This window comes from Mustela putorius, unplaced genomic scaffold (genome assembly GCF_011764305.1).
Source record: "Mustela putorius furo isolate JIRA1106 unplaced genomic scaffold, ASM1176430v1.1 tig00003896_pilon_pilon_pilon, whole genome shotgun sequence".
In the NCBI taxonomy this organism is placed as follows: domain Eukaryota; kingdom Metazoa; phylum Chordata; class Mammalia; order Carnivora; family Mustelidae; genus Mustela; species Mustela putorius.
In genome coordinates this window covers 2,960,997-3,199,201 of record NW_025422045.1, presented here as the reverse complement: position 1 = coordinate 3,199,201, position 238,205 = coordinate 2,960,997, and the positions used below count along the sequence as shown (strand labels likewise).

Here is a 238,205-nt window from a genome sequence, read left to right as displayed (position 1 = left end):
CTTCTTCTGATTGCCTTGGCCTTTTGGAAGCTGTTGGGAAAGTAGGGTTTGACCAGCACACACCTTTTTGCCATTCCAAGATTCCTGAGTCCATGGGAAAAATTATCAGGGGTTATATATAAGGGGAAAAAAGTTATCTGAACTTACAACAGAGTAAACCACTTAATTCTGTGTGTTCAAGAACAGAATAACAAATAACGTTTAAAGTATATTTTGGTCCAAGGATGCCTGGGTAGCTCAGTAAGTTGAACAGCCAACTCTTGATTTCAGTTCAGATCATGATCTCAGGGTCTTAAAAAAGAATTTGGGGCCAAGTGACAGGACAACCTGAATTAAGCTTAAGTTATTTTGAAAAGGCCTATCTTGAGGATAAATGTTAACTCAAGCTTTGGAGGACCTAAGGTGACCTTGGGCAGTAGAAGGAATCATTAGTGAAATTCGTTAAATAAAAATATTAAAAAGGATGAGATTGTGCCACTTGAGACAACACGGACAGACCTAGAGGGTATCATGCTAAGTGAAATAAGTCAGACTGAGAGAGACAAATACCATATGATTCCATTCCTTAGTAGGATCTAGGAAAAAAGAACAAACAAAAAGCAGAATTGGACCTATAAACACAGAGAGTAAACTGGTGGTTGGCTAGGCGAGGAGGGGAGGAGATGGGCAAAATGGCCAAGGGGGAGTGGGAGATCCAGGTTTCCAGCCATAGAATGAGTAAGTCATGGGAATAAAAGGCACAGCATAAGGAATGCAATCAATGACATTGTAAAAGGTCATGAGAGAGATGGCAGCTACACTTGTGAACATAGCATAATGTACAAAGCTGTCAAGTCACTAAGCTGTACACCTGAAACTACTGTAGCATGGTGGGTCAGCTGTACGAAAAAAAAATTATTGGCTTTACATAATTTTCCTAATGTTAAGTGTTAAAAAAAAAAAAAAAAGCCACATTGGGGAGAGGAGTGCAGAATCAGTCTTGGCTGCTTTTAATGTAATGATTGGCCTTCAAAACTGACGTGTAACTCGGATCCCTCAGGCTCTAGGTGACGACATAGGAACAGAGTCTAAGATCCACACAAGCAGTGAGAAGAGCCCTGGGTCCTGGGACTCACAGAGCAGGTCCCAGCCCTGCTCCCATGTGCCTTACCTAGCGCCAGGCTCAAGGAGGTCTTCACATGTTGCTTCAACAGGTGAGGAAGTTCACTAAGGTCATGATCCTAGGTTTCTCTGGGCTCTGCATTTAGCCAGGCCTGCCATTTTGTTCCCTGTTCAGTTGGGTCAAGAGTCGCTTCACCTGGGAGAAGGTATGTAAAAAGGATCAAAGGGCCACCCAGCCTTCTAGAACATGCCATCCTGTCTGGGTTGATGGTGTGTTTGTGCACATACACCACACATGGATAGCAGCAGAAAATGCAGTGTAAGGATATGACATCCCTTCACCAAAGCTTGAAAGTAACCAAGCACCTCGAGTAGGCTTGAACATTCCCTCTGGCAGAGATGTTCAAACAAGTAACAGACCAGCATTCGCAAACGCTTTGGCCTCAGAATCCCTTTACACTCTTCAATATTATTGAAGACCTCAGAGTGTTCCACTTTTGTCCATTACAGCTATCAGTGTTTAACCATACTAGAAATTCAAACAGGGCGCCTGAGTGGCTCAGTGGATTAAGCCTCTGCCTTTGGTTCAGGTCATGATCTCAGGGTCCTGGGATCGAGCCCTGAATCGGGCTCTCTGATCAGCAGGAAGCCTGCCTCTCCCTCTCTCTCTGCCTGCCTCTCTGCCTACTTGTGATCTCTCTCTGTCAAATAAATAAAATCTTAAAAAATTTTCAAATAAAATTTTAAAACACCAAAAACACACACATTCTACTAAGCAGCAGAGTGATGACATCATCATGTGTCATGTAGCTTCTGGAAGATTCCACCATACACTAATGAGATTCTACCACCTAGTAAGAATGGGAAAAAAAAACTACTATTATCCTAGTATTACCATGAAAATGGTTTGACATGCAAAAGGGCCATCTCTTCCACAGTGCTTCAGGAAGAGAGACTGATACACATGGAGAGGACAAAGGGTGAGGCCTTTCTTATAACGTACTCCCACCAGCAGGCATGCAAACCATACACATGTATTGTCCCAGCCCATCTGATCAAACGTGACTCAATCACCAAGCCCGGCCCTATGAAGGTGAAAAGGGGATGAGTTTCCTTCTTAAAGAACATTCCTTGCAAAGTACACATACCATATCCACTCGCAGTGGCTAGAACTTAAGTCATGTAGCCTCAACTGCCAGGGAAGCTTTGCTGGAAACAGCGAGTCACAGTGCAGAGAGCAGCTCATCCAGGGCACCAGGAAGAGGTCTTCCTCCTCCTTCGGCAGGACTCCTTCCAGGCAGAGACATCCATGAAAACAAGTGTGGGACAACGTGGCTGCGTACCCAGGTAACTGACAACCTCCGTCAGCCTGCCACGGAGCAGGGCTTGTACAGGCCAGTCTTCTCCGTTCCAGACTCCTTCCAAACTCTGCGGTGTTCCCCTGCATGGAGCTGGTCAGATCAGGCTGGCCCTGCCTCTGCTGGCTACTTTTATGGTAGTTTCAGCAGCGGGTGGGGGCAGAGTCCGGCTTCAAGAGTACAGTGCACACAGGATGCATCTTGGTGGAAAAGCTAAGTGGTACCCTTCACTTTGAAGGTCAATGAGTGGGAGCCATTCTGCAATGTCGCTTGCTCCCTTTGCTGCCTCGTTTTGTGTTTCTCCCAAGGCCGCTCCCGAATTTAGGAGTTTATTTACTCTGACCAGCTACTCAACATCTTTCCCTCCTACTGTACTAGACCTGTCCCTCTGAGAGGCATGGCCTGGTCTAAAACCACTTTGCAATGAGAAGGCTCAGTATAGTTCACTCCCTTGCCCCAGATCGCATAGCTCTTAAGGAGAGGAACCATCAGTTGACCCCTGATCTGACCCCAAGGCCCATGTTCTCCATCTGTCTCCAATCTAGCTAATATCAAGGAGTTCAATAGTCTAATTGTCAATCTTCCAACCTCCGATTATCCTTTTCTCAAACAAGAACCAAAAAATAATAATAATCAAAAACCAAAATTTAAAAAAAGAAGAAAAACTCACAAATAAGACTCAACAGCTTTAAACCTGCAAACTCCTTTGATGGTAAGAGCGGTGTCTAACATATCTTTGAATGCCCAGAGTCCATCTCTTTCCAAGACCATCAGCTTCCTTAAAATAACAGCCACCAAGGTTCGAACACACTCCGACACGGTCCTAAGGACTTGCCATACCTTACTCTGTACTCCAGCACTGTAAGTGAGATGTCCGCATCCCCTTCTACAGACAGACACGGCCAGAGAAAACTCATAGCAGCTAACGAGATGCAAGCCAGCTTCAGGATCTGTGCTTTTCAAAAACAGTGGTTACATTATCTCATTTTCTTATTTCAGTGTTTTTATGATATTATGATTTCTACTTTTACAGCTTGCATCACATTTATAACACTTTGGATTTGGGTGCCTGCTGTGGCACATAAGGAAGTATCCAAAAGGCCTTTTTTATGACATCCTGGAAGTATGAATTTCCTGAGTTGGGGTACTTAATATTTAACTAAGTAAAATCTGTAATAAAGAAGCTATAAAACGTCTTCAGAATACTTCTACAAAACCCGTCCCTTCTTGATGAGAAGCTGAGCTCAAGCATCCCTGAGAAATAAGTTGGCTTCTCAGAGCCAGGAAAGCTCCCTGCATGTTCTCACTTCATTACTATGCACACGTGTGACCCAAGTCAGTGTAAGGCTGCTGTGGGAACAAGTCTCACTCAGCCAGGGATATCTAGAAGCTTTACACCAGGACTTCAATGTACACAGCCTCCAGGTTCCCTGTTCTTGAGTGCTTGGTACCGACAGACATCTGTAGGTAGCCCTAAGCTGCCTGGGGTTGGGTAGGGAGCCCTAGCTGGAGGCAGCCAGGCTCGCCTCCCGGGCCAGTCGCAAGCCACAGCTATGTCACAGAACCAGCACCCATGGACCTCGCTGTCCCACACATGCTGGCTTTACCAAACTCTCCACTGGGGGAAGAAATGAGTTTACTACAAAGCTTCTCAGAACCTGTATAAATTTTACTGGGAGTTTGCAATGTTTCCCAAATGTATTTGACTAGCTCCTTTCCTGCAAAAAGCAACTGACAAGTGTTGAACTAATGGTTTGGGAAGTTGTTGCTATAAGGCACTCGTTTATTTTATGGTTTTGTTTTTGTTTTTTAGTGGTTGGAGACCAAGAATGCACTCCCCCTTAGAGAAGACTGTTAAACTGCCCACCAAAAAAATAATAATAGTAACCTACAATGTAGCTGAAATAGGAAAATGCATTCCAACCTTCAATTCTAACAACGTGTCACAGGCCCATTTGTGTTTTCCAGCAATGGTCCTTCAGGACTGACATTCCTGGTCCCCACCATGCCTTTGAGACAGAGACATATTATGAGGGTTGCTTCTGGTGGCCCTCACCCCAATGGGCAAGGCCTTCCTGTATAGGAATGAGAAGATAGTTAAGTAGGCTCTGGAAAGAGAATTGTCGTGGTTATCCTCCCATGTTCAATTTTCATAATGAATTAATCTTTGGATACTTAATAAGTTTAGGAATGGGTTAGCAACCACTGAAGCCAAGTTCTAGTTTGTTCCATTTGAGAAAATGATAGGAAGGTCTTTCCCAAAGCCACAAAGGCAATAATTGACACACTACTCATAATAGCTCAAAAAGAAATTAGTCAACCTTCTACTGACCTTGTTCGGTAGAGATTGTACAAATAAAAATACACAGGATACCTTAAGAAAAATTAATAGCTTTATTTTTCCTCAATATACATTTAGAAAATAGGTCTAAGGAAAGGTTTCATGAAATAGACCAGAGGACTATATACAAAGTGAAGAGTTCCAAATCAGCGACATCAAGGGCACAGACGGAGCACTCCTCCCCGAGGGCCACAGCAGCCTAGGACCGTCCCATCAGAGGGGAGGCAAGCTCTTGGACGGCTTTTGAGTTCAGCTGAGGAATTGTGCTGATCTTCAGGAGTTTGCCGCTTGCATACTTATTCTTGATGGCCTGCAGAAGTCATCTGTGATTAAGCACACATCAGGAACACCACCTTCTACCTCGCTCCTGATCTACCTCACAAGTACTTAAGGGACAGACCCACAATCACCAATTGATGTGATGCTGGTGAATCACTGAAGCCAGCAAGCGAGCACTCTGAGGTCGTAATGTGTGGAACCTGACCATTTCCTTCCATGCCCGACAATGGATAAAACCCAGCTGGTAGCACCAGTGTTGGGGAAATACATGATGTCCAAGGCAGAGGCTCTGTCTCCTATGTTGCCGGGGCAGGGGTTGTGGAGGGGGGCAGGAAGTGGGAGCTGGGTTTATCATATCTAAGTACCACCAGGACATAAGAGGTCTGTCAGGATGGGAAGCAACAATGGCAATAAAAGCTAAGTGGCCACTAGTGCTAGCAGATCCCAGACAATACCTGCAGGACTGAAGACACATTACACATCCGCAGTGTGCTTCATTATGCGGAAACTACGTGCAAGGAAGCAAAGCAGGACACTTGGGTCACTTGGCACAAATGCCTTGCTCTTTCTCACCAGATCCTTGGTGATACTCAGTGTCACACAAGCACAGGACAGTGCCCAATCTGCCCTGACTCCACGTCTCAGACGGGCCACATGGAGACAGACACCAGGCCCTCAGGAAGCTTTCTGAACGGGCTTCCTCTCCTCCTCCTTTTTTTTTTTTTTTTTAAGATTTTATTTATTTATCAGAGAGAGAGAGGGAGAGAGCGAGCACAGGCAGACAGAATGGCAGACAGAGGCAGAGGGAGAAGCAGGCCTCCCGCTGAGCAAGGAGCCCGATGTGGGACTCGATCCCAGGACGCTGGGACCATGACCTGAGCCAAAGGCAGCCGCTTAACCAACTGAGCCACCCAGGCGTCCCCCCTCCTTCTTTACTAGGCCTGCATTCAGGAGTCTTTTGGTCATTGTTCCAGAAGATCCTGGACAGAGGCCCCAAGTACCCAAGCCTTCTACAGGGCCCTTTAAGGGGTTCCAGACAATACAGGGAGCACCTGCCCTGAAAGCTGCGAGCAGCAACACAGGACGCTGGGACGAGCCTGAGTGAACGCAGGGATGGCAGTCCGGCCGACTACACTGGGCCTGGACATGGTTAGCCTAGCTACCTACCTTGTGTTAAAGAAAGTCTGCTTTTGGGGTCTATCAGTATGCTCCATTCCCTGCTATACTAGAAAAGAGTTTGTGCCAAAACAGACTCTCACAAACGCCAGTAGTACATGAAAACACACACACACACATATATACATACGCACACCCTCGCTCACAAGACCTGTAACCCAGTGCTTTCCACAGTTTTGGAAGGAATACTTACAATGAATTTTGTTAGGTTTTCATTAACTTTCACTACATTTTTGGCCATGTGCTGCATGACTTCCAACACTTCGTTCTCTGTGTATCCAGTATAATACTGCTGCTTTAAGTTCTGGAACGCAATGCAAAGAGAAAGGGCAGGATAAAGCCTCCACTTCTTTAGAAGGTCAAGTCTTATACATGCTGACATCACTCACCACTCACGTAAAAGCTATAAAGCCATATTCTTACCTTCTCAAAATTCAACAACAGCCCTCCACACTACTGTGGTGCCAGCAAAACAGCCAGTAAATGCAAGATGACCTTGGCTCTGAGCTAGACTAAATTAGATATTGCAGGTTCAGCCAGATCAAGTGTCAAAGGTCCCATATTATCATTTTTTTAAAGGTTTTATTTATTTATTTGACAGACAGAGATCACAAGTAGGCAAAGAAGCAGGCAGAGAAAGAGGGGGAAGCAGGCTCCCTGCTGAGCAGAGAGCCTGACACGGGGCTTGATCCTAGGACCCTGGGATCATGATCTGAGCCAAAGGCAGAGGCTTTGACCCACTGAGCCACCCAGGCTCCCCCCATAATATCATTTTTTTTTTTTGAAGATTTTATTTGTTCATCATAGAGAGAGGGGGGAGAGAACGAGCACAGGCAGACAGAATGGCAGGCAGAGGGAGAAGCAGGCTCCCTGCTGAGCAAGGAGCCCGATGTGGGACTCCATCCCAGGACGCTGGGATCATGACCTGAGCCGAAGGCAGCTGCTTAACCAACTGAGCCACCCAGGCGTCCCCAGAATATAATTTTTTTTTTTTTTTTTTTTTAGATTTTATTCATTTATTTGACAGAGAGAAATCACAAGTAGATGGAGAGGCAGGCAGAGAGAGAGGGAAGCAGGCTCCCCGCTGAGCAGAGAGCCCGATATGGGACTCGATCCCAGGACCCCGAGATCATGACCTGAGCCGAAGGCAGCAGCTCAGCCCACTGAGCCACCCAGGCGCCCCCATAATATCATTTTTTAAAGAAGTTTGAACAGGTACGTAAGGTACTCCAAGTAACAAAGCTTTCACGCTAACTTCTCTTACCACACTGAAAGGGGATTAAAAGGGGATTGAGAGTGGAAGAGAGTAAAAACAAAATCGAACCAAAGAATGCCCCTTCACAGGACTGGCAGAGACCCAGGACTGTACCCCCCACCCCCATCAAAGCCCTACTGGGCAGCAGCTGGTGGGGAGCTTGAGAGCCCAGACACCCATTCAGGGAAAGAGGTTCAGAATTAAGAAACACACTGGGCCACAGGCAGTGAGTTAATCCATGAAATCCAAAACAACTAACACTACCCCGGATTCTCTTGTTGGGTCCTGTGTAAGTAAGCATTGCAGAACAGAGAATAGAGAAGCCTCTACCTCCACCTTGAGACCTAACCTCCCAGAGAATAAAAATCAAGCAACAGGCCAGTTGTTGATTAGTAATCAGACCTATCATTTGTACAGATATATAACCTGACTGTATTTCAGTTCTGTGATAAAATTCTTTTTTTTTTTTTTAAAGATTTTATTTATTTATTTGACAGACAGAGATCACAAGTAGGCAGAGAGGCAGGCAGAGAGAGGAGGAAGCAGGCTCCCTGCTGAGCAGAGAGCCTGATGCGGGGCTCGATCCCAGGACTCAGGGATCATGACCTGATCCAAAGGCAGAGGCTTTAACCTACTGAGCCACCCAGGTGCCCCTGTGATTAAATTCTAAAGGCTAAAATCCATCTGTCTCATATGCACAATATGACTGGGAAAATAAATCACAATATAATCTTAATCCTAAAGTAGTTGGAAGAAAAAAAAGAGGAAGCAAGAGCAATCCTGAAATAACACACAACTACTGGTCTTTTGAAATCAATTCCCAGAAAACAGGAAGACCTATAGTTAATAGGTTTACAGCCCAGCTAAGGCAGGTCTAAGAGTAAAGTGATTTACCTGAAATGAGCCACTGGTACTAGAACAATGTATCATTCATGTTACCAGCAGCCTTGTTGCCTCAAGCTTTTCATTTCAAAAAAATTCAGATGTACAAAAGAAAAGAAACAGTATAATGAACATCTGTATATCCTTTGTGCGGATTCATCTATTATTAATATTTTGCCACTTCCCCTCTCATGTTGTCTGCAGCTAACTTAATTTCAAATTGTTTGGCAAAAATTGTGTATGTATGTATTCACACAATTTTTGAACTATTTGAAAATGAGTTGCAGACACCACTACACATCACTTCTAAATGTTTCAGAAACAAACCATTATCACAGAAAAAAAAAAAATCAACATTTCCACACTATCATCTAGTACATACTCTATATTCAAATTTCTCCCATTGTTCCACAAATATCTTGTGCAGATTTTTCTTTTCAGATGCAGGTCCAATCAGGTTACCTGCAGTGTATCTGATCTCTAATTTTTTTTTTTTTTTTTAATTTAAAAATGATGCCTATTTCCTTGGCTTTAAATGAGAACTTGTTCGAAGGATCCAGGCCAATTACTTTTAGAATGTGCGCATTTTAAATCTAAGTGTTTCCTGATGACTGGATTCGTGTCGAACAATTTGGGCATGAATTTCTTATAGGTGATCATGTATAAGTCTGACTGTGCCAGAAGACATGCCAAAGTCAGGTGGTCCTACCCCTGGTGATGTTAAGCTTGATCACCAGGTAAAGGCGGTAACTGCCAGACCTCTCTAGCACAAAGGTCAAGTTTTTCTTCAGAAGTACTGCAGATCTGTGGGGTGAAATTTTGAGACAATGTGAATCTTTTTCTCCAAAACTATTTCACCTAATGATATAAACATCAATTGATTCTCGCTTGAATCGGTTATTACATTAGGGGTTAGAATTTGATTTCTAACTACTATTCTTTCTGCCTCAATCAGCTGGTGTTCTACTGATAAAAAAGAGCCCCTTCTTCCATTCTTTCTTTTGTATCATTACAAATACATGGATATGTAAAAATATGTTATACTCTGTTACTGTCATTATTCTTTTTAAAGTTCAGATTTAGTCAGAATGCTTTCAAGTCAGTTCCTATGTCCTTTTGATGTGTCCCATTGATCTCTGAGAACTTGCTTGGTCTCTGCTAACTGACCTAGGCTCACCTTCTACTTCCACTGCGAAGACCCTCATGTCAGTTGTTTCTCAAACGAGACCTAGTTCCTAGAGGGTAATGGCATTTAGTATCCAAGATGTAAGCATGAGGTGAGTTCATTGCTCCAGGGTTATCATTGTTTCGCTCTCCTTCTTAATTTACTGACATTTCCAAAACAGATTTAATGTTGCAGGGTTTTTCCTTTTGTTTTTAATTGTTAACACTGTATTATCCCCCTTTTTCTAGTGAAAATTTTAGTCTTTGGTAACATGAATGAATGTTTATCCTATAATATAAGCACAAAAATAGTCTCGCAATTATAATAACAGAACATTACTAACAATAGAGCTCCTAAGTAAACTTGAAGTCCGTTACCTTTTTTGGTCCTTTGTTTTGTCCAGCCACATACCACTAAGGATGCACAGTCTGAAAACTGCCTTCAAAATTATTTGAATTAATTCTTCCCTCTGCGTTATTACCAATTTGATATATAGTCACCTTGTTGTTTCTGCATAATTCCACTTAGGGACTCTTCATATTGTTCAATACATGAACACTCATATTGTTCAAAAGTTTAAAAAGTTACATTATATTTTATACAGTTGATAAAAAGTTACAGCCAGGGGACGCCTGGGTGGCTTAGTTGGTTAAGCAGCTGCCTTCGGCTCAGGTCATGATCCCAGCGTCCTGGGATCGAGTCCCACATCGGGCTCCTTGCTCTGCGGGGAGACTGCTTCTCCCTCTGCCTCTGCCTGCCACTCTCTCTGCCTGTGCTTGCGCGCGCTCTCTCTCTCTCTGACAAATAAATAAAATCTTTAAAAAAAAAATAAAAATAAAAAGTTACAGCCAGAAGTCCTGTTCCTACCGAACCCCAGAGGCATCATTTTCATAAGATTCTGGTCTTCGGGTGGTTTTTGAAAAATTAGAAAATACATAAGCACACATACATATATTCTCTTACTCTCCTTCTCTCTCACAGAAGATGTCAAATGCATACACTTGTGTAGAGGAACAGCTCTGCCACGGTGCCCTAGCAATCTCGCATGCCTCCACAGAGGGCCCCCAGGCAAAGGCCTAATCCAGAGCTTATCTGTCTTGGGAAAATGCTCTGCGATCCTCCTGGAACAGGAGAGGACGGGGGCATGGGAGGAGCCATCTGCACTCCCTTCCCTATCTCTCCTGCAACTTTTTCTCAACACCCTGGCCTCTGAAGAGGCTTTCGTTCTGCGGCACTTGGGGCCCGTCTACAGACTAGAAAACTGCTTAGTGGCAGTCTGGAATCGGCTCGTCCACAAAGGGGTATCCCATGACTCACACTGCATTCGTCTGGTCCCTTTGATTTCGGCTGTTGTCCTTTTTTGGTGTGTGAGATTAAGCACCAAGATTGCGGGCAGCTTTGGCTACTCGTATGAATCTAGAAGTGGCTCCTTTTAGCTTCACTGGTGCAATCATTCAGGCCTTGGCCTTGCTTTGTCTTAGATGCTTGACGACCTGTTTCCCGTAACCAAAGACCCCGAAACCTTAGCACACCAGCTGCCAGTGGCCTGGCTCAGTCTCCACAACTCTGGAGCACACTTGGTGCCATGCTGTAGTCGCCTCGTCTCTATCTGAAGCATCCCAAGCAGCCTTCTTTTAGCCCTCTGGATTTTAACCATTGTTTCGAGGCTAGTGTCGTGAAAATGCTAAGGACTTTCATATTGAGGGGGCCGAAAATATAAACTAATTTCTTCTTAACCCAACACTTACCCATTTTCCTTGGCCCAGAACCTTCTGGGACAGGCAGGACGCAGCCGCTGCCACCTTGGAAGGGTGATAATGCACCATGTCATAGTCAATGAGAGTCAGCTCCATCAGATATTTGGCTAAAGTGTGCTGTTCCACATCGACCTATGAAAGAACAGCCAGGGACAGTAAGGAGCACAGCTACTATTACCCTCTTGCAAAATCCTGGGTGAAGGCCTAGGAGCTCAAAGCCATCTCCTTACCAGTCTGCCCAGCAACTGCCCTATTCCACAGTATGGTACAAACACAGAGCATGAGGTCTTTGCTCTTAAGAACTGATAAGCATTAGGACCTATCGAAAAGATGCTTCCTATAAATGCCTAAGTTTTCCTTTAATTGGATCAACATTTCCAGGATAAGAACAAACAGCAAAATCAAGTGTCATACTGAACCAGAGGCACTTACCTCCCCGGCTTTTGATGCCCGCCTTAAGAAATGCAGCGGCAAAGGTCGACCCAATTCAAATTTCAGTTCTTTCAAAATCTGTGTTTCCATCTCTCGGATTTGAGAACTGGTATAAGCATTGTCTGTGATGTAAACAAAGTCTTCAATATTTGGAGAAAACATCTCCTCGTATTTAGAAGCCAAGAGCAGAGCTGTAATCCCAACCAGTTGAAGCTTCTTACGAGAAACCGGCTGAACCTAATTGAAGAAGAAAGTGTCAGAAGTCCTACGTAATGAGGACTGGGGCTCTGGGTGGAAGGAAGCGAGAGGGAACCACGTCCTGGAGAAGTACACATCGTCTCTGCTCACACCTCCCTTACCAGCACAGGTAACCTCTATGTTAACAGCAGGTACCATCAGGGATGCCTGGCTGGCTCAGTCCCTGGAGCATATGACTCGATCTTGGGGTTGTGGGTTCAAGCCCTATATTGGGTATACAGATTCCTTAAAAATAAAATCTTAAAAAAAAAAAAAAAAAAAAAAAAAACAGCGGGTACCATCCCTGCTCCCAGCAGCCATCTATTATTGAGTATTCAGTGTGTGCCAGGCACAGTCCCAAGAGGCCAACAATCATCTCATTGGATCCTCGTAAAAATCCTAGCAACCGCATGTGTTTTCCCCCACTTGTAAAGAGATGGCCCGAGAAGAGATTCAGACACCAGCTCCAAATCACTGAATTGCTCAGTAGGGAAGAATTATGTCTGAGAACCAGGCGCCTGCTCTGCTCCAGCCCCGTCATCCTGGCTTGAGTGTCTGGGGCGGCCCCAACGTGGCGTTCAATGTGTCTGCACCAAGATGAGGCCAAGTCAAACAGCAGGATTAAATAATGGATGCCTAGGGATGAGGAAGGGGGTCTTGCAAACACTTCCTTAATCCTTACCAAAAGTACACTCATTAGTCAGCGTTAAGAATCTCCAAAGAGGCTCCCGGATTAAGGAAAATCTCAGCTCAGATATAATTCTCTTTTCTTTGAAAAGAGACTTTGCTATCCTTGCTTCAACTCTCATTATTAAAAATCTGCCTAAACTATAACTATTCTCCTGCCCAGTGAGGAATGTATAATGCAAACCACTGAATCTATGCTTTCTTAGGATTTTGCCGTCTCTCAGGGCATTATAATAATCACCATTATGACTGTACTGGTGGGGCAGAATTTGTACCTGAGCTGTATCATACATGTTGACTTTAAGTAAATAAATCCTTACGTGCAGGGCTCCTGGCTGCTGGGTCACGCATGAGCGCCTTCTGTCTGGCATTTTTTCTAAGTGGTCAATGTTTTGTGTCACTGGTCAGAACTATTTCCATGACCACTCTGCCTCCCAGCTGAATTTCTTACATTCCTCTACTTCAGATGTCCCGTTCCCAGTATGCTGCCCACACATACCCCCCACCCCTTAACAATTCTGCCTCCTCTCTTTTCTACAGGGATTCATGCCACAGTTGGCTGGAAATGGCCAAGTTCTCTAGCCAAACTCCTCATTTTTTCAGACAAGGAAACTTAACCAAGGAGTACCAAACTATGAGCTACAGGGAAATCATGGAAGCGGGCCTGGGAAACCAGCCCCCACAGATCCCGTGTGCTTCAGGCTAACTTTTAGAACTCCTGCTGGTCTGTTTGCTTTGAGGAACAACTGGCCATGCAGTGCCAACCCACCCGATGCCCTGGCACTTTTTGGCAGGCTGAAGTAGCAGAAATGCCCAGCAGCGGTCAGCATCATCAGAGGCTGGACACACCTGGCTACCTCCCTCTCTAGCACCTCCAGTTCCTCAGTTTCTCACCAAGTGGCTTTTGGTCTTTTCCTCCAGGTATCACCCTTTGGCGTTGCAGAATGCCCCTACAGTGAGCCCCCAGAAGCCACGCTCACCTGTAAATATCGGTCCATGATGGCAACGCACATGTACAGAGTCTCCTGCAGCAGCCTAAACTTGGAGTGCACTTGCACCAGCCAGTCTACAAGGATGGCGCGCATGCGTCCGTTTATCTCTCTTCCATCTAGGAAGTGTGGATTTATGGATTGCAGAACCTGTTGGCGGAATTCAAAGTTTAAAAAGCTTACCTCATTCCCTTCCCAGCTGTGCAGTAAATGCCACATTGCCTGCACAACCAAAACACAAAGGCCCACTCACCTCGAGCTGCCTTAGATACTGGTAGATATCCTTCACGTAGTCACTACAGAGCTGAGGGTTCTCCCAGTCCTCATGATCAATGTCCTCGATTTTGCAGAGCAGCGCATCAGAGAAAGCTTGGCAGAGGTTCTCTTCCTTCATAGAGATATCCTCCAGTGGGGGGGTAGGACCCTACGTGAACAAATTAACAAGTGTGCATCACTACCTTGGCAGTAGTCTGAACTGTCCATCAGAGCCAAATACGTGCAGAGTCAACTGGTTTAGAAGTATCATATGCATGGGGTGCCTGGGTGGCTCAGTGGGTTAAGCCGCTGCCTTCGGCTCAGGTCGTGATCCCAGGGTCCTGGGATTGAGCCCCTCATCTGGCTCTCTGCTCAGCGGGGAGCCTGCTTCCCCCATCCCACCTCTCTCTGCCTGTCTCTCTGCCTACTTGTGATCTCTGTCCAAAAAAAAAAAGTATCATGTGCATTTTTAAAATGTGTGAAAGCCAAAACAAATAAATTTCCGAGTAAGAGGTTAATAATTCAATATGTAGTAGGTGAAGTTTTTATAGAGATGCTCCTCTGTTTAAAATTCTCTAATTTCACTCCAAGGGAAAACCTGAATCATCACGATGGCCTGGGGGCCTGCATGATCTGGTTTTGCCCTCTCTCTCGGCTGACTGGTCTCCTATTTCTCTCCCCTTGGTCTGCCTCATGGCAGGCTCCCTCACTGCAGATGGGCTCCCTCTCCCCATAATGTGCTCGATCTTGTCCCTACACCCCCACGGGCAATTCTCTCACCTTCAAAGTTTTGTTTGAATTTTACCTTCTCAATTAGGTCTACCCTGACCCCCGTTTTTAATACTATCTACTGCCTATTCCCTGCCCCCCATGTGTTATTTCTCTTACTGTGTTTTTCCTCACAGAGCCTGTAACCTCGTAACATACTGTGGAGTTTACTTATATGTGATGTATATTATTTTCTGTGTACCTCTGCTGGGCCTATAAGCTCTGCAGAGCTGACAGTCTAGCAGAGGTAGAAAACAATATATTTATAAATCCATTTATAAATAAATAATACATTTATTTAAACTGATTTTGTCCCTTATGTGATCTTAAATACCTATATCATCCCTGACACATAGTAGGTGCTCAGTAAATATTTACTGAAAGAAATGTAAACATCCGGGTGCAGAAATTCCTAGAGCTGACAATTCGCTTCAGCTGTAGCCTCTTCTGTGGGTATACAGATTTCCCCTCATAAACTAATTTATTCTAAATTGAGAAACTAGCAACTAAGAAGCAGAAAACCACATTCCGGCCTATGAATAAAATAGAAGGAAGCAAAGATGGAGCAAGTACACACCCAGTATTTTCTTATGCTGACTGGGTGACTATTAAAAAAACCAATCACACAAATTAAAAATTTATAAAGTTAAAACAAGTGCTTAGTAATGAAGTATAAATAAACCATTATTTTTTAAAAGAATAAGAGGTACTTCTCGGGACGCCTGGGTGGCTCAGTTGGTTAAGCAGCTGCCTTCGGCTCAGGTCATGATCCCAGCGTCCTGGGATCGAGTCCCGCATCGGGCTCCTTGCTTGGCAGGGAGCCTGCTTCTCCCTCTGCCTCTGTCTGCCTGTGCTCACTCTCTCTCTCATTCTGATAAATAAATAAAATCTTTAAAAAAAAAAAAAAAAAAAAAGAGGTACTTCTCAAAGTAAAACCTAATGAGACTGCTATGCTATAAAGACTATGTATTCAAGAAATAAAATACAGGGGCACCTGGGTGGCTCAGTGGGTTAAAGCCTCTGCCTTCGGCACAGGTCGTGATCCCAGGGTCCTGGGATCGAGCCCTACATAGGGCTCTCGCAGACAGCCTGCTTCTTCCCTTCTCTCTGCCTGCCTATCTGCCTACTTGTGATCTCTGTCTGTCAAATGAATGGATAAAATCTTTGAGAAAAAAAAAAAGAAATAACATACAGAAAGAGAAGGCTGTATAATAAACAATTTTGGGCGCCAGGGTGGCTCAGTGGCTCTGCCTTTGGCTCAGGTCATGATCTCAGGGTCCTGGGATCGAGCCCCACATCAGGCTTTCTGCTCAGGAGGGAACCTGCCTCCACCCCCCCCCCGCCTCTCTGCCTAGTTGTGATATCTGTCAAAAAATAAATAATTTTAATTGACATGAAAGCTCAGTGATGATGGTTTCCACGTTTAAAGAAGGATGAAAGAGCAGCAGCAAAATAGATACAGCAGTTCAAAACCCATTCTTCCCGCCTACATCAGAGGTCTCAAGCTGGGGCGGGACCAGCTGAGCAAGAGTCAGGCAGATATGTGTGCCATTTATTCGAGAACTTCCAAACTTCAAGGGACTAGAATGAATAAGAGCTACTTGGGGCACCAGGGAGAAACCTAGATAATTTCCTGGAGAAGATAAGACCAAGAAAAATGAGTAGGCAAAAGGTACATAAGTACATAGTCCCAGAGGAAGCCAAGAAACAAAGGCAAGTCTGGGAAGTACACATTTGGGATGGCAGGAGCCAGTGCATGGCGTGTGAAAAGATGGGCTGGAAAGGTGAACAAGAACCCAGCTAGGGAGTTTACATTTTACCCGAAGGGAAGTGAACCCACTGAAGGAACTGAGCAAGAATGGCAAGAATCAGAGATGCCTGGCTGGCTCAGCTGGTAGAGCGACCAACTCTTGATTTCAGAGTTGTGGATTCGAGCCAAATGGGGGGTGTAGAGATTACTTGAAAATAGAATCTTTTTTTAAAAAAGTGTGACTAGAATCAAATACACATTTTAATGAGCACATACAGCTAGGTTAAGTTCAAGGATAAGCATCATCAGTGTCCCTGGGAAATGCAGTCAGTATTGGGAAGCCTGGTTTAAGGAGTCAGAGGTTATGGTCATGTGCTATGTGCTATATAGCACATGTGTGCTATGTGTGCCCCAACAGCTTGGAAGGTTTACCTGTGTCTATTCAGATGTACACCTAAGTTTGGCCATATCCCAAAGCTACCAGGAGAAGACATGGATCATTGCTCTGGTCCTTAGTTTAGAATTTCTTAGAAGCATTCCTTTTGAATTCCAACATAATTTAATTATTACAAAATCCTTTCTAAGATCCCACTGTCCGTGCAGGTAGTAACCTAAACCCTTCAAGCCAGCTGTATTATCCGCAGTCCAGTGTCTACGGCATGCAAAGCTAAAACATGATAACATTCTGATCAGATTAATGCATGAGTTCTGTCCGATGTCACAGACAAGTGAAAAGTGGTATCTGAAATAATAAATGTGAGATTTTGCTGAACTTCAGAAGCTCCTGTTCAGTAAGGAGCAGGGTGGAGTGTGAGTAAAGGCTGTTGAAATTCTTCTACTACTAAGTTAGGTCTGGTGAGAGAATGTACTACTATTAATAGGCAAACATGTAGGTGTTTATGCAAGTTTTTGTTAACCAGAGTTCCTTTATTTACTAGGTTTATAATAAACCATGTCAATTAAGTGCAACAAGAAAGGACTCCCAGAAAAAGTATTGTTTCCAATTAGACAGCTCATGATTTGTAGCAGGAATTGTGTACTTGTGCATACACAGGCACACACAATTATAGAAAGGCAAAATCATTCCCTGGGAATAGCTTTAGAGAATACAGTGAAATGGAATTTGTAGAGTAGGGAGAGTAGTAACAATAAACTTTCTATTCTATGTGCTTGATGTATTTCTGTAGTATTTTGCTATGTTTCTTGTGTGATTAAAAATAAAAGGCACTCTGCCTTCAGCTCAGGTCATGATCCTGGGGCCCTAGGATCAAGGACCGCATCGATCGAGCTCTCTGCTAAGTGGGGAGCCTGCTTCCTCCTCTCTCTCTCTCGCTCTCTGCCTGCCCCTCTGCCTACTTGTGATCTCTGTCAAATAAATAAATAAAATCTTTTAAATAAATACATAATCAAAGGCACTCTTTTTTAAGAAATAAATGTGATAGGGGCACCTGGGTGGCTCAGTGGGTTAAAGCCTCTGCCTTTGGCTCAGGTCATGATCCCAGGGTCCTGGGATTGAGTCCCGCATCAGGGCCTCTGCACAGCAGGGAGCCTACTTCCTCCCCACCCCCACCCCCGCCTACTTATGATCTCTGTCTGTCAAGTAAATAAATAAAATCTTTTTTTAAAAAAATGTGATAGGGGCGCCTGGGTGGCTCAGTGGTTTGGGCTGCTGCCTTCGGCTCGGGTCGTGATCTCAGGGTCCTGGGATCAAGCCCCGCATCGGGCTCCCTGCTCCGCAGGAAGCCTGCTTCCCTCTCTCTCTCTCTCTCTCTCTCTCTGCCTGCCTCTCTGCCTACTTGTGATCTCTGTCTGTCAAATGAATAAATAAAATCTTAAAAAAAAAAAATGTGGTAAGTTGTGATTACTTCCCCTTTATATGTAGTTTTTGTGTTAGGGGTAGTCAGTCAGAAAACGTTCTCATAGTTGAATAATGACTACTATAAAGGCACTTTAAGGCAACAGGCTTGAGCAGTGGAACTTGATCAAGGTAAAAGGGCCCATAAGGACCACCAGGCTGAATGTCGGCAGGCTCATTAAGCAAACCACTTGGAAATAGCCATAAGCCCTAACTGGGCACAGTTCCGAAGATTACCTAAAACAGGAAAATTCCATACGTTCCCATACTCCCCTATTTCACTCTGTAACTGTGGTCCCTCACCACCAACCTCTGGCAGACAGTCTCTCCTTTGCTGTCCTGCCCACTGTTCCCTATTCAATAGGGTGGGTGAATTCTTTCACCACCCATGCTACTGGCCCCCACCCAACTGGCACCCCACATTTGGGGGCCCCCCATCTGATCGGAGCATCCCACAATTATCACTGAATTTAGTGTTTAGATCAAATCTATAAATGTAAAACTTCATCTGAATTTCTAGCCCTGACTTCCCAGCATCTCTCCGAAGTGTGCAAGGATCTCTGCTACAGCCCTATCAGAATGTGTGCTCAGGCCTTCCTCTGCTTGACTGGGGGATACTTGGGGACAGAACTGGTGGCACATTCTCCTGATTTCTCCAGTGCCCAGCAAACAAGGAGTCTAGGAAAAAACCATCTCCTTTCTTTTGCATACAACTCAGTGTTTGCCAAAACCTCATTGGTCAGAAAAAAAATAAATAATAAAATAACAAAAGCACTGTTTTCTCTAAAAATTGCAGGATAATCTGCTTCTGCAAACACCTGTAAATGGCTGAAACCCCTTCAAGTTCTCAGCCAGAGCCCTTTGTGATTCAGTCACTTCATCTCCTACAAAGATGAAACCATCCCTCTGGTTTTGCAGAGTATAGTAAATAGATTTGGCTGAGAACATCTGCTTTCATGAGCACATGGCTTATAAATTTTCCAGGGCTCACTGTTGCTAGAACCCTGTGCTCAACTGGCATTGCCACATCCCCGGGGACAAGCTATAAAGGAGCAGCAATGGCGGCAGACAGAGCAGATGACAAAGTGAAAGCCAGATGGCCGACCAGAGCCAGGCAAGTAGAGGGGCTCATCTGCCAGGATGAGGAGCTTCCCCTAAACTAGGGACTGAATGATATCTTCTATACTATATTTCTCAGAGAAAAGTGCATTTGAATTGGAAGTAATTATTGTTCATTAATCCCTGATGTCTTCTAAAAACGAGCAGCACATTTCAGCCATGGAAGTGATATTTATATGATGGTCCATCATTCTTTATCTGAAACACAGTGGCCTAAAATTTGTCAAGAAGCTAAAGCAAAAAAAGTCACCAAGGAAAGGTTGAGTAATTCAGAAAGAGTGGAGTTGTAGAAGTTACGGGAGGAAATTTCTCCTTTGTTTTGTTCATAACATTTTTGGCTGTTTTTCTTTTAATTTGCCTTTTTCCCTTCTTCTCTGATTGGAAAAGTAATATGTATCTATGGTCAAAAAAATCTGAAAATTTTAAGGAAGAAAATGAAAATGAATCTTAAACCCAACGTAATACTCAAAAATAACCATCATCAAAGTTTGCTTATAAATGCAGAGTTTTAGGGGTGCCTAGGTGGCTCTGTCAGTTAAGCATCCAACTCTTGATTTCAGCCAGATCACGATCTCAGGGTTGTGAAATTGAGATCTGCAATGGGCATGGAGCCTGCTTAAGATTCTCTTGCCCTCTGCCCCTCCCCACCTCAAAAAAACCAGAACACTTTGCACACTTCTAAAAGCAAATCTGGGGTGCCTGGGTGGCTCCATCGGTGAAGTATCCAACTCTTGATTTTGGCTCAGTTGTGATCTCAGGGTCATGAGATCAAACTCTGCACTGGATATGGAGCCTGCGTAAGATTTTCTCTCTCCCTCTCCCTCTGCCCTTTCCCTCCTCTATCCCCCACCTCCCCCAGCCCCGCATGCACACACACGCTCTCTCTGAAAAATAATAATAATAATAATAATTAAAGAAAGGAAATCTGGGGTGGTACTGTGTTCTATAATTGTTTTATAATCTGACTGATATAACATGCATTTTGATATCTTTAAATATTCTACTAAAACATGATATTAATGGCCCATGTATTTCATTAAATGGATTTAAGCTGCTCCAGTAAAACACCCAGTAGTGTTTACCCAAAGGAGAGGAAAACACTAATTTGAGAAGATATATGCACCCCTATGTTTACTGCAACATTATTTACAATAGTCGGGATATGGATATGGAAGCAACCTAAGCGTCCATCGACAGATGAATGATAAAGAAGATGTGGTATATCTACAATGGAATATTACTCAGCCCATAAAAAAGAATGAGATCTTGCCACTGCCAACAACATGGGTCTAATGTTAAGTGAAATAAGTTGGTCACAGAAAGACAAATACCATATGATTTCACTCATATGAAGATTTTAAGAAACAAAACAAATGAAGGGGGAAAAAAGGCAGGGGCACCTGGCTGGCTGAGTCAGAAAAGCATGTGACTCTTGATCTCAGGGTTGTGAATTCAAGCCCCATGTTGGGTGTAGAGATTTCATACATAAACAAACAAACATAAAGAAAAAGAAAAAAGAGACAAACCAAAACAAAAAATCAACAGCTCTTAAATATAGAGAACAAACTGGTGGTTGCCGTAGGGGAGTTGGGTAGAGGGAGTGGATGAACCAGGTGAAGGGGATTAAGAGCATATTATAATGGTGAGCAGTGAGTCATGTATAGGATTGTTCAATCACTATATTGCACACCTGAAACTAATGTAACATTGTATGTTACTTATACTTGAACTTAGAATTAACCAATTTTCTAATATTTCTCTATTATATAAGATATTCATTACAACACTATTTTAAAAATCCTCTAATTTTAGTGTGCCTCTAATAATTTTCTTAGGATAAAAACAGATTTACTGGGTATGGAGAATAACATTTTGAAGGACACTGCTAAATCACTTCCAGACATGTGAGAGGAACCACATTCAGTCACCTGCATCAAATACTGCATAATGGTTAAAAGGTCAAAGCTGGAAGTTTGGGTTTGGGTTTGGCATTTAGGCACTAGAAGCCTCCAAGGAAAGGCCTATGAAAGGAAGGTCGATCTTCAGAATTTGTTCTGAGCTTTAGTTCTTGATTTGACACTCTCTGTCCTGGCTTCTGAACAGCAACATGCTTGCCACTATCACCTGTAAGCAGAAGTCTCCCACGTCTGCCCCCTTGCTCAGATGCTGCTGGCATATTTCTGACTGCCCTTCCCTTGGATGCTTTTCTGTTATCTCAACAAATCTAAAGCCAAATAAGGTGCTTTCCCCAGAACTACCTCCCTTCCTTGACTTCCCCATTTCTTTAGTAATTCATTGCATAAATTGTTTCTTAAATACTCAAGTGCTTGCTTAAGGATCTTATTCTCTTTCTGCGAAAAACATTGCGAAAGAATTCCTTCTAGATACAGGACAATGTCTCTGGAAGGAGTTGATATACCCCCAACACATCCCATGTTGTTTCTTAGCACACTGTAGGTAGTGGTATGTGGGTGAGTGCTTAGGGAAGATCCAGGTTAGTTCAAGACTCTCATCAGCTCTTGCCTGAACAATTGTAGTACTCCTCATTTATGGTTCCTCCCATGCCCAGCCTACATTGCTTTCATCATTTCCCACCTGCTCAAAACTTTTCCCAGGCTCCTCACTGCCTAATGGGATACAATCCAAATTCTAAGGCCTTCAAATCCAACTGCAACCTTTCCCCCAACTTTATGTTCTGCTTATTCACACAAACATTCTGGCCCAGTTAGATGTGCTGACTCCTTAGCCCAAGGACAAGATTATAGGCCTATTTTTGCTTTCGTGGCTTGATTCCTATTATGCTTTGTTCCCAAAAAAAGTTGGTTCTTTCCTATCAGCATCTCTCTATCCTTAAAAATCCCACTGATTCCACGAAGCTTCCCCTGACAACTTGGTCTCTTAGTGTTCTCTCCTTCCTGTAGAAGCACTTTCTGAAGGATGGTGCTTCCAACTACCCTAGACACTTGAAGTTCAATCATCCATTGCCCAAGGGCACCTGGTGTCATTCCCTGGGACTACTAATTTAATTTCAGGTGCATGTGCCCTTTCTGAATAAGTCTCCTTAAGGTAAGATATCTCTTTAACAGCCTTAACACTACTGGATGGGCATAGCAAGTGCTCTCTGTATAAATGTCTTGAATATATCCAATGTATTATTTTGAAAAATTTTAAACAAGTTACAGACATGTTATTAATATATATTTTATATAGATTTATTATATATATATAGAGAGAGAAAGAAGTGGAAAAAGTAGTTATTGTTGTATTCTCAGCACCTATAACAGTGCCTGTCCTGTAATAATTACAGGCCAATGGGTCCGTTAACATTCTAACTCCAATTGAGTTAACCAGTCCCAGAGAGCACAATTTAACAACACAGAATTTTGGCATTACCTTATTTGTAATGATGAGTATGAGTCTCCAAAGTGTGAGAGAGATTCCATAGCCTTCATGGGCAAGCTTATGGATTATAAAACCTACCAAATTTTACTTTGAGATCACTAAATTTGAGTATCAAGATAATTAACTTTGTTATTCAAGGTCAAAACATAATGCCTGGGTGGCTCAGTCAGTTAACCCGCTGCCTTTGGCTCAGATCATGATCCCAGGGTCCTGGGATCAAGTCCTGCATCAGGCTCCTTGCTCAGCAGGGAGCCTGCTTCTCTCTCTGCCTCTGCCTGCCACTCTGTTTGCTTGTGTTCTCCCTCTCTCTCCCTCTCTGACAAATAAATAAATTAAATCTTTAAAAAAAAATAGTAACTACCATCACCAAAAGGATGTGTATGTTCAATTTGTACACTGCTGTTTAAAGTAGAGCTCTAGTTATGAACGTTCTTCAAAAGTAGTCAATGTCTGGGCTTCTGGGTGGCTCAGTCTGTTCAATGCCTGCCTTCAGCTTAGGTCATCATCTCAGGGTACTGGGATCAAGCCCCACATTGGGATCTCTGCTCAGCAGGGGATCTGCTTCTTCTTCTCTTTCTCCTTCTACTCCTCTCCCTGTTCATGCTGTCTTTCTCACTCTCTCTCAAATAAATAAATAAAATCTTTTAAGAAAATAAAAGTTGCAGTGAAGATAAAGGCACCTTTCCAGTCTAGCCAAAAAACAGCTACTTTGTACGTTTGTAAACACAGAACATCCTACCTTTGGAGCCAACACTTCCATCTGAACTGGTTTCACAGAAGCAGTAGGTTTTAGTTGTTTGCTGACATTTGTTTTGGTGGGCTGAACAGGTATTTTCGTGTTCTGAGCTTTCTACAAGGAAAAAGAAACATAAATAGGGGAAGATAGTCAGTGTTGTTCTTCAGACCTATACACAATCAGCCTGGTGTGCACATGGACAGTCCTCTTGGCTGTTACCTTAGCTACTTGTGTAGCTCTGGTTGTAACTCTATTTCCAATTTCTTCTAAAACTGCCCGTCTGATTGTCACATGACTCTTAGCTTTAGAATTAACTCCAGTGTCAGCATTCTCCAAATCAGTGGACACCTTAAAAAAAAAAAAAAAAAAAGATGAGTTAATGATGAATTGAGACAACTTACAATACTTTGCTAATGTCAGATATCCAAATGCAGAATCTGGGAAAGGTAAATATGTGGAGATCTATTTGTGAGAGGGAAAAGGTACATTTTTTAAAAGACTAAAAATGGGGACCCTAGGTGGCTCAGTGGGTTAAAGGCTCTGCCTTCGGCTCAGGTTATGATCTCAGGGTCCTGGGATAGAGCCCCATGTCTTAAAAAAAAAAAATCTAAAAAAAAAAAAAAAAGTTACAATAAGTCCAGATGTTTAAAACCTAAACTAGCTTTGATTCTTATGCTATCTACAATAAAGAGCGCTCCTATAGACATGATCTTTAGAGATATTGCCTTTTTAAAAAATATATTTTATTTATTTATTTGACAGAGATCACAAGTAGGCAGAGAGGCAGACAGAGAGAGAGGAGGAAGCAGGCTCCCTGCTAAGGGGATAGCCCGATGCAGGGCTCAATCCCAGGACCCTGGGATCATGACCTGAGCCGAAGGCAGAGGCTTTAACCCACTGAGCCACCCAGGCGCCCCAAGATATTGCCTTTTAAAATGAGGTCGGGGGTGCCTGGGTGGCTCAGTGGTTAAGCCGCTGCCTTCGGCTCAGGTCATGATCTCAGGGTCCTGGGATCGAGTCCCGCATCGGGCTCTCTGCTCTGCAGGGAGCCTGCTTCCTCCTCTCTCTCTCTCTCTGCCTGCCTCTCTGCCTACTTGTGATTTCTCTCTGTCAAATAAATAAATAAAATCTTTAAAAAAAAAATTAAAAAAATTAAAAAAAATAAAATGAGGTCGGACTCTCTTATATTAAGGATACTTGGAAATTGTTTTCACAAGTAAAATAGTTTTACTCTCAAACTCAGAGGAAGTTGAAATCATATGGAATAAAAACATCATTAGTTCACCTTAACCTACCTTTGAAAGAATGTGCTTAGAAATAAAACTTGTTAGAAAAAGCAATTCGTAGAAAAAAGTTTATTTTCTTATAGAGGTGATAAACATTTCATGAGGAAAAAAACCAGCATGTACTATCCCTGAGAACTGTGGGTCCTAATCCTAAAAATCTCCTAACAGGGGGTTTGAATAGATCTACAAGGATAGACAGAAGGGCAGGGAAAACTCAAGCCTTCCCTGAATAGAAAGAAAGAATTTGACAATGAGAGAACTTTATGGGACAGATTAGACAAAAATTACACGCCAGTTCAATGTAGATCCACAAAAGAATAGGAATTAAATACTGAATGTATTCAACTTATTAGGATTCTCAAAAGCACACTGTTCAATTTTTTCCAGTAGCAATTGCTAATTTTAAAAAGTGTTTTGAAATTTTAATTCTTACAGGTTAAATCCCGGTAATCAGACTTTAAGTCCATCTGGAGGGGAACACTGGCAGCTTTTAACTAGCCTTTCCATCCAGGAGGATGGAACTCAGGTGTGTCAGGGCCCTCTATTTTCCAGCAAAGGAAAAGCAGACCCAGATACAATTCAAACCCACAGAAAAAAAATTCAAAACACCATTAGCACTCGCATTTTTGCAAAGATGAAACAAATGAATCTGGACCCTTCTGTTTGCGGTATTGTTCCAAGTTATATGCAAAATCTTGATTACACTTGATTAAAGAAATTAATTTTTTTAAGGCTTTATTTATTACAGAGAGAGATCGTGAGAGAGGAAACACAAGCACAGGAGAGCTGGAGAGGGAGAAGCAGGCTCCTCGCTCGAGGAGCCCCATATGGGGCTCGATCCCAAGACGCCAGGATCGTGACCCGAACTAAGGCAGACACTTAACGGCTGAGCCACCCAGGAGCCTCAGTAATTAATCTTAAGATGACAAACGACTATGTTAGTGAACTTAACCTGGAAGACATCATGCGCAGAAATAAATGGGAAACTTAACACAAAACGAAAAGCGAAGAATCTGAAAAACAGCCATGACTGTTGCCTGGTTAAACATTCAAAACAGTTTACTACCTGCAGTTTCTTCCAGTGCTTCTCCCCACCCCCCATCCCTTAGCTGGCAAGGAGTTTTTGAGAACAGAGGAAGGAAAGGACAACAGCCTCTGCTTAAACAGCACTCTAACAACAGAGAGCACTCGGGGATCCCTCGCTGAGTACCAAGTCCCGGGCTGGAGAGGCTCACCTGACAGGTGCGCCCTCCGAGGCACTTTCCCACACTTCCCTCCCCCACTACACTTCCCTCATCCCCGGACTGGCCAGGGCGGAAGCCGGGAACGCAGAGTGGATCCGAGGAGGAGAGAGGTCGCCAAAGAGGACAGGCCGCAGACTGGAGAGGGGAAGCGGGCAGAAGGCGAGAGGGGCACGGGTTGGGACGAAGAAGCCTGCGCAGAAGAGGGAGGGAGGGAGGCTAGAGGCGAGAGACGGAGCTCCGCGGCGGAAGAGCCCGGCGAGTGCGGGAGGTGAGCCCGTCCCACTCACCGTCGGGCGTCGGAGCAGCGCCATGTGGGAAGGGTCAGGCAGGAATGCCGGCCCGGCCCAGGGAGGGACGCGGACCGGAGAGGAAGGACACAGGCTTCCGCGGCGCCGTTAGCCCTGGACTGCGGCCCGCACCGCTTAAGATCTTCGCGATGTCGCCTTGTTACAGGATTCAAATGCCGCGCCGCTCGCGCCCCCATTGGGCGGCCTTACGTACGGCGTGCTCTTCCTATTGGCTAGGCGGGAGACAGCCCCGCAGGCGGATTGGCTGAATTTTCCAGACCCGTTTGGTTGTCATGACAACTGGTTGTTTTCTCCGCCTACTGTCTTTTTTTTTTTTCCTTTTTTTCTTTAAACTTCGGCCTCTAAAATCAACAAAACTGAAATACCTCACTGAGGACTCCTCTGAATTTTGAGTAGGTCTCACCTAAGAATGTCTACGTTTGTACTAATCGGGCGGAAGTTGGTTCTAGGAAACACCTTCGAAATGCCATTTCTGACCTTTATTCCTCTTCCGGAAATTTCGAGTTGGGAATCAAGGTTGGGGGTTGGCCTGAGGGGAGGAGTCGACGCCTCTGGGAGGTTCCGGGTCGGCACTGTTAGGTGGTTGTGACTCAAATGTGTGCTAAAGAAGTGGGAATCGTGGCATTTACGCAAAAGCTAAGACTCCCAGGGAGAGGAAAATAAAAAGGTAAACGTGATTTGTGTGGTTCGTGATTCATGTAAGCTCTCCATTGAATTGCCGGCACTTAGCGCGTTTTCCGGTATGTACTATGGTTGGATATTCAATAAATATTCGTCGAATAAAATGACCCTAGGACGTGTAGAAGATTTTATGAGAAAGAGAGTGTGAGTCAGCCTTGTCCAGATGGTTGGGAGACCGGAAAAAGGAAAGGAAGAAGGGGAGAGGAAAGGTCCAACGCCCATAGTAGAGGCAGTAGAATGACAACTGATGGCAGCCTTCGTCCAAGAATTTGAGCAAGCTTTCTGTTCTACCACTTTAAGCACTGTTACTGGGGTACTGAGGAGGCTTGAATGAAGTAATCTGGATTAAATTCTGCCCTTGCCCTTGCATCTGACGTTTCTAAAGCTGTTTTCTCTTCTGTAAAACCCGAATAATTGCAGCTACTATGTGGCATGGGAAGATGTTAGTGCATCCATTGATGGATTACTGAAAATTAGGTATCCAGGGAAAAAGTCTTAGGAAGGAAAAATAGATGTTTAGTGCACTGAAGTTGTGAGGAAAATTATATTTGTACCTGTTATAACACTGTGATACTGAAAGCCAGAACTATGAAAGTAATAATCCTCACCCCCTCACAGGGCTTTGTCAACAGGAGTGTTGTGAATGGCAAAGTGCTTTTATTAACTTTCTTGACATTTTCAACATTGAATAATCCACATTAGACATTGTATTTTCATTAAAAATGGAAATATTTCTTTTGTATCCTTCACTGCAACTAACCTGGAACTTTACAAATGCACTTTTTAAAAAAAATTTATTTATTTATTTGACAGAGAGAGAGATCACAAGCAGGCAGAGAGGCAGGCAGAGAGAGAGAGAGGAGGAAGCAGGCTCCCTGCTGAGCAGAGAACCCGATGCGGGACTCGATCCCAGGACCCTGAGATCATGACCTGAGCCGAAGGCAGCGGCTTAACCCACTGAGCCACCCATGCGCCCTACAAATGCACTTTTTGATTCAACATTTTCTTTAATGCATTGTAGACTGTATATATTTTTTTCTTTTTTTTTTTTTAAGCAATCTCTACACTCAGTGTGAGGCTTGAACTCAGGACCTGGAGATCAAGAGTCACAAGCTCTACTGACTGAGCCAGCTAGGCCCCCCGCTACTCCTATCTATATTTCCTGTTCTCTCCTGTCTCAGGTAACATTTATTGGTCACACTTCCTATATACTAATTCACATAAACTTTCTTGTTGAATCCTCATAACAATCATTACAAAGTAGGTAGTATTATCCCAAGTGTTTTGTTTTTATTGGGGTATAATTGGGGTATAATTTTATTGGGGTATAATTGACATATAACATTAGTTTCAGTATACAACGTGATTAGATATTTATATATATTGCAAAATGATCACAGTAAGTCTAGTAAACAATGATCATGTATTATCCCAACTTGACAGATGAAGAAACTAGGGCTCAGAAGAGTTAAATGTCTTGGCTGTAATCACAATGCTTCTCAGTTTCCAAGCTGGGATTTGTACTATTGTCTGATTCCAAAGCCTGTGCTCTTTCCACTATATTTACCATTGTTACTCTATCTACATTTTGCAGAAAGAGTGGGAAAACTCTGAAAGTTGTTGAAGGAAATCAAATTAACCAAAAATAAATTTCTTAAAGGCCAATGGCCCTTTATAGTATGGTAAAATTCCACATAATCAATTGATTTTAATTTATTGGTCAATTACTGCTTGAAAAGTTGTACATATGAAGTCCAGGGGATATAGGGTGAAGGGAGATGTTTGCCAACAGAGGGAGCACCCCAAGCAAAAGCACGGACCACCAGTACTGAATTGGCATGACTGGAGACAGGTGAATGCCTTAGTTGGCAGGAGGTATTGGGTTTCAAGTAGGTGTTGCCTTGTGTCTTCCATCACCATGAAAGGGAGTCCGAGACAGAGAGGGATGGACTTGCAGTCTTGGCATCAGGACTGTTCTGAATGGTCAAAGATTTGCTTGCGGTTTGTCAGATCTTCCTCACTTCCAATTTCTTATTCAGATACATACTCACCTTTTCTCCTGTCTTGGGATACTTTTTCTCAGATTTCCAGGACCTTCCCCCATTGGGGGTAATTTACAGATAGCCACTGTTGCAGAACTCAAGAACGTCAGGCATCAAAAATTGCCCTAGGTCAGTTCAGGGCTGGAAACCTAACAGCTCTCCTAGAAGTCCCAAAGGCAGGCCACAAGCACCATCTGAAGCTTAACCTAGGGGTTACTTAATTTGAACAAATGCACTAGAATGTAAGCTCCACGAGGGCAGGGGTATTGGTTTTGTGCATAATTCTATCTCTAGTTCCTAGAATAAATAAGGTGGTCACTGTTGAATTTTTATCAGGACTCATTTGGATTATCAACTAGTGTATCATATAAGACAAGTCCAAAAGCTCAGCTCATGGTTGTGATTTCTACATCCTTGGTGAATTTCAGTTGCCATTATTCCAGACCATAGGGCATGAAGGGCTCAGTTTAATTTATATATCATCATAATATATGGAATATATAATTTATATATCATCTGTGAATGATATAATCAACAAATTACCATTTTCACCAGCAGATTATTTTGTTTTGTTTTAGAGATTTTATTTATTTGACAAGGATTGAGAGACAGAGAGAGGGGGAGAGTGGGAGAAGCAGGCTTCCCACTGAGCAAGAAGCTGGATGCAGGGCGTGACCCCAAGACCCTGGGCCTATGTCCTGACTTGAAGGCAGATGCTCAACAACGGAGTCACATAGGCGCCCTCGCCAGCAGATTTTTCTCAGAACCCAACAATCTTCCTACTATACTACCATGTTCTCTCTCTCAGTTGCCTTTATCCCATTTCTCTTACCAGCTCCATCCATTTCTACTTACCTCCTTCTGATTCTTCTTTTCTCTCAACTAGCTAGAAGCCAAAATATATTTGCTATGTTAACATTAAAATGTCAGTTTGTGCAAGGCACTGCAGGGAACAGAGAAGAATAAAGTATGAACCATGCCCTCAAGTTCAAAACAATGAGGGGGAGACATATAGGAACAAAATTCTTGTAACAGGCAGAACCTATAAAAGAATGAGCAAATGGGGTGCCTGGGTGGCTCAGTCATTAAGCATCTGCCTTTGGCTTGGGTCATGCTCCCAGGGTCCTGGGATCAAGCCCTGCATCAGGCTCCCTGCTCTGTTGGAAGCCTGCTTCTCTTTTTTCCTCTGCTTCTCTTTTTTCCTATGCTTCTCCCTTTCCTTCTATTGCTCTACCTGCTTGTGCACTCTCACTCTCTGGATAATGACTTGGTCAAGCTTTGTTTCAGAAAGCTGACCCACTGGGCAGCATGAAGAATGGATTATGGTGGATTGGAAAGCTAAAGGTTTCCCAGGTGAGATTTAACAAAAATTTGACCTGGATGAGTGTGAAAAATGAAAAATGGAAACAGGTATGGCAGGCAATTTTGGAGGAATGACAGAACCTTCACAAATAACTGAACGTGGGTGACAGAAAATAATTGTAAAGTAACAAAGGTGAAAGTTTTGAGCGGTTACATTAAAATTCTCTCAAGTTATGCAAACCAAATTATAAATAAAAATAGTAACTTCATTGCTAATTTCCTTGGGAGGGTAGGTGAGTTAATTTTCTTACAAAAAGAAAGCCTTTCCTTCTTGGATGCAAGCCTTGTTTGCATCCATCTTGACATCTTTCACCATAACCAACAGGTCAACGTTATCTGTCCCATGTAGGTAACCAGGTAACCTATTACTGGCTGAATAAGGTGCATGGGTATGTCCCAGTCTAGGGCCTGAAAACTTGCTCAGAAGCAAGATGACCCAGAGAGGTAGAAACAAACACCTTTCTAGTGCTTCATGGGCCTCCACTTAAAATGATTCTGTAAAATCTGGACCTCAAGCCTGTGAATAATATTATTATTTATAAAGAACTATATATATTATTATTATATTTATTTGAAGGAGAATAAATTATATTTATTTATTTGACTGGGGGAGGACCAGAGGGAGAGGAAGAGCTGAAGCAGACTCCCCACTGAGCACGAAGCCTGGAGCAATGTGAAGCCAAGAGGGAGAGGCTTGATCTCATGACCCTGAGATAAGACCTGAGCTGAAACCAAGTCGCCCAACTGAGTCAACCAGGTACACCATTTCTTTTTATTTATTATTTATTTATTTTTAAATTTTATTTATTTACTTGACAGAGATCACAAGTAGGCAGAGACAGAGGGGGTAAGCAGGCTCCCCACTGAGCGGAGAGCCCAATGTGGGGCTCAATCCCAGGAGCCTAGGATCACGATCTGAACAGAAGACAGAGACTTTAATCCACTGAGCCACCCAGGCAACCCTAAAGCCAAGAGAAAAATGAGTCAGGCAAGAGGAATTCTCCCTTATTCCTGGGGTGCAGGGGGAGGCATGAAAGGTGAGTTGTTATTGTTTTTAAGATTTTATTTGACACAGAAAGAGAAAATAACAAAAGAGCACAAGCAAAAGAAAGTAGCAGGCAGAGGGAGAAGGAGAAATAAGATGCAGGGCTTGATCCCAGGACCCTGGGATCATGACCTGAGCCAAAGGCAGATGCTTAACCGACTGAACCACAAAGGCATCCCCCCATAGATTTCTTTTACCCAAATATCAGCAGAGAGAAGTTAAAATTCTTCCACTACCAATTCCCAATTATAAATGCTTGAGAATGTAACATCATTTTGCACACACGGCTTTCCCATACGCTAAACTTTAGTTTAGGAGAGAAAAAACTAAATGAGCTTAGAAGTCCACAGTAGTAATTCAAACAAAGCAAGAGGGTTTGTTTTACCTAACTGTGGTAGGTTAAAAATAGGCATAATTTTTTTTTTTTTTTTGGCTGTCACTTCTTTTAACAGGGGTAGCTATCTCCCTACCCCTTAATCTGGACTAGCTTCAAGATGGCTCACTCACATGGTTGCTGATAGGGGGAGGAGAGGTCTCTTGGCCAATGGCCAATAGGAAACCAAAGCCACCTGCCAACACCCATGTGAGTGCTTAGAAGCCCATCATCCAGACTAAGTGAAGGCTTCAGATGACTGAGGGCCCCAGCTATCATCATGACTGTTAAGCAACCTCATGAGAGACCCTGAGCCAGAAGCACCAAATTCTGGACTCACAGAAACTAAGATGTTTGTTGTTTAAGCCACTAAGTCCTAGAGGTACAAATCAATAAATATTTCACAGCAATAGATAATACAAAACTCTGGGGAGTGTGTGACTAATAGTGACGTTCTAGGAAATCAGGTACACCATAACAACTTATTCTCTGAGCAAATACTAATAGCATGGTAATCTAGACAGCAGTTCAATGAAAGACATTCATTCCTTTTTAAAGGCAGGTCAGGATGCAGTGGATGGGAGACTTACCACATCTCTTCCAAATCCCTCGTCCAGCACTCCTCTTTCAAAAGCTCTTGAAAATCTAAAGGAAAAAATCCCTGGGATAGCAAGCTTGGAGCATCCCATATTATGGAAGAACTTCCATGTATGTAAGTGGAGGAAGGGCAGGCCAGATTGGAACACCTGAGTGTCTTGAGTTGTGCTACCAGCTACACAGGGGAAAAGGTCAAAATTCTTCCTTTATAGAGCACAGTGTATCAATGACAATCTGCAGAGTTCTACACTTTCCAAAGCTTTTCCCCACATATATATTGAATAATACCACCTAAAGCAAAAATGATTTAGAAGTTCGTACTCAAGACTCAGCAGAGCCCATAATGAAAATTAGTATTTAGAGAATCCCATCTATTCTCTGTGGTGATGATAAAGAATTAAGAGAGACATGCAATTTGTCTGGGCTAATCAAAAGCATCTCCTAGAAACCCATACCTTCCACATGCTCTCTCAGTGTTAGCTGTTAGCCTAAAAATAAGCCTAGAAGAAGCTAACAATATAGGCATCTCAGTGGTATGTGCTTTATTAACCTTTAAAAGGGCACCAAGTCCCTGTATAGCACAATTTCTTGAGGAAAAAGTTAGGGGCAAATGAGAAGTTCTAGTTAATTTATCCATAACATTCTCCGTTAGATCAGAGAGGACAAATGGTTTCATATCCTTGCCAATTCTGATCCACTGGCAATAGGTGCCCAAAATACAGCACTGGATGGTGTTGATGGGCAACTCATTATGCCCCTGCTGTGACTGCAAGGCAAAGGAAGACAAATGTGCTGGGAATCCTTCATCCCTCTAGTAGAAGAAAAATTCCAACCCATCAAAGAAGGGCTGAGGAGGAGTGTTCTTTCTTACCTAGTAATTATCTTCTTAGACTCTAGAAGAAAAAGATGAGTGACAAACACTGATCAACACCATGCAATGCTACCATTTGTTATTAAGGGCAAGTGCAAGGGAAGTTGTTTTGGGTGGTGGGATGGAATGCAGTGAGCACTAAGAGAACTTACATATTTTTCTTCCTTTTTATGCAGGAACTGCCAAAGTTTTAGTGTTTAATATTTAAAAGTATGACTGAACTTCTATCTTATGTATGTATTACATGCAAAGCTCTTTGCACTTGTTACCTCATTTAATTCTAATAACAACCTATTCTGTTTATAAATGAGACCTATGAGGCTCAGAAAGCGTAAATTGTTCAAAGCTGCACAATTCAAAGCCCTTGTCTGTCTGACATCAATACCTTTATTCTTTCCACAGCTACAGAAACCATTTGTGTGGCCTGTGAATTTGTACAGAATACACAGGACAGAGAGGAGATGGCGCCTAGTAGGTCAACTACAAAATAGGTAACACTTATTTTGCTTAGTAAGAAATAGTTCTGGGGTGCTTGGGTGGTTTAGTCGGTAAGCATCTGGCTCTCAGTCTCAGCTCAGGTCTTGATCTAGGGTCATGAGTTCAAGCCTGCATGGAGCCTACAGGATGGAAGGAAGGAAGGAAGGAAGAAAAGGAAGGAAGGAAGGAAAGGAAAAGGAAAAGAAAGGAAAGGGAAGGAAAAGAAAAGAGAAAAGAAGAGAAAAGAAAGAGTTAGTTGTTTTGGACATATAGTTGACCTTTGAACAATATGGGGGAGTTAGGGCCACTAACCATGCAGCCAAAAATCCATGTGTAACATTTCACTCCCCCCAAACTTAACTGCTAACAACCTACTGTGGACCAGAAGCCTTATTGATTACATAGTCATAACACATTCTGTACATATGTATTATATACTGTATTACAATAAAGTAAGCTAAAGAAAAGAAAATCCTAAGGATATCATAAGGACAATAAAATAAATTTTTTTTAAAAGAATATGAGGAAAATACATTTACTATATTGTACTTATTGAATAAAGTCCATGTATAAGTGGACCTGTGCAGTTCAACCCATGTTGTTCAAGAGTCAACTGTAATTCTTAATTCAAGACGATGACTGAATCTGTAACTGAGAGAAGATATTTCAACCTTGATGTATCTAATATTGTGATATGCTGTTTGGGGTTTTTTTTAAGATTTTATTTTTAAGTAATTTCTATACCCAAGGTAGGGTGCAGACTTAAAACCCCAAGATGAAGAGTCACTTGCTTTTAACAACAGGGCCAGCCAGGCACCCCATGAGGTCTTGAAGAAGTAAGAAAACTCACTGTGCTTCCAGAGGAGTTGGAAGGTAAGTTTGAAATCAGGATGCATTTTCTACAGAATTAAACTATTTCTGTTTATGAAAAACTAAGAGTAAAATGTCCAGAGTCTGTTTAGCGTTCCAAATACTATTTTTAAAAGAGTTAGTTTTCTGCATGTCAAATTGTTACAATTCAAATGATAAAGCATGTTAGCAGCTAAAATAAAGTCACCAGAGTAAGAAAAATGTTTCAAATATCCGTTTATCACTTGCATATTAACAACAATAAAAATAAGGATTTTCTGACAAAAGAATTTTAGTTCTAAAGTATTTGGACAGCTATCACTGAAATTTTCATTTTGACATAAGATGCAGCAGGATATGGAAGACACCAAAAAAAGCACAAAAGTTAAAATATTAAAAATTATTATCTTCTGTACTTGGTTCATTACTAATCACATTTTCTCTAACTAATTGCAGTCACTTACTAAGCTCCTGCATTAACAATCCAGGTTTTTACCACAAATATTTGTATTAAATAAGTTTTAAAGAAATAAGGCTTTATCTACATTAAAAAAATCAGTAGCCATTATGAAACAGGTCAACAGGTAGTCGTGCATCTAAATCTGATGTAATTTTAAAAAATAGAGAAATCTATCTGTTCTTCTTGTGTTTGGGGGAACATCAAGAGGACTCCATTGTACAGAATTCTCCCCATATATACTTCGTCCACCCTTGACAGGGACCCTGGCTTTTCCTGTGCAAAGTCCTACATCCATCACAGGCTACTTTAAGACAGGCTACTTGCTCCTTTCCCCATAGTAAGATGGTAGGCATGGGCCACCGTCACTCTTTCTGTCTCCCTCTTCTGCCCTTCTACAACTGTAGCCTAATCATCAAGTATTCTTTTTAAAAAATGTTATTTTACATCCACATTTCTTAATCACAGTCCATCCTCCATCTCTAGACATGACTATGTTGAAGCATGTTGATATTGACAATTACTACTGTGTTACATTTACTAATACAAAGAAAAAAAAGCAAGTAGCCATAACTGAATGAATAGGAAAATTCTGCAAATGTTAACTGGAGTGAGATCACTAGTTTTGAATTCCAAGATGTCTAACAGAAACTGTTTTATAAAACTAATTATGAAACACAAAGACAATAGAAATATAAGTTATTTATTAATCAATCCACTTACAAAGCAGGTGGCTTAATGCAAGCTTATTGACATCTTCACATATGATCCATGGGAACATGTCTTCCACATACAGACAGTGACGTAACTGACTGATGCATTTGCAATCTGGGGCATATTAAGCATATTTAGACAAATAAAGTTAGGCTATCCTGTATATGAAAGTATCTTGATAATATGCATCCTGAAGTGGATTAAAACTTTCTCCAAAGGAGAAATGTTAGTATATTAACTTAACTTTATATTCTATATTATGCAGTAAATCTTAACTATAGAAATTAAAAATTTTAAATCAGTGATCGACTCTTGGTAATGTATGAAGTGGGAGTCTAAAACCAGAGCAACAGTAGGTTGACAGTATAATTTGTGCCTCACAGTATCTGCAGATTTACTGTTTTCAAGTTTAAAGAGAAATAAAACAAGAGACATGTAGATTCAGCTGACTTTATTTATCTTTAAACTAATAAAATCCCTTAAAAGTGATTCTGGGACCTTGAGAAGTTCTATGAATGTAGAGATACCTGCCAATGACTGCAATTCTAAATCCTGACTGAATGTGTTATTACAAAATCAGTGTTAAGCAGATATCCTTACTATACGTGCTTAGCAGAAGACGGAACAAAATTCTACATGTCTTCTTCAATTTCCCTAGAATTTTGTGAAATCTGCAAGTATGTACAATCCAGCTAATTGAATGAATATTTAGTGTTCATCAGAGCTGTTTCACAGCAGCAAAAACTGACTCAGGGAAATAAAGTTCTAAACGATGTAGGAAAAGAGAAATACAATCAGAACAGCAGTCTAAATGTAGGATATCGATATTCAACTCTATCTGTATTGTGCTGAAAGGAAAAGGATACGCCAAGAAAATTTCTATTGATCACTCTGGTGATGTGAATACCACCTGCATCTGACTGAATATGGTTTGTAATCTGTTCCCAGTATTAAGGATGGTATTTAACTCAGAACTCCATATTGTAAATATACAGCAGCCATTTTGTCCTAATTAAGGAATGTCTTAATACACAATATTATCATTTTCTAGAGGATCTTTATACATTAAACTAAAGTACATGATTGATTAAATTAAAGGTTAGTAATGGATAAAAAAATTCATAATTCTCAAGACCTGGTACTATGTAAAAAACAAAAAGACCACAAAATTCTACTTACTAAAGCAGCTAATCTTGCCTGCAAGTTTAGGGTCACAAGCCCATAATATGTGCAAAGAAATGCAATACAAGGAACCATGCAAAAATACAGTAAAATGATACAGGAAAAATGTCAAATCTAGAAAAAAAAAGCTTTTATAAATACATCAAACTCAACTGTATACATAAACTGTAGGTCTAGCATTAGTTGTACCATATAGCAGAGCCGCACTCTAAGTTCAAGGCTTCCAAATCTGCGCAGGTAAGTCACGCCATCTTTGGTTGACTGCAGTACCAGGAGGATGGGAATGAGAGGGAGGGCAAGAGTTCTGAAACATGGTGTCAACTTTCACTTGGCAGCTGGGCCTCAATGTCCACTCTGCATATGGGGCACTTCTTATTGGTAATCAACCACTGGTCGACACATACTTGGTGGAAAAGGTGCATACAAGGAAGGCGTCTATTATAAGCAAACAAAACAAAAAGCAAAAATTGCAAAAGTGAATTTCATGACAATTGCATGTGGCATTTACTTTTAAATGAATGATAATATGTAATAATTCACAGCAGTGTTTTGAAGTTACCAGGCATCTTTCCCTTCTGTAAACAATAAAACCAAACAACCAAAAAACCCACATACCCAATCTCTCTAACGTGTTACACCTCTATTACATTACTACTTTGGGCAATACAATGTATAAATGACCACAATAATTAACTGTCACAACTATGGAACCAAATTACATAAAATCTTGGGAATTTTAAGAATGACAATTACGCTGACAATTATTTCAGTTTGGTTTCTATATCTAAGCTGCCAATGCAATGAGGTTGGCAGTATGTTCCCTTTTATGTAATACTGCAAATATATTTTTAATACTAAATCACTGCATTTATTCACATTTTAAAAAAATGTATTTCATTTAATTCTCTCTCAAAAACATTAGCACGATGTTACAGTAAGTATCATATTAATTAAGGAATGTCTTAATAGACATTATTTTTTATCTAGAGGATCTTTATACATTAAACTTGAGTACATGACTGGTTAAAGGTTAACAGGGGCGCTTGGGTGGCTCAGTCGTTAAGCGTCTGCCTTTGGCTCGGATCATAATCCTGGGGTCCTGGGATGGAGCCCCATATTGGTCCACCCTGCTCAGCAGGGAGCCTGCTTCTCCCTCTTCCACTCCCCCTGCTTGTGTTCCCTCTGTCGCTTATGTCTCTCTCTGTGAATAAATCTTTTAAAAAAACAAAAAAAGGTTGACAATATTGTTTTCAATAATATTGTTATATCCACTTAAAGGAAGGTTAATCTGTTTTGGAATATATTTGTATTATCAAACTATGTTGTTAGACACTCAAATAAATACAATGTTATAGGTCAGTTATATCTCAATAAAAAATTAATAGAAAAAAAAAAGTAGGTTAAAAAATGATGACTTCACTATGTTACTCTAGGCTATCAATTAGAAATTGAGAAATAAGGGGCGCCTGAGTGGCTCAGTGGATTAAAGCCTCTGCCTTCGGCTCGGGTCATGATTTCAGGGTCCTGGGATCGAGCCCCGCATCGGGCTCTCTGCTCAGCGGGGAGCCTGCTTCCTCCTCTTTCTCTTTGCCTGCCTCTCTGTCTACTTGTGATCTCTGTCTGTCAAATAAATAAATAAAATCTTAAAAAAAAAAAAAAAGAAATTAAGAAATAATGCTTCCAGGAAATACAAGATAATATTAAATCTAAATGAACAGTGAGATAAAAGTTACTGATTTAAGTGTCCATTTCCACTTTCATCCAGTTAAAGAACTGTCATACATTTTCAGACTTCCTAATATTTTGTAAAATTCGTAGCTAAAAAGAGGTGTTCTAATTACTGTGTGAACAGGATTGTCAATGCTGTAAAAACAATTACCTTCCATATTTATAAAACTTCCTTGGAAATATAATGTTCTAAAATAGCCTTAGGGGCTTCTGGGTGGCTCAGCTGGTTAAGCGTCTGCCTTTAATTCTGGTCATCCCAGGGTACTGGGATCAATCAGTCTGTGTCGGGCTCCCTGCTCAGTGGGGAATCTGCTTCTCCATCTCCCTCTCTCCCTCATTTGTGTGCTCATGCTCTAAAATAAATAAAATCCTAAAATGTGTTTGAAATAGCCTTATATGTGGTGTGGTAGCCAACTGTGCATAATTTTTTTTTCTCTCTCAGCAACTGAAGAAATATGAAAAAGTTATCCTTACATATTAGGGCAACAAAACCATCATGAGGTCTGTTATATATGTTATAGAACTTGTTCCACGTGAGATTATGTTACATTAGAAAAAAAATAATAAGAATAAAACAATTACTTAAGAGATTATAAAAAGAAAATGCCTGGGGCACCTGGGTGGCTCAATAGGGTAAGCATCTGACTCTTGATTTTGGCTCTGGTCATGATCTCAGGCTTGGTAGGAAAGAGTCCTATGTTAGGCTCCCCACTGGGTGTGGAGCCTGCTTGAGAGTCTCTCTCTCCCTTTCTCTGGGCCCCCTCCCCTCACTCACTCACTCTCTTTCAAAAAAAAAAGAAAAAAGAAAATGCCTAAAATTAATAGTAGGTTAGCATAGTAACATTTCTAAATCACAAAGTTGCACGAAGAGAAGAGTCCTATCAGCTGAGAGGAAATTTTAGGACAAAACTAATTTCTCAAATATGCTGTAAGACAAACTGCATGGAGCTAATGAGGATTGCTCTCTTTAAGCTTTGACGAACACATTAATATAGCCATCTTAGGTTCTAAAGAGGCCTCCACATTCTCCTTTCTGAAAGATTTATAGAAGACAATTTGATCACAAAATTTCCCTGGCCAAATCTTGGTGTGCCCCTAAAATGGGCAGTATATTTCCCATTACCAACCCCTCTGTTGGTAAGACAAAGATTCAACTTTCTATTCTTTTACTCCCTGTAAAAAGGCAATTCTACATGTCAAATATTGGTAACAGGGTACACCAAGAATTTGGTTTCTAGTCTACTTTCCAAAAAAAAAAATCTCTTGTACAGTTTTGATAACAGATTTTAGATAATTAATGTCTAGTTACCTCACATCTTCACCTTCCTCTAAAATAGACAAACAGATAGTACATTTTTCCTCTGTGTCTTCCTCAGTCCCTTCTTCCCCATCTTGTTTGCAGTGCAGTTTCCTCTGTGAGAACCAATCAGTTGTTACCTTATTAGTAGAGATGACATTATTGAACAACTGAGTAAAGTCTGTGTTTATGTGAAAAATAAAAACAAAACAAAACCACACATTCACACCCACAACTTATCTCCCACGTAGCTCTCATGAATTCACAGATGAATTAAGTGACTATCACCAACTGTTTTCTTTTAAAACCCTTAAATAGCATCAAAAGCAAAATCAAATGTAACAAATTCATTAGTTTTAATTTATTAGTTTCTATTATCTTTAGTACACTATTAGGATATACAATATAAACTCTATTTTTGTCCCATCATGAATACAGCTACATGAACTTTATTCTGCTAATGAATATTTCAAATAATACCCAAATAAATTAATGCTAATTATAGTCTTAGATAGTTGAAAGAACTTAAATTTAGTGGTAACACCTCATTAATATAAAGAACAATCATTTTCATACTTTAATATTCTCTGTATAGCAGAGGCCATTGTTGCTTGGTGAAAGAAACTTATTTAACATGTCTGCTCCTTAACTTCTAGATATACTACTACATAAGGAATTGAGGGTAGAATATAAGAAACGTAGATAAATTAAACGTCCAAATAAATGGCTAGTTAAAGTACGGTACTGCTATACGATAAAATTTTGTATATGCTATTAAAAAGAATATGGGTGACCTGTGAGTGCGGAAAGAGGAGGAAAAGAAAATGTGCAAAACTGTGTGCATATCATCCCTTTTGTGTTTCTTTGGAAAGGCAAAGAGAAAATCCATACATATGCACGTTATTGTAAATGCATAAAAAATATCTGGAAGATTACCCAAGAATGCCCTATGATTTTTCTGCTGAGAAGGAAGATGGGGGTCGGCAGGGTAAGAAACTTTAAGTATTTTTTGGATCTTTAATTATTTAAAAAAACAAAACGAAAAAAAAAAACTATGTATGTGTGGTTTTAGTAATACATAATGTAGGTGCCAGACTCCACAATCTCAAAAAAGCTCTGTAATAGTAAATTTTATTCACTTAAGCAATAATATAGACATTTCATAGGATAAATTCTTACCTTTTTATATTTATGTGGATATGTACATCTTTCAATTGTCCCCTGGGATGCACCACGATTCACATTTCCTAATCTTTCTTCCAAATGAATCAGTTCCTGAAGGTAAAGAATTAGTATCAAAAGCCAGGATGATTATTTCTTGAATAGCACTATTAATACCGTAAAAGCAATAAAGTTCACTATTTATAAACCTGCACTGTAAATACAAAAGCCATATATTGTAAGACAAATGTCTGTTCTTTTCTCAGCCAATGTAGTAGTATGGCAAAGTTATCCTTACAGATTAGACACCATATTACTACATGGTACTATAAAAGTCAGTTAGTACACATGCATGGAGAAGATAAAATCAATGAGTAAATAAATCAGGGAAACAAATCAAAGGATAGTTGAAAGTCCCTTTGACTTCAACTTCCAAAATGACATGAAGAAACAAATCAAAACTTCAAATCATGTTCAAATGATCTGTTCTTCCTGAAAATTCAAAGATAGTTAGCTACAAACTTTAGGTTTCTTCTGTCTAGTAATGTTTCTTTAAAAATAAGCTTAGTCAAAAGCAGTTGAGATTTTCCCCCCACATTTAATGGTATAGTTCTTCATCTGATATTTGTATCGATCTAGTAAATTTCTATATTCTTTTATATTAGATGTTTTCATGTACTCCTCTTTAAATATTTGATACTAAGATTAATACTGCTTATAAACCATTCCGTGATAACCCCCAGAAGCAGTATCAAAAATTCAGATATTGTGCTGCCTTCTGATCCCTAGCAGTGCAGCAATCCTACTCAACTGTGGATACCCATAATACATATACTCTCTCTATATATATTAAAGATACTGTGGCAAATATCTTCATTAATTTTATTACATACCTCGAAATTGCCCCTGAAAGGACCTCTGAATGATGTTCCATCCAGTCCTGATGAAATGTAACGAATATGAGGATAGCCTGCCATGTCAGGAACCTATTTTAATAGAAGACATAGGCTGAATCAAGTAAGAGTAGGCTTCAGTTTTAACACACTAAATAATCGAGACACTCAATTCTCTCCAATCAGCTACTCACAAAATTCAACTTCAGTAAGTATAAATAACTCCAAGTAAGCACTCTATAAAAGGGTTAGGTTCCTCTTCAAATATAATCTCATAGAATAACTATTAAAATGCAAGCAGAAAAAGAAAAAAAAAGAATAGCTGTTCTATGAGATAATAGGTTTCTTGATTTATTTTGTACTTGATTTATTTTGCATAAAGAATCCTAAATAGGGGACGCCTGGGTAGCTCAGTTGGTTAAGCAGCTGCCTTCGGCTCAGGTCATGATCCCAGCGTCCTGGGATCGAGTCCCACATCGGGCTCCTTGCTCCGCAGGGAGCCTGCTTCTCCCTCTGACTCTGCCTTCCACTCTGTCTGCCTGTGCTCGCTCTCGCTCGCTCTCTCTCTGACAAATAAATAAATAAAAATCTTTAAAAAAAAATTAAAAAAAAAAAAAAAAAAAAAAGAATCCTAAATAGAAAATACCTAAAGTTAGTACTGATGCTCTTGGCATCAGTATTAAACATATATGAACAGTAGAATTTTCATAAGATCAGTCTAAACATATGAATTTTCATAAAATCAGTCTAAACATATAAACAGTAGAATTTTCATAAGATCAGTCTAAACATATGAATTTTCATAAAATCAGTCTAAACATATGAACAGTAGAATTTTCATAAGATCAGTTTAAACATATGAATTTTCATAAAATCAGTCTAAACATATGAACAGTAGAATTTTCATAAAATCAGTCTAAACATATGAACAGTAGAATTTTCATAAGATTTTGTCACTTTCAGAGAAAAGTATTAAATATTACAAAATAAAAATGCACAAAATTTTCCAACAAACTTATTTCCCTTCCTCTAACTTCCTAATTGCTGAAGGTACTCTGGCTCTTTTTTTGTTTCCTTCTGTTGGTGCTAGTTTTAATAGCATTTTCTAATTTTTTGTTAGACATACTTTCATTTCGTTCTGTTGGTGAAAGTTTTAAGTGTTTTCTAATTTTGTGTTAGACATATTCAATCTTCATTATTCATGAATTTACCCACTTGATAAACATTATTTGTAACTCCAAAATCAACATTTGTACTCTGAATCACAGCAGCAAAAAAATCTGAGCTGCCTGACATGGAGAACAAGGCTCTGCCTTCCCGTTTCAGCTCTTATACTATAAACAGAGGTCTTTTTTTCTTTTTTGTGATCTATTTAAGTGCCATCTATTTACATTTCCATTTTTGTGCACTTTACTGGTGACTTTTTTAAATGGCTACCAAACTTAAGCGCTGGGGGCTAGTATTCCTAAGTACAACAAGGCTGTGATATGCCTTGTGGATAAAATGTGTGTAAATAAGCTTCATTCAGGCATGAGTTTCGTTGGCCATGAGTTCAACATTAATGACTCAATAATACATATCAAATAAGGTGTCTTTAAACTGAAACAGACATCAAAAACAGGTTATGTACTGACTGGCTATTGTGACCAGATCAAAAAGTGACCAGAGGTGTGCAGTAACGGAACTCTGTATTCACAAGAATAATGGCTCTATATTTACTTAGTATTTGCCCAACATTATAAAATTTAACTACCATACACAACAACAATAGACTGTATTAGGAAAGGGAGCTTCTGGGATAGAGCACCATTTTTCCATCATTATAAATAAATCTCCAACATTATTAGTCAGCGTCCACTGAATCGCAACATACTTCTAACAAGTTTAGAGCTTTAAAAGACAATTTGTTTATAGAAAAGAATTTAAAATAAGCAATAACTTTTAACCTTCAAATAGCCTATTTTTCAAATATCTACAACTTTTCTTGCAATCAAAATTAACACTACCAAAAGCTCTCAGCAGATAACCTAACCTCCTACACATCTCTAAGGAAAATAAGAAATAAGAAAGGAACTCCTGCTCCCTCAAATTATTTAAACCTGCACTTGTCCTATAACTCTCCCCAAGTCTCCTTTGTTCCTGAGTCCTGGTTTCTTGGGAGAGCAACTTTACTTATTGCTAAGTAACCCCCATCCCTAAGACCTACAAATGTCAACTTAGTTGGAGTTCTGTGTGCTTCTGCTGTTTGACAGCTCTTTACATGCTGTAACCACTGTAAGAGTACCATTCTCAATTCCAAAGCCTAAGTCTCAGGTATAATAAAGCATCTTGGAAACCAGTCCTATAAGCTCTTTACCCCCACAAGATGAAAAAAACTTTACTCTGTACCACCTTTTATAACTAGTAGATATTATGAATTGTAAACTCAATATATTTTTGCTGAACTTGTTCTTCAGAACTCAAATTGGTATCAACAAGATCTGAATCTGTTCAAACCAGAGAGTCAGTATAGTCCTGCAGGTCAAAAAATAAAGGATGAATGCATCAGAACAGACCTATTAGTAGGTATGACAAAATAAAGCATATGTTCTAGTGACAATAGGTCAGGACTCTCACCTTGGTACAAAAAAAAAAAAAACTATCATTTTTTTATTAAGAAGAATACGTTTCACAATGCAAATACAAATACAGACTTTAATGTATCTTTTTACAGCATAATTTCAATCTAATAATAATAATTCTCAAATTCCATTAGAACACCCATAACAACAAATAATATTTAAAAATTTTCCAAATATTTAATTTGGAAAAGGAAAAATACTTTTAGAAGAAGACTATGTCAGAATTTTGAAATTTTTCTTTTTTACCATTAAAGGAAGAGCTCCCAGTTGTAAGTGATGAAGTCGTGGTGGTGCATGGTAATGGGCCAAGTGAGGATGCAGTGCTCCAGGCGTATAAGTAGCTGCAGTCACTCCAGCTTCAATTCCCAGTTCCCTGACAAAGGACGAGAACACTACCTTTTAGCCATACTTTTTTTTTTTTTTAATTTGACCGAGAGAGATCACAGGTAGGTGGAGAGGCAGGCAGAGAGAAAGGAGGAAATAGGCTCCCTGCTGAGCAGAGAGCCCACTGCAGGGCTCAATCCCAGGACTCTGGGATCCTGACCCAAGCTGCAGGCAGAGGCTTTTACCCACTGAGTCACCCAGGCGCCCCTCCTTCTAGCCATCCTTAAAGTGTCTTTATGATCAACAGAAATCGGGGAATATATTTACACTTTTAAAAGTAATACAAAGTTTCTTAATTGACACAGTTGAGAAAAAGATAATTAAGCCCCAAAGATTTAATTAATAATTTCAAATTCATTTCAGCCATTCAAAAACTCAGAATCTCAATTCTGTGACCATGAGAAGCAAAGCATTTGTATTCTAGTTTCACACTCTATAATGGAAGGAAACATGACGAATGACCCTTAAGGTTCCTGCTAATCTAAAAGCCTGATTCTACTTGAGGATCATACAAAATAGTTTCATTTTCTGGTTTATATGAATGTTACAGATGCTTCCAGTTGGATAGTATCTGTGAGTTGTTGGCATCAAGATAATTAGAAGAATAAACACCTCTATACCTTATAAAGTAAAAGTAAACAAAGTTTTAGAAAGAGTAAAATTGGTAAATGCCACATTTTCATATACTTATTCTCATTTTTGTTTTGCCTCAAATATCATTGTGGATCAAGGTCTCATCTCTGCCTATCAACAATGGATTCAGAAAGAAAAATTAATGCAAATCTGCTTCCACTTCTCTAAAAAAGACCACATGCCTTGGACGCAGGTTCTATTTCCCTTGTCAATAAACAGGGATTAGGAGTGGTAAAGAAGATTTGAGTACAAAGGTGGGGAAGTGCTTAAGGCAATTGTGAAAGATCCATTTAGGGAGTTAACTTTGATGGCATATATCCCTAAAAAACAACAAAAAAGCTATACTCCTGTTTGACATAGCTCTCTGCCCCAGAACTCAAGTTCCTCTTTTCACTACATGTTTCTAAAACTTGCCCAGAGACAGTGCCTCACAGATAAGCTGGAATTCAGTTTTGCCACATCACCTTTTTGCATGGCATCCCACTATAAAGCATCTGTTCTGACATTTCTACCACAGGCTGCTGAGCAGAACTCTGAAATAAACAAGATACTGACCAAGCAGATCTCTCTGGAGCCTGTCGAGGATGGGAAGACATAGTCTGAGGCACATGAATATGATGCCCATGACCATAGTTTGGGTGCATCCTATGTGGATGGGGTGGGGGCCGTTCATGTGCCCGCCTGGAAACACAGAACACAAAAAGACCACTGGAAATAATTGAATAATTGGTTATTTCTTAATGTAGAAAAAAACAATCTAGTATTATTATAAACAGATATAAATAAGTAATAAAATTACTTCTATAAGAATATAAAATTATATAATGATTAATAAATAAATCAAGACACCGTAACACTACAATTCTCAGTGCTTATTACCATACCTTCAATTCAAGTATCACCCAACGAAAAAGGCAATTTTAACATTATCTTGTATACCTTCTTTACAGTGGGTATTTTAAACAGATTAAAGGAAAATCAATGGGAAGAAAATTTTAAAAAACACCCCAGCAAATGCTGTAGGCACAAAGAAGTTATCTTATATAGACATAAAATGGAAGAAAATGGAAACTATTTTGCTTTGCTTCTACATTATAATGACATTCATCCACTATAATGGCTAAAACTTATTTTAAGAGAAAAAACGTTGAACCTTGTGCATGCAAATACATGTCAACACATCTGGGAAACTGATATAAGCTCCATTCACACTCTTTACTCTGCATCCCAGATTATTGTATTTTCTCTTTTTAGTCTAAAGTCAGCCAAATTTATAAATATAAATAGTCATAAAGGTCTAAACAAATAGCACTTAAAAAACAAAACCATTCCAGAGATTCATTTTTACTATCTAATCTCCTATTTTCTATCCGTTTCTAATCCACTTACAGATTTCGCATGTTTAAGCTAAATGATTTAAAGATTTTCTAGGCACTGGCAGGTAAGAATTTTAAATTGCCAACTTTCTCTTTTTTTTTTTTTTTTTAAAGATTTTATTTATTTATTTGACAGAGAGAGACACAGCGAGAGAGGGAATACAAGCAGGGGGAGTGGGAGAGGGAGAAGCAGGCTTCCTGAGGAGCACGCAGCTCAATCCCAGGGCTCCAGAATCACGATCTGAGCCGAAGGCAGACACTTAACTACTGAGTCACCCAAGGGCCCCTAAATTGCCAACTTTCTATATAAGGATTTACTATATCAAAGTGCCAATAATAGCTAGAGATTCTGGAAATTACCTTACATAACTAAAGGAAGAAGTTACCCATGTGCTAGATCATTAATCAGATGGAGAGTTTTGCAAATACATTTTGGAAAGGGCTAAATGGTAAATATTATTGGCTCTTTAGGCTGTACGGTCTCTACTACAACTACTCAATTTAGTCTTTGTGGTGTGAAAGAAGACAGGGACAATACATAAATGAACAGGTGTAGCTGTTTACCTATAAAACTCTACTTACAAAAATACACAAGCAGAATTAGACCAACAGAGTTTGCTACCATGAATTAGAAAATCATATCCTGAATTTTCAGAAAGTTCAATTACAGTCTTTTCATGAGGTTTGGAGAATATTTTAATATTTACGTTTATAAATAAACCAAGTGAAGAAGACTGTTTTTTCAATGGCTGTTGTTGAAAATTCTACTAGTATTCTTCTTCCCTCTGGCTGGTAACATATATCTTAGCCAACTTTATCTGTTGTTCCTCAGGGTCACCAATTTTAACATGAATCTCTACTATGGGATGCTGAAGAAACTGACAAACAAGAAACTGATTTACAAAAATAAATGACCCTGGGCCATTTCCTGAAAATGGTTTGATTTCTTTAACTAACCTGGTATCAACTTGTTTTGTGAGCACCTGCAACTCAGGACAAGATAAAGGAAGATTCTAGTTAGTAAAGAATTCCCTAGGATTTAGTACAGTTATATCACTTCTAAAGATTTTTAATTTTAAAAACCAACAGAAATAGAAGGAAAAGGAACACAAAGTGATCTTTTAAAAAAACAAGAAACCTACGTTGGATGCTGCATCATCCTCCTCCTTTGAACTTCCATCCTCTGCATCACTTCATGAGGATGCAGCCTCTGCGCTGGAGGTGCTGTGGCTGGAATATGGTGTGAAATTGGCTGGTGTGTGGGAGGAAGATGCTGAGGGATTGGTGCGGCCGTACTGGCTAAATGAGTTGGGGGTGGGGGTGCCACGGGGTGAGAAGTTGCATGAGAAGATATCTGAGAATGGAAAGCATGTACAGGATGAGGAATAACATAATCCACTTGAGGTGGAGGCTGAGTCGGAGGAGGAGGGTTTCCATGAGAATGGGGACAGGCAGAGGCTTGATGATGAAGTGGTCTTGTCAAAGAAGCATCTGTTAAAAAAAAAAAAATACAGGCACCACACCGTTGAGCATATATTGTCTTTTATAAACATATTAGTACACATTTGACTTTTATCAATACTTTATTAAGGCTTGAGTCTGCTCAAATCTGCTTTGCAACCTGCTTTCTTCTTTGAATGATCTTAGGTATCGTCTTAGGTCAGTATATATAGTTTTACTTCATTCACAGCTTCATAGCATTCTATTATATAGGAGTGTATCAAAATTTATTAGAGAAATCACCACTGACAAAAATGGGAAATAACCCAAACGCTGCACTGAACACCTTTGTGTATGATGCCTCTTGTGCTCTGTGATACATATATGCACATGACCACATGCAAACATGCGTTACTCATGGACGGCTTCTGCGGCATAAATTCCTGTAAGGAATTCTTAGTCTGAAAAAATCATTTAAATTCAGATACCAGCTGACAAAGTACCTGTCCCAAAAGGTTACCATAATTAATGCTTCCGTGAACAGTATACAAGAGTGCCTGATTACCTCTACACTCTAACTAAATTCATTAAATGCCAATCTGAGAAAAATCTTGTATTTATTAACCACTTATATTTCTTCCCAGAATTACCTATTCATATTCTTAGGCTACTGTTCACCTTTGTCTCATTGGTATTCTTTGTATACATGGAAGGTTTGTCATAATAAGGTATAAACATTTTTGCAAATTGTCTTTTGTTAATTTTACAATATGCAAGTTTCCTGCTTTTATGAAGTCAAATGTAGAAGTTACACCTTTATAAATACATAAATCTTGCTTTCCTTTAAGATTACTGGTCACAGAGCACTACAGAGAAGACAGGAACTTTTTAGTTCCTCTGGGCAGCACTGCAAAGGTAACTCCTTTAATGCTGCTCTTCTCGCTCCCTGCGCCATGTCTTTTTTCCTGTGCTACATTAAGAAGATGAAGGGGCATATTTGCCAAGAATCTGTAATAGAAACCAGCCTTAGTAAAGATGGTTTCCCCTATTTCATTCTTTATGTTTCAAAGTGGCTGCTGAAAAGTCCCTCTGAAGAATACACGTTGCTCTTACTCTAAGAGACATGCATCTGTTTGAGGTTTAAAAATATGTTTGGGGGTGCCTGGGTGGCTCAGTGGGTTAAAACCTCTGCTTTCAGCTCAGGTCATGATCCCACGGTCCTGGGATCAAGCCCCACACTGGGCTCTCTGCTCAGTAGGGAGCTTGCTTCCTCCTCTCTCTGCCTGCTTCTCTGCCTACTTGTGATCTCTGTCTGTCAAATGAATAAATAAAATCTTAAAAAAAAAAAAAAAGTTTGTCTCCTTGGATGTCAGTCCCAATTTCATTGTATCTGGAAGACCTTGGAATCAGATATGGAGGCATGGCCATTCTCTAGTTTCATGAAAGAAGAGTTTCCTTCCATTTTAATCACTTCTGATTCAGCCGGGGTGAAAGTTAGGTAATGAGGAACTCATTCAGCCATATTTTCAAAGGCTACCTTGCTAGCATGTATTTAAAGGAAGCTTTCATTAAGTTCAATATAAACTCTGAGAAAAACTTTTAAGTGATTTTTCTGAATGTCATGTTTTCAAATCCAGACTTTACTCCAAGAAAACCCAGTACTTGGTCATAAAAAAAAGAAGCCCCTACACTGTTAACTGTCTTCCTCAAATTCAGAGTATTTTTTCCAGTTTCAATTCAAAGTTTTCTATTTCTATAATCATTATATAAGAAATAATACTGACAAATATTACAAGATTTTAAAGTTTAGTTTCAGAACGCATCAATTTATTTAAGTTTAACTCTTCAGCAATCATTTTTTCAGCTTTATTGAGGTATGATTAACAAATACAATTATATATATTTGAAGTGTACAAGATGATGATTTGACATACATATACTTTGTGAAATGATTACCACAATCAGTTCATTAACACATCCATCACCTCACACTTTATGTGTGTGTATGTGGTGAATAGTTCAGCCATTATTATAGGTCACTGTATATTCTAAACAAAACAGGTTGCTTACCACTGTAGAAAGGTGACATTCTGCATTCCCACAGGCCATCTCCCTTCCTTCTCTATTTTATGTGTTCTTGCCAGTTAAAAAAAAAAGTTCTTGATATTGCTTCCTAAAAGTTCAACATGTCACTTTGATCTAACAATCTCAGTCCTAACAAGTTACCAAAGAGTAGACTAAAAAACTACAATGTAACCATCAACGGAGAACTGGTTTAATATACAATAGAATATCATGAGGGTATTAAGAACAGCAACCTAGATTTTTATGGCTAATATGAGAAAAAAATCTAAGATGTACTGTTAAAATTTTTTTAAAAAAGAAAAAAACTCAGAGAGAGGCAAATAATATGCTTGTTATAATCCCACTGTTTTAAAAGGACAGACAAACATACTTTTATAGGTACAAAGAAAACTTCTTGAAGGTTTTAAAAACTACAGTTGCTACCTTCAAGGTATTAAGACTAGTGGGATGTGAGGGAAGGGCTTTTAACTTCTCATTTAATGTCATTCTGCAGTTTGAACTTCTTATAATGTACACAAGTTAATAATAAAAGTAAAATGAGTTTAAATCTAAAACACTTCTTTATTAGTGCATTTAAAAAGAAGCATTTATTAGTGCATTTAAAAAGAAATGCACTCACTTATAAATTGCTTCACTGTATTATTGGGGGAGGGGGGCGAAAACCACACATTTTGAGTTCCTAATAAAAGACAATCAACTGAAGATAAATATCAACAGGTATCACAAAACAGCCTGTACAGCAGAATTTGCCTATTGGTCAATGCTTTGCAAAAACTGTTCCAAAAATCTGTTTTCTAACCTATGCTTTATATCTTAAATTGTATTACTGAAAAGGTAAATGATATTATCTCCAGGTTTCACTGTACACATTCTGGGCTGACTCCAGCGTATCTGCAAGACCTAGATCTTTTAAATTCTAGGAATAAAAGAAGAAATCTAATGAGATATATAACTGAAAATTATCCTTGGCATGTAATCAGAACAAAAGCAAATGTCCTTGCCAACCTTCTAGTGTACCCCTGGTATGAATTTCCAGTGTTTTTTTCATCAAAGTATTAAGTTTCCATATGATTATTAGCTTATAATGTAACAAAGGAGTAAACATGCGTTACATAGCCTAAGAGCACTTTTCACTCGTAATACTCATAGATCTCACAGATTTCAATGTCTTCAGAAAAACCATGTCTGACTTTATTTAACTGCCTGCACCAAATGAATAGAGAAATCTTTCTGCATTTGGCCAAGCTGTCTGCATATGCCTCAGATGACCTTCAGAATTCTTGGTCAAAATTTACTTTCTTGGGGTGCCTGGGTGGCTCAGTGGATAAAGCCGCTGCCTTTGGTTCAGGTCATGATCTCAGGGTCCTGGGATGGAAACAGGAAGAAAGTCGGGCTCTCTGCTCAGCACGGAGCCTGCTTACCCCTGACTCTCTGCCTGCTTGTGATCTCTCTCTCTCTCTGTCAAATAAATAAATAAAATCTTTAAAAAAAAAAAAAAAACTTATTTTCTTGTGCCCAAGAACAACTACTAAACTTTCAAATTGTCTGTTACTCCTAAAGGATAAATCTCAATCACTTAAGGTTTCCTTTTATAGGAATCTAAGGTGCCATTCAATGTAGTCATTTCACGTATTAAAATATAAATGTTAAAATGTAAAAGAGACAAAATATAATACTTTATTTACCTGACCTTTTTAAACAACATCTGTCTTTTTTACCTTAGAAAACTGTTTTGGGAATGTGGGGTGAAGAGAGGACAAAATGGAAAAAATACACCCCACCCTCAGGCCAAGGAAATACTAAAAATTTATAAATTAGGATTATTGAAAGGTTATTTCATGGAGGAATGTACAATGCTTCATTTATATGCCTCTAAGTTCTCTGCCTATTAAATTTATACTTACAAGGAGGTGGCATATAATGTCGACATGATGACAGTGAGGCTTGTGGAGGGGGCTGGGGCTGTGGCTGCGCCACCATGCTTGATCCATAACCATCTATTGATAATGGCTGACTCGGGGCAGCAGCAGCAGCCTGATGGCCAAAGATTGCAGCTCGGGAAGAAGAAACAGGGCAGCAGGGGTCAAATGCAGATGCTCCGTGAAAACCACCATTTCCATGACTTCTGATACCATTGTTGCTCAGGTCTACTGGCAATGCCTGCTGTATAAAGAGGAACTATAAATCTTTCTAAAGTTTGGTCAAAACACCATTCCATGTTATATTATAAAAGTACTCCAAGTGCAATCTAGAAAAATAGGATCTCTAAATTAAAATTTCAAAATGGTAAAATTTTTAGTATGAAGACCTATTCAGCATGAAAAAAGTACTGTGTGTGTCTTGGAATGTAAAAAATTGTAGTAATTATATATTTAAAATCTATAATCAGTTTTAAAAAGTCAAGCATAAGATCATGCTACAAGATGAAAAAAGTTAATATATATTATTTCAAGATCTATTTCTCTCTCATTATCTAGATCTTAGAGAAAGAAACTTTAAAATCATAGTTCCATATTCTTCTTTACCCCCAAATTTTGATTATTAATTTAGGACTACTTTGGAAAACATATAATCACACCCCTGAAAAGCTTAAGGATTCTAGGTAAAAACCTATCTGTCCTGTTTCTACATTGTATATAGCAAGCATTCAACTGAAACTCTAATAATACAGACATTACCCAAGATAAAACAAAGGGTATGTGATTATTCAAGATGAAGCATGAGCTAGCTTTGCCTCAGAACCTTTTCATTTACCAAAAAAATTAGGGAAGGTCCATTTACTAAGTTGGAAAATAAACCAAAGAGTCTAGATTCCATGTCTACTCGTCAGTAATTAAATTTATTCCCCAAATGCATTTTGAAAAGTCCTAAGTAAAACATTTCACTTCATCACAATCTACTCCAGGGCAGGTTACAAAACAGAACTGCTGCTTTGTATTCTCAAGTGATTTAAAATACAAGTCTTCACTTAATGTTCAGTATAGCTGTAATTTTTTAATATGATTAAATAATAATTAAAAATAAAATAATAATTTGATGTTATATATGAATTTATATACAAGAATTGTTCAATACTAGAAGCTGGGGAGCTGAAGATGAAAAAAGCTAGGGAAATGCATTATCAGAGGCCCAGGTCACCCAGCAGTCTTTAGAGAAACCATTATGGTCTCCATATCTCCACTGGACTCCAAGCTTGAGGGTAACAGAAACAAAAGGAACTCTGAATGCTAAAAGGGAAGGGGGATGATGGCGCAGGAGAAGTTGTGGGAAGGTGAAAAAGAACTCCTTTCCTTTTCTAGATCACCTATCTACAATCAATTAAGCAAATGTCTGGCCTCTCGGAGTCTACAAAAACAATGTATGTCCCTCAATTTGGGTAATAACGTTTAGGAACAATATTCTAAGGCTGTGAATTTGTATCCCCTTCTTATTTTCCTATTTAGGCTAAGACTTGGCAAATGGACTGGATTATCAACATACTATGAAGATGAGCAAATTTCCTATCTTTTTCTCCAGTCAGTGATTAAGAACACTCCCAGACAGTGAGTAAAGTAGGGTGTGTGTCCTCCTAGAAGAAACTGAGGCTAAGGTTAAAATAAAGAATATAAAGAAAATCTAAGAAAGAGAAGTGCCTTCACAATTCCAACAGTTCACTCAATTCGTCCGCTAAAAGGAAAAGAGAGGGTAAGCAAGATCGGTGTAGAAATGACAAGTATTACTTTACAAAGATCATAAGTAATGCATAAGGCTAACTGAACTATCCTCTCAAAAGAGAAAGTTACATCAAAAGGAGCAGTAAGGGCTACAGAGCATCAAGTGACTACTGAGGCTTCTCTGTTATACCAGGCCTAATCTTCCCCAACCCTTTTCTGCCTACCTACAACCTGACACTAATCGTAACACATCAACACAATCACAAAATCCTCAGATCAGTTTGCTTCTCCCACTCCTCAATTTCCTGCTATGCCCACACAGGTCTCAAGTGGAGACTATATGACATTGTCTCATGAGCATGTGGCTGATTTCAGAGTCCTCCAATGTCTGTATGAGTCTCAAACTGTTTATATTGTTAAAACTTTACTCTCCGCTCTCCTACAAACCCATTATCACCACTGACTGTCTGATCCTGTTGAGTTTCCTCAAGTTTTGTGTACAGTCCAAATACATCTACTTAGAGATAAGTGAATAGGTTACATTTATTTTATGTGAACAAAATGGTAAGAGAAGGAGCCTGGGTGGCTCAGTTGGCTGGGCAATTGCCTTCAGCTCAGGTTATGATCCTGGAGTCCCGGAATCAAGTCCCACATCGGGCTCCCTGCTCGGTGGTGAATCTGCTCCTCCCTCTGACCCTCCCCGCTTCTCGTGCTCTCTCTCATTCTCTCTCTCTCAAATAAATGAATAAAATCTTTAAAAAAAAAAAAAAAAAAAGGTAAGAGATTCTACCTATAATTAACTCACTTAGGTTAAAAGAAAATGTTGCATACACACATGATCTCTCAAACCACCTGTATTACTTTATTAGTTCAACAAGAATATTCTGTAAACAAAAAGCCCACATTTTGGTAGCTCTTGAATGAATGTGGGAAAAGTCAACAGATTAACTTCTTCACCATTTTCCTATGATACTTCAAAACCCTCCCTCTTTCAGCTCATATTTCTAGTCAAAGAAAATTTTGCTTTGAAGCAGGGCCTTTCATTCAGTCCACTAAAAAGTTTATTCTTGATGCTTCCTCATTCACAAGAAGAAGAACAGGTTTAGACGATCAGTAGACGTTAATACTTAGAACCATTAGGAGAATCGAAACACAGTCTAACATCAGGCTCTCTGCATAGCAGGGAGCCTGCTTCCTCCTCTCTCTCTCTGCCTACTTGTGATCTCTGTCTGTCAAAAAATAAATAAAATATTTTTAAAAAATTGTATTTTGTTTTTCAAAGTATGTACCTACCTAGGTTATATCACAATTTTAGAGATGACATAGCAAAAATTAAAACAGCATGTAATACATGACCTTCATCTACTCCACATGATCACCAATACTAATTTATTTGACATTTCAAGCGCCCATCAATAATATCAACTAAATTACTTAATTATAATTTTGTTACTGATCCTTCAATTCCCAATGAACTAAAAACCTCATCGGGTCCTGAGAAACTACATCACTGGTTTGCATCTGAACATCTGAACAGGCAGTTTATTTCTAGATGAGTGTAGACACAGGCAGCTCCAGAGTAAAAGGAAGAGGGTAAAAAACTAGGAAAATTTCCCAATTTCCCATGAATCAGGTTGACACTGCAATTTCAACACCATGAAATAAGATTTCAAAGGTAAGATTCAACTGTATTTAACTAAAAACACCAAAAACCATTTCAGAATAAAAAACACTACCACTTCTAATTTTCTACATTCCAGACCTTCTCAGTTAGTTGTAGTAACCTAGACCATCAGAAAATCCTAGAGAATTTAGAAAAAAAAAAAAAGACCACTAAATTGGGCCACTTTTGCAAGAGCAACAAGAACAACTTGTTTACTATATAAAATTCAACATTAGGGTTGTTTTTCTTTTTCCTCCTGAAACAAGCACAGTTTTTGAATATTAAGAAAAAGAAAAAAGACCACCTCATAAAATTCCACATACCTGGTCGTGATAGCTGGTACCAGAACTGCTGTTGGCTCCACAAGGTGCTTGTACTTGTGGAGGTCTTTCCACAGGGCAGGTAGGATCACTAAAGGAGGGAGAAACTGGGACAGGTGGGTGGGGAGTATGATGGTGGTGGTGATGATGTTGAAAATGATGGCCATGCTGCTGAAAGCAACTTGTGTGTGGATGTCCTAATGCATGGTGATTCTGTGATGACCCTCCACATGGCGAGTGCTGCGGACAGCAGGAAGGTAATCTTGGCATTGCAGGAGGGCCAGTTTCTGTTACAGCACTAGATGAAGTTCTCCTTGAGTCATCTTGAAATAAACAAAAATGCATATAACATCAAATGATCAAATATCACTATGTGAAACATAGAGACTCTGTATAATAGTCTATAATATAATAAAATAATAAATAATATAATATAATAAAAGTAAATAATTAATTGTTCAGTAAATTCAAATCTCTATAAATAAGAATGTGATAGCATCACATTCTTACTAAATCCGCCCATCACATAATTTTGGATAGTGATCTTCATTGGGATTTTTCTGAAAGCCTAAATTCCTCACGTGACTCATATTTACCATGATGGTGTTTTTTTGTAGATTTTTAAGTTTTATTTATTTAAGTAATCTCTATCCACAACACAGGGCTTGAACTCATGACCTGAGATCAAGAGTCACATGCTCTTCCAAGTAAGCCACCAGGCGTCCCTACCATGACGTTTAAATGACCCTATCGGTTGGAACGAGCAATTCTTGATCGCAGGGTTGCGTCTGAGCCCCATGTTGAGTATAGAGATTACTTAAAAATAAAATCTTAAAAGGATATTTTATTTTTACGTAAAGTATAAAAATTAGAACAGTGGAGGGGTGCCTAGGTAGCTCAGTCAGTTAAGCATCTGTCTTTAGCTCAGGTCATGATCCCAGGGTTCTGGGACTGAGCCCCATATTGAGTTCGCTGCTCAGCAGGGAGTCAGCTGGTCCCTCTCCCTCTGACCCACCCCGTGCTCATGCCTGCCCTCTCTCTCTCACAAATAAATAAAAACTTTAAAAAAAGGAAGAGTGAAGGGCCCAGAGACCTGTCCTTTCCCCTTCCCCGCTTCTGCACCTAATACCTGAGCCATCTCCTCAGAACGCTTAGGATTTTAGAGCACCACTATTCCAGCCCTATTTCAAGAGTAACCAAGACCAGGGATACCCTGATCCTTTTTGGCTCAAAGAACCTAGCCAATCTCTTCGGGGCTGGTATACTGATTAGAAATATTCTAGTTACTCACAAATAAATACAAAAATCCAACCCAAACTGGCTAAAATAATAAAAGGAATTACAGGCTCACATAAATGAATCTGGGTGCGGTGCTTCAGGCTCTGGTTGATAGGTCTGATTGCAGCAAAACTCCCTGTAATCTCCCTCAGTCTGCCCTCCCATACTTGTTCTATCCTGCCTTTCCTGATTCTCTTCAGGGCAAGGTCTGTGATCTAACCTTGTTAGGCAGTATTTCCATTCTAAATTTCTATATGTTGTTTTTTTTACCCCCCAAGCTCCTAGTCTGTCTTATTTGGACAAATTTCTTGTATTCTTTTGGAAGCAGAATTCAGGAATCTGTGAACTTGGATGGAAAAAAATTACTAATTTTTACTAATTTCCAACTGCCTCCTGGAGTTAATACTACCTTCTTAGCATCAGTTGAGAGGTTAAATATTATAAGTAACTTGTAACAATAACAAAAAAGTTGACAAGGTGTTTACTTTTTTTTTTAAGCTCCCTCTTCTTTTTTTTTTAAGATTTTATTTATTTATTTGACAGAGATCACAAGTAGGCAGAGAGGGAGAAATGGGCTCCCTGCTGAGCAGAGAACCTGATGCGAGGCTTGATCCCAAGACCCTGAGATCATGACCTGAGGCTTAACCCACTGAGCCACCCAAGCACCCCTCCCTCTTTTTTTTTAAGATTGATTTATTTATTTGAGTAGGGATGGGCAAAGGGAGAGGGAAGGAGAGAGAGAGAGAATTTTCTGGAGACTCCTCACTGAGCATGAAGCCTGACATGGGGTTCAATCTCACAACCCTGAGATCATGACCTCAGGAAAATCAAGAGCTGGACACTTAGCAGACTGGGCCACCCAGACACTGCAAAGTGTTTACCTTCAAAACGAAATTATAGCAGAGTCAAAGTCAGTTCTGTAATTATGTCACTTTCATTCACTTGCATTCCAATTTTCTTAAATAACCTGGACAAAGTTACAACTAGTTTATCAGGAACAGACTATGATCAACAGCCTATCTTTGCTATGCTGATTCAAACATTAATTATTTTCCATATGCTGTAATATTTGTAGCATTAACTGTTATAGTAGCATTACTTCTGGCAACATTTTCAGGGTTTTATCTCAACTTCCAGGACAAAGTGTTGCAAAAATGAGTATCATTTATTGTGTGACTTCAAAAAAATGATCAAAAATCTCCGGAACACTAAATCCATTCAGTGGGTAGACTAAATGGCCTTCATAGTTCCTTCCAGTTTAGATGCTTTAATTTTACAAATCCAACTATTTGAGGTTTATGTCCAACTCTAAAATGTAGGAGAGGGGGGCACCTAAGTGGCTCAGTCAGTTAAGCATCTGCCTTTGGCTCAGGTCATGATCCCTGGGTCCTGAGACCAGTTCCACACCAGGTTCCCTGCTCAGCAGGGAGTCTGCTTTTCCTTCTCCCTCTGTCCTTCCCCAGCCCTTGTGCATGCTCTCTTTTTAAAAAATAAAATAAAATAAAATGTAGGAGAGGAGTGTGTAATCAGAGCAAAAGATCTGTCACTAATAAGGCTGTGAATGAAGGAAAAGACATGATACTTCTTTGTTCAGAAAGAACTTGCCCTCTTTGTCTTCAAATATTTCTAATACAAAACAGAGTGAGAGAAGAGAACACATTACTATATTTACAGCTGAACACATATTTAAAAGGTCATATCACTAACAATATGGCCTCAAAAAGACAAGTGACCTTAGAGTTCTACTTCATAGGGTACAATTTAATCTGTTTTCCTAGAGTGCAGAACCTCTTTGTTGTTTAAACAGACTAGCAACCCAAAGTAAAGGCAACTCTATCTCCTCTTGTTCCAGAGTTACTGACAAAGGAAAACTGCCATAAATTAGAAGTGAAATACAAAGATCTGATCAAGCAAATAAAACACTTCCTTTTTATTAGAATGAGCCCAGAGTGTCCACTAAAAATGAGACAATAACAAACCTGCACCAGAAAAACTAATTCCACGGCCCAGTGACATAAGACTGGTTGAAGTACTTTCACTGCAATTCTGGAAGGATTACTGAGAAGTATTCACGCATCTATTCATTCATTTGGCAAGTCTTACACATAATAATGGCAAGGTAAAGGATCTACAAAAGACACTGGAAACTACAATGGTGAAAACGAAGTCCTGGCCTTTTTTTTTTTTTAAGTAGGCTCTGTGCTGAGCCTGGAGCTCAATGGGGGAATTGAACTCACTACCCCAAGATCAAGACCCAAGCTAAGATCAAGAGTCAGATGCTTAACAGACTAAGCCCCCCAGGCACCCCGAAAGTCCTAGCCTTTAAAATAACTTATGATGTTGGGGGGTGGGATTATGGACATTGGCGAGGGTATGTGCTTTGGTGAGTGCTCTGAAGTGTGTAAACCTGGCAATTCAAAGACCTGTACCCCTGGGGATAAAAATTTATGTTTATTAAAAAAAAATAAAAAATAACTTATGTTGTCTGCCTCTGTTGTTTTATCTTTGGCAACTAGAAACAGAACTGCACAATGTAGGTGGTTCAATAAGCCCTTGCTAATTATAAATTCACCTTGCAAGGGAAAACAGACATGCATGGAGCTAAGTGCTAAGAAGAGAAAAACTTGACCTTTAGTCCTCAAGGAGATCATCATCAAGTACAGAAACAATTTAGGATATATTAAGATTTAAGATATGTTGATTCCAGCATTAGAACAGAAGCACTGGCATGGCACCTGGGTGGCTCAGTGGGTTAAAGCCTCTGCCTTTGGCTCAGGTCATGATCCCAGGGTCCTGGGATCGAGCCCCACATCAGGCTGTCTGCTCCGCGGAGAGCCTGCTTCCTCCTCTCTCTCTTTCTGCCTACTTGTGATCTCTGTCTGTCAAATAAATAAATAAAATCTTAAAAAAAAAAAAAAAAGGAACAGAAGCACTGGGTTCTATATAGGGCAATGCTGTGTCCCAAAGAACATTTGGCAACACCTGGAGATAAGTTTGGTTGTCACACCTGAAGGAGAAGCAGCACTACTGGTAATGCTGCTAAATATCCTACAACACACAGGGTAGCCCCCAAACAAAGAACTGTGCAGCACAAAGACAACAGTGTCAGGACTGAGAAATAAAGGAAGAGTATAGGCATAAAGGAAGAGTATAGCTCCAAGCCAGTCTTCCTAGGTTTGAATACTTGCTCCATTATCATATAACCATGGGCATATAAAATAAGAAGAGTAATACAATCTGCCTCCTAAGTTATAACATCGCCTATAAAATAAGAAGAGTAATAGAATCTGCCTCCTAAGTTATTACAAAAATCAGAGTTAATATAAATCATGGACCAATATTACAAGCTCAAAAGATGTTAGCTATTGGGACGCCTGGGTGGCTCAGTGGGTTAAGCCGCTGTCTTCGGCTCAGGTCATGATCTCAGGGTCCTGGGATCAAGTCCCGCATCAGGCTCTCTGCTCAGCACGGAGCCTGCTTCCCTCTCTCTCTCTGCCTGCCTCTCTGACTACTTGTGATTTCTCTCTGTCAAATAAATAAATAAAATCTTTAAAAAAAAAAAAAAGATGTTAGCTATTATTGTCCCCTAGAACGTTAGTTCTACTAGGACAGAAAATTTATGCTTTCTGCCCAATGCCTACAACAGTACCTGATAAAAACTCAATAAAAACTGGAATAAATGAATATATAAGATATCATGCATGGTTAAACAATGAGCACATAGAAAATTCAGATAGATGATGAGTTGCTTGGCACATGTTGAGTCTGAGGTGACTGCAGAATGGTCCAGAGATATCCAATAGCCAGCTGTGTATGAAAATTTAAAACAAAGAGAGGGCTCTGGAAACAAAAACAAAGGTCACTGGCATATTGGTGGTAGCTGAAAACACACATAGTTATGAGATGGGCCAGTGAGAAAGGTTAAGAACAGAGGCCTCGGAGAAAACAGAGATGACAAGAAGATTACTGCCAGACTTTTAATATATTTATTTTGACAGGAGTCAGAAGCAAGTTAAAGGAAGAATTTAAGGTATAGAAGATCCATTTAAGTGTACAAGACTTAACACAAATGTACATATGCGCACTAAGGGAATGAACAAGCAAAGATGCTGAGAAGGTAACTGTTAAAGCAAAGTCAAGGAGACAAGAAGGGACAAGAGGTAGAGCATGAATAAAGGAACTGGAAAGGGGGCGCCTGGGTGGCTCAGTGGGTTAAGGCCTCTGCCTTCAGCTCAGGTCAGGTCAGCCCAGGGTCCTGGGATCCAGCTCCGCACGAGGGGCTGCAGGGAACCTGTATCCTCCTCTCTCTCTCTCTGCCTGCTTCTCTGCCTACCTGTGATCTCTGTCTGTTAAATAAATAAATAAAATCTTTTAAAAAGGGCAGGGGGACTGGAAAGAAAAGAAAGGAGTTAAAAGACCAAGAGTCAGGAGAGAAGGAAGGGTTGGAAGTTATGAGTGCTTGAGAACCTTCATTTACTTTTTATTTACTTTTCCCTGGGGGGATCAATGTCCGGAGGAGAATAAGGGAATTATGGAATAGCCACTAAGGGGAAAGAAAGGGAATTAAATGAGATACATCACACTATGGCAACTTATTACCAAAAGCCCAAGATTAGATACCATAAATTCATGAGGCACCAATCTGCTTGGATCTGTAATTTTTACTAGCCCCATCTAAAAACCTGGATAGGAGTGAAGCTAGACGGCTTGCATGATTCAAGGATGGAAATATGCAAGAAGGTACAAAATAAAGACAGGATGTGAAGAAAATAGGAGACTGATGTTCTATAGTGTCTTAGCAGGAAATGAAGTCAGCAGAACTGAGTGCCCCTGATGTCATATGAGTACCTGTATATGCTTCTATCAGGTTTATTCAGAGAAACAATTAGGCCTGGAACAAGGTTCTGCTAGTTTAGAGAAACACAACACAAGCAAGTCTATCCCAAAGGTAGTCTTCAATATAGGTAAAGTAGCATCATGAGAAAACCATTCAGATAGTGAAGTCACTACCCTAGATATTAAATGTGAATTCTGAGTGAACAAGTGTCTTAAAAAACAAGTAATAAAAGCTTTGAGACAGTACTGAAGTTGGGACTGCGTCACATAAAATCTAGACAAGATGAGAGTACATAAAGCTACCAAGAGAAAGGAATGAATGAGAAAAGTTAAAATCTTTGCCTCAAAGATTATTACTAGCTTTGAAAGCATATTTGAAGGTATCCAGATACCTTTATTTCTGAAGTGGGAAGAATAATATAAATAACAAGCAAAGTTTAAGAATTAAATGATAATATATAAAATAACATATAAGACAGTAGAGGTACGGTACTCAGAAAAGAGTATACACTCGATAAATGAAATAAAAATTTGCCCATTTCATTTCTCCCTACTTTTTTTTTTTCTTCAAAGAATATAGTATTGAAAAGACAGCTCTGGGGGGCACCTGGATGGCTTGGTTGTTAGCCATCTGCCTTTGCCTCAGGTCATAATCCCAGGGTCCTGGGACTGACCCCCACATCGGGCTCCGTAATTGTGGGAGGTCTGCTTCTCCCTCTCCCCCTGCCTGTGTTCACTCTCTTGCTGTGTCTATCTAATAAATAAATAAAATCTTTATTATTTCTTTTAATAAATAAAGTTTTTTTTTAAAAAAGACATCTTTGGGGAAACCTCCTTGGACTGTGGATTCTCCCCTTAATTTTCCACAACAGAGAAACCTAAATCCAGCCACAAGAAGATTTCCTAATCTGTTCAATGTAAGCTATAAGGATATTGTAAGAATTAAATAAAATACTATTAAAAGTAAAAAATGACATGGAGCGCCTGGGTGGCTCAGTGGGTTAAAGCCTCTGCCTTCAGATCAGTTCATGATCCCAGGGTCTTGGGATCGAGCCCCACATCGGGCTCTCTGCTCAGTGGGGAGCCTGCTTCCTCCTCTTTCTCTGCCTGCTTCTCTGCCTACTTGTGATCTCTGTCTGTCAAATAAATAAATTAAAAAATCTAAAAGAAAAAAAAAGTAAAAAATGATAGAAAGCATAAGGTAGTTCCACTAATGGCGATATAGTGATATCTATGAGCTACAGGGTCTATAACACCCTAGTTAGTAAATGTTTAGCAAGTTCCTATCTCCATGCCATCGTCCAATGCTCAGTTAAACAGATAACAGGAGGGCGCCTGGGTGGCTCAGTTGGTTGAGCAACTGCCTTTGGCTCAGGTCATGATCCTGGAGTCCCGGGACCGAGTCCCACATCAGGCTCCCTGCTCTGCAGGGAGTCTGCTTCTCCTGCTGACCTCTCTACTCTCATGCCCTCTCTCTCTCAAATAAATAAATAAAATCTTTAAAGAAAAAAAAAAAAAACAGGTGACAGGAAAAAGAGCCAGAGATATCCTACTAACTTAAACAATAATCTGAGGTAAGAGCTGAAACACTTAAAACACAAGAGTATATTCTTTGTGATCCTGGGTTAGGAAATGGTTGCTTAGATAGGATAGCAAAACAAAAAAACAACAACAACAAAAAAAAAAAAAAAAGAAAGAAAGAAAAGAAAAATTGAGCAAATGGACATCATCAATTTTTTTTTAAAAATTCCCATCCTCATTTTCAATTCTTTTGGGGACATACCTGGGAGTGAGACTATAGGTCATAGGGTAACTATGGTTTAACTTTTTGAGGAACCACCAGTGTTTTCCATAGCAGCTGCAGCATTTTACATTCCCACCAGATGTTCATTAGAGTTCCAATTCCTCTACACTCTTGTCAACACCAGTTATTTTCTGATTTCCTATTTCTATAGTTTTGTTTTGTTTTTCTGAATAACAGACAGCCTGATAAGGATAAAGTAGTACTTCACTGTGATTTTGATTTACACTTCTCTAATAACTAATGATGCTATTTTCATGACATTCTTGATCAACTGTGTATCATCTTTGGAAAAATACCTACGCAAATTCTTTGCCCATTTTTAAACTGGGGTATCTGTCTTTTTATTGTTGAGCTGTATAAGTTCTTTACATAGTCTGGATACCAGACCCTTAACAGATACATGATTTTTTTTTTTTCTTTTTTTTTTTTTTTTTCAGATACATGATTTTAAAGTATTTTTCTCCCATTCTGTAGGCTGCCTTTTCACTTTCTTGACAGTGTCTTTTGATGTACCAAAGTTTTAAATTTTGATGTTAGATTTACCTATTTTTTCTCTTGTTATTGTATTTCTAATTGGCCATTTAATTCTCGCTGATCTCTTTCAGTTGAGCTATGATACTCTGGTAATATACAGCACACAAACTCAAATATGAAATCAAAGTTTAATTCTAAAGAGACTACTTTGCTCATATACAGTTTATTCTACGAATATGCTCTTCCTAATATAGCTAAAATCTTAAAATCAATACTTTTTCTAACAAGAGTAATGAAAGCGGCCTCCCCCCCACTTTATTACATACCTCCTATAGAAGTACCAGTCATACTATTGCTTGTAAGAGTAGCTGAAGTCTCTGACACTATGGAGGGTTGGCTACCAGTGACAGCTGAAGCAGCATCAGAGGCCTGCTCAGAGGTAGATGGATTTGAATTGTTAATGGAAGTGCTTGTGGTTTGTGATTCCATTCTCGCAGAAGTGGTTGGTACTACAGTAGGTTCTATAAAACAAAAAATGTTTATTTGGGATTTCAAAATGTATTAGGTGACAGGTTATACTTTAATTCACGGTAACATTTTTAAAATTATTAAAACAAACTTTAAAAATATGAACTAATAAGTATAATACCTAATTAAAACTTTCATAAAGCTAGCTTGCAACATCAAAATGACATGGAACTAAAATACGATTACTGCATTTAAAAAAATCAAACACATATGCATATTCCAACAATCCAGGTGATTATTTCGGGGTAACAACTCTGTAAATTTTCTGATCTACCACAAAGAAAATGAGAAAAGGAAAGTAAAATCTTTTTATATTATTTTCATACAAATTGTCACAGGCTGTCAGAACAGTATTACAAATTACACTTTCTCTGGTACAGAATGGATTCTAGAGTCAGACTGCTTGGATAAGCAATTCTGATTTCACCACTGGCACTATAGTGATGGATAAGTTACTTAACCATTCTCCATTTCCTCATCTGTAGCATTGGGAAAGTACAGAATTTTCTTCACACAACTATTGTTAGAATGAACGGAAGTCACACATATAAAGCACACTTTATAATGGTTTATATATAGTGACTTCTTAAATTTTTTTTTTAAGATTTTTCATTTATTTATTTGACAGACAGAGGTCACAAGTAGACAGAGAAGCAGGCAGAGAGAGAGGAGGAAGCAGGCTCCCTGCTGAGCAGAGAGCCCAAATGTGGGGCTCGATTCCAGGACGCTGACATCATGACCTGAGCCGAAGGCAGAGGTTTTAACGCACTGAGCCACCCAGGCGCCCCTGACCGCTTAAATTTTTTAAATTGTTTTAATCTTTTTTACAGGCCTTTTCATATGTTTTCAAAAAGTTTTTTTTACAAATATTAATATTCATCATTATATGCTAATAAAAATTAAAATTTTTATAAAAAGTAAAAGAAATTTCAGGCAGACCTTGACTTATGTACGATTTCTACTACTCTACTCTAATTATAAAGTAGTTGTTTAAAAATGAGACTGAGGGCACCTGGGTGGCTCAGTGGTTTAAAGCCTCTGCCTTCAGCTCGGGTCATGATCTCAGGGTCCTGGGATCGAGGCCCGCATCGGGCTTTCTGCTCGGTGGGGAGCCTGCTTCCCCCACTCTCTCTATCTGCCTCTCTGCCTATTTGTGATTTCTGTCAAATAAATAAATAAACTCTTTAAAAAAAAAAAAATTAGACTGAGTATGTCCAAAGCAGAGTCACAACAATTGGATCAGAAAAGGGACTCACTTAATGTGATATAGAATTAGAGGGCAAACTACTGATTACAATGTGGTGTGCTAAGCTAATTCCAGAAACACAAATTGTCCCTGTTGATCTACATGGGACAATGTACTTTGGACGCTTAAACAAATGTATTTGCTTATACATAAAAAGCGGAGGGAAGAACCTCTTGTTTATTTGCAAATGGTGTATCTCCATTTCTCAGCCTTAGTATTACTGATGTTTTGGGTAGGGGGATTCTTTGCTAGGGATGGGAGTCAGGGTAGGGGTATGGCTGACAGATGTCACAGGGGAAAACACAGTTTCCAAAGCAGTAATCCTAGATTAATTAACTCTGAGGAATCTCTAATTAATCCCTAATATATTAATCACTGTCTTATAGATAATTTATGATGCTTCAAAATAAAAACTGAGACATGGTTGAATGAAATGTAGACAGTGGGAATAAACTATCTCTTAATGAACATCTTAATTCCAAAGAATTGATACTCTGAAAGTTAGGATCATCCAAGCTGCAAACAATCCATAGAAGAGCTGATTGCACAAGGCCTGTAACTCTACAGACCTTATGTATCCTTTCTCCAATTTATAGCTAATAAACTCACTTATGGCTCCTCATCTTCCTTTAAAGAAATTATGATAGACCATTTCCTTCTAAGATGTGACTAATACCTGAAGGCAATTTTTAGTAAGTGGGGAAACTCACATCTGTATTCACATACTCACACATGCTACCACTTTCACTAATCTCCACTGTACAACTCTAGCTTTCTTTTCTTAGTTGCTTGGATGGAGTTATAAGCTGAAAGAAAAATACTAAAGCTGAGCAGCACAAAAGGTACCAGTAATATCAGAGGATAACATTAACTATCACATTTCTTCCTTTTTTAAGTCGGCATGGATCCCAACACGAGGCTTGAACTCATGACAATGAGATTGAGACCTGAGCTGAGATTAAGAGTCAGTCACAACCAACTGAGCCACCCAGGTGCCCCAAATTTCGACACTGCAAATAACCAATATTTACCATATAAATTCAAGTTAAATTGTTTTTCTGTTGCATTTTAAAAGTGTCACTTCTATTTTTCATAGCAAAGTTAAAGTATGACAATAATATTATAAATGAAAGTAATAGGTAAGTCTAGGGTAGATCAAACTAACACTTATAAAAGGTTTTGGGGTTTTTTTTTTTTTTTTTCAGGCACCTAGGTGGCTGCTCAGTAGGTTAAATGTCTACCTTTGGTTCAGGTCATGATCCCAGAATCCTGAGATCGAGCCCCACATCAGGCTCCCTGCTCAATGGAGAGTCTACTTCTCCCCCTCCCTCTGCCCCATCCCTACTCATGTTCTCTCTCTCTCTCCTCTCTGTAATATATAAATAAAATCTTTAAGAAAAAAAGTAGGGTGCCTGGCTGGCTCAGTTGGTTGAACAACTGCCTTTGGCTCAGGTCATGATCCTGGGGTTCCAGGATGGAGTCCTGCATCAGGTTCCCTGCTCAGCAGGGAGTCTACCTCTCTCTCTGACCCTCCCCTTCTTGTGCTTTCGCTCTCTCTCAAATAAATAAATAAAATCTTTAAAAAAAAAAAAAAAAGTTCTTCCCCCCTAAAAAATAACTACTAAGCAATGAAATAGAAAGGATTTTAGGCACAAGTTACAAGCTGAGGCTGTTCTATCAACTGAAAAATAAGATTGGGATATGTGGGTGCCTGGGTGGCTCAGCTGGTTAAATGACTGCCTTCAGCTCAGGTCATGATCTTGGAGTCCCAGGATCGAGTCCCACATCAGGCTCCCTGCTCAGTGGGAAGTCTGCTTCTCCCTCAGACCTTCTATCCCTCATGCTCTCTCTCTCTCTCATCCTCTCAAATAAATAAATAAAATCTCTAAAAACAAAAAAAATAATTGGGCTATCTGATAACTGTCCATTTAACAATATTACCAGGAAGCAGTAGAAGGACTTTCACTATAGGAGTTTCAAAGATACTTGATTTTATTAATTCTTTTCATAATTCTATACTGTTACTAACCCAACTTACCATCTTCATCAACAGTAAGGTCCACAACTTCTGCTGCATTTTGCCTCAAAGGTTGTATAACAGTAGAAATCCTACTACGGTTCCGTGGCTCCTGTGGCCGACTTGTATGAGAATTTGAACCTTGGCTCCAATGAGATCTGGAGTGTCCAAGAGTTGAACGAGACCTTAAATGACATCAATATTAAATTAGTTAATATGAAGAAAGAACAAAATTTTTAGTTACCCAAGAAATCATAAGCCTTTCTGGTTGGGCTCCACACTTAGCAGGGAGGTCTGGCTGTCCCTTTCCCTCTCCTCCCTGCTCATGCTTGCTCTCTCATATAAATAAAATCTTAAAAAAAAAAAAAAAAAAAAGACTCTCCCTCTCCCACTGTGCACCCACACACTCACTCTCTTAAATAAATAAATAAACCTTTAAAAAAAAAAAAAGAAAAAGAAAGAAAGAATGCTGCTCTCTTTTCAATGGTTATTTTGAACACACACGGGGGTTGTAACCATGTATTTACATATTTTTAACACCTAAAATTATTCACCATAGGTAAAACTAACAAAAATAGCAACACCCTAAACATTAAATAACCCACATGATCCTGTACGTTTAGTCCAGACTAGATTTGAAAATCATGATTTTAAGAGGCCTAAATAAAGATAATTTTTTGGTATCGTCCTAAAAAACATTCAAGGCCCCAGAGATTTCCTGGGATCAGGAGAGGTAAGAATAGTTGCAGCTAGTTTATTAGTTTTGTAGTCATAAGACACTTCACTTGTTTGAGCCACTTTATGCTTTTAAAGCATGTAACCACAAACCCCCAACACCTAACACTTACGTCATCATTGTTTATTGTGGTGCTCACTGTACTAAATTATCTATAGGTATATATTTTATTTTTAAAAAATTTTAAGGATTCACTGTAATAACCTGAACTGAGGGTAGAGAGGAGCATTATATAGAATATGAAGTCCTAAGGATCCAGGAGAAAAATATGTCTGTTTTAGAAAGGTGAGGCTTGGGCGCCTGAGTGATTAATCAGTTAAGCACCTGTCTTCGGCTCAGGTCATGATCCCAGGATCCGAGGACTGAGCCCCTATCAGTCTCTCTGCTCAGGAAATAAATAACATCTTTAAAAAAATAGAGAGGTGGGGCTTATGAAGTTGGTTTTTCCTCTTGCCCAAATTGAATGTAAAATGCTTAGAAGCTTATTATTTAGGGGTTCCTGGCTGGCTCAGTTGGAAGAACATGTGACTCTGGATCTCAGGGTAGTGAGTTCAAGCCCCACATTGGGTGTAGAGATGACTAAAAAGAAATAAACTTCAAGGGGTGCCTGGGTGGCTCAGTGGGTTAAGCCTCTGCCTTTGGCTCAGGTCATGATCCCGGAGTCCTGGGATCGAGTCCCGCATCGGGCTCTCTGCTCAGCAGGGAGCCTGCTTCTCTCTCTCTCTCTCTCTCTCTGCCTACTTGTGATCTCTGTCAAATAAATAAATAAAATCTTTTGAAAAAATAAAATAAAATAAACTTCAAGAAAAAAAAAAAGGCGAGGGCACCTGGGTGGCTCAGTGGGTTAAGCCTCTGCCTTCAGCTTGGATCACAGTCTCAGGGTCCTGGTGTTGAGCCCCACATTGGCTCTCTGCTCAGCAGGGAGTGAACTCCTCCCTGCCCCCTGCCTGTCTCTGCCTACTTGTGATCTCTCTCTGTCTTAAAAAAGATTTTTAAATCTTTTTTAAAAAAAGAAAAAGAAAAGAAGCTCATTGTTAGCATGTATGGAAAGAGTGAACAAAATCAATTAATAGGCAGTTATCAGGGATGTGAGTTCAACCACTCAGAAAAGAACCAGACTGAAAATGACCTCAGCAAGTGTAAAGCCTAAGAATTTATAAAGAAGCTCAAATTCTAAAATGAAATTCTCAAGTAAATAGGAGTATAAAGGTTAATTACAGAGACACAGCCAAAAAAAAAAAAAATAGTAAACAAATGTTCAGGGTAAAATGGTTTTGGTGTGGAGAGAGATCACTATTTAAAATTCTTGAGAAACCAAGATCCTGTAGTAAGACTGAACAGTCTCTTATTTCTGGGAAGCTCTCAATAGCTGCAAAAAGTGTCAGGTCCACTTTGCTGTTTATGAAACCAAGTATTACACTGAACAAAAAACCTGGCATATGAGGAACAGTTTCGCACAGACCATAGTGGTTCCTATGATTAGTAGCAACTGTCAAATCCTGAAACTAAAGAAACTGAAACACAGATGCATTCTCTCTTTAAAAAAAAAAAAAAAAAGATTTTTAAGCAATCTCAACACCCAATGTGGAACCCACAGCTCCAAGGTCAAAGTTGCAACACTCCATCAACTGAGCAAGCCACGCACCCCAGGGTGCATTCTCCCTTAGAGAGGAAAGCCCAAGAGCCAGCTAAAAAGTGACAAAGTTAATATTCCATGTAATATTAAGGAAAATAAATATGGGTCATGAGCACTGTATGTCTTTTTTAACATTACTATCCATTACTATAGTAAACACATCTGCTTGAACATGAAGCACCCCAAGACAAAAAAGATTTCCAGTTTCACAGACAGGTCCTTCATTTCAGCAACCCTTGTAGCTCAGCTAATAAAAACTGAGTCAATGTTGTACCAAGCACTAATGCAGTCACAGGATAACTGTGGCACCTACCACGGAGTATCAATTTTCCTCAGAGCCTAGGAAAATCATTTAAAACTTAAAACTAACAGATACATTACAGAGTGCTCTCTTCCATGCCATTAAAAGCTGCATTCCAGTGGGAAAGTACAAATGGAAAAGCACATTTTAAATATGGTTTATAACATGCTTCCAAAGTAAAAAAAAATCTTAAAGTAAGTAACACAAATTAAAACACCATGCGCAAATGCATTTCTCAATTCATTCTAACACAAAAATTAAGGTTCATCCACAGATTAGTTTGGTATACACCAAATGGAATAGAGGAGCACTTCATTGCTTCTCTCACCCATATCTGTAATCACCTAAAGCACAAGAAAATACCGCTAGGGATCCCCCCCTCTCTTCTTCCCCTCTTTTTAAAGTTTTTGGTCAAAGTGACACACAAAAGAGCAATGTCATTTCCGGTTATTTTTCAAAAGAAACGAGAATCTTTCATTCATTTTTAGTACAAGGCTTAGATGAAAACACTGAGTGAAGGACAACAACATTGTAAAAATATGTTCCATACCAGGCGGCCCTATTATAATAGCATAAACTTCAATGGTATTCATGAGATCTTCAAACAGATTATAACAAAAAAGGATACTTCAACATCAATACTTCTTAATATTTTTCAACACTTTCAATTTTAGTGCTATCTCCAATATTTATCTTTTATTCATATCTAAATTTCAAAGAAGTTCATGAACTCTCTGAATCATAAAACAAAAATTTGGAAATCACTAAGTAAAATTACTCTTTATCTACAACAATAACTCTTAACTCTTATTGTACACTTGCAGTGCTTAAAAAAAATACTGACCCCCAGGATTCTGGTTCCGCTCACCTGGGATATGATCCAGGGATCAATTTTATCTTTACTTTATAATCTTTCCAAGTGAGTCTAATGCAACCTGGTTTGAAAACCACTAATCTGGTATATGCTCAAATGGGGTCTCCCCCTGCAAATTAAAAAAATGGAAATATCCACAGCACAAATATGTTTAAATATTTATATTTAAAACTTGACATAAGGGCGCCTGGATGGCTTAGTCGTTAAGCATCTGCCTTCAGCTTAGGTCATGATTTCGGATTCCTGGGATCCAGCCTTGCATTGGGCTCCCTGCTCAGCAGGAAGCCTGCTTCTCCCTCTCTCACTCTTCCTGCTTGTGCTTCCTCTCTTGCTGTCTCTCTCTCTCTCTGTCAAATAAGTAAATAAAACCTTAAAAAAAAAAAAAGCCTCTGATTCTGGATTTCAGCAGCTCAGGTCATGATCTCAGGGTCCTGGGAAAGTCAAGCCCCTCATGGGGTTCAGTGCTCGGGACAGAGCCTGCTTCTCCCTCTCCCTCTCCCTTCCCCCACTTGCTCACTTGCTCACTCTCTCTCCAATAAAATCTTTAAAAAAAAAAAAATTCACATACACAACTAGGAATTAAAATCATACCGATAGCTTTCCCCAACTGTTACAATCTCCACTTCACTGTCGGTTGAGGTAACGTTAATTTCTTCATTGGCAGTGACCTGGGGAGTGGAGGAAGCTTCTATCACCACAACATCTTCATCGATACTTCCTGGAAACAAAGGAAAAGCATTTTAAACTAACTGAAAGACAAATATTTCTTTACTTTGAAGGCTATGAAATTCATTATAAAAGTAAAAATCTTACCTGTCAAATGGAAGTTTTTTTTTTAAAAAACAGAGCTAAACACACATAGTGAAAATAGTACTCACTCTCTTGATCTGTTATCTTCATGCTTACTTCGTCTTATATGATTTTTGTACTTTATAACTTCTAGTGGGTTTCCATATTTATTTGTATGATCTCATACAGAAATATTAATCTTGTAATATCTAAAGGTATTAAGATCTTATATACTTACATCCCATAATACCCTTTAGTATCTAAAATAAAGATACTATATTTGCTATATATTTTACTCAAGAGTTTTGGTTTTTGTTAAGCAAAAAGGAGTTAAGCAGAGAGAGAGAGAGGGAGAGCGAGCGAGCACAGGCAGACAGAGTGGCAGGCAGAGGCAGAGGGAGAAGCAGGCTCCCTGCCAAGCAAGGAGCCTGATGTGGGACTCGATCCCAGGACGCTGGGACCATGACCCGAGCCGAAGGCAGCTGCTCAACCAACTGAGCCACCCAGGCGTCCCAAGATATGGTATTCTTTTAAGAAAAAGTAATTTTTGGCTTTAAGCTATGAAATATGTCTTTTTTTGGTATCTGTTCTTTTCTAAATTACTCTAAGTTTGGAAAGAGCATCCTTATTGGGTTAATAGATAACATGTATTTGGTTCAGTGTGTTTCATTAATTATTTACTTCATCTAGAACTAATTTTTATTTATGGCATTAGGTAAGATTATAAATAGAATTTGGTCCTGTCTCACCATGGCTAAATAGTTATTCTCAAACCATCTACTGAAAAATCCTTTCTTTCCCCCCATTAAATTTTGATAACTCCCTTAAATATTCTTACATGTTTTATTTATATGCCATCTCTTTCTCCCCCTCGACAAAGATTCTTCTATCAGAGTAATTCTATTTTTTTTTAAGATTTTATTTATTTATTTGACAGAGAGAGATCACAAGTAGGCAGAGAGGCAGGCAGAGAGAGAGGAAGGGAAGCAGGCCCCCTGCTGAGCAGAGAGCCCGATGCAGGGCTTGATCCCAGGACCCTGAGATCATGACCTGAGCCAAAGGCAGCGGCTTAAACCCACTGAGCCACCCAGGCGTCCCTATTTTTATTTTTTTAAACAGCTTCTCTGAGGTATAACTTTCATACTTTAAAATTCACATTTTGTCTCAAGGAGACATTACACATCCATGGTCATAGCCAAGAGGTGAAAACAATGCAAATGTCCATCAATGGATGAGCAGATAAACAAAATGTATATTCATACAATGGAATATTATTCAGCCTGAAAGAAAAGAACTCCTATCACATGCTACAACAGCATGAACAAATAACCCAGTCAAAAAAAAATTTTAAATACTGTGTGTTTCCACTTATGTGTGAATCTAAAGCAGTCAAATTCATAAGGAAAGTAGAGTGATGGCTACTAGGACTGAGGGGAGAGGAAAAAGGGAGTTATTTATTAGATGGAGTTTCAAACTGCAAAGGATAAAGTTCTGGAGATGTGCTTCACAACAATGTGGATATAATTACTACGACTGAAATGTACACTTTAAAAAAATGGTTAAGATGGTAAAAAAAAGTAAAATAAAATAAAAGTCATGTTACATTTCTTCTCCTGCTAATATTTTTCACAAATCTGGTACTGAATGTCTCCTTCTTTTATCCTTTTAAAAAACATTCCTCTCTGTTCATTACTATTACCAAGTCTGCAAGGAGTTTACAAGTCAGGTTTTTGTTTTTGTTTTTTTACAAGTCATGTTTTAATAAGAATTTTCCCACACAAATACTGAAAGCTAAAAATTTCACCCATTTTAAGTGCATATTTCACTGCTTTTAGTAAATTTACAGAATATGACCATCACCTCAGTCCAATTTTAGAACATTTCCAACACCCTTAAAAGATCCTGTGTGGGGGCGCCTGGGTGGCTCAGTGGGTTAAGCCGCTGCCTTCAGCTCAGGTCATGATCTCAGGGTCCTGGGATCGAGTCCTGCGTCGGGCTCTCTGCTCAGCGGGGAGCCTGCTTCCCTCTCTCTCTCTCTCTCTCTCTGCCTGCCTCTCTGACTGCTTGTGATTTCTCTCTGTCAAATAAATAAATAAAATCTTAAAAAAAAAAAAAAAAAAGATCCTGTGTGACCTGCTTCAATTATCACCTCTCCACACCCAATCCTACACTCCTATAACTGACCTGTGTTTTGTCATTACGGATTGGTTTGTATGTTCAAGAGTTCTGTATCAATATGGAATTATACGTTACATATACTTTATGTCTGGATTTTTTTTAAGTGTCTGGATTTTTCATTCAGTGAAGTATTCATTTGTGATATATACTCATGTATATCAATAGCTCATTCTTTTTTATTATTGAGTGGTATTCCCATTATATGACTATATCACGATTTGTTTATCCATACTTCTGTTGATGGACATCTGGATTTTTCTCACTCTTGACCAATACAAATAAAGCCACTATGAACATTAATCTACTTGAGTTTCCCTCTCCCTTTACCAAGCACATGGAGGGGAGAAGCAGAAGGAGGGAGGAAAAAAAAGTCTCCAGCCAAATCACCACAGAGTGAGGAACCAGACATGGGGCTTAATCCTTCAACCCTGACATCATGACCTGAGCCAAAATCATGAGTCAGATGATCAACCGACTGAAGCACCCAGGCTCCTCGACTTTTCATTTTCTCTTAAGATTTTATTTATTTGACAGAGGGGCAGAGGCAGAGGGAGAGGCAGGCTTCCCGCTGAGCGGGCAGCCCCATGCGGGGCTTGATCCCAGGATCCTGGGATCATGACCCCAGCCGAAGGCAGATGCCCAATGACTGAGCCACCCAGTCGTCCCCAACTTTTCACTTTTTTTTTTTATAAACATATATTTTTATCCCCAGGGGTACAAGTCTGTGAATCGCCAGGTTTATACACTTCACAGCACTCACCAAAGCACATACCCTCCCCAATGTCCATAACCCCACCACCCTCTCCATATCCCCCTCCTCCCAGCAACCCTTAGTTTGTTTTGTGAGATTAAGAGTCACTTATGGTTTGTCTCCCTCCCAATCCCATCTTGTTTCATTGATTCTTTTCCTACCCACTTAAGCCCCCATGTTGCATCACCACTTCCTCATATCAGGGAGATCATATGATAGTTGTCTTTCTCTGCTTGACTTATTTCGCTAAGCATGATATGCTCTAGTTCCATCCATGTTGTTGCAAATGGCAAGATTTCATTTCTTTTGATGGCTGCATAGTATTCCATTGTGTATATATACCACATCTTCTTTATCCACTCATCCGTTGATGGACAACTTTTCACTTTCTTAATGCTGTCTTTTGAAACACAAAAGTCTCTAATTTTGATGAAATCCAAACCAACAATTTCTTTTATGCATGATGCTTTTGGTGACATAAAATAGAAATACGCCTAATAGAAAGTCACTGCAAATTTCTCCTATGTTTCTTCTAGAATTGTACATTTTAGCTTTTACATTTAGGTCTATGATAAAGTTCCAATAATATTTGTTGAAAAGACTAGAAAAATTCTATTTTGACACCTAGTAGATTCAAGTTTTCCTAATTCTTTAGGATTATAAAATCTAGGGAAAAGGAAAATTCTTGAGATTTGAACTACTGGCATTAAGCAATATTGATGAAGCTCTGACATCTCTATAAAACACATTTTTTCATCCAAGAATATATCTTGCCATCTATCAATATCTCTTCCTATAGGTTTGATCTGCATTATAAAAGCTAATAAAGCTATATAAATTTTCTTCATCGAGGCCAAATATACTCCTATTAAGATTATTCTTAGAGACCTTATTCTCCTTGTTGCTATTCTAAATGAGTTCCCTTTATTCTTATTTTCTCCTAGTATATATGTATAACATTGATACTGTATATGCATCTTTATCCAACTTTTACCGAACTCCTGCATATCACAATGACAACAAATGGTTCTACTTTCTTGTCATGGTGGAACCACTGACTTTCATCTCTAACAGACCTGTACATCATCAAACATCTGCATTATTTCAAAAGCTGACCAGTATCTGGAAGAGGTACAAGCTCATGACAAAGATCTACGATGTACTCTCTGATACTTCAAAGAGGAAAAGAGAGCACGCACCAGCAAATCAGAGTCAATGAAAGATAATCTGATTTGGAGAAAGTTATTTCTGAAGTAGTTTTTAAGTTCTAAAGACTACACACATAGACATATTGAGGTAGAATGCATTTTTAACAGACTAAATATATCTTATAGGCAGAGGGAAAAAATAGCACTTGAATGTCTATTTAAAATAATATCCTAGATTTAATTCTCAAATTACTTTTCCAATTCTTCCTTCTTAAGTATGCACACGATGCAGCTTAAGGCAGGAGTAAAAAAGAATTGTATATTTAAAACTAAGAATAGTATACATATAAATAAAACTTTTTTTTTAATACTTCCCTTATTTTAACCCACCAACTAGACATTACTATTCTACATGGAGAAAAGCTACACCTGCATATAAACTTTACTAGTGATTTCTCTCCATGTATTGTATACATGCAATTTCCTTAAAAGCCTATAAAAAAATACCCAAACATTACAAACACATTATAAACAAGCAAAATCTAACATAAATGCAACAATTTGAAGTTCCAGTGATAAGTGATACAAAGCTAGCTTTGTTAAGGCATTAAAATTCAACATAATTTTTTGGAACATGGACTGTGTAACTGAAGGTTATATAAGTAGCTGATACACTGTTATTCTACTGTTTAAGTATCCTTTTTCTAGAAAAAAATTTTGCAAGCGTAACTTGAACATAATGCTTGTAACCAAATAATAATCACAACCAGCAAGATTTGGACATCTTAGTGTTTTTTCTAGAATGGCAATTATTTAAAATTTAAAGGAAAATTTCCTAAAAGTATGAAGTTAAATCTCAATACTACTTAAAATCAGGAAAATAGATCATTTCTTATTGGAACAATTTTATTTTCAAGCTGTCTCTTACATTTAGAAATATTAAAGGGTAAGTAACTTGAATAAAGCTAAAACATTAGAGTGGTAGGACCCTAGGTGATTTTTAACTGTTTCTTTTTTTAAGGTTTTTTTTTTTTTAATTTATGTATTTGACAGAGAGAGATCACAAGTAGGCAGAGAGGCAGGCAGAGAGAGAGAGAGAGAGGAGAAAGCAGGCTCCCTGCTGAGCAGAGAGACCAATGTGGGACTCGATCCCAGGACCCTGAGATCATAACCTGAGCCGAAGGTAAAGGCTCAACCTGAGCCACCCAGGCACCCTTAACTGTTTAAGATTACTTATGTTGCGGGCACCTGGGTGGCTCAGTGGGTTAAGCCTCTGCCTTGGGCTCAGGTCATGATCTCAGGATCCTGGGATCGAGTCCCGCATCAGGTTCTCTGATCAGCAGGGAGCCTGCTTCCTCCCTCTCTCTCTGCCTGCCTCTCTGCCTACTTGTGATATCTCTCTCTCTGTCAAATAAATAAATAAAATTAAAAAAAAAAAGATTACTTATGTTGCTTGTACTTTTTAAAACATAAGGAGGAAAGGGTAAAAAAAAAAAAAAAAAAGAAAAGAAAATCAGAAGAAAAGCAACAGCTAATAGCCTGGAAAGAAGGTAGGTACTTTAATACAGGTCACAGAAATAATGGCTTCTCTGACTGAGTTCTTCATGAACTCAACAATCACTTCTATTCCTGATAAAGAGATCACAGATTCTCTTGGCAGCAACTGTAAGAAATTTCAAACACTATAATCACCAATTACTCTGGTTGGTCCCTCTTTGTCTTAAGTCTGGCATGATGCTAATAATAAGAATAGCATCCAATTCGTGGGCACATACTTTGTGCCATGTACAGTATTCTGTGTGTCTAGTTCCATCAAGAAACTGAAACTCAGGGCACCTGGGTGGCTCAGTGGGTTAAGCTGCTGCCTTCGGCTCAGGTCATGATCTCAGGGTTCTGGGATCGAGACTCACATCGGGCTCTCTGCTCAGCAGGGAGCCTGCTTCCTCCTCTCTCTCTGCCTGCCTCTCTGCCTACTTGTGATCTCTCTCTGTCAAATAAATAAATAAAAATCTTTTTAAAAAAGAAACTGAAACTCAGCAAGTTAAAATGACTTGTCAAACAGTAAACAACACTGGGAATTCAAACCTAACTTCAATTCTAAAGCTCATATGCTTTACATAAACTACATTAAAGTGCTGTAAGTACCCAGTATGTAGGTGCTAGTTACTACCAAAAGCAAGATCTTTCTGATACCAGCTACTTTTGCTACTGCTCCTGTCTTTTGCAGTAACAAACTTAATCAAGTTGTAGCAGCTCTGACTCCTCATTAGGATTCTTCTATATCCAACAGAATTGAAAGCATATATATCCACAAAGATTTGTACCTAAATGTTCACTGTAGCCAAATACTGGACAACTCAATGTCAATCATCCGACAAATGGGTAAACAAAATAAATGTGGTATATCCATACAATGGAATACTATAAAAGAACTAAATAATAAATATCCATACAATGGAATACTATAAAAGAACTAAATAATAAACGGACACTAATTACTGATACCTGCTACAACATGAATGAAACTCAAAAACATTACACTTAACGAAAAACACCAGACACAAAAGATCACACATGTGCATTTTTATGAAAAGTCCAGAAGAGGCAAGTCCTTAAAGAGAGCGACAGATTAGGCTATGTGGGACTTAGAACCGGATAGGCATTAGTTTCAAAGCAGGAGGGATCTTTTGGGATTAATGGAAATATTATAGAACTGTACTATAGTAATGGTTGCATAACTTTAAGTATACTATAAATCACTGAATCATATACTTAAAATGATGTACTTTATGGTAGGTAAATTATACACCTCAATGAAGCCGGTTTACGGGGGAAAAAAAAAAAGCTATAGAACATTCCCTGCCAAATACAAAACTAGACTTCAACAAATGAAAGGACATACCATTTCAGAATATGGTATGTCCTTTCATTTGAAAAGAAATATATCCAAATTTTGGATATTTAATATCCAAAATACTAATTAAGTATGTCAGTTCACCCACTTTACGCAACAAATACAACCCCAGTAATAATATTATCATGTGTCTCCCTACCACCAGTATCCTCAGATAAATAAGCTAAGAAATGGGGCGCCTGGGTGGCTCAGTGGGTTAAGCCGCTGCCTTCGGCTCAGGTCATGATCTCAGGGTCCTGGGATCGAGTCCCACATCGGGCTCTCTGCTCAGCAGGGAGCCTGCTTCCCTCTCTCTCTCTCTCTGCCTGCCTCTCCATCTACTTGTGATTTCTCTCTGTCAAATAAATAAATAAAATCTTTAAAAAATAATAAAAATAAATTAAAAAAAAATAAGCTAAGAAATTTTTTTGTTGTTGTTGTTTATAGCAGCTTTATTCATAATTGCCAAAACATGGAAGCAACTAAGACGTCTTTCAATAGTGGGTATCAGCAACCAAGATATCCAGACAATGTAATGTTATTCAGCACTAAAAAGAAATGAGCTCTCAAGCCATAAGAAGACATGGAGGGACCTTAAATGCATATTACTAAGTAAGTTAAAGAGCAAATGAGAAAAGGCTACATACTGTATGATTCCAGCTATGTGATATTCTAGAAAGGGCAAAACTAGGAAGAATAAACAGGCAAAATATAGAAAATATAAAAATCTATAATTTAAAAAATGTGTTTCTAGTGTAAGCTTAGACAGACCCATGGAACATAGTGATAACTCCAAATAGGTCCAAATGCCTATGGAAATTTAGCATATGACAAAGAAAGTATCTCAAGTCAATTGGAGAAAGAAAATTTTTAATGATTTGTTTTGGGACGACTGGACAGCCACATTGAAACAAAATGGATCCATTCTTCATACTGTACATAGGATAAATATCACATAGATGTGTGCTTTAAAAGGAAAGAGAGAAGAAAAGAAAATAATGCAAGGTTTGGGGGAAAAAATAGGTTATTTCTCCTATAAATTTGAAGTGGAAAAAACTTTCCTAATTATGAATCAAAACCCATAAACAGTAAAGATAAAGATCAGCAAATATGACTAACCAAAAATATATATAGATATTTGGCATGATAAAAAAGTGGAACAAAGTCAAAGGACTAATGACAAATTTTGGGGAAATGTGTTAGTATATAGGATTTATGTCCCCAATATATATAAAGCATCTGAAAATGTACAGAAGAATGAAGACCAACAACCTGACTGCAAAACAAGCAAAAGATATGAAGAGACTGATCATTAAGAAACAGAACGACCTTTAAACATATGAAAAAGGATGCCTGGCTGGCTCAGCTGGTTAAGTGTCTGACTCTTGATTTCAGCTCAGGCCATGATTTCAGGGTGGTGGAATACAGACAGCCCTGAGTCAGACTCCATGTTCAGCACAGAGTCTACTTAGGATACTGATACTCTCTCTCCCTCTGCCACTCTACCTCCTCACTCTCTCTTTCTCTCTCTGATAAATAAAATCTTTTTAAAAAGAGCACAAAGGGGGCACCTGGGTGGCTCAGTGGGTTAAAGCCTCTGCCTTTGGCTCAGGTCATGATCCCAGGATCCTTGGATCGAGTCCCACATCGGGCTCTCAGCTCGTCGGGGAGCCTGCTTCCTCCTCTCTCTCTGCCTGACTCTGCCTACTTGTGATCTCTGTCAAATAAATAAATAAAATCTTTAAAAAATATAAAAATAAATAAATAAATAAAAAATAAAAAGAGCACAAAGCAAGAGAGGGAGCATGAGTGGGGGTGAGTGTTAGGAAGTGGCTTGATCCCAGGATCTGAGATCATGACCTGAGCCCAAGGCAGACACTTAACCAACTGAGGGGCCCAGGTGCCTCTAAATAAAATCTTTTGAAAAATAAAAATAAACATATGAAAGATATTACTTATTAAAAAAATTTTTAAATGCTGACATACTATTTCTTACCTATCAGATGGACCAAGAAACCTAAAATCTGACAATAAATTCTGTTGGAAAGGCTTTGAGAAAACACTCTCAAATATTGCTGGTGGGCATCCAAAATGGTTATGATCCCCAGAGAAATCTGGCCATGTTTAAAAAATAATATATTCATTTAACTTTGGCCCAACAATCCTCTCCTAGAATTCTATTCCAAAGATACAATGGCAAAAAATATGAAGTAATATATACAAAAAGCTATTCATTGCAGTGCTGCTTTTAACAGCAAAAGGCTGCAAACTATTCATCAACAGATTGAACCACCTTTGGTGTAACCATACAATGGAGTACTAAAAAGAAGAAAAAAATAAATAAATAAAAATAAAGAGGAATGAAAAGCAGTGAATAAAGGAGTGATAGTGTGTGTGTGTGTGTGTGTGTGTGTGTGTGTGTGTCTCCTTTATATCATATATATCCTACACACACACATACTTTCATTCCTCTATAATCTCTATACCCTAACAATTTTTAGAATTGTTAGGTGAAAAATCAAGAGACACATTTTAAGAGGAGAGAATAAAATACATATTTGTTTATATATATTTTTTAAGATTTTATTTATTTATTTATTTGATAGATAGAAAGATCACAAGTAGGCAGAGAGGCAGGCAGAGAGAGAGGGAGGAAGCAGGCTTCCTGCTGAGCAGAGAGCCCGATATGGGGCTTGATCCCAGGACCCTGAGATCATGACCTGAGCCGGAGGCAGAGGCTTAAACCACTGAGCCACCCAGGTGCCCTATTTGTTTATATTTTTGAACAGAAAAAAGATGGAATAACAAACCAAAATTTAAAAGCCATGAAAATACAGGGTGCCTGGGTGGCTCAGTCGGTTAAGCATCTACCTTCAGCTCAGGTTATGATCCCAGGGTCACGGGACTGAGTTCCATGTTGGGAGCCTGCTTCTCCCTCTCCCTCTGCCATACCCCTGCTTATACTCTACTCTCTCTCTCTCAAATAAAATCTTTAAAATTAATTGATTGGTCGCATAACCTCAAAAACTCTTAGACTTGGGGCGCCTGGGTGGCTCAGTGGGTTAAAGCCTCTGCCTTCGGCTCAGGTCATGATCCCAGGGTCCTGGGATCGAGCGTGGCATCGGGCTCTCTGCTCAGCGGGGAGCCTGCTTCCTCTTCTCTCTCTGCCTGCCTCTCTGCCTACTTGTGATCTCTGTCAAATAAATAAATAAATATCTTAAAAAAAAAAAAAAAAAACAACCCAGACTTATTAGCATTACTGTTAGTAATAATTATAAATATTTTCATTTACATTCACTTATGAATGTTCATTTATGTGTATTTATAGTATGTATAGGATAAAGCAAAAAAGCAATTGTTCATATTGTTAGTCAAGATTTTCAATGTAAGAGTAAAGAGATCCAAATATAAAACACAAGTTTACATAAAAATCCTAATCCTAGAAAAAATAATAAAAAAAAAAACCTAATCCTAGGGGTGCCTGGGTGGCTCAGTCGTTAAGCATCTGCATGCCTTCGGCTCAGGTCATGATCCCAGGGTCCTGGGATGGAGCCTCACGTCTGGGCTCCTGCTCAGTGGGAAGCATGCTTCTCCCTCTCCTACTCCCCCTGCTTGTGTTCCCTCTCTCACTGTCTTTTCTCTGTCAAATAAATTAATTAAAATTCTTTTAAAAAATAAATGAATAAAAGACCTTTAAAAAAAATCCTAATCTTAAAATTTCAATGAAAATAGTCTTAAAATTAATGGTTTATCTCTTTCTAAAACCTTTATATTCCTAACTTTATCCACTAAAAAAGGTGAAAGCAATAATGTAACTCAGCAGAGCAATGAACACTATACTTCCCAATCTATAACCTCTAAACATCACTTCTCAATAGGAAATGAGCAGTACTTAAAAAAAAGAAAGAAAGAAAGAAAGAAAGAAATGGTTGGTTTCCAGCTTTGAGGCAGGTAATGTAAAATATGACTCTGGATCATCTTTTATCAGAGACTATCTTGTCAAAGACCACTCGGGTGGTATACAAAGGACACAAACCCAATCTGAAGATGCTCCCACAGGCCACAGAAGAAACTATTTGAGCATCAAAAAATAAAAAGATTGCAATACATCAACTGTACTAAAAACCCGTGAGTTCATAATGACACCTAAAAATGAAAAATATTGCTAGAGTACTGACTCATTCTGAAAAATGGTAAATTAAGGTAAAGAATCAAGCATTCATTTTGCCTTTCCTATATGGACTGCATTTCAAAATAAGCAATTAGTTGGAAGAATTCTTTATAGAACTTCCATTAATAAATGTAAGCAGAAGGACAGAATTAGAAAGTAATCACTTTGCCTAATGAAATAATGGACTCAGGCAAGATCATCAAAGCTGTTGTTAATACTACATGAAATGCTGATGGGGAACTTTAGGGTGGAAGGATCAGAATGACACCATCTGAACTCTCATCAACTTTAACAAGTGATGCAATAGAAAGTACACAGCACCACCAAGGAAGTGTTGCTAAACTAAATTTAAATCAAGTTTTTAGATCTAAATACCAGTTTGCCGGAAATATGCAGTATACAAAACAAATTAATGGTATGACAGCTAGAAACTGTTCTGAAATTCTCCAGAAAAAAAGTGAAGGGTGAGAAATAAAGTAAGTATGGCAGGATGCTGAAAACTGAAGCTAGACTATGTAGGTATATGTCCATTCTTATGTATGGACATTTCTATATAAAAATAACAACAACAAAAACCTCTACAGTGCTATTTTTGGAAAAGGAGTAAAAGAAATATTCACAAATATAATTCTTAATATTAGGACTTTATAATTCCACAGGTTGTCTTAAAGTTTATCTTAAATGTTATCTTTTAAAGTTTTTAAACTTTTAAACTTTTAAAACAAGTCAATACAGTATGGACTGCACTTGGAAATTATAAATATATACCTGATATATTCTTTTAAACTATAAATAAAAATACACAGTCACTGAATTAAAAAACAGTAACAACTGGGAAATGAGAATTTCCCAGTGCTAATATAAGGACTACATAAAATAAAAATTTAAGCAGCAGTTCAGATAAGGTACATTGAATAGATCACAGAAAAATGTCACCAAAATTAACATCTACTCCAAACTTAGCTTCTATTAAACTGTTTTAAAATATCTGAGGTTCTTGGCAAATAATATCAGGAACAAAACTGGATGTATAAATTTTCAACCTAACTGGCAACTAACAACCCAAGTCACATATCATTTTATCTTTCCAGGCTTGAATAGAGAGCCATGATAAATTTAAAACACAATTAGTAAGGACGAGGCAAATCTACTATTTACAACAAATGAATTAATGTTTGTTATACAACGTAAAGTAATGACTTAATTCATTCTTAGGTGATAGGTATAACCAGTTACTTACATACAACTATTATAACTTAAAGAGTTTAAAGATACAACAAAATACTTAACAGGTCAAACACTCTTTCCATCAGTTCACTGCAGCAACTGCCAGTAAGTGATGGGTAGCGTGTGAAGAAGTTGTCCTAGCAGCTCCAGAGTAACGAATACCCATCTATATAAGTCGTACTAAGGTATAACAGATAAATCTAATTAAAATTTGAGATATTTAAACCCTCTCCAAATTCCCAACACACACTAAAACATACTGGAATTGGGAGTCAGAAAGCCAGCACTAAAAATATATCTAGAAAGAAAACCTACCTTTAAGAATCTAAGAAAGTCAATTTTTGAGACCTGAAATTTCTTGAAAATAGAACAATGTCCCAAAATATTTCAGTTCAACTTTTTGAATGTAAATTATTCTAAGAAAGTTTTCCAAATGTCTCATCTGTAATATTAGGGTGATGGTAACAGAATATACCTCATAAGAGTGTTGGGAGAATGAAATGAGAATACATATAAACACTCAGAACATTACCAGCATGGACTAAATACCCAAAAAGTGCTAAGTATTTTTATTATCATCATGACATCATCTGCTGTTGGGTGGTAAAGGAACTTGATAAAAATTCCCTGGAGGGTATTCTGGTAACAAGAGTTAGCAATTTTTAAATGCATGTAACTTCCTATACACTTTTAGAAATTATTCCTTAAGATATGCCTGCCTACGTGTGCAAAACTGTGTATACAAGGCTGTCCAATGCAGCAAATAATAATCAACAAAACCTGGATAAATAAATTATGGAACAACCATACAAAGGAAATACTATGCAACCATTTTTTTAAAATGAAGATACAGGGGCGCCTGGGTGGCTCAGTCATTAAGCATCTGCCTTCAGCTCAGATCATGATCTCAGGGTCCTGGGATGGAGCCCTGCAACAGGCTCCCTTCTCAGAAGGAAGCCTGCTTCTCCTTCTCCCACTCCCTGTTTGGGTTCCCTCTCTCACTGTCTTTCTCTCCCTGCCAAATAAATAAATAATTTAAAATAAAATAAGTAAAATGAGAATATAACTATACAACACTAATATTTTTAAAAACCCACATTATTTATTTACCCTTATATATGTTCCACATTTTCTGAAGGAGAGAAGTAACTGCAAACTACTTCTGGGTAGTAAAACTGGGACCTAAGAAGAAGTGGTAAACTTTTATTTTTTATTTTAACCATTCCTGGTACATTTACTTACTTATTTATTTATTTATTTATTTTTAAGATTTTATTTATTTATTTGACAGAGAGGGGGAGAGAGCACAAGTAGGCGGGGGCGGGGGGCAGGTTCCTGCTGAGGGGCTCGATCCTAGGACCCTGAGATCATGACCTGAGCTGAAGGCAGAGGTTTAACCCACTGAGCCACCCAGGCACCCACATTCCTGGTACTTTTAAAATTGCACACTATGTGACTGTTATTCTTAAACTATTATTTTAAAAAACAAACAAATTAGTTTAAAAAAAAAAACACTGGTCTAAAAACCAGAAAAGAGGGGCACCTGGGTGGCTCAGTGGGTTAAAGCCTCTGGTCATGATCCCAGGGTCCTGGGATCGAGCCCCACATCAGGCTCTCTGCTCCGCAGGAAGCCTGCTTCCTCCTTTCTCTCTCTGCCTACCTTCGATCTCTCTGTCAAATAAAATCTTTAAAAATAAATAAATAAATAAATAAATAAAAACAAAAAAAGGGGGTGCCTGGGTGGCTCAGTTAGTTAAGTGTCAGCCTTCAGCTCAGGTCATGATCTCTAGGATCATGGGATCAAACCCCGAGTAGGGCTTCCCGCTCAATGAGAAGTCAGCTTCTCCCTCTGCCCCTACCCCTGCTTGTGTACTCTCACACTCTCTTTCTCAGAAATAAATAAAGAAAATCTTTTTTAAAAGACCAAAAAAAAAAAAAAAAAAAAGAAAGGAAGAAAGACCAGAAAAAAAATCCAAAGAATTTGTTTCAACATTTGGATTAGTGTTTCCAGAGACAAACATTACTCTTAAATGTCTGAAAATAATTATGTTTCTGAAATAGTGCAATTCTTCTAAGACAGAGTATTAAATAAGATTTTAAAATGTAGAGTTTGCATTCATCTTGAATACTTGAGAGTATATAAACTCCTCTCTTCCTAGAAACAGACACTGACATTAACCTATCTTACCTCTATTCTCACACCTCCTACAAATACAGCTACTTGGAACTTCTGTTTCACATCACCAACCATCCTACCTCATTAATTTCAAGCAGATATTGGGCTCTCCTGCTCCCTCTTCCCCAAACAAGTCATCACAGTCTAACCACCTGAGGAAAATGTGTAATGTAGCAAATAAGAAAGACAATTCCTACTCTCACCTCCCTATTTCTCAAGAGAACTCAGAGAATGGTTCCTATAACCTCCTCCCCAGTTCTAGGTGATCTCAGTGAACTCTTTAAAAAACAAGTATTTGGATGGGTTTTAAAAAAAAACAAACTTATCAGGGCACCTGGGTGGCTCAGTGGGTTAAGCCTCTGCCTTCGGCTCAGGTCATGATCTTGGGGTCCTGGGATGGAGCCCCACACTGGGCTCTCTGCTCAGTAGGAAGCCGGCTTCCCCCCTTCTCTCTCAGCTTGCCTCTCTGCCTACTTATGATCTCTGTCTGTCAAATAAATAAATAAATAAATAAATCTTTAAAGAAAAGGGAAAAAACTGAACTTATCATGGCTAAGACTAAAGATCAGAGTTACTGGTTTTGGAGTTCTGGCAAAGATAGAAAAATAAAAATGAAAGAGGAAAGGGAGTCTTGGAAAAGGAAGTAACCCATAAAGAAGAAAAGAGAGAGGAAAATGGATATTGGCACGGTAAACTAGCAGGCTCAACCCTTGACAAGCAGGACATCAGGCAAAAATGAGAGACCTTTGTGTTAGTATTAAAAACCATGATCATAGTCTAGGACACCTGGGTGGCTCAGTGGTAAGTCTGTGCCTTCGTCTCAGGTCATGATCTCATCATCTGCTGGGATGGAGCCCCGCATCGGACACTCTGCTGGGTGGAGAACCTGCATCACCCCCTCTCTCTGCCTGCCTCTCGACCCTGAGATCATGACCTGAGCCGAAGGCAGGGGCTTAACCCACTGAGCCAAACACGCACCCCTTTATCCCCCATTCTTTCACGAAAGTAACATTACTCAAAGCTCACTTCAAAACTTCCTTTAAATTCAGAAAACTGTAAAAATGGTATATATGGAACATACTCACACTTCAGGGACATAACATAAACTTATTCTAATTAAATAAAATATTTACTGTGAGGAGGGGAAAGTGTACTCAAACTAATCCTCTATCAATTCAATTTTAACTGATTAATCATGTGCTCCACTGAGTACTGTCAGTACTAAAAGTTTGTGTTCTATTATGAGCATCTCTCCAATTCTTGAAATTATTTTTCAATTCTAAAGATTATGACAAGGTAACTAGTAATAAGAATAGAGTACTTAAAGGAAAAATAGTATTAACTATTTTAGTGTCCTTACTGTGGTTGAATGTAAAAGAAATCCATCACAGAACCTCCGAAAAAAATTTTTAAATTTAACCTTAGAACTGGAGTCATGGTTTAATACTACAGGTGGCAATTTATTTATATGGCTTAAAAATAAAAGTTAACTGAGCCTCATATTCCTTCTAAAAGCAATGAAATCGCTAATACAAAGAAGAAAATTAATGGGCGCCTGGGTGGCTCAGTGGGTTAAGCCGCTGCCTTCAGCTCAGGTCATGATCTCAGGGTGCTGGGATCGAGTCCCGCATCGGGCTCCCTGCTCAGCAGGGAGCCCGCTTCCTCCTCTCTCTCTCTGCCTGCCTCTCTGCCTACTTGTGATCTCTCTGTGTCAAATAAATAAATAAAATCTTTAAATTAAAAAAAAAAAGAAGAAGAAAATTAACCACAAACACAACGCAAGAGCTTCCACATTTTGCTCAACTTAAGAAACATTTTTACCTGAGGGAACAGTTGTATTGTTTTGGTGGTTTTCACTGGTGGAAACAAACAAATCTTCTTCTCCTTCAGTTGAGGAGCTGGAAGAGGATTCACTGCTGAGGTCATTCTCACTGGAACTACTAGAAGTGGGGAGCAATGCATATTTTCTTCGGGCTAACACTTCTCGTTTTTTTCTCTGCATTAATATCCTCTCTTTTTGTTTCTGCGTCCTCTGTGAGGCATTATTTTTTACAAATCTCTTTCTGCATGGAAGCCTCCTTAATGAACTGCTATGAAAACAGGGTCTCTTCATTAACAATCCTGAAACAGATTCTGTCTCTGTCCGAGGCCACTTTTGGGACCGTGCACTATGAGTTCTACTTTTAGCACTCAAAATTGCCTGGGAATGTCTTACAGAGACTTCTTTATCCTCATCCGAAGTCACAGTATCAGAATCTCCAAAATGCAGACTAGATGAAGGGGAAGAAAGACAATCACTAAAAGAGGAATCATTATCTTCATCGCTTGGTGTTTCTAGGTGTTGCCTCAATCCTAATATTCCCTGGTTCTCTTTAACACAATTTTGCATGTAAGAAGGGCCAGCCTGCTGGCTTTTGCGTTTTTTCCTCACAACAACACTTTTTTCTTGTTCTTGTTGGTTACCATTCATGTCCTTCTCTTGTTTTTGAGAATCATCACACAAATGAGAGAATTCATTCCCCACTTTACTGTTAATCATCTCAACTCCCGCAGGAAAACTTTTGGCTGCCCCAATGGGCTCTGGATGCAAGAGGATCCCTTTCAGACTCTCCTGTGTCTTTGGCGCATCAGAAGGAATCTCACTCTTCATATCCACTTTTAAGGTATATAGCTTGTTATATTCAGGAGTCCATTGAGACATGAGAAACTTTAAGGAAGGCCTAGAAGACAAAATTAGAGATTTAAAAGGATGTTAATGTGTTTTATTACACTAACTGAAGCATTTCAGATGCCACTGAGGACATCGTTAGAACAGAGAACTGCCTTTTCCTGATATACCAGGATATAAGTTGGCTGTAGTAAGTCATTTTACCGTTCTTTTAAGCCATTTTTCTCTGATACCTCTACCACATACCCAATCTTCAGAAATATAGTAAAGATCATAGAACAGAAGCCTATTTGAAAACTTCTATTAACCAAAAACTTACCTTGCTCTATGATCTACCTTCAGCTACATTTTTAGTTAAAATCTAACAATTTCTTCAAAACCTATTACAGTAAAAACAGATCAAAGGACTAGAATTTAAAAGACTTTGATTAGTCAACGCTTTTCTCCTGGTATCCTGAAAGTGGTAATTAAATATTTTTTTCTGCATCTAGATCATTATTGTATTAGACAGATAAGCTATAAATAATGAACTAGTATAAATATAGCTCCTCTTTCCCATGTATCTTTTTTTCGTACTACTCTATTCTCTGATGAGAATATAACTCACTGATAGACAAAATACACAATTACTGCATTTCACAAAGTTTCAGATATATGCAGAAAGACTCCAGCCAAGACTGTGAGTGGCTGAAGATCAGTCAGTTAAAGCAGCACAGCAAAAACATAAAACCAAATTTCCTATAACTAATCTAAGGGTATCTAAATCATTGTGTCTTTGAAAGTAGGAGCTGCTGAAGAAAGGAACTTGAAATTAATTCATCTGCATCAATGCAATGTACACATAAGAATGGTAACAACATAAAATTAATAAATATCATGACTCAAAATAGAATGTATTTATCAGAAAGGCAGTTAATGTGGAAGTCCAAAATATGATTAAATAATGTTAAGATTTTTAACTTAAGTTTTTATTTTTATTATTTTATATTTATTTATATTTTTATATTTTATATTTATTTTTATTATTTTAACTTAAGTATTTATTTTAACTTGAGTTTTTTATTTTTAACTTAAGTTGAAGTATAAGAGACAAACATATTTTAACTTTACAGCTCAATCTATTCTCACAAAGTGAACATACCTATGTAACCTCCAAGATCACAAAACATAAGATAACCAGCACCTTAGAAATCCCCTTCCAGTCACTCCAACTACTGGAAGTTGTAACCACTATCCTAACTTCTAAGACTATGGATTAGTTTTGTATTTAACATGCACTTTTTAAACCACTTCCTAAAAAGAGAGGATGAACAGGTATTTGGTAGCAAGTCTTTTCCTTCTCCACAAATGACAGTTACAGGAATATACAATCTCACAAGTCTCCCACTTTAGTGTATGACTATTATCAGAACAGATGATAGCAATTAAAAAAAAAATGAAACAGCCTATTTCTTTCTTTCTTTTTTTTGAGTAGGCTCCACGCCCAACACGGGGCCCAAACTCACAACCCTAAGATCAAGAGTCACATGTTCCACTGACTGAGCCAGCCAGCCACCCCAGAAACAGTCTGCTTCTATATAAAGCTATCAAAACCTCTATCTTCTGTAATTCTTGTTTACAAGGACAGGCAGTGATGTAACCAGAATCAGCCATCAAGCTCTATCTAGAGTTCAGCAGAAGTAGGAAAGGAGGAACACAAAGAAGGCTGAACACATGGGCACAGCAATGACCAAATTACAAGAGGCAGCAAATCAGATAAGGATCACTGTAATTAAATGTAAGAAAACACAAATCACAACAATAAGGTACAGATAAATGTGATTTAAGATTCAAGGGGTGGCCCACTAAGAAGGCCACAATAGAAAAAATAGAGATAATAACAAGTATTGGCAAGGATATAAAGAAGTTAAAATCTTCATACATTGCTGGTGGGAATATAAAATGGTGTGGCCACTCTGAAATGTAACCTGGCTTAGCTACAATATTCATAGTACCATTGGTCGTGATAGCACAAAAGTGCAAACAACACAAATGTCCATCAACTGATGAATAAATAAATCCACACCATGGTTACTCATTAATCAAAAGAAATGAAATACTATTTCATGCTACAAAGTGACAGGACTTCAAAAGTACTACACTAAGTAAAAGAAACAGTCACAAGACCACATTTTTTAAGATTCCTTTGGTAAGAAAAGTCCAAAATAAGCAGTGCTATAGAGACAGAAGGTAGATTAGTGATTGGCTAGGACAGGAGAATAACCAGAGAATTGAAATGTGATGGCCAAAGTGTTTCAGATTTATTTTCAGTGAAGTGAAAAGGTTTTAAAACTGATTGTGGGGGTGCCTAGGCGGCTCAGTAGGTTAAGCCTCTGCCTTCAGCTCAGGTCATGATCCCAGGGTCCTGGGACTCAGCCCTGCATCAGGCTCTCTGCTCAGCGGGGAGCCTGCTTCCCCCTCTCTCTCTGCCTGCTCTCTGCCTACCTGTGATCTCTGTCAAATACATAAATAAAATCTTAATAAAAAAAAAGTGATTGTGGTGATAGTTAATCAACTCTAAATATTCTAAAAACCACTAATGTACACACTTAAAAAGGGAGAGTTATAATGGTATGTGAATTATATCTCTATTAAGCTGTCACCAAAAAGTCAAGAGAGAAAGCAGCCAGACTTCTGTGCATCAGATAATTATGGACCCGTCTTTGATCTCATTAAAGAGTCACGTCATTTGGAAAAATATGGGGATCTTTCAGTTTATGTCTCTGAGGTGTTGTGATGAGTTGGATCTCTAGAGAAATAAACTTCATATGCTGAAGGAAAAAAACTGCTTCAGACTCCTCACCCTTAATTACTAAGTCACACTCGAGGTACTGGTAATGGAGATTCTAAGATGCAATGAAAACTTGCCAAAAGGACAGATCAATTCTGAGAACAGGAACCATAAGTGAATTTACAAAGAAGCGATTCATAGCATAATTTACTAAACTCAATTTATTTTCCATTAGCTTATGCCCCAAAGCCAAAACACTGAACTCTTTATGGTTAACTCTGCTCTGGGTTTTGGCGAATTTTGTCTGCCTAGGTGGAGGCAGGGAGGGAATAAGGGACAGGTGGTACGTATACAATGTGGTAGGTGGTGAGTGTTTGTATACCAGTAACTGTTGTCTGAGCTATCATGTCAAGCCCATATTACCTGAGCTATTCCCACCAAGGAGTATTCTCATTCATGCTTTTATTTTGAACTGAGAAAAAGAAGAGAAGTTCATGAAAAGAAATAAATACTAGTACTGGATTTTTTTAACTAAAAAAGCAGCAAAACTAACACAAAGGATCAATAAATAATATTTGAAACTATTTGGTATTTGATGAAATTACAACCTAGTCTTTTATTTCTATAAAAATTATTGGCCGGGGCGCCTGGGTGGCTCCCTGGGTTAAAGCCTCTGCCTTCGGCTCAGGTCATCATCCCAGGGTCCTGGGATCAAGGCCCGCATCGGGCTCTCTGCTCAGTGGGGAGCCTGCTTCCGTTCCTCTCTGCCTACTTGTGATCTCTGTCAAATAAATAAATAAAATAAAATAAAAAATTATTGGCTGATCCAATTTACAAAGGAGGTTAAACATGTACCACATATATCTTAACTCCTTAACCACATTAGGACTTATTTGCTTATACGTTACTTCAGTACTAAATCCGCAAGATTTTAGTACTTCAGTACTAAACCAGCTCCTTGTACTGGTTTGATTCAATCATTGTATTGCTGTGTCATGAGAGCAGCATACCAATTACTTCTGAAACTAGCGTAGGATACACAACTAGCAGTAAATTTTGCATTTAAAAAAAAGCACAGTAACTAAAAATGCTAACTTTCAAAACTAAAAGGGTTAGGATTTGGCAATTTATATAATAAATTAAATGTACATGAACATAAGGGGGGTTTAAAAACTCATTAAGATTATGGATACAACTTTGAGGAACTCTATCTGTAAACTGAGATATGGTTTAGAAACAGTCATTATTATTGGTATGAATGACTTTTACAACCAATGGTAAATGTAAGTACTGTTAAGTTTAAATAGAAATTTGATGATCTTACAGAGCTCTAAAGGAACAAGATATTTTAAAATATCCGTAAGATTTTGTATTTTTCTATAAAACTTTCAAAGATTATCAGGAAATGAACTAGAAATATATCCACTGTTTATGCACTTTTTAAATATAACTAAGTAGAAACAAATATTGGTACCACAGGGATATTACTTAAGACATGTTCTGAATTTTTAATTCTCTTTTACTGTTATTTATTTTACTATGTGCCAGTTTAAGGATATGAAATCAAGAACCTGACAAAATACTCTCTCCTACCACCTAAATGCTTCATAATCACTACTTCTTATAGCTAGTAATGATAAACTTCTTAGCAAATTAAAATTAACTTGCAGACTGATATCGGACAGAAAGGAGAAAGTTATAGGCAGGATAACTATTGTGAGACTGCCAAACTCAACTTCTTTTAGGAAGCTAGGTGCAGGGCACCTGAGTGGCTTAGTTGGTTAGGCATCTGTCTACCTTCAGCTCAGGTCGTCAGAGTCCTGGGATCAAGGCTGAATCCGGCTCCCTACAGAGCAGGAAGCCTGCTTCTCCCTCTGCCTCTGCCTTTCTGTCTCTCATGAATAAATAAACAAAATATATTTTTAAAAAAGGAAGCTGGATGTAATAAAAATGTGAAGAAAGATCAATGATCAAGGCAACCTAGCCTAAATAGACAATAATGTTCAGAGACAGACTGTTGGCTATCAAATGATTCATCTGAATTCTTGTTGACCAAGGGCACAGGATGAAAAAAAAATTACAGATAATTCACTAAAAGTCCTAAAAGAGACAATTATAGATATAATGATATCAGAATACAGAAAAAAATGGGACAATGTAAAAAACTTTAAGGATAAAACTCACAGAACACTCAAAACTGCAATTACTGAATAAACAGTTCCAACAGGTCCACTAGGGTATGTTATCAGAGTCTGCATGAGACACTGATCCACATACTGACATTAAAAAAGTAAAATCAGGTGCACCTGGGTGGCTCAGGGTAACTTAGGCCTCTCTGGCTTCGGCTCAGGTCTTGATCTCAAGAGTCCTGGAATCAAGCCATACATCAGGCTCTATGCTCAGCAGGGAGCCTGCTTCCCCACTCTATTTGCCTGCCTACTTGTGGTCGGTCTCTCTCTGTCAAATAAATAAATAAAATCTTTTAAAAAAAGAAAAGTAAAATAGTCCTAACCTTCAAAGAATTCAGACTAAGGAGAGAGAGAAATAGATTACAAAACACCAAAAAGAAAACACTGCAAGGACACTTAGATATTATAGAAGGAATCCATAATTTGAAGGATAAGTAAGAGTCAGCAAAGGAACAGCGTAGTGGGGGATAGAAGAAGCAGGCCATTCTAAAATATAAGACAAGGGGAACACCTTGAAAAATCTTAAACTAGAAAGTAATATTATTATAGCTATACTTCAGCTGGACCATCTGGTAATACAGGGTAAAAAAGGGATTGAAGTAGGCCAAAACTGGAGACAGAAAAGAACAGTAAAGAAGCTACTGCTATAAAAATGAGAAAAATGTATGGATAGACAATATGGGACTGGTGTTCAGAATGGGAAAGCACAAAATCCAGAGATAATGAAAGACACAGTTACCAGGAGTTTGTTAACCTTTGGTTAGGAAACATCTAGAGCTAGCATCATAGTCCAAATTATCATAATCTTCTCCCTATACTATTGCAACAGACTCTAATTGTTCTTACTTCTACCAACAATTCACTTCTACATAGCAACTTGAGTGTATCCTAAGAATATAAACCAGATATTATACCCTTGCTCAAATTTTTCCAGTAGTTTCCAAATGTCTCAAAAACAAAATCCAAACCCTTTACCACAGCTTATATGACCCTTTATGATCTAATGTCCATCTATTTCTCTTACTACCTCACCTCTTTATTCACTAGGCTGCAGCCAAACTGGCCCTCTTTCTTATTGGTCTCTGAACATGGCAAGCTTTCTCTGCACCTGTGCTTTGCATTCCCCATGCCTAACATGCTTTTTTTTTTTTTTTTTTTTTTTTGGAAAGGCTAACTACCTTCTGATCACCATGTCGGTTTTGCTTTAAATGTCAATTTAAACCAATGGGCACCTCTGTGGCTCAGTTGGTTAAGCATCTGCCTTTGGCTAAGATTATCATCCCAGATTCCTGGGATCAAGTCTCAGATCTGGGCTACCTACTCAGCAGGGAATCAGCTTCTCCCTCTGCTCCTCCGCCCTGCCCACGATCTCTCTCTCTCAAAATACATAAAACCTTAAAAAATTAAAAACAAAAAATAAATGTCACTCTTTGGAGAAGTCTTCTCTGACTGCTCTGGGGCAACCATGAGAATGTCCCTTGCAGACCTCCAACTACAGAAAGCTTAACTGATGAAGAGCCCCAACTGCTGTGTTTTGAAATCTATTACTACATTTGCCTGAAGTCGTATTTTCCAGACTGCTCCTGGCCAATGACATTATAACAGGGAAACTAAGTTAGGCCTGTCCTTTGGAGACACAGAACTTTAATAGCTGACTTTGGTTTTAGGACTCCCTGATGGCCTTGCTGAAACTTCCTAAAACCCAACTTTTTCTTTCCTCTCTCCACTCAGGGTCAGATCTGCATTACAGTCCAACAACTCTGCCTTCTCCAGCTTCTCCCCTCATTTTCTCTTACAGACACCTCCCCCTAATAAAATCCTTGCACACTGTGTAAAGAGGAAAATACCAACAGAGTAAAAAGGTAACCCACAGAAGAGAAGAAAATATTCACAAATCATATATCTGATAAGATATAAGGGCTGAGGGGCACCTGGGTGGCTAAGTGGGTTAAAGCCTCTGCCTTTGGCTCGGGTCATGATCCCAGGGTCCTGGGATCGAGCCCCACATCGGGCTCTCTGCTCAGCAGGGAGCCTGCTTCCCCCTCTCTCTCTGCCTGCTTCTCTGCCTACTTGTGATCTCTGTCTGTCAAATAAATAAATAAAATCTTAAAAAAAAAAAGATATAAGGGCTGATATCCAGAATATATAAAGAACTCCTAAAACTCAACAACAAAAACCCCATTAAAAATGGACAAAGGAGGTGCCTGGGTGGCTCAGTTGGTTAAGCAACTGCCTTCAGCTCAGGTCATGATTCCAGGGTCTTGGGATCGAGTTCCACATGGGGCTCTCCCTGCTTCTCCCTCTCCCTGCCACTACCTCTGCTTGTGTACTCTCTCGCTCTGTCAAATATGTAAAATCTTTAAAAATAAATAAATTAAAAAATAAAAATGGAAAAAGGAACTGAATAATGATTCCTCCAAAGAAGGTGTACAAATGGCCAAAAGGAACATAAAATGAGGGGTACCTAGGTGGCTCAGTCAGTTAAGTGTCCAACTCTTGATCTCAGGTCCTGAATTCAACTCCTGCACTGGGCTCCACACTGGGTGTGGAGCCTACTAAAAAACAAAACAAACAAAACAAAAACCATAAAAAGATGTCACTAATCAGTAGGGAAATTTAAGTTAAAAATATAATGTGATGCTACTTCACATCCAGGGTGGCTATCATCTAAGAAACAAAATAACAAATATCCGTAAGGGGTGGAGACACTGGATTCCTTGTACACTGCTGGTGGGAATGGAAAATGGTACAGCAACTGTGGAAAAGAGTACGGCAATTCCTCCAAAAATTAATAGAGAATTACCCTGTGATCTAGCAATTCCATTTCTAGGTATGCACCTAAAAGAAAGCAGGGACTCAAACAAATTATTTGACATACCTGTTCACAACTGCATTATTCACAACAGCCAAAAAGAGGAAGCAACCCAAATATCCATCAATGAATGAATGGATAAACAAAGTGTGCTGTGTGTATATATATAGTGAAATATTGTTCAGCCTTAAAAGGAATCCAGGGCACCTGGGTGGCTCAAGTCGGTTAAGTGTCCAACTCTTGATTTTGGCTCAGGTCATGATCTCAAGGTTGTGAAATCAAGCCATGCGTGGGGCTCCAAGCTCAGCAGGGTCTCCTTGAAATCCTTTCCCTCTCTTTCACAAAAATAAACAAATAAAATACTCCCCCCACTTGTTTTTTTTTTTTTTAAGGAAGGAATCCGTACAAAAACCTGCACTAGATGCTTGTAACAGCTTTACTCTAATTGGCAAAACTTGGAAAACCACCAAGATGTCCTTCAGGAGTTGAGTGGCTAAACTGTGGTGGATCCAGAATATGGAGTATTATTCACTGCAACGAAGAAAGGAGCTATCAAGCCATGAAAAAATGTGGAGGAACCTTAAGTGCACATTATATTAAGTGAAAGAAGCCAATCTGAAAAGGCTACACATGCCAAATGATTCCAACTATAGTACATCAAATTCCAGAAAAGACAAAAACTATGGAGACAATAAAAACGTTAGTGGTTACAAGGAAGGGCTTAAGTGGCAATAAACAGGTAGAGCAAAGAGGATTTTCAGGACAGTGAAATACTGTTTGATATTATAAGGAAGGACATATAACATTACACATTTGTCCAAACCTGACTTAATTTAGGTTCACCCTTGGTTAAAAAAAAAAAAGTACTATTCTGATGATTGATGCTGATAATGGGGAAGGCTGTGCATGTGTAGGGACGGAGAGTATATGCGAAGTCCCTCATATACCTCCCTCTCAATTTTGTTATAAGCCTGAAACTACTCTAAAAAAAAAAAAAAAAAGGCTTTTAAAAAAAAGGAAACTCTGACACGTTACAACACAAAGGAACCTTGACGACAATAAGCTAAGTGAAACAGACGATCACAAAAGGATAAATACTGTATGCTTCCATTTACATCGGTGCCAGCAGCAGTCAAATTCAGAGACAGAAAGCACAACAGTGGTCACCAGGGTATATAAGGAGAGAAGGGGATGAAAATTGGTGTTAAGTGGGTATAGAATTTCATTTGGGAAAGATAAAAATGTGCTGGATATGGATGGTGGTGATGGTTGCACAACAATCTGAATATATTTAATGCCAAACTACACACTTACACATGGTTAAGAGAGTAAACTTTACATGATGTATATTTTACAACCAAAAAAAAAAAAAATTCCTTGCATATTTAATCCTGTCATGGCATCTGTTTCTCAGAGAACCTAGACTAACACACACTCCATTTAAAGAACAACTTCTTTTCTCCATCACTCAGTATCACATCCTGATTTTTGTAAAGTCCTTAACTTGCCAATAACTGAAATCTCATTAGCCTATTTTTATTGTATATGGTACGGGTTCCCTCACTAAGTTTCAAGTTCCAAGAAAACAGGAACCTTATCTGCCCTATTCACTGCCTGATCTCTAGCAACTAAAACTCAACTGGCACATGCTAGGCACTCAAGAATATTTTTTATTGCATTTATCAGTAGAATAAATGGGTAAAATTTTAAAATGACTGCTATATTTCTGACTGGGGTAACTTAAGAATTATGGTGATGTCAATCACTAAGACAAGAAAGGAGAATATGAAGAATGAGAGTAACAGAAACAAAATTATGTAACAATAATGTCTAAGACTTCTTGTACACTTGTTACAACCCCATTTCAGTTACAACAGCTCTACAAGCACAATAGACATAAAAATTAATATCTTATTCTTGGGGTTCCAACAAGCCCTTGAAAGAGAGAGACTTACCACAAAAGAGAATAGTAAGGAACCAAAGATTTTCTCCTCCATAAAACTGGTAACCTATCTACATGCTGCTTCTTGACTCATAGCAAATATTAAGTAGCAAAGTAGATGCATCTTGCAGAAAGTCTACAGAGACCAATTTTCATGTCTCTAAGAGTATCAAGGTACAACATTAAAAAATAAATCTTCAAACCAGAGAACTGTGGCTGGATTCAGCTCACAGACATGTTTTCTTTGCTCTGCAGAATTCAGAAAAAAAAACACAGCAAAACAAAAACAAAACTGATGACTAGTTCTCATTCATATCAGGGGGGAAAAGCTTTCATCACTATATAACATTGTTCTGGAAGGGCTAGTCAAGTCATTCAAACAAGAGAATGGCCATAAATAATAGGAGGATTTTTTGGTCATTATTTGCAGATGACGTCTACAGGTGAGACTGACAAAAAACCTGGAAACACTAACCTAGGCAAGTTATCACAACAGTTCTCTGAAATCAATGACTTTCCTTTAAACAAAGAGTAGCTAATTAGAAAATACTATAGGGGGAAAAAAACCACTCACAACAGAGTGAAAAGATTTAATACCCAATATAACATTTAACAAGAGACACACAGTACCTATATGAAAATAATTAATACTATATCAGTTTTGCAAAAATTACTGGGAAATTTAATATGACTCCAAAATAGTAGCAAAATTTTTAAAATTATGAAACAACAGAGGGGTGCCTGAGTAGCTCAACTGGTTAAGCTTCTGACTTAAGCTCAGGTCATGATCTCAGGGTCCTGGAATTAAACCCCATGGTGGGCTCCCATGCTCAGTGAGTCTGTTTGTCTCCCTCTCTTTCTGCCCCTACCCACACCCCTCCTGTGTGTACTCCCTCTCTGAAATAAATAAAATCTTAAACAAAGGAAACTAGCATTCTAGTTTTCTTAACCATCAAAGATTCTCTGTCATTCATAGTCCTGCAGACATGTAGATCAGTTCACAGTTCTGTATTATAACAGTTCAAAATTTCTTACTTTTCTCAGCACCAAAGGAAAATATTGGTATCATCTGGGTAAAGAGGTGGTAGAACAAGGAGTCTCATGGATGGGTCTATACTAATATAATGGGGTCTTGCCATATTAGTTGCTAGAGTCACATGTGTTCATCTTGTGGTTGCATTTAAAAGTCACTGAATTTTAGAATGATTTATATGGAGAGTGAAGAGATTTAGAGACCTAAATCCAAAGATGTTCACTCTACTCCTTAATCTAAACAGATATCCACAGAGACAATAACTTGAGAGGAACTAGACAGACATGAGATATTCAACATGAGGAGATTCAGGGACATCCTCCATTCCATGTTGTTCTAGATACTACTGCCCATGATATTAAAGGGAATTGAAGTATATAGTACAATGGAGTTTAGAACTGTCAGACTCTGACAGTTACCTAAAGAGAGGTATGCCCAGGATCACCATCTCCTCTGGAAGAGTAAAGGGGAACTGAGAAGCACAGACAGCACCATGTTTACCTTTAGAGACTTTCACATGGGTTGACTATCTCAGCTAAGGCTTACTCTGTGAGCAAAGTTTTTGTCCGCCCCCCGCCCCCCGCAAACTTGACTTCAAATAACTTAGGAAAAACAACTAGCTGACTGAGTAACCCACCAAGATGAGGACTGTAAGACTAAGAAGTCTTATAAAATATTACCAAAATACTCTAGGAAAAGAAAATACTCCAGCTAGAGAAAATGAGGCCTACAATAATAATCAAAAAAGCTAGCATATCTAAGAACTACGGGAAAATATTATGAAAGAAAAGGAATCACAAAAGGAAAGGTGACTTTCCACATTTAAGTGTGATCACTGACAAAAAAATAATAAACAGTCAAGCAAAAGTAAATGTCATTCATTTGCGTACTAGAAAGATCTGGTTTCAAGTCCTGACTCTGCCTCTGACTAGCTGTGTCACCTTGGGCAGATTACTTAAAATCTCTAAGACTGCTCCTTGTCTATAAAACTGGGATACTAGAATCTATCTCATAAAATTGCTTAAAGGGTTAAATCAGAGTACCTAGCAGAGCACCTAACATAATGGCTCTTATTATTAATTCCTTTTCTAGAGAAGCAGTTACACAGATAAAAAAATATAATGTTTAAGACCATCCCTTATAGCTAGAAATAGATGAAGTCCTCAGAATCAAAGAAGGGCATACAATCAACTGTTCCTACTACAGAACCTTAAAATAATTAAAAATGGAGGACTAATTTTCTTTGTCACAAAACCCATGAAAACAAATAATTCTACAGATTCTTCCCTACTATGGAGGATTAAAATTTGGGGAGCTGGATGCTCCCTGATATCTAACACTAGACATTCTACTTTTGGAAAAAGGTTAAGTTTCTTTCAAATAATAGGTTTCTATTACTCAATGAACCTAATGATCTTCTTGTTTGTCTTGTTTAAAATAGTCTAAAATCCCAAAGTATTAGTCATCAAAAGAAAACATATCTAACATCTATTTAGGTCTCCTATCAGAACAAACTAGGTGGAGTTCAACACAGAGTCGACTATTCTAGCTGTGATTGTGGTGTCATCATGACCAGTAGCGATGAAGGGTGTATCTGTCCTGGCAAGCCCAAAGAGTATCTGGGACTCAGTTCCAACTAGTTAAAAAGGAAGTACCACAAATCACAGGGTACACCACATAATGTCTAACATTCCTGGTAAGGAAGCCTAGACTCTAGAATTTAATATGAAATATGAAATACAAAGATGCTGCTAATTATCTGTTATATAAAATAAATTCTATAAAAAAAAACTAAAAGACTCAACCAAAAAAGATTCTAGATGCATATAACTACAGAACTGTGTAACAGGATGCGGATGACAATCCTCGTAAATGGAGCAAAACCTCAAAATGGAGCAAAGACTTCAAATGGTCTTTGTTACAAATTAGAAAAAAGCCGTAATTTTTTTTTTAAGATTATTTATTTGACAGACAGAGATGGCAAGTAGGCAGAGAGGCAGGCAGAGACAGAGAGGGAAGCAGATTCCCTACTGAGCAGAGAGCCCGATGTGGGGCTCGATCCCAGGACCCCGAGATCATGACCTGAGCCGAAGGCAGAGGCTTAACCCCCTGAGCCACCCAGGTGCCCCCTGTAATTTTTTTTAATAGAAAACATAAACACCATCACCATGGACAGGTTATTGCCTTTAAAAACACTAAAACTGGGCGCCTGGGTGGCTCAGTGGGTTAAGCCGCTGCCTTCGGCTCAGGTCATGATCTCAGGGTCCTGGGATCGAGTCCCGCATCGGGCTCTCTGCTCAGCAGGGAGCCTGCTTCCTCCTCTCTCTCTGCCTTCCTCTCTGCCTACTTGTGATCTCTCTCTGTCGAATAAATAAATAAAATCTTTAAAAAAAAAAAAAACACTAAAACTAAACATTAATTCAAATTCATATTATTTGCATGTAGTTTCTCACCATTTTATTTACTAGAACTTTCAAATAATCAACAGTTATTAAAAATAACTGTACAAAGGGACACCTGGGTGGCTCAGTCAGTTAAACATCTACCTATGGGGCTTCCTTGCTCAGCGGGGAGTCTGCTTCTCCTTCTCCTTCTGCCTACCACTCCCCCCCACCCCTGTGCTCTCCCTCTCTGACAAATAAATAAATAAAATCTTTAAAAAATAACAACAACTGTACAGAGCTATATTATAACTGAGGAGGGTAGAAGTAAAAGGGAAAATCTGACCCAAGGGTTTTTTCCTTTTTATTAAAGTTTTAATTTTCACAATTAAGATAAAATTAGGGTACATCCATAAAATAAACTGCTGAGCAGTCTTTAAAATTGAGGTAGTGGGGCGCCTGGGTGGCTCAGTGGGTTGAGCCGCTGCCTTCGGCTCAGGTCATGGTCTCGGGGTGTTGGGATCGAGTCCCGCATCGGGCTCTCTGCTGAGCATGGAGCCTGCTTCCCTTCCTCTTTCTCTGCCTGCCTCTCTGCCTACTTGTGATCTCTCTCTGTCAAATAAATAAATAAAATATTTTAATAAAAAAAATAATAAATAAATAAATAAATAAATAAAATAAAATTGAGGTAGTTCTGTACAGATACAGAAAGTACAGATAATTTTTTTAAAGCAGGTGGCAAATAAGTCTGTTATACTATCTCTTTTTGTAAAACAACTTACGTTTACATATGCATGGGGAAAATACAGAAAAATATACACTTATTTGGGGACTGAGATTATAGGAGGGAGATTTATAGCAGTGGGTTTGGAGCTTTCAACTTCTGTGCTATGCATTTCTATGCAGTTTGAATTTTTTATAATACAATCATTTGTCCCTTTTAAAATCAAAGTACTTGGGGTGCCTGGGTGGCTCAGTGGATTAAAGCCTCTGCCTTCGGCTCAGGTCATGAGCCCAGCATCCAGGGATCCAGCCCTGCATCTGGCTCTCTGCTCAGTGGGGAGCCTGCTTCCCCTCTCTCTCTGCCTGTCTCTCTGCCTACTTGTGATCTCTGTCAAATAAATAAAATCTTTAAAAAAAAAAATCAAAGTACTAGGATTTTTTTAAAGGAACAAAAAATAGTGAGAAGAAAATATATTTTATTTTTCTACTGGACTAGGACACAACTTTGTTAATAGTTGTGTTACTACACAAATCAAATATACGCTAGTATGATCTTTATGGGAACCCTGACTAGGGAAAATTCTACCTCAGAGACTACAAATGACCACTAATCCTGGATGGCTTAATAACAGAATAGGGCAATAGCATCTGATTGTTGGCACATTTGAACAGAGTTGTCAGATTTAACAGCTGATTATGCTTCTCAATTACTGATACCACTCTAAGATTCGAGGTGTGTTGTTTCTGAGCTTACCTTTATGAAGAAATTTTAATACTTTGGAAGTAATAATTTATCATGAAATCATTTAATAAAATCTTTCATCATTAAAAGAATAGTAATTACCACTGAAAAATGTCAGTAAGAAGAAAAAAAATAATGTACAAAGTAAACAAACCTCCATAATTTTCCTTAAGAATTCCTCAAGTAATCAATCTGCCACTTTCAAACCTTCAAATTTACAAACTAAACTTAGAGATTACTGTTGCTTAAACTTACACTTTCCAAAACTGAACTTCAAGTACTCTCCAGGTTTCCCTGGAGATTGGAACTCAGTGAATTGAGAATTCTGTCTTTTTTAAAGGGATAGAAAGTAATTTAAAGATGATTAATACTTCTGTATACGGAAATATCTGCTTTAATACATCTTCTATCTTACCAAATTTTACCAGTCTTTAAGAGCTCAGTGTAGAATTAAACCATACTGCTCAACAATATCTTAAATATTTACAAAAATACATTTTTTTAAAAATGTATTTTTACAAAAATACATTTTATTTAGGGGCGCCTGGGTGGCTCAGTGGGTTAACCCGCTGCCTTCGGCTCAGGTCATGATCTCAGGGTCCTGGGATCGAGTCCCGCATCGGGCTCTCTGCTCAGCAGGGAGCCTGCTTCCTCCTCTCTCTCTGCCTGCCTCTCTGCCTACTTGTTCTCTCTCTCTCTCTCTCTGTCAAATAAATAAATAAATAAAACCTTTAAAAAAAAAAACGGTTTTATTTATTTATTTGACAGAGAGAGAGAGATCACAAGCAGGCAGAGAGGCAGGCAGAGGAGGTGGAGGAAGCAGGCTCCCTGCTGAGCAGAGAGCCCGATGCAGGGCTGATCACAGGACCCTGGGACCATGACCTGAGCCAAAGGCAGAGGCTTAACCCACTGAGCCACCCAGGCACCCCCAGAAATACATTTAACATTTTGAACTAATTTTTGTCAATATTTAAAACTGGGATGCTGGGTGGCTCAGTCAGTTGAACCTCTGACTGTTAATGTCAGCTCAGGTCTTGATTTGAGGATCATGAGTTCAAGCCCCATGTTGGGCTCTATGCTGAGTTGGAGCCTACTTAAAAAAAGAAAAAAAGAAAGAAATACAAAAAATGCCTTGGTCTTTGTCTTGTAAGTACTCACATACACTGAATGATGCTCAAGGAGAAATCAAAATAAAAAATACAAAGATAAAAATTACGGTGGCTTACACAAAATTCTCTGAAGAGAACTACCTCAATGAAACAATGAGTACATCCTTGTGAGAAGCAGGAAATACTATATAAAATAGGTAGAGTCGGGGCACCTGGGTGGCTCAGTGGGTTAAAGCCTCTGCCTTCGGCTCAGGTCATGATCTCAGGGTCCTGGGATTGAGCCCCACATTGGGCTCTCTGCTCTGTGGAGAGCCTGCTTCCTCCTCCTCCTCTCTCTCTGCCTGCTGCTCTGCCTACTTGTGATCTCTGTCAAATAAATAAATAAATAAATCTTTTTTAAAAATTAAAAAAGAAAAAAATAGAGTGGAACCAAATTATGGTGGGCTAAAAAAGTCAAGATGAGAAGTTTTGACTGATATCATGTATGTTCAGTTATTCAAATAGTTACAGAAAACTACTTTGTATGCTGGATACGTGGGCACAGATATAAATAAGATACAGGCATCTATCCTTCAAAAAGTTTGTAATTTAGCACAACAAAAAGAATATAAATAACTAAAATATAGAATGATAATAATATAAATAAAAGTACCCTCTATTAGAACACAAAGGAGAAAGCAACTGGTATTTCTAGGAAAGGCTCTATAAAGATGACATCCAAGTCAAACAATGAAGGATGTACAAGGTAATGATGGTAGGCAGAGAAAACCTTCATTTCAAACAATGGCAAGAAATGGCACTATCTAAATATTCTAAATGTTTGGGATGTAGATTTTTAAAAATATATATTTATTTGAGAGAGAGAGAATGAGAGATCGAGCAAGGGAGAGGAAAAGTCAGAGGGAGCAGCAGACCCCTGCTGAGCAGAGAGCCCCATGGGCCACTCGATCTGGGGACGCCAGGATCATGACCTGAGCTGAACTGCAGTTGCTCAATCAACTAAGCCACTTAGGTGCCCTGGGATGTAGATTTTTTTGTTTTTGTTTTAGTGGAAGAGAGTAAACCGGAGTCAAATTACCAAGAAGTAAAGAATTCTATGCTTTCACTTAACATACAATTTAGAAAGATTTAATTGAGGAGGTGCTGACAAGAGTAGACTTGAGGGAAAGTCTGAGAGATTTCCTGTGATGGAGAAAAAGGGCAGCTTTAGAGGGGGACCGGTGAAGTGAAGGAAAAGGCAGGATATGCAAATATGAGTCATTTAAGACAAAGAAATAAGATAGGGAAACAAGAAAGAAGAAAAAAGCCAATGCCAAGGGGAGGTTTTTTCTTTTTTTTTTTACTTTATTTATTTGAGAGGGCACGAGAACTCATGTGCATGAGGATGACTGGGTAGCCTGATGCAGGACTCAATCCTGGGACTCCAGGACCATGACCTGAGCTGAAGGCAGTCGCTCCACACCTTCACCAACAGAGCCACCCAGGCGCCCCAAGTATGGGGTCTTGCTTGGGTATCTGAAGGAAACACTAAGTCACTGTCAGAAATAAAGTTACTTGAAAGAGAATAAAGGGATTTAGTTTTGGATATTTAGAAATAATAAGACAACACAATGGACTAAGCCTATAATACCAGGTCTGGAAATAAAGATTTTAGCATTATCTACTTGGAGGAAAATAAAATCACTACAATCAATAAATTACCTACCATAAAAGTGAAATTCTGAATATAGAGAATAAAAAGCTAGAAGAGTATTGTATGGGGGTGCCTGGATGGCTTAGTGGGTTAAGCCTCTGCCTTCAGCTCAGGTCATGATCTCAGGGTCCTGGGATCAAGCCCCACGTCAAGCTTTCTGCTCAGCGGGGAGCCTGAGAGAGCCCTCTCTCTCTCTCTCTGCCTGCTTCTCTGCCTTCTTGTGATCTCTGTCTATCAAATAAATAAATAAAATCTTAAAAAAAAAAAAAAAGAGAGTATCATATGGTAGAGTATCTGCCATAAGAAAGGCAGGAAGAAAAAAAAAAACTTAGAAAAATAGTAACAAAGTCTGAGACAGGAGAAGATCTGAGAAGGCAAAACCCTGAAAGCTATTCTTCCTATTTATTAACCCCTTCCTGACTTCACATTTTTGACTAACCAGTAAGTACTCAGAAACACATCTCAGTACTGCTCTCACCAGCTCTATGAATCAGTACTTCCAAACAATTTTTTATATCCTGATACACAAAGAATATTATATATATTGGGCATTTAAGATAGATAAGGCATCTAGAGGGTGCCAGCCCTGGAGCTCCAGCCATCCAGACCCTCTCACATCGCATCCAGACCCTCTCCTGATGTGTTGAAGGCAAAGGGATCGGTATCTCCACATACCTGCAACCAAATCACAGTATACTAGCTAAAGCTCTGCTCTAAATTCTTCATCCCTTTCTTCTGTAAACACTCTTCCAAACGATAATTCTATACCAATGAAACCACCTGCCTTTGCTTCTAGGTTGCTGCCATGGTTTTTAAATCATCCTAACCAGTACCAAATATTTTTAATTGAAAGAAATTTTTAACCTCAACTAAGTCAATAACTACCTGGCGATTCTTTCTTTCCTCATAGTGAAGGACTCAAATATTTACTTAATTCCTTAAGCTCTCTCCTCCTTTCACATCCTCTCATTTTAAGCAAATTACTAACTCTGCCTCTTACTTTATGGAAAACAGAGGCTACCAAAAAAACCTCTCCAATGTCTTACTTCCCTATACCAATCTCTAACTTTTCAATTTGTATCAGGACCCTTACAAAATATGCCATCCTGTACTGGAAAAGGTATTTTAGATTAATAGTATCCCTCCACTCAAAAAAGACTTAAACTGTCAACTTTATGCTATTAAAGCAGCCTAACCACAAGCCACTGAAATTAGTTACTGCACAGATTAGCATTACTTCATACTCTCTTGTACCTACTCTTCCTACATGGAAGGAAAGAGAGAAGGAAGGGAGAGAGGAAAGAGGGATAGTAGGCTTCTTCTACCAAATCCCCAGATTGAACAAACTTGAGACAAAATACCATACTATGATCTTGAAGCTTTCAACATTTTTTCAGAACACTGCTCAACAATCAATCTAGAATCACAAACTGCAGAACCCTACAGAATTATGTTGTTTTGGAATGAATGCTGTTTTTTGCTAGTATCACACCTGGCTTTCAACTTTATACTCCCACCCAAGCAAATATCCATGTTAAAATATGGTATCGTTCATAATTCAGTTACTTAGAACTGTCTTGCATAAAATACTCATCAGGTCTTACCATACTGTTCAAATAGCTCCACTTTTCTCTTTCTGTAAGGCAATAATAAATACTATGTTCCTTTGGAAGTCAACTTCAGCTCTCCGGAACATAGCCTACAGAAAAATGATTCTCTAAAGGATCAAAATAATTGTCAGGTGAGGCCACATGCAATTCAATATTCAGAGACTATTTTATTTTACACATAATTCTATAATCTTAGTTGTCAGGATTCAAAGTATTAGTGGCAGACAGATATTAGTGGCAGCACCTAAAAACAGGTAAGAGAAGAACTAAGACACTTGTCCCAATAGCTAAAAAGTTCAATTTGCCTAGATTAAATAATACTATTTATGTGAACAGATTCTGAGAGCACTGTAATATAGCACAAAATAAAAGATGATGTTCAAAATCATAATTCTGAGCCATCCAGAAAGCAGATTATTCTCAGCAGAATAAACATGTACATGTTTTAGGCATATTTACAACAATATGGTTAATGAGTTTTTAGTTGCTTACCAGGGAACATGCCGATTTTGACTAGCAATATTATCTCAGTTTTTACTGAAAATGTACAAAAGATGAAAATTTTGATAGTATAAAAAACTGCACATAAATTCATAAAAATGGTAAAAGAATAAAATTTTTAAATACACAAAACACTTGCAAAATATGAAACTACAGTCATAACATGCAGTTTCCTCATAATGATAAGGAAAATACAGGTGACTTCTCTATCTTATCTAAAATGTTTTATTTATTTTTATTCTTTAAAATTTATAAAACAAAATAAACAGGGGTGTCTGGGTGGCTCAGTGTGTTAAGCTCTGCCTTCCGTTCAGGTCATGATCTCAGGGTCCTGGGATCCAGCCCCACATCAGGCTCTGCTCCACAGGGAGTCTGCTTCCCCCTCTCTCTCTGCCTGCCTCTCTGCCTACTTTGATCTCCTTCTCTCTCTCTCTGTCAAATAAATAAATAAAATCTTTAAAAATATATATATATTTTTAAAAAGAGATTCAGGTTAGGGGCACCTGGGTGGCTCAGTGGGTTAAGCCTCCACTTTCCGCTCGGGTAAAGGTCTCAGGGTCCTGGGATGGAGCCACGCATCGCATTGCGCTCTCTGCTCAGCAGGGAGCCTGCTTCCCCCTCTCTGCCTACTTGTGATCTCTCTGTCAAATAAACAAAAAAATTTTTTTAAGATTTTATTTACTTATTTGACAGAGATATCACAAGTAGGCAGAGAGGCAGGCAGAGAGAGAGAGAGAGAGAGAGAGGAGGAAGCAGGGTCCCCGCTGAGCAGAGAGCCCAATGCGGGGCTCTCTGGGATCCTGGGATCGTGACCTGAGCCAAAGGCAGAGGCTTTAACCCACTGAGCCACCCAGGCACCCCAAATAAATAAAATCTTTAAAAAAAAAAAAAAAAGAGAGAGAGAGAGATTCAGGTTTGTTATTTACAAACTTTGGTTCCTAATGGGTGCTGATCCTAAAATCTGAGGATAAAAATAAGTAGGAGGATAAAGACTGAACTACAGAATTTTTGAAGGATAAGAAAGTAGAAAGTTCAGAAAACTTGTAAATATCCCTGGCTCTTTTTCGCTATTGACAAGGGCTAACTCCACTGTTTGAATGAAAACCTTTCATAGAGCTGCAGCTGCTAATTCAAATCAGATTTTGCAAGAGAACTCAGAAATAAACTCATACCCAGACACAGATCCACTCACTTTCTAAAATGTTTAATAAAGTTTCAAGGCAGAAACACATTTAAAAGCTCAAATTTCCATTCCTTGGGGAAAAAAAATCCAGCTAACGCAACTGGATAAAGGTTCCAATCTCCCTCATCTTTTTACCGGCCCTGACAGTCTACAAATCATTTGTAAATTACTTCTATAATTAAGAAGAAAAAATAAAAACCTGCATAATGAGAAAGAGAGGGAAGACTAGAGTAACAGCAGTTATGGCAAAATAATACTAATACTACTGATGATGATACATCTATGACTGATGACAGTGGAGAGGAACAGACTCTAGAAGTCTACAATTCCTGTTAGCCTAAGTTCTTAAATACAGCTGTCTGTCCATTGCAGGTTTCCTGACATCTGAAAAAAAAGTTTGTTTTTTCCAGGCTTAAAATAAAACACAAGGATCTAAAGGACTTTTCCCTACTTGGCTGCCCCTAAAACAAGTATACACTCCTATGCTTTCTTTATTTTTTGTTTTTTGCTTTTTTTTAAGCACGGAGCTCAACACAGGGCTTGATCTCATGACCCTGAGATCAAGACCTGAGCTGAGCTCAAGAGTCAGATCCTTAGCTGACTGAGCCACACAGGCACCCCCTTTAAAGCTTTTTAAGTTAACTTTCCTTTTTTAAAACACTTCAAAGTGCTTTTAGAAAGCTGCCTCTTATGGGGGCACCTGGCTGGCTCAGTCGGTGAAGCATGAGACTCTTGATCTCAGGACTGTAAATTTGAGCTCCACATTAGGTATAGAGATTTCTTAAATATAAAATCATTTTTTAAAAAAGGAAGCTGAGGGGCACCTGGGTGGCTCAATGGCTTAAAGCTTCTGCCTTCGGCTTGGGTCATAATCCCAGAGTCCTGGGATCAAGCCCCACATCAGGCTCTCCAGTCAGCGGTGAGCCTGTTTCCCTCCTTCTCTCTCTGCCTGCCTTTCTGCCTACTTGTGATCTCTGCCTGTCAAATAAATAATAAACAAAATCTTTAAAAAAAAAAAAAAAAAAAAAAAAGAAGCTGCTTCTTAATGACTCCACAGCTGAAGACAATGTTACACACAGATACAATTAAGTACTCTTTTACAAATGTGTGATACTAAAACCTCTTCACCACTTATCCAAATATCCAGGTGCAGACTTTCCAGACATTCTGCAAAGGAACTGAAGAACCAAGGAAAAAGGGCACTAGGACCCAATGCCCAGATTCTGATTTTTAATGCTGCTCTCCAGTAAAAGGAACTAAGGCTCCTTGGTTCTAGGATTTTGGCAAGAAAGATATAAGATAAACCTGGAGCAGAAAGTGCCAGAAAGTAAAGAACATATACACACATACACACACACACACATGCACACTCACACACAAGGCCAGAGGCATGTCAACAGAACAACAGAGCCAATCTGAAAGAGTTCCCAATGTCTAAAAATAGAACTATAGCAACAAGATAAATAAATCAGTACCAGATCATACCCCCAAGGTATAAAATAAGTATCCATTAATTCATACTGATATAAATGACTAAATAAATAAGTAGGAGCAAAGAGACAAACTTCCTTATAGAAGAATTCCAAATGACTTGTGCAGATGCATCCCTTCTAGGAGGTAGAGCTTAACTACTCCTCTCCCTTCAGTCACTTCCAAAGAAAGGACTAAGAAGGAAAAGAGAGTACTTTAAGGTGGAGCAAATAGTACCTTGGCCAGAGATCAAGGCTACTACTATAACTCATGTTGCTAACAGGGGTACTTCACCACTCTGGGACTCTTCCCGTAACCCATATCCCTAGTCAAACCAGCGAGAAAAACATCAGGCAAACTCAAATTGAAGGACATTCTATAAAATTCCTGATAGTCCTCAAAACTGTTAAGATCATAAAAACAATGAAAAACAAAGACTGAAACCACAGGCGATTACATTCAAATAACATCCAGAGTTAAGTTAATAGTAATATACCAATGTTGGTTTCTTAGTTGTGACTGATGAGGGATAGGTAAGGATGTTAGCAAAAGAGGTAACTGCGTGAAGGGTACACATGAATTCTATGTATTCTATTCATTAGCTTTGTAACTTTTTTTTTCTTTCTTTTTTTAGAGGTGGGCAGGGGGAGAGGGAGAGGATCATAAGCAGGCTCCATGCTAAGTGTAGAGCCGGAGGAGAGCCTGAGATCATGACCTCAGCAGAAATTAAGAGTCACCTGCTTAACCTACTGAGCCACCCATGGGCCCCTCTTTGCAACTTTTCTGTAAATGTAAAACTACCATAAAATAAAAGCTTTTCTGTTTTTGTTTACCCTATGGTAAGGGCACTAGGGCATTATATGTAAATTTATCCCAAGGAAATCCCTAAAAAGGGAGGAGACAGGTGAGAGTGATGACAGAGCTTAACCTGCTCTCCAACCTCACCAGCCCCTCACTACTGCCAATATCTCCAAAAATCTTACACAGGATTACTAGGGGAGGTGGAGAGAGGGGAGTCTAAAGCTGGAGCTACCAAAGAAAAAAAAAAGCTTTAAGATCTACATAATCTTCAACATTAACATTGAGGTCCTTCCCTCTCGCATCAGGTAGCACAGCTCAACTTCATTAACCTTCAGTACTAAGAAAAGAATTATAAGCTGTAATATACTTGAAAGCTAAAATGGAATAAAAACCAATCCCAAAACTTGACTAGAAATGTATCAATAATCAGCAATATAAAATGAGGTGTACAATTAAAAATGAGCCTACAAAATGCATTCCAAACTCTGTTTTTAGCCTTGGTTTCACATGAAAGCATAAAGCACATCCCCAAATGACATAAAGCTGGAAAGAGATCACATATACACTGAACGACAAAATCAGGACCTGAAAATAAAAGCTTAGAATAATTAGCAAAACAAACACTTTAATAAACATAAAATACTGCAACTAGCTTAACTTATATACAGCTAAAGATATATGGGCACCTGGGTGCTTCAGTTGGTTAAGCACAGGTCATGATCTCACGGTTCTGGGATCAAGCCAGTGTAGGTAGTCTGCTTCTCCCTCTGCCACTCTCCCTGCTTGTGTACCCAATCTCTCTCTCTCTCTCAAATAAGTAAATAAATAAAATCTTAAAGAAAAAAAAAAAACAGGGAGACACTTTTTTGTTTTGTTTTGTTTTTCTCTGAATAATTTTCCTGAAGTCAGTAACTGGGTAATATTCAGAGACATTCATTTACAAATCTTCCAAGTTCTTTGTCTAGTTCTATAAAAAGAGTAAATGATACAACCACCTTTTTTCAGACTCATACCCAAGTTTTCTGGTCTGAATTTATCAAATTTTAAAGACTTTTTCAGAGATCATCACCATCTGGTCACTTCATAAAAGTAGATCTACTAGCATCTTCTCTCACAGAGATAACCTCACAAGAATTATTCTCTAGCTATAACCTAAAAATTTGAACAAAGAAATCCTCCCAAAACTAATAACATATAAAGTAAAATGTATAACCGTAACACAAAGCACAGGAGTGGACCAAAGAGATTTAGGTTGTTTGATGTTTCTTATATGTGAAATAGGCTATTTTTAAAAATTGCTCATTTATTTATATATAGAGAAAGAAATCGCAAGTAGTGGGGGGAGGGGGACAGGAAGAAAGAGAATCTCAAGCAAGCTCCACGCTCACCATGGAGCCTGATGCAGGGCTCAATCTCACAACCTGAAGATCATTGACCCGAGCCAAAATCAAGAGTCGGATGCTTAACTGACTAAGCCACCAAGGCCCCCTGAAATAGTCTATTATTTCTTGAAGACAGACAGTGAAAAGTTAAAGATGCATAATGTAAACCCTAGATTAACCACAAAAGATAAAAAATAAGTACAGCTAATAAACCAAAAGTGGAGGGGCGCCTGGGTGGCTCAGTGGGTTAAGCCGCTGCCTTCGGCTCAGGTCATGATCTCAGGGTCCTGGGATCGAGTCCCGCATCGGGCTCTCTGCTCGGCAGGGAGCCTGCTTCTCTCTCTCTCTCTCTGGCTACCTCTCTGTCTACTTGTGATTTCTCTCTGTCAAATTAATAAATAAAATCATTAAAAATAAATAAATAAATAAATAAAATTAAAAAAAAAACAAAACAAAACCAAAAGTGGAAATAAAATGTAATACAAAAAAAAATTTTTTTTCACTCAAAAAACTAAAAAACTAAAGCCCAAAGTAAATATGAAAAGGAAAATAAAGGGACAGAGAACAGATGGGAAAATAGAAAACACAGACCAAGATGACAGATTAAAACACAACTGTAACAAAACAGGGTACTATTGGCATAAAGATAGACTGGAGAGTCCAGAAATAGACTCATACATATCGTCAAGTAATTTTCAGTAAGAGTGCCAAGGTAATAGGAAAGGAATAGTAACAAATGGTGGTGGAACAACTGGTGAACCATGTGGGGAAAATTTAACCTCTACACCACACACTGGACAAAAAAATTAACTCAAAATGGATCAAGACTTAGTTCTAAAAGCTAAACGTTAAATTTCTAAAAGAAACATAGGTTAAACTATATGTAATCATACCATGGACAAAGGTCTCAAAGAACATAAATAGTACTACTCATTTTTTAAAATCCATTTAATTAAGTAATCTCTACACCCAACATGGGGCTTGAACCCATGACCCCAAGATCAAGAGGAACATGCTCTACCAAATGAGCCAAGTCAGGTACCCCTAGCACTATGCATTCTTTATATATGGCTAAACTAGACTTTATCAAAATGAAAATTTACTCTTCACAGATACCACTAAGAGAACAAAAAGGCAATGGGGTACCTGGATGGCTCAGATGTTTGAGCATCTGCTTTTGGCTCCAGTCATAATCTCTGTTCTTGAGAAGGAGCCCCATGTCAGGCTCCCAGCTTAAAAAAAGAATCTGCTTCTCCCTCTCCCTCTGCCTTTCCCCCTGCTTAAGCTATCACACTCTCTCTCTCAAATGAATAAATAAAATCTGAAGAAGAAGAAAACAAAAGGTAAGGTAGCAGACTAAATACAAAGGAAAATTGCATTTATGTGTAATTTATATGTATATATAAGTTGAATCCAGAACATAAGCAAACTCTTCCATTTTAATACAACCCCACCCAAAAAAATAGACAAATGATTTTTAACATTTTTCAAAACACATACACATGGCCCATGAGTATGTGAAAAAATGCTTTGTATCTTTAGTCATCAGGGAAATGCAAATTAAAACCACAATGAGATACAACTGCACACCCAATAAAAGACTAAAATTCTTAGACCAAAAACCGAACATTAACAAGGATGTGGCACAACTGCAACTCCACACATAACTCTTTGGTAGCTTCTAATAAAGTCATACATACATCTAACCTATGATCCAATAATTTCACACCTAGGTTTGAAAACACAGGTATACAAAAAATTTGTATGTGAATGTTCATAGCTTTACTCGTAATAACCAACAATTTGGGAAAAACGAATCTCCAACAAGTGAATAAACAAATTATAATATATTTTTAAAATTATTATTTTAAAATACAATAGGATACCAAAGAGCAGCAGCAAAAACAACAACAAAGAAGGAACTACTGATACAAGTAACATTATGGTTACATGGATATACACATTTGCCAAAACTCTGAATTGTACAGTAAAGATGTGTACCTTATACTCTATATAAAGTTATAGCTCAATTAAAGTGCTTTTAAAAATAGTTTCCCTATAGAAAAATAGGAATACACAGAGAAATTAAGCCCCAAAACACCATCTGAATAAAATACCATCATCCTTCTCTCTCTCTGACAAAGGCAATACCCAACAGAGATAAAAATATACCTGTCTCGGGGCACCTGGGTGGCTCAATTGGTTAAGTGTCTGCCTTCGGCTTAGGTCACAATTCCAGGGTCCAGGGATCGAGCCCCACATCGGGCTCCCTGTTTAATCCCTCTCCCACTCCCCCTGCTTGTGTTCCCTCTCTCACTGTCTCTCTCTGTCAAATAAATAAATAAAACCTTAAATATATATATATATTTCTATATATATATTTCTATATATATAAATATATATAGAAATATATATATAGAAATATATATATATATAATATATATATATATATCTGTCTCTTCCTTAAAGGCAATACAGAAATACTGGCTAAGAGCTTACTTCTGGGCCACAGAAACTCTTTACTCCAATCCTAATAAACTCTCAAATGTGACATCTCCTAAATTTTGGAATTCTCTTTTCAGGTGACTCAAACCTCCTGATATAAACCCCTTAAACTCCATTACTGCTGTTGAGTCTCTAGAAAGTTATGAACCACCCTATGCCCAAAACTCCTCATCTGAAGAATGGAAATATTCACCTTAAAGGGTTAAGACAAAATAATGTATGCATATGCTGGCTCTTATTATTACTTTTAAAGTTAAAAAGTCAACCAGCTTTTAGAAATCATCCAGGCAAAAAAAAAAGTCCACAAGCTTCCCCTGTTTTCTTTTCTTTTTTGGGGGGGGGGGGGTGGCCTTCAATTCTTTTAGGTACACCTATGTCAAGCTAGTCTATCTTATTCAAATAAACTTTCAATTCCTCTTGAAGATCAGATCAAAACCCTGAATTTTTGTTTGTTTTAAAGATTTTATTTATGTATTTGACAGTGAGAAAGAATACAGCAGAGGGACTGGCAGACAGAATGAGAGAGAGAGAGAGAGAGAGAAGCAGGCTTCCTGCAAAGCAGGGAACCCAATGTGAAGGTCCCAGGACCCTGGGATCATGACCTGAGCCAAATGCAAATGATTAACCTACAGAGCCAGTCAGGTGCCCCCAAACCCTGAATTGTTAATGCACCCAAAGCAAAGGGTAGAATAACAAAATAAATACAAATAAAACAAAAAACTAGATTAGGAAAGACAACAGCTGCCCTGAGAATGTAGGATCTAATGCAGTAAGCAAAACTGCCCAAGCAAACAATCTCTCCTTGGATGAAGCCAACAAGTTTATTTAAATAAAAGTTGTTTTTGCTCTTCCTGTGTGATTTAGGTCAAAATGTGTAACCTGGAGAATATTAGTTAAAGAATATCTAGGGGCGCCTGGGTGACTCAGTGGGTTAAAGCTTCTGCCTTCGGCTCAGGTCATGATCTCAGGGTCCTGGGATTGAGCCCCACATCGGGCTCTCTGCTCAACAGGGAGCCTGCTTCCCCCTCTCTCTCTGCCTGCCTCTCTGTCTACTTGTGATCTCTGTGTCTCTGTCAAATAAATAAATAAAATCTTAAAAAAAAAAATTAAGAGTATGTTCTAAAGAATAAGAACAAGAGTCATACAAGGAAAAAACCAGCAGAGTTACTGACACTTTTAATGAATGAAGAAGGTAAAGGCATACTGACTTGGATTAGGGAAAATACCTCCGGGTAGGGAGCACACCTATAATGTGAATTCAACAATGTGAAGATAAGAAAAAAACAATTTAAACTATGTAGATTATGCTTGCAATTCCGCTCAATAATTACATACCCAGAATGAACACAGAAAGATAAAATTTTACTATTCTCTAGTTGGTCTCACATCCCATGTGCCTCTCATGATATGAACATCTTGCTGTGCTGTCAGATTCTAATGTTTAGAGCCATTTATTTTTCCCACAACATGGACCATAAACACAGCCTACGACTTCATCTGGTGTTTAACAATGAAACATGATTCGCTTCAATACTAAAGGAAAAACAGGATATGTTGAACTTTGAGAGACTGTATGTCTATTTTTTATATTTTATGGGCAACTTTAGGGATTTCCAAGGTTATTTTGACTAAAGGGCATTTTTGTCTTCTTTGGATCTGTGTATTCTGACAGCAAAGTGAAAATCCTTGTGGCAAGAAACAAAAACAGTAAACTATTAGACAACTGAGGATACCAGTCTGGATTTATTATCCTCTATGCTAACGTCAGCCACTTTATTCAACAAACCATTTTTGGTTTTTTCGCTACTAATGACTGCTCAAAGTGATAATTAAGAAGACAGTTAAGGGACGCCTGAGTGGCTCAGTTGGTTAAGCAGCTGCCTTCGGCTCAGGTCATGATCCCAGCGTCCTGGGATCGAGTCCCGCATCGGGCTCCTTGCTCGGCAGGAAGCCTGCTTCTCCCTCTGCCTCTGCCTGCCATTCTGTCTGCCTGTGCTCGCTCTCTCCCCCTCTCCTCTGATAAATAAATAAAATCTTTAAAAAAAAAAAAAAAAAAGAAGACAGTTAAGAGGGCGCCTGGGTGGCTCAGTGGGTTAAGCCGCTGCCTTGGGCTCAGGTCATGATCTCAGGGTTCTGGAATCGAGTCCCGCATCGGGCTCTCTGCTCAGCAGGGAGCCTGCTTCCCTCTCTCTCTCTCTGCCTGCCTCTCCATCTACTTGTGATTTCTCTCTGTCAATAAATAAATAAAATCTTTAAAAAAAAAAAAGAAGAAGAAGACAGTTAAGATTCTATTCTATTCCAGAGAATATCATACTCTGGATAAATACAGTAATCCTAACCCTCATATGGATTACCATACATATAAAGCTAGCCTACACACATTTACTTATATACTTTCTAGGCAATCTTAAGAATTTTGGTTTTGGTATACATACACTATGAGTTCTTCCTGTTGGGGATAATCAGGAAAAGAGACATATGAGGATTAATAAAAATGACGGAAGAGAAAAGAAAAATATTTGAAACTGAAGCCCGTTCAAGATAAAGGAAAATGACTGAAATTAAGTCCAGGCCTTAGAACTGTCATCCAGAACTGCTATCCGTGGGGAAAACTACTCATTCATGCGGGAATAAAATGGGGAAATCCAAGAGTCTAAGAAGAATGATCAACTCCATGATGGCAAACAGGTTACACACAAGTTAGGTTATCCAAATTTTTTCTATCCCAAGCATCTGGGATAGAAATGTCAGAATCTGGAAATGTCACCCAGGTAACAGATATAATTTTGCAGTGGCTTATTAATATTTTAGAATATATAATATTACTGATAATACATTAGCTACTATTTATGCAGTTACTGTTTTCACTCAAAAAAATATTTATTGAGAGCCTATTAGAATGTAGCTGTTGTAGGCACTGGGATTGGCCTTGAACAGGATACAGCAAGTCTTTGTTCTCATGAAAATCCATGCAGATGAGAACAAAGCATAAGTAGACAGTCAAGATAATTTTAGAGAAAAAACTGTGCTATTAAGGAAATAAAACAAATGGTAAAAGATGAACATCAACAGGCTCCTAGGAAGCTGAAGACCTGAATCATGAGAAAGAACAAGCCACCAGTTCACCACACCACACAGTGTAGAGGAAGAGCCTTTCTAGCAGAGGAAACAGTAAAGAAAGATCCTGTGGCAGGAAGAGGCCCAACATCTGCAAACAACAGAAAGGAGAGTGAAAGGAAAGGGAGATGGCACACAAAAGGATCAGAAATGGTCAAGGACCAGATCAGGAGGCCTGTACGGAACTACGTGCCATGTTTTTATTCCATTTTATCCTCACTAAAAACTATTATCTCCAAGGAACTAAGAATTATAAAAGGAGGTCTGACATACAAACATTTGGATTTTAATTCTTACATAAGTTGCTGGGTTTGGTCTCTCATTTTTAAAATAAATGTATAGTTATGTGGGATTTCATATGTTCACTTAACACTTCATTTTCCATGACATTATTTTCACATAAGACTATTATGTAATTCAACCACTACTTCTTCTATTTACCATGGAGATTTCTGGAACTTAGCTTCCACAGTGGGAGAATGCTAAAGGTCTACTAAAATGGAAATAACTGGGGTGCCTGGGTGGCTCCGTCGTTAAGCATCTGCCTTCGGCTCAAGTCATGATCTCAGGGTCCTGGGTTCAAGCCCCACATCAGGCTCCCTGCTCAGCAGGAAGACTACTTCTCCCTCTCCCAGTCCCCGTGCTTGTGTTCCCTCACTCGCTGTGTCTCTGTCAAATAAATAAATAAGAAAAGGACCAAATAAGAGAATAAGAGAAGGACCAAATACTATGGAAAAACAGAAGGGACAGCCGTTGATTCTACAGGAGAAACTTCACAGAAGTTAAAGAGCTGGTCCCTAGAAGTAGAATTTCCTCAATTGGAGAAGAATAAAAGCACAGCAAAGGAATGGCAGGCAGGAAGGTGGTTACAAAAATAGATGCTTTATTTTAAACAATCAAAATTCTCTATATTCTCCCAGATGTACATAGCTAAAGTGGTCTGACCTATTCCTCCCCTTTCCGTTTTATTATTATCAAAAAATATTTTTTAAGTCTAGTTGACAGAATGTAACATTAGTTTCAAGTGTACAACATAGTGATTCAATCTCTCCATCTCTTTAGCTTACCACAAGTGAAGCTACTATCTGCCACCATACAATGCTATTACAGTATCACAGACTATGTTCCCTATGCTGTACCTTTTATTCCTCTAACTTGCTCATTCCATAATTGGAAGACTGTATCTCCCACTCTTCTTCACCCATTTTGTCCCTCCCCTCAAGCAACCATCAATATATTTATACATCTGATTCTGCTTTTGTTTATATGTTTCTTTTGGTTTTTAGATTCCATATATAAGTGAGATCATATGGTATTTGTCTTTCATGACTTATTTCACTTAGCATAATATCCTCTAGATCCATCCATGTTGTTGCAAGGAGCAGGACCTCATATTTTATAGCTGCATAGTATTCCATAAGATGGCCAGTTTTATCTCACAGTACATAGAGTTCTTTAAAGCAATGTGATGTCAAGGGGCACCTGGGTGGCTCAGTGGGTTAAAGCCTCTGCCTTTGGCTCGGGTCATGATCTCGGGGTCCTGGGATGGAGCCCTGCATCAGGCTCTCTGCTCAGCCAGGGAGCCTGCTTCCTCCTCTCTCTCTCCCTGCCTCTCTGCCTACTTGTGATCTCTGTCTGTCAAATAAATAAATAAAATCTTAAAAAAAAAAAAAAAAAAAGAAATGTGATTTCACAGGGGCACCTGGGTGGCTCAGTTGGTTAAGCAAATGCCTTCAGCTCATGTCATGATCCTAGAGTCCTGGGATCAAGTCCCACATTGGGATCCCTGCTTGGCAGGAAGTCTGCTTCTCCCTCCGACCTCCCCCTTCTCATGCGCTCTCTCTCTCAAATAAATAAATAAAATCTTCTTTTAAAAAAAAGAAAAAAATGTGATTTCACAGAAAATACAATCAAACCCATGGTAACAGTCATTCTATAGATGTTCTGCAATAAAAATCTTACATGACATGATTTTCTTCAGCTAATGACTACTTTATATTAAAAAAAAAAAAAACTAGCCGTCAAAAACAAAAAACAAAAAACAGGGGCACCTGGGTGGCTCAGTGGGTTAAGCCTCTGCCTTCGGCTTGGGTCATGATCCCAGGGTCCTGGGATCGAGCCCCACATCGGGCTTTCTGCTCTGCAGGTAGCCTGCTTCCTCCTCTCTCTCTGCCTGCCTCTCTCCCTACTTGTGATCTCTGTCAGATAAATAAAGAAAAAATCTTAAAAAAAAAAAAAAACAGCTGTCATGGTAGATTTAGACTTTGTAAAGTGAACCTATTTACAAACCTAGTTACATGTGTATTTTTTCACATATTCAGACATGATTTGGGGGCACCTGGGGACTCAGTCAGTTAAGCACCCAACTCTTGAATTCAGCTCAAGTCATGATCAAGGTCGTGAGATCAAGCCCCATGTGAGGCTCCAGACTAGGCATGGAGCTTGCCTAAAGACAAGCTAAACTAAAGGGAGTTCTCTCTCCCTTTACCTCTGCTTTCCCCAATCCCCACAAAGGCACTGGCTTGCGTGCACTCTCTCTCTTAAAAAAAAAAAAAAAAAAAGGAGAGCGAGCGAGCGAGAATATTTAAAAAATAAACAAATGTGATTTTACACTAAAAGTTGGAGAGCCTATTTCTGTATCGATAATGTAACTTGCTCCTGATATTTATCAAAAGCAAAAGTTCATATTTTGTTTAAACATATTAAATTACACAAATAACTTTATCTCAGATTTCCTTGCAATCCCCACTAAATGAAAAAAACTTAATTCTCTTTCTCTCACACACACAGAATCTAATAGCAACAAAGATTATCTCTTTGTTGCTATTAGATTGATAACGACAAAATCTAATCATCTGACCAACAGCAACTCCAAAAAGAGAATGGAAAAAAGAAAATGACTGAAGTCATGAAAGCTAATACAAGAATATTTCTTTTTTTTTTTTTTAAGATTTATTTATTTATTTATTTGACACAGAGAGAGGGGTGTCACAAGCAGGCAGAGAGGCAGGCAGAGAGGGGGAAGCAGGCTCCCTGCCGAGCAGAGAGCCCGATGTGGGCTCAATCCCAGGACCCTGAGATTATGACCTGAGCTGAAGGCAGAGGCTTAACAGAGTGCCTTAACCCAGGCACCCCAAGAATATTGCTTAAAATTGAAGGACCTAAGCCCTTGCTACCGATGTCCTCAGAGATCACCATTCTCCTCATCCACTCCACTCCAGCAACAACAGCTTCTTGGCTTTTCCTTGAGCAAAGTACAGCTATTACTACCTAATCTGCCCAGAATGATTGTCCCCCAGAGAGCCAGAAGGATCTCTCACTTGCTTCCTTTCCGTCTGTGCTCAAATGTTTCCTTGTCCTTGAGAGGATCCCTAATCACCATATATTTAAAAAGTGAACCCCACCCCCATCTTCTCTTTCCAGCTCAGTTATTTCCATAATCACTATTGGTTAATATTTCCTTGTTTTCCCAACAGAGCCTAGTCTGTTTTCATCATTACCATGTGCCTCAAAGCTTAGAACTCACAGTTAATATTCAATAAATATATGCTGAATTATTACTTAAAACAATCTAAAATTGTGACACAACTACAATGGGAGAAAAAAGAAGAGTGGACTCCTTTTCCATTAGAGGTCAAAAGATAATGCAGAAGATAACTACACAGCAATTCTCAAACTTTTTGATCTGTAAACCCTTTATCCTCTTAAAAGTACGTGAGAATCTCCCAAAAGCTTTAAATATGTAGGTTATATTTATTAATATTAAAAATAAAATTGGTAAATGCTGAAAGATTTTTCAAAAACAGTAATATGTAAACCCATTACATGTTAATATTAAGTAACATTTATGAATATAGTTTTTCAAAAAAGTTACTAAGAATAACACTATTACACAACTTTGCTAATCTCTTTAATGTCTGAATAGAAGAAACCTGGATTCTTAAATACGTTTCTGTATTCAATCTAGTAAGAAATCCACCTTCACTCATGTATGTAGTTTAAAAAGAGAAGTGTCTTTAATAACTTATTCAGATACTGTGCATGTTATTCTTTGATATTATCTCAAAACTTAATAAATGTAATTTTGTAAATGTTACTTGCAGTGTTGAATCTGCTACCTCATCTATGAAACTTCATACCATCTCATTAAAAATCTACTGATTTATCTTGCCCCCTAAGTAGATCTTTCATACACAGCATGATTTTGTAATATCATGCATTGGTCATATGAAAAAAGTTGGTCCATGAAGTTATGCCTATCTTCCAGACACTGACACATTTAATTATATGATAGCCAAAAAAAAAAAAAAATCACATTTGTTAATATCCCTATCAATTTCATCAAAAAGGCCTTGAAAAGCTGCCAAGCTCATAGTGGCAGATATGTTTTCCAAAATTCTAAATTTTTGTTTGAAAGCCTTAATTGTATCTTGGTACTAATTTTCCATCAGTTGTTTTCCCTAAGGTGACAGGCTCACTCCATTTATTTTTGAGTACATACATACAAATACCCAAGTTTAAATGACTACAGTTTGTCATTCCTTCAAGTAAAAAAATGGTTCCATTAAAAAAAAAAAAAAAAAAGAAGCAACTAAGTTTGCTAGTTCAGCCTGCAACTCAATCACACACGTATTTTTCTTTAAGGCAAGCATAATTTAAGATGGGGGAAATATAACATTCTTCTCATTCTATCACATGAAATATTAAAAAGACAGGCACTCAAGGATCAAGATTAATAAAATTAACAGATTTTACTGCTTTATAAAGGACATTCTTTTAAAAACTGGGGTTTTTTTCATGGTTTTCTTTTTTTTTTTAAGATTTTACTTATTTATTTGACATAGTGAGAGAGACTGAGAGAGGAGAGGGAATACAAGTGGGAGAGGAAGAAGCAGACTCCCCGCAGAGCACGGAGCCTGATGTGGGGGCTCAGTTCCAGGACCCTGGGATCATGACCTGAGCCAAAGGCAGACGCTAAACAACTGAGCCACCCAGGCACCTCTCATGGTTTTCATTCTTAAATGAAACTGGTTTTGTAAATGTGTAGTAATGAAAAATACAAGGACTATTAGTACAGTCTTAGCCACTGTCTTAATAGGCATTACAGGGCCAGCAGTTTTGCCCATCACTGTGTTTGCTATCAATGCAAATGTCAACACAGTTAAGTAGTGAAGAACGTAGTATCACTATCAAATAGTTTCAACCCAGCTGACCTTCTGAATACCCCCTCAAGAGTACAGAGACCACCACATTCTGAGAACCGCTGCTCGGGATACATATAAAATATTAAGAGGAGATATATCTCCAGGGAAAAGAATTGGACAATAGGAAGACAGGGATGGCAAGGAAACTTATTTTTTCCCTGTACACCCTTTGTACTTATGACTTTGGTTCCATTTGTATTGCTTTTATCTTTATAAATTAAATATTTAAAATAACAACAACAACAACAAAAAGGGACGCCTGGGTGGCTCAGTCAGTTAAGTGGCTGCCTTTAGCTTGGGTAATGATCTCAGCATCCTGGGATCGAGTTCCACATCGGGTTCCTTGCTCCAAGGGGAGCCTGCTTCTCCCTCTGTCTCTGCCTGCCATTCTGCCTTCCTGTGCTCTCTCTGTCTCTCTGACAAATAAATAGAATCTTTAAGGAAAAAACAACAATAATAACAAAACTAACATCACAAGTAACTAACTAGACATATAAGCATACTATTTAGAAATACGAAAGTAAATACCAGGGAAAAAGTCTTAGGAGCTGAAAGTATTTCCACTTACAAACTGGAACTAGGGGATTAGGAGGAATAGCTTAGACTACGGTTTTTCATTATAATGAATATTGTGGAACTGACTTTTGAAACCACGTACATATTAATTGTTTCAAAAATTAACTGGTTAGGGCGCCTGGGTGGCTCAGTGGGTTAAGCTGCTGCCTTCGGCTCAGGTCATGATCTCAGGGTTCTGGGATCGAGTCCCACATCGGGCTCCATGCTCAGCAGGGAGCCTGTTTCCTCCTCTCTCTCTCTCTGCCCGCCTCTCTGCCTACTTGTGATCTCTCTGTGTCAAATAAACAAATAAAATCTTTAAAAAAAAAATTAACTGGTTAAAAACCATTCAAAATGGTTTGGGGGTCTTGGTGGCTGCTCTTCGTTGGGGCCATCCTGCACCTAAGGCAGGAAGATGGTGGCATCAAGGAAGACAAAAAAGGTCTCTGGAGTCCATCAACTCCAGACTCCAACTCATTATGAAAAGTTTAAAGTACTTGCTGCAGAACAAGCAGACTCTGAAAACGATCAGACATGGCAAAGCAAAACTTGTTATCCTCGCCAACAACTGCCCAGCCCCTAGGAAATCTGAAATAGAAAACTATCCCATGTTGGCCAAAACTGGTGTCCATCACTACAGTGTCAATAATACTGAACTGGGTACAGCTTGAGGAAAATACTACAGAGAATGCACAAGGGCTATCATTGATCCAGGTGACTGATATTAAAAGCATGCCAGAACAGGGCGCCTGGGTGGCTCGGTGGGTTAAAGCCTCTGTCTTCAGCTCAGGTCAGGATCCCGGTGTCCTGGGATCGAGCCCCACATCGGGCTGTCTGCTCCGCAGAAAGCCTGCTTCCTCCTCTCTCTCTCTCTGCCTGCCTCTCTACCTACTTGTGATCTCTGTCTGTCAAATAAATAAATAAAATCTTTAAAAAATAAAAAATAAAAAAATAAAAGCATGCCAGAACAGACTGGCGAAAAGCAAATCACACAAAATTTTTCTTTAATAACACCTGCCAGAGCCTGTTTAAAAAAACCAAAACCAAAACCAAAATATTGTCTGGAAAAATACTTACAAGTGAGGTTTAAAAGATAAAGAAAGAAAAATAAACAAAAGATAAATAAATAAAGCAAATACCCATGCTGCACTGAGAGAATGACTGTGAAACGTAACAAGCTGCAACAGTTAACTTTTTGAAATAATGTGCCTATGAGTTTCTACTCATATATGAAATATTATTCTGTATCATAATAAAACTTTTCATTTAAAAGGCTAATTAAAAAGCAACAATTTCCTTCAAACCAGAATGATGACTTAGTTAAAAATAAGTACGGGGACACTTGGGTGGCTCAGCTGGTTAAGTGTCTACCTTCAGCTCAGGGGGATCAAGTCCCACATCAACTCCTTGCTCAGTGGGGAGCCTGCTTCTCCCTCTGCCTGCTGTTCCCCTTGCTCGTATGCTCTCTCTCTCTCTCTGACAAATTAATAAATAAAATCTTTAAAAAGAAAAAATTATGTAAACCTTACATCATTTTTAACAGTTAAGTGGTTAAACACTCTACATACACAATGTAACACAAAGTAACATTTTTTTCTATTTCATTTGATCATAATTAAGATCAAACCAGAACTTAAAATATAATAAATTCCTACATTTTATAGTTACTTCACAAATAAAATCTCCAAAGAAATATAAATCCATTATCAAAATCTAATTTAAGTTTCTCAGAGGATGTCCTGATCCAGGAAATAAGAGATTATTTCTATATATAAACAGTTAACTCAAAAGCGAATTGGACTCCCCACTAAAAAGGAGGGGCCATCTCAGAGAACAGCTGATTCCAAGACCGAAACATGAAAGATGTAAGAGGAGTATGAACATCTTGCTGTGCCAGAAAGAAAGGAAATACTCACAAAAAATTGTCTGTCAAAAAGACACAGGAGCCATGGTGGAGAGGCTCCCACTGGACAAATGTGTGACAATCTGAGCATTAAAATTAATAAAGACAGTAACAGATTATAATTCATTGGATAAAATAGGAAGTACATAAGTCGATACTGATAATAGATAAACGAATTCTTCTTCTATACAAGAGAAGGCCTACTGATAAGGCAGAGGAGATAGAAGAGTTTGAAACAAGCATTCTGCAACCATCAAAGTAAAAATCAGGGCAGGCAAGAATCATCAGTGGATGCTTATATAAACATAATATCATTATCATCCCTGACAAAATTAATAATAATTCCTTGATATCATCTAATATCCATTCAGATTCCCCCAAAGTGTTTCAAAAATGTTTTCCAAAAAAAGTGTCTCTACAATTGATCTGAGTGAGGATTTAAGCAAGGTCAACAAATTACATTTGGTTGCTATACATAAAATATTTTTAACCTTCCTTTTTACATTGTCTATCAGCAATTATGAAAAGGCCTAACACACAAACCAGTTTACACCTGTAAATTCTCTGAAATTAAACACAACCTAACGTACTTGCTGTTCCTTTTGTTTGCATGATTCCTCCAGATTACCAGTATAGCTGATTCTTTCTAGTTACTGATCACAAATCAAATTATCACCTCTAAAAAGAAGTTGGGCCCTCCCTAACCATTTAATTCACAGTAGAGCTCAATCTCCATTCATCATTACATGGTCCTCTTTTCTTCATGGCACTCAGCACTACCTCAAACTATTGTTTATTATGTTTCCCCCAGTAGAATGTCCACTCCCTGAAGGCAGAGTGCATTCTTCACTGAAGACCAAGAACAATGCTGAGAACATGAGACATACAATAAATACATACTGTGTAACTAAATAATAACTAAATAATAATGCAGCACCTCCACTTAAAATGTAAGTTCAACTTAGTATTTGTTTTTAAACACCTGTAGACCACTCCACATGTAATGGTTATGAGCTGCATACCTGTAGAAACCTGGGCCAGCTGTTACCAAGAATCAGTGGGATGCAGGAAAGAAAGAACAGAGGTATAAGGCATGCAAATGCAATTCTGGACTTTGACCAATAATTACAGGTTTCTGGAAGAAAAGTTATTCAGGATGATTTAAAAAGCATTACCAGAAGTAAAATCAAGTTTCAACTTTCTGTATAATATGAGAGCTATTAAATCACATATAATATCTATAATGGGACAGAAGCACATCTAGAATAATAAAAATGGCTTTATCATAGTTCTCCCTCCCCTAATATAAATAGGAAGGAATTTAACTCAGTATAGCACTTCTTTTTGGGAACTGGATCATGATGAATACACCAATAGGTACCAAAAGCACCTAATCAAAAATATAAACCATTGAATTTGGGATCTAGAGAAAACAAGAAAACCATCCTACACTTCTCATTTAACAATTGAGAGGATCTAAAGCTAAGGATGATTACCAGTAACGTCACAAATCTAATGAACAGCAAGCAATGCTAGATATAAAGTTCAGATCTCCAGGGCACCTGGGTGGCTCAGTGGGTTAAGCCTCTGTCTGCCTTCAGCTCAGGTCATGATCCCAGGGTCCTGGGATCAAGTCCCACATTGGGCTCTCTGCTCAGCAGGGAGCCTGTTTCCTCCTCTCTGCCTGCCTCTCTGCCTACTTGTGATCTCTGTCAAATAAATAAATAAAATCTTAAAAAAAAAAAATTCAGATTTCCAAACTAGGGACTCTTCCACAGGATAATGTCATCCTAGAATGTTAATGTCAAGCTACTAACATATTTAATCACTATCATTTTTCATACTGTCACTTCTTTTTTTCCCACTGAAGTCCTAGCTCAGAGGGGGAAAGTCAAACAGGATGCATACAACTATGCTCTAAGAAAACCATGTTACAGAAACCCCTCTTTGGAAAAATAATAAAACGTCTCAAAAAATCTAATTAGCTTGATTACATCAGTTTTTAATCCCACTTTAAATTTTATAATGAAAATACCTGCTGACCATTCCTTTACTCTAAACATGTAAACTATTATTCTCTTATTTTATACACAGGTATAGGTATTTCTCAATTTTATCTGTAGAAATAAAGTACTGAAATGAAATTTGTCAAGGGGTGACCTCCACTATGATAGACTTTTCACCACAATAAAATTATTTTGATAACATCTTTCTTCAAAAACCAACTCCAGGGACACCTGGGTGGCTCAGTTGGTTAAGCAGCTGCCTTCGGCTCAGGTCATGATCCGGGATCGAGTCCCACGTCGGGCTCCTTGCTCAGCAGGGAGCCTGCTTCTCCCTCTGCCTCTGCCTGCCATTCTGTCTGCCTGTGCTCGCTCTCTCTCCCCTCTCTCTCTGATAAATAAATAAAATCTTAAAAAAAAAAAAAAAAAACCAACTCCAGTGAAAGAACATGCAAGTGACCAACAAGCACCAACAGGGAAAAAAGTAACAGAAAGAGCCACACATACAAGATGCAGTACCTCTGCAAACAAGGAGAGTCTCCACTCTTCCCGGTTTTTTCTGTAATATTGTTCAGACCAATTCACAAACACCCTCACCAGTTTTTAGAATACTATTCTGAATCTTAAACAGCAAACAAATGAGCAGGAGAAAGATATCATTTGCCCAAGGTTAAATGACAAGAGGAGAGCAAAAGTAAAATAATTAAAGGCTTAAAAAAAAATTAAAAGATTTCAGAGTAAGAGGGCTGCTTCTCATCCTGTTTTGTCTCACAAAGGCAACCAAAGACTACTGTTAATATGAAAAGCAACATAGTTTATATTGACATGAAAATTTTTACTAAAAACCACACAGTAGTAACAAACTATCTACATGTAGATCTTCACCACAATAAAGCTAAAACTAATATTAGAGAACTTCTATGTAATATCGAAATCACATTCTAACATTTGAAAGCAATCTCTCTCTCTCTCACACACACACACACACACACACACGGGGGAGGAAATGGAACCTTAGCTTATCTTTTCCCCAGGCTGTTCTTTCTGGTTGAAAAGGACCCTAAACCAAACAAATTAAACATAAAAATACCAAGTGAAATAAACTTTGGACTAAGTCAGGTTCAAAAGCTAAAAGAACTGTAAAATGAAGTCTATGTCAGCTGGCATCTTACCACTCCAAAGAGTTCTAAATTCATACTCCACATAAATCAAGAAACAGGAAAGCACACAATACAAAGGAGTCGCCTCACAGTACCAACATGAACAAATTAAAAGAATACCCTATACTTCCCGGTATTTTTTTTTTTTTAAGCGCTAAAACTCAGATTTGTGTTAAGAAGTATCTGTAAAGATCTATTATAACCTATTTGAAAACTATCGTGACAAACCTCTGTGTCCACAGAACTGAACAGACATTTCCACTACAGCCTTGCCCCTGACTCTGACAAATTATTTAAGGACAATAATAAAATACTGAGGTTCTTTCTTAACGACCAACAAACCAACTCTACACAAAAATCTGACGCGTCTGTATTTCTGCTGTTCCGCGGACGTTTCCCTGAACACATAAGAAGGCAACTCCCTAACCGTCAGGGCTGACTTAGCGCCCTCCAACACCCCGGCTGCGGGTTACCTTCATCACTCCATTGTCAAATCGCACTCCCACGCCTCAGTCCTCAGCCCCCTTCCTAGACTCCCGGGAGAGTCCAAAGAGGGAAAGAAATCCCCTCACCCACACTCCTTTACTGTGGGGTGTGGGTGTGTCTGTAGACGAACGCTTTGCTCAAACACAATTAATTCTACTGCGGAGACCCAGACCCTAAATCACTGAGGAGCCAGCGGTAACCGGCCGGTCGCCGACCCCAGCCTTCCGCGGCCGCAGCCCTTCCTCTTTCTCCCCTCCAGGCCGGCCCCTCCCCCGTTGCGCGCACGCGCGGCTACCAATCGATCCCCTCCCCCCTAGTCCCCTCACCTTAGTCATTAGCTACCCTCTTCCCAGAGTCCGGGAAAAACTGGCCCAGGAAGGAAGACAGGAGATGGAAGAAGGGAAGAGGATGCGTCGAGAGCCAGTGATCTGCGCCCCAGATCTCGGCCTAATAGGCCCCTATAGTCAAGAGCTACGTCTGTCACCGCCACCAAACCGTACAAGCGGCAGCGCCTGGTTCGGCCCAGTTCACACGGCTTGGGTTCAGAATGCCTGATTTGACCCCACAAGAGCTCCTTCCCCGAAAGTGTGGGCGTTTCTGTGCTGCGCAGACCCAACACCTCGCCACCGTCGCCGCCACTGCTGCTGTTCTCCTGCCGCCGCTGCCGCTGCCGCCGCCTAACCAATCCCTCCTCTACCGAGCGAGCACGACACTCAGAGTCTTTACGACAGTTCGGAAAGTGAGAGCGCAGTAGCGTTCACGCCTCCATCTGTTTCTGCGCCTGCTCAGCTTCTTGTTTCTCAATGTCCCGCCCCTTCTTACCCAGCCCTCCCCCTTTGTATTCGCTTTATGAAGTCTATTAGCGAAGCAGAACGGTTTAATACAGCTCATTATTTTGTTTTCCTTGCTGACTGTGTTCTACATTTACGCAATATACTATTTCTTGGCTAATTTCTTCGTAACTTAAAAAAATACACCTAGCCACAGAATTATTGATTATAGTTATGGTACAATTGAACAAAAACATCACGGTTTACCGTCTTTGACAAGAAAATGATACCCAAATCATACTTGCTAATGATATAAAGATCACAGCACTCCGCTCTCAAAGTGAATTTGCTTCCAGCACCACATCAAAGGTAGTAATAGATATCCTGGGAAATGATTGCACAATCACATACCCCTTCTTAATTATTTTATGAAAAATAAGGAGATAGCAAATGCTTCATTATATGCCTTGGGGGATGCAGGCAAGGAGAATGCAGACTTTCGAATCAGTCATACAGACTCCCTTTCAAATCCGGATGATGCCAATAAACAGCAGTCTGATTTATTAGACCTTTATAAATCTTTCCCAAAAAATTAAATGTCAATTATACAACCTTAAAAATAAAAGTGTATCTTAAACCAAAAAAATTGTTTCCTTCTCTATAAATTGAGATAACATTTACCTCAAAGGGTTCTTCTGAGATTAAGTTTATAAAATAAGTTTATAAATGGAAACATTTATTTCCAATTAAATGTTCAATAAACATTAATTTCCTTCCTTTGTCATCAACTATCATTTTCAATATGCTTTCTTTTGTTCACTCATATTCTCCCTATTGTTCTGTGAATAAAATATTTTAAAATAATAATAATAAACCAGAAAGGATTGCAGATTGTGTGGAAAAACTGGTAGAGCATTGCACTAGGAAATTTTCTCAATCCTCCTATTTTCTGTCTCTAAGTATAAAATTTTGCCTGAACCATCTTATCTACTGCCATGATTTCAATTGTTATTGACCCCTGACTTCTCAATGTTATGTATTTCCAGAACTACATTTCCAGACCTAACCTTTTTCCTCAAGCTATTGACCTATGTTCTTCAAAATGGTAGACACGACCCACATGTAGCTATTGAGCACTTGACATGTGGCTAGTACACATTGAGAAGTGCTGCAAGTGAAAAATATCTATGCAATTCAAAGATACAATATAAAAAAATTTATAAAAATTTGAATAATTTTTAATACTCATTACATGTTGACATGATATTTTGGATATATTGAGGTAAATCAGCGGTTCTCAATCTGGTACAGTTTTGTGTCCCCACTTTGGGTTGCTTAGCAGTATTTGGAGACATTTTTGGTGTTCACAACTTCAGGGAAAGATGACTACTGACGTCTACTAAAAAGAGACCAAGGATGCTGCTAAACATCCTACAATGCACAGGTCAGCCCTCCACAACAAAGAATTTCCCTGGCTTAAAATGTTAATAGTACAGTTGAGAAATGCTGGGGTTAAATAAAATAAACTATTAAAGTTAATTTACCTGTTCTTTTTTTACTTTTTTAAAATATAACTATTATAACTTTTAAAGTTACATTTGTAGCTCACATTATATTTCTTTTGGACAGTGCTACTGATCTAGATCCATACAGCTATTTTACTTGATGTGTCATTTCCACTTTAATGTACCACAGTCATCTCTAACACATCATGTTGAAATAATTAAATAAATAAATGTAGTTATATTGTATTTACATGCCATACATTTCAGTCTTCCCTGTCTCAGTCAATAAGACCAAGTTAACTAACTAGAAACCCAAAAGTCATCTTTGACTATTCTCTCTTCCTCCCTATCTCTAATCAGTAAGTCGTTCTAATTCTGTCTCTGTAATATCTCAAATATTGAAAATGGACCCATTCCTCTCAATACTCCACACCAACAAAATCTTTAAAAAAAAAAAAAATACTCCACACCAGTCCAGGTCTTTAGTATCTTTAGTTTCAAGCAGACATTGTATTCTAAGGGCACACACCAAATACATGATCACTGTCTTACTTGCAGTCTTTTCCAAGACCCAGAAAACAAAGCTATTATTTACACTATAATGTGGAAGGGACAGGATGGTGTAATAGTGCTCTAAGAACACAAAGATGGAACACCATAGTCAACCCAAGAGGAAGTGATGTTTAAACTAAATTTTGCAACATAAATGAAAACAGGCAGAAAGATTAATGCTAAGGTACAGAAACAGCATGAAGCAAATTCTCTAGTAGGATCTACTAAATGTGTCATGCAGAGAAACTATTCAGAGATGAGGAAAGGAATGTAGAAAGAAATGGGTTACGGGGGAGCCTGGGTGGCTCAGTCATTAGGCGTCTGCCTTCAGCTCAGGTCATGATCCCAGGGCCCTGGGATCGAGCCCCACATAGGGCTCACTGCTCAGTGGGAACCCTGCTTTCCCTCTCCCACTCCCCTTGCTTGTGTTCCCTCTTTTGCTGTGTCTCTGTCAAAAAACAAAAACTTAAAAAAAAAAAAAGAAATGGATTACGTATGGTTGTTTTTGCTAGGATGAGGAGTTTTAACTCTTTAATGCTTAAGACTATGGGAAGCCATAAAGGGAAACCAACCAGAGAAAAAAACAATCAGATGACTATTAGATACAGCATTATATAAGCAGAGTAGGGGGTGGATTGGAAAGAGGCAAAAACAGAGGAATGAAGACCAGGGCTAATGGCAGGTAAAAAGTGATGAGAGTAATGGAAACGAGAATAAGAAGGAAGGGATAGATACAAGAAGAAGGTTAAGTAACTAACTGGATATAAGAAGTAAAGGAGAAGGAGAATCTCAAATGCTTCCAAATTTATGGTAAGTGGTTGGGTGGAAGTGCCATTCAGGAAAAAGACACAGGTTTATGCTTTGGGGAAGGGATGAAGGAGAACATCATAAGGAAATGATTGCTTCTTTATTGAGCAAGTTGAGTTCGAGGTATCTAACATTTAGCCAAAGTGGAGATTTCAGTAAGGTGCTGGATAAATGGGTTTGGATCTCAGGAGAGGTCTGGGCTAAAGACAGGGATTTGACAGGGATTAACTTTTAATAGCTGAAGCAATAATTTTGGTGAGGCTACCCAGTATATAAATGAAAGGAGACAGATACCTGACAAAGGCTGATATTTTAAGAGTTGAAGAATGAAAAAAAAAAAAAAAGAGTTGAAGAATGAAGAAAAGTCCCAGAAGGACAAGGATGCACCAGAGTAGAGGGAGGAAAACCCAAAGAGATAGGTAACAGGCCATGTGAGAAAAAAGTTTCAGTAATGATGTGGGTGATCAAGGATAAGAAATTTCCATAAGTCCAGCAATAAGGAGACCTGTAAACAAGACCAGTTTCAGCAACTGATATACATTTTAGAATAGAGGTTCTCAACAGTGTTGATTAGAACCCCCAAGGATCATTTGACAATATCCCGAGATAATTTTGGTTGTTATGACTGGGAAGGTGTTATTGATATCAACATTTAGAGGCCATGGACATTGCTAACCATTCTATAATGCACAGGACAGCTCCTACAACAAAGTAATATCTCGCTCAAAATGTCAGTAATATTCCATCTAAGTCCTGGTCTAGAATGGATTGAACCATTAATGTACTTAGACAAGGCCCAATACAGTTTTATGAAAATGGTAGTAAATGGAAAAAGAAAGATAGACATATATTTTAGCAGGATATGGAGTCAAGAAAGGGAAGACTTGAATTCTTTCAGTATGCTGAAGTGGAGAGAGCAGCAGAAAAAACGAAATGAAAGATACCAGAAATATAGGGATGCTCTATGGAGGCAGAGGAAGTGGGATTCAAAGCTCAGATAGAAGAAGTAGCCTTGGATAGAAGAGATACTCATTTCACCAAAACAAATAAGGAGAGGGAAGAAAGGATTGTAGAAATGAACAAAATTTGTTGGCTTCTGGGGGGCAAGTCAAGGGTTTGCTCATTGAATGACCTTGATTTCTCTGTGAAACATGAGGTAAGGCCATCTTCTAAGATATCAGGTTTGGAAATGGCTGGATGAAGGGTAATTAGAAAAGAGAGATTTTAGGGGCACCTGGGTGGCTCAGTGGGCTAAAGCCTCTGCTTTTGGCTCAGGTCATGATCCCAGAGTCCTGGGATCGAGCCCCACATCAGGCTCTCTGCTCCGTGGAGAGCCTGCTTCCTCCTCTCTCTCCCTGCCTGCCTCTCTGCCTACTTGTAATCTCTGTCAAATAAATAAATAAAACCTTAAAAAAAAAGAGAGAGATTTTTAAAAATCAGAATAGTGGACGCCTGGGTGGCTTAGTTGCTTGGGCATCTGCCTTTGGCTTAGGTCATGATCCCGGGGTCCTGGGATTGAGTCCCTGCTTAGTGGGGAGCCTGCTTCTCCCTCTGCTCCCTGCTTGTGTGTGCTCTCTCTCTCTCTCTCTGACAAATAAATAAAATCTTAAAAAAAAAATCAGAGTAGTCACTATCATGATGGCATGGCGGACAGTAGCCAAACTACAGATCAAAGGCAGGAAGTGAAGAGCAGAAAGGGGGTGTGACTGAGAGGACCAAGTGCCATGAAGTTGTATTTACAGAAGCAATGGTAGATTATAGGGGTGGGAGAGATCTCTCACCTGAATTACATACAATTTCCTGTTTTCTATGCTTCTGCTCCAACCACCATTATCATACTACTTCTAGTGTAACATCGAACCACTATCAGAATATGGTAGAAACTGATTCAGGGGTGCCTAGGTGGCTCAATCAGTCAAGCATTTGCTTTCGGCTTGGTTCTTGATTCCAGGGTCCTGGGATCTAGCTCCACATCAAGCTCTCTGCTTAGTGGGGTGTCTGCTTCTCCCTCTCCCTCTGCCTGCCTCTCTCTCTCTGTCAAATAAATAAATAAAATCTTTAAAAAATAAAAGAAACTGATTGAGACACTAAGTTGCTTAAAGTCCCTCAAGGGTGTTCCATCACCTTCACAATGAAGTCCCAAGTCCTTAGCTTGGCAACTAGAGCTCTTCAAAATTCAGAATTTCCAGAGTTACTTCACACCACCCGTTCCCACCATCCTACTGCTTGCCCCTGCTTAGATTTGACCAAACTTCTCAAACTACTTGTAGTTCTCCAGAAGAAATACACTGTTACAATATCTACCTGCCTTGGCACCTCCTATTCCTTCTGTCTCAAAATATCCTCCCCCTCTCCTCCATATCCCTCCCTCCTGCTTTACCTATTTAGCAAACTCTTATCCTTTCCTCAAAGCCCTCTTCCATGAAGCGTTTCCTTACCTTGCTTCCCCATTCTCACAATAGAGCTAATCATCACTCCTACCTCTGTACTCTCTTCAATCTTTGTGTACACTTCCATTCGAAGTGTTATATTTATACACACCTGTCTTTTCCAAAAAACTAAAAAAAAAAAAAAATCCTCCTCCCTTCAGTAGAAAAATATTGCTGAATCAATATTTACTGAATTTATGGAATAAGGAGATTGGGTTGGGGTTCTAGTCTCAATTTTGCCACTAAGAAACCAGAAATCCTTAATCTTAATTGAATCACTTGAATGGTTCCAAACATTAATCTTATTCCCCTGTGGAAAGATCACACCACCCAACATATAGTTCAAATCAAATTCTGCCTGCCTAAAACTGTGCAAAATAATATCTACCAAATTAATCTGCATATATGGGTCAGCAGTGCCTAACTATGTGGTAGGCAGGAACTTGAGAAGCTTGCTCTAAACATGGAAATACTGAGCTGAAAAAACAAAAGAAAGGAAAGCTGAATTAATGGGTCACCTACAATAAATGGAAAAAGGAAAAATTCTACAATTTTTTTGTGTGTGTGTGACCAAAGTCAGGGGGAAAAACTGGCATACCCACCAACCATTGCATACTTCACAATTACATACAAGTTTGCAAGTGAGAGTAACTGATTGTGGGTCAGCTTTGCGAATTCTTTGAAAGGAAATGCAGCAAAGTTCGGAGATTTAATGTAATGAGATAGGGAGACCTTGGGAACTTGCTGAAAATATTTACTGAACTATTTCCCCAGATGAAAAGGTTTACAAAGAATTAAAGGACCTAAGAGATGCACTAGTCAGAGCTCTTAGTGATTTGCAACATTTTATTTCCCAATTAATGTACGAAGATATCTCTGAACCTTGAAACTAGAAAGAAAATTTTATAGATTCTACAGCACCGCTGATTTAGTTGAGGCAACACAGGACCTTATTAAAGCATTATATATAAAACTTAATTTTAGCTTATAAAATTACAAACACAGACTGTTTATTTGAAGATTATCATCTTTATTATACATACAGAGGCAGAAAAACAGAGAAACAGAAGAATCATTAGAGACAGCACTTCTTTCCTACTACTAAACTACTCTGAAGTCATTTTTTAATCTGTTGAAACTGTTTTGAATTATAGACTGAAAAACTGAGGAGTTATTTGGTGGGGGATAACATCAAAAGAGTATAATTTTGATGACTTTTTATAATTTTTAAAGTTTCTTTGACCGCTTTTGGAATGCCACCTTCAAGATAAATTTGAATTATCAAGCATTCATACTATCCACGTGGCTCAGTTTCTAAAAGGTGACAAATTATAGACTAGCAAGGAAAAATAGAATGCCTGAAATTTTGTAGACAAGCATTTGAAACTTCAAGTGTCCTGAAATATTTCTGGCTATCTGTCCAAATGTCTGAGGCCATGCTTCTATGAAGTATATTTTCAAATAATTATACTCTTTTGATGTTATCCCCCACCAAATAACTCCTCGAGGAAAATGAAAGAGAAAGCCACCACTCACCATGGTCATATAACCCTAGTGTCACAACTGAGTTGTTTGGATTGATTGACAACTGCTCTCAGAAATATTTTACTCTGTCAGTTACCAGTATTTTCATATTCTTAGTCAAGGTTGGTAAAAGGTTTATTGGTAAAATTTTATATTAGGTTGTTTTAACTCTTTTTGGAATTCTTTTGCAGTGCTGTTCTTAAAATCCATAATTTCTGAAGTACTCTCTTCTGTTAGCAATAAAAAAAATTCACAAGTTTCTGATCATTAAAAAGTTTAGGTTTCAGGGGTGCCTGGGTGGCTCAGTGGGTTAAGCCTCTGCCTTTGGCTCAGGTCATGATCCCAGGGTCCTGGGATGGAGCCCCGCATCTGGCTCTCTGCACAGTGGGGAGCCTGCTTCCTCCTCTCTCTCTCTGCCTGCCTCTCTTCCTACTTGTGATCTCTCTCTCTCTCTGTTGAATGAGTAAATTAAAAAAAAAAAAAACTTAAAAAAAAAAGGTTTAGGTTACATAATCTTCAGCATCAGAGCTCTAACATTTTATGGTTTGCTTCAGACCTAGTAAGATTTATACAAACCTTGTGAATATTACAGTTTCAAGTGTGATTTTTTAAAAAAGATTTTATTTAGGGGCGCCTGGATGGCTCAGTGAGTTAAAGCCTGTGCTTTCGGCTCAGGTCATGATCCCAGGGTCCTGGGATCAAACCCCACGTCCAGCTCTCTGCTCAACAGGAAGCCTGCTTTCCCCCCCACCCCCCACCTCTCTACCTGCCTCTCTGCCTACTGTGGTCTCTCTCTATCTCTCTCACTGTAAAAAAAAATTTTTTTTTAATTTATTTATTTGACAGACAGAGATCACAGGTAGGCAGAGAGGCAGGCAGAGAGAGAGGAAGGGAAGCAGGCTCCCTGGTGAGCAGAGAGCCCAATGCTGGACTCCATCCCAGGACCCCAGGATCATGACCTAAGCTGAAGGCAGAGGTTTAACCCACTGAGCCACCCAGGTGCCCCTTATGTGTGATTTAGATACTGGCAAATTATTTGCAATTTCAGAACGGGAAGTAAAGATGTTTCTATGTACTTGCTTGCTACTCATAGGTCATGTAGTTTTCCTTAAACAGGAAATGTTTCCTGAAACCATACTGGTATTCGTTTAACTGCCTAATGTGTATCTTGACTATTATTTTGGGTTATGGGATTGCAAACAGAGACTGTGTTTTGATTATAGATTATACAGTACACTTGAAATACAGATATAATGGGGTAGTATTCAGAAGGAAATACACAGAAGAAAAAAGGAATTAAATAAAACTGCCCATGTAATGAAAGGAGATTTTTAAAATATTCAACAACTTCATTCTGACTTTAGTCAGATGTACTAAAGTTGTACTAAAGATGACTTTTAGTACTCAGTGCTTCTGGTAAGATTTTAATTATTTTTACATTTTGCTACAGCCTAAGTCATTTTTACACAACTGTTTAAGAACATTGAAAAGATTATTTTGAGATTTTAGTTTAATATCTTACTTTGAAATTTGCTCAAAAAGTTCAGAAAATATAAATTGGTCAAAGTTGATTATGACCAAACTCTGAAACTTTTATTTTATCTGGATTATAAAGATAAATAAAATCATTCTACTCTGAACACTTCAAACACTAATTCAGGATTGAGTTAAACTAGGAAATAGTGCCACCTGCTGAATAAAAATTTCTTAAACATCTCAACATTAAGTTCATTTTTCAGACCACCTAAAGTTCTAACATTTTTTTCTCAAACATGTACATTTAAGATAATCTTCAAACAGAAAATTTTATTTAAAAATTATTCAACTAGGGGCGCCCAGCCGGCTCAGCTGGTAGAGCATGAGACTTCATCTAGGGGTTGAGTTTAAGCCGCACATTGGATGTACAGATTACTTAAAAATAAGATCTTTAAAGAGAGAGAGAGAGATTCATTGTAAGTCTACATGTGGCATGGTCAAAACTTTCCACACCTCTCTTCACCATGTAAAGAATATATGGCATGTAAGCCTTTAAATTAAAAACGATAGGGACTTCTGAAAAGAAACAGATTGAACTGGTTGAGAGGAACTAGAGTAGAGCAGCTGGTATGAAAAAAAAAAAAAACTACACCAAATACTTCACATTCAAATCCTTACAGGCCCCACCTGCCCACAGCTGTCTGGCAGGACATATCACCCTTTCACACAGACTTCACATTAGTTTTGATGTAGTACATCATTTAAAAGTATTTATTTATTTTTTTAAGATTTTATTTATTTATTTAACAGAAAGAGATCACAAGTAGGCAGAGACAGAGGAGGAAGCAGGCTCTCCGCCATGCAGAGAGCCTGATGCCGGGCTCGATCCCAGGATCCCAAGATCACGACCTGAGCCCTGTGGTTGAGCAAAGGCTCAACCCACTGAGCAGCCCAGGCACCCCTTAAAAATATTTATTTACAACCAAGATATGTCAGATATTTGAGAAACCTGTAACACGAAAGAGACCAAGAAGAACATTTTTTAAAATGACTATAGAGAGTAGATACAATTGAACAAACAAGGGAGAATATATTTTAAACCCCTCATATCTTCAGAAATTAAAAATGATACTGCATCCTTATAAGAGGAAAGGGATGTTATTTCTTTAAAAAGCAGAAAAGAATTCTTAGAAATTAAAATGATCATTTTTCAAACTAAAATTCAACAGAAAAGTTGAAAGATAAAGGCAAGAAAATTTTCCAGGATATAAGATAGAAAGGAAAAGAAACACAAAAGAAAAGATGAGTTATAGAGGACCAAATCTAGAAGTAAAATATCTACTAGAAGTTCCAGGAAGGGAGAACAAAGAATAGAGAGAGAAGAAATTATGAAAGAAATGATAAGAAATCCCCAGAACTGAAGAAGAGTTACAAAATTCTAAAATTACTTATTCATCTCTTTTTAAAAAAAGATTTATTTACTTATTTGACAGAGACACAGCAAGAGAAGGAACAAAGCAGGGAAGAAGAAGGCTTCCCATCAAGCAGGGAGCCTGATGAGGGGCTCAATCCGAGAACCCTGGGATCATGACACAAGCTGAAGGCAGATGCCTAACAACTGAGCCAGCCAGATCCCCCTTATTCATCTCTTGATAGATCATTTCCACCTTTTAGCTATTGCGGATAATACTGTTAAGAACACTCATTTACATGTAGTTGTTTTGAGTCCCTGTTTTCAATTTGTTGAGGTATATACTGGTCATAAGTAATTATATGATTACCTTTTTGGTTTTTGTTCTTCTTTTTTTTTAATGTAGGCTCCATGTCCAGCATGGAGCCCAATGTGGGACTTGCACTCCTGACCCTGAGATGGAGACCTCAGCTGAGATCAAGAGCCAGACACCTAACCAATTGAGATACCCAGGTGCTCCAAATGTTTATTTTTTTTGGTTTTTGTTTTATATAGAAGGCTCCACGCCCAGAGTGGAGCCCAGTGTGGGGCTTGAACTCATGACCCTGAGATTAAGACCTGAGCTGAGATCAAGAGTTGGATACTTAACCCACTGGACCACCCAGGTGTCCTTATGATTAGGTTTTTGAAACACCATCAAACTGTTTTCCACAGTGTCTGCACAATTTTACATTCCTTTCAACAGTATATGAGAGTTTTCATTTCTCCATATCCTTGCCAACACTTGTTAATGTGTCTTTTTTATTATGGTCATCCTAGTGGGTAGAAAGTGGGTAGTGGCATCTCTGTGTGGTTACACCTTGTTTCAATCTCTTAGTGGTTACCTTAGAAAGTAATCCTTACTTAACTAATAACCTAATATTGCTCCCTTTATTATCCTTCTGGGGAGAATCCACAAATATTTTAACAACATTTACCACATACACACCCCAGACACATACACACACATTAATTACAATATGTTTTATTACGTATTATAACTGTTATTATTTAAATGCCACAAGAAATTATTACTTTCTCACATCCCATATTTTCAAAGTCAATGTGATTTAGATTTACCATTAGAATTATTATTTTATGGGGCACCTCGGTAGCTCAGTGGGTTAAGCCGCTGCCTTCAGCTCAGGTCATGATCCCAGGGTCCTGGGATCGAGCCCCGCATCGGGCTCTCTGCTCAGCAGGGAGCCTGCTTCCTCCTCTCTCTCTGCCTGCCTCTCTGCCTACTTGTGATCTCTCTCTGTCTGTCAAATAAATAAATAAAATCTTTAAAAAAAAAAAAAAGAATTATTATTTTATTTGGTCGTCATTGCTTTCTGCATCTGATCTTTCAGGCAAGATTTCCTTCTGCATGATGAATGACTTATAGAATATTCTATAACATTTATCTTCTACTGACAATATCTTACTTACCTTGAAAATACATTAATTTTGTCTTCATTACTGAAGCATTTCTAGGATGATACTTATTTTCCCGCAGTACCATGAAAATACCATTTCACTGTCTTTTGAAGATTGCATCATTGAAATGTCAGTGGTGAGTTTAACTGCAGCTTCCTCAAGGCTAATCTGTTTTTTTCTAGGTATTTGAACATTTTTCTCCTTGTCTTGATTTACTAAAGTTTCATTGTTACATGTTTAGATGAGGATTTATTTTTACATATTCTGCTTGGACTTTGTAAGGCTTCTTGAATTAGTGGATTATCAGCAATCATGTCTTCAGAATATTGCCTCAGATCCATTTCTTCTCTTTCTCTTCTGGGACTCCAACTAAATATGTTAGAAACTCTCACTTCAGTCAGGTAATAGGTCTCTGGTTTCTTATATTGTATTATTTATAAAATATATTTATTAGTAATAATATAATAATTAAATAGTAAAACAATATATTATTTATACAATATCTAATTACCGCCAGCTTCATTCTGGATAATTTCTTCTGAAATTTATCCTAGTCACCTAATTCTCTCTTCAATTGCGACTAATATACTAAACCATTTTTTAAAATTTGGTATTACATATTTTCATTTCTGGAATTTCTATTTTTTCCCCAACATCTGCTATGTCACTTTTTTTTCTTAAGAGAGAAGGAGGGACAGAGGGAGAGGGAGTGAGAGAATCTTAAACAGGCTCGACGCCCAGCACAGAGCCCAATGTGGGGCTCAATCTCACAACCCTGAGATCATGACCTGAATTGAAATCAAGAGTTGGATGCTTAACTGACTGAGCCACCCAAGTGCCCTCAGTTTGATTTGCATCAATGATCTTAGTTGCCTTACAAAGTCTATACCTGATAATTACAATTTCTGGAGTCCCTGTGAACTGTTTTCTTCTGTTTGGTTCCCCTGCTCATTTTAACACATGGCACTTTGTCTCTTTGTGTATTTCTTCATCTTTTGTGTATGTGTATGTGTGTACCTGTATGTGTCTGTGTGTGTGTGCTTCATCTTTCATTGTGTTCAGGACATTGTGCTTGAAATTTTATTTATAGAAATCATCTGAGATCTGTTATGTCTATGTACTACGTTATTGTGTTTATACGTAATATAAATTCTGGTGGGGCACCTGGGTGGCTCAGATGGTTCTGCCTTCAGCTCAGGTCATGACCTGGGGGTCGTAGGATTGAGCCCTGTATTGGGCTCCTTGCTCAGTGGGGAGTCTGCTTCTCACTCTCTCTCTCCTCCCCCCAGTTCATGTTCTTTCTCTCTCAAATGAATAAAATATTTTACAAAATAATATAATCTCTGGAAAACAAAATAAACTTATGGGAAACAAAATAAACAGTAAATATTTCAGACAAGAAAAATAAGAGCAGAAATGAAATGGAAAACTGAAAAAATGAACTTAGAAAAAAATGGATAAATTCCTAGAAACGTACACAATCTACAAAGACTGAATCATGAAATTAAAAAATCTGAACAGACTAATTACTAAAAAGTAAATAGAATCAATAAAGGAAAGACCTCCCAATAAACAAAACCCAAGACCAGATGCCTTCATGGGTGAGTTCTACCAAATATTCAAAGAATGAGTAATAATCAATTCTTCTCAAACTCTTCCAAAAGTAGAAGAGGAGGGACCTCTTCCAATTTCATCTTAGGAGGTCAGCATTAGCCTGATTCCAAAACTAGACAAGGATACTACAAAAAAGAAAATTACAGGCCAATACCCTTGGTGAACATAGAAGCAAATACCCTCAATTAAATATTAGCAAATCAAATTCAACAATACATTAAAAGGGTTATATGCCATGATCAAGCAGGATTTATTCCAGCAATGTAAGGATGGCTCAACACCTGCTAATCTGTCAATGTGATATACCACATTAACAAAAAAGGAGAAAAATTACATGATCATTTCAATAGATGCAGAAAAGGAGTATGATAAATCTCAGCACCCACTAAGGATAAAAAGAACTCTAAACAAAGTCGGTATATAGGGAATGCGCCTTGATATAATAAAGGCAATATACAACAAGCCCACAGCTATCATCATACTCAGTGGAAAAGCTCTAAGATCAGGAACAACACGAGTATGTTCTCTACTTTTATTCCACATAGTATCAGAAGACCTAGTCACAGTAATTAGGCAAGAAAAATAAACACAAGGCATCTACATTGGTAAGGAAGAAGTAAAACTGTCACTATTTGCAGATGGCATGATACTGTACATAGAAAATCCTAAAGACTCTATCAGAAAACTGTTACAATAAATGAATTCAGTAATGTTGTGGGATAAAAAATCAATACATAGAAATCGTTGCATTTTTCTTTTTTTTTTAAATATTTTATTTATTTATTTAACAGAGATCACAAATAGGCAGAGAGGCAGGCAGAGAGAGAGAGGAGGAAGCAGGCTCCCTGCTGAGCAGAGAGCCCAATGTGGGACTCGATCCCAGGACCCTGAGATCATGACCTGAGCCGAAGGCAGCGGCTTAACCCACTGAGCCACCCAGGCGCCCCTCGTTGCATTTTTCTACACTAATTACAAGTTATAAGAAAAATAAATTAAGAAAATAATGCCATTTACGGTTACATCAAAAAGACTAATATACCTAGGGATAAATTTAACCAAGTAGGTGAAAGACTTCTATACTGAAAATTACAAGAGATTAAGGGAAAAAATTGAAGTGGACACAATTTAAGTGGAAGGATATTGCATGCTCATGAAATGAAAGAACTAGTATTGTTAAAATGTCCGTATTACCCAAAGCAAGCTACAGATTCAATGAAATCCTGATCAAAATTACAATGCTGTTTTTCACAGAAATAGAACAATCCTAAAATTTATATGGAGTCACAAAAGATCTGGAATAGCCAAAGCAATCTTTAGAAAGAAGAACAAATTTGGAGGCATGATGGTCCTTGATTTCGAACTCTATTACAGTCGCTCCTTGAACAGCACAGGGTTAGGAGCACCAACTCCCAGGCAGTCAAAAATCCTTGCGTAACTTTGGACTCCCCAAAACTTAGCTACAAATAGCCTGCTGTCGACCAAAAGTCTTACTGATAATACAGTAAATTAAAACATTACATATGTTATATGTATCATATACTATATTATTATAAATAAAGTAAGCTAGAGAAAAGTTATTAAGAAAACCATGAGGAAGAGAAAATACATTTACATTACTATACTGTATAGAAAAAACTGCATTATAAGTGAATCCATGCAGTTCAAACTTGTGTCCAAGGGTCAACTTAGAAAGCTTTAGTAATCAAAATAGTATGGTATTGGCCTAAAAAGACACATGGGTCAGTGGAAAAGAACAGAGAGCCAGAAATAAGCCCACAAATATATGGTCAATTAAGTTAGAATAAAGGAGACAAAAATATACAATGGGGAAAAGATAGCCTCTTCAATAAACGGTGTCGGGGAAACTGAACAGTCACATGCGAAAGAATAAAACTAGAACACTATCGTATAGCATATACAAAAATCAATTAAAAATGGATTAAATATTTGAATATAAGACCTGAAACCATAAAACCCCTATAAGAAAGCATTGGTGGGAAGTTTAATATAGGTCTTGGTGATGGTTTTTAAAATCTGACCCTGAAAGTAAAAATAACAGAAAGAAAAACAAGTGAGATTACATAAAAACTAAAAAGCTGAACAGCAAAGAAAACAGTCAACAAAAAAAAGGGGGGTATGCCTGGGTGGCATAGTGGGTTAAGTACCCAGCTCTTGGTTTTGGCTCAGGTCATGATCTGACTTTGGGCTCAGTATGGAGTCTGCTTCAGATTCTTTCTACTTTCCACTCTGCCTCTGCCTGCTCCCTCATATACACTCATGTATGCTCTCTCTCTCAAATTAATTAATTAATTAAATCTTTAAAAATAAATAAATACATAAAAATAAAAAGTCAATCTACTGAATGGGAGAAATACTTGCAGATTATATACACTGATAAGGAGTCAATATCCACAATATATAAATATGCATGTAATTCAGTTGCAAAAACCCCCAAACAATGCAATGAAAAAATGAACAGAGGACCTGAATACACATTTCTCCAAAGACATACAGAGGGCAAACAGACACAGGCAAAGATGCTCAAAATCACTAATTATCAGGGACGCCTGGGTGGCTCAGTTGGTTAAGCACCTGCCTTCGGCTCAGGTCATGATCCCAGCGTCCTGGGATCGAGTCCCACATCGGGCTCCTTGCTCAGCAGGGAGCCTGCTTCTGTCTGCCTGTGCTCACTCTCTCCCTCTCTCTCTCTGATAAATAAATAAAATCTTTAAAAAAAAATCACTAATTATCAGGAAAATGCAAGTCACAACCACATTAAGATATCACCTCACATTGATCAGAATGACTAGTTTAAAAAGACAAGAGATAACTAGTGTCAGAGAGAATGTAGAGAAAAGGGAACCCTTGCACAATGTGGATAGGAATATAAATTGGTACAATCATTACGGAAAACAGTACAGAGGTTCCTAAAAAAATTAACAATAGAGCTATTATATATGATTGAGAAATTTCACTTCTGGGTATTTATCCAAAGAAAATAAAAACAACAACTTGAAAAGATCTATGTATTCTCATGTTCACCGAGCACTATTTACAGTAGCCAAGATGTGGAAACAACCTAAATATCCACTGATGGATGAATGGCTAAAGAAATTGTGGTATATATAGACGATGGATTATTATTAGCACATAAAAAGGAAGGAAATCTTGTCATTTGTGACAATATAGATGAACTTTGATGCATTATGCTAAGTGAATTAAGTCAGACAGAGAAAGAAGAATACTGTATAATCTTTCTTATAGGTGTAATCTAAAGAAAGAAACAAAAACAAGATAACAGATACAGAGAACAGATTGGTGGTTGCCAAAGGCAGGGGTTGGGAGGTTAAGAGAAATGGGAAAAGGGGCCAAAGATAAAAACAAACACACACACACATAAAAACAACAAAAAAAACCCACAAAAATAGCAGAAATCAATGAAATAGAAAACAAAAGTAATAGGAATCAGTGAAACCTGGTTCTCTAAGCTATCAGTAAAACAGATAAACTAATAACCAGACTATTTAAGGATTAACAAAAAAAAGAAGAAATAAATTGCCAACATCGAATGAGGAAAAGGATTTCATTTCAGATCCATACATTGAATTCATTGTTTTAAAACTCCTTAAAGAAAACTTGAGGTCCAGATGACTTCTCTGATGAAGTCTATAAAATATTTAAGGAACAAAGAATACCAATCCTATACAAACTCTTATAGATAATACAAAAGTAAATAATCTCAACTCATTTATGGGGACACCATTTCCCTAAAACCAAGAGCAAATATATTATAAGAAAACTTTGACCAACATCCCTCATGAACATAGATGGCTAAATCTTTACCAAAATTTTAGTAAATCAAATCTAGCCATATATAAAAATAGACAATAATATACCATGAATGAGTGTATTTTATCACAGGAATACATGGGTGGTTTGATAAAATATCAATCAATGTAATTTATCATATCATTACACTAAAAAAGAAAAGTATATCATCATCTCTAAAGATTAAAAAAAAATCACTTGACAAAATTCAACACCCTTTCATGATAACTTACAGAAAAACAAAGAATGGGAAAAAAAATTCTAAATCATTCATTCTAAAACAAGGCATCTTTAAAAAACTTTCAGCTAATATCAGAGTTAAAAGTAAAAGACTAATACCTTTTCCCCTAACACAAAAACAAAGCCAATGTCATAACCTCTGAATCTTCCTTTAGCTTTGCAATTAGAGTCCATGTTTCCCCGCTTTGTATTAATAAACTTGTGTTTATAACCACTATTAGAGAATTTAGAATATTTTATTAAACTATTTACCCTTCTCTCACTCTACTGTGACCTTGTAAAGGTCATCTCTGTATGACCTTTGCTTTACTCATCTCTGTATGAATGTTTAAGAATGTTTAAGAATTGTAATCGGTCTTGGGGCTCCTGGGTGGCTCAGTGGGTTAAGCCTCTGCTTTTGGCTCAGGTCATGGTCTCAGGGTCCTGGGTTCAAGCCCTGTATCTCTACTGAGCAGAGAGCCTGCTTTTCCCTCTCCCTCTGTCTGCTGCTCTGCCAACATGTGTTCTCTAGCTCTCTGTCAAGTAAATTAAAGAAATCTTTTTTAAAAATTAGAAAAATAAAATTAAAATGTTTGTTATAGGACGAATATTTTCTTTTTTTTTTTAAAGATTTTATTTATTTATTTGACAGGCAGAGATTACAAGTAGGCTGAGAGGCAGGCAGAGAGAGAGGAGGAAGCAGGCTCCCCACTGAGCAGAGAGCCCGACGCAGGGCTCAATCCCAGGACCCTGGGATCATGACCTGAGCCAAAGGCAGAGGCTTTAACCCACTGAGCCACCCAGGCGCCCCAGGACGAATATTTTCTACTTCTCCACTTTTGGACTGTGTAACAAAAACCTGATTAATGATGAGAATAAGCTTAGAGATACAATCTAAAAATCTGAAACTATGACTTTATGTTAAAAATGTAAAGTATTCATTAATTCCGTGATACAGGTGCTACTTTAAACCATTTCTTGTGCGTGTGAAAACATTCCTAGCCCTATTCTATAATTGCATTTATTTTTTGACTTACATGAATAAAAATAATACCAGGGTAGAAATTTAAAAAGATTAACACTTTAGAAAAACAATGACAAAGGAAGTCATCAAAATTCAGCCTGAATTAGTTATGAGATGACACAAGAAATACATACCGTAGAATCCTGGACAATTTTTAGATGTGAGCCACAAGTTTAGTTTTAGAATCCTTTCAGTCAAAGCCAATGAGTAAATGTGATCAGTTATAAGATTCACAAGAGTCATTAGGGTAATATGTCTCAGAAGCAGAAATTTTCCTTATATTGAAACCTGAAAGAAATATCACCATTAAAGGGACACTGTATGACAGTAAACATTCTTAACAACATCCCTACAATAATTCCCATAGTGAGTTTTGTGAAGGAAAGGAAGCTGGGGTGACCTTTACCACAGTGAGATCTATAACTCTTCAAGAAAGGAGGTCAGGGGTGCCTGGGTGGCTCAGTTGGTTGAGCATCTGACTCTTGGTTTTGTTTCAGGTCATGATCTCAGGGTTTGATGGGTTTGATGAGATTGATGAGATTGATGAGATTGATGCCTATGTCAGGCTCTATGCTCAGCAGGAAGTCTGCTTGAAGTTTTCTCTCTCTCTCCCCCTCTGCCACTCACCCTCCCCTTTCTATCTCTCTCTCTAAAATAAACAAATCAATCTAAGAGGGAAGGAAGAAAGGAAAGAAAGGAGAGAGAGAGAGAGAGAGAAAGTGAGCTTGGGGTGTCTTGCTGGCTCAGTGGGTGGAACATGTGACTCTTGATCTCAGGGTTGTGAGTTCAAGCCCCACATTGGATGTAGAGAGCACTTATTTTAAAAAAGAAAGGAGGTGAGCTCAACTAAAAGTAAACATATGAGAGGGAGGTTGATATAGAAGCCAAAGTGGAGTCTGGTAATGAACTCTCCCATAATCTCTTATTACAAAATTCTTCTAGGAGGTTTAGGACCATGTGATCTCTCACCAAGTCAAGACATAAGCTTTGCAAGAGGGTTATTCTGTACATAAAACCTCCTGAATATCATCCCCTCCTGTCCTATTGGAATGTATAGCTTATCTGAAATCCAAAGGCTGGGTAAGACAAAAACCATGGATATAAAGAGATCAGTTATTGCATGACATAGAGAAGCCATACTATCCCAACGGTACCATGTACATGGGGAAACTCGTTACATGTGAGAAGGGTTTCAATAGGTGTGTCTCGTGTAACCAAGACAAGGTTTTCTAAAGAACCAACCTCACAAAAGAGATGGGAGACATATTAAGATGCGTGATGAATTCATGAACATTCGCTATACGCTTTTCCCACTTATCTATATTTGAAATTTTCCATTAAAACTAAAGAAAATATAATTAGTTAAAGATCCTCAAAGAGATCAATGAAGAAGTAACACATGTTTATGAAAAATAACAAGAAATTATAAAACAAATAAAATTATAAAATACAATTAGAAATCCCATAAATAGAAAAAGTAGTGATAGAAATTTAAAAGAAACCCCCAAACAACCCAATCAGAAATGGACCTTAGGGCACCTGGGTGTCTCAGTGGGGTAAAGCCTCTGCCTTCGGCTCAGGTAATAATCCCAGGTTCCTGGAATCAAGCACCCTCATTGGGCTCTCTGCTCAGCAGGGAGTCGGCTTCCCTTCCTCTCTCTCTCTCTCTCTCTGCCTACTTGTGATCTCTGTATGTCAAATAAATAAATAAAAATCTTAAAAAAAAAAAAAAGAAAAACCATATGATCATCCAGTAGATATAGAAAAATTATTTAACAAAATTCAGCATCTGGGCTCCTGGGTGACTCATATGGTTAAGCATCTGCCTTCAGCTTAGGTCATGATCTCCATGTCCTGGGATCCAGCCCCTTGTCAAGTGCCCAGCTCAGCAGGGAGTCTGCTTCTCCCTCTCCATCTGCCTCCCTCCCCTCCCTGTCTTGTGCTCTGTCTCTCTCAAATTAATAAATATTAAAAAACATTTAAAACAACAAAATTCAACATCCAATTATGATAACAATTCTAAGTAAACTACAAATAGAAGGGAAGTTCCTAAACTTGACAAAGAACATCTATGAAAAATCTATAGCTGGGTGCCTGGGTGGCTCAGTGGGTTAAAGCCTCTGCCTTTGGCTCAGGTCATGATCCCGGGGTCCTGGGGTCAAGCCCCACATCGGGCTCTCTGTGAAGCAGGGAGCCTACTTCCCTTTCTCTCTCTCTGCCTGCCTCTCTGCCTACCTGTGATCTCTGTCTGTCAAATAAATAAATAAAATCTTAAAAAAAAAAAAAAGAAAAAACTAGAGCTAAGATCATACTTACATTTAAAGATCAAATACTTTCCTCTTAAGATCTGGAACAGTGCAAGAAAATGTGCTCTCACCATTTGTATACCTCACTACTGTGAGGTTCAATTTACTGAAAGAAGGCAAAGGAGGAAAAAAAAAAAAAAAGAAAGTCAGATGGATTGGAAGAAAAGAGTTATTGTCTATCTGGAAAGAAAAAGAGAATCTATAAAAAGAGTTGCTATAATTTGCAAGTTTCAAAAGGTATCAGGACTCAGGATCAATGTACCATAATTGATTGTATTCTGTATACTGTTGACAAGTACTTTTAAAATGAAGCTAAGAAAATCATATAATTTATAATAGCATCAAAACATGAAATATTTGTGATGAAATCTAACAAAATAAATGCAATGTTTGTATGTTGAAGGTTATTACTCACTGCTCAGAGACAGTAAAGAGGATTGAACTAAATGGAGAGATAATACCACATACACATTTGGAAGACAATACTGTTAAAATGTAATTCTCTGAATTGATCTATAAATTCATCACAGTCCCAATTAAAATCCTGTAAGATCTTTCATAGACATTGAAAAATGGATTCTTAAATTTATACAGAAATGTAAAGGATCTCAAAGAGCAAAATGATTTCCAAAAAGGAGAACAAATTTGGGTACTCACACTATCTAATTTCAAGAGTTATTATAAGGCTACAATAACCAAGACAGTGTGGCAATCCTGCAAGGATAAACATGTGGCTCAAAGGAGCACAACAGTGTCTAGAAATAGATAAACCGAGTTTATTCTGTTTTGTTAAAAAAAAATTATTTATCAGAGAGAGAGCATGAGCAGGGTGAAGGAGAAGCAGGCTCCCCAATGAACAAGAAGCCCAACACACGACTAGATCCCAGGACCCCTGGATCAGGACCTGAGCTGAAGGCAGACCCTTAACCAACTGAGCCACCTAGGCATCCTCAATCAACTGAGTATCAACAATGTTGCTAAGACTAATTCGGCATGGAAAGAATAGTTTTTTCAACAAATGGTGATGAGATAATTATACTTCCCCATTAAAAAGAATTTTTTTGAAAGATTTCATTTATTTATTTGACAGACAGAGATCACAAGTAGGCAAAGAAGCAGGCAGAGAGAGAGAGAGGGAAGCAGGCTCCCCACTGAGCAGAGAGCCCAAGGCGGGGCTTGATCTCAGGATCCTGGGATCATGACCCGAGCCAAAGGCAGAGGCTTTAACCCACTGAGCCACCCAGGCGCCCCTAAAAGTCCCAACTTTTGATGACACATCATTACATACCTAATAAAACAGCTAAAATTTTAAAAAGTGAAAATACCAAACACTGGTAAGAATATGGAAAACCTAGAAGTCTCGTAAATTGCTGTTGGAAATATAAAATGGTAAAGCCACACCAGAAGAGTCTGGCATTTTATTAAAAAATGAAGCATACATACAGCATGACTATTTGTTTTCTACTTTTGGAGGTTCTTTTTTTTTTTTTTTAAGATTTTATTTATTTATTTGACAGAGAGAGATCACAAGTAGGCAGAGAGGCAGGCAGAGAGAGAGAGGAGGAATCAGGCTCCCTGCTGAGCAGAGACTCGATCCCAGGACCCTGAGATCATGACCTGAGCCGAAGGCAGCGGCTTAACTCACTGAGCCACCCAGGCGCCCCTTGGAGGTTCTTTTTATTAGCAATACTAAGCTTTTGTTTTTGACATGCCTTTCACACTCCTGGGCATTTGCCCCAGAAAAATGACTAGAGTTCACACAAAACCCAGACCGTGGTACATTCATATGATGGAAAACTACTCAGCAACAAAAAGGAACAAACTGTTACCATATGAAACAGCTTGGATCTCAAGGGACTTATGCTAAGGAAAGAAAAGATACTTTCAATGGATCACATATTCTATGATTCCATTTGTGTAACATTGTTCAAGTGAAAAAATTACAGAGACAGAGAATAGATCAGCAGTTGCCAAGGGGTTAGGCTTGTGGGGGTGGGAGAAAGGAGTGGGTGTAACTATAAAGAAGTGACACGGGGAAATATCTGTAGTGATGGAATAGTTCTGGGTCTTCATTAAAGTGCATCAGGAATCTTTGTATGAGAAAAATAATGTAAAAATATATACACACATTATACCAATATTAATGCCTGATTTCAATATTATAGTATAGTTACAAGAGACGTAATCATTTGGAGAAACTGGATGAAGGGTTCATGGGAACTCTACCATTTTTGTAACTTCCTGTGAATCTATAATTATTTTAAAACAAAAAAATAAAAGTTAAGCAATTACTTTTTGGCCTTTTGGCTAAGATCAAGTGCAGTATCTGTTCTTTTCAGTTTAATATGATATGTCCTCTATCTGAGGACAATCTATTAAATGGATTTTTGGACCAAGGAGATGGAATAGGAGCTTGCTTTGTCTACTCCACGCATTTGACCTGGTATTGCAGTACCTCCTATCACAAATAGGAGATAGTTCTTTTCTATCACAAAGTGCAACCCCTCAGGGGAAATACCCAGGTTTCTAAATTCAGCTTGAGCTGTGGAGGATTGTTTATCTGAGATCATGTGTGCTGGATGCTTCTGCCTTCTAGTATCTGGGCTGGAGGCTTGTGTCTGGCTTCCTGGATGTGTAGGTATAGATACACAATATGGTGTTTTATTTATTTATTTATTTATTTATTTATGAGAGAGAAAGAGATGGGGGGGGACAGGGAGAGGGACAAGCAGACTATGCTAACTTCAGAGCTCTATGCCAGGTTGAGCCCCTGCCCCAGCGATCATGTTCTGACCTGAAACCAAGAGTCAGATGTTTAACCCACTGAGCCACCCACGTGTCCCTACCTCTTCTACTATTAATTGACATTTGCTGGGTTTCTAGGTTGGGGCTATTACAAATACTACTACTATGTAGTATGTTTTCCCATAAACTATTTACTTGAGTGAATTTCTGGGTCAAAAAACATGTGGTTCTCTAAATTTGTTAGATAATTCTAAACTATTTTTTCTTTCTTTCTTCCGTCCTTCCTTTTTTTTTTTTTTTTTTTTAACTTAAAGATTCCGCTTATTTACTTGACACAGAGAGAGAGACAGCAAGAGAGGGAATACAAGCAGCGGCAGAGGGAGAAGCAGACTCCCCACTGAGCAGGGAGCTCAACTTGGGACTGGATTCCAGGACCCTAGAATCATGACCCAAGCCGAAGGCAGACGCTTAATGACTGAGCCACCCAGGCACCCTTCTAAGCTTTTCTAAAGTGGTTGTATCCATTTTTACTCCCTTTTAATCCCAGTTCCAGTTACTCCACATCTTTGCCAACACTTAGCGTTGTTAGTTTCTCTGATTTAGGCATTGTGCCAGGGTATAAAGAGATACCATTGCAGTTATAAGATATAATTTCCTGATTATTAATAAGATTGATCACCTACACGTGCGTATGCATTTGTGTTTGTGTGTATGTATGCCATCCGACTTTTCTCTTTGGTGAAGTATGTTTTTAGACTTGATCATTTTTAGGGCACCTGGGTCACTCAGTTGGTTAAGTGTCTGCCTTCGGCTCAGGTCATGAGATCAAGGGTTCTGGGACAGAACCCTGTGTTGGAATCTCTCTCAGGGGAGAGTCTGCCTCTCTCTCTCCCTCTCCCTCTGCTCTTCCCCTTCACATTTCCTCTCAAACAAATTAAAAAAAAAAAAAAAAAGGCTTGGCCATCCCCCCACCGCCCCACTGAATTGGTGTCTTAATTTGTAGGAGTTCTTTGTAGATTCTAGTTATGTACCCACCATTGGTTATATGTGTTACAAATATCTTTCACTCCATGGCTTCCCTTCTATTCTCTTAATGGTTGCTTCTGATGAGCAGAAATTCTTAATTTTAATGTAGCCAAATACTTTTTTTCCCCTTTGTAGTTAGTTCTTTTGTATCCGTATAGTTTTTTTTCCTAATCCAAGATCATGATAATATTCTTCTAATATTATCTTTTGAGAAGAAACAAACCTGAGGGCTGACCTTCAAATCATCAAACTTCCCTGCTTGAGCTGGGACATCAGCTTTCTGTCCTTGCACTAAAATTTGCATCACTGGCTCCCCTGGTGTTCTGGCCTTCAGACTTGGGTTGGATTTATACCACTGACTTTTGTGGATATAAGGTCAGGAAATCTTCTTTAACATTTTAAAAATTATTATTATTTTTTAAAAGATTTTATTTATTTATTTACTTGACAGAGAGAGATCACAATTAGGCAGAGAGGCAGGCAGAGAGAGAAGGAACCAGGTCCCCCACCGAGCAGAGAGCCTGATGCGGGACTCAATCCCAGGACCCGGAGATCATGACCTGAGCCGAAGGCAGTGGCTTAATCCACTGAGCCACCCAGGCACCCTTTAAAATTTATTTTAAGTAGCATCCACATCCAGCATGGAGCCAACAGGGGGCTTGACCTAAGGACCCCGAGATCAGGACCTGAGCTGAGATCGAGAGTCGGATGCTTAACTTCTGAGCCACCCAGGAGCACCAGGAAATCTTGATCTGTAGATTCAAGAAGTTCAACAAAACCCAAGTGGGATACATTTTTATTAAAACCATACACCAAGGGGCGCCTGGGTGGCTCAGTGGGGTAAGCCTCTGCCTTGGCCTCAGGTCGTGATCTCAGGGTCCTGGGATTGAGCCCCACATTGGGCTCTCTACTCAGCAGGGAGCCTGCTTCCTCCTCTCTGTCTCTGTCTGCCTCTCTGCATATTGTGATCTCTGTCAAATAAAAAAAGAAAGAAAGAAAGAAAGAAAGGTAAGCCTTAAAAAACAAACAAACAAACAAACAAACAAAGCATACACCAAGATATAACTCCAGATTGCAGATGGAGGATCTTGGGATTTCTTAGCCTCCATAACTGTGTAAGATTTTCTATCTAAATCTATTAGATATCCCAGAGCCCAACATGGGGCTCTATCCCAGGACCCAGGAATCATGAGCTGAGCCAAAGGTAGACGCTTAACTGACAGCCACCCAGGCATCCCTTGTTGTGAAATTCTTAACACATCTCTCACAGTAATTAATATAACACGACATAGAAAATCAGTAAGAAAACAGATTTGAACTTTCTATTTTGTCAAGTATTTTTGTTATTTTTAGAGGGGGGATTTGTCTGATTTACCTCTTCAGTTATTACCAGAAGCTATACAGTTTTCATTAGGGGAAGGACACAACATCTTAACACCTGCCAATAGTAAATATTTGGGCCAACCAAATATATTGGAAGATGGGAAAGTTTTTAAATATATTTTTAAATTTTTAAAATTACCATATAATGTATTATTAGCCCCAGGGGTACAGGTCTGTGAATCATCAGGTTTACACACTTCATAGCACATACCTTCCCCAAAGTCCATAACCCCACCACCCTCTCTCTCCCCCACCCCCCAACCCTGTTAGCTTTGTGAGATTAAGAGTCTCTTATGGCTTAAAAAAAGCGGGGGGACGCCTGGGTGGCTCAGTTGGTTAAGCAGCTGCCTTCCACTCAGGTCATGATCCCAGCGTTCTGGGATCGAGTCCCACATTGGGCTCCTTGCTAAGCGGGGAGCCTGCTTCTCCCTCTGCCTCTGCCTGCCATTCTGTCTGCCTGTGCTTGCTCTCTCCCCCTCTCTCTCTCTGATAAATAAATAAAATCTTTAAAAAAGGGGGGGGGGCGCCTGGGTGGCTCAGTAGGTTAAGCCGCTGCCTTCGGCTCAGGTCATAATCTTAGGGTTCTGGGATCGAGTCCCGCATTGGGCTTTCTGCTCAGCAGGGAACCTGCTTCCCTCTCTCTCTCTCTCTCCACCTGCCTCTCTGTCTATTGTGATCTCTCTCTGTCAAATAAATAAACAAAATCTTTAAAAAAAAAAAAAGAGTCTTTTATGGTTTGTCTCCCTCCTGATCAGAAGATGGGAACGTTTTTTAAAGCCTATTAGAAAGTGAGGATAAGAAACAATGATATTGGATAGGAAGATGGTAAGCAGACACTCAGTTCTCTTAAAAAAATAATGAATAGTAGAAACTGGGAATTAGCACTAGGAAGAAGGCAGAAAGTTCTCTTTGGGACTAGCAAATAAACTTTGATGGAAAACAAGACATTGTAACAAAAAAAAAATGCAATGGATTTGAAATCATCTTGGATCTCCTTTTACTAACTCTATACTCTTGGACCAATTATTGACATTTTGAACCTCAGGTTTCTTGTCTATAAAATAAAGAACATTCTATCTATCCTTCTAGGGGTTAAATTTTCCTCTTATAGGCTGTCAGAGCACTGTGTCTATTCTCCTTCAAGCAATTTATTACTAAGAGTCTACATTGTGTTAGGAGCCCACACAATGGTGAACAAGATAGATCAGGTTTATCATTATGTTCCTAGAACCTGGCTAGCCTAGCAGATAGTAAATATTCAACAGATATTTCTTAAATGATGAGCTTATATAAAAACAAAAACAAGGGGCGCCTGGGTGGCTCAGTGGGTTAGAGCCTCTGCCTTCGGCTCAGGTCATAATCCCAGCGTCTTGGGATCCAGCTCCTCATCGGGCTATCTGCTCCGCGAGGAGTCTGCATTTTTCTCTCTCTCTCTGCCTGCCTTTCTGCCTACTTGTGATCTCTGTCTGTCAAATAAATAAATAAAATCTTTAAACAAACAAAAACGAAACCCATAATGGGTGCAAAAGTATTCAATAAATGGCAAGTGGCTTTCTACAATAAAATATAGGTTATTACTTTTAAGTAGTATTCTTGATGCAGGAAAACAGGAAAAAACATCATACTAAAGAAGCACTCATTGGGGGACGCCTGGGTGGCTCAGATGGTTAGGCAGCTGCCTTCAGCTCAGGTCATGATCCCAGAGTCCTGGGATCGAGTCCCACATCGGGCTCCTTGCTCGGCAGGGAGCCTGCTTCTCCCTCTCCCTCTGCCTGCCATTCTGTCTGCCTGTGCTCGCTTGCTCTCCCTCTCTCTCTCTCTCTCTCTCTCTCTGATAAATAAATAAAATATTAAAAAAAAAAAGAAGCACCCATTGGGGTGCTCAGTCATTAAGTGTCTGCCTTTGGCTCAGGTCATGATCCCATGATCCCTTCCTGCTCAGCAGGAAGCCTGCTTCTCCCTCTCCCACTCCTTCTGCTTATGTTCAGTCTTCCTGTCTCTCTGTCAAATAAATAATCTTAAAAAAAAAAAAAAAAAGAAAGAAACATCAATTTAAAGGTGAATTATTGGGTGCCTGGGTGGCTCAGTGGGTTAAGCCGCTGCCTTTGGCTGAGATCATGATCTCAAGGTCCTGGGATAGAGTCCCACATCGGGCTCTCTGCTCAGCAGGGAGCCTGCTTCCCTTCCTCTCTCTCTGCCTGCCTCTCTGACTACTTGTGATCTCTCTCTGTCAAATAAATAAATAAAATCTTTTTTAAAAAAGTGAATTATTTACATAAGTAATTTCAAAAACCAAAAATCATAGGTTAAATGACAAAATTATTTGTTAAGTGGAAAAAATATTTTTCCTCCATTTTATTTTCTATCACAAAAAATAGATTTATGTATGTATTATGTATAGCTTCAACCTAATTTTTAAAAAGATTTTATTTATTTATTTGACAGAGAGAGATCACAAATACGCAGAGGCAGGCGATGGGGGCGGGATGAGGAAGCAGAATCCCCGCTGAGCAGAGAGCCCAATTCGGGCTCAATCCCAGGACCCTGAGATCATGACCTGAGCCGAAGGCAGCGGCTTAACCCACTGAGCCACCCAGGTGCCCCTAGCTTCAAACTTAAAAAAAAAATTTAAACAGTAGACAGTTAACAACCTTATGCCCTTCATCTGGATTTCCTAATTATTAAAATTTGCCACATTTGTTTCCTTAATTATTAACATTTTGCTACACTCACTTTAGTGCTTTGTAACATATCGCCACATTTGTTCTCCTCATCCAAGCCATTTGAAAGTAAATTGCAGACAGAAAGATACTTCGTTTCTAAGAACCTCAGCAAGTATGTCCTAAGAACTATGACATTCAACATAACCTTGATACAACATTCCAGATATTTAACATTGGTACTATAATGCAATCGAATAAACAGTCAAATTTCCCAATTGTCTCACATTTCCCAATTGTTCATTTAGTAGCTTTTTTTAAAATCCAAGATCCGAGCAACAATCACACACAATATTTAGTTTTCACATCCCTTCAGTGATCTTCATTCCAGAACTGCTCAACTACTTTTACTTTTATGATACTGCTTTTTTGCAGAGTTTAGAGCTTTTATTTTGCTGAATGCTTTACAATTGCCTTAGAATCTCATCATGAGATTTGGGTTAAACATTCTTGGCATTTTGGCAGGTGAAACATCCTTCTCAAGTGCAACAGATCCGAAGGCATAGATCTCCTTTTTAAAGATAACTCCATTATTAAATTTTGTCTTAAGACAAAGAAAAACTTTTTTTTTTAAAGATTTATTTATTTGACAGGCAGAGATCACAAGTAGGCAGAGAGGCAGGCAGAGAGAGAGGAGGAAGCAGGCTCCCTGCTGAGCAGAGAGCCTGATGTGGGGCTCCATCCCAGGACCCTGGGATCATGACCTGAACCAAAGGCAGGGGCTTTAACCCACTGAGCCACCCACCCAGGCTCCCCAAGAAAAACTCTTTCACTTTAACTATCACATTAGTTTTTGGTTAGTACAACCCGTCTTTAGAAGTATTCACATGTGTTCAGAAGGCGGGCCAGTGTGCACTAGTGGACACAAGGCAGGTGGTGGCTTAGTGGGAAACACGCTGGAATGAGATCTCAGGTTCAGTGTCATTTTGGCCAATAACTAGTTGTGGGTCTCCAGATAAATTGCTAAAAATCTTTATCTGTTGAGAGAGAGAGAACTGTGCCAGGTTTCTAAAGATCCTTTGAATTCTAAAATTCTATGACTGTGAATCAAGTTGTAGTAGACACAGAACTGGACTTGGAATCAGGAGACCTGGATTTGAGCACCGGTTCTGCCACATACCAGCTATGTGAACATGCACAAGTCATTTAATCTCTCTAAGCCTCGCATAGATTTACCCCACAGAGTTCAGAAGGATTAAGAGGGTTATTGCATGTCAAAGCGCATTATAAACTGTAAAGAACTACCCGAATGTCAAGTATTATTTCATTATGTCCAGTTTTTCTTCTCCTGATCTAATTAGTCAATCAGAAAAAAAAAAAACCATAAAAGGAGACAGACCTCATCAATTTAAATTTTAGAAATCAGAAAATGACAGTCTATTTAATTGTGCGTCATAATAAGTGTATGGATTTATAGAATAGAACTATTCTTTTTTTTTTTTTAAGATTTTATTTATTTATCAGAGAGAGAGGGGGGTAGAGAGCAAGCACAGGCAGACAGAATGGTAGGCAGAGGCAGAGGAGAAGCAGGCTCCCTGCTGAGCAAGGAACCTGATGTGGGACGCTGGGATCATGACCTGAGCTGAAGGCAGCTGCTTAACCAACTGAGCCACCCAGGCGTCCCAGAATAGAACTCTTCTTACGCTTTGTTAATAATGCCGACTAAAGTTACGAACACGTACTCACTTGCACAGGCCGGTCCTTCCTAAGAAGACGGTGATTGCTCTTGGGATCCCCCCGCAAAACAGTGAACACAGTGTATGAGAACGATAACAAGTACTTATGAACTTCCTCATTCAGTGATCGATTTCGTGTTGCGCCCTCAGGTCCACCGGAAGGGTTGGCAAACTGAGGCAAAGGCAGAGGGGAAGTTGTCCTGTTTTTCCAGCGAGCCGGGAGAGCCCTGGGATCAACTAAGCCTCTCTGGGCTGAAGGCATGGTTTTCCCCAGCCAGCCAGTGGGACCTGTCACCCAGGCCAGCCCTTTATAGTCTTATAACCCTTAGAGCCCTTTATATTCTTTATTTTCTAAAACTGCTGTACGGTTTCTTTCTGGCCTTTTGATTGCAACTCGGGGAACCTAATTCGTTAGTGCACACTGGCCACATTTTTTCGATTATTCAGCAGGAGTGATAAAGTATCTCCCGGGAAGAGGTTCAGGGCGCGCACACGCCCCTGGGTTTGTGTTGAGTAACACTCGAACTATCCATGCCGTGAAGTGCCTGACACTTTTGTTGCTCAAGACTCCAGACGCTGCCAGAAAATGGCTAACGAAGCGCCGGGAGAACGGCGCCACGGCGGACGTTGGTGCGGTTGGACGTGCCTGACCTCCAGCCCACGCAAGGGGTCGCGCCGCCCAGGTGGCCGCGGCCGGCTCCGCGGAGCGCGCCGGACGCCGTCGCCCGCGCCAGTGCGCACGCGCGCCCGTCATCCGGGTGCTGGCTGCGGCTGCAGGTTGCGCTGGGGTGGCGGACAGGGGGCGGGGCCAGCGGCTCATTGTGCGCAGCGCTGCGCGGCGCCGGCGGCCGCCGAGGCCTGGGTCGAAGTTGGCGCTGCTGCCGCCGCCCTGCAGCCCACTCGCTGCCTCGGCAGCGCGCTGCTCTTCTAAAATGGCTGCCGCTACCGGTGCTGTGGCAGCCTCGGCCGCCTCGGGTCAGGCGGAAGGTAAAAAGATCACTGATCTGCGGGTCATCGATCTCAAGTCCGAGCTGAAGCGGCGGAACTTAGACATCACCGGAGTGAAGACTGTGCTCGTTTCCCGACTCAAGCAGGTGAGGCCCGGCGAGGTCCGGGAATGGGAGCTTAGGCCGCGCCTCGGAGCCCCCACTTCCGCCGCAGCCCCCGGCCGCCCGCAGCCGCCGGGGCCCGCGGGGCTGCGCCGTGGGGAGGCCCCGGGCGGCGCCCGCGCGCGCGAGTAGGGTAAAGACCCTTCCGCGGCGCCCCCGCCCCCGCGAGCCTGGCTGGGCCTGCGAGGGGCCCGCGAGCCGCCCGGGACCGGCCGTCGCAGCCGAGCGCGCCCCTGCCTCCCCCGGGACGTCCCCGCCAGGCTGCGAGGGCTGTCGACGGCCGGCGCGGCCTCCCAAGGGCGATCGTGGAGACCCGGGAGGCGCTCGGTCCCCAGTCTTTAGCGGTGGTGAGCGCGTGCATTTCTTGGCCTCGGAGGGGACTGGTTACTTTGGTGACTTCTGTGAAGTTACCGTTTAATTGTGCCCAACCGTTTCCTCCCCATCTTGGGGGGGAATTGGTAGTGGGAGTTGAGGGGTGGGTGAGAGAGAGGGTTTGTTTTCCGCTGGGTTTTCAGTTTTTGCATCAGAGCAGTAATCTGCTTTTTCATCCCTGATTATCTTTCTGGTTTATTTGAGTGAGCGTTGGAATTGTAGTAGAGGAGAAATTAAGTTTGCATTCTAGAAATTAGGAAAACTCTTTTTAGTTATTTACTTTCATAGCTAGCAACTTTTCTGCAATTGAGAATATTTAGACTTTTGTTCAGTATGATAACGTGATATTTAATTATTTCGACTCGGTAGAATTTAAAACTCCTTGTGATTTTGATACCTAATGATAATCCCCGTGGAAGTTTCTCTTACTCGTGTAGTTTAATTGCTCTTTTTGAAGTCGGTTTATGAAATGACTGGCAATTCTAATGTCTTGAGGCTTGAGGTTTGCTAATTTTTTTTTCGTTTTTATAAAATAAGTTTAGATAGATTGTGTAGCATATTAACTTCTCTTTCTAATGTAGGCTATTGAAGAGGAAGGAGGCGATCCAGATAATATTGAATTAACTGTTTCAACTGATACTCCAAACAAGAAACCAACCAAAGGCAAAGGTTGTTACGAGTTATGAACATATTTTAAAATATATTTTGGTTATATAACTTGCCTCTGCTCTTGTGCCACTTGCCCTGTTTATATAGTGCTACTCTTTGCTATTTCCCTCTGGCACTCTGCCTTCTTGGGTCAAGGAAGAAAAGTTACTGTTGCCAGGCTCTGGATAACTTGTAGCCCTTAAGATTTGGCTGAAGCTGACCTGAAAGAGACCAGTTTTTTTATTGCTTCCCAAAAAATCACAGAGTCCAGTTTCATAATGTTTCTTCTTTCATAGTGTGAAGACCTGAAGAATAAAATACAATTAAATACATGTCTACCTTGCCCCACAATTGGCAGAGTATTGATGGAATTCCTTCCAAATCTTTCACCTTGGCTCCTGCTGTTTTTTCTAGTATATTAAATTTTATAACCTTTATGTTTAGTATTTTGTTTGACTTGGTGAACTTAATTTCCATTTATGCTATTATACATTCTAATTTTCAGGGAAATTCAAAAAGACCTCACTAACAACGTAGGGAAAAATCCATGATTAATTAGCTTTAAAAAAAGTTGTAGGGATATGTTCAAAATTTTAAATTTTTAACTTGTAAACTAGCCAGAATATATTTCCAGGATATGGTGATTTAATGAATAGGGAAAAGTGGTTTTAAATTAACACTTTGACAGTATAAATGGGACTTAGATTTTTTTAAAAAAATGTTCTGGTAGTTGAAGTCTTGACTTGAATAATTATAAATTTCTCCCACCTTCTTATAAAGACAGTGGCAGAGGGTGAACATGATGTGGGTATCTGCGTCCTGGTACCTGTTTGCAATAGGTGGAGTGTGTCATGGACAGCTGCAGAATTTTTAAAAATCTAACTTTCCTTACTGCTCCAAGTACCCAAATACTGCTCTGTCTGCCGTGGACCAGATTGACTGTAACTAGGGTAAAATGATTGAATGGATTAACGTTGAAAAGATGGAAATATTAACATTGGATCTTAAGCAGTCTGTAGGTGTTAGTTAGGACCAGGCAGATCTGACGCCATCTCACTGTTTGAGTCTTCATAGGTTTGCAAGCGTCCCCCTTTTGTGCCAGAGGAAACTGAACAGGGATAAGGAGTATTTCCTGGGTGGGATGGGAATGACGGAGGTGGAACTGGAGTTTAGATGAATAACAAAGTTATCTTGAAGGTCTGTGGCTTTTAATGTAACCCTGACTCAGTGTATCACTTTGAGAGATACATTTCCCTGTGTTGAGAGAAGCTGGTGCTGAGAAGCCTATGCTTACAAACCAGTTATTTCAAAATGAAGCATAGAAATTTTGGAAAGAAGTAAAACAGGAATTAACTGTATTTCTTATAGTGATTTTAATTCATGTAGTTTATTTAGCACATTGTGATTGTTTAACAGATGCTATGTATTAATCATAGTTCCAGATTATTCAAGCTGATTATGGATTTTAGCACTGAAAGTAAACTTCATCTGATATGTGCATTCTCACCTATTTTTAATTTATTTGTGTGTCTCTTTTTCAGTTATTAGGAACTTCATTTGTCTTACCCTTAGAAATAATTTTTAGCAATGTAGAATTTTAAGAAGTTTTTATTTTCTATATATACAGTGTGTGTGTATATATACATATATGATCAGTTTGTTAATTTTTTTCTTTTATATGGATTATTAGGATACTTGAACTTTAATTTTTCCATAACACTGATATTAAGGTGTCTTGTGGTCTTTAGTTAGAAGTTGTAACATGTAATCACTGAGTACTTCATGAGACTTATTCTAGGACTTGCATGATAAGTAGCTCTTGACTCCTTAAATTCCATTTATTATTGTTCTGAAAATTCTGTGAATTACAAAGAACGCAATGTAAATCCCAGTCTAAGAACCTGGTTTGAATTAATGTGCAATTAAAGATGCTTATGAGTAAGATTATTTTAAGTTCAGTTTTAAAATAATATTAAAAATAATAATAAAAATAAGTATAAAAAGAGTAAAAATCAAATTTGAATATGGAAACTTAAAAATAACAGTGTGTTTTAAAATCAAGGATTCAAGAAATTAAATATTTTAATCTGATGTCAGTTTTTCAGTCTAATTGCTGAATTACTACATTCCAAATCTTATTTTGCTCAATAGTCTCTACCTTGAAAATAACTTCCTATTGGTCATACCACCTTTCCTTCAGTGATCTGTTTGTTCTTTTTTTTTTTTTTTTTTTTAATAAAACCGAAAGTTTTACTGGATCATCTGTAGGACTCCTTTAGTTCTAAAATTTAATGATTATATATGGTCAGGAGTCAGAAGAAAAATGTTTTCTGTTCAACTAAAATAGATGTGCAAAGAAGGAACTGTAAAGCTCGTAGGTGCTCCATCAGTATAAATATTCTTTAGGACAGATTATTAGAAAAGGAGAACAAAGAAAGGGATTACTTAGGGGTAGTCATATAGACATCAGCAAGATACAGCGTATAATAGCTTGTCAGGAAAATGAATAATTCGTATGATAATCTTAAGGTATCAAGTAAAAGTTAAATGATATTAAGAAAGCAAGAGAGTAGCTTAATGGGTGTGGATCAATTACTCAGGTGAAATATTAAATTTATTCTCTTATAAATGAAGGGTCAGTATTTAAAAAATTTTATGTTAAAATACTTGTGTTTAGCCAGATTAGAGGAAAGGGGATCTGTATTCTTGACTATATTTTAGAATATTTTTAAAACAAGTTTGTGCTTGTAATAAGTGTTGATAGTGTTATAGTTCTAATATTGTTTATAAATTCTGTTTGCATGTGGTTAACAGTGAAACGGTTTGTAGCTTGTATTGGTTGTCCCTTCTGAGTCTTTTTTACAATTCTCTTTGCTATGAACTTTTTAATAAGTAACAAAGAAGAAAGCTTTACCGGGGAGATTTATTGTCATATTATTTGGGCGTGTGTGTGAAGAAAGTGGTTAAACAGGTAGAGCTAACTCCTCATTAACTTGTTTTAGAGATTATAGATTTAAAGTTTCTTTTGCTTTACCTGACGATGGTATACCACATTCTTTTGATTTTCAACCTTTAGAGTCACCTTTAAACTTCAGCAAAAGTTATTTTATGTGGCTTTAATCAGTATAGTATTCAGAATTATATATAATGCAATACTATTGATGTTTTAATGTGCAGTACATGCACATTAAAGGTTCAAACCACTACATGAAATCTGATTTATTTTCCTCCTGTAGAAACAAGTGTAATTTGGGGTTATAGGTTTATCCAGACATCTAATGCCTAATTTTGTGTGGAAAATACCTCAGATAATGTAAAGAATTACATGTTTACTGTGTAAAACTTTCTGAAATTTGTGTCTGTTAAGTAAACCACATAAAATGCATTTAACATAATATATTATTTTAGTATACTTTAATTCTTGCCTTTTTTTTTTTTTTAATTGCAGTATGTTTGGGTGTTAAGGAAACTAATCAGAACTGTGGCATTGAGAAGGGCTTTCGGGATAGAATTGTCATAAATATTTTTGGATACCCACTAGGCTAGAAACTTTGTGAGGGTAAGGACACAGCCTTTTGTTTACATTAGTCTCTGTAATGGCCAGCACAGTGCTAGGAGTGGAATAGGTACTCAAAAAATATTTGTTGAATGAATACTAAGGGCCGTATGATGGCTTTCTTAACTGCTTTTAAAGATCCCTCTTTTGGTGCTTGTTTTAATTGCCTGTTTCTTTGCTGGAAGCACATATATCAGAGATCAATAGTCTGTTACTTCCAGAGGTACCTTTCTCAATGGCACTGGTGGGTCCTCCTTAGGCACTGATGTGTAAAGCATCCAGAACCCAGAACATGTGAGTCATTGCAACATCCTTTTATTCCTTACCACTTTGTAACTGTGTTGGAAATCCTTAAAACTTTTGCTGGATTATTGTCCAGCCTCGTTTTCACATCACCAAATCAAACCTTTCGCCTTTGCTGTTAAAACCTGCAGCTTGTTTTCTGCAGTTTATATTGTGGAGTATATTTATCATCAAAGCCCTCATGTACTTTTTTCAACTGTTTTATTGTGTCAAATGTGATGTGTGTCAATGTAGGAAAATTTTTCTAGTACTTTAAGACAGTGCATTTTTCCCAAGTTAGTCCTTCTCTGCCTTCTGAATTAGGAGCAGAGGGCTTCAGACTATCTCCTCTTTCACAAACTCATATAAAATGAGGTATGAATTGTCCAGGAATTAGGGGAAAAATACTATTAGTTGGTGGCATCAGAAATGACTTTATCGAAGAGGTTGAACAATGGTTTAAGGTACAAGGGTGGAATTTCCTGGCTAATCAGTTATGCTAAAGTTCTCACATATATGTCATATAAAAAGGCCTTGAAGTTGTGCAGTTTTAGGAATTAATTACTCACATCCTGAACTCCACAGCCTGAGGTAGTTTTACATGGCAGATCTGGTACCCTGGGATAGTATTATTATTATTATGGCTTTATAATAGTGTTTTCCAGATTATAAATGGGAAATATGTTCATTAAAAAAAATTCATAATCCAGAAAGGCACTAAAAGGTGAAATTGCCTATAATTCCACCACCCTGAATCTATCAGGTGTTATATGTTGATCTGAGTTGTGTACGTATATGTGCACGTACTCATAGAAGATTTATGTTTACAGATTTTTACCCCCTTTTCAACAACTAAAATAGGTTCACATCATACATGGTGTTTTGTCAAAGGCAGAGAGAATTGAAACTTTCTATAGTTTGGAGAAGCTGAAAACAATAATCTTCCTCATACTTTCTTGTCATTCTAGCCACTTAGTTACTTAGGCTCAGTTGTCCTAGTAGTTCTCTATGGTAGAGTCATTTGAGTTCTTAAAAATACAGGTACCAGGCTTCTGCCTCCCCAGAGGTTTGATTTTGGCTGCTCTGTTGGGGACACAGACTTCGTTATTTTCTAACAGTTCCTCAGGTGATTCTCATGCAGGTAGAGTTAAGAACCACTGACTGCTCTAGACGAGAGCTTGAAGCTTGGTATCATTTTCATTCATTTCTTTCTGCCTCTCAGTTTGCAAATTGTATTGCATAATTTACATTTTCCAAAAAACTTCCGCATTGCTTTATTTGATTCAGACAGTGAGGCTTCGGGTCAGCTAGTATTTTCTCTCTATTGATGGACTGGAAAAATAACCCATTAAAAACTGAGTTACATTTTTGCTGCCTTTTAAATTAAAATCTTGTGTGTACTCATGTGCATTTATTTTGTGTGTGTGTTTCTGTTGAATTTGGTTATCTTCAGATGATAAAGTTAACAGATTTAAAAAAAATATGCTGTTGGTATTTTCTAGATTTATTATAATGAGTGTGAATTATCTGCACACTCATTATACAATAATGAGTGTTGGATAAAAATACAATAAAATGATCTGTTGGATAACTGCAGTGTTTAAGACAACATATAAGGTCATTTAGAAAGATTTCATTAGTAAAACATCAGTTTAATAGACGAGATGCAAAAACACTGCATGCAGTTGTATGCAGACAACACAAAGCATATTCTGATTATTTTAAGATACCGCATGCAGTTATGCCTTTGGGGAGAGGTTGCTGGAAACAGTCTTGTTCAGTTTTGCTTATATTCTGAGTCCCCCCACTTTTCAAACAGCAATTTTGTGACTGAAGTTTTCTATATTTTATAGCTTTGTAAATGTTTATGCGGAACAGTTATTCTCAACAAAGTTTTTGGGCGAGATTACTTTAAATCTACTTACTGAGTGGAGTTTCGTTTTGGACGTATTTCTGAACTTGAAAAGGAAAATTGCAAATCCTTAGAAGGACTACTTTACCTTTGGAGGAGAAAACCAATTTATGACCTAGAATCCTTTATTCATAATTCTGAAATACAAAAATTCGGAAAATCTTGAGTTTTTTCTTAAGTTTGTTGGCAAAAGTGAAGCTATTTATGGTCTTGATGTATTTATAGTCTTGATTTATCTCATTTGGTATGAATATGCATGTTTCATTGCACAAATATTTCTGTGATTGATTGAGAGGCCCTGTCCCAGAAGCCACTGGGAAATATAGTTTGATACATGATGCATATACTGTCATACTCCTCTAAAATCGGGAAATTCTGAATTATCCTTAATTCTTAAAATTAAATACTTGTGGACTTGTATGCATTTATGTTGCATAATTAAGAAAGTATTTCTAGCGTCCTCTTCCTTTGGTGTATACATTTTGCTTTGCCATTTTACTTTAGACTAAAATCATGCAAAGAATATTGCAGTGTTTTTATGTGAAGTTATGTAATTTCAAAAACAGCATGTGTTACTACTGTGATAATTTAAAATATGATAAAGTTAATTTTGCTTCCATTTGTATTTTGTTATTCAGACTATCTTTATTGCTCGGCTTATTTTCTAGTTTTGTTTCTCAGAGCATTGAAGTTAGGCTTTGGGGGTGACTGGCTGGTTCAGTCGGTGGAACATGCGACTCGATCTCAGGGTTGTGGGTTCAAGCTCAATGCCAGGTGTAGACGTTGCTTTAAAAAAAAAAAAAAGTGAAGCTTCTCTTACATTAAACTTTAAGTTAGCGCCCTCTTCCCAGTCATACCACTTTCTTTTTGCATCAACACACATTTCTGTGGCATGTGGCTGAGTTCTTGAAGGACTGAAGATTACCAGATTAATTTTCTCTAGGAGTGTTGCTAGCACAGGCATAAATGGGAACTGGAAATAGAGATGGTTACTGACTGTACAAAAAAGAGCCGAAGGTGGTCAGTGTTGCTTGTTGGAATTTAAAGGGGATTTGGTTTTTCTTATAAGTTATCTCTCATCTGTGACATAAGTTAGGAATCCATAGATACTCTAGCATCATTGAAGTTGGGAGTTTACAGTTTTACTGAGAGGATGGGACCGACCGTACATGGTGCTAGTTTGACTGCCATGTCACCTCTTCGTGTTCCAGTGAGGGCTGAATAGAAATCCAGACCTTGTTATATCCAACCTAGGGATACTCCCATTATCAGTCAGGAAATCTATCTGTTCATTATATAATGTCGTACTAGGTTCTGGGCTAGATGGTGATCATCAGAGCCTTTTAAAATGTGAGTTATATTTTGTATGGGGGAAGGATGATCCTTTTTTCATAAAGGAAGATATTATAATATAGTTTCTAATTTCAGCATGTGCTAAGTAAGCCCCAAGTTACAGATTATGAAAACAGTCAAAAGCTAGAGTGTAAAATTTCAGGGTTTTTTTGCTTGTTTGTTTTTGGAATGATCAAAGATGTCTTTATAAAGTTCATGACTTCATTCTAAATGTACAGAATAAAAAATGGTGTCAGCTCATTCCTGAGACATCAAGTAGAATATTCTTATACTGTTTCAAAATTTAAATCAGTTTTTGAAGAGGGTAAAATTTCATTTTTCTTGAAACATATCAAATTATTATTATAGTTTCATCACTATATGTTTGAAAATTTTGTCCTCATGGTTTTTATGTTTATAAACTGATAAATGTCCAGTGCTTTTGTGTGGTACAGCTGTTTATAACAGTAAGGCATGGCAAAGTTGGGCCATTTTGTGCACTTCTGCCTCTTATGGCCTATTTGTCATGGGGCAGGTTACATAATCTTGGAGGCTTACCTTTAAACATTTTGTGGGTGTGACTTTTGGAGCCTCTTTTTACATTAAAAGAGATAGCATTAACAACTGGCACATTGTAGCCACTCACAGATCTAATGGCTTTGTGGGTTTCGAAAGGTGGGAATAGGCCTGGGTTTAAATTGAAGCACTGTTGGGATGCCTGGGTGGCTCAGTTCGTTAAGCATCTGTCTTTGATTCTGATTTTAGGGTGCTAGGATGAAGTCCCCAGGCAGGCTTCTTACTCGGCAGGGAGCCTGCTTTTTCCTTCTGCTTGCCACTCCTGCTGCTTGTGCATGCACATGCACTCTCTCCTCTCGCTTTCTCTGACAAATAAGTCTTTAGTATTTTATTATTATTATTACTATTTTGGTTAAAGATTTTATTAATCCATTTGACAGAGAGAAAGAGATCACAAGTAGGCAGAGAGGTGGGGCCGGGGTGGGGGGGGGGAGCAGGCTCCCTGCTGAACAAAGAGCCCAATGCTGTGCTGGATCCCAGGGCAGAGGCTTAATCCACTGAGCCACCCAGGTGCCCCACAAATAAGTCTTTAAAAAATAAAGATAAGTAAATAAAATCTTTAAAAAATAAAAATAAAAAAAAATAAACTGAAGCACTGCCTTCACTAGCTTTGTAATCTGATTAGCTTTTGAGCAACAGTTCCCTTTTTTATAGAATGGGGATAATAGTTTCAGAGTAGTTAGGAGAATAAATTAAATAAATACATTACTGTATAGAAAACGTTTATCCTAGTGCTTGGACCATGGAAGCCAGTTAAGCAGTGATAGTGACTGCCAGTGTTCGTTTTGTTGCTGTGGTGCAGTTTGGTTTTCCTTTAAGTAAACTAAGGCAAGTGAAATTGACCAGGAGTGTGCAAAGCATATGTAGTTTGTCATTAATGCTGAAGGCTGCCATTTCAAAGATAGTATCTTTAAACTGAGTTAATGAACCACACCTTACTAGGATAATGTCTTTTAAGTAGGTCATAGGATGTAGTGGAAAGAACTTTGGACTGGAAATGAGAAGCCTTGGCTTCCATTTCTGACAACGCCATTTACTAACTTTGGGCAAGCTACTTAACTTCTCTGGCTCATTTTCTCTTTTTCCTAAGATTTTGATTACCTACCCCAAGTACCATAGGGTGCTTGGGAAAATCAATTGAACTTTTTTTTTTTTTAATGGTTTGCAAATTTAAGGAGTAAATACTGTTTGCAAATGTTCTGAAAGAATTCCCCCCAAAGCTCTACTCTGTAGATTACTTGGTGGTGTGTTTTGGGGTCTTATATTTTTAAAAAATTTATTTCTCCCATGAAGAAGCATCTTTAAGATTTTATAACATGGAATTTCCTCTAAATGTGAAGGAAGAATTTAGTGAGCTCTTTTTCATCTGATACTGTTTTCGGGGAAGGAACATCTGCACTTTTTTTTTTTTTAATATAGTAATAAATGTTTTCCGACCAGCAGACTCTGTTAGTTGTCCCTTGTAATAACTTCTAATTTCTATTTTCCCTAAGAAAATACACCAGCATTCTAAATAGGAACCAAATGCCACACAAGCTCCACACTTTCTCTCTTGATTCATGTAAACCCTTGAGAGACTGGGACAACCCCTTTTTACCTCAGTGAGTTAAAAAAAAACAAAACAAAATAACAAAACTCCACTTTTAGTCTTGATCTTTTTCACAAACCTGGAAGGATTAGAATCTTGTTGCCTTTTTATTTCTCCTTCAAGGAAGGGGTTTCGAATTAGGAGTACATGGAAGATAGAGGTTGTTGAGACTCAGGAAAGGTAGGTACACTGACTTTTTTTTTTTTTTTTTTACAGCCACCTTAAACCTAAACTCTCTACTGTGAGAGTCACAGAAGCTTGAGATAGGTACATGGCAGTCCCTGTTTTAGATAAAGGGGAAAGTTGATGATTAGTTGGGCTCAGGAAAGAACATCCATTCACATTTCAAAGTAAATGAATTAAAAAATCATCGATATTAAAGTTTGGGCAGCTGTGCTTTTTACAGCATTTCTGATGCATGGTTTGTTCAGTAGGTTTTTGTGAAGTAGCCTGAAAACATAAACTTTTAGCATTGGCTCTGTGGAAAATATGTATTTCTTTAACCATGGAAAGCATTTTTTTTTTTTTTTAAGATTTTATTTATTTGTTTGACAGAGATCACAAGTAGGCTGAGAGGCAGGTAGAGAGAGAGAGAGAGAGGCAGAAGCAGGCTCTCCACTGAGCAGAGAGCCCGATGCAGGGCTCGATCCCAGGACCCTGGGATCATGACCTGAGCCGAAGGCAGAGGCTTTAACCCACTGAGCCACCCAGGCGCCCCCGTGGAAAGCATTTTTGAAGTCCCAACCACCGATTTGTAGTTTGAAGATGCGAGTTGGGTGGGGAAGGCCGGTAGTCTATCTGGAGGCTATTAACAGTTTTCAGTCTGAAGTATTTCTCCTTGCCTTAAGTCAGTTAAATCAGTCATTTTGTTAAGCGCCAAGCCCCATTGCTTGGCGTATAGTTTGGAGAAATACAAAATAAGCATAAAAGCAGTCACTTGTACTTAAGGAATTTTCTTTTTTAAATGGTGAAGCAAGATTTATTTGAGAGTACGAGGCAATATAGAATCAACTGATGGACTGTACGGTGTAGATTGAAGCATTAGGATTTTATTTCAGAGAAAGCTTGTTGAAGAGTAGCACTTAGGGACGACTTTGTGGGGGACAGGAGCTGTCTTACATCTGACTTAGCTGTGAGGCATCTGGTGATAGACTCAGAACACCACTGAAATGTGCTGCTACTTCTGGAAGGATTGAAGATAAGAGAATTTGAGTGTCATAAAGAAAATTGTATTATATATATCAAGTCAGTTAAGACGATGGGTTTATATTAGGATGATTTGTGTAGTTTAGTGAGGCAGCATGATGTTCTTAATAAAGCTTTTTTGTTTGGGACAGCTATGAGCAGGTGGTTTATAAGGAGTTTGCATTAGTTTTGTCAGATGATTTGGGAGTAGAGAGTGATTGATACTGTGGGGTCAACTCTTCTGAATGTTTTTTACTTTTAAAGTAATAAAATATTGGTTGTTAGCCCATTTTCCTTCTTTCGCAGGTAAAAAACAGGAAGCAGATGAGTTGAGTGGAGATGCTTCTGTGGAAGATGATGCTTTTGTCAAGGTAAAGTGTTAATTACTCAGGTTAAGACGTTTATTTTGCATGATGAATTCATGCATTTTACTTGAATAATAGATCCTGAAGTATGGAGGTAAAATAGAGACTTAATGTAGTATTGTTAATCTCATCATAGTTGAGAAATATAATAAATGACTTTGTCTTTAGTTACATGAGACAGAGAGCTAAAAGTAATATTGGTCCAGGCCTGGCAGTAGAAGTCCGACATAGGGGCCAGAGGAACAGCTACAGGACAAATGATATGTTAGTTCCTGGAGAAGTTACTGCACTAAGGGTATTGATAGTTTATTTTCATCTGCCTATTCCATTTAGCTTTTGTATAAAATACACAGAACTTAGATTGAGGTAGTCTTTAAAATGGAGATAGAAGATTGCTTATGTGTTGCTACTTAGTAAAGAGCAAATTAAGAAATTTGTTTTGCCCTTTATTTATTTATTTATTTATTTAAGATTTTTTAAAATTTATTCATTTGACAGACAGACATCACAAGTAGGCAGAGAGGCAGGCAGAGAGAGCGAGAGGAGGAAGCAGGCTCCCTGCTGAGCAGAGAGCCCGATTCGGGGCTAGATCCCAGGACTCTGGGATCATGACCTGAGCTGAAGGCAGAGGCTTAACCCACTGAGCCACTCAGGTGCCCCTGTTTTGCCCTTTAAAGATAAATTTAAGCCAGGTCCTTTTTAGCTAAGAATGAATGTATTTCAAAACTGACCAGCCAGAAAAGTAATGTGTACAGTTTTAACTGCAGCTGTGGCAGTTCCAGAAGTTATTTTTAATCACAGGTTTTTTGTTTTGGGGGTTCTTTTTACTGACGTGATCTGCTACTTAGTGATCATTAGGTCTTAAGTAGCATGGCATTTGCAGGAATTATTTAAATGAGCACAGTTCCTCCTAAATTATATCCATTTATACCCCATATATTCTGTTTTCTGTATACACTTAGTCCATATGGTCATTAACATCTCTGGATGTCTGTGTGCTCTACCATGAAGTGAGCTCCTATCCATTCACCTGGCCATCTCACCTGCTGCTTAACTCTCTACCCTCCCCACATTACATGCACACCCATTCACCTGGCCATCTCACCTGCTGCTTAACTCTCTTCCCTCCCCACATTACATGCACACACAGAGCACAGAGTGTACCACGCTTCCCACATTTTGCACCTTGCACTTTGAGGGTACATATGCACATAGAGAAAGAAACATGTGGTTGAGGATTTAACCCTGAAATCAGATAATTTTAGGAAATACTTGCCCAGGGAGCCTTTAAAACTGATGATTGCATGCCCGTAGTCAGTTTTTGTTTGAGCCTTTTGGAGCAGTCCGGTCTCTGTATTCTGTTATCCTTGTGATACCTCTTCCTTTAGGTTTGTTCCTTTACTCTTATTTTCTCCAGGTGTCTTCACTAGTGAGTGTTATGAGTAAGCAAAAATTACCCCTAAGCTGGAAAACCATTGTGACTTAGTAAAAATTTTTAATTTTCAAAGGTCTAACTTTTAGCTCTACAGTTCATTAAAAATCTTAACATTCATTTGAAATGTTAGGAGATATATACTTCTATTTCGCATAATAGTATTGTCTCTTGCGTGTGCTGCAAAAGATACCTTTGTGTTATTATTAAATGAAACTGGTCATAATGTCTAGAAGAACAAAGGAGCTTTAAAAAAAAGTCCAATTTAAATAAATCTTCAGTTTCTTTGTACTTCCTTTTTTGCTTTGGGAGTACCGGCATGTGTGATGTATTTGATAGAAATTAAGTGAATATACTTCTCTCTCAGTATTGGTAATTCTAGAATTTATACTGTAGTGGTGAGTAAATCTCACCTATTGCCTAGATGTAAATAGTATAGTAATTGCTTTCATTTGTAGATGAAAAGAGGAGAATGGTTGGAGTTAGCACTCGTAGATGAAGTTCCCTGGGTGATTTCCCTTGGTTGCTTTTCTTTTTTTCTTTCTTTCTTTCTTTCTTTTTTTTTTGTTGTTGTTGTTGTTGTTGTTGCATTTACTATTGTTATACAGTCCCCTACTCTGTTTGCAACCTCCAGTGTTCCCTTACTCCTACGTGGTGAGGCTGGTTAAACCTGCCCTCCAGAGATGTGCCCTGCTCCCAAGTACTTCACACTCACAATACAATCCTATTCCTTTCCTTTGCCCGCCTCCCCAGAAATTTCTATTTCCTCACTGCAGTTCAGTTTTGAATGATTAATAGTCATGCCCCTGCCCTTTTCCCCTTTTAATCCCGAAGCCTTTTCTTAAATCTGTTATATTTACCGTAAGAACATGGAAAGGGGAAGTGTTCATCGCTTTCAACCCTTTCTTTGCAGTTAAAGAGGAAACTAATTAGACTGCTGCATTTCTTTGTTTCTGCTGTAGTACTGTGTGTCGATAAACTTTGAAGGGCAAACAGAATTCCTTCACCAAGACAATCCCAACCTGTGTTCCCCTGCCTAACTGAGACTGTGGCACAGTGATAGATTTCAAAGCAAATACATTAATGATTTGCTTTTTTTTTTTTTTTTTTCAAAGAACAGAATATAACAGTTGGGGTGCCTTATTATTAATTAGAAATAAACCTTGTTATAATATGTAAGATTCACAGAGTTTTTGAAATTAAATCAAACTATGGCACATGGAGAAATCAAGTCATTTCTGTGAAGCTTTATTTTCGAGGAAAGCTCCTGGGATGTGATTTGGTAAATATTAAATAACCGGAACTTGAAAGCATCTCTAGTAGTAATCCAGTTAGTGCGTATCTCAGTGTGAGAGGTTTGGGAACTTAGATGCATGGTTCAGTGACTTTGGAATTTGACTCCCTCTATTTTTAAAGACACAGTTAATATGTAAGGTCAAATGATTGAACTTTGACTTTGGGAATAATGTCAAAATATGGTAAAATTTAAAACAGGTAGGCATGTAAATTACCAGAAACGTTTGGTGGATAGCCTGCACTGCTTTGCCTCTAGCTGTACCAAATTTTCTTACCATTAAAAGGACTGTGAATTGGAGAATCAAGAGGCACATGAACAAGATGGAATTGATGAACTAAAGGACTCTGAAGAATTTGGTGAAAATGAAGAAGAAACTGTACATTCCAAGGAGTCACTTTCTACAGAAGAGAACAAGAGAACTCATGAATTAATAGAGGCAGAAGCAATAGAAGATATAGAGAAAGAGGACATCGAAAGTCAGGTCTTTAGACAGTTTTTTAAAAATGTGAACAGATAAATTAAGTAATAAATAATAAAAAGTATTTTTTCTAGTTCAATGTGGAAGTCTCAGAATTTTCAGAAAATTTTGAATTTATAAATCACCTGGAATCCTACTAGCTTTTAAATTTTGGCTTATTATCTTCCACATTTGTATATATTTGTACATAGTAGTTATCATACCTTTAGTTGCTATTTGTTCTATATGACATACCATGATAACTTCATAATGCTTGTGTTACACCGTAACTTACTAGACTGAGTAGCCACTCCTTTGATATGGGACATTTACATTGAAGTTGTTTTCTCCTCCACTATGGATGAGTGTATCAGTCACTGATGTTGCCAACACTACTGATGGTAGCTTTTAATCCGTTGCTACTTTAGTAGAGCTAAAAGATTAACTTGCATTTCTTTGGTTATTATCAAGGGTGGGGAATTACTTAGGAAAGTTTAATTTAAAGACATATAATTTAAAAAAATACTTTCTTTGTTGGAAAGAGACCATTTGTCCTGCTTTGAAGTATGTTAGTATGTCTTAAGAAAGCCAGTGGATAATGGAGGGAGTCAGTGCTGTTAATGTTCATGCTTAGAATACTTCTGTTCTACCTAGCTCAATAAATGAAGGGCTCAAGAGATTTTTCTAATTCTCTATCAACGTGACTATTTTTATGTTGGCATAAAATATATAGTCTACATTATTAAGCATTGACTTAGTATACATGGTATCATAGACACGGCAGAACACAAGGCAAGTGATAATTGGGTAGAGCATAGAAGCATTCTCATGTTACCCAGATATTTTGTAAAGCAAAGCTATTGTATACCCTTTTACTTAGGAAATTGAAGCTCAAGAAGGTGAAGATGATACCTTTCTAACAGCCCAAGTAAGTTTATATTTAGTCCTATGAATACGATATTGTGGGTGGAAGGGCTTGGAAAAGGAATCTTATTTTGACTTCAAAATCCTCTAATTCATAAAACTGCCATAAACTCAATCCTGAATTATTTATGTGGTATATACGAAACAGTTAAAATTGGCAGCTGAAATTCTGTTGCCACAAAGGTAATTGGAAGATATTATAACAAAGTTCCTACCATTTTCAGAAGAAAAATAAAAATAGTCCATCCTTTCTGTTTAAAAAAAAAAAAGAAGAAACAAAAAACAACTCTGGTTACCAGTCTTTTGCGAAGTCTGCACTCTCCTTGATTTTTTTTTCGTTACTTTGCTATGAAGTTAATTATTTAAATGTACTAATATCCTTTTCAAAGCTTTATTTAAGATTTTGCTAATTTAACACCTAGGATGGGCATCGTGTAAAAATGGTAGAAATCTCTGTTCTAGAGATTTACTTGGGGGATGTGTATGTGTGTGTGTGTGTGTGTGTGTGTGTGTAGAGAAGGAGTGCACTTCTATTGCGTATTGTGTTTTTTTGGTATATATGATTTATATAACGTATATTTTAGAGCATGGTTTATAGGGGTTATAAACACATTTATATAGCTCAGTTGCAACAATGTTTTCTTTTTAGCTTATCCTTTTCTTTTCTCATATCTATACTCAAGAAGCCTTGTTCATGTATCTTTAAATCGTATGCTTTGAAGTAGAGATTGGAGTTTCCTCTGTTTCTCAGATTTAGAAAAATCTGTGATCAGGGCTGTTATTTCCTTAGTTAATATTCGCTAGAAGAGTATGTAGTGAGGTTCATATTTAGCACTGCTTAGCTGATTACCTCTGGTCATGCACGCCTTCTTTCCTGCAGCTCTCTTACCTTTGAAATGATGGTGAGCCACAAATGCTGGTTAGGTTGTATCTTGGCTCTCTGCATTTATTGCAGTGGGGGAGAAACTGCATTTCTGGGAGAAATGTGTCATAATTGAGAATATTCAGGAAGGAAATGTTAGGACTGTGAAAGTCTATAGATTTGTTCCATGTACTAGCTATGCATAGGTTCATTTCTAAGTGGTAAAGATTAGGTGAGGAAAATTAACTTTCTCAAATTTGGGGGGGTTACCTTTTCTACATCACAAATTTGCAGAAAGGTAGAGTTGAGCTCTTCATATTCTTTAGCTAGTAGCTAGCTTGTTCATTTCCACTAACGGCCACTCCTGAAGTTGTACAGGTTGTAAGTTGTGTAAAGGCACCAATCATATCTAAGGGTCCCCATTCTCATAATAAACTATGTATGTATTATGGAAATTTAGCAGATGGAAGTAAAGTATCTTAAGGAATGAATGCCTTTTTCTAATTTTAATAAATTTTTATGGCCTGAAGATGCCCTTGCTCCCCTTATATCCTGATAATGAAAGAACAGTTACTCGTTCTCATCAAGAGGCAAGTATCGCCTGATTGTATCAAAAGATAGGGAGGGTACATCTTCAAAGAAGTTTTCTTTAAGTAAAATGACCTTTTTTCTCCTTCTAAATAATGCAGAGTGGAACATCCAGAACATATGTTCTAATGCTTCTAAACATGCTTAGTGAATATATTGTCTTACTGTGGGCATTAAATAATAGAGTGTAATACATAGAGTGTAACCATCACCCAGATTTAGCTGTTACAACTCATGGACAGTCTTGTTTCATTTATAGCTCCATTCACTTTTCCCTTTGTTTATTGGAACAAATCCTTGATGTCATATATTGCTTTAAAAATTTCATGATGTATCTCTAAAGTAATGTTTTATTTTTTACATTATTACTCCTAATATAAGATTTTAGTGTCATTAAATATTTAATTAGTATTCAAATGTTCAATTGTGTGTAGTTTTTGTTTTGCTTTTTGTTTTTACAGGTTTTGTTTGAATCCAGATGCAAATAAGATGTACCCATTGTGTTTGATTGAAATGTTCATTAGACCTCTTTTAAAAGATCAGTAGGTGAAGAAATTGAGTTGTGTATTCTGTAGAGCCTGGGGTGTTTGGCCGAGTTTCTTAATGGGACTAGGTAGAAAATATTTTAGCTGTTGTGGGCCATATGATCTATGTTTTAACTATTTAACTCTTCCATTGTTTTGTGAAAACAGACACAGACAGTGGATAGATGAACGGGATAAATGAATGCATATGGCTGTTTCAGTAAAAATACTTACAAAAAGAGGCATCTAGTGTAGTTTGCCTATCCCTGCTTGTAGGGTTTCCGGAGTCGAGATTTTTGCTGATTACATTTCTGGGGAGTCATTCAACATGATTCTTTGTTTACTGTATTCTCTATAAATTGGTAAGTTGGGTGTGGGATCTAGAGGCTTGCTATCCACTGCAGGGTATCCCACGCCCACCCCAACATACCCACTACTTCATAGATAGTGTCATGTTTTTCCATTTGGCTGCACATAATGTCTAGTTATACTTGATGATTGTACCGAGCATTGATGATCCATAGCCCTTGGATCAAGGTGGTGATATTCTCATTCTATCATTTCTTCCTTATTTATTAGGAATGATCCTAGAGATAGAAATATCTCATACTATTTGGTTACTCAGTGGTACCATTTACAAAGGAAAGGCAGCATCTATATTTAAGCCTGATGCTTTTCCTTTTATTTACCAATTTTTGGAATAATGAGCCAGTTCATTACCATCTTTAGCAGTGACTACTGAGTTTTTTATATTTCCTTTTTTTCTCAGTTTCATTTTGCATTTATGGATTTAAATGTATTTAATGTGTAAGTTCATTGTAGTTGTTGTTCAGTGTTCAAATGGCCCCATTTCAACATGATCCTAGTAGTTTTTGATTGCTTTCTCATATGTAAGGATGTTCCTTTTTCTTCTGTAGACCTAAGTACCCATTTTTTCCTTTTAGTTGTAAGTGGTTCTCAAGAACCTAGTCTCAGTAGTAGGGGTGTTCATTGCTACTGGGTTTTCATGTTTTCTAGGTCTTTTCTTCCAATGTACAGTGCTAGTGAATGTGTGTGGTTTTTGGTTTGGTTTTGCTTTCAAGTTAAATAGATTTTGAGGTCATAGGGATACTTCTATGTCAATCATTTTCTTTGTCTTACAGTACACATACAACAGTCTAAGAAACTTAATACCAACACCACTACCAAAAAGATTACTGAAAATAATTTTAAGATTTTTTTCCTGTTATATCTGTCCTAAAGATGGATCCTTCTGGGAATGAACAATTAACTGCCTATTAGACTAGTTCTGCTCTCTGTGCTTATATCACCAACTCATACATATTTAGGTTGACTTGTTTCATTTAATTTTCAATAATTAAAGTATTGGTTTTAAGGAAATTGGATCTGTAACTTTTTGTGAGTATATAATTCAGAATAGCTGGAAAATTAAATCTGATTTTATAACTGTTTACAATATGTACATGGTTCCCAAATCAAAGCTATGAGAAAAATGCATTCAAAAAGTCCCTTCACTCAAGCCAGTTTTCAGGCTTGCTTGGATTTTAAATATTTGACCTTTAAGCATTAGCCTGTTATACTACATGGAATTTGGTTTAAATTGTGCTTGTATTAGTTACCTATAATAATTTATGAATTTGGGCAGATTCTCTTAGTTTCTATGTCTGTAAAATAAACATAATAATTTCTACCTGCTGGATTGATGTTGGGATTGGTCATAGATATGGCACTTAGTACATATGCAGTCTGGTTATTTGTGATACTGTATTAGCTTGAAGATACCCATTACTTGAGAATTTGGGAGAAATTTTTCTCAAAAAAACGTTTGTTTGCTAGTGCTTTAATTCTTAAAAATTTCCTCTAACCTCAGTCTTTTCAGTCTTCTGTGATCACACCATGTATATTCCTTTTCCTATTTGCCCTTGCCCTTTATGTTTCACTAATTTGATACCTGTTTTTTTGTCATATGAAGTCTATGTACTTTGAAAGCCGGATTTATCTGTATCTCCTCCATAAAACTTTCTCTAATATCTCTTATATAGTGCCTTATGGTTTACAGAGAACTTTTTACATCCATTATCTTAAGTAATTACTTGTATTCTGTATTGGTCATAGGTTATCTCTCTTTTATGGATAAAATTTAGCTAGATGGATGACAATACCACAGAGTACAACTGTTTCAGTGGTAAAGATAGGATAAATACCCAGGTCTTAGGATGTCTAGTTTGGTGTTCTTTTCACTAAATAACTGCACGCTAGCAAATGTTGTTTTCCGAATTCCACTGTACTTACACAGTGCCACAGTTAAGCCTATTACATACATGGAAGTGAGCAGTTTGTTCATACCTTCCATCTAAAAATAATAGTGTCTCACACTACATTTATTCAGTAAAATCATTCAACAAGTGTTTATTGATTACTTATCATGTACGTATTTTGAGTACTTATTTGAGTACTTATTTTGTATTTCCTATGACCTTTAGCTTACTGCCAGATAGATAGTGGGCAGTTGGTGGTTTAAGGTTATTTTGAAGGTTTATTTTAAATCAGGCTGAATATAGTGTTTATTTTTTTTATTTTTTTTAAAGATTTTATTTATTTATTTGAGAGAGAATAAGTGAGAGAGAGCATGAGAGAGGAGAAGGTCAGAGGGAGAAGCAGGCTCCCCAAGGAGCTGGGAGCCCAAGGCAGGCCGAGATTCCGGAAGTCCGGGGTCATGACCTGAGCCAAAGGCAGTCGCTCAACCAACTGAGCCACCCAGGCGCCCCTGAATATAGTGTTTATATACAATCAGGGGAAAGGAGGCTTTCCAGAGGAGATCTTCTTACATAGTACATATATGTTACATGTCTCACAAGTTTAACCTAGGGGAAGGTAAAATGAGTGTGTGTGTGTATATATACATATATACACACATAGAATATACACGTGTGTATGTGTATACTTACTATATATATAGTAAACACTTCATTAACTGAAAAATAAGCCCTTTGCTCATTTTTGTCTCATCATTGCTGTTCCTAGGGTGAAAGAAAAATAGAGAAGCTTTGTATGTGACTTTTGACATTTGACTAAGGGTTGTAGATCCTGCTACAAAGATACACAACATGAATTCCTACCTTACGGAAAGCATTTCTTCATTTTCATATGTGAAATGTTACATTTTTTCCAAGATAAACTAAAAAATATAAGGGAATGCTTTACATTGTTGTTACTGATTTACTATATTTTTCATTCCCAAAAAAACCTTTTTTCAGTGGAGGAAAATTATTTTCAGATAAGATGCATATTGTTTGTATCATTTAGATGGGAAAAGTCTCCCATTGTCTTTGTTGTATTTCTTGTTTTGTTTCCTTATTACGAGGACTTTTAGGCTTGCTTAGGGCCAGAGGTTTGACTTTAGTAGTGCTTTGTGTCCACACACTGCACCTCAAAGCCTGTGCTGATCTGTGGCTCGTTTTTTCTACTAACCCTAGTGGTTTCTGTGGTTTACCCTCAGCTGTAGTTGGGTTTATTTTCCAGAAGCTGGGCCAGACTCTTCTTGGGGCATTTAAGTATATGTAGTAAAACTAGTATTACCTTTAATTTGAGAAACTAATATGTTATGTATGAGCCCCTTTGGAAGGCATGTTGAATAATTAGGATAAATATCTAAAAGCTCTTCAGCAAAGTAAGGCAAACCTTACCAGTTATTTTAGCAGCAGGAAATAACATTTCTAATTGGTAGAATTACAGCAGAAAGGATTTCGTTTTTTTACATCTCAGTATTTAATTTTTTTTACATTTTAAAATAGATAATTTGGCCATTTTTTTTTTCTTGAACCTGTCAATATCGTAACTCTAAAAGAATAACTGGGAAGTTGTGTGCTCTTGGTAGATAAAGAAGCAGCAAGTTGCATTCTTTAAGTTCATTTGTTGTCCTGAGTAAAAGTTAAGATATTCCAGTTTGTTTCTCCCCGCCAAAAGACTAATAAATACTAAACTAAAAGAATTGGGAAGAAAAAGATAACTCGACAGTTTCATCCTTTCTTTGCTGCCATTATCTGTTGCTCTACCCAAGTGAAAGCATTTTTCTTTCCTTTCCAGATGTTGCAGATTAGAAACAATGACTAAAACTAAATTCTGGTTCAACAGAACAACAGTAAAGAGGTTATTAGAACATAATATAATGGACTTACGTGATAATACTTCACTTCAAATAATTCACTTTGCTATTATAAATCAGTAATCTACTTAGTTTTGGACTCTTACTTCCTAAGCTTGTGGCTAAGTTGTTTCAGTGTTTATAGTTTCCTTCATGTTTAGTGTGTAAAACAGTTGGGCATTCCATAATTCGGGGGCACTTACATGTTAGCTGAAAGTTGAAAAAGCCTTTAAAGTGATTTCTTAGAAATGTGGTTATCGGATGTAATTTTGAACATACGGTAAGGTATTTGACATTTTTAAGGAATGCATGCTTTTCTGGAATCTTAAATTGTGTTGCAAGATAAATACGCCATTTAAAGTTTTGTTTACGGTTCAATGTTTAAAGTCTTCTTTCACTACTAGGCTGTCACTCTAAGGCAGTAAGTAGTTGTTAAAAGTGTAGTCCTTGGACCAACAGCATCAGCATCACCTGGAAACTTGTTAGAGATGAAGATGCTCAAGCCCTGCTTCCAGACCTGAATTAGAAACTCTGGGTTGGTGCTCAGCAAACTGTTTTAACAAGCCTTCCAGGGGATTCTGATAAATGGCTCAGTTTGAGACCCTCCACTCTAAGGCTTTGTATGTGGTAGCGTCACACCACCTTGACTGAAAATGATCTGCTGCTACTCAGCTTTTATTTTATTTTATTTTTAAAGATTTTACTCATTTATTTGACAGAGAGCAAGCAAGAGAGGGAACACAAGCAGGGGGAATAGGAGAGGGAGAAGCAGGCTTGCCATTGAGCAGGGAGCCTGATGCAGAGCTCCATCCCAGGACACTAGGATCATGACACGAGTTGAAGGCAGACATTTAATTGACTGAGCCACCCAGGTGCTACTCAGCTTTTATTTTAAAAGTTATAAATTAAAATATCCCTTAACCTTTTTTTTCTTTCCTGAGATTAAATGAATATTTGCTTATTTGTTATGATCTTCAGTTTGGGGAAAATGTTGGTTTTTTTCCTTGGTGTGACTTTGACTACCTCCAGGGGGTTTTGCAGTATTTGCTGGGTAGAGAAAAAGGTAAAATACCTTTAGGTATTCCTGTTTTCATGCTAGCACATGCTTAATTTTAGACTAAGTGAAAAGACCACGTATTTTAAAATTAAAATCAGTCATATTTTTAAAACAGCACAAGTTATGATTTTGATTACCTGTTGTGCAAATACCATTTTTAAAGTGACCATCAGGGTATATGTGACTGCTGTGAATTCATTTTCAACAGAAAAAAGGAACAAATAATTTGAAAATAACTATTCTTGTAGTCACCCCTCTTCTGAGATGCCTGGAAGGGTTTTTGTTTGTTTTATTAATGTGCATTTAAGCCCTCGAAAGTGTATATATTCACAGTATACTTTCTCGTAGTATTTTGAATAGCACGCCTTTGTGCTTTTGAACTGAGTCACATAAGATAATCAGGTCAGTCTTTCGGCAACTCTTTGATTTAAGATTCAGATTCTATAAACTAGTTTTGAATACTGAAACTAATCCAATTGATAACTGACCTAATTACTGATAGGTTTTCCTGTTTTGTCTGAAACCACAACCACCAGCTAATGTGCCACATTTCTCTAAATGGGCTCTCGTTCTGATTGGAATATCCTATATTTGTTAGTGATAGGTGTCCCTAATTAATATTATTAAATTATATACCAGTTTAACCTCACTGCTTTTGTGCTGTTACTAAAATCTAGTTTTAAGTGAATTCATTTTACATTTGATTATTCTTTGAATTTCAGGATGGTGAGGAAGAAGAAAATGAGAAAGGTATGTTTGATGCCAAGTAGAGTTTTAAAAATTGCTAACATTTAGAGAAATAGTAAATTATGTAAAAATAAAACATTCCTTCTTTGAAATCTTATTTTTGAAATGAATTTATTTTCAAATTTATCAATTTAGTGAATTAAGTTAGCATCTTGATTTTATTTTTCAATTGGTTTTAATTTTGTTTTTAACTTTAAAGATACGTTCTAACTTACTGGTACATATCAGTTACTGTAGTGGACATCGCCATATTTTATTTAACCCAATTTTAATTTTATGTTTTAAAATAACTTCTAGCATACGGTAAGTTGATAATGTCCTTTAAGACTGGCACTGCAGTAACTCATTGGGGTCCTAGAGTGTAATGGATATTGAATTGTACAACCAGTCCTAAAAATGGGTCACCAGGAGACTGACTTTTTGTTTGCTGCATAGAGAAACTTTCATACAGTCTTCCAACAGTTTTCATAGTTTAGGAGAACTGGCTCATCCAATACAATTACAGGGACGTCAATAGTAATGCGTTGATCACTATGAGGTTACGGATGGAAGAGTTCTTGGATGGAAGTTAAAGGTCCTCCTTTGGACTAGAAAGGACATGGAGCAGGGTTCTAAGCAAGGCAGAATAAAAAGTCCAAAAGCGATGATGAAGTAAAGCTACTGACTGAAAAACATCACATGCCCGAAGCCTTTCCATTTTGGGGGAATGCAAGACATCTTCGAAAATGATAATTGCAGGACTGGCTGGACAGGATGAAGACTGGAAATAACCAATTTCCTGAACATTATGGAGCAGGCCATCTTTGGAGTCTTCTGTAGCAGTTTTCCATAGGATTCTGGACTACCCAAGAATTGAATAAGAAGAATGAAAAGGATGGGGCCCTGAAAAACTGTGAAGACTATTGTCCTCAGACTGTGACCTTTCAAGATGTCACCATGGGAGTTCAGAAGGTCACAAGGGTTAAACCCAAGATGATTCGAACACTGAATAACAAATCTCCACATTTGTCACTTACCTCATGGAGGGAAACAAAATCTTCCATATGCCATTAACTTATAACCACAAACGAAGAGTTGGTATCCTAAGGATGGAACCATTTCTTCACTTTTGTTGTTTGGTATTTGTATGTAGAGATCCTTTTTTCCATGAAGAATAAGTGATCCTGGGTAAAGGATTGTTTATGTTAGTTAATACCCTTGTGTTTTTTTTCCCCCCTAACCTTCCATCAGTGCTAATAACTGGCTTTATATTTTCTAGGTCCTATTCTAGCTTATGAATATGAAATTGTTTAAACTTCTTGTTTTGCCGTATTTATTCCTGTTAAATCCTCTTAGATATAGCAGGTTCTGGTGATGGTACACAAGAAGTATCTAAACCTCTTCCTTCAGAAGGGAACCTAGCTGAGGCTGATCACACAGCTCACGAAGAGATGGAAGCTAATGCGCCTGTGAAAGAAGCTGAGGATGACAACATCTCGGTCACAATCCAGGCTGAAGATGCCATCACTCTGGATTTTGATGGTGATGACCTCCTAGAAACAGGTAAAAATGTGAAAATTACAGATTCTGAAGCAAGTAAGCCAAAAGATGGGCAGGACGCCATTGCACAGAGCCCGGAGAAGGAAAGCAAGGATTATGAGATGAATGCGAACCATAAAGATGGTAAGAAGGAAGACTGCGTGAAGGGTGATCCTGTCGAGAAGGAAGCCAGAGAAAGTTCTAAGAAAGCAGAATCTGGAGACAAAGAAAAGGATACTTTGAAGAAAGGGCCCTCGTCTACTGGGGCCTCTGGTCAAGCAAAGAGGTTTGTTTTTCTATGTCAGTTCTTTACGATACTGAATTCCAGCATTCAATAAGATCACTCTACATTAAGGGGGTGGCTTCAAGACCATGTACAGTAATTAGTACTTATGATCCTGCCTATAATATTTTTGACCGTCATAAGTTACTTTTAAAAAAATTTCAAGATCTTCGTAATATGCAGTGTGTCCTACTGATTGCATTGTCGAATTGTCAGCATATATTTGGTTTTTTTTTTTGGTTGTTTTTTGGTTTTTTTTTTTTCAAATTGACAATTTTTTTGTGTTTTATTTTTAAAAATCCTTGTGATGATGGTTAATGAACAACTATCAGTCCTAAGAACACAAAATGAAGTCAAGTCCCAGTCCTGAAATCTGGAGAAGATGGCCATATATCCACTGAATAGAATTGTCAGAAAATATAGATCTTCAGGCATCTTGGGGAAAATCAGTGCAAGAATCCTAAGGGAATCATTTGCTCAAATAACCTAATCTAGGCCTTTGGAGTTGTTAATTTGTACAAATAGTACTAGTTTGAAATATAGTCAATATCAAGCTGTTCGATTTTTGTTTTGTTTTGTTTTTTTTGTTTTCAATTTTCTTCTGGTGGTTTGCTTCTTTAGCTCTTCAAAGGAATCTAAAGACAGCAAGACATCATCCAAAGATGACAAAGGTAATGGATTTTTTCCTGTTTGTTTCAGTGGTAAATTGCACATTTTTGTTAAAAAGTCTGTGTTTTTCACATTGCATTCTAAGCAACTGTATTGAATGTTAATACAGTGGGTATTTCATTTTCTTACATTATAATTTAGAAGTATTTTATCTTTAATTGTAGTCATTTGTATCCCTTACGCACCAGCACAACTCTTTCCCTGTTCTTTTAGGAGATGTACTGTGAATAATATTTGCCTCTATTTGTGGAGTCTAGTATAAGAAAAAATCAGTCTCTAACATTTGGTTTTGCTTTTTTTCATTGTTTAAACCAGGGCACACTTCTAATAACATAGCCAGTATATATTATTTTGATTCTTGAAGATCTGTTTCTTAATGTGACTTATTTTGGGCTGATGGGAGTATTGTGTTGGAAGTTAGTTTTATTTGACATTGTTATAAGCTTAAAGATGCAATATCTGATATTGGGATGTCTGGTTATTTCATGGCTGCGCACTATAGTCTCCTCTTGTACGTATGCCATCTACTTGAAAAACATTTCTTGTTTTCTAAAGAAAGCATTTTAAGGGAAAAGAACACCATTCAGGTACTGCAAAGTCCTAAAATGTGTCTTTAGCGAATGTTAATCTGTTTTGTGGTTCATTTAGTGTTACTTTGTTGGTATGTTTTTATAGTTGGAAATCTTAGTGATTGACAATTAATTGCAATTCTTATATCCCTTACAGTTTTGGTTAATGGACAAAATATAATAACTTTATTAAGTGTTACCCTGTAAATTCACAAACTTAGTGGTCTTGGTTAAATGGTAACTTTTTTCTATTAACTAAAAATTTTTTTTCTGTAAGAGAAATACCTGGGCTCAAATGTTATTGGTAATATAAAAAAGATACATGTGCTTCTTGTTAGTATCGATCCTTTGATGCATTTTTTAAGAGTAGAAATGCAGCAACCATTAATATTTAAAATATTTGAGTCAGCTGTGTGTTGTCTCTTCATATAAGTCTACACTGGACAGTAGTTTTGCAATTAAAACTTGTGGCATGTAATATTCTAAAGCATTGAAATTTTTTAGTCTTTGTACATATAATAACCTGAAGTTATAAAAATTGTTACTTTTAATTATTACATACTGTTAAAGTGGATTAAGAATTGTTTTCCAAGTAAAGTCAAATGAATGAAAGCTTCCCTTTTAGAATAGCATGTTTGAGGAGAAGCATTGGAGGGTGACTGAGTAGGCCTATATTCTAAGAAATGGCATCTCTATTATGAAACCATAATTTGTGTATGGAAGTAGTACAAAAATGATTCATGTAGCATTATACTTACCTATTCTAAAGGATTTTGAGGTTTCTGATTTTATTCTTAAAATTAAATTTGTTTTAGAAAATTGTTTCTTATTAAATCCAGAGTTAACTAGCTGCATATAATTTCATTTTTAGTCTTTCTCTGCTAGGTAATGAAGTTGAGCTTTTGGTTATTCTTTGTTATTAAACGTTTAAATTCTTGGAAATAGCTTATCCCTTGCTTTGACTGTTCCCTCTTACACTCCCAATTTCTCAGGATCTAAAGCCCAGAACAGATGTGGGTAATTAAGCAGTCTGTAAGTTTCTTGATGACTGTTTTCTGGTTGTTTGTATTCAGTGCAGTGGTAGATTCTAAATGATTAAACTTAGCAGTGAAAGTCCAGGACCTGTAGTTTATGGTTTAACCCATTTTGATGTGAAACTCATGCACTAGGAAGTATACAGATGTTCAGACTTGTTTCCTCACTAGCTATATTATCTGTTGTGTTTGATTTTAATAATAGCAGATTCATAGGCTTTTGATACAGCAAGGTTGTACTATCCTAACTAAATTAAAAGGGGGTTTTATAATTTTGAAAGCATATGGACCTAATAATTTTGTTTAAAAATAGAATTTCCAATTAAGACGCTAAAATGTCTGATATTAAATCTGTTCTAGGAAGTACAAGTAGTACTAGTGGTAGCAGTGGAAGCTCAACTAAAAATATCTGGGTTAGTGGACTTTCTTCTAATACCAAAGCTGCTGACTTGAAGAACCTCTTTGGCAAATATGGAAAGGTACACTTTTTATCTGTCTTTCTAGTATCTCCATTTGAAATGGGGATTATATTCAGAACGGTATTATATAAAACCTTCCAATTTCTTGATTTTCTCAGGATTGGTATAGACATAATTACTGATTCTGTGGTACTGGTGAATATTGTCATAAAATCTCACCCGGAGCCCTGGGGCTCTTTCTATTAAAAGCTTGTATTTTGAGCCTATTTCAGTGAAAAACTGCATTTTGTTTTTCACATACATCATGATTTCTCTAGAAACTAGAGTATCTGAGGTTGATCTGATCATTTGGAAAATACAGGTAGACTAGTATTAGACCATGGGATATAGAGTTTGGGGGTCGGGTGGGAACTAATGTCCCTGTCATCATACAGATTCTAATACAGTAGTGGAGAAAAATGTAAAGCTGGTAAAAATATACTTAATTAAGTTGTGATATATGCTATGATGGAAAGAGTTGCTAAGAGAGCAAAAAGGGGAGGGTTTACTATAGTTCATTAGGAAAGGTTTCCCTGGCATATAAGGGAATGACCTAATAGAGAAGAATAGTAAATAATTAAATGACTAAAATAATAGTTAATAGTTTTTGAATTGCATTGCAGTTGATCTCTCTCTCTTATGGCAGTCACTGCTTTCTACCATTTATTTTTGGTTTTCATTATACATCATATGTAATCTCCAGTGTAAGCTCTTTGATAGCAGAAACTTTATCTGCTATACTTTGTGTGCACACAGTGGGCTTTGGAATACTTATTAAATTAATGACCAGTATTGGCAAATGACCATTAATGAATATTTTAAAAATCTATCCTCTTGATTTTAGGAGGTTTTTTTTTTTTTTTCTTCTAATATAAAGAGTTACCTGAGTGTTAAGGATTCTTGTAGGTGTCAGATACAGAACACTGAGAATTGTAGTTGCATGGTCAGCGCTGGTGATTTATTGTCAGAAATCCAAAACCAATATTTTAATGCTGGCATTTCCTGGGACTAAAACTGTGCAAAGGACACCCTGCACTTTATAACAAGACTTTGGGTTTAAAAATCAGGTTGCTGTTGGGGCAAGTCTGCCTTTCCCAGAGTTGAGATAAAAGCTGATAGTTTCCAGCCATTCATACCAGACAGCCTCCTAAATTCCCTCTTTACTTCTTCATGGCATTATGTCTGTCTTTCTCTTTGCTCAGCACTAGATCACTTTTCTTCTTACTCACCCATCCCTTGTCTCTCTTAACTATTTTAGAGAATTTAAATTATTTGTCAATTTGATATTGGTATAAATCTTAAGAGCACAGACTGGAAAGTATGTCTCTTTTTTGTAGGGAGTGTTTTTAAAGACTGCTGTTTTATATGAGGATAATTCTTTATTCATTTTTTGAAATTAATAGTTACGCATTATAGAAAATTGTTAACAATCATTTAGAAACTTTCTAGAAAGTTGCCCTTTTTTTTCCTTCCCTTTAAGAGATTTAGGGTGGGCTTATGATAGGGGAAGTTTGGCTCAGATATAATTGAGAATATTATTTCTTTGCTTTCATTAATTGTGCCAATTTCATTGATGTGACTGTTTTGGCTATATATTTGAAAAATTAATAAGAAAAAATTAGGTTAAATTGCTTTTTGACACTTTAAATTGTTCCCCTGAATATTTACTACATACTTAAAACAAAGTAGATAGTGATCTCAAGAATATGAGACAGAATAATATATATCCTAAATTTATCCTTCATTATGAATTTCTGTCTTCTGAGTAGTCATTTTATTTGAATAGTCTTACTTCTGAAGTTTGATCTTTTTAGAATGTATGTAGTTGTAAAACTTTGTAAAGTGTTACCTTATCTTATAGGTTCTGAGTGCAAAGGTAGTTACAAATGCTCGAAGTCCTGGGGCAAAGTGCTATGGCATTGTAACTATGTCTTCAAGCACAGAGGTGTCCAGATGTATTGCCCATCTTCATCGCACTGAGCTGCACGGACAGCTGATTTCTGTTGAAAAAGTAAGCTTGCCTAAATGCGTATAAGAGGGAGGTTACTTTGAGGGCCACTAATGCCCAATTTCAAGAGGTTATACCAGTAGGGAGTACAATTTGGTATAATTTTTTAAGTATTTTTATTTTTCTACTTCCATGTTTTCCAGATTTTCTCCTAGAAGCATACTGTTTGTGATCATTAATGTTAACTTACTTTTTTGTTTTGTATCCTATTTAAACCTTCAGGTTAAAGGTGATCCTTCTAAGAAAGAACTGAAGAAAGAAAATGATGAAAAGAGTAGTTCAAGAGGTTCTGGAGACAAAAAAAATATGAGTGATAGAAGTAGCAAGTAAGGATTTATTTTTTTGATAAGCATGTAGACTTTTCTGGGAAACTGATGAAGTAGTTCTCACTGTGTTGTTTTCTTGGGTGGTATGGTCAGGACACAAGCCTCTGTCAAAAAGGAAGAGAAAAGGTCGTCTGAGAAGTGTGAAAAAAAAGAAGGCAAGGAGCCTAAGAAAATAGAAGGTAAAGACGAGAAGAATGATAATGGATCAAGTGGCCAAACTTCAGAATCGATTAAAAAAAGTGAAGAAAAGAAGCGAATAAGTATGCTATGTATCTTTCTTCTCAGTCCCTTTCTAATGCTTTCTACTACTTCATTTTTACAGTGGAAGGGAAGACCTGAGATTGCAGTCCAGAGAAATATTTTAATTTTGTTGTTAGATGTCACTGTGGTAGAAAAGGAGGTCCAGTAGCACTAGTTGTCTTCTTTTCTACCCTTGGGAAACAGATGTATTCTTTTCAGCTGAGCCCCTTTGCTGGAGACCTGGACTGGCAGTAAATGGTCACTGATTTGTAGCTGTGTAACTGAGTTGGGATCTTTTGGTATTGCAGAAAGTATCTATGTTTGTGGGTTGAGTTATTTTTTAAAAACTGGACAAATTACATTCGGATAGAGTTAGTAGGTTCTTTTTTTAAATTTCTTGCACTGGTTGTGAATATCTGGCTATTCTAAGAATTCAACATTTTTACATTACATTTATTGTCTTTTTTAATGAAATGTTTTTTAGGCATTTGTTTATCTACTTTTTTTTCCTCTTAGGTTCCAAGAGTCCAGGACATATGGTAATACTGGACCAAACTAAAGGAGATCATTGTAGGCCATCAAGAAGAGGAAGATATGAGAAAGTAAGTCTCTGGGAGGGATGCTGTGTATTATTTTCCCTGTTTCCAAAAGAAGATAATTTAGTATTATCATTTTTTGCACATTTCTGTTCTTGAAAATCTAAGAGAAATGGAATATCATTACTCATTTAAACTTTTTAAATGACCAGCCTAACTTGAAAACCAAAACCCCAAATTATTTTAACTTCTAGTTCTGTTATAACTTTTTTTTTCTGTAGATTCATGGAAGGAGCAAGGAAAAGGAGAGAGCTAGCCTAGATAAAAAAAGGGACAAAGACTATAGAAGGAAAGACATCTTGCCTTTTGAAAAGATGAAGGAACAAAGACTAAGAGAGCATTTAGTTCGCTTTGAGAGATTGCGACGAGCAATGGAACTTCGAAGGTAGGAAAAGAGTCTATTTTATACCTGTCTTTAACTATAGGTACAAATTTAATGCTAGTTACAAACCAGATTTCTAGAAATTGTATTCCCACAGAAAGCTATTGGCCACTTTTAAATGCAGTAAAACATAATGATTTCTTAAGTTTGTATAGCATTTTACCATTTACAAATTACCTTTCCAACTGTTACTTCTGTCTCAACTGTTCTTTAAGATTAGGTGTGCCCATTATATAATTGAAAAAATGGAGGCCCAGAGAGGCTAAATGACTCTTCCAATGCCACATAGCTAATGAGTGGCAGAGTCGGGACTCAGACCCAAGTCTTCTGACTCCAAGTCCAATGCTCTTTCCTCTACTCCTAAGCTGCCGCCATGAAAAACATGACTTTACAGAAAAAAATGATGTTGAGATAAGATAGTGTAAGCTGCAGTGTTCAAAGTAGCATGTCGACATTTTAGGAAAAATTGATTGTACTTTGGATTAGAGCCCAAGTGAAGGAAGATTCGCCTTCTGAACCTTACTGTGTTCAGGCTCTATCTCAATGCAAGCATTCTCTTTAAAACAAACTGAGACAAACACTTCATTGTTAGTGGCAGTATCTCAGCAGTTCACCACAAATGCCACCATTGCTTTCCTATAGCAGTTTTTGGATGCCACTTAAAATATTCTTGTCAAAGTGTTTTTTAATATAAATTTCCAAATATTAACCTGTCTCATTGATAGGTTATCTCATGGGATTTCGTCTCTTCATTCACAGGAGTGTTAGGAACAACCAGACACATTTCACAGCTCAAATAGTACTGTGATTGCCACATACTTTAGTAGAAGGAAATAATTCTGGTGTTACTCAGAACCATTTTTTTCCTCTTTTTTTTTTGATGAAGTCCCAGTATTCTGAGATTCCTCTTTATATGATAAGTTAGGATGAGAGAGTAGAATCTACCAGAGCAGTGATTCTTAGGTCTGTCAGAGAAGCACCCCTTTTATATTTAAAAAAAAAAAAAAAAAAAAAAAAAAAAGTCGCAGCATTTTCTTCACTCTGCTGAAAACTAATTGATGCATAATAGGCCTACAAATGCATAATATGCCTTTATAAATAATTTCCAAAAAAAACAATATAATGCCTTAATTCTAACCTAAAGAAGAAATAAAAGCAAATTATAATGAAGCATATATTCCAGATATGAATGTTTAGGCACGACTCTCTAGAAGACCTAATGAAGTAGTCAGATGTTTACAGCCCTCTTTAGACTCAATGAAAATGTGACAGCTACAAATGCAGACTGATATTGGTGTGTCATTTTGGTAAGTCAAATACCAGGAGTGGCGTTGACATTACTACCTGATTTCTGAAATGGTGAACAGCTCTTGGTGAAGGTCTTGAAGTATTTTTCCTTTAATTTACATGGAGTTGTATTTCTTGACATTTTAGTTTTTATATAAAAACCATGCCAAAGCAAATAAACCAACCTAACATTTATTAGAAACGAGTCAAGTTTTAGGCTACGATTTTTTTTTAAGGTGATTGTGTTTTGTTTTGTTTTAATTACATGAATGTCCATTACGGCATTTGAAAGGTGTAATTGTTGGACAGTTTTTGTGGTGCAGAGCTATTCTGATTTTTGCACGCTTCAAAAGATATTTAGGATCTTGGTTCCCCACTGCCTAAATGCTGCTAACAGCCCCCTTGGTCGTTTGTGATAAAATGCCCCTCAGATTTCCGTGGGTGCAGCACTGAGCCGCTGAGAACCACTGGGTTACTAGAAGACATGCTGGTAGAGTCCATGGAGGGCCTTAGAGTGAGGAGATGACAAAAACGTGACTTCTGGTCCCAATACAGTAACTTCATTGAGTTCAGCAAACATTTGAACTGCCTCCTGACTCAAAGAAGCATGGGCCGGTGAACACTAAGAAATTATATGTAGCAATTGCTATAATTCGTGTTGACGGGTATGATCCCAACTCATCAAAATAAGGTACACCTTGTTTAAGGAGGTAGACCATATACTAGATACTGAAAATTTTCCTCTCAAAAACAGTAGAAGTTGTAGTTTTGGAAATTGATATATGTAGAATATCTCCTTTTTAAAATGTGGATTTACTAATGGGCTATTATGGGGTTTTTATTTAAACAGGAATCCTCTAAGAGGCAACTACTCTATAAAATTCAGCTGCTCAGTTGACAGTCTTAATAAATAAGTGACAGCATTGGAATCTGTTTAAAGTTTTCTTTTGAGTTCTCTTTCCAATTACATTAAAACTACTTAGGTTGAGTTGAAGTTTAAAATTGCCAACCTCAAGGAAAAATTCAAACTCAAAAGCTATTCTCTTTCACACAGTGCTAGCATAATTTAAGTATTTCTAAATACTGATTTTTGTTAGACGAAGAGAGATTGCAGAAAGAGAGCGTCGAGAGCGAGAACGCATTAGAATAATTCGCGAACGGGAAGAACGGGAACGCTTACAGAGAGAGAGAGAGCGCCTAGAAATTGAAAGGCAAAAACTAGAGAGAGAGAGAATGGAACGCGAACGCTTGGAAAGGGAACGCATTCGTATTGAACAGGTGCAGTCAGAAAATCTTTTCATCTTAAATAACTGACCTTTTTCAAACCCTGTGATTTTTGCCCTAAAATTTGCTTTACTTGTTGTAAAGCTTCTGTAGAATGAGCTCAGTTAATGAGCATTTATTAAGTGTCCCTGAAAGATAACGATCACTTAGGTGCTAGTTCAGAATACATTTAGTTGTGACTTTGTTCGAGCCAATTGGTAATAACCCAAGCTCTGCAATCATGGCAGCCTAATAGTCTGAGCATAGGACTCTGAGTCCAGAGTAATTGTAATCCAGGCTCTGTCACTATCCCAGTCTCCGCAAATAATAACTTATTTCCTTACATCGTAGAGTGGGAATGATTTCCCAAGGCTGGAAGGAAATAATGCCTCTCTTTGCAGAACTGTATCCAGGTTTTTAAGAACTTTGTATCTAATTCCCTTCAGGTGCTTTTGTTTCAGTCAAATGATGAAACTAAATCTGACCTTCCCCATTACCTGCCAGCTTCCACCACCCAATTTCCGTTATTTTTAATGTTGCAGAACAGTAGCCATAGCCTAGATTACTGATTTCTGAAGTCAATTTTGTGTACGTATTTGTCCCAGGTGTGTGTTTTGCCCGGTGCTTGCCTTTGGTGGTTTCTTAATGACAGGATGAAAACAAGGTTGCGCATGTACTTACCTTATGTTTTCATTTTGCATTGGTTGGTTCTTCCTTCTGTGTTGTCTGAAGGAACGTCGTAAGGAAGCCGAACGTATTGCTCGAGAACGAGAGGAGCTGAGAAGGCAACAGCAGCAGCTTCGTTATGAACAAGAGAAAAGGAATTCTTTGAAACGCCCACGTGATGTAGATCATAGGTAGTTGCCTGCTTTCTTCTTTAACAGCGCGTGCTATCTTAGGCCTTTCAAACTGATTTAAAGCTGATTGGAGGAGTAGCAAGTACAGGCAACCATGCCTGGAATAAAAGGTCCTGATCAGTAGGGATGGGAATGGATCCCATGCTTGTCAAGTAGGAAGAGTCTGCCCTTTTCCCCTTTCCCTTCCTATTGCCAAATGTTTTTCCATTATGACTGGAAATACTTCACCATCATAGGCTTCAGGGATGGTTCTCACACTCAGACCCATTTTGAGAATTCTGAGAGGGTAGTGCAGATAAATTTGGAGGTTGCAAACTGGGAAGGATTGCATTGTGTGTTTGTGTTCATGCTGCTTAATAGATTTCCAAATGCAGTCATTGAATTTTTTTCATATAAGTTCTGTGAGACTTAATTGATTGTGGTGAGAAATACATGGAATGTATGAATTGTGCTTGGGACTTACCCATCTAACCTTCCAGAAGTTAAGTGTGACTGAAAAAAGTTGTGTACTATTAGTTAGAATTTTATTATAAAATGGTATCTGTCTTTTCCATTTACAAATTTTTAAACAGACCATTTTTCACCTGTTTTCTCTCCTGTGAAATTCCTCTAACATTACATGACTCTGTGCCATCTGATAGTTAATTCTTTGCTAGTTTGTTCTTGTAACAAAATGTTTTATGTCTTGAGTTTATTAGCCTTCTGTATCCACAGTTCCTAGTATGTGGTATGTATGACTCCAAGTTAGTGTTGTTGGATTATTATTAAACTAATTTATATAAATAAGCAAATATTTCTCTTCAAGGCGAGATGATCCTTACTGGAGCGAGAGTAAAAAGTTGTCTCTAGATACAGATGCACGATTCAGCCATGGATCTGACTATTCTCGCCAGCAAAACAGATTTAATGACTTTGATCACCGAGAGAGGGGCAGGTTTCCTGAGAGTTCAGCAGTACAGTCTTCATCTTTTGAAAGGTATATAGATATCTTGAAAGTTACTATATTTGGGGGGTCCTGGGTGGCTCCGTAGGTTAAACATCTGCCTTTGGCTCAGGTCTTGATCCCAGGGTCCTGAGATTGAGCCTCATTTCGGGCTCCTCCTTGCTCAGTGGGGAGTCTGTGTCTCCCTTGCCTATCTGCCTCTTCCCCAGCTCATGCACTCTCTTGCTCACTCGCTCTCAAATAAGATCTTTAAAAAAAAGAAAAAGAAAAAAGATTTTGTTGTATTTGGTGTGTGAGCCTTGCTAATGATAACTTTGGTTCTCTATTAAAATCTTAAGTACTGGGCACCTGGGTGGCTGAGTGGGTTAAGCCTCTGCTTTTGGCTCAGGTTATGATCTCAGAGTCCTGGGACTGAGGCCTGAGTCGGGCTCTCTGCTCGGCGGGGAGCCGGCTTCCCCACCGCCCCAATTCTGCCTGCCTCTCTGTCAAATAAATAAATAAAATCTTAAAAAAAAAATGTTAAGTACTACAGGTCAGATCGAGTGTTCAGAACAAATCCTACATTTGGTTTTTGTTGTTATTAATGTAAATGTGATTCAGTATTCAAAATTAGTTTGAGGTCATGAGTTTGAGCCCCATGTCAGGTTATAGAGGTTGCTTAAATAAATAAACCTTGAAAAAAACTTTAGTTTGACAGACCACCATAACAAAGTTGATTCGCTTTATCCTCTTAACATTGTTTAAAACTAGGTGGGAATACTGTTAGCTTTTAGCATGGGGTGTGTCTCAGCTGTTGAGAACACTAGAACCTCCTTCATTCAGGCTGGTAGTCACTTGAGTGTTTGATGTTAATTCCTCCCAGATGCTAAACAACAATCTCCATACCAGGCATTTAGAATATAAGTTATTATAATCAACAATTTATAAATTGTTGATTATAATCAATAAGTTATTATAATCAATAAGTTATTATAATCAATCAATATAAGTTATTATAATCAACAGTTGTGGCTTTTCTGATGGCTTTGCCTTAAGTTAATTTTTAAAGAAGCTGTGATTTTTCTAAGTTATCTAAGTACAATTACGAATAAGGCCAAGTGGGGCACCTGTGTTGCTCAGTGGGTTAAAGCCTCTGCCTTTGATTCAGGTCATGATCCCAGGGTCCTGGGATCAAGCCCTGCATCAGGCTCTCTGCTCAGCAGGGAACCTACTTCCCTTCCTCTCTCTTTGTCTGCCTCTCTGCTTACTTGTGATCTCTGTCAAATAAATAAATAAAATCTTAAAAAAAATTGTGATTTATTAAAAAAAAAAAAAGAAAAATGAATAAGGCCAAGTAAGTACATCTCAGACCTTTGTTCTTTGTTTTGGATAATCAATAGGCGAGAACGCTTTGTTGGTCAAAGTGAAGGGAAAAAAACACGTCCTACTGCACGAAGAGAAGATCCGGGTTTTGAAAGGTATCCCAAAAATTTCAGTGATTCCAGAAGAAATGAGCCTCCACCACCAAGAAATGAACTTAGGGAAACGGACAGGCGAGAAGTCCGGGGAGAACGAGACGAGAGGAGAACCGTGATCATCCATGACAGGCCTGATATCACTCACCCTAGACATCCTCGAGAAGCAGGGCCGAATCCATCCAGACCCGCCACCTGGAAAAGTGACGGCGGCATGTCCGCAGACAAACGGGAAACAAGGTATCTGTTTAGTTGCCAGGGCCCAGCCGGTGGCATAGAAGATATTTGTGTTCAAGGAAAAAGAGGTGTAATAGAGTTTTGATCGAAGATGTCTTCGGGTTTTATTTAACAGAGTTGAAAGGCCGGAACGATCTGGGAGGGAAGTTTCAGGACACAGTGTGAGGGGCGCGCCCCCTGGCAATCGCAGTAATGCGTCAGGCTACGGAAACAGAGAGGGAGACAGGGGCGTGATCACGGACCGAGGAAGTGGAACACAGGTAAATGCTTAAGGATGTATTGTCACCTCTTCAGGAATAAATTCCCGGGATTTACCATTTTGATGGTCTAGATTAGTTAGAACGATTGGGAGGCGAGCTCTTAAAAAAGCTCTTAGTATTTTTCATATTTTTACTGTCAATAATTGAACATTAATAGTCCAAAGAAGTAGGATGCTAGCCCTAAAATTCTTATGCCATTTTTCTTAAAATTCCTGCTCAAATTTGAGCATTGTTAAATTTTGTAGATGAGCCTTCTTAGAGATGAAGGTTTTATTTCCTTTTAAGAAATTGAGGCTTTTAGATTAGCAGGGAAAACTTTGACTTCAACTGTGTTTCTCTCACTTTTAACTTTTTTTTTAAGATTTTATTTATTCATTTGACAGAGACAGTGAGAGCAGAAACACAAGCAGGGGAAGTGGGAGAGGGAGAAGCAGTTCCTGCCAAGCAGGGAGCCTCATGTACATGCAGCTCGATCCCAGGACCTCGGGATCATGACCTGAGCCGAGGGCAGACGCTAAGCAAATGTGCGACCCAGGTGCCCCCCCCCTTTTTAAATACTCTCCTAGTGGGGCACCTGGGTGGCTCAGTGGGTTAAGCCTCTGCCTTCGGCTCAAGTCATGATCTCAGGGTCCTGGGATCGAGTCCCGCATTGGGCTTTCTGCTCAGCGGGGAGCCTGCTTCCTTCTCTCTTTCTCTCTCTGCCTGCCTCTCTGACTGCTTGTGATCTCTCTCTGTCAAATAAATAAAATCTTTAAAAATAAATAAATAAATACTCTCCTAGTTAATTAAGTAGCTTAGAATGTAGAACTGAGATAAAATTTTTGTCTCTTTTTTGTTCTTTTAATTCTAAAGGTAGGTGAGTGGAATAGTTCATATTTTTTAATTGCTTTTTATTCTTACGACACTTTATTGACTTGAATATTTTGTAAGTTAATAAAGTATCTTCATCTCTTAGCAACTCAGATGAGCCAAACCTTTTTTACCTAATCTGAAAGCATTCTGTTGATGAAATACTGGCATATTAGTTGACAGTGGCATAAATGGAATATCTTCTTAAATTATATACAACAAAGAATTCTGAAGTGTGTTTGTGGTTTGTGTGTGTGTCCATCCTCCAACCTGATGGTACTCTAATGCTTTGTCTTGTGTTTGAATACCTGTTAGATTTTATAGCAATATTTTTTACTGGAGGAATTTTTTTAATCCCTTGGCATACTAGCTAATACCACTATACATTTTCCATTTCATCTGAAGCATTCATGAAACAGATTTGGGCCTGATGGCATTATCAGCTTACCTGTTTCTAATAAATAGAAAGTTAGTAGATTTTTTTTTTAAGATTTTATTTATTTATTTATTTGACAGACAGAGATCACAAGTAGGCAGAGAGGCAAACAGCGGGGGAAGCAGGGTCCCCACTGAGCAGAGAGCCTGATGTGGGGCTCAATCCCAGGACCCTGAGACCATGACCCGAGCTGAAGGCAGAGGCTCAACCCACTGAGCCACCCAGGCGCCCCGAGAGTTAGTAAATATTATCAGTAGGTCAATTAGTTCATTGAGCTCTTTATCCTGAGCAGAACTTTTAAGACAGGGTTTGTAGTGCAAACATTCTGCCTTAGTTGGGGTAAAAACTCATAGATTGGCCTTTGCATTCTGATGTCCATTTAGAAGAGGTATCCTGAGGTGGAGATCTTTCTCCTACCTTGAAAATGCTGTTTTTTGTTTTGCCAGTATCATCTCTCTGTAGAGTACCTTCAGCTTTTCTGTTGACTAAGTATCATCACTTAGTCTGCTGTCCTTGGATCCTTCGTTCTATGGCTTTTGTTTCCTTACGTTCATTACTCTCTTTCATAATCATGTATGTAAGACCTTGTAAGAGTCATAACAATAATGAGTCCTGTGTGAAATAGGACAACTCCCATGTTTGTGCTGTTTGCATGTCGTTCTTACATTTACCCTCATTTGTCTTACTGTTTTACCTTCTCACGTATCTGTTGATCCAGGCACCGTACACACACAGATCTAGAAATACTCAAAAGTCAGAAAGTACGTGCATGCTGAAAGGTATGGAAATAGAAGTTACATTGCTCCCATACCCTACCCTGAAGCCTGAGCAGCTTCTCAGTACCAAACAGGTGGAAATGCTTTCCATGTGCTGTGGTATTATTCAACCTTCTTTTCTTCTCAAACACCTTACTGGTTTGTTTCGGACATTAAGTGCACACCGGCATAAGTGAATCGCCATGAGGCTGCAGGTGTTGTGACTACTTTTTTTTTTAAATTAACATATAATGTATAATTAGCCTCAGGGGTACAGGTCTGTAAATCGTCAGGCTTATACACTTCACAGCACTCACCATAGCACATACCCTCCCCAATGTCCATAACCCCACCACCTTGTCCCTACTCACCTCCCCCTCACAACCCTCATCAACTTTACTTTTAATATGTAATTCTTTAGCACTACCCTGAGGAACGACATGTGGTTGAACGCCATGGACGGGACACAAGTGGACCAAGGAAAGAGTGGCATGGTCCACCTTCTCAAGGGCCTGGCTATCACGATGCAAGGCGAATGGGTGATGGCCGGACAGGAGCAGGCATGATAAGCCAACACACGAGGTAAGTACTCAGTTAAGACATCACTGCAACCATTCATCCAAACCTTTATCCTTCTTTAAAGGGCAGTATAGTTTCTGAGAGATTGAATTGCAACTAGTAACAGCCCTACTTCTTCCAGCACATTTCCCCATATTAACCCCAGATCTCCCAGAGATTATATGCAGGGCAGCGGATGTTAATTTGTTAGTTGATATTCTTCATTGTAAGTTCATCGATTGGCATTCTGCCATAGGGATTGAGATACAGGGATGTGTGTGCATCAGAATCTAGTAGATGGAGAGCACTAACTTCACGTCGGAACGATCATCTTGTTCACTACTTGGCACTACTAAAGTCTTCGAATGGAAGAGAAGACTGAAAGTACATTCTGCTCCCTTCCTTCTCCAATAGCTCTAATGAAACTGTTGGATATTTCACTAACCCAAAGCCTGTTCATATTCTCAGAGGCGACCGTTATCTTCGCTGTGTACCAACATCCATCGTGGCCCCTCAGCCAGCAAGTCTTTGGTCTCTCCCTCTCTTCTGTGCCCTCTGTCTTTCCCATTCCCCTGTCTTGGAAGAGGGGGCGGGCTTGCTGATGCGACTTACTTCTTTGCTGTGGTCGGTTCTGCTGTCAGACTTGAGTGAGTGTTTATTGTACCTGCGCCTGCGTGGCCTCATCACTCATTCTGTCTTTGGTTTCAAAGGTTACTGGTGCCTTTTTTCTGGATACATCTGTATTCCTTTATTTTCAGCTGTCAGTCTCCTTGGTGGTTAAGCACTGTTGCTCACTGTGGCTTCTCTTTTTCGGCGGGCGGGGGGGGGGGCACTTCTCCATTTTCTCAGGCATCCGACTTTCTTTCTGCCCCTTTGGATTTCCTTTGCTGGCTCCTTCAGATAGTTGAACTTGAGACACTGCTCTTGATATTTAGCTCTATATTATGATCTTTATGTAAATGCTTTGCCGGCTGCATAAATTCTGGCAAAGTCATTCCTGTCCTGATTCAGTCCTTCATGTTCCGTGTGTTTCCGCCAGCTTCTTTTAATTTGCCAGTGCCACTGTGCATTTTGTTCACCCAGACTGGGCCTCATCTTTTATCTCCCTCCACTCCTAGCCTAAATTTCTAAATGTGGTTCCATTTAAGAAAAATAGTTGCAATAGCTATGCCATCTTCCTCATTTCAGCTTATCAAATTAGTGTTTTATCTTCTCTGTTACTCATACTCTTAAAAAATTTAACTATTTATTAGAACTGTGTTGTTGTACCATTATTTGCTCCAAAGCCAGTGAGCTGCCTCTCTGGTCACAGATCTAACCTGCCTTCCTCAGCCAGGGATTCAGACCTTTATGTCGTCTGATTTTACTCTCCTTAAGCTGCTTCACCATGAGTTTATCTCCCAAATTGGTTGTAGGGTGTTTTGATGGGTCTTTTTTCCTGTGTTGCTCATTATTACCTACTACGTTGCTGTTAAACATATTTTTTAAAAAAATCCATCCTCCTCCAAAAGAACTCCAGAAACAATTCTGTGGTGATGTCCTCTAGTTCAGAGGTTCAAATTCCTAGCTGATGCCGATGCTCCTGATCTGGGGATCACACTCAGAGCCTCTGGCTCCAGTCCATTCATGGTGCATCTCATCATTTGGCTCACTATGAAGTGAGAGTGCCCAAGTTCAAATCCTTGTTCCACCACTTATTAGCTGTGATCTTGGGCAAGTTGCCTAACCACCAGATGCCAGTTGCTTTATCAGGAAAGTGGGGTTAGTAATGGTCCTTACCTCACAGGACTGTTGAAAAGTGTAACTTATTTAATATGGGTAAAGTACAAAGAACCGTGCATGGTAAATGATAAGCACTTAATAAGTAGTAGCTGTAATTCTTTTGTTCTTGACAATTTTTTCTTTTAAACCTTTTTCAGTAATGCATCCCCAATTAATAGAATTGTACAAATCAGTGGTAATTCCATGCCAAGAGGAAGTGGCTCCGGATTTAAGCCTTTTAAGGGTGGACCTCCACGACGATTCTGAGAATTAGCTCTCTGCCATGGTTTCAAGATAATTTATTGAAATCTCCTGTAAACTTTACTTGACTACTTATGAAGAGGACCTCTGACTTGCTTGAGAGTTCTGTCAGACTTTTCTTTTTTTCTCATTTTTTAAAATTTAACATGATTGCTTTTCTCAATTTTGGAGAAGATGTTTAAATAGTTCCGTTGTAACTTTTACTAGTTTTGTGTATCATTCAACTTTTTTTCTTCCAGCACCGAAACACATTTGAAAAGATGGAATCCAAACCATTTTGTTTAACGCTGTGTGAATATAAAGAGTAGTTTGCAGGTGTGTGGTCGTAGTTTCATTTGCAGCATTAGCTCTGTGGTGTCAGGCTCTAGAGTTCCTTCTTGTCACCAAGCGTTTTCAGCCTCCATTTTGAAGGCTGTCTAAGCTTAAAAAAGTCTGCTGTCTAATTTTTAGAGAATAAGATTGTTCCTTGCATTTCTGAGTATTATGTAACCTATTTTTGCAGAAGGTACTGTTACATTAAGTGCATCTGTGTATCCTGGTTTAAAAAAAAATGTACTCTTTTTTGAAATAAACCTTCATATTCTGTATAGTTGCTAAAGCGTTGAGAACCTTTTTAACTGTAAAATGAGAGCTGATTTTCAGGTTAGTGTAGCAGCACACTTGTTCGGGTTTGCATGGTATGAAACCAAATAGATTCATGAAACCTTGGCCATGAGGTTTGTATCACTTGAGGTTTTTAGACTGAGTTGTGCAGGTAAGTGCACTTTTTTAGGTAATCTGCACTGTTTGGTGGATAAATTCCATCTCTGGGAATTGTGTGGGTACTAATGTTTCCATGTTCCCAACTATGTTGAGAACTGGAAAAAAACAAACAAACCCAGGTTCTAGCTTGGTGAATCAGTTGGGTTTTGTAAATACTTGTATGTGGGAAGGCATTGTTGTCTTTTTGTGAAAATAAAAATCCACACCTGGAAGTGTATGTGTCTTTGTTTCCAGCTCTTTAGGTGTTAGTCCTCCAGCCCTTTCTGCAGTTAAACCCAAAGGAAGTGCCTAGGTTTAGAGCTATGAAGGCAGTCCTTCGGGCTTCGTTTTTGGAAATAAATCTCACTTTGATTTTCACTTCAGTAGCTGGGTAGTACGCTCTGGTGACGTGTTGGCGAGTTAACCACTAATCTTACAGCTTTTTTTTTTAAAAAGGCATCTTTTCTAGGAAAGCCCTTTGACGTAAATTCTGAATGCTACCTCTTAAGGCCTCCCTATTCCTTCCTATCAATCAGTGATGAATAACCCAAATGGTCTAGATTCTTGGATATTTGAGCGGTCTGGATGCTTGTATAAAGCGAAAGATTGGGAATAAGGGATCACCCTGAGGCCACCTTTTGATTTGAGAAGTAGTCTTTGTAGGAGTTCCTGTAAATGTCCACGGGTGGCCACAGTCGGGTTCATGAGATGACTCAGACCCCTGAGTGGCATGCGCAGCCACCATGCTCTGCTCTTTGGCCTTTTGGGGAACTGGCGCTTCTGTATTGGTCTGGGTTTCGTAATCTTTTTGGCCCTTCTTAACCCCACAACTGACGATTTCAGTTTGTAAAGGTTGCTGGTTAAATAGAGAAATGCATTGGTACAGCAGGACAAAATTGGAGGTCTCCTGGGGTGAGCTAGGGCAGTGGTTCTCAGAACCAAATGCCTGGGGGTGGGGCCCAGGCATATTTTCCACAAAAATTCCCCCGGATGATTCCGATGTGCAGGTGGCATTGAGAATCACTGATAGCGTCCAGAGTAAGTAAACCAGATGCTCTTTGACAAACAGCCAGTAATTTTATGGGTGGGAGAGTTTCTCCTCACTACTCAAACAGATGTTATTTTGGTTTTAGAAACCCCGTCTTTTGCCAGTGGGAATGAGATGGTCTGATTAATGTAATTTTCTGATTAACTGATTAATAACTTAATACACTTGAACCACTCAGGAATGGGCAAAGGAGGACTTGTGCACCAACTTGTGTACAGAGCTTTCAGAACTGTCCTGGTTATGCTGTGAAATCTGAAAATTATTAATATTATATATTACTGTCATTTGTTTTCATTCTGTTAGCTAGAGGGTACCCAATGAGAAGGGTTTAAAAGGGTTTCAGCATAGTACCAAGATTGACAGACTAGATCAAGAGAAGTCTTGGAGTCTGGTTCTGATCCTACTAGCTGAAGCATATAATTAAATCCTTATGGACCCCCATTTCTTTATCCCTAGATTTAATACCTTTATGATTCCTACTGTCCAACTTCCATTATAATAAAAATTCAAAATACAGGCAGCTCTGGGGGCACTTGGGTGGCTTGGTAGGTTAAGCATCTGACTCTTGATTTCGGCTCAGGTCACTATCTCAGGCTTTTGAGTTTGAGCCCCACATTGGCTCCAGGCTCATTGGGAAGTCTGTTTCTCTCCCCCTCCCTCTGGCCCTCCTGCTGCTTGTGTACATGTTCTCTCTCTAAAAAAAATACAGGCATCTCTGATCATTCAATCACAGGAAATCAAAGGGAAAAAATTTTTCTTACACAAGGTAATTATATGTGTGTTCTCCCCATATTTGATCTATATATTCAACATATTTTCATTCAAAATCCCAGCATGCTTTTTTGGTAGAAATTACCAGTCTGATTGTAAACCTTACATGGAAGTGCAAAGGAGTGAGATTAGTCAATAATTTTTAAAAACATAGTGTAATTCCTCCAAGTTGTTACTTAGCTGATTACTGGTGTCAGGTATAATATGAATGAGTGATTCATAGAGTAGTCACAGAAGTTACTGTTATATTGAGTACTTACATGTGCTGGGCATGTTACTAGGTAATTTACATGCATCAATTAATTTCCACAACAATGTTACGTTTTAGGTGTAGGTACTATTCTAAGTACTATTCTGTTGTATATGAATGGAAACTAAAGAAGTTTCCCCAAGGTAATAAAGATAGCAAGTGGTAGAACCAGGATTCAAACATAGGCAGATACTTAAATAAATAAGAACATCAAATCATTTCATCCAGTGTAGGGCATGTATGCAGGGGTGTGTGTAATGTTATAGGAAACCACATTTTGCATCAGCAACTTCAAGGGTAAAATTGCTCCTCAGGCTCATCAACACTTATTATTGTCAGTCTTTTTAATTTCAGCCATTTTAATTGGTGTATAGAACTATCTTGTGGTATTTACATTTCCCTGCTGGCTTTTGATGTCAAGTGTGTTTTCATGTGCTTATTGACCACTGATTGGTCTTTGTGAATTGTGTCTTCAAATACCCATTTTTTTAATTGTGCTTTTTGTCTTATGGAGTTGCAAGATCTCTTTATGTATTATGATTACCAGTCCTATATCATATATATATAGGGAATATTTTCTTCCAGTCTGTGGTTTTGCCTTTTCATTTCTTTCTTTTTTCTTTTTTTTTTTTAAGATTTATTTATTAGCATGCTAGTGGGGGGAAGGGCTGAAGAAGAGGAGAGACTCTCAAGCAGGCACTCTTCTGAGCACAGAGCCTGATAAGGAGCTCTATCCTATATGACCCTCAGATCATAACCTGAACCTAAATCGAGATTTGGGCACTTAACCGACTGAGCCACCCAGGCATTCTTGCCTTTTCATTTTCTTAACGGTATCTTTTGAAAAATATTTGCTTTCTTTTTTTTTTTAAAAGATTTTATTTATTTATTTAAGAGAGAGAGGTCAGAGAGCACAAGCAGGGGGAGCAGCAGAGGGAGAGGGAGAAGGGGAAGCTCCTCACTGAGCAGCAAGCCAGATACAAGGCTTGATCTCAGGACCTGACCTGAAAGCACTTAACTGACTGAGCCCCCGGGCACTCGGCTTTTTCATTTTTATAATGGTATCTTCTGAAAAACAGTTTTTAGTTTTGATAAAGTTCAGTTTATCAATTTTTTTTCTTCCAAAAGTCAGGGCTATTTTTGCTCTAGGTAGAAATCTTTGCCTACCCCCAAGATCACAGGTTTTTCTCCTGTGTTTCTTCTTGGCCTTTTATAGTTTTAGCTTTTGATTTAGTTTTTACATTTAGATAAAATCCATTTCGGGTTCATTTACATATGGCATAAACTTAAGGGTTAAGGTATATTTTTTTCTATATGGAAATTTAGTTTTTCCAGTATAATTTGTTGAAAAGGCTATCTTTTTCCTAGAAATGACCTTAATCACCTTTGTTTTTCTTTTCTTTTTTTTTTTTAAAGTAGGCTCCACACTCAGTCTGGAGCATGAAGTGGGGTTTGAACTCACAACCTTAATATCAAGACCTGAGCTAAAGTCTAGAGTCAGGCGCTTAACCAACTGAGCCATCCAGGTGCCCCCTTAACATCTTTGTTTTAAAAAAAAAAAATCTTAAAATCTATATGTGTGAATCCACTTTGGGATTTTGTTCTGTTCTGTTGTTCTCTATGTCTGTACTTTTGTCACAAGCACCACACTGTCTTGATTACTGTAATTTTATATTAAATCTTAAAATCAGGTAATATTCTTTCAATGTTATTTATGTAATTCAAAATTATGTTGGCTAATCCCACTCCTTTTAATTTTTTAAAAGATTTTATTTATTTGACAGAGACAGATCACAAGTAGGCAGGGAGACAAGCAGCAGGGGGCAGGGAGCCGGCTCCTGGCTGGGCAGGGAGCCGGCTCCTGGCTAAGCAGAGAGCCTGAAACGGGGCTTGATCCCAGAACCCTGAGATCATGACCTGAGGCAAAGGCAGAGGCTTAACCCACTGAGCCACCCAGGCGCCCGAATCCCACTCCTTTTAAAATCAGCATGATAATTTCTACAAAACGTGCTGGGATTTTGAATGAAAATGAGTTAAATACATAGATTAAATTTGGAAAGAACTGACATGTTAACAATATTGAATCTTCTAATCATAATTACTGTATCTCTTTATTTAATAGGCCTTCTTTAGTATCTTTTAGCCATGTGTTATAATTTTGATTGTGTAGGACATAATACATTCTTTGTTAGCATTTTTGATGCTATTGTAAATTGTATTTAAAGTATTTAATACTGTCCATTGCCAGTACATAGAAACATAATTGATTTTTGTGTATTGATCCTTGTATCTTTTTAAAAAAGATTTTAAGTAATCTACATCCAACGTGGGGCTTGAACTAACAACCCTGAGATCAAGAGTCTCATGCTCTACCGACTCAGGCGCCCTGACCTTTGTATCCTTTGACCTTGTTAAATTGACTTAATAATTCTACTAGCTTTGTAGTAGATGCCTCAGGGTTTTCCACATATACCATCGTGTCTACCATTGTGTCTCACGGAAACAAAGGTAGCATTAGATTCTTCTTAGCAATTTCAATGCCTTTTTCTCTCCTTGTCTTAACTGCACTGGCTAGTATCTCCAATAGAATGTTGAATAGGAGGTATCTGTTGAGGGCAGATATTATTGTATGGTTCCCAATTTTAGGAAGATGGCATTTAGTTTCTTGCCATTAAATATGATGTCACCTATGAACTTTTCATTTATACTCTTTATGAGGTTGAAGACATTACCATGTATTCTCAATATACTGGGAGTTCTTGTTATAAATGGATACTGAATTCTGTCAAAGGCTTTTGCTGTGTCTGTTGCAATGATCATATGGGCTTCCCCCTTCATTTTGTTAATATGGTGAATTACATTGATATTAAAATATATCAGCCTTGCTTAGTAGAGAAAATCCATATTTAGGTATGATTGATTGATGGATTTATATCTGTCTAATTGCCAGATATTGATTATAGCTGGGTCTGGTTTATTAAAATTTTAAGGATTTTTTTAAAACTTCTTACTGAGCTGTAATTCATATACCATCCAATTCACCTGCTTAAAGTGTGCAACTCAGTGATTTTAGTACTTTCATAGATCACCACAGTGAATTTTAGAACATTTTCATCGCCTCAGAAATGCTATACTCTGTCACCTCCTCACTCTCTCATTTCCCTGGTCCTCCCCAGTCCTAAGCATCCACTGATTTATTTTCTGTCTATATATAGATTTGGTAATGTGGGGCATCTTATGTAAGTGAAATCATATGTTATCTTTTGTGACTGGCTTTTTTCCAATTAGCATAATGTTATCAAGGTTCATCCATGTGGTAGCATGTTATCAGGACTTCATTTCTTTTTATGGTTTAATGAGTTTCTGTTGTGTGGATATGCCACATATATCCATTCTACAGTTGATGGACATTTGGTTTGTGTTTGCCTTTTGGTTTTATAAATAATACCGTTATGAACATTCTTGTACATGTTTTTATGTGGGCATATGTTTTCATTTCTCTTGGGTATATACCTAGGAATGGAATTGCTGGATCATATGCTAACTCTCATCGCTTGAAAATCTGCCAGACTGTTTTCCACATTTGCCCTTTCATTTTATATTGCCATCAACAGCATGTGTGGGCTCTGATATTTTCACTTTCTTACCAGAGCTTGCTTACCTTTTTCACCAGTCTAGTGGCTGTGAAATGGTATCTCACCGTGGTTTTAATTTACATTTCCCTGATGGCTAATGACCCTGACCATCTTTTCCTTGGCTTATAGGGCATTTGTACATCTTCATTGGAGAAATGTCTGTTTAGACCTTTTACCTATTTTTTAAAATTGTGCTATTTGCCTTTTTTGTTAATGAGTTGTAAGAATTCTAGGTAGAAGTCCCTGATAGATGTGACTTGCAAATATTTTCTCCCATTCTGTGGATTGTCATTGAACTTACGGTACCCTCTGAAGCACAAAAGATTTTTTTGTTGTTCTTGTTTTTTATTTTAAGATTTTAAAAAATATATATATTTATTCAACAGTCAGAGATCACAGGTAGGCAGAGAGGCAGGCAGAGAGAGAAGGGGAAGCGGCTCCCTGCTGAACAGAGAGCCCAATGCCAGGCTTGATCCCAGGACCCTGAGATCATGACCTGAACCGAAGGCAGAGGCCCTAAACCACTGAGCCACCTAGGTGCCCCTGAAGCACAAAAGTTTTTAATTTAGACTTAGTACAGTCTATTTTTTTTTCTTACTGTTTGTGTTCTTGGTGTCATTTCTAAGAATCTTTTGCCAGAGCAGAAGTCATGAAAACTTACCACTGTGTTTTCTCCTAAGAGTTACACAGTTTTAGCTCTTATATTTAGGTGTATTATTTATTTTGGGTTAATTTTTGTATATGTAACAAGGTAACAGTCAAATTTCATTTTTGAAAAGACTATTATTATTTTTGAAAATATTATTTTGAAAAGACTATTAATCGAAGAGTTGTGACACCCTTGTCAAAAAACCGGTTGATCGTGGACAAATGATTCTATTTCTTGACTCTTAGTTCTCTTTCATTGATCTATTTCTCCTTTGTCGGTATCACACTACCTTTATTTTTGTTGCCTTATAGTGAGTTTTGAATTTTTTCTTTGTTGTGTTTTTGTTTTGGTGGTGGTAAGAGTTTTGCATTATTTCCATGAAGAATAAATAGTCTGTAGTTCTCTTGTAATGTTTATGAGGGTAATGCCGTCTGCATAATGTGATAGAGAAATGTTTTTTCCTTTGTCTTTTTCTGAGAAAGTTTTACAAGATGGCATTTTTTCCTTAAATGCTTGATAGAGTAACTATCTGGGCATGGAATTTTCTTTTGTGGAGATGTTAAATTTATAAATTCAATTTCTTTTTTTTTCTTTTTTTTTTAGAGATTTTATTTATTTATTTGACAGAGAGAAATCACAAGTAGGCAGAGAGGCAGGCAGAGAGAGAGAGAGAGGAGGAAGCAGGCTCCCTGCTGAGCAGAGAGCCCGATGCTGGACTTGATCCCAGAACCCTGAGATCATGACCTGAGCCGAATGCAGCGGCTTAACCCACTGAGCCACCCAGGCGCCCTATAAATTCAATTTCTTAAATAGACATAAGACTATTAAGATTTCCTGTTTCTTTTTGAACCAGTTTTTATACTTTTTGTCTTTCAAGGAATTTATCCATTTTACATAAGTGAGCACATTTATTGGCAGAAAATTATTCACTATGTTACCTTTTCCAATCTGTAAGATTTGTAGTGATACCACATCTTCCATTTCTGATACTGGAAATTCTTTTCTTCTTTCTTTTTGTCTCAGTCAGTCTGGCTAAAGTAATTGTCAGAGGTTTTTTTTTATCCCCCAAGGACCAGCTTTTGGTTACATTGATTTTTTTTTAAATCTTTTGTCTATTTTCTACTCATTTTTTCTGATCTTATTCTTTGTTATCTTCTGCTTGTTGGGGTTTAATTTGCTCTTTTTCTCTCCTTAAGGTAGAAAGTTTGATCATTTTTATAGGCCCTTCTTTTCTAATTAATTGTTTTATAGATTTAAAGATTCTTCTTTAAAGATGGTTGGCACAATATAAAAACACTTGGATAAATTAAAGGCAGAACTCTGTTACTTAAGTTTTGATCGAGTAAAAGCTCCCATGCGGTGCAGCACAAAAGTTGCACCCAGGAACATTGGTAACAGCAAATTAGAGAAGTAAGGGGCAGCTTAGATATGGCAAGTAGGATGAGGTTAGCTAGGTTTCATGGGCTCCCCTGAGGATCATCTATTTTAAATAATTTCACTTGGCAGCATAGGGACCTTAGTTGTCTGGTACCTGGCCCCAGGTTAATTAGAGTTGGGTGCATAGTGCCCCAGAGTAGAAGAGCTCAGTAAGGGAATTGGCTAGGGTGTGGACTCAGCCACTCAAGAAGGGAAACTGACTTGCTACTTAGGCCCTTTAAATTGGGTCAAGAGCATTTTTAACTTTTAGAGCTATTTCCTAAGGAAATGAAGTATAGATCTTAAGGAGCTATTTGCATGTCTGTGTTCACTACAACATTATTTATAGTAGTCAAGACCTGGAAACAACCTAAATGTCTATTGATGGATAAAGAAAATGTGTGTGTGTATACATACTACACAATGGGATATTATTCAGCCTCATAAAAGAAGGTAATCTTGCCATTTGGGATCAAATAGGTGAACCTAAGGGACTTCATGCTAAGCAAGCCAGACACAGACAAATACTACATGATCTCACTGATACGTAGAATCAAATAGTCAATTTAATAGAAGAAGAGAGTCTAGTGGTGGTCAGTAGGACGGGCGGAAGGGGGAGATAGGGACGTGTCAGTCAAAGGGTACAACATAGTGACTCTAGGTAGTACTGTATTGTATACTCGACTTTTGTTAGTAGATCTTAAGTGTTCCTACAAAAGAAAGGAAGAAAGGAGGGAGGAAGGGAGGGGAAGGAGAAAGATAGAGAAATGGTAACTGTTGAGTTGATGCTTATGTTAATTTGCTTGATTGTGGTGATCATTTCACAATGTATACATGTCAGAACAAGCTGTCCACATAGGTATACAGTATGTTACTTATACCTATGTGTTCATTCTACCTCAAAAAGCTGAAGAAAAAAAGTATTTTTTTTTTTTAAGGTTTTATTTATTTGACAGAGAGAGAGAGTCAGTGATAGAATACGGGCTGGGAGGAGAGGGAGAAGCAGGCCCCCTGCTGAGCAGAGAGCCCGATGCGGGACTCGATCCCAGCACCCTGGGATCATGACCTGTGCCAAAGGCAGACACTTAACCAACAGACCCGCCTAGGTGCGTGCTTCTGAAGAAGTTTTTAAAGATAAAATTTAAAAATATATATTAAAATTGACGTCTCAATGTCTTGACCTCAGTTTTGAGCTCCGTTACTTTGGGTATTTGTTCTAAATAGTAGAGGAGAATTTGAGATGAGTTGTCTTGAATAACCTAGCAAACATAAGGTGAAAAAGGAAGAAAAGAAGAACAAGGAACCCTTGCAGATTAGCCCAAAACCAAGTTGCCCATTTATATGGCATTAGCCGTGAAAACCAGTCTGAATTTCTGGGGTCTCTAACAATATCTTGGTGGACTTGTCATGTGTGTTAAAAGCCTCAGTTATCTTCTTCATGACGATACTATCTTGGTGTTATTGCTTGGGTCAAGGTGGCAGGTTCTGCAGTTACGTTGTTGAAGGGAATGAGCTGGTAGTTCAGTAAGATGTATTTCGATGTTAGTGGTATTTGTTGTAACCAAGGGGAAGGGGTATTTGTGGTGGCAGTCGATGGAGATACAGGGTGAGAGGGTCAGGGGGCAAGCCAGAGTTGGGAGGAGTAGGAGAATGCAATGGGGAGCGGGAGCTCCTGTCCCTAGGGAGTTGAGGGGTAGACGTATAGGCAGTTGTACACTGGGGAAAGCATTAATTTCCATTAATTTTTAGAAGGACACAGATGGTAGTAAACTCTCCAAAATTTCCCCTTAGCCATGGGAGTATTAGGGCCGGAAGCAGAGTGTACATGAGGATCGTGGGCTAAGTGAACAGCAAGCTCAAGAAGCATCATGGAATCCCTCCTGTTAAGGAGGGAAAGTAATAAGTGACCTACATCTCATTTGTTGGTAGCTTAGCAGAGGTGGCCCATGGGCATTGCTTCGCCAGAGGTCTCAGGGCCTGGAGGGCAGTCCTCTCCATTGGTGAGATCTTGGACAGCGGTGATGGTGTCCAAGGCGGTGTCCAATGCACGGTGAACTCCGGGGCCAGAGCAGTATAACTGGGACGTGGGACTGGTGTATCCTTTCCAAGTGGATACCCACTCAGATTGATATGGGTCGTGGTTTTCTTGTTTGTTTTTGCTATTTTGAGTGTTTTATTTTCTGAGAACAGAAATTACAAAATTGAACCAAGAGGAAGAAAGCAAACTAAAATTCTGAGAATCTGATTGACCATTTAATCCTTCAAAAATCACTAACTCTAGGGGCGCCTGGCTGGCACAGTGGATTGAGCCTCCTTCACTATTTCAGCTCAGGTCACGATCTCAGGTCATGGGATCAAGCCGGACCTCGGGCTTGCCTGTGCTCGCTCGTTCTCTTAAGTAAATCTTTAAAGTCGCTAACAGTTTTAATATCAGTGCCTTAATTTTACATCCACAAAGCTAATTACAATACACTGTAATGAATTTTGTCTTTTTTTTTTCCTGTTTTTAATTTAATTTAATTTTTGCATCAGAGGGTTGTCCTTCATACAACCTGTAATATACTAAGACCAGACTGCTTGTCAAATTTGAAGGCAGTGTTGGGCCCGCAAGCTCGACTTGCAAGTATCTGTTAAGTGCCGGAGCTTTGTGGGTGTCCAGCTAGAGAGAGCGATGGCGGCACCCCCGGGACTGCCGTGGTGGGGCCAGAGTACCTGAAACCCGCTGGCACCATCAAACGCCTCAGGGAGCGTGGCCGAATCCAGAATCTCCCCAAGAGCCCAAGGCTTTGCCCGCACAGGCCATGAGTGGGGTTTTGCCGAGAATAGATCTGACACCTCTTGGCCTGACGTGCGTGCACCTCGGTGCTATGGTGTCACATCGTCCCTCAGCATAGCATCTCTGCGGCTGAGGTGGTTGCAGCTGCAGCGTTCAGCTGTGTGCGGGCCCTCCAGCTGAGCCAGCTGCTGTGGGCGTTTTGTTCCGTGCATTGGTTTGACGGTGGGCAGGCAAGCTGGCAGGGCCTTTGGGCTGCAGAGCTGGTGTGAGCCACACTCCAGTCACGGGGGCCTCAGCATCTGCTCGGTGTGGCGGGAACCGTGACTGACTTGGAGGCTTTGGGCCTCCGGGTTGCAAACCAGTGGTGTGCTGCCACTCCTGACAGGCTTCTGCTGCCCGATGCTGGAGTATTACCAAGAGGGGGCTTCTCGGTTCACTGGTGTGGGACATGGTGTTGCTTTTATTATGATTATCTCTCAATGTGATTTTCACTTGCAAAGCAGGATTTTCTGTCTCCCTTCTTGATAGTCCACACTGTCCGTGGCAATGCCCCGGACAGATAATTTTGGAGGCTAGACAGGCCCTCTTTAAAGATAGGAAAGGGTATCGGAAAGTTGTTTAGTTAGTGTAAGGTGTGAATTATCCAAGGAGCCTTACATGAAGAAAGAATAAGGCCTGGGGCAAGATTGAGACCCACATAGGGGGTCCATTTGCAGACTAGAGTTTAAAAAGAAGCTATTTGAAGAGACCATTATATCTCATTTAACTGGCCATCGGGGACCTGTTGGGAAGATCAAAGTTCAGTTGAATGCCTTTTCTAAGAGGGCACTGTCTAGTTTCAGAAGTGAAATGTGTGTCTTGGTAACTCAGTAATGTCTGGGACTCTGAAGGGGATGAGGAGTGTCTGGTGAGGCCTTCCTTGTACTTTGGCCTTAGTGTATAGAGAGGCATGTGTGACTCTGATTTGTTTCATGGGTATCTGTGAGGCCAGAGATTTGGAATTCTTTACCTTGAGAGGACTTTTAGGCAGTGACCCCAAAGTTTGTAAAAATGTGCAGTGGGTGCTAAGATGATTGCCTGAAATTTGGCCACTTTTGCCCACTCTTGTGTCCTCTGTCCTGCCCTTTATCAGGGGCATCTTGGTTAAGAGATGAAAGCAGCAACACCGCACTGGGCTCCCTCCTCTATGGTGGTGGCCATGCTGTGTGTTCGCTGTGAGCTTCCACTGCTGTTCACTCAGTTAATTCCAAGCAGCCTCCCCAGGTAGTCCAAGGTCCGGAGGAGGGATGACGTCTGGTAAGGAGCTGAGAACAAAGGAGACCATTTATCTTGCAATCAGAATAAGCCACAGGGGCCACATTTATCTCTATCCTACAAGGGGGCCTCAGTAGCAGTGTTGAGCTTGTGGGGTGCCTGCTGCCGTGACCCAAGGCATGGTGGGCATCTGGGTACAGAGGGTCATAGGCTCGGGGTCTTGTGGGAGCCACTCTTTCCAGGGTATCCTCAGGATGTGGCCAGCAATTTCTGCTCTGGTGGCATATAGCATGAGACTGAGAGGGGTACTTTCTGGCATCAGAAGCCTATGGGCAACTTAAGGCCATCATAAGTGGTCCAGAGACCGGGAGGTAAGAGGGGAGGTTGTCAAAGCCCCTGCAGTGGAGTCTCCAAAGGTACTAAAGGGAAGTGCCTGTTGATTTTCATTTGGATAGATTCTAGGGCCTTTTGTTGGGGGGAGCCCCATTTAAGATGGACTGATTTGTAAGTAGGAGCATCAGTGAGGTTAAGCAATCCTTGAAATGAGAATTACATTGCTTCTGGAACCCAAAAACGAATAAAAACATTGACTTGTATGTCTTTAATAAGTGTGTCAAATGAATCTCCTTGGAGATGGATGTCATCAAATTAAGATAATGCCTGTGCCCCTGGAGAAAGGTAAATGCAGTTAGGAGGTTTTCTGCGAAAACTGTGTGTGATGGCAAAGCTGCTGAGGTATCCCATGGGTGGTCTAGTCACAGTGTATTGGGTTCCTTTGAAGCTGAAGGCAAACTGGCCGAGGGGCTGTGTGAACAGGCCCTAAGTTGAACATCTTGGCTGGTTTCTGATTGGATGACATTAGTAATTTCAGTGATACTGGGTATTGAGGATGGGGCCTTCATGGGTGGGCCCACAGCATTTAAGAGTGCAGTGATCCCGCAGGAGGCATCATCCATTCTCCTAGATTTAAGAACAGGCAGAAGTGGGCTATTATGTAGAGAAGCAGTAGGAATAATCACCCATTCATCAGTTGGGTCATATAGAAGTTTCCATACTTGAAGGACCTATTTTACCCCTCTTTGGGCCATATTAACTTTTTTTTTTTTTTTTTTTTTGGAGAGAGGGGGAGTGTGTGGGGAAGGGGCAGAGGAAGAAGGAGAAGCAGACTCCACCAGGCAGGGAGTCTGACGCAGGGCTCAATCCCTGGGATCATGACCAGAGCTGAAGGCAGATGCCTAACTGACCCAGCCACCCAGGTGTCGCCCTATTAACGACTTTAACCCGGGATCTGTGGGGTCCTGTTTTGTCAAACCAGTTTGTAAGTGTCAAAGATACTGTGGAATATTTTAGGGCAGTGGGTACTCTGGCTACGGGAAAGGCAAGGTTGTAGTTAAAATGAGGCATACCTATGTTTTCTCTATATTTAGTTGCTCTCTTCAGATTATCGGGGTGCTATATTCAGATTTGTCTTCAGGTGTAACTGAAATCGGAGTCCCAGTATTGAGTCCCTGAAGTTTTACTACTTGGTGTATTTTATTATTAAAAACAATTTTTTTTTTTTTTAAATTTAAAGAGTAAGGGGGGGAAGCAGAGGGAGAGGAACAAGCAGACTCTGCACTGAGCACGGAGCCTGTTGTGGGGGCTCTATCCCAGGACCCTGAGATCTTGACCTGAGCCGCAGTCAAGAGTAGGACACTTGTGTCTAGGTGACTCAGTCGTTAAGTGCCTGCCTTCAGCTCAGGTCATGATCCCAGGGTCCTGGGATGGAGACCCCCATCGGGCTCCCAGCTCTGTGGAAGGTCTGCTTCTCCCTCTTCCACTCCCCCTGCTTGTGTTCCCTCTCTGGCTGTCTCTCTCCCTGTCAAATAAATAAAACCTTTAAAAAAAAAAAAAAAAAGAAGAAGAGCGGGACACTCAACTGACGGAGCCACCCAGATGCCCTGAATTGGCATATTTTAGTGCATATTAAGTTACTTTAGAACCTCTATGTTGTACAGGCATAAGACCTCTAATTGCTGCTATTTTTGTTACGCAAATTCTCCCAGTAAATTTTGGGTTTCCATTTGGCTCAAATGATGAAACTTTCTTTTTTTCTTTCTTTTTAAGGTTTTATTTATTTATTTGACTGGGAGAGAGAGAGCCAGAAAGTACAGTGGCAAAGGGAGGAGGTGCAGGGAGCCCAATTCGGGGCTTGATCGGGATCATGACCTGAACCAAAGGCAGGCGCTTAACCAGCCGAGCCAGGCAGGCTCGCCTGGAACTGTTTCAATTTAATAGTACGTGTGTGTCCACATTCTTCCATTTTATTGGTTTTTCCAGTATCCAGGTTTTCCTTCTTTCTTTTCTTTTACCGTTCTTTCCTTTTTTCCTCCCACTCACTCACTCCTCCCTTTCTCTCTTCATCCCTCCCTCCATCATTGGATGTGGCTGGGGAGGGGCAGAAGTTCTTATTCATCATTCTCCTCTGGAGAGGCTCAAATCAGTATTGTTGTGTTTAGGGACCTCCCTCTTAGTGATGGCTGTAGAGTTTAAGTACTTGGGGCTAAAGTTCGATTTGAGTTGATGCCTTGGTTGTGCCACCTGGGTACTATGGGTATTTTCTCCTATAACTGAAAATTAGATTTTTCATTGCAATTTCAGTGCAGCATAGAGTGCTGGCCCCACAGCCCAGAGGTTGACGGACGGATGGAAACTTCTTTGCTACAGATTTGCCATTTCCCATATGGAGAAAGCCATGGTTTTCAGTTTCTCTATTTGGAAAATGGAGGAGAGAAGACACGGCCTGCTCCTAAATGGCTCTTTCCTTCCCAGGCTTCCCAGTCCACCTCCAAGGGATTTGGGTTGGGACTTAGAGCTCTAGGAGCCACTTCTTGGGACAGTGCAGTGAGCCTCTTGGCTGAAGTATCAGTGCCCTGGCCTCTGTTACGCAGTGGAACTTCCTAAAACCCAAACACACGGTCTAGGAGTCTTGCCTCATTCAAGCCATTGGGTAACCTTGGGAGGTTATGCTGGGGGGTTGGCGTGGGGGTACAGGGATAGGATATTCCTTCCCTAGCCTGTTCCTTGCATTTAATGGTTGCTTAAAGATTTTATACTTATCACTGGTTACAGCAATTTGGTTATGACGTATTTTGGTGTGTATTTTCTACTTGTGGTTTGTTGTTTTAATCAAATTGGAAATTCTGGCCCTTTTCCCCCCCTATCTTGTTTTTACACTCTCTTACTCTAAGACTTCGTTTACATGTAGTTTTGACTTCCCTCAGAAGTCACTGAGCTTTCTTTATTTTTATTTTTTTTATTCATTTTATCTTTGCGCTTTCATGTTTACCAGTCTTTTCTTTCTTTCTTTTTTAAGATTTTATTTATTTTATTTGACAAAGACAGACAGAGTGGGAGGGGCAGAGGGAGATGCAGACTCCCCGCCGAGCAGGGAGAACGATGCTGGGCTTGAGCCCAGCACCCTGGGATCATGACCCGAGCTAAAAGCAGACGCGAAACTGACTGAGCCACCCAGACGCTCCTACCAGTCTTTTCTACTGCTATGTCTATCCACTGTTAATCTTATCATGTGAAAGTTTTATTTCATACATTTTTTTTTTTAAGATTTTATTTATTTATTTGACAGAGATCACAAGTAGAGAGGCAGGCAGAGAGAGGAAGGGAAGCAGGCTTCCTGCTGAGCAGAGAGCCTGACGTGGGGCTCCATCCCAGAACCCTAGGATCAGGGCCTGAGCCGAAGGCAGAGGCTTTAACCCACTGAGCCACCCAGGCGCCCCTCATACATTGTTTTTTAATCTCTGTGGGTTTTTAAAAAATGAGTTTGATTTCCCTCTTCATTATATCGTTTGCCTTTGAATGTATGATTACAGTTCCTGTCTGCTAATGTAACATTTCTTACCATTTCTTTTATTTGAATTTTCTCCTGGTTGGGGATCATCTTGGGTTCTGGCATCTCTAACAACTTTTTATTGGATACTGGGCATTATGATTACTATGTTGTTGAATGTCCAGATTTTGTTGTTTCCCTTCAAGAAGTGAAGGCATTTAAGTTATTTGTTGATCAGTTTGACAGATTTGAGCCTTGTTTATAGATTCTTATGGTGAAACTAGAATAGATTTCATTTAAGAGATAGTTCAGTCATAGTCCTGTGGGATAGCCTTGATGTGGTTGACAGTGAATGCCCTAGTTGACCACTCACAGCTCAAGGCTTCAGTTGGTTGAAACTTGAACTTCTTGCCCTGGATAACTCTGGGAATTGTTCAGTTTAAAACCCGATACAGGGATGCCTGGGTGGCTCAGTTGGTTAAGCAGCTGCCTTCGGCTCAGGTCATGATCCCAGGATCCTGGGATCGAGTCCCGCATCGGACTCCTTGCTCGGCAGGGAGCCTGCTTCTCCCTCTGCCTCTGCCTGCCTCTCTGTCTGCCTGTGCTCGCTCACTCTCTCTCCCTCTGTCTCTGACAAATAAATAAAAATCTTTAAAACAAAAACAAAAACAAAAAAAAACCCGATACATATTTTTTTGCTCAACCACATGAGTTGCATTTCATATGTGTTTGGCGTAATACCAAGCAAAGATTAAAGGTTATACGGAGCTCCTTTTCTGTATAGGTCCCTTCTTCCTAGAGCTCTGTCCTGCAGCCAACTACCCGTCAGTGTCCATGAACTCCCACCTCCGTCTTGTCATGCTCAGCGTTCTGGGCTCTATTTGAGTTTCCCTCCTTCTACCACTGTTAGGAAAATGCATCTAGGCAGGAAGATGGAGCAATCAAAGAGCTCACTTCTCTCATTCTCTTCTCTCGGGTAACAGCCCTGCTGTGTCCACTGTCCATTGTTTGAAACAGTTCCTTTATGTATTTTGTCTAGTTTTCTATTATGATGGAACAAATGTGACCTTTGTTATTTTATCCTTTATTGGTAAATAGTGACTCAAAATAAATTATACATAAATACTTGGTAAATACTGACTTTTATCTTTTATTGATAAATAGTGACACACAATAAGTCACACATAAACACTTGGTAAATATTGACATATACAAGTATGTATCTCCATGAACTGCCACAATTATCAAAATAAAGAACATCCATCATTCCCAAGGTTCCTTTTGCCCCTTACCATCCATTCCCATTCCATCCTCATGCAGCCACTGATCTACTTTTAGTCCAGTAGATTAGTTTGTATTTTGTAGAATTTTATAGGAGTGGAATCATAAATATTGATGCATTTTTATCTGGCTGCTTTTACTTACCATACTTTGTGATTCATTCATATTGTTGCATGGATCAGTAGTTCATCCCTTTATATGGATGACTAGCTCACCTGGTAATGAACATTTGGGTTACTCTCAGTTTTAGGCTCTTTCAAGTTACTCTGAGTATCTGTGTAGAAATCTTTGCATGCACATAGGCTTTCATGTCTCTTGGGTAAATCAGAGTGCAACAGCTGGGTTGTACGATAGGTGTTTATGTTTGACTTTTTAAAGATCGCCAAACTGTTACTCCAAGGCATTCTTGTCAGTTGTGAGAGTTCCCGTTGTTTCACATCTTCGCCAACATTTGATATTGCCAGTTTAAAAAATTTTTTTTCTAGTGGGTGTGTAGTGGTATCTCATTATGGTGTTAATTTGCATTTTCCTATGACTAAAGATGCTAAGTGTCTTTTCATGTATTTATTTATTATCTGTATGTTTTCTTGGTAAAGTGTCCATGCTTTTGCAAGTTTTTCATATTTTTCCTTATTGAGTTGTAAGATTTCTTGATATAATACATGTCCTTTGTTAATATATATTTTGGAAGTATTTTCTCTTCAGTCCTTACCTTGCCTTTTCATTTTCTTAAGTGTTGTTGGGCGAGCACAAGTTTTAAATATTGATGAAGTCTAATGTATTGGCAATCATGTTCACAGATAAGAAATTAAATACTGCAATGTAATTACTTCTCAGACTGATGTACAGATTCAAAACAATCCCAATCAAAATTCCATAAGGCTTTTCTTAAAGAAATTGGCAGGTTCATTTTTAAATTATATAGAAATGCAATATTTTAAAGTTATATAAAAATACAATTATATAAGAACTATAATAGTCAAAACAACCTTGAAGTTGTAGAAAAAATTCTAATTACTCTTGCTACCTGACTTCAAGACATTTTATTCAGCAACAAGAATCAAGATGTTATGGTACTGACATAAAGATAGAACAATAGATTAAGATTATCCAGACAATGAAAACCTGAACGTTTAGTTAATGATTTTGACAAAAGTGCCAATATAATTAAATGGGAAAATATAATTTTTTCAACAAATAGGACTGAACTAATAGAACACCATATAGAAAAATGAACTTAAGGGACACAAGCATCATAAGGCAGTGTGGGTCCTTTCTTTTTTCTCTCCCCTTGATTGTACAACTCATCAGACATCCATAACTGGGACAGAAAGTGCCTCTAGCCAGAAGGGAATGGCATGATATATTCAAGATGCTGAAAGAAATATTCCTGCAACCAAGAATACTCCATCCAGCAAAGCGCTATATCATTCAGAATAGAAGGAGAGATAAGCAAAAATTAAAGAATTTCATCACCAATAAACCAGTCTTACAGGAAATATTAAAGAGGACTCTTTGAGTAGGAAGGAAAGACCATAAATAGAAGAAAAGTAGGAAGCACAAAAGCAGCAAAATTAAGTATATCTATAAAAATTCGTCAAGGGATCACAAAATAAAAGGACTGGAAGTGGGAGGAGGGGGAGTAAAGAACGGCTTCACACTTACGCGGCATAAACTTAATACAGGCTGCTGTAGGCATAAGGTATCGTATCGACCTCATGGTAACCACACATAGAAAAACAGGGATGTGCAAAAAAAAGAAAGGAAAAGGAATCTAGGTGTATCTGTAAAGAAAGCCAGGAAACTATGAAGGAGCATAAGAAGAAATAACTATAAAAACCACCAGAAAACAAATAACAAAATGGCAATAAGTACATACCTATAATAATTATTTTGAAAGTAAATGGACTAAACACTCCAGTCCAAAGACATAGGGTGACAAAATGGGTAAGAAAGGAAATTCTATCCGTACACTGCATACAAGAGACTTCCTTTCAGAACCAAAGACTCCTGCAGATAGAAAGTGAAGGGATGGAAAAGTGTTCATCATGCAAATGGAAGTGAAAATAAAGCTGGGGTGGCAATAATTTTATTGGACAAAATAGACTTTTTAAAAAATTAACATATGTTATTTGCTTCAGGGGTAGAGGTCTGTGATTCATCAGTCTTACACAATACCCAACACCACCACAAACACATCCCCTACCCAATATCCATCACCCAGACACCCCAGACAGAATAGTTTAAAACAAAGACTGTAACAAGAGGCAAAGATGGGCACTATATCATCATAAAGGGAACAACTGAACAAGAAGATATGCCACTTGTAAATAGTTATGCACCCAACATGGGAGCACCCAAAAACAAAGAAGCTAATAACAAACATAATGAACTAATCAATAATAATACAGTAATAGTAGGGGATTTTTATACCCTATTTACTTCAATGGATAGATCATCCAAATAGAAAACCAACAAGGAAACAGTGGCTTTGAATGATGCATTGAAACAGATTAATCTGTTTGACAGATACCAGCAGAACATTAAAATATAGAATACACATTCTGTTCAAATGCATATGGAACATTCTGCAGAGGAGATCACATGCAAGGCTAAAAGTGAAGTTGTGAAAAAAAAAAAAAAATGAAGTGCTTTCTGACCACAACACTGTGGATTCAGAAATCAACCACAAGAAAAAGTACAGAAAGAATACAAATATATGGAGGTTAAATAGCATGCTACTGCACAGTGAATGAACCAACCAAGAAAGTGAAGAGGAGATAAAAAAAATACATGGAGACAAATGAAAAAAACAAAACAAAACAAAAAAACCAAACCATCCAAAATCTTTGGATTGCAGCAAAAGAGGGAAGTTTGCAGCAATACAGACCTACCTCAAGAAGCAAGAAAAATCTCAAACAACCAAAAGAAGGTAGAAAAAGAAGCAAACAAAACCCAAAACTGGCAGAAGAAAGGAATAATAAGGATTAAAGCCGAAATAAGAGAAATAGAAACTAAAAAAAAAAAAAAAGAGAGAGAGAACAGATCAATAAGAGCAGGAGCTGGATCTTCACAAAATTGACAAACTAGATAGCCAGACTAATTTTTAAAAAAGGAAAAAGACAAAATCAGAAATGAAATGAGAAATAATAACATGAAAGAAATACAAAGAATGACAAGAAAATATGAGAAGTATATACCAACAAACTGGACAACCTAGAAGAAAATGGATAAATTACTAGAAACACAATCTTCCAAAACTGAATCAGGAAGGAAACGAAAGTCCAGGGACAGATGGTTTCCTAGGTGAATTCTACCAAACATTTAAAGAAAAGTTAATACCTATTCTTCTCAAACTTTTCCAAAAATTAGAAAAGGAAGAAAAGCTTCCAAATTCATTCTATGAGGCCAGCATTACTCTGATACCAAAATGAAATAAAGACACTCCAAAAAGAACTACAGGCCAGTACCTCTGATGAATATAAATGCAAAAATCCTCAAAATACTAACAAACTGAACCCAACGATACAATAAAACAGTCATTCATCACAGTCAAGTGGGATTTATTCCTGAGATTTAAGAATGGTTCAATATATTTTTAAAAGATTTTATATATTTGACAGAGACACATCAAGAGAGCGAACACAAGCAGGGGGAGTAGGAGAGAGAGAAGCAGGCTTCCTGCTGAGCAGGGAGCCAGATGCGGGGCTCAATCCTAGGACCCTGGGATCATGACCTGAGCTGAAAGCAGAGGCTTTAACCCATTGAGCCACCCAGGCGCCCCCTGGTTCAATATTCTTAATGTGATACATCAACAAGAGAGAGGACAAAAATCATATGACCATTTTGATAATGCAGAGAAAGCATTAGAGTACAATATCCATTCATTATAAAATCTCTCAGCAAAATAGGGTTAGAAAGAAATTGCCTCAACATAATAAAGGCCATATGTAAAAAACCCACAGCTGACATGCTCAATGGTGAAAAACTGAGAGCTTTTCCTCTAAGATTGGGGACAAGACAAGGATGCCCACCCTCACCACTTTTATTCAACATAATACTAGAAATCCTAGCCATAGTAATTGGTCAACAAAAAGAAAAGGCATCCAAATTGGTAAGGAAGAAGTAAAACTTCCACTATTTACAGATGGCATGATACTATATATAGAAAACTTGAAAGACTGTACCAAAAAACTATTAGAACTGACAGATAAATTCAGTAAAATCACAGATACAAAATCAATATACAGAAATCTGTTAAGTTTCTGCACACTATTAGTGAAGAAGCAGAAAGAGAAATCAAGAAAATAATCCCATTTACAATTGTACTAAAAATAAAATGCTTAGGAATAAACTTAACCAAGGAGGTGAAAGACCTGTGCTCTGACAACCATAAGTTTGATGAAAGAAATTGAAGATGACACAAGAATAATTCTATGCTCATGGATGGGAAGAACAAATATTGTTAAAATGTCCATACAGATTTAATGCAATTCCTATCAAAATATCAACAGCATTTTTTCACAGAATAAGAATAAATAATCCTAAAATGTGTATGGAATCACAAAAGATCCTGAATAGCAAAGTAATTATGACAAAGTGGAAGCATCAGAATCTCCAATTTCAGGATATATTACACACCTATAGTAATCAAAACAGTATGATACTGGCATAAAAACAGACATTTAGATCAATGGAACAGAACAGAGGACCCAAAAGAAGTTCATGATTATGTAGTCAACTAATTGGCAAAGGAGGCAAGGATATATAATGGGAAAAAAACAGTCTCTTCAACAAATGGGGTTGGGAAAACTGGACCACTTTCTTATACCACACATAAAAATAAATACAAAATGAATTAAGGATCTAAATATGAGATCTGAAACCATAAAAATCCTAGAAAAGTACACAGCACTAATTTCTCTGACATCGGCTATAACATCTTTCTAGATATGAGGCAGGGGAAGCAAAATCAAATATAAACTTTTAGGACTACATCAAAATTAAAAGCTCTTGCACAGCAAAGAAAATAATGAAACTAAAAAGTCCACTGAATGAGAGGAGATATGTGCAAATGACATATCTGATAAAGGGTTACTATCCAAAATACAAGAGCCTCTAAAACAATATCCACAAAACCAAATAATCCAATTTAAAAATGGGCAGAATTGGGGCGCCTGGGTGGCTCAGTGGGTTAAGCCGCTGCCTTCGGCTCAGGTCATGATCTCAGGGTCCTGGGATCAAGTCCCACATCAGGCTCTCTGCTCAGCAGGATGCCTGCTTCTCTTCCTCTCTCTCTCTCTGCCTGCCTCTCTGCCTACTTGTGATCTCTCTCTCTCTCTCTGTCAAATAAATAAATCTTTAAAAAGAAAAATGGACAGAAGATATAAACAGACATTTCTCCAAAGAAAACAGCCAGATGGCTAACAGATACATGAAAAGATGCTCAGTATCACTCTTCATCGGGGAAATGCAAATCAAAGTCATAATGATATATCACCTTACACCGGTCAGAATAGCTCAATTCAAAAACACAAGAAATACCCAGTGTTGGCGAGGATACGGAGAAAAAGAAACACTCTTGAACTGTTGGTGGGAATGCAGATTGGTATACCCCCTGTGGAAAAAAGTACGGAGGTTCCTTAAAAATTTAAAAATAGAATTACCATGGGATCAGTAATTCCACTATGGTAATTTACCCAAAAATACAAAAACACTAACTCGAAAAGATATATGCACCTCTTTGTTCATTGCAGCATTATTTATAATACCGAAATTATGGAAGCAGCCCAAGTGTCCATCAATAGATGAGTGGTTAAAGAAGATTATATACATACATACATATATATATTTCCCTTTTGTCCAACTTGAGAATATACATATAAATATCATTATATAAATATAGCCATATATACATTATATGTCATTTATATATTATATATATATAATGGAATATTATTCAGCCATAAAAAGAATGAAATCTTGCCATTTTGCAACAGCACGGATAGAACTAGAGAGTCTAATGGTAAGTGAAATAAGAGAAGGACAAATACTATATGATATCACATATGGAATTTAAGAAGCAAAGAGACAAACCAAGAAAGAGACTCTTAACTCTTCTCTAGAGTTAAGGGTTTTGTCCTCTACAAACTTGTGGTTGCCAGAGGGGAGGAGGGTGGGAGGACGGGTAAAACAGGTGAAAGGAATTAAGAGCGCACACAGCACGATGAGCACTGAGTCCTGCACAGAACTGTTGCATTTACTATATTGTACACCTGAAACTAATGTAACACTATGGTAACTACACAGGAATTACAACTTTTTAAAAATCCAAAAAAAGTGAAGTGCCTTTGCACAGCGTACAGGACACCTGTGAGATCCAGACATGCACCTGACGGTGGACTGGACTGCGGAGGAGGTTGCAGTAACAGGTGTTGGCTGCGGAGGCAGTGATGGCAGAGAAGGCTGGGTGTGGCACTGAGCCGGCATGAACTTTCTGGCAGAGGAGTCAGAGGGTGAACGTGATGAGTGGGGTCGGCCTGGCCGTAAGTGCTACAGCTGGAGGGACCAGTTGTCTCCTCATGGAGTCTGTGGTGACTGAGAGGAGAGTAAGGAAGGGTAGTAGGCAATCACGACTGAAGCAAAGCATCTCTTTTGTCTGCTTCGGGAGGCAAGAGGTCTATGCACAGACCTCTGGGAGCCCCTGCCCCCAACTTGAAAATTCCTCTATTGGGCTGTGGGCAAACAACCAAAGCCACAAGTACTAAGTACTACCCCCACTGTGCTGCAGCTCTTTGCCTTTTAAATTTTTCTTAAATGCTGCACTCCCAACCTTGGTGGTGAGTCAGCTCTGGTTAAAGAACTTTAAAAATTTTGTGCTATAGCACCACTTTCTGGGAAACAAAAGGAAGGCTCCTAACTACCAACCTGGTGAACTACTCCAATCAAAAGTAAAAGCAGCCTTATCTTATTAGGTTCTTGCTATCTGAAAATGTAGCAGCAGAGGCACTTTTCATAAAATACCATGAAAAAAATCACAAAGTGGCTGGATGTATTTAAAAAAAAAAAAAAAAGACCCAACTATCTACTGCCTAAGAGAAGACTCAATTCAGCTTTAAAGACACACATAGGCTCAAAGTGAAAAGGATGAAAGACGATATTCCAAACAAACAAAAACAAAAAGAAGACAAGCAAGCATAGCCATACTTAGACAAAATATATTTCAAGGCATAAAGGGTAACAAGACAAAGGTCTCTTGTTTATATAATGATAAAAGGTCCAATACAGCAAGAATATATAAGTCATAAATATATATGCATATATATGCTCTAAGCAGCAAAACATATTAAGCAATTAACAACAGATCTTAAGGGAGAGACAATAATTGTAGAGGACTTAACTACCCCACTATCAACGATAGATGGATCATTCAGACAGAAAATCAACAAGGCAACATTGGAATTGAAGCACACTTTAGAACAAATGGACTTAGACATATACAGAAAATTCCATCCAACAACAGTAGAATACACATTATTCTCAAACGCACCCACAGCATTCTACAGGATAGATCATATAGGCCACAAAACAAATCTTAGACAATTTAAGATCAAAACCATACCAAATATCTTTTCTGACCACAGTAGTATGCAAGGAGAAATCAACAATAGGAAAGTGAGAAGATGTACAAAATATGTGGAAATTAAACATTCTTCTAAGCAACCATGGGGTCAAAGAAGAAATCAAAAAGCCAATTTAAAACCATCTCAAAACAAAAAGAAAACAAAATGGATCAAGTATTTTGAGATGCAGCAAAAGCAGTTCCAACAGAAAAGTTTATAGCAATAAATGTGTATATTAAGAAATTTAGAGGGGTGTCTGCTGGCTTAGTAGAGTATGCAACTCTTAATCTCAGAGTTGTGAGTTCAAGCCCCACATTGGGAATGGAGCCTACTTTAAAAAATTCTATTTATATAGAAATTAATATATATTACTATACAATATATGGGAATATAATATATATATATAAAGAAATTAGATCACAAATAAATGACCTAACTTTACACTTCAGTGACTAGAAAAATAAAACCAAATTAAAATCAAAGTTAGCAGAGGGAAGATAATAATAAAGATCAGAGTTGAAATAAAGATCAGAAAAACAACAGGAGGGTCAACAAAACTAAGAACTGGTTCTTCAAAAAGATAAAGATAAACAAAACTGACAAACCTTTAGCTACAATAACTAAAGAAATTAGGAATAAAAAAGACTCAAATGAAAGAGGAGACATTACAACTGATAATACAGAAATACTAGAATCATTACAGACTACTGTGAACAATGATATGTCAATGAATTATATAACCTAGAAGAAATGAATACATTTGTAGAAACAAGCTATCAAGACTGGATCAGGAAGAAATAGATTTAATCAGTAAGCAAAAAATCTCAACATAGAAAATGTTAGGACCAGATGGCTTCACTTGAGAATTCTACCAAACATTTAAAGAATTAACACCAATCCTCTTCAAACTCTTTCAGAATTACAGGGGGGAGGAGGGAACACTTCCAAGCTCATTCAACGAGCCTGCATTACTTTGACACCAAAACCAGGTAAGGATGTCATAAGAAAAACTACAGATCAATATCCTTGATGAATATAGATGCAAAATTCAACAATATTAGCAAACTGAATTCAAGAGCACATTAAAGAGATTATACACCATGACCATATGGAATTTATCCCTGGGATGAGAGGATGGGTCAACACACAGAAATCAGTAAATGTAATACATCACAGCAATAAAATGAAAGATAAATACCACATGATTATCTCAATAGGTACAGAAAAAACATTTGGCAAAATACAACATCCTTCATGATAAAAACCCTTAACAGTCTGGGTATGGAAGGAACATACCACAATATAATAAATAGGTCACACACTGCAGACCCACAGCTACCATTATACTTAATGGAGAAAAAAGTGAGAGCATTTCCCCTAAGATTAGGAACAAGGCAAGGATGTCCACCTTTACCACTCCTATTCAATATGGTACTACAAGTCTAGTTAGAGCAAGTAGGCAAGACAAAGGAATAAAAGGCATCCAAATAAAAAAAGACTAAGTAAAATTGTCATTATGTACTAATACTATCCTATGTAGAAAAAATCCCAAAGAACCAGTCAAAAAACTCTTAGAATTAAGCAACAATTTCAGTAGAGTGGCAGGATATAAAATCAGCATACAGAAATTAATTGCATTCCTTTACATAAAGACGAAGCATCTGAAAATGAAATAAAGAGTAATATCCCATTCACAGGAGCACCAAAAATAATAAAGTACTTAGGAATAAATTTAACCAAGGAAGTGAAATATCTATATAATAATAACCTTGCTGAAAGAAACTGAAGACACAAACAAATGGAAAGACATTTCATGTTCAGAACAATTAACATTGTTAAAATGGCCATATCCAAAGCCTTCTATAGATTGAACACAATCTGTCAAAATTCCAAAGGCATTCTCCACAAAAATAGAAGAAACAATCCTAAAATTTATGTGGAACCATAGAAGATCCCAAATAGAAAAAGAATTCTGAGAAAAGAACAACAAAGCCAGAGGCATCATACTTCCAAATTTCAAAGTATAGTACAAAGTCATAGTAATAAAAACAGTATGGTACTGGCACAAAAATAGACACATTAACCAGTAGAACAGAACAAAGGGCCCGGAATTAAATCATGGCATATATAATATTCAACAAGAGAGCCATGCATACCCAATGGGGGAAAAGATAGTTTCTTCAACAAATGGTGTGGGAAAAACTGGATAAACACTTGCAAAACAATGAAATTGGACCCCTGTTCTCACACCACTCACAAAAATTAACTTGAAATGGATCAAAGAGTTAAACATAAGTTGTGATACCATAAAACTCCGGGAAGAAAATGTAGGGGAAAATGTCATCAACATTTGTATCGGCAATAATTTGGGAGTGGAGAGTGATGCCAAATGCAAACAACAAAAATCAACAAATGGGATTACGTCAAACTCAAAGCTTCTGTATAGCAAAAGAAACAATTAACATAATGAAAAGAAACAGAATGGGAGAAATTTTTGCAAGCCATATATTGGATAAGGGGTCACTATCTATATAAAGAACTCAGTTCACTCAACAACAAAAAATCTGATTAAAAAATGGGCTGGGGCGCCTGGGTGGCTCAGTGGGTTAAGCCACTGCCTTCGGCTCGGGTCATGATCTCACGGTCCTGGGATCGAGTCCCGCATCGGGCTCTCTGCTCAGCAGGGAGCCTGCTTCTCTTCCTCTCTCTCTCTCTGCCTGCCTCTCTGCCTACTTGTGATCTCTCTCTGTCAAATAAATAAATAAATTCTAAAAAAAAAAAAATGGGCAGAACTATTTAGACATTTCTTCAAAAAACATCATCAGACTTGCCAACAGACACATTGTAAAATCGGCCAACATGTCTAGTCATCAGAGAAATGCAAATCAAAACCACAAAGAAATATCACCTCATATATGTTAGAATGGCTGTCATCAAGGGACACCTGTATGGTACAGTCGGTTAAGCATCTGAATTGTGGTTTGGGCTCATGTTGTGATCTCAAGGTCATGGGATGGATCCCCAAGTCAGGCTCAGCGTAGAGTCTGCTTGAGATTCTCTCTCTCCCTTGCCCACCCCCCACCCTCTCTCTCTCGCTCTCAAATTAATATATCTTTAAAAAAAAAATGGCCTTCATTAAGAAGACAAGAGACAACAGGTGTTGGCAAGGATGTGGTGAAAAGAGAAGCCTTAATACTTTATTGGTAGAAGTGTAAATTGGCAAAAAGCTATGGAAAACAATATGGAGGTTCTTTAAAAACTTAAGATAGGTCTACCATATAATCCAGGAATTCCTCTTTTGGGCATATACCCAAAGGAAATGAAAAGAAGATTTTGACAACATAAATGCACTCCCACGTTTATCACACTGTTATACACAACCTTTTATACACAACCATAGCCAAGCTACGGAAACAACCCAAATGCCTATCAACAGATGAATGGATAAAAAAGATGTGGTACATAAACAAAATAAAATATTGATTGGCCATGAAGAAGGTATCATTCTATTTGTGACAACATGGATGGATCCTGAGCACATCATGCTAAGTGAAATAAATAAAAGGATGACAAGTACTGTTTGATACCACTTATGTTTTATCTAAAAAAAAATTAAACATGTAGAAAACAAAATAAAATGGTGGTTATCAGAGGACAGGGGTAAGAGTGATAGTCTAAGGGTACAAACTTTAACAAGTGGGAAATAAGACTTACATATCTAATACACAGTACAATGGCTACAGACAATACTATTATACGATATGTAATGTGATAAATAGCATTATGGTGGCAATCATAATATATAAATGTATCAACATGCTGTTCACTGTAAACTTACACAATGTTACACATCAAATTTATTCAGTAAAAAAAAAGAAAAATTAAGTTGAAACGGATCACAGACCTAACTGTAAGAATAACACCATGACATCTAGAAATCTTATTGATCCCAGATTTAAATTTTTTACTGGATACCTGAAATGTAGGTGGAAATTTCAGAAATATAAGAAGTGGCTTAATACGGAACACAGTCATTAGAATACATTAGGTATGCAAAAACATACTAAATTTTGTGGAGTTAAGTCTTTATAAAGGGGTATAAATCTAAAAGGCAGTGATTAAATATAAACAAGGTATGTTTTTTTTTTTTTTAAAGATCTTATTTATTTATCAGAGAGAGAGAGAGGGAGAGAGCAAGCACAGGCAGACAGAATGGCAGGCAGAGGCAGAAGCAGGCTCCCTGCTGAGCAAGGAGCCCGATGTGGAGCCCAATGTGGGATCATGACCTGAGCCGAAGGCAGCTGCTTAACCAACTGAGCCACCCAGGGGTCCCAAACAAGGTATGTTTTAATTTGGCCTCCGAATCCTATCTGCAGAATAAACCACCTCTAGACAGCGGCAGTTTTTCAATTTGAGAGAAACTATTCTTTTGGTAAATCAAAAGCACAGAAAGAGAAGCTTCAGAAAATTTCAGGCCATAATCTTTGACCTTTTAATGGATGATCTAGTACCCCAGTGCCACCCCAACTAGAAAAAACAAAAACACTGATGAGGCGAGGTTTCAAATGCTTAGTTCCAGAATGGGACTTTATTTTTAAGATTTTATTTATTTGACAAAGATCATAAATAGGCAGAGAGAGGGGGGAGCCAGGCTCTCCGCTGAGCAGAGAGCCTGATGTGGAGCTTGATCCTAGGACCCTGGGATCATGACCTGAGCCAAAGGCAGAGGCTTAACCCACTCAGTGGGTTAAGCCCCCCAGAATGGGATCTTAAAGGATTTCCTGTAGTCTCCCTATGCTGAGATTCAGATTCTGTCAAGGGTAGCCTACATCTTAAACAGGTACTTAAGTCTAAGAGGACTGATAGTCTCCACATTAAAGGAGTCAAGAATGGCATGCAAATGTGTGACTGCTAACATAATTTTGAAGTAAGAGAACAGTCTTTGGAGTTGGAGAGGTTAGGTTTTAAGTATCAAAATTGCCAGTAGCAGTGACCTTTGGCAAAGTCTCATGATCTTCTAAGTTTCTGTTCCTTTAACTGTGACAATTTAGGTCTCCTAAAACTGTTATGAGGATTAATAATAAGATAAACAGTGCAATGTCTGATATGTAGTAACAGCCTAATAAATGTAGAGTATGGTTGTTATAATAGTTAGTAGTAACTTATAAGCTCCCCGTTCCAAGGACTAGGACATTCAGTGGAATGCCAGGATTTAGGGGCTATTGTATTTCATTTACCTTATCACCATTTATTTATAATGACTTATTTAGTAAAGCTGGCAGTCCAGACAAACAATGAAGACTTCATTAGAGGCCTCTGGCTGGCTCAGTCAGTAGAGCCTGAGATTCTTGGTCTTGGGGTCATGAGTTCAAGCCCTACTGTTGGCCTAGAGCTTACTTTAAAAAGATAAACAAAAAGAAGAATTCTTTAAAGGTAATGTGTCAGCCTTTGCTCGAGTTGCCTGAAGGCTAACAGAATATGCCACCCCAAAATATGCCTTTTGTATTATTTTGAACTGATTATTTTGAGAAACAGCAAACACAAGAGTTCTGAAAACAGAATAGAAATTACCCTTTCATAATAGAAATTTAAATTTATAAAGGAAATCTTTATTTCAGAAAGAGAATGACTAAATCATGAGAGTCTTGTCAGTGGAGAAGATACCAACTTAAAGATTTTAATATGCCAAACAAAACTTACTTTTGTTTACTGTACTTTGCCTGGTTACTTCCCCTGACCGGATCTCGATATTCTTCTTTCATCTTTATCTGAATAATAATGTAATATAATATATATATTATATATAACAATATCTTAAGCCTGAATTCTAAGCAAATTCTGAGAGTTGGTGCATCTTTCCCTAGCTTCCAAGTATACATGAGGTATACATTTTAATGTTTTTTTCTTACTAATCTGTCTTATGTCACAGGGGCCTCAAGCTAAGAACTTACAAGGATAGAAGGAGAATTATTTTTTCTTCCCTGACCCTGACTTTGTTGAAGGTGCTGACTTTGGTCTGGTTGACTCTTTGTCCTCTGCTCCCAACTTGTGCTTACTCTTAAAATGTAATGTCACAGCTTTAGTTCAAATATGGTCCTTCCTCTAAAGTCTAGGTGCCTGGGTCTCCCGGTATATTTTATTCTTGATAAATAAATAACCAAACTAGTCTTCAAGGAGAACATGCCGCAGTTTTAGAATTCATTATTATTCTAAGTATTAAGTTTGCCTGTTGCACATTTTTCACTATGGATCATTCGGAGTCCAGGTCAGTCTCAGCCCTTATACCAGGATCAGCATTGTATTTTGGAGAGAACAAAAATATGTTTGCTTTTGAGGCTTAAGTAGCCTTCTTATGCTCCTTAAAGCCTTTCTTCTTAAAGTTCTTGGCTTGGTTTTTTTAAAAAAAGAAGTTTCCCCTAGTCTATTATTAATTGTTACAATTTATTGAGTGGTTGTTATATATCTTATACTTTATATATAATATTGTTAAACTTTGTAACAAGGTATACATTTTAGAGGTAAGAAAACAGTCTATGTAGTATTAACTTGCTCTAAGACTAGAGAGTACAAAAATGGCCCGATTTTTCAGATTTCTGCAGGTTTGAAACAGATGTGACTTCAAAAGTCAGAATTTGAAGTCAGAATTTGAACACAGACCTGGCCTAGACCTTTATGTCCTCTTCCAGATATATTTGTGAGCACAGTCTCTTGGGTCAGACTGCTTGGCTTTAAATCTCAGTTCCAACAAATTAATAGGTGCTACTTTATAGGATAATAGTGAGGAAAGAGACCCTGCAAGGGAAGGTATGAAAAAGGGAAGAACATGCCACTTAGTCTAGTTTTGTTGAAGCTACTATTTCCTAAGCATTCTTCATTGACTCTGGGAGAATGCAGGATGATGCCAAGGAAAATCAGGGGCCAGGATAAAGGATTAGGAATTTGAGTTCCCTCTATCTATGTAACTTATTTATTTATTTAAGATTTCATTTATTTGAGAGAGAGAGAGAGAGAGAAAGCACAAGGAGGGGAGGGGCAGAGGGAGAGGGCGAAGCAGGCTCCTTGCTGAGCAGGGAGCCCAATGTGGGGCTCATCCCAGGACCCCAGAATCAAACCTGAGTGGAAGGCAGAGGCCTTACTGACTGAGCCACCCAGGCACCCCTATACAATTTTAATGCTATAGGAGAATACCAATTCAGTAATTCAATTTACCT

General features: G+C 38.4%; 3 protein-coding genes, 1 long non-coding RNA gene and 1 other non-coding gene across 33 annotated transcripts; 3 read left to right on the top strand and 2 right to left on the bottom strand.

The window, feature by feature from the left end:
• Window positions 1-4,830: 4,830 nt before the first annotated feature.
• Window positions 4,831-26,555, bottom strand: CCNB2 (cyclin B2). 2 transcript variants are annotated; one of them, XM_045067541.1, is made up of 9 exons: window positions 26,362-26,555; window positions 23,764-23,892; window positions 23,548-23,658; window positions 13,913-14,083; window positions 13,651-13,809; window positions 11,747-11,983; window positions 11,306-11,446; window positions 6,449-6,559; window positions 4,831-5,123 (listed from the first exon to the last, which is right to left on the bottom strand). In XM_045067541.1, exons 1-9 carry the CDS (start codon window positions 26,383-26,385, stop codon window positions 5,097-5,099), a joined length of 1,110 nt encoding a protein of 369 aa, XP_044923476.1. In that variant the 5' UTR covers window positions 26,386-26,555; the 3' UTR covers window positions 4,831-5,096. The 2 variants fall into 2 exon arrangements, with proteins under 2 accessions (XP_044923476.1, XP_004777332.1); XM_004777275.3 differs by having other exon boundaries at window positions 4,831-5,110.
• Window positions 26,556-26,698: 143 nt separating this feature from the next.
• On the top strand, window positions 26,699-48,060 carry LOC106004158. 9 transcript variants are annotated; one of them, XR_006602791.1, is made up of 8 exons: window positions 26,710-27,049; window positions 28,119-28,244; window positions 30,393-30,458; window positions 31,087-31,224; window positions 33,756-33,844; window positions 34,634-34,703; window positions 47,141-47,190; window positions 47,958-48,060. It is a non-coding gene; the product is annotated as an uncharacterized LOC106004158 (long non-coding RNA). The 9 variants fall into 9 exon arrangements; XR_001177049.2 differs by lacking the exon at window positions 30,393-30,458 and adding an exon at window positions 40,930-41,045 and having other exon boundaries at window positions 26,712-27,049; XR_006602789.1 differs by having other exon boundaries at window positions 26,699-27,122; window positions 28,119-30,458.
• RNF111 (ring finger protein 111) lies at window positions 35,819-132,009 on the bottom strand. 8 transcript variants are annotated; one of them, XM_004777278.3, is made up of 14 exons: window positions 131,618-132,009; window positions 89,171-90,069; window positions 72,608-72,734; window positions 68,491-68,654; window positions 65,005-65,199; window positions 56,290-56,609; window positions 52,555-52,810; window positions 48,268-48,616; window positions 46,305-46,457; window positions 44,979-45,105; window positions 42,112-42,204; window positions 41,237-41,332; window positions 40,070-40,197; window positions 35,819-37,467 (listed from the first exon to the last, which is right to left on the bottom strand). In XM_004777278.3, exons 2-14 carry the CDS (start codon window positions 90,048-90,050, stop codon window positions 37,350-37,352), a joined length of 3,006 nt encoding a protein of 1,001 aa, XP_004777335.1. In that variant the 5' UTR covers window positions 90,051-90,069; window positions 131,618-132,009; the 3' UTR covers window positions 35,819-37,349. The 8 variants fall into 8 exon arrangements, with proteins under 8 accessions (XP_004777335.1, XP_004777333.1, XP_004777336.1 ...); XM_004777276.3 differs by having other exon boundaries at window positions 52,555-52,813; window positions 131,618-132,008; XM_004777279.3 differs by having other exon boundaries at window positions 40,070-40,173; window positions 52,555-52,813; window positions 131,618-132,008.
• A 22,492-nt stretch (window positions 132,010-154,501) lies between these two features.
• On the top strand, window positions 154,502-154,691 carry LOC123388256. Its single transcript, XR_006602811.1, has one exon. It is a non-coding gene; the product is annotated as a U2 spliceosomal RNA (small nuclear RNA).
• Window positions 154,692-162,564: 7,873 nt separating this feature from the next.
• SLTM (SAFB like transcription modulator) lies at window positions 162,565-206,699 on the top strand. Of its 13 annotated transcripts, none has more exons than XM_045067559.1 (21): window positions 162,565-162,858; window positions 163,827-163,914; window positions 174,631-174,695; window positions 177,702-177,899; window positions 178,756-178,803; window positions 186,697-186,724; window positions 188,111-188,525; window positions 189,144-189,193; window positions 191,155-191,273; window positions 193,114-193,263; window positions 193,483-193,586; window positions 193,680-193,846; window positions 194,343-194,428; window positions 194,644-194,807; window positions 197,189-197,369; window positions 198,087-198,211; window positions 199,017-199,187; window positions 200,534-200,848; window positions 200,961-201,105; window positions 203,567-203,727; window positions 205,623-206,699. In XM_045067559.1, the coding sequence occupies exons 1-21, from the start codon at window positions 162,697-162,699 to the stop codon at window positions 205,729-205,731; spliced, it is 3,051 nt and encodes a 1,016-aa protein (XP_044923494.1). In that variant the 5' UTR covers window positions 162,565-162,696; the 3' UTR covers window positions 205,732-206,699. The 13 variants fall into 13 exon arrangements, with proteins under 13 accessions (XP_044923494.1, XP_044923492.1, XP_044923495.1 ...); XM_045067557.1 differs by having other exon boundaries at window positions 188,057-188,525; XM_045067560.1 differs by having other exon boundaries at window positions 174,610-174,695; window positions 188,285-188,525.
• The last annotated feature ends 31,506 nt before the right edge of the window (window positions 206,700-238,205 follow it).

What these genes read in the sequence shown, in the direction of transcription:
- SLTM (XM_045067556.1), top strand. Translation starts at nt 162,697, where the DNA reads ATGGCTGCCGCTACCGGTGCTGTGGCAGCCTCGGCCGCCTCGGGTCAG. An exon ending in GGAAGAAGAAAATGAGAAAG is followed by an intron (nt 186,725 to 188,056) that starts GTATGTTTGATG and finishes AAATCCTCTTAG; the next exon opens with ATATAGCAGGTTCTGGTGAT. An exon ending in ATGATAAGCCAACACACGAG is followed by an intron (nt 203,728 to 205,622) that starts GTAAGTACTCAG and finishes AACCTTTTTCAG; the next exon opens with TAATGCATCCCCAATTAATA.
- CCNB2 (XM_004777275.3), bottom strand. Translation starts at nt 26,385, where the DNA reads ATGGCGCTGCTCCGACGCCCGACG. An exon ending in AGTATCTAAGGCAGCTCGAG is followed by an intron (nt 13,810 to 13,912) that starts GTGAGTGGGCCT and finishes TTCCGCCAACAG; the next exon opens with GTTCTGCAATCCATAAATCC. An exon ending in GGGCATCAAAAGCCGGGGAG is followed by an intron (nt 11,447 to 11,746) that starts GTAAGTGCCTCT and finishes GTTCTTTCATAG; the next exon opens with GTCGATGTGGAACAGCACAC.
- RNF111 (XM_004777276.3), bottom strand. Translation starts at nt 90,050, where the DNA reads ATGTCTCAATGGACTCCTGAATATAACAAGCTATATACCTTAAAAGTG. An exon ending in CAATACAACTGTTCCCTCAG is followed by an intron (nt 72,735 to 89,170) that starts GTAAAAATGTTT and finishes CTTTGTTTCCAG; the next exon opens with GAAGTATCGATGAAGATGTT. An exon ending in AGGATGATGCAGCATCCAAC is followed by an intron (nt 46,458 to 48,267) that starts GTAGGTTTCTTG and finishes AATTATTTCCAG; the next exon opens with TGGTCTTTTTGTGTTCTGTG.